Source organism: Callionymus lyra, chromosome 6 (assembly GCF_982586985.1).
Source record: "Callionymus lyra chromosome 6, fCalLyr1.hap1.1, whole genome shotgun sequence".
In the NCBI taxonomy this organism is placed as follows: Eukaryota; Metazoa; Chordata; class Actinopteri; order Syngnathiformes; family Callionymidae; genus Callionymus; species Callionymus lyra.
Genome location: NC_141823.1, coordinates 26,038,376 through 26,326,733, shown reverse-complemented (window position 1 = coordinate 26,326,733; position 288,358 = coordinate 26,038,376). Strand labels below are relative to the sequence as shown.

The window sequence follows — 288,358 nt, the reverse complement described above, 5'->3', positions numbered from 1 at the left end:
CTTGGGGACAGAGACTACCTACCTAACCAAGAGTCTAAAGTGAAGGCTGGGTTTGAGAAAGCTGTTCAACACAAAGACACGCTGTTGGAATATGACAGAAATAGGTACGTTAGGATGGTTTGTGTTTAACCTTTTAACTGTTGTCACTCAACAAGTCATTTTCCTGTCCGTGCTTTGTGGTTAATTAAGTGTGAGGAGAACCCAGGTCCTCGATGATGAGTCTGACTACTTCGCCACTGAATCCAATCAGTGGCTGTCGCCCGGTGAGCGAGAAAAGCTGAGGAAGAGGGACGAAGAGCTGAGGGAGCTCCGTCATTCGTCTCGCAAAGACAGAAGGATCACTTTGGATTTTGCTGGCAGACAAGTGATCGATGAGGGGAGCAACCTCACCGAGTATTACAATAAGTAAGTGAGAGAGTGTCCGCCTTCATTCATCACATTTTAAGATGTCAATTTCTTCTTTTCAATCTTTTCTTCTATTTCGATCTTTGTATGCAGATTGGATGAGACCTTGAAGGAGATGAACAGTGGTTCCTCAGGGAAATCACCACTTCATGGTGATAGACAGGCAGGAAGACAAGCTCTCGGACAGATTGTTAACCCCAACATAAGGATGGAGCCACCACAAGTATGACTACATTTTTTTTACATGTTTTATATATATATTTTTATATTTATCTTAAGCATGACATCTTTACTGAGCTAATTATCATTAGCCAGGAAAATACTTTAACTTTAACTCATACTTATCACACTAATTGAATCGCTATTAATGATCATCATACCTTAATAGATCTATTTGTAATGAAACCCTGCCTGAGTTTAATATACTGAGTTTTTTGTTTAATACCTAAATAATAAAAGTTAAAGAAAACACTTTTTCAAAATGGTTAACACGAGTTTCACAGTATTCAGAATATCTTCTGTTTCTCATCTTAGTAACAGACGATAAAACAGATTGAGCAATGATTCTTAACCGGATTTGCTTTTTTTCAAAGTGGGTGGACGTGGGAGGCGGTGAAAACTACAAGAAGAATACAGAGAAGGTGCAGCCGGTCGTGAAGGATGAAAGAGAAGAAGAACGCTCACGGTTGCGTCTTCAAGACAAGGAGCTCCAGGAGATGTCTGACGCGGGCTTGTGTCTCAGTATGCACCAACCTTGGGCTTCACTCCTGATCAGAGGCATCAAGAGGTAGGTCAACATCGGAAACATTTTTCATGAACTTATAAAGTACAGCCTTAAATTAATAAAAATAAAATAATTAATTGGCATTAAAATGCCTTAAATAAAAGTCCTGTGAAAAAATGTGAGATTTTATGTTGGTTTCAATTCTTTAAAATTCATCATATATTTGATAACATTAATGTTTTTAAATGATTTACGCACATTCACAATAAATGAACTAGCAAAACAGTTAAGTGGTTTCAGCCTGGACTCTCACAGCAGATTTAGTTGTGTGTTTACTTTAACACAGTTCATGGAACAACTTCAGAAAGACACGTTTGCTTTGGCATATATTTCTCTTCATGGCTAGAAGCGTTAACAGTAAACATGTACAAGGCACAGTGTATTTTTTTGCAAGATTTTTTTGTTAAAATTTGTTTAACATTCTCCCTTAACTTGATTATTCCTATAAAAATGTATTTTTTTTTTTTTTTTTTTTTTGGTTAATTGCAGAGTCGGTCTTAAATATAATACCATTTTTTTTACAGTCTTCGATTTCACTTAAGCTTTAGGAACCCTGCAAAGGTTTGGGCACTCTAAATTAAATGTTTTGTTTTTATTTATATTTTTAATGTCATTCAGGGTGAAAGCTATCCCAAATCTGATAAATAATGATTTATTTTTTAACTTGAAAGCATATTTTCTAGTTTACTGGAATAAACGATTGACTCTGAAACAAGATCAGGCTGGCGCCCAATCCAATTGATTTGCAGTAACTTTTTGTTGTGATTTGGAACTATGTTTATGATCAGTGTCTTGTTGCACTACCCAAGTTGCAGCTTCTTGATGGTCTCGGATATTTGTCTTCTGAATGTGGTGATATATGGCTGAATACATTTGACCTTTCACCTTAACGGTTTTCAGCGCCTGTACTGATCATAGAACTCGAAAACATAGCAGAACCTTCTCCAAGCTTTTCAAGTGGAGAGTATGTTCTTCTTCTATAGTGCTTTATCTCCTCTGTTTGTGCCCATATACGTCTTTGTTTCATGACTCAGGTTTATCTTTGTGTTTTGACAAACGTTTATAATGTTCCACACTATTGACAAAGACAATTAAGATTCATTATTAGATCTTTTTCCTTAATTATGCTTCTTTTTTATTTAACATTTGAAGAAATCTGAGCTCTGTTTAATGTTCTTTTGTTGTCGGGTCACTTTAAAGATTGAGTGATAAGAAACTAAAATGAAAATGTTTGTTTTTTTTAGATTCAATGAACTAATTCCAATGTTAAGATGGTGGGAGTTAATAATTTTTTTTTACACTTAAAGTTTGAGGCTGCCTAATCTTTTACTGTCCACTGTATATTCATGATGTGTATTACTTTGTGCAGAGTTGAGGGGCGGACCTGGTACACATCTCACCGGGGTCGTCTCTGGATCGCTGCTGCTGCTAAAAAGCCAACGCCTCAGGAGGTCGCTGAAGTTGAAGCCATGTACCACAGCATCTACAGAAGAGGTACATCTAACAGAACTAAACCAACAGGCATGTTAATAATAATTTTATTTTCTGTGTTTGTTCAGTGCCCAATTTCCCAAAGGAATACCCTACAGGTTGTCTGTTGGGCTGTGTGAATGTAACCGACTGCCTTTCCCAGGAACAGTTCCAAGAGAAGGTAGGATTGTTTTATAGTGTTAAAGATTTATTACTATTTTGTTAAAGTGAGAATAAATAAATAAAATTAACCTGCATAATTTGAATCGGATTTTAAATATTTAAGTAGTAGTTGAATTAAAAGCTATTTTTATCTTCTACCAGCAGAGGTCAGCCTTTACCGCTTTCATTTATTTAGTTTACTTTAGTTCATTTTGCTGCCACTAGAGGCAGCGTGCGCCACGGAAAACGTTCTGCTCTATTCTACACCATGTTTGTAAATTCACTGGGTTGTTGCAGTCGACACATTCTGCCATTTGTTTTACATTTCGTTTGATTCTTTTGAAACGACCAATGAATATGCTCATTGATTGCTTGGTATTTGGAATTTAAAGCTAATTCAGACCAGGTTTCAGGAAACTTCAGTACAGTGTTGGATTTAATGATTGTTTTTATGGATCCATTACATGCAGCCTTATGCGTTTAAGCACAATTGTGTTAACGCATGTGTCTGCAGAGAGCAACTTAAAATGTATTCTGGTGCATGGTTTGCTTTATCGCTGTGGGGACCTGTAAATCTAAGGGCTTTTCCCTTTTGTACTCACTCTGTCCTCATTCTCTACTCCACCACTCATTCCACCCAAGGCTGTAAAATCATGTTTGCAGGCAGTGTGACTGCCCTTTCATCCTATGAAAGGGTAGGTGTGTGTGCGCGCGTGCATGTGCGTGAGTGTGTCTGCATGTCCACTTGCACAGAACAGCCATAAATAACACCCCCACCCCGCACAAGGCCCCACAGAAAAAAAGAAAAGTCAGACATGTGTAGAAACCGCATCTGTGGTGTGATAATTGTTATTTCACCCTCACTTTACTCAGTTATACATGTAAAAATGTGTCATGTTTAATGTTTGACTTTTGTTGATTAAATGTGTATAACACCAAAGCATAAATGCATGTAGCCACACCACTGAAGGGAAGGATTTACTGTCCTGTGCTGGCAGCTGTGGGTGGTTAAAAAGAAGGAGGGGGTGAAAGACAGACAGCCATTATTCTTCTTGCTCTTCTAAATCTGCCGCTTGTGATGTTCATGATTTTCTTGAGATGGTGGAATGAAGGAGGCTAGGATGGAGGATGAAGTTTGCCAGATGCATAAAAGAAAAGCATGTTTCAAATGATGCAACCTTCATGTAACAAACGACGTGGCGCTATTGAACCCAGCAGCGTCAGTGTGATACCTTGCTGACAGAGAGCAGGAAAGGACCACCCCAGGCAGAATGGGATCTCCATCTGCTTGACTTGGACCAATTCTTTCCCTCATTAGGAACCAACTGGTGTATTGATCTGCTCTCTATATAAGCTTTCCTTCCTTCCACCCGAACCCCCTTTATTACGAATAATTGGCCAGCCATTATCATCTGCAGCACGAGTTGTTGTGTTAAAGACTGACCCGCCAATTGCAGCTGCTGGTTGGAAGAAGATATTTATTATGAATGGCTGATTGCGAATTGAGTTTTAAATGGTATTCTCAGAACAGCTAAACTGATGCACTGATGATCAGTTACTTGCTCATACATTATCAATACAAACAAATTAAATGCCATTAAATGACATAAAGATGAGCAAGCATTTATAAAAGCACATCAGGAAAACTGCACACTATTATCTACTTTTATTCAACAATACATGGGAGTTCTTGGACTCGGATATCACTTTAACCTCTTCGAGCCTGTTTCTCTGCTGTTAACTTCTGTTTTTGACATTATACACAATTCACAATTTCAAATTTACCAAACAATTAGATTTTACACCTTATTGAAACGTTGTTCATTCCAAATATCCGTATTATCTATTACATTTAAGATAATTATAAACCATGTTGCAAACAGTAATAACTCTTTTTTTAAGTGTAAATGTGCAGAAATTCAAACTAATAAACTTCTAATCACAGAAGGTTCAGTAGTTCGTCCTTCATATTTTCTATTGTGGGTTTATCTGGTTTTGACCTGTGACCTTTTAAAATCCCATGTGGTCCCTTTTCTCGCCTACACAAACTCAAATTTGATATCATTGTAATTTGATTTTATCAAGTGACCGTAAATTAAAGTAAACAGCATTTACTTCCTGCTCTATATTATCTTTTTGGTTATATGGGGATGCATCTAATTATCTACATATGAAAGATGTGGATGGCAGAGTAAAACTCTCAATTGTAAGGTATTACCCTGGATGTGTACTTTTCACATCTAAAGTTGTTCCATCTTACTACTGTGATTGGCTGAAAAACTGCTTTTGTATTGGAGGTTTATCAGTAAAACGACAGAGGCTAATTCTCAACATTCAAATTGATTCTCGACACAAGTGCGAGCACTTCACACCCCATACAGAGGCTCCAGCGCGCCATCAACTTACTCCTGCGGTGAAACAATTGATCGCATCAGTCAACACTCTTAATAAGTATCTGGTTTCTTGCAAAAGGCTGATTGAGCAGCTGCAGAGCAGCGATTCTCAACGTTAATGTCAAATTGCTCTCATCTGTTTGACATTTTGTGCCGCCAGCTTTATGTTTCGATCTGAAATTAGTTAAGGCTTTGCATTATCTAGAGCGGATGTGTTAGAAGTAGGGGTTGGTGTATTATAGGTTTTATCTTCTTATCTTATCTTATCTAAAATGAAGTTCCTAATAAAGCAACAAAGTTTGCATATTTCTTTCCGTCTGGTTAACAATATTAACGTCAAAGCCCGTGCCGTTAAATTACCATTTCTATTATAACTATACATAAAGTAAAACACCTTTTAAAATTATAACTTTTGCACAAAATCAAGGAACACTCCTCCAGACAGGTGTAATCGCGCTCCGCAATGTTTATACAACGAGTCCCTTGGAGGTGGAGACTTCCTGGATTGATGACACGCGGTGATGGACCTTGATGCTTTACATTTTCAGTGGGTGGCGCTTAATCACATTTTCTAATGCAAACATTTAAATTAAGAGTTTTGTACAAACCGATGCATACTGATGAGTACAATAGAGGTCCAAGATCAATTTAAGAGACTTGGTTGCCGTTTAACTATGGACCTATTTAAGGAGTGAGTCCTAATTCAGTAAGATTACAGAACAATGACTCATACCTACACTTGGATGCAGGAACCTTTAAAAGATTACATTTGCACACCTTGTTGATTTGTAAATTGCAAAGAGCCAACAGTGCAGAAGATTCATGTTCCATCTTCTTCCCCATTAAGAGAAATACTATGGCAACTGTGGAAAGACAAATGTGTCTTTTGGATGCAGCAACCTTGAAGAAACTCTACTCATGGCAGGTGGTAACTCATACATCGTTTGGGAAGAAAGCCAAGAGAGGGGGATGAAGGAGGGAGGAAAAGATGGTCATAAGAATGCACAAAGGATGCATAAGAATGGCTTGATGAACCAAACGCATTTCGAAGATCTAATTTGGTTGCAGACTAATAAATAAAAAAATTTAAAAAAGCCCGGACTTCTTCATGGTTAGTATTTCATGTCAGATGGTGTCTTCTTAGAGTGTAGGAAAAATACATAAATCATCACTTTGCACAGATTGCTTAATGTTTCGTTTAAAAGGAACAGGTTGGTTTTGCAATTTCATTATAAATATTATGCCACTGAAACTATGATTTTTTTGAATGTATTTGTGTTTTTTAATCATGATTTATTCCCTCCCCAGTGTTTGACCTACCAACCTGTTCTGGCTAGTGCAAAGTGACATTTCAGACAAACATTCAATTCCTTAGAGGTTAGGGTTTAGGGTTAGGGTTAAGTGAGTGGGGGTTAGGGTGAGCCAAGGTCTGCAGCAGTATCCTACACAATTGGATATGATTCATTTGCTATTTTTTGTATCTTGGGCTTAACTTTATCTCCCTGTAACACATAATGTTTTCGAATTTAATGTATATATAATACATGAATGGTATACTTGTTGGCAAAACTAATTAACAACAGTTCTAGCCTTTGCCATTCTGAGGTGAAGAGTTTTATTCCGTAACACTTTGTATTATAATTCTTAAGATTACCAAACACTTTATTCTTTTAAATAAATGTACGTCTCATTTTTCCGATTAAGCTCATCTTGTCCTCACGGAAAAAGACACCTAACAATGAAAGGTTGACAATAATATGCATGTATACCTCAGGTTGGGAGACAAAAGGCCAGAAATGCGTGTTAAATAATGTGAGTATCTTGAAAATATTTTATTTCAATTTCTGTATTTTATTATCTCGGATTTTGATTTAATTCCAAATAAAATCTGACCCCCCCACTCCCTTCTCTTTGTGTAACTATTTGATTAACCCTGGTTCTTGAATCTCTAGTCCAGCAATAGGTTTCCTAATATACATAAATACTGTTGATGCCATTTTGATAATAAAAGCTAAAGTTCAGCAGAGCGGCAAGCCCATTAACATTAACTCAGACCACAGGTTTACATACCACATCACACTGCTGCAAGCCCAGCCACTTATCTGTTAAAAGAGGTGCTGGTTTCTGTGGAATTCCATTTGTGCGAGCTCTGCCTTTGACCTCCACTATGGAGCTCCTGTGCTTGTTAGGCAGGCTGGAAGCTCGGACTGATGCCTTCGTTTCCTTGTGTGGTAATGTGATATTTATATGCCGAAAGCTTTCCTGCCAGTATGCCACACACACACTTGCACACACTCTCACAGGGTATATTGGATGCATTCCAAAGAAAGGGAAGTCAGGCAATGCTATTTCTTTCTCCCCTGTTTTTTTTTTTTTTTCTGTAAGTGTGTATTTCCTTAGCACCGGCTGCTCCCTTCTCTTCCTGCTCCCATCCCCCATATTTCATCTTCATAACCCCCACACACGCGTTCCTTCCAACAGTATGTTTTACAGGACTGTGAATCTTTATGTGGCAGTGGAGAGCTCTGTTTCCGCTCGGGTGAACAGGCATGCACAATTACATGCAATACTCTTTCTGTCTGCTTTTTTTGCAAAGACTCAGTCGCAATAACACTGTGAAGGAAAGCCTTCACATTCCTCCTTTTCTTGCTGGGCGGCTTGCCATGGCAGAGAGGTCAGACATCATGTGATTCTGCAGTTGTGTGTAGAATTCATTCAGCCCAGAGTCCCTAGGCTCGGGATGACAACCAAGCAAACCTCAGTCACAGGTTTTTATCAGTATGAAAAATAAATGTAGCCATCTGCTCTTTGCAGTTTTTTCCTCCATGCTGATCAGAATTGTTAGCTGTCGTTCGACCACTTCATTGAATGTTACAAATCAATTACTGGCTTTTGTCTCCTCTACCGTCTTTTGCTCATCGCAGATCGGTGTGTAGTTATTGTGCAGTATTATTGTGTGTCCCTCCTGAGTGTATAGTGGCAAGAACACTAGGTTATAAAGGTTTGACTCCCATTCTTGTGATCTTCCTTTTCTTTATTTCATGATGGATCCATTATTTTTATCGTCGTTTTTTTCAAATTACATGAATTAAATCATACATTGATGGCAATTTTATCCATATACATTTTGTGTTACTGGGGCTAAACCCCACTAATATGTCTTAATAAGCATTTAAAAAGTAAGGACATTTGGTTGATTCTTTTTTTAACAGTGCTTCTTGAAAATAAATATTATATCAGTGGAAAGTCTGTTTATTTAAATGCTGTCACACTATAAGGAACATGCATTTGTGGGGTGAGGAGCAGAGCTCAGTTGCTTCATCACCTCCTAGTCTGGCGGCTTATTCTGCTGTCGACTCTTTTTTTGGCGGATTGGATGATTGAAATTTGAAGAAACCATACATATTGGCAATTTAACACTTTATTTATTTAACAAACAGAAGCCTGGGTAGCGTGTGGAAGAACTGCACAAGGTCTGGCTTCTTCTCATGCGGGTAACCAGAGAACTGCATATCATTTTTGCAAACTATGACTGAAAATCTGAAGGTGGTCTACAACAATGAAGTGTTGACAGGGTGAGGAAACCATGTTCTTTGGATTGTCGTCATCTTGGTACACTGTTGGATGGCGTTTGTCCTTTAGTTTGGAGATGGTACGAGGGCTCACCCCAAACAATGCCACAACTTGTTTTTGTGGAACAGCAGCAAACAAAGAAATAATCTACCAACACAAATTTTCCTTGTATTTTGTTTTTATGTTTAGACGACAGCTGCTTGACATTTTAGGCTGAAACAGGAAGTGAGCCATAACGATTTTTGTTGCTGACTGGATGGATTACACGTACTGTAATGTTTGCCTGCCGTGACAAAGCACATTGCTGAATGGACAGATTGCGTATTGATCTTTTCACAAGTGGGAAATGATGATGAGCATATTACAGTATTTAAACACTGTTGTGTTTTGGGCAAGGCACTTCTTGTTTGTTGTCTTTTTGCCATCACCGGCGTATTTGTTCGTGACATGGATGCAGAATTCCTCCACAATGATACGTGTGCAAATTTATATCTTCATAAACTGGTGCTTAATATCATGTTCCACGTGTCTAAAGATTGACCGGTCCAGTCGGCAACAAGCACCAGGCAGAAATACAGATGTAAAAGATAATGTTGTTGCTCTTAGTCTTTTATGTAATAGTTTTATTTTTGTGAATATGCCTTTTAAAATTGTAATTTCTCTTTCAGGGCCACAATAAATATCTATATTTTATACTTTGCCTCAAATAAGCATTCTTTAAACATTGGAAAAATACTTAAAATGCATTAAATCCACACGTTCTCTTTTTATTTAAAGGGCAACTAATGTGAAAACCAATCACAGCAGAGTGGGCGTGGTTGTGATAAACAAGATTTAATTTCCAGAAAAATCTAGTGTTTTCATTTGGCAGGGCTTATTAACATTTTCTAATGTAAACATTTAATCAAAGAGTTTTGTACAAACAGACACATACTGATGAGTACAATAGAGGTCCAAGATCAATTTAAGAGAGACATTTTAAGAATTCAACTATATTCCTGTATTAACTCTACTTTTCTGCTGACCTAAATCGGGTATTATAAGTAGAACTCACTAAGTCCGTTAATGGCCATGTTGGTCATACAGACACTCGGCTCTTTGCCTTTCGTGCATTTGTTTCATTTTTAATAATCGTCCCAGCTGGTGTCTTCCTTAAGGGTATTTCTTTGTTTAGTTTAATTATATGAATGACCAAAAGCAAACATTAACCAAGCTAACAATCATTGTTTGAGTTGCCAGCACCACATCTGCTGTTTGTCTATTGTGCCCAAAGTGGCTCCTCATGAGGCGAATGTTTGGCCAGAGTTTCTTTTTGTCTTGTTTCGAGGAAATGACTTAGGATTGACTGATTTACTCACTATTCAAGTGTTTATACCAAGGCAGTAGGTGGTGGTGCTTCCCTGCTAAGACCTTTTGGTCATTTTCAAATAATTAAATCCACTAATTTTATTTTATTTTAGTTATTAACACTTGTAATAAACTGCATGAATTCATCGAGCCTCCCTTTTTCCCTGCCGAGATTCCTTTCACATGATGATGTGTTAGCTTAATATTTCGCATATGTCTGTGTTTGAGCCAAACTATAAACCATCAGCACACAACTTGGCTATCTTTTTGCACAAGAGAGTCCCAGAAATAGAAACTAAGAGGCCCTTTGCTATTGCTGGCTGACAGATCTACAATAACTTCTACCTCCGTTGTTTCGAAGACAAATCAGAAAATCGTGAATCTTTCTCCACATGAAGCCAACAAAATAGATGATAAAATGTTTGTAAATCATATCGCTTACAAGTCATATTTTAGAAAAAATTGACTCATATTTGTATTTTAATAAAGAATAGAATCAGCCATGGTATCAAAGGACTAATCAATTTAACCAACAGTTCAACCGTTGACACTAGTTGAAACTTTTTTTTAACTTGCTGTGTATCGTCTTTATTTTTCTCTCAGGAGCGACAATCTATTATTTTCGGAGAATCTCTAAAGAGGGTCTCAAAATCTCATCCAGCAGAAATATTCTAAATTAATTCTTACTCTTGCTATTGCTACACTATGCTTTTGTTCAGCTTATTTGACATGGGCCTTGTTCCTTCCATACAACCCGAGCGGGGTCACCAACTTATTGTTTTCTGTAGCACTAACCCCCAACAAGAAACCTAAAACCTGCCATTGATGGAATCAAGCCTTTGTGCCTCAGTGTTGGCCTCAAGAGAGCCAAAGCATGACAGTTGTTTCCCACTGACGCTCAAAAATATCAAACACAAGACAATCTCTCTCGTGTCCCTAATTCTCACAAGAATGAAGGAGGTACTTTGTCAAAATTAAAATATAAACCTCTCTCAGCACCTGAGCGAAGGAGAGCTGGATTTGTGGCACCAATATAAGAGGGTTGTGCTGGAAAATTAGATGTTTTAATGCCTTGCATTCCCTGGAACTCAAGGCTTTGAAGTTGGGGTTTGAAAGCAGACATGGTAATTGTCTCCAGGGGTCTTTATGTGGGTGTGTTATGTGTACTTGTGTGAGGCTGTGTGTGTGTGTGTTTTCTCTGTAAATGCAACTGTATAGAGAGGTGTTGGCACACATCCTATTTATTTGTTAGCGCTCAGAGGGATAGAAAAAACAAGGAATAAAAGAAGAAGACATTACTCGCTGGCAAACAAATTGGCATTAAAATTGATGTGTCTATGAACATTAATTGCACAACCTTGTTAACGTTTTTACACTTTTGTCATCATAGAAGGACTGCTCTGCTTCTTTATCATTTAAAGGCTGCTTGAATTTAGAGTTATTTATAATGAGGGGGTACTTTGATGCTTAACTAGGAAGCGGTACAGAGAGGCTTGAAGAATTGAGAATTGCTGTTGGCAGCAATGACGGTTAAAACAAAATATCTACACTTTTTTTTTTTTTGGTTCTTCTTGGTCCCTAAATGGGTTAGCAGGGGCACTGGACCCATTCGTAGAAAATATACCCTGCAAATGTTTTTCGTCCTTCACAGAGCCCTGACGAACAACTATCAAAATATACAGATTTCTTTTTCTTTTTTTTCCGTATAACTAATATGGGGCATGGCGAGATTTATTAGTGTAGTGAAATTCTGCCAAATAACTAATGGAGAGTCTGCATATCTATCTTATAGAGATGGAAAGTCCCATTTCTTCCTCTCACTTTGGCAACATGAAGGTAGTCACATCAGATTTCTTTTTATGATCAGAACGAGATAAAGTTCTTGTTTTTGTGAACAATATACTGTGAACTAGTGCAAAAATCAGTCTCGGCTAGATGTTATGATTTTGCGTGGGTAACCCAAGCCTCTTGGTCACTAGGCATGTCTTGTCCATGCTCAGTTAAAAAAAAGGAGTTACTCGTTTTAGAAATATGCACACAAAAACACTGTAACCTATAGGGAGGGCTGTGTTGTTCCACCATTAAGATCATGTTATCTTTCTCACTTTACTGCAACATCAGGACAATACTTGGATTTAGATGTTTTTTTTCAAGCTGAGTCTGCTGTTTATATTGATTAAGTTCCTTGTATATGTGCATCAATAGACACTGTGATTTATGCATTTCCCAAATACAAGCTCGCCTACAAGAGGAAACAAAATAGATTCTCTTAAAAGATCAACCAGTTCTCATTGCTGAGACTAAAAAGCTGAGGCTGTTGGGAAGCCGTCTTATATTCTTTTCGCCCAAGGGCCTCAGCAGGAGGTGTAACTCGTAAACATGCCTGGGAAAGAATTGCAGGGCTGGGTCTCTATGTCAGGGGTGTCAACTCAATCACACAAGGAGACTCGGTTTTCTAACACACTCCAAAACGCAGAGAGAGGAAAAAGTAAATTGTGTTTGTAAGAAGAATGCAATGTGAGACAAATGTGGGCTAAAAAACAACGCCTTCCTATTTTATGAGTGTTAACTTTAGCTAAGCCATCTGTACATATTTGAAGGTCATGCAAGCCACATTCAATTACTACCAAGCATTGCTTAAGCCAATGTCACACCAAAAAGGCCTTTTTTTGGGGGGGGGGTCAAAAAACGTTTATAACCGAAAGCCATACAAATGTTTCAATTACACATTTTGTGTAGGTTACAGTGACTTATTTTATTTTAAAAGAACTCACTATTTCTTAAGCAGTACAATTTAATGTGCAGGTTTAAACATATCTTCATAATAAGTTAAATGTCAAATTATATATTTAATCAATAAACCAACAAGAAAATGTAATCATTTGCTTGAAGAAGACGTTTTTATTTGTTCAGTCTTTTCCTTGATTTTCTGGAACTCCTGTTGTGTTATCAGTTTTATCTTGCCCTTTAAAGTATATACTTTATTGAATATTGTTTTGATTGTTTAAGTGCTTTGTGACCCTGGTCTAGAAAAGCACTATACAAATAAAAATGACTTACTTACTTACTTACTTTAAAAAAATATATAATTGGTTTCCTTTCAAGACCCATTATATTGGATTTGTAAATTCTCTTCACATTACCTTAGAAGTAATTCCATAAAGTTGAATTATTTTCTAGTAAATGTCCATTTCACAGATGTGAGGTATTTAATGATAGTTCTCAAATAAATGGCATCTTTTACTACTTTTTGGAAAATGTATATGAACTTTAAGACTTAGAGATCTGTTATTGAATCTACTTATTCCCCAATGGATCCGCATGTTATGAATCACCTAAAGCATCTAAATGCTATAATGAATCTTCTAGACTGACCTGTTTCTTCAGCCGCAAATACCTTTACATGTTCTTTCCTGTTTATTCAACCATTGCTCTAAACAATAGGTTTTTAATTTCTGCTGCTGTATTTTATATGTATTCATAAAAGGGCAAACAAACATATTTGTTGCCTTTGTTGCAATTTATTACGCCCACAGAAAAGAAATGTAATTACGAGCCTTGTGATTATCAAAAAGTGAATTTGTCTACGCTTTCAAAAAGGTACATGCTGCCTATTTTTTATCAAATTAAGTGTAGCATGGTCAAGATGTTAAGCTGCCCCTAATGAAATCCAACACTTCCTGCAGATGTTTCACAGAAAATGTGACGTGAAAAGATTATTCCTTCTGATCTGCTTCATGGAATTTAATGTGAAACAGATGGAGGAATAAGTATGCATGGCGCTAACAGCAGATGGAAGTGGATCAGGAAACGAGGAGAATGCTTATTGAAATAGAAAGGCACTCAGAGAATGCTGGGAGGAATCGGTCCCTTTTAGAACCCACTATTGTTGAGAAAGACAGTGATGGACTGACTAGTTGTTACAGTGCTTGCATTGTTCAAATATGTTACATACACGCTTCTCATTGGTTGTGTTTACCATCTTTAAAACGTAAACGGCTAGAATCAAGTCAATCCTTGCTCAATCACTATTATTGTTATTTTTCAAATCTGTGTGGCTTGACTTGTGGTGTTTGCAGGGTAATTACTTTATTTTACTTCAGGTTCAGTAAATATTTTTCTACTTTAACTAGACCACAAACCACAACTTGAAGCCTTTTCTGGTATTGTTGTTCCGGCTTTTTAACCATTTGCTGTTTTATTCTGCAACCTCCGCAAGATTCCTGATATAAAATATGAGTTGGCAGTGAACCTTCCCTTCTTTTCTATTCTTTTTTAATGTTGATTTCAGATTTAATAATTAAATATACATATGAAAATGTTAGCTTTGTTGTTATTTATTGCCATTTTCTCTATTGTTTTAGTTATTTGCAATGTAAAAATGTATTAAGATGAATTTACATAAATATTCAATTAAAATGTACTTGTCATCACACCTGAATCACTGTTTATGACTTGATGGTGGGAAGTTGCTAATCCTGTCACTATCTTGCGACAGTCATCCCTGATGCCAGCAACTTGACAGAGAGAAATGATAATATTCCGGAGAGTTATGTAGTTTGGGTCTTCTGGGTAGAGTTTTTTTCTTTTGAGTTATTGCGGTGTTGTTTTTATCCAAAATGTTTAAACGTAAAACATCAACCATCCTTTGGAAGAGCTTGGGGTTTATTAAGCGCCATTTTGAACCATTTTTATTGAACAAGGAAACTGTTGTTTGATTAACAGGAAATAATTGTAAATTAGCCTGAAAATATTTTTGTTTCTTTGATTATAACATTTCAATTGGGGTTTTTTTTTACTCTCTGAATAGCAATTGTTTATTTTTCGCACTATACTGTATTTCGCTGAGGAAGGACAACAAAGGAAAGGAAGAGAAAACTGTTATATACTGTATATATACGTATTATGTGAATAATATCAAAGCTCTTTTTTTCTCATTTTCTATAATATCAGGAATGCGATACAATATTTTTTCTCGCCCCTAATGCTGTAGTTCCAGTCGTGTATGATCTTGGTTTGCTCTGTCTTTCCTGGTCTTGGGCTGTAATGATGGTCTTGAAGCATATTGGATTTTTTGTTGGAATGTGTGTTGACGATTGTTAATAAACCTCCTTACTGTCCATTACACAAATATCAGTTGAAAAACATGTTCAAAATCAACTCCCAATATGTATACAGCAAATTGTTGTGTATATTTTGTGTGTAACATGTATTTACTATTTCTTTTAGTCTCAATCTGGAACATTTTTGGTCTTGTCTGGATCTGCAGGATCTTAGTAGTGCCTTGCTCTCAGGCATAAGTGGTTTAGACTAAAAGTCTACTGGCCCCTGAATCTGATTGAATCTTAATTACTTTTTTAGTGACACTGTTGATTTACACCCTTGGCTTTACACGTAGTGAATACAAATTTCCTGTTTCATTCTTTAGGTCATTGTGTTCAAATATTCTCGATAATACCACTACCACAACATCTCCTCGATCTCATGTTGGCTAGTTAGCTAACTTTCAATGTCGTTTCCATCACATGGATATGGAAGATAATCGTTGCTTCGTGGTTAAGAACAATTTTCTATATTTAACAAGTCATTTTTTTTCATCAGACCGGATATTGTGAAATGTTTCACTTGCCTGTGTAACATATGGGTGTTTGTCTACATATGGCTGACTTGTGTGGCGTAGCCGTGGAAAAACAAATGGCATACTTGTGCGTGCAGTAAAACTGAAAGGCAGTTCCAGTGATGTTTCCGGGGGGCAGCTGCATTTGTCAGTCGGATAATGAATGCCAGAAACTGACTTGTGTTGCTTCGTGAACACGATAGATTAAAGAACGATTGGCAAACGGTTGCTGTTGCATACAGTTCCCAACAACACCCTTTCACCTCCCACATGTAGCCTGTAGCTCAGAGAGAACCCATCTGTTTATCCATTCCCAGGGTGAAACCAGCCTTGACAGCCCTGGCTAAGCAGTGTTTCAAAATCCTGCTTCCTGTTCCTGCCCCTCACTTGGCTTTTTGTAGTCCTCTATCTGTCAGAATCTCTGCCCCTTGGTTTCATACTTCCCTCATATCAGCCTTTCTCACCAAACAGTCTTCATTTTCTCTCTATAGTTGGTTTTCTTCCCTCTATTTCATTCTGTCTCTCCCTCCCCCTCTATTCCACCCTCCTCATTTTTAAAAGCCACATGCTCCCAGCCCGTCTGGCTCAGTTGCTCCCTTCCAATGAAGGGCTTTTTATTGGGCTGAGATTGAGTGCAGCCAAGCAACGCCTGGCGAGGACTGAGGCTGGGGGCAGCCTTGTCCCCCACCCCCCCGCCTTCAAACTGCATACCCCACTCCAAAAGCCTGTTCTGGTCTGGCCATGTCGCCCAGAAGGAGATTACTTGTCTCTGCTGCCCTTAATTGCCGACAGCAGCTGAAAAGATCCAGAGAGGGAGAAGAACATTACAGAGCGGGGAAATGGGAAAGAGTTGTGGCTTGTTGATCTTTTGCTTGACAAGCTCTGTTTCCCAAGTTTATCTTCTGCTCATTGACTCTGCATCAACCGGGGATTAAATCTATATCACAACTGTGTCTTTACGATACCATCAAGGAGATCATAATGGTCACCGGTGAAAGTCTCACAACCACAAAACTGCAAACCAACACTGTTTTGTTATATTAACTCTAAGTCAGAAGATGTGGTTGACTCAGTTTTTTTGGCTATAACCAAATATGCATGTGACTTCAACTAATGTGACTTTGTTAAATAAAGGGTGCCACACCTCGGGTTCCAGCCTCCTTTTTACACAAAAAAGTATTTCAATTACAATTATATACCGCAATTACACAGTTTTACACATGGGTCTTTTGGCCAAATTCACATTGCCGGGTGAATTTATTAAGCCTTTAATTACTTATTCTTTTTTTTTTAAACTAGATCACCTATAATCATTTTTTTTAATTGAATTTCCATTCACTTGGTTAAAATACTGATCCAAAATGAATGTATCTACAGCAGGACTACTGTTGATCGGTCTGGCCACTGAGAGAAAGAGGCTTTCCCTCAGTCTGGTGATGCTCTGCAGCCTCTTCTCAGAACTGAAATAATGAATGTGCAGGATGGATGGAGTCTTTCATAATTGCGTCCGCTCTATCACCAGTACCATGCTAATGGAGATTATAAATGTCAATGGTTAATCTGGGATATTCATATGGGAGATGGGATTTGATGGAAGGAAGTGAATGTTTCTCTTTCTACATGAGGCAGGCGCAAGTGTATTTTGTGATGGAGTACCATTTTTGTAATGTATTTTCTCACTTTTTAAGCCATATGCGCATTTGTGGCTTTATTAGTCTCGGAGAACCGTCTTATTAGAACCGGGATTTTATTTAACTTCCAAGTTGGACAGGGTTGAAAAATGTTGACCCTTGTGTGACTGACGCCCATGTTTGAGTATGTTTTCTACTCTAAAATGCGTATATATCTCCCAGAAAAACGCATACACTAGATTGTATGTCAAACACTGATTCTGCAGTTTCCAACCACACAATGCAGATATATTCTTTCTACCAAGCAATTTATTCCCATACCTGAAAACCCCAGGCTCACCTTGGTCAACGAGAAAGCGCCACACTAATGACTTGCTTCACCTTTCACTGTATTCAGTGTGACGGCTATTGTCACCCGAAGGTTTTCTCCTGCGCATCCACTTAACTTTTTCTTATTCTCAATAGCTGTGTTGCTTAACCATGGTCAACTTTAATTGCCTTTGCCTTGAGTATGTTGTGAGCGTCCTGATCAAATATGGAGTCGATCAGGAAACTGTCTTGTCACTCATGCTTGTAAGACAATGCAGCAGATTAAACTGCTCCATTTGCCAATTAAGTAATGGAGTATCAGTGCATATGCAGCAGATTTACATGTGCCGGTCAGTGCCAGAGCACATGTATATTTATGTAGGAAAATCTACGACCTTATTTTTCTTTTATTCTCCGGAATCTCTTAATGCTTTCAAAAAAAACTAGTGTAAACTAATGACCTAGTTCAACATTTCCATTCATCACTTCCAAGTTATTTTAAAATGTAACTCATTATTTGAGTAAATCATAGTTTTTCTTTTATTCATTTGAAATCTTGTCATTGTATTTAATCCCCAATGCTTATTCATTGAATACATCATTTACTTTGCTTGTGTATTGCGCATTAAATTAGCCTGAGAAAACACTTAAACCACTCGGCTTTGTACGAGTGTGTTTATTCTTTTTCCTCAGGCTATAGACAGCCTACTTTCTTTTTTCCCTCCAAGTCCAGGATTAAGCTCAGTCAAAATGGACCCATTTCCACTCTGCTTCTGCTAGAGAAAGTCAAAATCATTGAGCATTCAGAAAAGACAGTATAAGCTGCCCAAGAAAGGATTACGCTCACATAAAATGGAATATATTTCAGTCGGGAGTGTGCAGAAAATTGGCATTTTCTCAAATGATATTAAGCCAAAGGCAGATAAAATCAATCAAGAGAGAAGCTTTTCTATCCACAAGATATATGTTAATTTCTAAGAGAATATAATGGACTATCAGTAATTGTGCTATTCATTTTTAACTAGTGTTGTTGAGTAACAAGGATAAATAATGTGCTCTCTCGCTTTTCCCATCCATGTTTTAAAGAGCGTTTACATATTTTATCACCGGTGTGTTGCGTGTGGGTCTACACAGACTGTAATATAAAAAAAAAGCATCTCTATCATCTCTGCTCAGTTTGTCAGCAAGCATACAGATGAGCGCTGACTCTGTTTATTTCCCTTAAAAGCCTCTGAATTTGTCCCAACCTTCAGTGCTCCTTTGAGTAAGATAGAGAGGCTATGAATAAGAGAGCTCTGGCAAGAGAGGTAAAAGCATGCTGTCGTGAAAAGAGTCGCTTCCTGGCCGGCTAGATGCAATCATCGGCACTATCTGATAGTGCCCGAGGAAATTGGATGAGCTGCGAGCCCTTGGCTGCCACTGATGGGAAAGATGACTCTTTTGTCACTGTGTCAGTAAATTCCCTCCTCTCACCTGAGAGACTAATCAATAACAGTGGTAGGGAGAGATTTTCTCTTGTCTCCCGGCTTATGTGGACTGATGTCAATTATATGCTGTAAAACATTACCTTGGTTGAGTGATTCATTGCTTACTTTGCACCTGAAACGACTTTATTTAACAAATAAATTGAATCAAACATTTCACTTTAAATGGCTCTTTATTTTTTTTATGTCATCGGGAATCAAACTTTAAATGCTTAAAAATCAATATATTTTATTAATGTTGTCTTTAAATCATCATGTCATTAGCACATATTCCATCTAGTTGTACCTAAAAGCTGCTCAGTTAAATACGACGAGACATACAATATATAAAAAGACTTCATGGCCGTGAAGACTGCTGATGCTAACTCAACATGGGTTTTTCATCGCTAACTGATCTCTTCTACATTCCTTCTTTCCCCGCAGTTCCCGGATACCTGTGAGGAGTCTGCTTCTCCATTCGTCTTCATCTGCACTAACCCCCAGGAGCTTCTGGTGAAATTCCCCATGAAAGGGAAGCACAAGATCTGTAAGTTCTTCTCGTATCATGGGTGCTGAAACTAATCTCTAGGTTTGGCATTCAATCTCTCGGTGCTACGGATTATTTCACCACATTGTCTCTTACTGCTCCGACTTCTGTATTTTATCATTATTGATGGAATAAGCTATTGCCCAAGCGTTTTAAGCATCCCTCCCCACCCCCTTGTTCTTATGTGTGGATCCTATTCAGGAGCCATCTGTAAGGACAGGACTGAGCTCCCAGGTTGCCCGGGGGACAAGCAGGTCTTGAATGTGCAATGTTTTCGGTGTATTGTGTGATTTATTATAGGGCTCAAACACATTTTCCCTTTGCTGCTTTTTCTCCTGCTGCAAGACATTGTACCGGCAAGCTCCAGTTTAAATATTTCAAAACCCTCCAGAGACCCAAGACTTTATTCAGCTTTACCTTTTATTCAGCTTTACCTTGAGCGTTTGAAAGCTCTGTCAAATCATTTGACCAAAGCATTAACAACATGATATTCTTTGCAAGGTTTTTTTAATCGGACATTTAATCTATCTCAAAGATGGTAATTTCATTTTATCTGAAATATTTACATTAATGTACTTTCTCTGCATTTTGAAACGTGAAACAAGAGTTTGCCTAAAGCATACCAGCAATTCTAAAGTACCAGTAGTCCTTATGCAGGGAGTCCAAAATGTATCCTTTTTTTTTTTCTTTTTTTTTAGAAAATCTCATAAACGGGAGCTATATTTTGACTAATTAGGTATAATTTTTATGTACAAGATGGTCAGTATAATTTCTTCTGACAATGAACATCTTAGTTTTTCTTCAACATTATAAACAAAAATGAACTCAAATGAATATGCATTTGTTTAAAATGTATTAGTTTTCCTATCATTTATTATCTTAAGTGTTACACTAAATAAGAAGTCAATCTTCTGGTACACCCTACCTTTGCACTCTATCTCATCTTATTTATCTTACACCAGCTGGCCTCCCGCAATCTCACTCCCTCTTTTTGCCCTTTCTTCCACCTCAATTCCCAATGTGTCTCATGGGTCAAGGCCCGGTCACTCATCTTACTCATGGGCAATTTTTGTGCCCCCAGCAGCTTGTATTGACAAGAGCTGGTTGTCCTGGTCTCTCTATTGAAGCTCGTGTCTCCGTGATTTCAGGCGACACGCTCACTATTAAAGCTTAATAATGTCTTTTCCTTGGATGTTTCAGCATCAACATGTGTACCCATGTTGTTTTAGTGCAGCTTTCAGAGGTGGAAATGTGGAAAACATTTTTTTTAATCTTTTGGAATATTCTCTTCATGTTTTCATCCTCTTTTTTTCCGTTACCCTGGCAACAACTGCATGTTAAGACGTTACCTACTGTGCTATCACACTCAAAGCACACACCCTGAAGCCGCTGCTGTAGTCTTTCCATGTGCTCTTGTTAATTATGGAACTTGAATTACTACAATTTCATATTCACCACTCTGGTGTTTAGTTGGATTATACGCGTTGAATTCAATAATCGCACCGCTTCCTTGTGTTCCTCTTAAGACGATCTGCAAGATGTAGTCTGATGCAAACACGGGTCGATAAGTCATTTGCTCATGGGGGGGGAGCATGTGACATTTAAAATGGCACACAGCCACAGTCTGCTTCCTTTAATAAGGGATGTGCATTATGGTTCATGGTCATATCTTGAACGTTTGTGCCTGTGCACATGCTTCTGTGTAACCTGGAGTTCAATGTGGGTGTTGAAAGCCATTTGGCTCGCTGACACAAACCCAGATTTTCTCAAGCTTTTCCTCGGAGCCATCTTTCACTCCCCTGATGTTTTAATTGCCCGACATGCTTCTTGTGTACTCGGTGCTGCTTGGAAAGCATAAGACAACATCCACTCTCTCACTGCATATTTTACCCGCTTTTTTGAATGTCATTACTATTTCAACTGAACTTATTTAGTAAATTTATCATCCAGTTAAAATGTTATAATCCGTCAAATCTTGTTTCATAAGTATTTTGTACATGAATGAAGGTGTATGTGTTGGTGTTAGGTGAAACGTTAGCTCATTAGCTGAACCACTGTGACTAATATACAGACAAGACACGATTAACATTCTGCACAACTTTCTTCATGGATGAATTACTGTGTGGCTGGAGCGTTCACAGTTCCTCTCACACCTTCCTGTTAATCTTATTAATACGCTCAGTGCTCATATGCCCACAGGTGCAAAGAAGCAGGTGCAAAGAAGCAGTCGCTGAATTAACATACACAATCACACGTAATGTTGAAAACAAAGATCACAGGAGTGCTGTTTTTCTTCTGTGCGCACAAACAATTATGACTATTTTACTTAACACTTTGTCATGGGCGTTTGAAGTAATAAAAATAATCATTTCTGTATGTTTATTTTCTGTATCCTTTTTTCACTTAACTTGTTTTATATGTTATTAATTTATTGCATCTGAGCACAAATCCTCTAAAGGGGAATCTTTTGCAAGAGTTTGTGTTTCAAAAGATTACTTTTTTTTTCTTACAAAAAGAAAAAAGATATGTGTATATAAAAGTTTGTTTTACTGTTTATTGACAATCATTTCGACGTAAACTAGATTTAAAATGTTAAAAGTTTGTTCCACACAAGCATCGAAAGTTACATTGTTTCTCAGTGCATACGATGGGTAAAAAATATCTTCATCTTCTGTTGTTGCAAAGTGCATTTGGAATACTATTTATTTTATTTTTTGTGTGTGTCACAAAGTGGTTTTATTTTGATTTTAAGTGTTGCTTCACCTTTTGAGCGTCACTAAAAATCATGCATGAAGCCATTTTGGTTACTGTTTTGGGAAACATCCTGGAAAATCCTTCACATTGTACTTATTAATGAATTACTTATTAGAATAACCTAATATAAGTATTAGCATTTTGTAATTGTGAAACTAAGTTTTGTCATTCAATGTTCCTCAATTATTATGTCCATGTTTAAATGCTTAAAACCTTTTTTTCTGTCCAAACTGTTATTACACTGTCAAAAAAATCACATTAATGTTGAAAAAGAAACATTCACTCATAGCACATTTTGACAGGAATATATTTGTATCCTTAAAAAAATTCAAGTATTTGTCTCATGAATAACAAAAAGAACAACCGTCTGAGGAATATAATACTGTAGTGGCAAGCTGCAAGATAAGACACCTGATGGATAAAGGTACTTGCAGCCTTATTTTGCTTTAGATATCCTGATGGAGCTGTCCTCCAAGCGGTTTTCATATGTATTAGCTTGAATACTTTATGTAAAAATAAGTTTGAATTGAGGATATTTTCAAGCCTTGTTGGATATATACTATGCAGGAGGAGCCAATATGTTTGTACTCTAGTTTCCAAACCTTCTTCCATAAATGCACTCTGCTGCTCTTGGCGTCCAACTTTGGCCGCTTAACCAATTCAACTATTTGTGATAATTGAAACCAGTAGTCTTAATCTAACACTAGTGCATATCACAATTTGAAATGACCCTTCACCTATGACAAAACTCCACACGCCACTTATGACACGTGTCATCTGTGGTAATCAATCTGGGGATGGTTGACATACAATCAAAGTAGATTAATGTTGATATGGTGACCAATAAAAGATCCAGTGTTTAAGATAAGATGAAGTACATAGATGTTGGATGGAAGCAATTATTATTTCTGTAAAAGTAAAGGATTCTGATGTGAATTATAGTTAAAAAAAAAAAAAAGAGATAAATTATATAGAGTGAGAACCAATACAAAGAGACAATATCACAATCTGACTTAACTCATACATAAAATACAATTTGTTTGGCCCAAGATATAAACTATTTAAATAATTTGGCCCCTTGTGGGTTTGAGTTTGTGTCTTTTTTTGCCAAGCAGATCTCAACCCATCTAAGGTGGATGACTTCCAGAATCAAAAAACCACGCCTGCTGCCACATTGTTACAACCCCCCATTGTTAAGACAGAATAACAATGATGGGTTATGGGCAATTTATTATGAATTCATTCTTCGGCAATAGAATCCATTATCCAGCCACGTGTCTCACATTAGACATGTTGTGGGTGTCTACACTAAATTCAATCAAGAATACATCTGTGCACATCTGGCTTGTGTCATGTAATTCTTGTGTTTTCCCTCTGGCCACATCACATGCTGAACCCTGACATGCACTCACTGTAAGGATATGAAACGGATATTTAACAAATCGTATATTAACATTGGAACCTTTCGCTGAACCCGTTCCTTGAGATGCTTTATTTCCTATATGAAATAGTCGAAAATAAGGAGGTGTGGTGATCGTGTGGAGCGCATTAAGATAAGTAAAAAAATATCTATTTCCATGGTGGTCTTGTTATATACTTCACCCCCTTCCTACTCCCCCTGTGCTCTTTGTCTGATATGCACTGCTGTGGAACAGAAAAGGGGTTAGGGTGACTGGATTCCTTTTCGGTTATTTATTCATGGATTCTTCATTTGATATGCATGCCTTCTTCCAGGACTATCAGGGAGCAGAGGAGAATTTGCTGCCTTGGAGGCAGTCAGGACCAAAAAAAAAATCAGGTTTCGGCTTCAATGAGCCCAGCGGATGAAGGGAAGCGAGAGAGGCAGATAGAGGGGGAATGAGGGAGCAGGGTTTCATGTGTTCCCTAGTAAATGAGAGGCAGCCCTTGAAGGTGACAGGCTGTGTTTATTACTGATCTGTCAGCCGGTAAATGGGGAGCGAGGATAGAGCTGAGCTGTTGAGCAGAGAATAAAGCACACAGGCATCACAGCCTTAAGCAATATACTTTAACTTACTAGATCCCTCGTGTCCCATTGGATTTATACATGTTTGTTAGATATGCCGTAACTAGCATGCAAATAGACTATTTGCCCAATATGTGTGTGATTCCAGAAGCCCTACGGAGATCAAATTCTTGGGAGTCACTTTTGCTTTATTCTAATGAACACGGCAACAGAGCCGACGACTAACGAACATTTGTTGGGGCAATTATAATGACAATATAATGACATTAATAGTTTGTGAGATACATTTTCCATGGTTTTCCCAAAGTTAATGGAAGCATTTGCATAAACAACTATGACCATGTTATCAAAGAAGTGCTTTTATGCATTTCATGTTAACTTTTTTTTTCCGTTAGTCACATGATGCACACAGGAGTTACCACTTACTTGTTAAGTGCCGTCTGATATTTAGGATTGTATTCACCTCTATATATTTTTAAAGAAACATCAATCATGGATTCATTAATAAAATCAATTTACTCTACTTTGTCCACAATGTCCATAAGTGTGACCTTTAGTTAAAGCGTGGCCACTCATTTCATTAAAAAAAAAATGTAACTGCAATCGGTCTTCTGGATATTTATATTTGACTTCTGGGCTCAATCCATCAAACACTCTTTTTTTTTTTTTTTTTGTAATTCAAACACAGTCGGCAGTGACATTTGAATAACATTGAATTGTACAGCGAAGAATATTTCAGCAGGCTGCCTCGATAATGGCTGAACACTCTTAGGGAAGACATTACTTCTGCTCCTGTTGGAATAGATTTGTCTTTCTTTATCTAACCAACCATTGTTACTTCCATCAAGCACAATTAATCCCAATCTATCACTATTGGAAACGTCCCTGCTTTCTGCTGAACGTCTCTACTACAACATAACGTTTTCTCAGTAAGCATTCATGTGCATTATAGTTTCCTGATTTCAGCATCTCAACAGAAAAATATTTTTGTAAGCTGTTTATAAAACTATAAATGATAACTGTTTTTCAAAACATCACTTTATTATTTGAAAAAATATGAACATATTTTACTTCAAATAAACAGCTGGACTTGATTGTTAAAAACGTTAAATGTATAATGAAAAGTAATTCTGACACATGTCTTGATTTGTTTGTTTGATTGCTATAGCAGATATTGTTATCCATATATTGGATCAACATAAAAATGTTTTTTTTTTTCTGTGTTTTGGTCCCTTTTGACATAAATGTAGATACCGTAAAAGTTTTAATCTTGTATCCCCAATATATCAAATATTTTTGTTTTTCAATTAAGTAAATATTTAACTCATAATATTTTAAATTTGTCTCTAAAACTACATATTTACATACAAACTAAAGAATTAAAAGCGTTATGAATAAAAATAATATGCGCTAAGAGAAGTAAAGCTATTCATGGTCAGGCGCCTTACACCCCAGCTCGGGCTCTGAGGTCTGTGGATCAGAATCTACTTATGGTTCCTGAACACAGTTCAGAAGCAGAGGAGAGAAATATTTTCAGGCTGTTGCTCCTAAGCTTTGGAACGATCTTCCTCTCTCTTAGTGCTTGATGGATCTACTGACTCCTTCAAGAAACATCTTAAGATGTTTCTATTTGTTCAGGCTTCTCCTTGATTTTCTGGAACTCCTGTTGTGTTATCAGTTTTATCTTGACCTTTAAAATATATACTTTATAGGAATATTGTTTTGATTGTTTAAGCGCTTTGTGACCCTGGTCTGAAGCGCTAAACAAATAAAAATTACTTACTTAATTACAGAAAAGAAAGAAAATATCATGTCCATAGCACCTGAAGAAGAGCCATTTGCTGTTTCTTTATGCCAGTTATCCGGCAGGATCTGGTACACTTCTTTCCAACAATCCAGCAACCCTGTTGTTGATTTCCAGGCTGTAAGAAAATGAAAGGGGCCAAGAGATGACATCCAGACTGTGTTTACCCAATACAAGGTCTTGGATGTAACCTCGTGATAATCAAAGGAATCCAGTATAGATGGCCTTCCTGGCGACAGATGGCTTGTTATTGATGATTTTTCTATAACAATTCCCATATTGTGCTATTGATAACTGGCCGTATCAACTCCTTCTTGTCTCATATACTGTGTCACTGTGAAGCAGGTTACCAGATGTTGCGGCAGTTGAGCGATTCCCCGGAGCAAGCCGTTATGGATTTCAAGCGTATTGCACTGATGAAATAGTGATGGAGAGAGCCTTGCCGGTGTGAGACACTGCACAGTCTTGAAACTAAATTACCACCATTACATTTTCTATTTTTCTCCTCCAAGCATTTGCACCGTGGGATTTCAGTTAATATGTTTAGCTGCTCCCAAAAAAGTCTCTGCGGTTTGCAAAGTAAACCACCAGTCATTCATTTTTGGTCACTTAATCCAACCGGTTATTCTCCACCGGCAGTGAGGCTGCAGCTCCTAATTGGATCAAGTATTTAATAATTCATGTAGATGAATAAAAGGCTACAAAATGCATAGACCACATTTACATGCAGAACTACTTAGTTTTGTGTTTGTAATGCTCTTAATAGACATTTGCAGAGAAGCTTGGAAATGATTCATAATCACTCCAACTTGCACTTTAGACCTAAAATATCTCTTCATGCTGACCTTGGATATTCATCAGAAGCGTTCATTTGCAGATGAATTTTATTAAACCGTAAAAATGTGCTATTATTATAATAATCTTCAGTAAGAGAACCTTAGTTTTTTTCGATTGGTTGGTTTGCAGCCAGTTGTTCACTATAAAAACTCGCTCTATCCATGAATTAATGATGATGAGATCTTGTTGTGGAACAAGCAGAGTGAATAATTGAAGTCTTTTGTTTGCTTCATTTACACTAAATGTAGGTTGGAGGGAAAAAAATGCATTATCATAATAACAATTCCATTAATGAATGCTGTATAGTTTTGCCTCGTAACTCAATGTAGACATTTGTTTCTGACCTTTACTTTCAATTTTCCCCACCTATTTGCTCATCTTCTCTCCATCACTTCGTCTTTGTCTGTGTCCGAGCCTGTCACGGTGATCAAGCACTCAGATGCGGTTTGCAGGCTGATCGATGTTCTTGATTAGTGAAAGATCGCTGCCGTCCATGTGTGTGAGGGCGGGCGACGAATAGAAACACTCTTGTTAGAAAAGAAATCCAACCTCCGCGCTGCTTTGATTTTTGTTAATTTATCAAGTTACAAGCCTTGATCAATAGGTTGATCCTTTCGCTCTTCGAGTAGTGTTTTATTAAAGCGGGTATTTTCAGAAACGGTTCCCGACAGAAACACCATTCTCAAATGCAATTATCAATCGAACTGTTCCTTTAAACCAATCTTTTGTTGGTGAACACTGATCTATAACCGTTATAGATTTTGCTGTTTTGGATTGAATGCCTTATTCCCTGTAAGTTAACTCTTTCAATTTTCCATTTCAAATATAACCTTTTTAGCCACTAAACACCTTCTGACCGCCGTTTTATTATTCATTGATTTTTTAACTCTGGCAATTATGGAAAAAAAACTGTCTTAAGAGGTATATACTTAAAGAATCAATTAAGAGTTACAATGATTACTGTGATGCTTTTGTCTCTATTACTACTTCTACTATCTATATCATATGAAACTCTAAGTTACATATCTAACTGTTCAGTTGTTATTGTTTATTTTTTTATACATTTTTTCATTTTGTAGTTTCCTCAGAAGTCTATTGGTGACATTACTGTCTTTGTTGTGATATTGTGAATTTACAAATGGACAGTGTGGGTGCTCTCACTAAAAGAAAGTATCACGGTGCTGGAAGCAAGATGTCATATATATATATATATACCAGTGGTCCCCAACCTCCGTAAGGCATTTGTTAACCGGCACAGAAAGAAAAAATGATTTATATAACTGTCTTGTAGGGGTTTTGTCTTGAAAAACATTGTATTTTATTTGAAGTAACATTAGCCTGTAAGTCTTGACACGTCAATTTGCTTGTTTCAGTCAAGTTTACTCATAAAATAAACCTGTGGAAAAATGTCTTTATATGAATGTCGGTCCGTGGATATAATGCCCAGATTAAACCAGCCAGCGGTGGTTTGGGAACCTGTGATATCAGTGCAGGATATGAGAAACTCTGTTGCTATAAAAAATAGATAATTTTATGACTTTTCTGCAATTACCCAGACAGTGTGGTGATATATCAAAGAAAACACAAATTAAAATTCCCTTTGATTTCTTGTTGAAAGACTAACATTTAAATGCGTGTGTGTCACTCATCATGGATCCCTCACATTAGAGTTGAAACGGTAACAACATCCGCCGCCACTAAACGATCAACATTACTCTCCAAATGCATCCACGTGGATGTTAGGATGTCACCTGCCTGCACTTGTGAGAAAGATCAACAGCAGTAATTTCCCTCTGAGGGAGCTGTCAGCTTCTCATCAGCTGCAAGTGTTATCACTTTTCCTGTTTTCAAAAGAGCATTTGATTCTTTCTTCCTCACTCCCTCTGAGAAGAAGCAGACAGATGTAATAGCCATAAGCCTCAGGGGTGGTGGGGGGGGGGGACGCCACAGATGTGTCAACAAGGCTCGACTTTTACAGCCCAAGTGAAGTCTGAGCAAACAGTGGCTGTAAAGAGCACTGTGTGGTTGAGCAGTGATCCGGGGATCTGGTTGCACGGCGTTGGCCTGGGACTCCAAACAGACCGTGACTCTACTTCTCATTACAAGAGCGTAGGTCAGACCACCCCAATATAGAAAATAAATAATGCAGGGGAAAACCTGAGTGCTGCCACTTCTGCGACAACCCCCGTGTCCTCCATGTGCAAGTGGCTCAACCTTTTATAGACCTCACGCGGGCAGTTTCTCTGCCAGGACCAGAGCTAATGACTTTGTTATTGATCCATAAGTTAATTATTTCCATAGTATACGAGCCTGTGACCAGTTTAAATGGCACACGTTTACTTTAAAGTTCGAAAGTGTTTTATCTGGATTCAACATAAAAAGCAAATCAATGTTAATGACTCGCTATTATTAGTCGGTTCTAGAAACGTGACTCTGAATATGTTGCACACGATTCAATGCGGCTTTTTTTTGTTAGTAAGTAAAATATTGAGCGAACATTTCATCTCGCACGACAGCAGCACAAACCCCCATACTTGAATATCAGGAGTCAATTGTGACACTTCTGAACAAGCGTTTAAAAAATAAAAAAAAAGGGTTTGACTTCTCTATGCCAAACACTGTGTTACTAATCTCTCATGGACACAACCATCTGCTTCATTACACACACCCTCAACGCAACTCTGCTGACCTCATTATCTCAAATGTCAAAACATGTGAAATAATTATAAACCATTTGTTTGGAAGAAACTGTTAATAGCTGATAAAAAAGCTAGATTATTTTGGCATGTTTGCTAAAACGGGTCTTTTTTTTCCCCTTCTATATTGTTGTGTTCCTTCTCTCTGTCTGTTTGTTTAGCTCCATCTCCTCAAACGTATGTCCTACTTTGTAACCAGAGGCAAGAGCCCTTGACATGCTGCCCCTGCAGTTCAAGCCAAAGCATCCATTTAAATTGTGATTAAAAATGAATGGTCGGGCACGAGGCAGCAGAAGAAGAGCACAGTGGAGGGCACGTCGGAAGGAGAAAAAGCTCGGGCAGAAGGATCAGCTCTGGAGAAGTGAACAATCCCAGGCAGCAGCTGCTCCCTGACACAGGGTTTGAAAGTCTTCTCACTTCTGTGTTGTGTTTAACGAAGCACTCTCCACCATGAATATTGCATCACAGCACTATAGGGATCCTGAGTTACCGCCTGCTGAGTGTTGGGCTGTATATCAGCCATGTTGTCGAGCAGACCGAGTCAAGTCTTTCTCAGGTCTTTGTCATTAATAAGGCGGCAAACGTTCATTCCTTTGGGGAAAGTAGTTGGCATCTTATTAGCCTGGCTAAAATGTTTTTGCAATTGTTCTGTATTTGCACTAAGGTTTATTACTTAAGTGTGAGCTATTCTCACCTCAAGCTGTTCGATTTAAGCTTCAACAAGACGAACATTAATTTTAGGAATGATCCGATGACATGCGAGTATTCCCAGGTTTGTAAGAAAGGGTTGCTGGTGTATGGGGAGTGAGATCGCAAGGACATTTTGCAACACTAGCTCATGTTAAACCATTTTAGGATCCATTTTATTCTTTTATAGAAATCCACTGCAGATGTTCTTGGCCACAGTCGGAGCAGCAATGATTCTTTCCAGCATTTATGACCAATGAATTCAATTTTACTGACGTTATCTCAACCCACAAGGAGGTCGTTCGTTGAGAGGTGATCGTCCTCGCTTTTTATTCTTCGACTTGAAAGTGTCCTGAATTAAATTTCCCAGGTTACATGTACAAGCGTCCTCAACTCTGATTGATATTTTCAGGTCATGAATTTAAAGACCGTTCTGTTCCTGGATTGCCGTGATGGTGTGGCTTGTTTTAGCTGAAACCTCATTGGTTAAACTGTGCATGCTTGAGGACCGGGTTGACCCCCCCTGTTTTAGAGCGACATTTTTTATTTGGACAACTGCATTATGAATCTTACGGTATGTTATTTTTGGTTCATTAGATGAAATAGTCATGATCTTTTTTAAGCGGTTGCACTCGTAATAATATAGTCATTTACTCAATGAGTGATGGTAGAAAAGCCCTTATATACAAGGTTCTGTATGTAAATCCAATTTTTTCCCCCTTCAGATTAAAGAAAGGCTTGAATTTGTTGCCTTTTTTAAACTATAAAATCCTACTTTGTCAAACAAATATATTTTTAGGTTGACTTTTAGACATTGTCTACACATGTCCAGAGTGTTGCTCAGGTTTGATTTGCGGCCATTGATCAAATTTCATACTGTCAAAAGTCTCTTGAATTGCACTATTGGTAGTTCTACAGCAAGTGAGTCAAACAAATATTCAAGAAAATTTGAGGTACTAAATGGCAGGGCTGGAAAGTGTTTTCCTATTTAACTTCTGAAAAGGATATACTGTATATTGTCTAACTCATTCATTTAAACTGATTGTAAAAGTTAACATTTAAGCAGACAATAAAAACTTCACCTTAAATGTAAAAGACAGTGTAGCTTTGATGAGAAGAAAAATGTGTTTTTCGCCAACCTTTTACTTCCGAGATATACATATTTCTATTTCCACATTAAGGTTATAGCATTATATTATTTAATTAGTAGCCATTGGCATTTTAAGATGTATTAGTTTCGGTCATTGTTTAATTTCCCTGAAGTGTTAACTATGAAGGTCAAACATTGTTGGGAAATAATAGTAATTAGAAATATTTTTTTTCGGGAGGGGAAGCTAGGACCACATGGAAAAACCACAGTGGTGAAAATTGCTTATTTAATGGGCATCCAAGCCTCAAAAACTTTTGTCCTTGGTAAGAAGGTCAGAGCAATGCCAATCGTTTTCAGTTTGCTTAGCCAATTTGGAACATTCATCTTATTCTCTAGCTATTTCTTTAATAGCCAAAGAGAAATACCAGGAGCCCGCTGAAGGTCGTAGCCTTGACTTCATCAGATGATGAGCAGTGGTTCCCTTTTCACAGTCTGCTCTTTCCTTCCCTCTGGGCTTTTTTTCATTGCCTTTCTTAAAGCACTTCTCTCTGAGCCGTGTGTGATTCTGCTGGACAAGCGTTATTTAATATTCACTTGGCAACCGCATGTAGAGAAATATCAGTGTCCCATTTAAGCAACGTATAGTAGCAGCAGCAGAGTAAATCTACCAAACGGCACTAGATTTATCGCCCAGCATTTGTTAAAATGCATACTTCCTGTTTAGCCTTCAACCGTGAATATGAATAATTGCAAGACACATAATAATAGCCCAGAGAAGGTTATTTATCGCAGCAATTTTCTCAGATAATATCCAATGATGCAGTCAAACATCATGATAGGAAAAATACCAGTAACTTAGTTGGTATTAAGAAATTATTTAAAAATGGTTTGATTAAGACCAAATATCACCTCAATTTGTTCTTATTTGAATGTTTAATTTTTCAGTTTGAAACCCCTGAGGTGGTGCAATTATTATTATTTTATTATCACTTGTTCTTTTATTTCAAAACTCATATTAAACCTGATTATTTGTTGTTCAACTTCTACACAACTCATTGTGACTAATCATCCATTTGTGTAGTGTAGCGGGAGTTTTCTGTGAGCTGATATTGCTTACCTGTATCTTAGAAAGAAAATGACTGGATATATAATATACTGTATGTTGTGAGGGTGGTGGAATAAAACGATATTAACGGTTCCAAACCTGATAGCTATATTTACACTCCATTACACTGGCAATAGTAGACAAACCTTGTATTTGGCCACTTAAATAAATGTGGTTAGTTTAAGTAACTGATCTTGTAATCCAGGGCAGTCATACAAATCAAGTTGCCGTTGACACCACTTAATAAATCTCCAGTAAAGAATCTAGCAAAACCATCTGACCTAACCATATTCTAAAGTAGTCATTAACTCTTCAAGTAAAGGTTTGTGTTCTTGACTGGTCGATTTCACTAGTTCACTCTGACATTTTGAGTCTGTCATGGCTGTTTCATCCGAACAGGAAGCTGTCCAGAGCCAACTCAATATCCTGCAAGTGCACTCACTGTGACAAAGAGTAGTCCGTCAATCTTGGTAAATAACCTGCAATCTGGGGTTCATCAGTCACGCAAAGAGTTTATGCTTGGCACGTTTTCAAGCAGGGCCATTTGATATGATAGAAAAAAGTAAAATGGAAGAGTTTTTTTTTTTAAAGGCTTATGCCTACACCAGTTCCCTCGTTTTTATTTGTATCAGCAACAAGAAAACCTTGATTTTTATGTTTAGAAAAAAATGTTACGTCTGCAACACTTTCAGAACTGATGAAGTGGAGTATGTATTCTTGGTGAATTGGCCACAATCCATGGTTTACCTCCTTTATCCATTCTTGACTGCATGGGTTCTATAATACACACAAACATTATCTTTTTTAAATTATACCCCTCAATGGGCAGAGAAATTACCGTTTGATTTGGTTTCCCAATCCACTTGCAGTCGCTTTGTGATTCACAGTAGGACCAACCGATTGGACACCAAGGAAATGGACTGTTTAATTTGGGGCTGTTTTACAATGTGATAAAGCAACATAGATTCTTCACTTCCTGCAATTACAGGGAGGAAATGTTAAATGAGAAATTGATGTGTTAGTAGTTTTTTCTTTTTAGTATAATTGTGTTCTTGATTTTGCAATCATCTATCAGCTCCGCATCTGGCTGAACATGTGCCCACAGCTATAATAACCCTTCTAGCATGGACTCCAAGAATGCTTAATTGAAGAATACTCCACAGTTAAGCAGGTTCTGAAATTACTTCCTTTGTCTCATATTTTTTAAAATAAAGACGGCACCACAAAGCAATTACTTCGTAGAGATGGCTTGCAATAAATTCCGATAAAGATGTAATCAAGAAATTTGAACTCCACGGCATTATCTGATTACACAAAAGAGTCTACCGATTGTCTTGTTCACCATTTCCCGTTTTCTTTTCTCATTGAAGTGTTCTCTTCATCTTTCCACGCCTCAGACATTTGCAAATTCACTTCCATTTCCTGGGCTTCTGCTGCCAGTGCTGCTCTTGCTTAAGGTGCTATTTGCAATGCTAATGAGGCAGGGCAGCGAGTAATGGTTTGTGGGCAACATAAGCTGCCTGGAAACGCAGCGATATGGTGGAACGGCCAGCTGAGACCGCTCTTGGAAGAATCCTTTCATGACTAACAATAAACAGCTTTTTCTCCCTTTTGATAAGTAATTGAACAAATGGTAGACATTCTTGACTGCTGAGTATCTTTATTTTTTATTCTGAGCATAATTGAAATGGTCAACACCGTTTGTTCTTTACACTGCATTATTTCCACCCTTTTTTAACAATTACTGTACCACATCCATCAAAGTCCACTTAGCCAGTGAAGTCCATTACTGTTCAGGCTGAAGCATTTATGGCACCCAGAGACACATTGATGTTGTTGACACTGTTTTAACTCTACTAGCTATTTTTTTCAATAATAAGGATTGTCGTTTTGGAAGAAATCACAGGAAATGATTTCCTTTCTTACTTTATTATTTCTTTGGCATTTCTTATCATGCTGTTTTTATACATCCCTGCTATTCTCACGCTCTTCTTATCTAAGCATATACACTTCCCACATATTGTTACTGTTGGTATGTTTCATGTATGACAATTTCACCAATGTTTGCACCGTCTATAGGATAAATATCGCAGCTCATGTTACGGTCAGACAGTTTTCACTCCACCGATACAGATTCGCTGTGTATCTGCTCCGTCCACGTAATTGAGATTACAGTCACGTCAATAGCAGAGGCAGTAAATGGATTATTGAACAACTGTAAGTGCCTCTCTCAAGAGCTGGCCGTTTGTGCTTTCTGCTCGGATACAAAATCTCTAACAATAGCATTAGCGTAGCATCTTTATGGTTACAACGAGGACTATTTATTTTATTGCTGTGTTTTTTTTTTATCTGTTTATTTTTGCCTTTTCATGGGAAATGCATTGGCCGAGGATTAGTTTAAATATATTATTGCAGTGGCAGCTTTTCAGTTGAAGTAATGTAATAAATTCAAGATAGAGAAGTACCGGGAAGCACACTGACAAGTGCAATGCTTCAATTTTACATTTTATTTAAGCTCCGTGGCTGTCATAGTGCTTAGATTTCACTGAAAGGTCGAATTATAAAAGCGGTGTAAGCTGGAAACCAAGATAATGGTGGCATTTAAAAAAATGTCCAAGGCCATCTTAAAGTTTCCTTAAGCTTTCCATTCACTAGGATCAGTTCATTAAGGTTGACGTAGAGTGATCAATGTTGGATTGCTGTTACTGTTTCAACATTGAAAATCTGTCGTTGAATCAACATTGATTCAATAAAGGACAAATGGATGATGGGGGAGGGGAGATAATGGGCGGGAATCTGTGGCCAGTTAGGTCAGGGTTTCAACGTTTAATATAATGCATATATAGTAAAATCAATGTTGATTTACTGTTAGAAATGGTTGAAAATCCAATGTTGATTCAATGTTGACCACAATGGGCACTTTTAATGTTGTTTTAATCCATTTTAGATATCACTGTTGCCTGACAATGTTTCAATGTGGATTCAATATCATTTATCTATCTGCGGTTTGTCCTCAGTCTAGTGCTCCCACTTTGACCTTTCCACAGTCGCTTCCTTGAATGTTTATGGTAACATAAATAGCTGAATGGCTCTCATCTGACCATAGGTAGGGTTTTCTGTCAATACCATTTGACGATACTTGAATTTGAATGTTCAGTTTGGAGTCAAGTCAGTCTTTTCCCGATTGAGCTAATGTCTGGCAGCATGTCCCTCTTGTGGATTGGTTAATAAACAAAGTAGTTAGTAAGAGACAATGTTCCTTTCTAGAAAGGACAGAAAGTCAATAGCGTAAAGCTTAAACAACAGGGATGTGACATATACAAGCTCCTGCTTTTTTTAATCCATATGTATGGTTAGTATTTTTGTTGACCAAGTGGAGCATCTGTGTGATCTTGGGTATCATTTTAGTTGGAGAATCAAGACTGAAGAGTTTTCTATTTTTCATGTAGGAGTCATGGTCGAGAAACAGTTTTCTGGCGGTGAATATAATATTTTGGGAAAGTAGGCCAAGGCTGGGTAAATTAAGCAGTGCAGAGTTTGGAGGCCAGAATGTGTTGAGTTGTTCAAGTGTTTTAGTTTTTAGGCCTTTTTTATTTGAATAACATTTTTGAGGATCCACAGAAGTTATTGTTTTAGAGAAGCCATAGTCTTTAAATACATTTCTAACGCATCAACCCGTTTTATGAATGTATTAACTTTTTGTTTCTCCAATCGTAAATAATCCTAACGGCTTCCCCCAATAGAAAACCCAATTCAATAATTTGACGAATACTTTAATCACCAGACGCGAATATTTATGAGACGTGAGACTGGGTAATATCAATCGATACTGTTATTGATACCCTCGCTTCAATACAGATCCCTGAACAATTATTTTATTGATACCAATTTTATAGGATCTAAAAGAAAATGACATTTATACATAGTACATATATTTAGTTGGAACATTTTAAGGTTAAGTACATTTCCACTCCAAGCTTTTTTACTTAAAATTAAATGAGTTCAAGGTACTGTTTGAATAAAACTGTACCTAAATACAATATCTACAACAAGGTATTTGTAATTTATTGTGCTCTGTCTCTCTATTTGTATTCAAATGATTCTCTGAGCATAATTTTGTTAATGGTGTATAATTATTTCACATATTCAACTGTTAATAGCATCAGGAATATCTACCTTGTTATCTGTCACCAATACTACAGCAGTACTTGCTACTCCTGAATATAAACTTTCCACAAAAAAAAAAAAAAGGTTGTTATATGAAATCTAATTATTTGTATGGTTTATCTTGCTCTATTAAGCCATTCATAATTGACTACTTCAAGCAGTATTGCCTGTAATTGTCTGTTTCAACCAGGTGGATAAGTGCTAATAAACTGATTGAGAATCTTGGAATTACTAAACCTGGTGTGTTTTATTACCCCGGTGTCAAAAGTAAACAAGAATTTTAATAAATTCCATTTTCAAAAGGAGATGTAACATTCTTTTCTTGTTCTATTAATGATCCTTCGCTTTGCATCGGTTTGCCTCCAGACAAAATAAATTGGTTGATGTAAATGGTTTGTTTGATTTGGATGGAAAACCAGAACACTTTGAGGCTGCAGTCTTTGTGCTTTTGTTGTGTGTCGGAGGGATTAAGCTCACTCTGTTGCTCTAACTGTCACACTATAATTTGAGGCTATTTATGAGGAAATTGCTCGGCAGCCCGAACATATTATAATGTTGTCTAATGTGCACATGGCAGGGCTGTCGTCGTACTCTGGAATAGGTACAAGGATTGTTAATACAACTTAAAGGCTTAAAGTAGGAATACAAATTGATTAATTGTTTATAAGAAATTACCCGATTAAAATTATTGCAATTCATCGTTTTGAACCTGTTCAAGTCATTAATTGGGTAATGTTGACAAAGACACCATTGGTGGACGAACCACATCGATATTAAAATATTTATATATATATGTATATATATATATATTTGCGCTGACGTCACATGATGCCAGTGACGCAGCTGTTGCTAAAAAACAATAGGCTCTGCTGCAGTGTTGCTGATGTTTGGAGGATAAATCCCTCCACAGGATTCAACTCCACTAACTTTATTAATGATCTATAGAACAATCATGATAAAGCATATGAGCAGATCAAAGAAACAAGAAAGACGAAACGAAGCAGTTAACTTTGCTGTTCTGTAGAGACGAGAGAAACGTTCAATCGAAGCATGAAAGTCAACAATAACAAACTTTCTTAGTGTTAAAGTTGACTTTATCATTGGAATCTGTCTTATACAAAAAATAATAATCACAGATCAGATGATTTTAATTTGTTTTTACAAAAATTAAAAAAAACTTTGAATTAAAGTAAAATGTTTTTTCAAAGTTTAATTATACATTTACATGTTTGGATCCAAAATGTTATTCTCTTCCCTTAAGTGAGACCAGAATAAATCTTTGGTTATGGAATATGATTAGCATTTTTTCTTAATAACATAAGGATTTTTAAGATAACATACCATTTTATGTTACGTACACAGTAGAAAGAACCTATTCAGAGGGAAATTCAGGCTCTCACAAAAATATACTGCTTATCAATTAATCGATCATCAATCGATAAGATAATAAATTATTCGTTTAATGAATTAATCGATAATTTGCATCCCAAGCTTAAATAATGTTTTGCCACAATACAAATGCCGATACTAATTACTATTTCATGTGTATATTGTTGATGTTGATTCGTTGTTGACCTCTGTGTTCTCTGCAGGTGCTTGATAACGTCCATGCACATGATTAAATGGATTTAATAATGAATACGTTGATTGGTTTTGTAGATTAATTGCTAGTTCTAAACATATTTATTATCATGCTTAAACATACACCTCACATGAAATGTTGTTTATCAAGCTGTTCTTTCAACATTATTTAAAGATGCTGCTTTAATCCATTTTTACAAACGTTTTTGATTATATGTGGATCAGTGATGGAAATGGCTGCTCTTATTATTTACTTACACTTAGCCAAACATGTGTAAAACTATGTGCTCCCGATGTCTAGGATTTGAGGGGAAGAAAAATCGTAATGTTTTCTTGTTTGAAGGTGATACGGTGTTGCCAAGAAAATTCGTTGTCATTAAATATAAATGTTTTTCAGAAATCAAACTTACTTGAAATATCCTTTAAAATGTAAATATTGTAAAAATTAATTACAATTCACAATAATGGACCAACTACTTTATCCCATTATCTTAAGCTTATGTTTTTTCGTGGTAGTTTTCTTATCCAATTATGGAGATTAAGTCTGAAATGTAATCAGCGATGCAAAATTATGTAAGCAGATAAGATACAATGATGCATTGTGATAGGTTTAAAAAACATTGATGCGGGCTGACTGAGAAGCGGTTTCGCAATGAGACTATTTGACCTTAATTGATCTTGACAAGAAGCTGTTGGTTCCCTTCCACTAAGAGTTCGCCCCTGTTATTATCCTGCGTGATAGATTTACTAATGGTTTTTTGGAAGGGACACTTGAACAAAAGACACCCACAGTTCTCTCAACACATGCATCAATTCCACCGGCTCATCGTGACCACCAACATGGATGAAACCACTATATTGCTCACTTTAATTGCTACTTTGCAGTTAGTGACACACGCCCCCTGCTATGAAGACCTTTTTGGATTCTTAGTTTCCTAATAGAAAACTAAAACCTGTTCTCAAAATACTGTCTCACAAGGTCAAATCTTTAAATATAAAGTGCATAACAGCCTGGAGCGTCATTGTATGGCCTAATTACTTTTGCACAAGCACCCAGAGATGAATAATGAAAATGAGTTTTAACATCCTTCTCATCCAGCCTCAAATCTAAGCTCTCTCATCTGCATGCCGCCTCTTCCTGTACACTCTCAAATATGCGTTCCTTTACTGGGTAATTATCAAGTGTGCTGCCATATTCGCCCAGAAGCTTGTTAAGCTCTCCAGGAGCACAGTTGACCCACTTTACATGCAGATCTGATGGCTACACCGCGCTGACTGCTGCTTTCTCAGTTCTAGAGAAAACCTGTATCACAAGGAACATAGGAATTTTAAAATATATATGCAATTTATTTAGCTAATATACTCCTGTGTCTGTATTTCCCCCACGGCTTGATGTATGCATATTTTATAACAAGAATATTTAAAGGATCAGGATCACTTTTTTTTGCATTTCTTTGTGTCCTTGTTCATCTCATATGTTTTAGTTAACTAAATTGGGATTTATTAAAAAATGTTTTGCATTATTGAGATGAGAACACATGAAATGAAGATGGCGGTGAAGTCATTATCCCCTTCTTGAAAAATAAATGTTGTATTTTTTTTCCCCTCTGCTGGGATCATTTTCACGCTTTGTCAAATTCAGGTCCCAGAACACATGCTCTCATGTCGATTGCTGTATTGGAGGAAGTCATGTTGTTTGATGCTGTTGTTGTTGTTCCTTGTATTATTAATGGTGGGAGGAAGTGCTTTTCTTCCTTTTTTTTTTCCTCTAGAGGGATTTTTAATTTGTTTCTTTATCCTTTCATTTTCAACCACACACAACCACACCCACACGGACACACAAAAGCAGTACCATGCAATTAGTTGCACAGATATGCCAGTCTCTTTTGCACAGTCCACACTCACAATTTGGCTTCACAAAAACGATTTTTTTGTTCCCTTTCTGTTGCCCTATTTACTCTCATGCTGCTCCTCTAATTTGGTGGAGATTATAGTATCTCTGTCGCGAGGCTAACTCACTCCATGCGGTCAATGATGCAACACATGAAAGATGCATATGCAGCAACTACCGTTGGGATTTGCTCAGAATTATTCAACTTGTGATGGAAGGAATGTGGGAATGTTTTATGATCATGCAATTATGAGCAAACACTTTGAGATCTGTGATGTGAGATGGTGCTGGATCATGCACAGCTTTGTAGGTTTGGTGGAGGATCTTGAGTTGTACCATGGATAATACTGGAAGCCAATGAGGGGGATTCAGAACACATATCATTCATCATTCTCTCAAGTCTCATTATATTCTGTTGTTCATATTCCTAGCTTGCTCTGCTTCTATTGGAGATTGAAGTTGCTGCTGTCCAAACAGTATGTTCCATACAGTCCTCCTCCTCTATCCAGTTCCTCTTTTGTGTGTTTAAATCACACATTATTTCATTTCTAAGGTATCAGTGCCAGCAGTGTGAAGTCACAAACATCTGTTGCACGCTAAAGTCGATCCTTTGGTTCAAAAAGGCAATGTTTTCGGTCTATTTCTCTAAGAGCAGTCAGCGGTCACACACCTAGGAGGCATTTTATCAAATTCTAATTTGCAAAAAGCCCAAGAGCTGGAGCTTTAAACAAGTGAAAGTCAGCGGTTTATCAATTAACAATTGAATACCTTTGCATTTCAAGTGGATGTACCACCTGGGTGGAATAGTTCCCCACATATTTTGATTTGAAGTTGTATTTACCACTTAACCCACTCTTTAAGTTATTTTGTTTCCAAATCCAGTCTTTCCACAGCTATTAATAGTTATTTGGAATACAAATAATAATGTAAAGATATTTTTTATAACACTTGTTAACATCCTTAATTAAAGCCACCTTTTTTAGTTTTGTCCTTTCTCCTTAAGTATTTTTACCAACTTGTCATTGTGTCATGACTTGTTGATTTTGGTCTGTTCTCCCCTCACAGCGATCCAAATACCTGAAATGTTATCGCTCTACTCTGGGTTAGGCAATTCTTCATTTGAATAAGTATTTATTCTGCATGTAAATTTGTTGATAGGCAGCTTATTCCACCATATGTGGTCCAAAACATCAAAGACGTTCCCTGATGTACCAGTTTTAGAATGCATATTGTAGCTATTACAAGCCAGTTTGGGCAGATTAGGAAATGTTGAAGACCAGCATTCTCATTGTACAAGCATGAAGATTCCCCAGTAGATAATGCAGTGGTCAGGATACAAGAAGACCATACCTAGAAAATAACTTCGAAGTTACAAGTAGTATCTCCTCATGCTGCGACAAGCATGTTTTTTTGCAGTCAGGAAGTTGGGCGTATCACACCCATATATTTTAGCCGGTAATCAACCACATCATTGTTGACGGTTTGCCTTCTTCAGCTACAGGAAGGATATGTGAAAACACCAAGCAAAAGTTTCTCACCACATCTTCATTGTGAATTTAAACAAACACTCTACATAGGACATCAGAAACTGTCTTCACATTTGATAACCGTTGATGTAATTCCTGTACATCTGACCCTGAGTATGAAAATGATTTTCAGTTATCATAAATGAAAATACAAGTGTGTAGGTATACGTGGAGCCTCTACGATTCACTGAGTGAATAATGGACAGCAGCTCAATCAATGCACTTACATTTCTAGTGTGATGGATATCAATGAACTCTTCTCTTGTGATATTGTACTTAAAGCCAAACGAGTGCTGTTTCAATCATTTATGTCTTTAATGAGGCTGGAAGAGACTCTATTCAACGTGAACAAGCCTGAACCACAAAGCCACTGGCACCGTTGACCCATGAAACGCCGGCAGCTTTCTTCTCTCCATGAGCAGCAGCCTCAGGCAGCGACCCAATACATCTTCCCACATTCTCGCACACATCTGCCACAGTGAGCTTGGCTGCTTTTTGTCTAAGGGGCAAGCGATCCACTTTAAATCTTAAAAATTACTGACCCATTTAACAAGACCTCTTTCGCTGCACAACTTCAGGCACAGCTGCTCTTGAGTGACTTCACACGGGCCTTGAACACAACATCATGTTTCGTAACAGTGTTGGTTGTTATCATTGAAATAAATTGATGGGTCTCTCAAGTCCATTTTGCACATTGTAAATACAGTCAACGGTTGTACTTGGATACAAACCTATTATATCCTATTCGCTGGTGTGTTTCCCTAGAGGTTAGTTCCTTTTGTTTGTATATACAAATTACTGCTTAAATATTTAAGTTGGGAAAGACGGTTCCTTTCGCTGCAAAATCCAAATAATAACATTGAATAAGTGTGTTGCAGTAATAGCAGTTGTACTTTCATAGTATTGGTTGTGATTTTGGCAAATAAACACCTGGCATTGCAGTAACTCACAAAAAAAAATTTTTTTTTTCTGTCTGAGATTGATGAAGTAGCACATAAAATGACATTATTACTGTAAAATTTGGCTTTTTTCTGTTACGCTTTGACTCTGGTATTTCATTCCGTTGCTACACAGTCACAGAAGCTTTGTTTTTCAAGGTTTGGATTGTATTCATTGGAAAATCAACCAATAGGTCACTTTCTTTGTCACAAAATATGTTCACAAGCTGTCAATAAAAACAGCTTTTTTTGGTGTTTTGAAGATCGCTGGATTCAATTATTGAAATGTTCTTTTGCCAAATATGCACCTGAAATGGCCTGATCACCAGTCCTACTTACAAAATTAGGGACTCTCCAAAATGAACCCATGGTGTAGTCTGTGAAATGAGACTGTTTGACGCACTTTACTTACTTCCTATTGATATCATCACCGCAACATGACGCTGGAAATTCTGAATGAATCCTATCAGGTGTGGAATCAGCCTAGAATGCTGACATTTAGCTAAAAGTATTAAGTATCGTTTGAAAGAAGTTAAAAGGTTCTCAAAAAATGATCTTTACTATTCAGATTCTTCAAGAAAAATTACAAAAAGTAATATTAAAAAACATTTCCTGTTTCCCCAAGAGTCTTTTGAAGATAATAGAAAATATTGTAACAACAATTCTTTGTTTGGTCTATGCTAGAGGCTCATGATTAGCAATAATGTCCATTTTTGATTTGTTAAATACTTTTTTAAGTCCTCATTAACATATTACAAAGCATTTTTGATTAGCCAATATAACATTCAGTCTCTACTATCTGCTGTATTTACAGCCCTCATCACAAACGGCATCAATATTTACACGTCCCAGCGAACGGAGATCTTATTAGCCGTCTGAAGTAAATACACATGCCCCCGTCACACTGTGCTTTGACACAGACAAGATTAGAATATCCAGCCTCGCTCATAAAGATGCTCTTGTGTCCGGGTCTGGACTATTGATGTAGTCCTAAGTGAAGGTTGCACAATGACCGACATCGCTGCATAATTCATCAGTTTCCATCCGGCATTAACACAACTTTCCTCGATAAAAGCGTGTAGCCATTCTAAACATGTCCATCACTACCTTTACCTCCTCTTCATCTCTCCTCCCCCACTGTTGAGAGAAATCAATGCCTTCTGCTGCCAAATAAGCCGCCACACTGCCAGGGGATACAAACAGCGGGTGAGCTACATTGATTAAGTATCAAGCTATTCTTGGAAATGATCTCCAGATTTTTGCATATTTATTATACATTTAAATATCAGGATGTTCAACATTTGAATCAAGGCACTTTAACACTGATTTCCTTACTGTGTAAAAGTAACAATGAGGGTTTTTTCAATCTCACATGTCTTTTTATTCCAAATGAACTTTATTTTTAGCTATTTAAAAACATTTAAAAGTGTAGAGTATAGTTTATATAAATGGGACTACAGAGCAATACTGTTATTTGGGGCATAGTATATAACAAGTGCCCATTGGATGATGTTCTCTGGCCCTTTATTTGATGTCCATGTTTTTGCAAGGAGGGGCCCCATCTGGTTCAGGTGGTTAAGGAATGAATATAATTACATTGTTTATATAGCTTTCATCACATAGTTAAGGTGGAACAAAGTTTCCTAAAGTAGGTTAGATCACAGAATAACTACAGAGAAATTCCAAAAACATTGAAAAACCAAGCTGTAAATGAAATTTGGATTAAAGGAGGCCAGTTGAATTTGGGACCACTGGTTTAAAAGAATGATTCTTGGGTATGAACTACATCTAATAAAGGGATGTAATAAAGGACTATACAGTATATGGGAAGTGACACGACCTACCGGCTTACGTTTTACTCTAACGGAAGTAGAATGTAGAATGTAATTTACTGTAATATTTACCCTTTATATGCGTGAAGTTAGTCTAGTAATTCAATTTGCCTTTTCAGAGGAATTCTGTCCTTCTCCTGCAACATAACAAACATGTCCAACGTACTCATAAAAAAAGCTTCTAGTCACGTTAATTCATCAATTTAAGTGTGCTTTGTTAAAGAGATCAGAATTACTATCAGAAACTTCTATTGCCAGTGTTGTAAACACAACATGGCCTTTTTGTTCTGGTGTCAGTACAGGATAAAGGAATGAAATAAAACGACACAAAAAGGCAAAAGTAAATCAGAACTGAGCACCAAGGCAGCCATTCTGCGTTGCCAATAATCCATGAATGACCACATTGAGGAGAAATTCTCTCTCATGGAAATGTTCTTTTTTTGCCACATTACCAGTGTTGATGTATTTCTGTTGCTTTGACTTCCTTACATGACCTGCTGTGTTTGCACGAAGAATTTCGCTCATGCCTGCTCCACTGTTGTCATTAGTCTGCGACAAAGAGCTAACAAAGCCACTTAAAACTGAGCTAATTGCATGTTTTGGAATATTTTCTATCTCCCTCATGCAAACCTGCTACAATAGGAACCAAATGTTCTTTTAAAATGTCAGTCTTCAAGTGTTTTGATGGTTCAGGTGACAGGAAAGTGTTGATCAGGAAATAGTTCCCCTCCCCCCCGCCCCGAGTCTCCTTTTCCTCCTGTCAACGTTGTAACCACGGACGGCGATCCTTTTCCTCGGCTCTGCTCTGGTGCAAGTAATGTTTTTAAATGCAATTCTCAATTTCCATTTTTATGAACAATCCAGTTAGCCGTGTCAGGGAGACGGATGGGGTGAGGGCGGCTGGATCAATGCCATCATGCCTCAGGCATGTTAAAGAGCTTGTCCACTCTTACCTGACACTGTGTTCACACAATAACCGTCACAATCACCGGCACACATTCCATTATCTCTACCTTTGTATTGATTGGTTGGCGGGATGATTTTCAAAGATACACTTACTCTATGAACTACAGTCACTGATGGCGCTTATATCCTGTCGATTTAATCCATCCTTCGTATACAGTCGGTACAGACCGCCTGGTAACGGATTAACAGTGAGATATACGTCTGCAGAAACTATAGAAGCTGATATGATATTGATATTTATACGTTATTTAATGGAGATTGTGTTATTTCTAATGACCACTTGATTCATTGAAAGTAAAAGTAATAGTTTCATTTTATAACTAGTCCATAAATTACATTAAATATGATGTCAAAATACAAGTCTTTACCTTTTGAAATACAAATAGTCTTTAGTCAAAGACTATTATCATTAGAAACGCGTTTTGACTTTAGACTTCCATTTCTGGACTCTGCTAAAGTAATAACCACTTTGATGGTGTGATTGTTATACTTTGTTGATATTCCGAGGCAGAGTTGAACTACGTGACCCACATCTGATACACTCCTCTCATGTTGGCGAGTCTGGATATTTGCTGTGACTACTCGAGCACTTCTGAGAAACCCAAGGACACTTAGAAACAAAAGCTCTGCAAAAGTGTTTGTTGAAAGAAAAAAAAGGTGGAGAAGAGTACAAAACAATTTGGTCTGAAAATCCCAGCTGTTATTATTTTATGTCTACAGCTACTTGCCAGCCCACACGCTCACAGGCAACACAGGCTTTTTGTAGTAGGAATCATCTGCAGTGGGAGTGAAAGCACTAACCCTGGCACAGCTTATATTCTCCGCTCTCCCAGTTGAGCTGTCGAGCAGCACATGTAGCGAAGTGATAGATAAATCCTTCAGCAGATTAATCACAAACAACACTGGCTATTAGACAATGTCAGGCAAGTAAAATGAGCTCCCTGGTTTGTCGTTGGTGGGTTTTCTTACTTGCCAATTGTAATCCCCTTCTGGCTTTTTATGATAAACGGCATCAACACACGCCGGCCAAGTGTGGCTACTCTGGACCATCGAGTCTGTTGAGTTATGAAAATAGTCACAGACTCCTTCATTATGTTCATTTATCTGCAGTCTGGTGATGCTATTCCAATCAAACGTATCGGTAGACAGGTGCACGTCCTTTTGTCTTGCTTAATGGATGGTCACAGAGACGCTATTTGTGGGTAGACAACATTTGATATTTGTCGTTAGAAGTAGATGATGCACTGGAGTGTGTGTAAATTATGTTTAAGTTTACACTACCTGCAAGCATTCAGTAGTTAATTTCGCCAATAAAGCAACAGTCATTCATTAATTTTGAGTCTTTGTGTAGAAAGCCATGATTTTGTGGTTATCAATATAATTTTATAATAAATACATCTCTTCATGAAGCCAGTGTAATGCTTCATTTGAGATTATTTATAGTGGTGTAATTGGACATTATTTAATTAGTAAACAACTGATAAATCAGTAAATAATGTAAATGCATTCATTCATTAATTCCTTCATTTAGTGAAGTAAATAACTGAATAAAAAACAAAACAATGATGATAATTATATTTCATTTAATTTATTGTAAAACTAAGTACAGGAATGATCAAATTGAATCTTGAATAAAAGAGTAGAAACATGTTGATGTTTCATACCATTGATCAGGGGTGAATATGTTGGGGGTTTAAAGGTCACAACCATTAAGAAATCCAATTTATTCGTCTTCTTCTTTCCAAAGATATTAACATTTTTAACATTAACGTCCAACCAAAAGTTCACAAGGTTGAACGAAGATAAAACCTCCTGTTTCTTTAAGGACAGAATTGAAAAGGGTTTTGTAGAATTTGCTTCTCCATATACTGGTTCATACTGGTTGCACTGTAGTAACTGAGCTATTTTAGTTTATTTTTACCGCTGTTTAATGTGTTCTAATCTGAGGGTAAATATTTTCTCTTGAAATGACAAGGATGCAATCGGATAACTCTCAGATCGAGTGTATACATGAACGCCAACCCGTTGAACGATTGTATTGACATGCAAATATAAGAAACCTTGTGTACATTTGTGCATTATTTTGCCCCCTTAGTCATGCAAAGTCTGTCTTTGGAAACCCTTACTCTCACAGCAACTGTAGATCCTGGTGCACAAAGTGAAGAATATGTGTGTAAGGGATATGTCTTTGTATATACACCTGAATCAAAGTGGAAAAAGTGCCTCAGTCTTCCATTTTCCCTGGAGGTGTGAATCTTGTTCCTGAGCTTTACAACACGCACTACTGTGTGTCAGCGTGCAGTAACAAAGCAATTCATGGCACTCCTAATTCTGACCCCAAAATCGAGTGTGTGCGTGCGCTCACGTACGTGCGTGTGCATGTTCACTTTCAACGTGCATGTGTGGATGGAATGCCTGCAGGGGTGTCAGCAGAGGTTTAAGATATTCAGCTTTCTGTCAGTACCGACACATTTCTCCCTCTGCACTGCTGCACAGATATGCAAATCCTGCCTCCTCAGAATGCAGTGCACCAGATCAGCTTCAATTTTTATTCCATTCTGCACTCACTCTCCCTCTGTTCTCTCCATTTCACCCCTCGCCCTCCTCCCCAGTCTCCACTCCCGTCTTTGGTTTTCTGTTTGGTTGGTTTTAGCTGCTCTGTTTGTGGCACATGCCCCCGATGAGGAATTGTAGGAGGTGAGAGGATTTGGTCTGAGCGGCTTCGAGCCCAGGCTTAGTGCAAATAAGCTCTTCATTCTTTCAATCTCGCGCTAACTACAAGAGGAACAAGGTGGCCGGAGTGTTTGCCTTTGAACACGTAGATTCCCCGTGTTTGTTTTTGAAGCTAGTGTACGCTGCTCTCTAGTTGTTGCCAAGGGTTGTTTGTATTGTGCGCGCATGGCGGCGCACCTCGTCCCCTCTGTTGTTAATTATCAGCGATGGAACGGTAACAGCATTCATTGCTGCTGGTGAAACACAATTAGTCAGTTGCCAAGCAGCTCTCAAAAAGGCTATCTCACCAACACACAGTGTCATCAGTAATCTAGTCTGAGCATAATCTAAATGCCAATGTCTATCCTCTGTGATCCATCCTCAGCCCACACTACATTTACATTCTAATTAGATGTGGCCGCGGACGCTCTATAAGGACCCTTTTTAATAACACGCCTGCGTTCACCTTTACATGGTCCCGCCGCGGCTGTAAAAAAAAAAAAAGGAAAAAAGAAAACTGGGCTACACTTTATATTTTGTCCCTTTGACATTGTGGCTACTGAAGATTTAAGTAGCTTTTAAAAGCCCTCTGCACCCGAGAGTGTCGTACCAGACAAGGTTTTCTTGTCTCTGAGGATGAATTATAAATAGGATTGTAAGAAATGGAGATGTGTCAGAGTGTGAATAACACGATAACGCCGTATCACACTTAATTTGCCTACAATTGTGCATAAAGGGCGTCTAATTGCAGCTTATTCTCACAAAATGTTAAAGGAAAAGTAATCCCACTTTCTACTAATTGGTCTATTGGTTTTAATGGTGTGGTCATAATAATGTGCTTTCAACAAACAATACGATTAGGACATTTATTATGATGGAATAAGTACTTGTGAGATGATAATCTGGTTGATTTTAAAAAAGAATTCCCATAAGTCACTGCTGTGTAACTGCTCAATTTAAGCCTGGTGTGAAGATGCTGTCTCAACTTAGAGACCCAAGCTTTCAGTGAACCTCCTACAGCTCGCCGGGATATCACATTATTGTCTTCGTCCACATTTAATTTAATTATATATTGTGTCACTCCTGAAGGGCTTAAGACATTTCAACTTGTATTAGGAAGTCTTGTTTTCACTTGTTTAACATTCTATTCTTGCTGCTTTGATCAAAACATCTACTAAATACTAAATGTTTTGTAAGCACGTTATGGGATAAAAAACTCTATATGCCCGTAAAACTAGTTTTGGATGCAAAGTATTTTTAAAGGAAAACTTGATTTTTCCAATTGCAACATAATGTGAAATTACAGTTACCTTGTGTAAACACTTTTCTATGGATATCTTTGAAGCCCTCTTAGACCCCTACCTGACCTCTGCTTCTAGACTAAGATTAAGATAAATTGAGGCTCAGAGAATGAAAAGACGATATCGAAATCGGACTACTGTGTCCTGTTTTGTAAACTTCTGTTTGACCTGTGACTTGGACTGCTAAACGATTTTGACCCCTTGTGTGATTACGTTTGTCACCGCTTGTCTACAGTTAAAGGACTCTACGTATTTATTAAGTTACTATTACTTGCATGTCATACTTGTTCTGACCTCTATAAGGCTTTGCTATTAGTTTAATTCTGCATGGCCCTTTTCCGAGGACCAAAAATTATTACATTGAACATGGTTAATACTAATTAACCATTAATAATGGTTTATATTTGTGGCACATCTGCTGTTTCCAAAATTGTCTTTAACTTAAAGTAAACGCCATTCCCTGAAAGAGGAATGTTTGAGTTTTTTTGTCTAATTAATAAAAAAAACAATTACTTTTCAGCTCAATACCTTGTCCACTTTCTTTCCAGGTGCCTGTAGCACAGACTTCTCAATATATACAGCACATATTATAGAGTTGCAGCGTGATGTTCTTTCAATATTTCAAGATTTGATGCTCTTTAAATAATATCCTGCAGCTGTTCTCCCAGCAGAACTGCGAGTGCAACATGAGGCAGGGATCGTTATTGAAGAAAAATAAACCTGTGAATAATAATTGAACAGAGCGACAAGACTCTGGGCAATATTTAACAATCTTTACATAAGACTATGAAATCCTATGTACAGCTGTGTTCAAGATACACTCCTCTGAAGCCGTGAAGGAAAAAAGGAAGGATTGTTTCGTTTGACAGCAGAATGCCAACATCACATAATACATATTTTACGGGCTCGGAAAATATCCTTGAGCTGCTGATGATTTCAAGAATCTACTTCAGCTCGTAAACAAGTCGCCCTTGAAAGAGAAATGAACGTTTAAGGTTTTCACTGCCCCCGACTCTGACTTTAGTGCTGAGTTTTTATTCTGTTCCCTCTAAATTCATAGTGGACATTAATGACCCCCGTGAGGCAGAACACTAGATTTAAATTAAGTCTGGATTTGGCATTTTGAATGAAGTGACACCGTTAATCAAACCCGCTTCACAGTTTCATAAAAAGGACTCATGAGTTGACTTTTTGTGGCGTAAATGTTTTTGGTGACCTCAAACTGTCTGGAAAACTAAGCACGAAAAGATCTTGATGGACAAGCTGTTTTAAAGCTGGGGTTTGTGAAAGGCATAATCCTGAAGCAGATATAAATTCACGTCAATCTGATCTCCTCTCCCTCAAACATTTAAGAGCACTTGTTTTTTAATTGCCTCGTCGTCCAACAAGAGGCTGAAGATTTTAATCCCATCAAGAAAACCAATTAAACCAAGGAGTTGCCGAGCATCAGGTTTTCCCACGCTCTTGCAGCTTGTCTTCTGAGCGCTCCGAGAATTAAAATGATCCCATCAGTAATCTTGAACAATTGTGTTTACCCCTCACTGACACAAAGGTTGTGTTCTTTCACCACGTTTGCCTTTTGTTAGTATTACTTTGGTATGTTGAACTCTAAAAAACTTTTGACTAAATCTTACAACAACCAGAGTATGAAGTTGTTTTCTTAAAATATTCATTAATCATTGGAAATGTGTATGATTCAAATGAAGATTATAGCTTAAAATACTGAGTAGGGAGGTTCAGTATCTAGAAAGACCCAACATTTACTGACTTAATTCACAATTGTATGGGTCATAATTTTGATGGATGAAAAGATAGATAGATAGATAGATAGATAGATAGATAGATAGATAGATAGATGGATTGACGGACAGACGGACTTTATTAATCCCTCTGGAGATCTCCTGGGGAAAATTGGGTTTCCAGTTCGTTAAAGCAAGTTTCATAAAAACAAGAACAAGAATAAAGTTCAAACAAAAGAACATAGTGCAAGGGAAGACAAAGTGCAAGTATAAAGAACCAGTATCAAGGGGTTTTGTGTTGTGTTGAGATTTTTCCAATATCAACACATTGTTTTCAAACTAGATCACTTAAGATGCGCATTGAAACAGTGACTCATGATCCAGTGCAATCCAACAGGCTGCTTTTCAAGGAAAAGGAAAGCAATAGACATTCATGGATGTAAACAATTAGTGTTGAAAAGGCAAATTTGATTAAATTTGTTGCTTCAGGAGGATTAAACAAAGTGTGTCTTGTGGTGAAATAGTACCATTTTTTTTTCACAACTCATTTTCCATTTTGAGCTTCAGGCAGCAGAGTAAAAAGCGAATGATTCAAATGTTTACAGGCTACATAAATAGACGGATGATGTGGCCTGTGGGCTTTGACTTTGACATCTAAGTAACGTTCTGTTGGTCCATTGATCAGAAGTGGGGGGGTGGCTGTCGACCTACACAAAGAGTCATGAGGAATATCTAGTTTTCGGTTTTGATATTAACATAAGCAAAGTGTTGAGAACTGAAGAGTGTAAAAGACAGTCCTGATAAAGGGACTGTACCATTTGTCAGTTTTTCTCATTTGTACACTGAAAGTGAGGCGTTATTCTCTTTTAATTAGTATATGTTTGGTTTCCCAGTAGTGTGTAGTTTGAAAAGTTATACACAAACTTATATCCCTTCTATTCGCCACACTTTCTCAGCATACAAATATGATCAGATTCAAAAGTATAGCCCCAGAAATTCTGCAGCCCTCTGCAATTACGAGTATTCCCATCCCTGATGTGCCAGACACCGGTTCCTCTGCAAGTTTTTGTCGAAGCATCATGTGCGTGACTAAAGCATCGAGCGCTGTGACGACGGTCTGGGAAATCACTCGGCCATTATAGACTCCGAATGTCTGTGAAAACAGCTCCAGGCCCGGAGGTTTGGACAAGTTTTGAGGGAAGACTATTTTTTTTTTAATTTTCTATCGGAATGTTTCCCGCTAATGTCGTGTTCCAAACACCCATCACTTCCTCCACTACGTTTATCCGCGTGTAAATTCACCAGTTCAGCTCAAACACAGCAGGGAGGGAATGCAAATGAGGTGTGACTAACAGCAACAGTGGATTCCAGGCAAGTTATCATCTCCACTTTTTCTCTAACTGCTACTGAGGGTTGGTTCACATTCAGTTTGGTGCAGTGCCCAGGGCTGTTAGCTTGATTTCACATGCAGAATGACTTTAGCTTTAGGTAAACTAAGCCCAGGGCAGATAAGGAGAGGAGGAATATTGAATGGGGGATTTTGCTAAGCTGGAGTTATAATGAACCCTATTCAGCTTATAATGAAGCAGGACTCTTTTTATTCCTTTAAAAGTACATTGAATTCCTAAAAACCCTGCCCTTCCACGAGGAAACTTGAACTCTCGCGACTCACAGTTCTTTGTGCAAAAGTAGGTTGTTTTTGAACCGACAGTCAAAGATTATAATTTGCAGCAGACACGCGAGCTAAAATAATACCACTTGAGAGAATTCAATTTAGTCTGCCTATAGTTACACGGGGTGATTCACTGAGAATAAGGTCGAGTCGGAACATCGTCTACGGCATGAAGATTTCATTATTATCAGCCTCATAAAAAGGCGGATAAACAAGATGAGAAACTGCTTATCGAGGACTTGAAACAAAAACTGTATCATCTTTCTATTTCTACTCCGTCTTGTCATAACATCATGGTTTCTATACTCTCTTTCTCTTTGATCCATCCATTCTCTGTGTTAACAATTATAGTGCATGGATTCTCAAAGAGGATGCTTTGTTTTTTCACTTAAGAGTTTTTCCAAGAAGTACAAAATGATTGCTTCTCTTTAAAAATAGCTTCAGAAGAGTTTTGTCATGTGACAAACCCACTCTGCTGAAGGCAACCTTTGCAACCAGGGGAGCAGCACACTGCTTACACAGCTTGCTATTCTGTGTAAATTACTGAGAGATGGAATGGCTAAGAGAATTTTCTGCTTCCGCCGTGGGCTCTGGAAGTAGAGAGTGAGTGTGTAATGGGGACAAGCACCACTGCAGAACTCGGGCTGACTTGCATGTTATTGTGGTTCATTCAATTTTACACCATGTAGCTTTTTACACACCCTTTGAAGTTTAGTCAGTCAATTGGCTGACTGGAGCACTCATGTTCACGGCAATGATAAATAATTTGATTTGGATAAATAGGCCAGGACATGCCAAATGCATTTCTGCCAGACGCACAATGCTTAATAAAATGAAGGGGCTTATTCACTTAAGGTACCAGTGTGCTAGACATGGTGTGCTAGGGCTGAACCACAGATTGCTGCTCATTTACTAAGATTGGAAATACAATTTTTAAATTAATATGAAGGCTTTAGGACACGCCCATTTAATAGCAAGTCGCTGCCTTAGCTTGTTTTCTATTGCCTTATAATTACTGCAGCCATAAGGGCACAATTCCGCATACACACTATCATATGTCTAGTGAAGTAAGCATGCTACCTGGGGCATACATGCTATTTTCCATCTTTGAAAGATGCTTATTAGTGTGTACTCTAGATAAATATTGGATCAGCTAAGTTCGTGTGTGTTGTACTAATTCCAAACGTTTTGTTTAAGTGTTTTTTTTGAAAATCATATAGTGTTCTATGAGTTTTTGTTTGAAAAAAACCGAATTACTTTATCACCTAATTATTCTATTGGCAATTAATTAGCCCAGGATGATAATTTATTTTTCATATCAGTAATTCCTTAACATTTCTCTGTTCACAGACAAAGTACATCGCAGATCTTTCACACCGTTTAACGTGAAATTTTATCGTAGACAAGGCGGGAATTTGTGATCAATTGTTATTTTATTTTTAAGCTTCAACTGCTACAGCTATTTTACCCAAACTGTTTCTTGCCTGACACACTATTAGGCAATTATTATTAACAATCGAAGCATAAGTGTTGATTAGTAAGTAAAGAAGCAAATGAGACCATCATAGCATTAGCTTTGAGTTTTTTTTATTATTATTTCAGTTACGATGACGTGTAAACGTTCTGCATCGAGGGTTTTAGTACTGAGTCAAGGATACTTACTGGACCGATATAAAATAATTTGACCAAGGTTTTTTTTTTGCTGTATTTTCTCTTAAAGGGGAACTCATTTTTTTTTAATTGTGGTTATTTATTTTCTACGATTTATCGATGCAAGTTGACATTCCTGAGGCTGTTATTGACCCGTCCCTTGAGTTTCAGGTCAGCCAAGGACAATAATCGTCATGACATTGGATTAAAATCAAATTTGTATGTACTTTAAAAAGGGAAATTCTTCTTTGATGACCAGGAATGGAGCTGTTGTGGATTTAGGAAGTGACTATATTTGATCTCAGCAGTGAGGAATTCATTCACTCATTATCTTTCTCTTAACCCTGTAATGGGACCAGAGGGGGCAACAGCCTACTTACACACACACACACACATCGACAACCACTTAAACACACACACACACCTACTGACAATTAAGAGTCACCAATTAACCATCCGACTAGAGTGCCCGGAGGAAATGCGCAAAACTCCTCGCAGATATGTTTGGTATGTAGGTCACGTTGAAAACACTGCTTTTATCTCCCACTTCACCGACTGACGCCTTCATTCTGGTGCGGCGTCGGCTTTATGAGCTCATTTGCGGGACCCTCGCCTGGCAATATCCCTCTGATTGGTTATTACGGCATCCCGGTGGGATCTAGCGTAACGTATCTGTGACGGAGTTGTATTCCATCTAAGAAGTGCTCCACTTTTTCTTTTTTTTTTTTACTCTCCCTTTTTGTGTATCATTAGATTGAGCAATTTCCTCATGTCAGCCGCCACGAGGAGGTGTTTAAACACGCGTGTGCACGCGCGGCTGTGAGGGGTTTATTATCTGGGTGCGCTGGGACTGGTGTGTAATAAAAAGATTGGATACAGAAATGTGGCTTTTCATTCTTCGGCGTGGAGGAGCCTCTTTCACGGGGAAGGAAAGCAGCCAGTTATTGGCGGTATCATCGCAGCAGGGTCGCTGACGGCGCTGCGTTATTGATGTCCGGCAGCCTCTCTCTCTGGACATCCCTTCCCTCATAAATACTCTTTACATGGCTGCTTCACCCAGTTTTTGTGCATTAGGTGTAACGGTAATGATGTTATCAAGTAAAGTGGAAGACCGAGTGTGTGTTCAGATGCTCCTCCGCAGAACCACCTGGACCTATTTACGGGCCTCCACCCGAGCTGGTAGCATGTGAGTCATAAACCTTTCTGCAGCAATCTCCAAACAGTGCAGCAATCAATGGGAAATTATCTCAGCCAATCGATGGGGCGGCCTTTTCTATTTCGCCCTCTCTCCCGCCGCCTTTCTATCTGTAGCCCTCTCTCGCTCGGCGTCCCTCTCCTCATCCCTTCTGTCTCATTTCTGCTGTCTCTCTGTTTTTTCCACCCACTCCTTCATCCCCCCTCCCCCGCCTCCCTTAACCTCCCTTTCACTTTCGCTCCCTCCAGCTCCGCCGGCTACACACCAGCGACTCTGAAATGCGACAGCTCAGCAGCTCCAGCGCCATTAACAAAAGTCGCCTTCACACATGGAATATGTAACGCCGCTGGAATGACTTTCCTGGCGAATATAATGAGTCTGGCACACAAGCAGACACACAACTCTGTGTGACAGTTCTGACAGCAAGGACCACTTACGGCATTGTGAGTTCTTCTAGTGCGTCGACGGCTGCCAGAGAGCGTCCGTCCTGCTCGTGTTGTCCCAACCGCTGACAGCTCTTTAAAGGTGCTTTTTGGCTTTTACCCGACTATTCCAGCACTGTTTGCTCACATCACCATCACCTACTTAGCGTCCTAGCTTGAGCGCTCTCATGTTTGCTGCTAATGTGTTTAACCTTTCTTTGGTTAAGAAGCTTCTCTTGGCAAATATGACATGAATAATAGTCGTCTGGTTCTGACTTGAATTCATGTGGCATGATAGAAAAGAAACGGGGTGAGTGTTTGGTTTGTAGCCAAGATGGAATGACAGAAGAAATATTATTTTCACTTGTTGCTGTTGTGTGTTCTGATGCTGATTCTTAACGTTGTTAGTTGATGGTTCCTTATCTCTGTCATTAGTCACGAAGATACTGGAATTATTTAAAAAAATGGATAGAGAACATCTATATATTATCAGTAACTTCATTTTAAAACAACAGTTGAACCCAAACATGGTTAAGTTGAGGACAATGTTTACCTATTTTGATTCCTGATGCTAATAATTATAATAATACTTAAGTTACTACAAATTTACAAAGAACAGTTTATCTGTAGAAGGACACTGTTGAGCAGTTATAAAGAAGAGAAATGTCTAATTTTCTTTTGTAATCATCAAACTACTCAATTACTGCTGCAGCAATAATTGTTTTTAACTTGTGCTTTGAGTAATAATTTTATCACTTTTGTTTTAATTTATTAAGATCTCTTTTTAAATACCAGAAGCACTCGATCTGCAGTTTGTGGTGTGGTTACTTGAGACACAACAATTAGCACGAGAGTAAGAATCTTATTATAGTAGAAAATGAAACCACTGACATGTTTGAAGGAAGATCCTGGAGAGCTTTGGCTAAAAAAAGATTAAGAATATTTTAAAAATAATTTAGTTTGGTTTTTCCCATGTTTGTGTTGTTAACCTCCAGGCACTCTGGTTTCTTTCCAAGATCCATGATCATTTTAATTCGCTGGTTTGAGTGAGTGAGTCTGAATGGTTTGAATGGAATATTTCTTAAATCAACCACTGTAACTGAAATAGACATTTATATAAGTAATGTGTGAATGAAAATCATCTAAAAGGTTAAAAACTAGCTCTTGTTAGCTGCTATAACGTGTAGATTCTCTCCGGGCTTGAGCAAGAGACGCTGTGGTCAAGTCGGTGGAATTAAAATAAAAAAATAATGACATTGGATGGAGTGTCAAATACTTGGAGTGAACTTTCCAACCACATGTAGAGTGACTTCTCGTTTCTTAACATTCCCTCTTTATGGCCTTCTTAAGCAGCTCTTAAATAGAGCCGCTGCTGTCGACCTCATTTTTTTCAAAAATAGCCAATTCCAGCTCTCTCCTGGAAGACGTATCATTAACCTTTCTGCGGCGCCTGTATATTTCCAGAGGTGTTTCCACACCTCGACGGCGGCGCAGCAGCAGCACACTGACAGCATTCAGACAGGCTTGGAAATGGTGAGCAAACAGTACTTCTCTTAAACACCTTGTTTATGCTGCTGCTACCCACTGAGTTGAGCCATAACGTGACAACACGAAAAGAAAGCACAAGTGACAACCACCAACCCCGGCCTGTTTTTTTTTTTCTTCTTCTTCTCCTCCTGGGCTCAGCCAGGGGGAAACAGACAGATAGTGACGAGCAGCTACACAGACACACCGGCTTATTATTTGCTCTGCAGTTAAGGATCCGGATCGCGGGGTCGACAAAGTTCATCAATACCCACCAAGGGTGGGTTAGAACTGCAAGACGACCTGGATATTTAGAGAGGAAACGGATAATTGCAGAAGATTAGAGGGTCAGCGCTCGTCAGATGCTGCCAAGGTTTTTTATTTACGCGCCACAGCTCCTGTTTAAAGTATGAATATAAATAGAGACTTGATAAAAATCCCTCTCTGGAGTTCTCAGCTGTCCCGCAGCCCTATAAATAATCTCATCCGAGCTGACGCGTTTAAGATTAGCATTTTATTACCTTAGCATTCCTCACAACAATGGAGGCTACTGTTTTATGGCTTGTAAATGACAGCGCGCTAAACGGCAAGTTTGAGCAGGTGCCGCCGACATGCAGCCGCAAGTGATTGAACGAAACCATCTCTCGCATTCCTGACGCAAACGGATAGAAGAAGAAATGGACGACACGAGCTGCCTGGGAGGAAACCCCACAGATGCAGGGAGATCACTCTGGGAGAATGTAGATCCTGGTCTGAGCGAGAGTTGACCTTCATTCCTGAGCAAATGCACATAGTCCTGAACCTTAATGGGACTGTGGTGGAGATGAACGGCTGTGAAATATCACTGACATGTGGTGATTATCTAACATTTGAGAAATCTCTGGTCCAACAGGGAATTCTAAGAAAGGAATATCCAATTTCTGTTTACCCTGCCTTAGGTATACATTACATTGTTATACAAGTGTTATTATTATACATGCATATAGCTGTTTGTTTTGTCTTTACCAGCCTGTAACCCTGATTTATTTAGTTTTTATTTGAATGTTTTGTCCATTACAGGATTGTCATCAATATGAGGTTGAAATATTGAGTTGGAGAGTTTACAGAATTTATACTTTTTAAGGGGAAATGAAGGATTGAAGCTGTGTTTATTGAGCTCACAAGTATAAATGTCTATCATGAGTTACTGGGTGGTAAAGTTGAGCTTAACGGAATTAAAGTCAATAAATCATCATATTGTGTGGAGAATATCCTGCTTAAGAACTTGAATTCTTAACTGTATTCATTACATTTTATGAACGGCGTTAGTCTGAACATGTAAGTCAAGGGTGTCAAACTTGGAGGCTACATTTTTTGAACGGTGAAATTAAATGAGTATTATCTCTGAGTTTTCCTTTAGCAAAAATAACCTTCAACTTCTTTTTTTCTATTATAATAAGACTTTTTTTATTTGTTGGCGTAGATAATCTGCGTCTCCTATCTCGTCTTAAACTCTGGCATCGCTGTAGGTCGTGAACAAGAACGTGAATTAACCGATTTATAAACAAACACTTAAAATAACTTGGACTGCCTTAGGTTTGATAGTATAATGTATGCATTATAGGATGGTGTGTAAACGATTATATATTACCATTTTATGTAGGAAATTATACTTTTATACAAGGAAATGCTTCAATTTATTCAATTCAACTTTTAACTTATTTTTCTTGTTGCTACTTCCACTTTTAGATTCTCAGACGAGGATAAAGTGTGTTGTTGTTTCTACTGGTTAAAGGGAGCAGACACAGAAGGTGGTTTAGTCTGATGACACGAGTGTGAAGATAAACTCTGGAGGGTTTTTCTCCACTCACTTCTGCTTTCATGGAACCTTGTCAGCTTCTGTAATCATGGTTCTGTGAGATAACAGACTGAAGGTTGTAGAAGCAAAACGTGTTTTTGTGTTTTCAAGAACCCTCTGTGTTTCCGTCCTCTTCGGTTACCCTGAACTCCGAGGCTGTAACCTCAGAGTCCTCGCTCAGATACTTTGGCGCAGACAAAAGCCGCTCGTCTAATCTCCATGAGTCGTGGAATAAAGTCTCTCCCTTTTCTCCGGCCCGTCTACCCGAGGACGCCTCTAATCAGGAGGCCTTGAGCTCTTGGAAAGGTCACGCTGTCCCTTTGATGGTGTTTTGATTCATCCTTTCCTCTTTCTCTCCCCTCCCACCCCTTCCTTTCTCCCCCTCTCTCGCTCTCAGGGAAGCTGGAGAGTCGGTACCACCAGGGTGCCAAGAAGGGGCTGGTCTGTTCGGCTGCAGAGTGACGCAAGAGGAGGAGGAGGAGGAGGACCAAACCCCTCTGGTGGGCCACATTTCACAAGAACATGGCAGTTCCCCCGGCCTGAAGGGACCCTCTATTGTTTGTAAGATCTATATTTCTAATCATGTTTGGGATTGTAAAGCTGGATGTTCTCATTCAAAACCAATAAACTCACGAGATGAGTCGAGTCCACCTTTTTTTTCTTTTTTTTCTTCTACTTGACCCAGGGTTACACACGTTTAATGTGCCACATCTGTTTCTACACTAACAGGCGTCCCACAAGGAATCCTGCTCTCCCCCTGCCGCTTTCTTCACACACACACGATGTTGTCTTCATCTGCATGAAAGTAGATCCTTCACACACTGACATATATTTACTGCCGTCATATTTATAACCACCTCGTGCCACCGGTTCTCCACTTCTCTATTGCCACTTAAAATTCAATTTAAAAGAAGGTTTAAATAAAAAAAAAACCTTTGTTAAGCTGCAGCTGCTTCCTTTTCTTTCTCCTCAGACGTCATGTGACTTCCTGTTAACATGTGCGACTCAAACGACTTTCAGACAAACTAGGTTTGTGGTTTCTGAGATCAGATCAACAGACGTCCGCCTCGTATCTAATATGTCCTTCGAAATTTCTGGAGATTGTTTCTTCACTGGACTCATGGGAAATGAGTGAGAGGGTCATGGAGAGACTATCTTGAGGGGGGGGGCTTGTTTCCAGTTTATCCTCATATCTATATATATATATATATATAGATAATTGTGCTGCCTAGTTGGTAGAGAAGGTTGTATCACCCCTTTCTATGGAAAATCTCTCATTTAAAACTGAAAAACCATTTAAATATATTTTAAATGAAAAATTCAAAGGCCATATGATTGAGTTTAAAATATCTTTTGTCCCTTTTACAAGCTTCATGGACCTTAAAGAGTGATGGCGTCATTATTCGGCCGTTAGGGCCAGATTGTGAAGAACGGAGATAATGAGCATATTCACGCTATTGTAGCACTAATAATAAGGGCACGACCTTTGTGGACGATTGAGGCCAAAATCTAACAACTCAGGCTGAGCTAATTTTAAAGCCAAGAAGACCTCAGTAGGACCCCTGTAGCACCCCTGAGAGGGTCCGAAACCTGACTCAAGTGCCAGTCATAGGTGTAGATATATATACTATTTGGGATTTTTACGAAAACGAGACAGAAAGCTTAAAAAAACACCTTCACCCACCATACTTTTTATGAAAAAAATAAATGGAAAAACAAAAATACAAAACAATTAAAATTAGACGATCTAAACGAACACTTACACATTGTAAACAAAAGGAAAAGTAGATACAAATTGTTAGGAGTTCATTGTTTGTGCAGGAATAGATCCAACGAAAATCTTCTGCTTTTATTATCGTTTCATAGCAAAATTGCTTTTGTGTCAAAAGTCCAAAAAGTTTCATAAGACGCGTACAAAAGAACCAGGAGAACTTTTTTGTTCCAAGCTGTCCCAGCTGCACAGGGCAGAATACGTTACATACCCTTCCAGTCAAACATGTTTTTAAAACGTATTTTCTTTACATATGTATTCATCTGAGCCAGTGACAACACAAGGGATACCACAAACACATTTGTTTTCGGGTCACCTTGACCCAGAGATGACACAAGGGATACCAAAAACACATTTGTTTCTGGGTCTTCAGGTCACCTTGACACTGAGAAAACAATGGGTTAAGCGAGCCTGGTAGCCTATTTTTCAATGTTTATCAAAATATTGTCTTATTATGGCCAATGCAAATGATAAATGAAGCCTCACAGAGGATAGACACGAGTTCACGTATTTTTCTTGAGTTTTATTCCCATCTATACTCATTGGTGAAGCATATTTTTTTAATATTTAAAGATCCAACCTTCTTTCCATGACAGTCCTCTTAGAGTCACGACCACAGGTTCGTACTCTGCTGTTAGTTTAAGGTAGAATCAAAGTTTCCAGTCTTTGGTTCTTCAAGGGAGATTCCGTGTAAATGCCTCGGGTTATCTTCCTGTCGCAGGTGTGGCGACCTGGAATGCCAACAAGTGAGTAAAACGTATCAGAGGTTGACGGGGACATGTAATTACTCACTCTTCAAGACAAAAGAGTAGAATTCCAAATAATCATTTTCCTAATAAGAAACATTCCATCATAAAATGGGGTAAAAAAAAAAGAAAAGTGTTTTCATGACGAAGCAGATGCTTATAAAACACTTCCTGAAACGTGTTAATCCTTCTATCTGCTCTCCAGTCGTGGCCCCTCTGACCCCCGTCCCCTCCTCTTCATTCTCCTGTCATTACACCGCCGCGACCCCGGGCTACGTTTACCCGGACAATAGCACCGGGGTAGGAACACGGCCCACTCATTTGTGTCAATTGCCGCGGCTCAGCGGGGGGACGGCGGCGGAACAAGCCCGAGATGTTCCCACAGTCGTTCAACTCTGTCCTGCGCTGAACTCGGAAGATTCCTCAGGGAAACTTTTTGGTATTTGATCCGAGGGAGGAACCTGCAGCGACATGCACACGTTAGGGGGTAGAATGGATTTTTTTGGGAGGATTGTGTCGTCCAAACAAAGGAGACAATGGTTATCTAACCTGTGCGTGTTTCCCCTGCTTATCAACAGCTCCCAACATGCTCCGGTGTGGAGACGCAGCGTTGTGTGGTTGTGTTACCAACACTTTACTCTCGTGTGCGACCAGATAACTACACACGCGTTGCCAGCGATCGACAAACTGTTTATGCAACAACAAGCAACTCTTTCAATACTTAAAGACGACTCGTCCTGTTTGGGTTTAAGCAACTTTGTAACAAAATCTTCTGCTTATTAGCTTCATCTAGGTTCCCGGTCAACTTTTTATAGACGATGATAGGAAAATACTTTTGTGTGGATAATTCTTGAACTACGAGTCCTGGAGTTGAATTAGTGTTTGCAGCCAAACAGACAATCTGTTCCCTAGTCTATAAAACACACCCAAGTGTTGACACTTCAAGTCATGTAATTATATTCAAGTGGACTAAAACTCCAAAACTGATCATGTATAAATATATCTTGGAGATAACAATCATAACAATTGTTCTCTTTTTTCATCACTCATTACTAGCGTCACTCTGGATTTCACTTGGTAAACCACTTTGTTTAGGACTTGTTTTTGTCAGTATTTTCTAGAACCTTGGAGCCTATTTTTTAATGATAAGTTCCTCAGATGAACGTCTCTGATGACTATTAAGGCTGATGTTTAATTACAAATAATCCCTTAACATTAAATAACTCACTGGTGATGGTTGTAGAGAGAAGATCTCTGGACGAACTACTGGCGCATTACAAATAACCATTACCTATTTACTTATTTACTTACTTATTTACTTACTTACTGTCTATTATTGATGATGACAGTCATCCTCTGAACACTGTACTCAGTGAGCAGAGAAGCAGATGGAGTGCACGAATGCTTCTCCCATGATGCAACACTAATAGACTCAGGGACTCATTTATTGCTCGTGCTATTAGATTGTATAGTAAAAGTTTTTGTAGAAAAGTTGTTGCACATCTGTGCTTTAAAGTCACGATATGAGGTCTTAAGATGCAAAATACAGTATAAAAAGCCATTAAATTGTACATATACAAGTCGTGTAGTCAGAATATACGTCTTTACTGAATTAAGAAAGAAGCTCGGTGAACACAATGTAAAACAATTAAGTGAAGGAATCAAACCAACGTCTTTGAGACCCAGAGTGGTGGTCACTACCTAATGAAATATCCAATATAACCTAGTAAGGAAAAAGAAGTTGTAAGATTGTAAGAGAAAATTAAAAGGATTAAAGATTAAACTAGTCTTTTGTGGCCACATTGTTCTTTTATCCAATTTCTCCAAAAAAAACATTAAATGTACATGTTTCTTCCATTGTTTTTCATGATTTATATTATATTGAAATAAAATGAAAGGATATGCAATATAATTTCTTTATTAGCTAAATTAGTTTTGCCATTTTCCGGCTCTTTTTCCTCGACGGGCCCTCGGAACAGTCCCAGTAACGTGATCTTCTAGACGATCAAATCAAGTTCCGATCAATGGTCAAGACATCCTCAGCCATGTTGGAGTCACCTTCAGAGTGTGTGGTCCAGCTCGGCTGTTTTCTCGTCCCTTTTTTTATTTCTATCTACTCCTACATTTCCCTGCCAGGGTTCTGCTGTCTCCCCCGAGTGTTTAGTGACTCTTTGACTCAGCGTTTTTCTCCTCCAGGGCGTCTCAGCAGAGCTTGTAAAGCATAGCATGACTCACAGGCACACATGGATTTATGTCTGTGCCGGTGCCTCGCATTGTAATTCACCGTTGATTAGCTTAGATTTACACTTGTTTGAGTTGCAGATTAGCCACAACTCGCTCCGTCCTATTCAGCACGAGAACACATAACTGCAGTCCTGCGGTAATCCCCCCAGAGAATGTAAAAAAGGTCTCTTTGGAAATGCCACGGAAGGTTTTTCTCTCCTTTTCTTTCCTGAGAGGCAACTTAGGGCGAATCTTAAATTCAGCCTGAATCGGCGGTGACAGCGAGTTGCCCCGTGTGTGGCCTCTTCTTCTGCCTCCCGCATCAGGAACCTTTCTGGAGGATTAGAGCCGACATCCTGGTTGACATCAGCAGCGCTCACAATACAGCAGCTCCCTGAACCACTTGAAACGTAAACCACAACCTCTTCCACTGTTGCTGCTTTATAAGGAAGTTGTACAGACGCGTTTGTCACGTGATCGTTTACATCTTATCTGCTGCTTCAAAAGCCAATAACACAATTTCAATCTTGCTTCTTGGCCAGAATAGAGACCAGTTTTTATCAAATAGTTTTTTATTCTCTATTTTGATCATTTATGTTTTTGTTTAATTATCCGATTCTAAACAGTACAAAAAATATCAAACACCTAATCTAACACCATTTCTACTAGACTGTGTTTCTTTGTATGCTGATGATATGATGATATATTTTTATACTCGTACAGTAAACTAACTTTCAGTGTTCAAACGTATTATTCGTTAAGTTTTATAGCAGATTATAAACGTCAACAACTTCCTGCTTGAACCAGTTTTTGTTCTACGAGACAGAGTTGTCAGTGAATCAGTAGCAAAGCTAACCAAAGCAATGCTAAAGCTAGCAACAGTAAATTATAGGAAAAACTAATGTTAACTGTTTAAAGTCAGGTTTTCATAAATTTTATAAGGTTTATATTTATATTAAATCCATTAAATCAATTTCCAGATCCTCTCGAACACAGGGATTGAACCAACGACCATCGTCTATTAACACTATTTCTCCTATTGTGTTTGTCATGGTGTGTACATGTGTTTCCTTTAGTAAAATATAGTTTTAAACAGTGTCTTTTTTTTTTTATTCTTGTTTTTGCATTTGATTTATTGATCGTTACGTATCAATCTAATCAATGTTTTTCAACAAGAGTTGATTCATCGGGTCTAGATTTAAAAGCTGTGTTAAGTGGTTCACAGTCTTTCACACAGTGGTGGGAAATTACATCTGCTTTCCTGGAAATGTTTGGCACCTGCACCATTTGAGATCCGCCTCAGACTCGGGCTATTGTCCGGGATCTAAAGAATCCTTTATATGCTCAATTCCCTCTGCTCCCATTAGCACTGGGGGTCTTGCCTCCCTGACACCACCACAAACAATTCACACTTTCTTTCCTTTCTCCCAGCTGCTGTTGTTCTCTTTAAACAGCTTATTAGCTCAAATTATTATCCTGATAAATGTGCGTGACATTTGGCGGAGTCCTCGCGAACAAGGTTTGAAAAGGTTGGATGACTTGAGGGGGTCACTGGTGTGGGCGCGAGCGACCAGACGGCGTCTCAGTGTGCGAGGAGAAAAAACTTGATTAATGACACGAGATGGATCGTTTAATTGTCAAATTTGATTAGGAATAACACAATAATCATTATCTGGGTGTGATTAATAAAAGGGTAATTTTTTTCAGTTTCAGTTGTGTTTTAAAGTGTTTCAAACTGTTGACTGAGTTGTTGTTACAAAAAAGTTTTCCATTTTTCTTATGTAAAAATCCTGATTTACGCAATTTAATGGGGTGGGTAGTGGGTTATGCTTTCATTTCCCAGCTTTAACAAGTTACATCCCAAATAGAAAATGGCGGCATCCAAAGCCTTGTAGGAGTCAGGGACTCTAGTAGGCAAAGTTTATAAAGTTTTACCTTACCTTACCTTTATTATCTTTTCTTTTTTGGCCATTTACTAGATTTACCTGTGATTAATCTTTTTTTTAAATGCTGGTCAGTAACGTTCATTCTAATTTACCAACCCGTTACACTCAGTACCTTTATATATACTGTTTATATGCAGTAAATCTTCAATTGAACATTTTTTTGAAGGGAAAAACAAGAATGTCTTCATTATGTCTTTTAAAATGACGTCTTGGACACAATATAAAAAACTAATATTAATAAAGAGTTATGTCTATGGTGGTAAAAAATATTTTTAGCAGGTTGTGTCCTTCATATAATAGGAATATCTTGAAAAAATGGCCTGTCAATGAGTGAAAACCCCTCATTTAGAAGTTAAAAAAGGCATTTATATCTTCATTCAGTTCAACACATTATTTAGTACTTCTTCACAGACAAACAGAAGAAAAAATATCTGTTTTTTGGGGTTAGCACCAACACTTCTGTGGTGTTTTTATACCGATTTTGTCTTTGAAAGTGGTATTTGTTGGATATTTAAAGCTTTTTAAATACCTTTTCATTGACATCTTTCATTTTGAGTATGTACTTGTTTTATTTATATTTGTCCAACTCTGTTGTTTATACTTATTATATCTTTTTTTTAAATGTAATTTTCTGTCTGTAAAACCAAGTGAACGTTCCCTAAACTGTCCAAACAAGGACAGACTGCACTTGTAGTGTTTGTAAATGGACTCCAGCTGAGCTGAATGTCCTCATCACCCCAGGTGAGACTTGGGTTGGCAGGGATGTCGGAGAGCTCCCATCCCCCCCTCGTCCCCTCAGGCTCAGAGCAGGAATTAGGATTTGGAACGCTTAAGGAAGGGGTGGTGGGCAGACAGAGGAGGGGGCGGGGGGGCTATTCAACCCAGGAACAGCTTGTGGCTCATCTTCAGAGAAGCATTCATTCAACATGGAAACACCCGCTTACATGTCTGTCTGCTGCGTCAGCCTGTAAATATGTCTTAATGTTCATGTTGAAGCTTTAAATCTCCTTTTTCTAAATCTCCATCTTCCAAGAAGTGAGTGGATGAAGGATTGTTGGACACTTTCAAACACCTCAAGTGGACACATGGCCAGTCATTTATCAATACGCTCCAGCTCGGCAAGTTTGTTCTAGTGATTAAATTAACACTAAATCTGAACCCTCCCACGCCCGGGAAGCTGAGCTCGGAGCGGGAGACGATGTCGACAGGAAAGGTTGTCCACATAGAGAAAAAATCATGGTGTCAAAACCCCATCAATTCTGTTTCTAAGTGGCCTGTTATTTGCTGCTCTTTTACTTAACCCTCGCCAGTGGCCTTGAGGGGGATTGTTGCTCAGCCTTCTCTTCTCAAGAAGAAGTCATTTGCATCCGACCAAAACAAAAAACAAATTGTCTTCGGAAAATATTTTTATTGTTTAAGTTTGACACTTTAGAAACACTTTTTAAATGATTATATCTTCCAAAAACACTCTTATTACACTCACTCTTGAGTAGTTTATCCATCTTAACAATTGTCAAAGTTCAGAAACAGAACGTTTACGCTCATCGTTGATTTTTTTTTTATAATTCATTTTACCGAAAATGCAGAAATATATCCAACACAGCCGAGTCGGTATCTACACAAATAACCCAGAACAGTGTGTTCTTGCCAACAGTCAATAATGTGCCAGAACTGGAACCCATAACCTGATCAGCTGGAATGGACTCGTCGGTTTGGCAGTTAGCAACGACTCAACCCTGGTTGTGATGTGTCAGGGTTTGTTTTTTACAACTACATTGGGTGTTCACGGTTAATGACACCTGTACTAACATACACGGCCAAAAACCAATAATGAGTTTTTGCTAAATTATTATTGAAGTACAGTTCAAGGCACTCTTCATAAACTACCAGTCATGGACCTCTCATAGTTGAATATTACAATCCCACTTCTGACGCCACGTGTTGTAGAGGGTAGACAATACTCGTTCCAACGTTGTGTTCATTAGTAGTTTGTACAGGAGCTATCCAAATGAAGCATTGGCAGCTTCTTTATTGACTTGTGCCACAAAGAAAAAGTTGAAAATGATTCCATAAAATCTGTTTTTGTACTGCGGACCGGTTAAATGTTGGGTTTATATTCACGGACAAATGTTCAGATATAGAAAAGTAAAAAATACAATGGCATGACCAGATAAAAACTACAATTAAGTGCACGAGCATAAGCTCTGGACTGGTTACAACAAGATGTTTGTGTATTTGCATCTGTGTGTATTTGATTGTATGCTGACGATGGTGGGATGTATGTATGTAAGTAAGTTAATTATATTTGTAGAGCGCTTTTCCAGACCAGGGTCACAAAGTACTTAAACAATCAAAACAAGATTCAATAAAATATATACTTAAAAGATCAAGACGAGTGTGTGTCTCCTCGCTTTTAGAGACTTTGTGTCAACGTGTGAGTTTGTCTTTAAGCTTTAGGAATTAGGATTTTGGACTGAAGTTTAGTTTCTAGAGTTTGTGTTTTGTTTTGTTTTTTAAACATCAGAGACAGATAAATAAAATACAACAATGGTAAAACATTCTTATACATATATATACAGTACATACACATAAAACGAATTGACTATAAATGTACAATGATGCATTGATAAATTAGTACATTTTTACAAATGGGTTAGTGACCACTACATAAAGGAAATCCACGTCTTAAAGACATCATTTGTAAGATTTGGTGAACAGTCATGAGTTAAAAGGACGTATCTCGCACCTGATCAAAGGAGTTTGTAATCTGCCCTCAGTTTCAAATCATCGCAGCGAGACAGAATTGTCTCTAAAAGGCGTTTTAACAGCCCTTTGATAAGACATCAACCCATCCGTGACCTCTGACCCCTGTCAGTGAAGAGAGCTGCGATAGCACGAGTGAAGGGAGTGAGACGATCGCGATTTATCTTTATGAAGAAGAAGGACAACAATGGTGAAAATGAATTCATGGGAGGTTTGGTCCACACACACACTCACACACACACGCTTTAGAAGGGCCTTCCAGGCAGCGTCCGTCACGACGGGCTTCAGAGTGATTTGTCAAGCGTTACCCTCAATATGTTAAATACTTCCTTCCAGGCGACTTGTTCTCTGAGACGCAACAACTGTAACCAAAGCATGATGTGATTATTTGGGATTACTTTTAGCGCGCCGCAATGTGATCAACAATAAATAAAAAGCCAGTCGAGCCGCGGGCTTCAGTGAAGTAGTGCTGGTCGCTCCACGCCTGCACGATATCTCGCCACACGTGCACGAGTGCAGGAGATGAATGAAGAGGTTGTTTTTGTACGTCTACTGAAATAAACTAATGCGTTAGTTACTTAAGATCAACTGTCAGGCTTTAGCTAACTCTGTGCTTGTGTCTGGTCTGTACGATTGACCTACTTTTAAGAATTGATACAGTTTGTTGCCTCAAATGCTTGATGAAGCCAGGATAGACTCCACCTCCAACAACTTTATATGCTTTGTAAAAGTGGCAAAAATGCATTTCTACTCGTTTTTTAAAATAGACTTAAAAAACCTAATTTAATTACCTTGACTTTTAGTTTGACATCATCTTCTTCACTGAGTTAGACATGCATAATGTTTGTTTTTTTAAGAACTCCGTAATGATTTATTAAGTTGTTTATAACACTATTGTGTTACGATGGTGATAATGTTGTCACAGCACGATCTGGAGCTTGTAATCCATGCGTTTGTATCTTCTGGTTTAGACTATTGTTACAGTTTATTTTGGTGTCTTAACAAGAAGGATCTTTCTCGCCTGCAGTTGATACAAAACTCTGCAGCGAGAAAATGTAATGCAGTGAGAAAAATACATTCGATCAATTCCAGACAAGAAATGAATGTTACATTTAATTTAGGAAATGTTACATTATGAAACATCTCCAATATGAGTTGATCAAGTTGAGGAAGTAATTATGTCTATCGTTTTTCTTTTTTTTACTTTTCTGTTTGATAATGAAACACACTTTTATATCACAAAAAAACAGTGGAAAACTATTTTTAATCTATAGCAAGATCCTCATTCATTCATTCATTGGCTACCGCTTTGTCCCTTACCTATCCCAGTATCATAGGGAGAGAGGCAGGGCACACCCTGGACAGGACGCCAGTCTGTCACAGGACACACAAAGACAGACAACCGTTCACACACACTCATACCTATGGACAATTTTCCCAAAGTTCTCAATTAACCTCTGAATGTTTCTGGACTGTGGGAGGAAACCGGAGTCCCCGGAGTAAACTCACGCAACACAGAGAGAACATACAAACTCCAAACAGAAAGGATGGCTTCGGCCTAGAATCGAACCAGCAACCTTCTTGCATCTACAGCAAATATTACACAATTTAAAGAAGGAAACTCCTTATGATTAGAATACAAATCGATCAATATAAAAGCCAATAAACATGCAATAAAGGTCAATATTTGCTAAATAATTAAACCATAATGACCTGTTTACTATATATTTGATTATCAGATAAAAAGGATAACAGATGAAGGAAATAAGAAGCTAAAAATGAATAAATAATGTTTACTCAGACAAAACTCAATAGGGACAGTAGTTTATTTATTCCTCTGTCCATTGATTTAGTTAGTGACAGCCGTGCACTGGTTCAAAGTGATCCAACAGAAGGAAGAAAAACATCCAGGACGCTTCCACGAAGCCTTCAGACGCTTCTAATTTATTACTGAGGAGGATTCTTGAGTCTTGATGTGATATATTAGTCACGCTGGTCATTTTCCAAGAACTTAAACCGAGGGCAAGAAACCATCAATTCCGACTAAAGACTTACAAGGAAATGTTAGAAACGCTCATGCGTGCCGGATCAAAAACAATGAAAGGGGGGCCTGCATGTGGCCCCCCGAAGCCAAACGTGCCCGGATCCGTTTCCTACTTTAACCTTTGAGACGGATATGTGGTGAAAGCACGACTTGGGAGTGTATCGGCGTGGACGATGACAAACAAACTCAGCGTTCAGAGGCACGTTCCCCCCCCCGCCGACAGGCTGGAACCCAGCATCAGCTCCATCAAGAGATGGATGTCAATGTCTTTGACGGTTTTTCCTTATTTATTCCTGGAGGCACCGGCCCTGTTTGCACATCCCCGGAGCTCTACTGGAAAAAAGAAGAAGAAAGCAAATAACGGCTAGAAGACGGCGTGACGTAACCAGAGAGCGGGAACTTTTTTTTTTTCCGTCGTCGATGAAACAAGTTTGGCTGGAGCCGTTGAACGACACGTATCAATCTGTGGCGCAGCTTTACAGTGTCTTTTATAGAGTAATGGAAAGATGATCGCTCACGCATGAGCCAGCAGAACCCCTCTTGAGGTTCCACATGGCCGACTGATCAGGACTCTCTCCCCGGCTGATGGGAAACACATGCTCGTTTCGTTGGTTTCGTTCGCGAGGGCCTCGCCTCGTTGAGGAGCTTCGGAGGCTTGAAGGGCGGTCATCATCAGAATCCGTCTCCCTTCCAGTCCCCCACCGGCCCGCCGACGGTTATTTAGCCCTCCAATGGAGGCCGCTCGCTCCCCGGGGACGGCGTGAGTGCGCCTGACAGCAGGAATGCATTGGAAGCAATAGAGGAAGATGGAGGATGGTGAGTAGCTGCTGCTGCTTTTCCCCTCTGTGTGAAAATGAGTCCATTAATTCAACCCCCCCCCCCCTCCACTCATCCTCCCTCACCCCCCCCCCCATCTTCCCCAGCCTTCCCTGTGCCTGTTGTCTCTGTTTGTTAGCGAGATGATTCCCTCTGTCATGTCAAAGGCAACATTATCATATTCTTGTTGCCGGGGAAACCGGTGCTGGGAGAGACAACGACTTAAAGCCTTTGCACTGTTTGAAGCTGGTAAACATGAAAGGTAATCTGAGCGGCTGCGAGATCTGGATGCCTGACACATCTGAGAGGGTTTCATTGTAAGACTTCCTTTAAGAGAACATTTCCTCATTGATTGCCGATGAATAGATTCCGTGAAATTAAAATAATTATAAGCTCATATTTCCGTAGAAAGAAAATACTATTAAAATTCAAGGTCAGGCCTTCTTGCCTGTAATTACACCATTAATAGATAAAGATGTTTGACATTTGACAACATCAGATAAGTTTTTTTTCCACAGGTGAGGGAGCGCAAATAAGAGTAGCTGTCGCCGACATTAATGAAGCGCACAGATAGTCGTGTTAGCGTTCGGAAGAAGACAGGCGTCACTCGCGGATCTGAACAAACAGTCAACGGCTCACAAAACGAACACACAAATATTGAGTCCAATAGATTGGAAGCGATAGCAGCTTCAAGAGATTTTTTTTAAATCCTCCCGTAGATCTCTCTTGGTCGACCGAGAAATAGAAGAATTTCTCCAGTGGGTCTGCCCCGGATCCTCCCCCTAGTTACCAAGATAATCTTTTTGTATATATATATATATATATATATATAAGTTTGTTATAGGACCAGCCCCTGGCGTACATTGACAGAGAGAAAAATGTTGAGGCAGAAACCTTCTGTGAACAGGACTAAAAATATTGACAAGGCAGTTGCAGTCTCCCAGGGAGAACGGGTCAAAGTGAATGTTTGTTTTCGGGCCATTGGGTCATCTTGACCCAGAAACTGCTCACAGTTTAACCAACATCTTCATACAACATTTTTATTTGTTCAGGCTTTTCCTTTATTTTCTGAGACTCCTGTGTTGTTCTCAGTGTTATCTTTATCTTTTAAGCATATCTTTTATTGAGTATTGTTTTGATTGTTTAAGCGCTTTGTGACCCTGGAAAAGCGCTATATAAATATAAATTACTTACTAACTTACCTACTTACTTACATACATCGCCAGCATACGATCAAATATACACAGATGCAAATACATGTTACTACATACTTAATCGGAAACAAGTTGGCAGAAACATCAGCGAAAGACAGGATCTACCAAATTAAGGCTATTACTTCACATGGCCTCCACATTCCACGTCTTTTAACAAGTATTCATTGAATATTACAGTTGTAATCATTGCAATAACCCAACTGTCAACAAAAGGACATGTTATTATAGCTGTTCTTCACATACCACACAGTAAAGGGTTAAACGTGTTGGGTAAAACCAGATAATAAAAAGTGTCTACAACAAGAATGAGTCTTTTGTCAAAAGAAAGGCTGAAATAACTGAGATAATTGGTTTCAACACATGGTTTGCAGTTAACGTCGGTCATAACTTGACCATAAAAACATTTGAGCTGATGACCGTGGGTTGAGTCATGTCCATACCTTTCCTCGCACGTGAATATACTGTTTGTATTTGCCGAAGTGATCCGTTCTAATCCATTAATTTTAACCCCGTTGAGCCGCTGTTCATCCTCCACAGCATGACGTGATATCATGCTGCTTTATCTTTTAAAGATAAGCTCTTCAGTCAATCAGGACGACTGCTCCACTGGACCGTGCAGCCATTTTTATTGTTCAAGTACAGTGCAGTGTCTGCCGTCCATTAAAATGTGTTCGGAATTTAACACCGCAGGTTTAATGGATTATTTGAAAGGAATATGGATTCATATTAAGCTCAATGAGTCATAGTTTGCTCTACTGATGATGTTTGTTTTTTACTGTTAACAATAGCTGACTGTGCTACAGTCGCAGCAAGATAAGCCGGTCGAGGTGTGTGTACTCGGGACCTCCTTTGTCGAGGTACACGCTGAGCATGTTTGAGTCGGATCCTGCTTCGGTCTGGTGTCAGCACTTGCCCCCTGTGGAGGTGAGACATCCTGGTGAAACAGTGTCAAGAGTTACACAACTGACCTGTATTTGATGTAGAACAGAGCTTGAATACATGTCGTTGAAGGGATGGTTCACACAAAACTCAAATGTCACTCATTTTTTCCACTCGTCGTCACGTGGACCACGGGTTAAATAAAGGGTCAGGGGTGTCTTTTTGGAGCGAAAGGTAGAAATGTAGGTTCCTTTAACGGTCTCACATTTCTTTGTCCGGAAAGACTCACCGAAAAAACATCCAAACATCTCCATACTGACTGTTTGTAATGCCGCTCTTGTCCCCGGACAGGATCAATTGTTTGAGAAAACTACAACAAGACTACATTTTAAGTCTCAGTTTACTACTCTGTTTACACTAAGACACTTGGAACATCTGCTGCAAACAAGCTTAAAATATCAGAATCAGTGTTGTCAACACAACACAGGATTGTGTTGTTGTGGGATTAAAGAATATGAAAATGATATGAATGAAATAAAAATAGATTCTTACCAAAAAAATACAATACGTTAAAACATATAATAAGAGACATCAATTTAAATTGCCATATAAATAAAAAATAATAATGAATTTAAATACAATAAAATACCAATCACCTCCTCAGCAAAGCAGATAATCCCCTGTTCTTTTCTGTCGCTGTTGCAGCAGAGTACCACACAGTGATGGAGGGGGTAATGTTGGACTCCACACTTTTACACATTTAGCCTTATTCAAACATTTCCAGAAGCAATTTCTCATCTCCAGGCTATAAGAGGGACATAATAGACGAGCAGTTTGGACGTATATGGATGTTTTTTTGGGGTTGTTTTTCTTCGAGGTGGGGGACTAAGTAAAGTGATCCCTGGTCTTGACCATCATATGGAGAACCACTGACGCCTGTATCTCCAAAGAGACTTGAATAACTCTTAAAATAATCCCAAACCTTAGTGAAAATTAAGTTTAAAATGGGTGAAATTTACATTTTTGGTAAACTATCATTTAAAACAGGATATACGTTTTTCATATATTTTAAATGCTGTGCTTGATTTTATTTAATGCTGAATTTAACTTTCAAAAGTATGATAAAATAAATGAACTTAAACAAACGTTGTCTTCTTGCTTGTGTGGACTTTTTTTTCTGTTTGTTTTAATTACACCATAATCCAGTTCCACGTCTTGCTCGTCCGCTCCGCTCCGATCCGCAACAGGATCGCCGCGTCCGTGTTTTCCCTTCGGCTCCCGCTGCTGCTGCTCCAGTACATTGTATCAGTTCCCACACGAACCACCGACACGGACTCATCCTCCACCGACCAGTGCCCGGGGAATTGAACCTGGATGGGAGGCTATCGCTCGGATTAATTGCCCGGGAGGTCGTAGGGTAGACGAAGAGCGGGGCTCGCGTGCAGGACTTTTTTGCACCGATAAAAAAAATGCCCTCCGGACTCGGGCGCTCGTGGACGCGGACGGTCTCTGGAAGTGTGATGGCAGAAGTCCAGTAGCTTCCCCTCCTCTGGTGGATGTGTCGGGGAGCCTTCCGTCGCGGGCTCGCATGGATTTGCGACTTTAATTCCTACCCCGTGGTTCTTGGCTGTTTTGAATGGAGTGAGCGACACCATGGCCGGAGCAGGGTTCGGAATAGGCGCCGCTAGCTAAGTCGGTAAGTTTACACGCTTTTTCTCGGTCCTCGTAGCTCGGCTAGCACCGCTGTAGCAGCAGCGTGCAGGGAGAGAAGCTAACACCGCCTGGACTCATTGTTGCTCTGCCAGCTAGTTACTAGTCCTGGTTAGTAGCTCATCACTGACATAACTCACCACAACACTTACTTCTTCTTCTCATGGTCACTGAAGGATCACCTGGTGAGTGGAAGTCACTGCGAACAGAGCCAACTATTCACTGGTGTTTCAGGTGAAGGACTTGTCAAGAGTGGTTGTAGTTTTACTTGTTCAAGTCAAATACTACTTTGGAATGTGTAGTAATACTCTAGAAAGTGTTTACATAGGTTTGGATCAAATGTCACTTTCACAATTCAGATCCCATTGGTGTGTCTTTTTTTTATTGTTGTTTATTTTGACTTTAAAAAGATGGAGTCACTTATTTACAAGTTTGTTTGTTTGTTGTTGGGTCCCAGTGGTAGTAGTATTACCTCACAGATTTGGTTACCTGGTAAATCTATGCAATCTCTACCAAGGTATCATCATCCAAATAATACCAGAAATGTATACTCAACTATACAAGACAACATATTTCAAACAATCAAAATGTTTACTTGCCTAAATGTTTATAACGAGTAGTACGCAAATGTTTTTGTACTCTTTTCGTAAGTAAGTAATATTCGTCTGTTCCGAATCGTAAAATCTGGCATCTTTTTGTATAGGTTACCATATCAACATGAATTCTCATCTACTTTGATTTCCAGTCCACCATCCGACTGGCTAGTCCAGATTTAGCCATTAGTCTTCTTGAATTAGTCATATTATGGTACACCATAAAAAAGTGTAGTACCATTCTACCAGTCACAACTGCATGTATAATAACCAAAGCGATACCACAAGGGATCAGTGTTTCCAAAAGGAAGTGAAACTCTTAATCGGTGTGACCAAATACATTTGTACCGTTGTAACTGTGAACCTACTTTAACGCCACATCAACTGTTCCAGTAGATGGTTTGTAGACGCCTAGAGTGATAGGAACTAGTGGGTGGATTAAATCACTTTATCTTTGTAATGGAAATAGTTTTTGCAACAAAAAAACTACTCACTGCATGTTGTTTACTACTATAATACTCTTCAGTACCAACCTTCTTCAGTGTTACATTTTGACTTTGCATGAAATGAATTGATTTTTGGAAGGTTTTCACTGAAATGAGTGTGTATCACTACAAGTCTAGCTGATGTTGGTACATGTTGCTTATCGGCAAAACTATCATGACGTGTAAAGGCAAAGTGAAATTTTTTGTATTGGGTGTCAAAAGTTTGGGTACAAATGATGTAAGATAGTATCAGGACTAACAAGTTAAAAATAATCTTGACTATAACCATATCTTTTCTAGTATTTTCAACCCATTCTAAACATTAAAACGTGTCTAAGCCAGTTGACCTCAGAAATCCTTGACTGAGGAGTTGCTTATAAACAAGCTTGTACGTCAAACCAGGCAAATAATGATTCTCATAATTCGGCTTCATAACAGGAAGTTAATGTTTCATCACAACTGCTGGATGTCGTAGCGACGACAGGCTGCAGACACACCGAGCGGGTTTATGGCTGATTGTTCCACTACCCTTTATAAGTCACTTTTGATCTCTCAACTGAAACACAATATCGTGCACACACTCTCCGAGCTCCTACTTTTGAACCGCGGAACATATCGCCACAGCTTGAGAATATAACATTCTGAAACTAGACACTTTTCAACTTCTCAAGATGTATGTTTTACAACTGACGAACCCTCCAAGTTAAAGAAAGGTTGCAGTATTCTGTAAAGTATGTGGGTGATAGCTCAACTTTGATGTGGATATTTGAACGACCTATAACATAGTTGTATGTTGCCACTGGTATCCTGTTTTTCTCAGCAATAAGTTCTTGTGAAAACCCCCAACTCTGTTGTTAGTAGTGAGTGAAAGATGATAGTTTACTCAAATTAAAAAAAAATAATAGGGATTTAAAAAATATTGTTTGTTTTTTATTTTAAATCTACATTTCCCCCGACGGCTCTTGAAGCCTTTTTTTTAAACGGGTGTGGCAGTAAATCTACAGGAGTGACAGCAAACACAAATACACTTGTGAGTTATTCAAAGTACACCCTGCTAATCCTGCTCATCTCAATTGCATCAGCACTCTAGTGTTTTGCCAAACCCTGGCATGAAGTGGCTGTCATCCAGTATTGGATTAACTTTTCATGTTTCAACTCATTCAATGCAATTTGCTTGAAGGCAGAGAGGTGTGCGTTTGTAGTGTTTTACACCTCTCCGACAAACTTAATGAGCAATAACCACGGAGTTTGGCTCGAAAGGCTCTTTCAGTATTTTTTTTTTTTGCAGAGATGAGAAGCGACTCTTGGTAATTGGTCACTTTCCAATTAAATACTTGATTACGGCGAGACCTGGACTGCTTCCTTGAGTTTTCATCATCATTAAGGCTTGTGTTCTTAGAGACTGGAATCCTGAGTGATTCAGCTTAAAGACACCGTACGAGTGCACCCGAGTTCATTTTAAACCTTTCTTTAATTTAATGGCTTAACTAATAGGATTTGTGTTGAAGTGTTTTTTTTCGGAGACAAAAGTCAACGTTGTGTTACAAGTGTGAACGGGGAACCAAAGTAGCCTATACGTTTATCAAACTAGTCACGCTAGTCAACGAATCGATTGCGGTATTGACTGAATAGAATTGCTAAAAACTATAGTTGGATATACTCCTTCTAAAATCCCCCTAAAATTCCGCGGCATCTGCAAAAACGTTTCCTCCCATCATTACTCTTTTATTTTCGGTCAATGTGTTTATGCAATCAAATAATCTTTGTGCGTTCTCTTTCCACACTCCATCTGACAATGGGAGGCATCGGTGCAAGTGTAGTTTAAGATGCACTCAGCGTAATGACAGCACTTTAAAATGGGAGCTTGGATACCAGCCGGAGTTTCTTGTGTGCAGACTGAAGTGTTTTGAACGGCTAATTAGTTTGTTTGATGCCTTGTTCGTCTTCGTAGTTTGGCGGCTGAGATAAACCCTCGCACAGGGTGAGCTTTTTAATACCTGTTTGTGAGGTTAACAAGTGTGACAGGCTTCTTTTTTTTTTTTAATGCCACCCGAATGTGTGCAGTCAGACCGCATCCGAGTGGAAAACTTGAATATTTCAAGGGGGCGAGTGTTGAAAAGACTGTCATTGTGTTTGTAACACGTTCATAAAGTAAAAAGCGATAAACTGAGATCTATTCATTTCTGCTCGCCTGTGTGTCAATTGAAATGAACACATCTTGAGTGTCTAACACTGCTTGAGTGTTGTTAAATAAATGGATAACGTGACAAATTTTATTTTAGATTGCTGAAGGTTATTTCTTTAAGTGCTTGGTGTTAAAGCTAAATAACTTGGTGCTACCTTGAACCATTGTGTACAGATTTTTAGCATTCAATTAAAGATACATATTTTATTTCAAGATCTAAATGAAAACAATTTAGAAACAGTTCCCGAGCTATCTTTACACATTTAGAAAACTCCATCTTCTACATCACTAATAACTCGTGCCCCTCACCTGGAATATATTCAATGGTTATAGCATTGTGTACTAAATATGTCCATGTGCTTATGACATGTTTCAAAATGGATTACTCTACTGCACTTTTGGTGTTTAGCTACATGATTTTAAAATATTTTGGTGTGTGTCTCTAGCTTCTTCTGATACTTGGACAACTCTTAGATCCACCTTCAGTTGCAGATAGGTTACATTTGGGATTAAAAATAAATTATTTTAATTGCAGCTGTGTAGAAAATGGAACATAAATTGTACCATGATATCCTTAAAGGTTTTCACTTGTAATTTTGAGTAATCTGTGTAATTGAATCGCTATTAATTATAATTATTAACTCGATGTTTAATTTACACTTGACTTTCCCTCTGAAATACATTCTTTTAAACTCCGTATCTCGGTAAAAATGATTATCTTGGTGACATACTTTTCCAGCGTCGAATGATTAAGATAACTGGATACAAAAGGCAGTATTTGATTTGAATAATTCTCTAAACACGTTGAATAAAAGATACGCAAGGAGAAATAGCAGCGCATGCATCTTATTTTAACTCAAAGAGATTTGTTAATATGTATATATAACCAGCACTGGTAATCCTGACAGCGGTGGTGGCTAAAAGGGAGTATCTTTTGTGGTTTTAATCATAATGCAGCTATTCCCATGGGCTGGAATTCAGCTGACGCAAATTGTGGGGGTTGGGCATGTTTTTGTGCTAGTGGGAAGAACATCCAGCACTTGAGATGCTTTTAAAAAAAGAGAGAGTGTGGGCTCGCCTTAATCTGAACTGACACTTTATTTCAAATCTATTGGATGTTTTATGTAGTTATTGGCGAGTCAAGCTCTCTTAAAAATCCATCCCGGGCTGTCGGTTGTTGAAGTGGAGCTGTGGCGACATAAAGGATCCATAATGGAGACTAGAAATCAACAGCAGTAGAATTATTGTTTCGTGAAGGAGCAAAGGCTTTGATTTTCTGATTGTGGAGAGAAAAGCGTCTGGTTTTGCGGTTTCTTTTCCCGTTTTTTCTCGTGTTCAAAGCGCGTTTCAAATACTGTTACTGGTCTAACTCCACGTCATGTTGGAACCTGAACGCGACGAGGCGTTACTCTTGATCGTATTGTTGCTGAAAGAGATGTACAAAAGCCTTTCAATCGTCTTCAGAATTTAATCACGGCAATCTTTTACTATTTCTGGTGCTAGTGTTTGTTCCCCTGGAATAGCTGGAAATTGTGTTAGAGATAGATGAGCACGCTCTAACTTCATTGTGGTTCGATTTGTTCACCACTCTCTCTCAAAGTAAGTCGTACATTTCCCGTATGGAGGATTACGGTTATCAAGTTAACTGGATAGAGATTTTCAGTTTATAAAAAAAAGCTAGTGAGTGAACTAATGTGTGTTTAGTTACGTAAAAGTAAACAAAACATTATAAAACCAGATATCATCCATAGTTGGATATTTAATGCTTTTATTTTCCAGTATAATCATTATGTTTTTGTTTATTTTACAGCTCTTCATTCATGCCAGTACTGTTTGTGACATATGGGGGAGTTAACAAATTAACTTTAGAGCCCGACAGAAGTTTCTCAATTTGCAAACATATGTTCGGCTCCTCCGGCTTTAAATATACACCATTATAAAATGAAAGCGTGTATCAACAGCCAGCGCCACTTCAAAGGAATGTCGGTGTTTAAAAAAAACAGAACAATGTTGGCCATCAATCATCTGCCGCTCATCTCGTGACATCCTCTACTTCCCAGCTTGCAATACAATTGGTGTGTATGTGTATTTACTCTGGCCTAATTACCGTCGGGTTAAATCCCCCCCGAGTGTCAACACGGTGCGCCATCAAGGCAAATTTAAAAAACGGGCTTGACCGATTTAGGTGTACTTCAACTGTTTTAGCACGGCTGCAGCTGCTCGCCGCTCAGTCCTGGCTGTGGTGTGACATCATGTGAGCTGCCAACGGTTAATTTTAAACAGACAAAAATGAGTCATCTCTGATTCTGACCTTGTTGTTCTCACCCTACACTTAAACGTTTAACGATGTATCAATAAAAAAAACCATATTTATTTAATGAAAACCATTTGTCTTTGTTGTGTCCAAACCAATAACCATAACAAAATAATATATCGTATTTGGACTCTCTTATCAAATGTAATGCCCTTCATTTTAGGATGTTTACCTTTTGTTAATTCACATCTACCACCTTTTAATTTTGACCATTCTTTGACTCTGCAAGTTCGCTGACGCTGACGTGTCACTTACAAACGCGTAAGTCTTGAAATGGTCTACAGACTGCGCGAGTCTGCTCTATTTTGTTTTTGGTGTTGATTGGATTTCTAACCAGTGAATTGCCAATTACAGCAGAAAAGAGCCGAGTTTGAATGCTCGCTGCACAGTTGCTACTTTGCCAGTGAGTGGTGATCCATCTTTTCCTGGGACGTGAGCCCAGTGCACCCCCCTCTCTCCCCCATCCCCGCTTCTCCCCCGCAAGCTATAAAGATATTGTCAGCTTTTGTGGTGTCCTGACTGCTGCAGAATTTCTGTCTTGTTTGCAGTCGATTTGAAGTACTCACTGCTGGGTTTCTCGGGGAGACACGCCATTGCACCAATTCATCTCTATTATGAGGGCTCATTTTCATTGTATGTCATACACACTATTACTTTCCCCACCGTCTCCATTCCCTCACTCATGAGCAATGTGGCAGTGTTAATCACCATCGCTTCACTTGCTATTGACACACAAGACGCTCATTTGATCTGCTCGATGCTCCTCACTAATGAAATTAAAAGGGTTGTCTTTTTAGCTGCTGCGTGGAACACCATTTTATTTCCCTTTTTAAAATGTTTTAAAGCACCGCACGAGCATTATCTCCTGGAAGAAGACATGCATGTCGGGGGGGGGGGGGTGTGAGAATCCCTCCAAGCAAACAGTCCTAGCGTGCAGCGAGTGAGTGGCTCTGACATGCAATTCATAATGGCTTTATCACATGGTATATAGTGTTGTTTGTCTGCTGTGAAAAGTACCGTTTTTCTTTTTGAAGCAGTCGTTTTTTAAAGTTGGCAAATAATGGCAAAGCTTGAAAGCCTTTTATTGTGTCACTATAATGGTTAAATATATTGTTAATTGTATAAATACGCGATTTTCTGTGCCATAGATATATCATATAGTATAGATATTAAAAAGTACACGGTTCAGTAAAGCAACTCATTCAGGTCTCGCCCCTTTCTGCCGCCAAAGATCTCTTCGGACATCTGCCCAAGCTATTGCCCGGGCCTGACATGGACCCACTCTCAACAGCTGCCATTGCACATGGTTCTACTCAACCAACCAGATATGTACCAGATAGTGTACTGTGAGCTAGGTAGGTGGGCACGACCGGAGCCAAATGCCTGTAAATGTGCACCTGTCTCCTCAAAAATTGGGGCTTTATTCAATCCATACCTGCCACTTCCAACACTTCATGCACAGAAGTGAGAGCAGTTGGTGTAAGAAATGACATGATATGATTTGTATTGGCAAGTATATGGTGATACAATACGTGGCAATAATACGATATATTGTGATACTTTAGGAAGAACGATATATTTGTCGAATGAAAAGTACTTTCCTCTTGTGCAGATAACCCAAATATTTCCAAATACGGCTTTAAAAGCTCCCATACCTGTATCCTCTCGTCCTCAGTCATTTCAGTTGTTTTTGGGCTTAGGAGGATGTAATGTTTCCATCTAGCGTTAATTGTAGATAAAAAAAAATCTATATACATTTTTTAATTGTAACCTGACTTTATTGAACTATACACCATTAAAAATCCATACATTGCTGTTAAGTAGCATTACAGCGTCATGGAAAAGAATATCGGGGTATATCGCCGAGTCGACACCCCTAATGATGAAGCCATTGAAGTAGGGAATAGGTTAGATACTCGGTTCCATTACAGTTTGCAGTATTTGAAACATGAAAAGGCTTGAAAAAAAATGTTGTAAAGCTTCAACCCATAATAACGTTTCAAGGGCTCTTTGTAACCTTGTTCTGAAGCAGCTGCCTGTTGTGGCTCCTCTCTTATCTTCATTGGGCCTTATCTATCATCCTTGCGGAATCGGTTCAACCCAGGTCACCCTGCAGTTTTTCATGTGACCCGCTGCCTCAACACGTATTTAAAGATTCGATTTCTTTGTCCTTGTGTCTTCAGTTAGTTTTTTATGTACACATGGTTTAAAGCTGTTTGAGTGTACAGGGATGGGTGCTGAGACTATATTATTTGACTAGTTAAATACATGTGTCACAAAAGATAGTAAACATTCGTTGAATATGGTGGTTTCCATTTGCCCCTCGGATCTGACTCTGATGGCTTGTGATGTTTAAAGTACATCATTAGGCGGAAGTTGCCACACAGTGGGTTTTTAAAGGACAGAAAACGCACTAATGCATGGACTGTAAATGGACTTTAAATGACAAACGTTAAATATTGAGCAGCGGAAGCACCTTTAGTTACAGCAGAAGCAAACATGTTTGAATAATAAAACAAACCACCCTCTGCAGTATTGAAAAATATGCAGCGCCATTAACACGCTACTGGGTACTTAAAAACATCTAAAGTCACTAATGTGACCTTATGAAATACTACCATCTGCCTTCATTTACCATTACACACTATAGAAGAAGAAGTAATCTGCTGGATTTTTTTTTTTTAATGACTATCAGAGATGAAAATGTGTGCACGTTGCTTACTTCAAGTTGTAATTTGATGATGACTTGCGAGTGGAAGTGGTTCTGTAATTCTTATGATTAACACCCATCAAATATTTTAGATAATTGCCTTTTCACTCAATTATATTTTGAGCACTTATAATAAAATGGTGTGTTTGAAAAGGCAATCTGCCAGAATGAATTCTACATGGACATTTTCTTTTATGTGTAAAATACTGTCTTTCTTTGTGGCGGCCCCTTTTCCCTCCTTTCGCTTAAATAATGCAAATCAATTTTATTCATATCAGAAACTCACTGCTACCCTTGGCAAAGTGTAATGCAAACAAAATACATCTGAGCCAACCCCCCCCTCCCTGACCCGCAATATCTTTGAATAGTGATTTGACAAATGAATGTTAAAATATGCATCGTCTACTTAATAGTCTTGCATAACATTAACAATAGCTGTCAGATATAAATGAATTATCCATGAGGGCCTAACATAGTCGAGGAGCACTTGATTTCTTGTTGTTGGCTCGGGTGTGGATGGGGATGGCTCGGGTTTCTACTCGTCTCAAAACGGTGAATGGCATCATTAATAACTGTGTTATCATCAGTTAATAGTGTATAGAATGTTGCAGGTTTTGTTTTTTGCTCATTATGGTTTTTAAAAACCGATGATACAAGCACCGTCGTCTTCATCCTGATAGTGTTCTGATGTTGTTGACTGGACTAGACTGGACTGTCAGGATGGATTCAGGCAACTCTGTCTGAGCAATGATTTATGCTTTAGCTGAAGGGCAAATTTATGTCTGCTGATCTTGTGCTATCTGTAGGTGGAGCAGCAGCAAAGCTACTTTTAGAATTTTAAAATGATGCTGAATATGACATGCACTTGGTTATACAAGACGGCGTGAAAACGATTCAAACGAGCAAAACCAGTATTACCTCTAACTTGATTAATTTACAGTGCTCGTACAAAAGTATCTGGGATCAGTCACAGAGGGTAATGGTTAGAGATGAAGAGGCGGAGATTAGAGTGCAGGCAGGAACAGGCAGAGTTGGTGATCTGTGACAGAAGATTAGCAGCTCGAGTGAAAAGAGAAGCTCCTGACATTACAGACCTGCCATGATGGAACGTCAAGAGACGGTAGTCCTGACGAAAATAAAGGAAGCCGAGCTAGAAGAGTCGGAGTTGAAGATGCTTGGGTTCTCATTGGGTTAAGTAAGGGATTCCAAAACTTTCCTTCCCCTCACATTTAAATAAATCGGAAAATACTATAATAAAGCTTATTTAAACATTTCAGAGGTCAAATGAGGAAATGACATATTTTATTGACAATTAGTTTTTATATTTTTCACCTTGTTTTAATGCATATTTTTTTGTTAATTTAAATTATCTTATCAATAAATGGTTTCTTTGTATTTATAAAATACATTTTCATCATCAATTTTTGTCATAATTGCTCAGAGCTTGGTGACTAGATTAAAAATGTAGTAGTGCTATTTGTTATGCACGGATGTAGTGTTATATCTATTATTATTATTATTATTATTATTTTTTTAATTAGATTTTATTAGTGAGTTTTTTACGCAAGATAAGAAATGCCCCAAAACACAAGGCGTGAAAGGCAGCAATGGGACCAGAGAGGGACCGTTGTTTCTAATCTTGTATGGGTGTAACAAAGGGTTTCCAATAAAGCTCAACGCGGTGCTACACAACCACAACATTTGACAGGATTTGACACATAAAATGTTTACCGATGCTCTGTTTGCACGTCTTTTACATTAGCTGGTTTCATTTCTAGAGATCCTTTCAATGAGGGAAATGTTCCAAGTCGTGTTGTAGAGATTTGAAAAATAAAATGTTCTTTATTTTATCCCATTAACTGATTTTAAACCCGTTTCATTGTGCAACTGATCACTAATAAGTGTTGTTTGCGTAAAGTAATTTCTGTGAAAATATTTGTGTAGTCAAGAGCAGTTGTGCTATGCAGAGTCCATTTGTGTCCTTACTTGAATCCATTTGTGCTGTTTGTTCTCTCTTACCATGCTTTCTGTTGAATGAGCAGAAAATGTGCCTCAGCTTGTGTTGACTGACTGGAGGCAATAATGGCTCCGTAGTCTTTCGTAAAATAAGAAGTATTTACAACTGTTTACTTAGTTGCGAACCTGATTGTTTGTATGAGTGACGGGCAAATTCTCTGCTGCTTCTTTCCATGTCAAGTCATGTCGGTTTTGATCGCCGCTCTTTCTCTCTCAATCTCTTTCAAAGTCCTCTGGGCTTTAGCACAGAAACACACACGTTTGTCGAGATAAACCTGAGCTACACAACAATTAATCCATTATGCTCTGGATACTTGTTTATCCTCAATATTGTTGAGTGATGTTTTACCTTCAAACAACACTTGTTATCTTTCTGTTCATCTTTACACTTATTTTCCAACGCTGGAAACACATAATGCAATTTTCTGCCTTTGTTAACAAATACAAGCGTCACAGTCGTCTCCTACTATTTTTGCTCGGTTGATATTTGTACATTTATAGAGACGGGCTGCCTCAGAAGCCTTTTCCACGGATAAAAAGAAGTCAAGCAGTGAATTGTTATTGCTAGTAAGTACTGTGAGGGAGAGAAAAAAGTGGCATTAAATCTAGCGGGCTATCATGCTGGAGTGACAATGCCATTTGAAGCCCGGCCTGTTGATTGAAGCGGTGCTTGTTGACTCTAGCTGGCACTGGCTGCCTGGAGCAAGCCCAGTAGTTATTTGAGGTTAATGGTTGTCCCTGCCCTCTCCCTTGTTAGACATTCACATGGCAACACATCAGCTGTCTCCGCAGCAAACACTGGAGCAGTATATTAGTCATTCAGCACGGCTCAGCTCTCGTTGTGAGTCCCTCTGTTCGGCAAAAGACCTCTCATGCTAGTAATGTGTTCTGTCCCTGTAACGCTGCTTTCTGCTGATCAATCTCCTAAATCTATCTGACACGGTCCACTTTGTGCTCCGCAAAGGTCAGCCGCTCAAAATAAGAGATCGAATTTGCTTGTAATCCAACCCCCTTTCTTTTTAGTTACTCCAGGCACCACCGAGTGTGCAAATTAGATTATTATTTCTTTTTTTTTTTTTAGCTAGAATGTGTTGGAACCATGCCCGGTTGTGCAGGAATCTGTTTGATAAATAATAGACAAAGGCTTCGCAAAAAATAGCGTCTCAATTTTTATTCCTCCTCACACCGACTAGTATGCAGACACAAACGCATCCATTGGTGTGTGTCGAGGACTGTGTTCCCCGCCTCGGGTCATGTTCACAACTCCTTTCTTTTGTCAGTACTTAGGCCAACACTGCTCACACCACCGGCATTTTGAGCGTTTCTGTGTAGAGTATGTACAGCCTACACACGGACATGCTTTCATTAAATTATATTGTTAAATATAATATTTATGTCAATATTTTTTTTATGTTGTCATAAACACCTTTTGTCTAAAAATCCTTTTTTTTTAATTAAATCCACTAAACAGGTTTTCGAATCAACACATAGTCCATGATTTAATGTTTAATTTTAATATTTATGAAAGACTATTTCACACCAGAAACTCTATTGGCGCAACACTATCATCAATATTTAAACAATCCTTTTTTTCCAGCCTCGAGCAACCGTTAACCTAAATTTAAATGGTGGTTGTCAAAGTTGGCTCTTTCAAGGTAGGTTAGGAATTTTATTTCTCACAAACGGTTTTTAATATATTGCTTTAAAAAAAAACCTTTGACTCCAAGTATGTACATTCTTTAATACAAAACAAGTGCGATTTTGTTTTTATTCGTACAGTTAATCCATAATGATAATAATATGCTGTAAAAAGACTTGATTATTCGATTAGCTTTTCAGTAGAATACTCTATTACAGTAATGTATGATGACCACAAAGATTAGAACAGTGGTTTTGTTGTTTTTACAAACCGTTGTTAAAAGGCAATAATACATCGTTTGTCAATTATATTCCCGATACAAAATATGAACGTATTGTTTTGCACACAATTTTTCTATTTACTCTAATTGTATTTGTTATGTCATTGATTTCTTGTCTCCGCTTGCCTTCTGAACTGGATCAGGGACTATTTTCTGTGTGACACACGAAATTAATATAATGCAGTTTAGAGCGTGGCGCGCGACTAATGACCAGAACAGCTCACGAGGATTCATTCATACATGCTTCATGGGGTCCAGCCTGCTTGCTTTAATCAGTCTTGTCTTCAGAACCCCCCTTTCTTCTATTAGTGTGAGATTGAGAATGTTTATCTACTTCAGTTTGCTGTAAAATTTCACCTGCTCCATTTGCTAAGTGAACGTTTAGTCTAGTGTGAGGCCGTCACACACGATAACCATTGAGCAAACATACAATACTCATTCTGATGGTTTGATGATCCAACTATTGTGTCTTTCCACTGGGCTGATCTTTTGTTACATTTGAATAGGAAATCCAATTTCTATTTTTTTTCTTTTTCACCATAGATATGTGCTTTAAATGACAGTTTTAAATGATTGCAGATTTGTTGAAGGTTATAATCATGATGTCAGGTTGGTTTAAGGAACCTTTTTTGCAGCGGGGAGACAATTTAATGTTGGAATTATATTCATGAACCAACCTTCAGTTACCAGGGACAGGTTTATTTTTTGAGTAAACAGCAGGGGTGACTTCCTAGAAAATATGATCTTTTTTTCAAAACAACATTCAGGCTGTAATAATCAATAGAACAGGAAATGTATATAAAATAGTTCTGAGGTCTGCTGGTTTAAGGGCAACTAATGTGCAAACCCAACACTCCTGAAAACTTGTTTAAAATGTTATAATCTTCCTCTCCAAGATGCAGTAATTCCCTCAACTGATCTATGTTTTGAAGTTATTACCTAATAAAGTTCTCCCCCGTATCCGCGATACGTTACAAAAGCAGAGTCCACTATAACGTAACAATGGTCTTTACTCCTCCTCCAACCAGCTGTAATCAAACCCCGCTTTGTTTACACAATGAGTACCTTGGAGGTGGACAATTCTGTATTGATCATGTGCAGTGACAAACCTTGATGCTTGACCAATCACAGCAAAGGGGGTGTGGTTATGGTAAACAAGATTTATTCTCCAGAAAATGGACGGGGCTTAAGATAATTTTCCAATGTAAATAGAGGTCCACGATCAATTTAAGAGACACTTAAATCCACACATTTAAGGGGGGGGACCTTAAATGCCTGATGGGAAATGTGAGAAGACTAAGAAGAGTGTAGAGAAGCAGAGTGCTCGGGGAGTTACTTTCCTCCTCGGCTATTATTGGTGCTGTGCTCTTCTCAGACATGACAAGATTCCAATTCACTATAAGAATGAGGATTAAATGGCCCTTTGGATTTGTGCTCATGAAAAACCTACCTTTAAAATAAACGGCCGCTGCTGTTCCGGGCGTCAGGAATGTTGATGTTCTTATAATCATTTACCTTTTTTCAAACCATGGAGTGAAGGAGTTCTGGCATTCAGTGGTCAAACGCTTAAATATATGTGCTCTACTCAGTCGTTTGACACAAAGACCTCAACAATACATCCTCCTGCTGATATTATTCTATCAAATGCTGCTGAAAATGACTCAATTATGCGATGGAGTTAATGAGAAGTGTTTCCAGGAGCTTCCTCGACTGGCTTTTGTAATTTAAAAACCGGAATGGTTTGGAACGTTAATGGAGCTGCTCTTGTTTCAGTGCAGCATTCATGAGGCACAGGAGGGAGAGAAAAAAAATCAATGCTAGAGGGTGGGAGACGCTTCACTCAATCTGTGTTCTTTTCATCCTGCAATATTGCTCGATACAACTGCGAAGCCTTTTTTTCCATCACAGGAAAATTGTATAACCTTCTAGAGGATTTACTGTCGTTCGTACTGAGTTAAAAATCTGCAGATGTTTGCATTATACTAGGTGGAATATATTTTTCTTGCATCTTTCTCAAAGAGAGAATCACTTTCAGTGTGTGTGTATATATACACATATATAAATATATATGTTCAGTTTAAAAGGTGCCATCCATTCAGTCATATTTAAATACAATTGTAGATATGTCCTTTTTAGATCTCAAGACATCCACCAACTATATTTCTGTATCCACCATGAGGTTATGTTGTTTAAAAAGCATTTATACAGAAGTATTTGAGTTTTCTTAACTTGTAAGCACGTTTGTTGAAGGAATTCAATCTGTTGAAGATGGAATACATTTATTTATGACAAGACCAATATTTAAATGTATGTTTAATTATAAAACTAAAACAACAGATTCTTGTATTTATCAAATGACTATAGTAATTATTTTTAAATAATGGCTTAAGATAAAATAGATTTGTTTTATAAGGCCTAAGCAACAGACAAAAAAAGATTAATTTGAGATTCATTATTCTATTATTCTAGTATTGTTTAAGGGCAGCCTATGTCAAACTCCAACTCTCCTAAACAAGATTTTTAAATATTACTCAAAGATTCGACTGCACAGCTCAGGGATGGAAAATCATGTTGACAGAGTCGTTTTTATTCAGTGCTGCAATTTCTCTCGAGTCTGTTATCAAATTATTCTGCTATGAAATAGGAGCAACTCCCCCTCAAAACGTCTTTCTACCAGCTCCCTGGTCTTCACACAAAACAGACAGAAATCTCATTGCATTGCTTTGTAGTTTTACATTTGTATCAACGCGTTAAAATATGCAATAGTCTGGACACTAGCTAACAAATCAAAGTGGCTTTGTTCTAGTTTAACATTCGATGGACTGGCAATTTGATTTATTGAAGTCTTTGTTCTCTCGAGGGGAGAGCTCCGATTAAGAATGTTTTATCTGTGTTTTAATTGATCTGCTTTAGATTCAACAATTACATGCTTCTCTTATAAATATTGTAAGAGGTAGCTTCATGTGAAGGGTTTAAATCCAAAGCTTCTTGCTGCTTTGTTTAAAATAACCAAAAACGGTCCTACTTTCTATGAGGTAAAGAGGAGAAACAAAAGATCCTGTGTGTTGTGCACAAATGTTTGTCCTACAGCAAGATTGGGCTACAAATGCCAGGTCCGCTCATGTTGTTTTACATGGGAAATGGACCAGAAATGTTTTTCCCGGCAGTGCTTTTGCACTTTCAAAGCAGATTCACCCTGATCTGGCCTCTGCGATAAGTGAATGGAACTGGATCTGTTTGAAAATGACCGGCAATTATTGAGTTTGTCCGACTGCTCAACAAGATGTTTAATGATGACAGGAGTTTTATAATTGAGGCTTTTTACTAGCAGGCCTGCAGCTCAGAACCAGGAGGAGCAGAGCCAGTCAACGGCCAGATAGAGTTGTAACCTTTCTTTTGTTAAGGTGTTGGACAAATTAGACCTCACAACTGTTTACTTTATCCAACAGAGACAGCTGCATCTCTCTCTGCCTCCCAGAATCTGTTATCCCAATAGGAAGCCATCTGTGATGAGCAAGCAACACAGTGATCAAATGGTAAATGAACAGCTTTACATCCGTCAATAATGTGTGCGGGGGTGGAAGCAACAGCTCTTTATTATCGCACACAGCTTCTGTTGACTTTGGCTATTCTAAGAAATGGCTTTTCTCATCCGAGTAGAAGGATTTAGTCGTATAAAATATCACTTAGGTTATTTTTGCAGTAACACATTTTCTTTAGCTTACTCAAAATCAATTGAAAATGTAGTTTAAAATAAAATGCCTCACGTTTTTTTAACATATGTAAATGTAATGTATTTAATATATGAACTAATATGCAATATCATCTGGGTGAAGTATTTTATTTGCCTGTTTTATATTAAGGCTCTTTTTCTTTGTTTCTTCCTTCTTATCGCATGATCGTTCCGACAATCCGAGTGTATAAAAAATCTCTTCAAACCACAAGACAAGTTGGAACATAATAGATTTTATCAAATCTTTGATCCCTTTTCAGTTTAATTACAGAATGTCAAATTATAGGATTACATCTCCTTTCGTGGATCTCCATGTACAGACCATACTTGTTCTTACCAGCTAGTTAAAAATAAGTGAGAGACTTTATTTCCCCTTGTGTTCAACACAATGAAAACATGTTTGTTAGGATTTTCTTTTTTTTAAATATTAATGGAACCTATTAGTGCTTATGCCAACTGTGGAAAATATTGCTCAGAAAAGCTGTCCTTATATTGTTTAAAAGAGGTTTATTTGGTAATTTACTTTTATAATTTGGTAGTGGATTTTCAGGTCCCAAAGTTAGTGTTATGTTCTGCAATATGTTCTCACTGTCTTGCATATTCGTGTGACTTTTCCTACAGTTTACTTTTTTAATAGTGCAGATTGTTTTTCTACACAATATTGCGCTTTAAGTAAATCATCGAATTTCCCCAACGTGGAGAAAAAAGGGCATTATTATTGTCATCATCGCGGTTATCTGTGAGGCATTTCCTGTAAACCAAAAATACGTCACTAAAAATATCTTTCTCATCCTTTCCTGCCTTTCAGGCGTAAACTTGACAATAACCTTTACGCTCAGACAACCTTGCACACTGACGGTAATTTAAAGTGTCTTGGTAAACAAAAAGAGAACTACAGTCATTGTTTGACGTCTGAACCACCCCAATTTTTTTTTTGTTCTTTGGCATTAAAATCCACTTGAGATGATTTTAAAATGGCTCTTGTTCCTGAAGACTTTTAAACGGACCGATCTAATGAAAACTTGTGCCGTGACCGCATTGATTAAGAGCGTCTACAAATGAGGTGGTTTTCATTCACACCAGGATGCATCTTTAAACGGATGTTTAATTTAGTATTAGAGGTGCGCTGCACTGGGCGACCGTCTTCTAAAGGTCAGACCTTTTTCCTCTCACTGTTGCAATGCAAATCATGGGGATTTGTCTCATGTCTTGTGGGGGGACACACTGCTTCATTCATGTGTTTTTAGGCTCTGGTCTCCATGCACCATAACTATTCGCTCCGAGTTGGAAAAAAAGACGCAGCTCCATAATAATCCATGTGGGGGGAAGAATGGGGAGCGTTGTGTGACCGGCAACTCCTTATTTATCAGCATTGACATTATCAGCAGAGCCTTGTGAAAGAGAACCAGTCATTCGGAACAGAGAGGCCACCTTGGCTGTCGGAGCAGGTTTTAGGCTACATTTCCGATGGTCTCCATGACAACTGTGGAAAGTGATTATGTAGAGTGGCCTATGTAGCTGTCACACCAGTGGGTATTATAATACCGTTTTGGGCGGTGATCATCCCAGAATTAGTGGCTCATAAGCAAACAGTTTTTCTTCCGTTCGTAATAAAACTGGGTTTAATGATGGCACTGCTTTATTGACTTTATTGTAACGGCGCTTCTCTCTCTTTTTCCAGGAAAACAATGTGGATAAATGGAAGGCATAGACTCTAAGCAATCCGTTACCCTGCCCCCAGAGTCCCTACTGTCCAACAGGCTGTTGGACCTCAACAAGGCTATCCTGGGCTGTTTGCACTAAAATGTCCCTAAGTGGTGGCACTGCAGGCGGGAAAGGTGTGGATTCTAATGCGGTGGACACTTACGACAGCGGGGATGAATGGGATATCGGTGTAGGAAATCTGATTATTGATCTTGACGCTGACTTAGAGAAGGACAAACTTGAGATGTCTGGCACAAAGGACGGGATGGCGGCGCCACCCAGCGCAGTGGCAGCGTTGCCCGACAACATCAGGTTTGTTAGCCCGGTTTCTGGCTCCCAAGGCAAGGAGAGCAAATCCAAATACAAGCGAAATAAGAATTCTAAAGACAATGGTAAAACTTCGACTGCAGAGGGGAACAAAAAAGAAACTACTGGACGGACTCAAGGGGAACCAGTAGTGGCGGCAGGAGCCGCAAACAGCAATTCCACCTCTGGAAAGAACATGGAAAAGGGTGGGAAAGCCACAAGAGGGGTTTTAAGTGGCAAAAAGGAGAAGGACAGTGCTGTTGGCAAAAATAAGAAGGACAAAACAGACGTAACTGCCATTGTAGCAATCACCGCTTCTGAGAAGGAGCTTTCTCAAGCCCAGATTGCTTTGGGAAATAATCGGAACACATCCTTTGAGAACACGCAATCTACAGACTTGGCAGATGCCAATCAAATGGGAAATATTTCTCTCGAACCGGTTGGGATAATACCAGCACTCGCCCAGAACTCTGAACCAATGGAAGTAGAGAATGGAAATAGTGAATGCAAGACGTTAAAGAAAGTGAAGAGTGAAAAGGTAAGTTTGAATTTGCGACGTTGCATGGCTCTCGTTTGCAAAGTAGTAACTGTATCTTTTTTTCCTCTTGTTTGTGGTGGATTATTTCTGAGAGTAGTAGTTTGTGTTTGTTCTTGACTGTATTTCGACCTTGTTTAAAATGTCTTTAGTAAAGCACGACTGACTCATTACAGAAAAAAGCGTTCTTAATTTGTAATCCATAAATTAAATACGCTGTTGAAAAAAGTTCCAAAATAGGCTCTTGGAACTGAACCATGAGATATAAAGGAGGACGTGGTAAAGCACTTTAGGGTGTTGGTAATTCTAGTGGTCTGGGTGTCAAGGAAAAAATTGTCTTCCCTCTAAGGCATGGTGACATGTGACACATAAAAGGACCGACTGCTGTTTTCTCTTTTATTGCCACATGGTGAATTAGAGCGCCCTTGAGAAATACGATGGTGGGATCCGCTCGGGGAAATAACCCACACAGCTACTTCTTTAAAGAGGCTTGATCTCCCCCCGAGATAACAGTGGTGCACGACAACCAGACTCATTGCAGTGTCTTTACCAAACATTAAAAAATAAACATGTTTGGAACAATCACTCAATGAAACGCCAGATAACGAAACGTCTTACGTTTCCTGTTATTCTTGTTAAGCACAAACAATGAAGGGATCTGTGGAGTTTTTTACTCGACTCGTCGCCGCTGATCTATTAAATCACTGTGTCTATTGTGCGCTTCATAGCCGTCTTTTCATGCTTTCACAGTATAAAAGACAGCAGAGCAGGGTGGTGCTGAGGACTGTTTTTGTCTGTCATCGTGTTCCATTCTTAATCCCACAAGCCTTGTGGAGCAGTGTGTGGGGGAGGGAGCTGGTGCAAAGCACGCCTTCGTCGTTTTTCCTGCTGCTCGGAAAGTGGTGTGGGGGATGGGGCGCTGGTTTGATTCCTCAAATCCAGGACACCGGCAGAACTGTTTACACATTCTTCATGTACTAAGTGTAGAAATGAGCAGCCACGCCGGGTCGTGCGCTACTCATTTGACCGGCCATCTGGTTCGACGGTCCTGGACACAGATTTATAAAAGTGTAATCACACGCCCAGGAGATGAATTGTGAACACCACTTAAATGATATGAACCGCCTTTTAGCCAAACATTTATTGACATTAAATGAATAAGGGAGTGAATGTGACTGAACTGGATTTGGCACACCAAGCTGCTTGATAAAGCCCTCGCACATCAGTTTTGCTTTTCTTTTTTTCTTTTTTTAAGGCAATTGTCTGTCAATTGACTTTATTCAAATCCAAGGTTCATTAATTCATCCTGTGACAATGGAGTCAAGGTTTTCGACATCTAATGTGCCCCGAGCGTTTAAAGTGATAGTTCACCCAAAACTCAAATTTCACTCATTTTCTACTCACCCTCATGTCAATTAAGGGTTAGGATTATTTAATAATCTGTTCCTGTTCAAATTTTAATGCAGTAATTCTATCAGATTAACCAGGTTTATCAGCGTAAATCTTGCACACTGACACTTTGTGTTTCAATGTGGAAGCACTTTGAGACTTATTTAAGTTTTTTCAGAACAATTTCTCATGCTGAGGCTTAAACTTCACTCATTTTCTACTCACTCTCATGTCGACTAAGGGTTGGGATTATTTTCAGCGTAAATTGTTCCTTTTAAGAATTATAGAGAAAAATGAATGTTCATTTTAATGTATTAACTAGAGCCCAGTTGACAATCTTCCTCCAAAAAGAGGCTTAAATATAAAATATAAAATAATATAATATAATAATATATTAAATATAAAAGATCAAATAATATAATAATATATTAAATATAGAATACCTCCATGGTGATTGTCTGTAATGTCCATCTCGTATCAAAAATACAAAAATAAAAGAGTCTATATTTTACCTTGTTTGTGGCAGACATTTAAAGAATAACATGCCATCTAAACAGGAAGTATTCCGGGTAAATATCGCGAGCGCTTTGGGAGTACTTCTGGTTGCTGTTATAGTTGTGGAACATTGTTTAGGATGTTTTTCTGGAATAAAAAGTAGTTTATAGTGAAAACTGCTTGGGGACTGTCAATGGTTTCTGAAGCGGTTTCTAGGCTATGTCATCATCTGTACTATTTTATTTTTATTCTTTGACGAAAGCCTTTTAAGTATTGAATGTAACTCATCTTGAAGACATTTTTTTTTTTATCTGAAAGTAATACCGCATGAATGAAATGAGGTCATCACTCTAAATGCCAGGTGTTTTCTCAACGGTGACGGTATTGTAATCCATTTGACCGTTTGTGTCCATAGTTTAAGGGTCTCCCAAGTATTTGATCTTGATCTTAAATAAATTATCTTTACCTTCTTGGTACAAGTGCTAACCACCTCCGAGTCCATCTCTTGCTCCCACCTCTCATTATAAAAAGCCAGTAGAGTAAGACATTCGTCAGCTGCCTAAGTGTTGCACTAGCCTTGATAAATGGAGCAGCTCTCATGGAAAATTACATTGGCAGTGCTACTTTGAAAGAGGAGGTGAGGTAGAAGAAAGGCTGCACTTTAATGAAAGAGCTCGGGCTGCATTGCCGCTGATGTCGGGGCTCGGAGTGCAGAGGGATCTCTTTAGTTCTCTTCGCCTCTGCCAAGATGACTTGTGCTCTTGTGTTACTGCTCTTTCCTTTTAAGAAGTGCCAGGTCGTTTAAAGGCTGTCGAAGAGAAATCACTCTTTGTCATTTTAGGAAGAGGAATTTTTACTACCTAGATTGCTGCTAATTACAGCCGTCACTGCTCCTCACGCAGGCGGTGCATTCAGGTGCCCCTCGCAAAAACAAACGTATATATACCCCCGAGGATCTTGTCTAAACAAAGGTCTAAAACAAAAGTTGTGGTTATTTATTTCTTTTTACATTTAATAACCTAATCATATGCCAGTATGCCCGCAGATGGATGCTTTCGTTTGAGCAGACAAAAGCTCCTAAAGTGGATTTTTATATCCCGTTAAAAATAATTTGAATACTGACATTTTCTTTGCATTTCTCTCAACCTTTGTTGTTACTATTGACGTTATTATCTGCTACAACAAAGCCTGAAGCTTGTTCACTTTGGACATCTTTTAGCTAAACATAGTCATTATTAGTTCATTGATCAACTACACAAACGTGTAGTTTAAATCTTTAGTTTCTTGTAGACCGAGAGTACTACCAAATGTAGGCTTGTAATGTTCTTTGTGGCACTAAAATGCTTCACTAGTACCTAGTATCAAAACATGCTTCGTATTTTACTGCCAAGTTTCCATGCACGGTCATAAATTGATAACATGTGTAGTTTTCCGAAGTAAAAAAAAAAGCAGTGCCTATCAAATTAATTTGTTACTTGTTACCAAGTGTTCTTTTGCACTGGAAATTATTTATTTATTTTCTTCTGTAAGAAAACAACTAGGAGTTGAAATTTAACAAACCTAAAAAATGTAACTTAATATTTGTACTATTAGGCTGTAATGTCGTTTCCTTTTTGTTGGAAATTATTGCATGAATATGGACTTGAAAAAATGTCTTAAGATTTCTGAGTCCCTAAATGACCGGTTACTTCTTTCTACCTTTTTTTTTTAATTACAAAAGGCGCTTTTACTTTTTTAAGTAGCTTAATTATAAGTAGAACGTATAGTTTAACATGTAGTTCAGTAGAATGTAAAGGCAAATACATGAGTATAATGCATCCCGAGAAGAGACCCCAGTAGACATATTTATTCTGCTATCTTCATTGGTAAACTGATGGATTAGCGGCTGCTCTAATTCTTTCCTGTTGTGTCTCTTGCATGTTGTTGCACTGCCTGCTTGAAACACTCTGCCTCAGGCGGTCCCTAGCTGCTGGATGGAAAACATTTGACACTAATTGTTTGCCACCAGGCTCTGTGTGCATGGCATCATAATTCTCCTGAAGAATATAATTAAAGATGCCTTTTGAAATCAGAAGAATGATAATAGTATAACAATCGTATAAACGGTGAATCCATTTTGCGTAAAGCGAGTGTTGAAAAGCTGATTTATAAATCTTTGAATTACGTGAGAATGAATTAAGAAAAAGAGCAAAGGAGGGGGGGGTAGCATGCTGGGTTTTGTTGCGCTAACAAACCAAATCCTTCTACAGAAATGAAGGGTCAAAACACTCTCAACCCCGACAGGATTTTAAAAAAGGCTTTGAGCAAGACCCTGCAATCCAAGCACTGTTATAAAATCACACTTTACCAGAGAGTAGATTAAAACGGTCTCCCCCTCCCGTCAAGGTAAACGTTAAACATGCACCATTAATCCTTTATCCTATGGTTGATATGTTCCCCTGCTCTGAATTAGAATGGATTATCCCTTTATGTGGGCTGGAAAATATGCTGGAGGATTTAGTTAAACATTCTATATGTCAAGATGTTTATACCAGAAATGGATTATTATAAATTGATGGAATTACCACCCAAATGGTAGTCATAGTGTTTTTAGCCTGTTTAGTTTTTTCTAGATTATTTCACTCTTTTTCACTCTACTATTTACCGTCTTCATATTTATTTTAATTCTTTCCAAACATACTTACTGCCATTACTTGGCCGTCTCTCAGCCTTTAAATGCATTCTTACTAACTTGTAGGACAATAACGGTTCCTTTGAATCTCTGAATACAATGTATAATTGCACCCTATTCAACTTGTCCTTTCTTTGTGTGTGTGGTTGTCTGTTTATATTTGCCCCTTGATCGACTGGCAAGTTGTCCAGGGGATCCTCAGCCTGCCCAGTGAAGCAGAAACGGGCTATGTTGGATGAAAATAAACCAAAGTGGGCCATAGTGGGAGTCAATTAAGGACTCGCAACAATAACCCCTCAGATGAACTGTAGTATCTCAAACCCGATGCATTTTCATTTTTAAAAACCTTCCAAAAAAGGGACTTTAAGTCTTGATGAGTTACTTTGTAGATCATCGATTGGTTCAGAAATATATTTAACATAGATTTGGATGGGTTTATAGGAATACATAATATTCAAATTTTGGTGAATTTTAAATGATCACAGAGATTTGAACACTATAGAGATGAGAATCTTGACAATAATTCATCTGACTCTGGAGTAAATGAATAAAAAATAGTTTTGTAGTGCAAAAAACATGATGTTCTCTGTGGAAAAAATTCTCATTGAATTGAAAGGGAAGTGGAACTGCTCATTATAATCATCTGTTTCGTTTTGCACACTCGAGACATTGGATATGAAGACACGGTAATATGATTTTAAATCAAAACGAAGACCTCAGAGTTTGATATTCTTCTCATTATGGTTAATAAGCATACAGCTGTCATCAGTCGTGACGTTAACAAATACTGAATATAACGGCAAATAAACCTTTTCTCCAAAAAAAGAACAATTAAAAAAACCTGTATATGAATAAAACCTTAAATAATACAATTATGAATATGATAGAGCTAAATGACTAAAGTCAAAATTTTATTGGTTATTACAGACGATTGAAGATAGATATTGAAATATAAATACCATCTTGGTGGAATGTGTTTAAAAATGTCTTTGTAAAAAATTGCATTTGGCGCTTTACAACTAAAATGACTTACTTACTTGACACACAAACCCACATCGACTGTTGGGTTAGGCAGATGTTTAGTGTTATAAATGGTTATGAGAACCCGGTTCCTCGATAGCACCTGTGTGCCTTTTTTCCACTAATGCACAGTGTGGTAGAAACAAGTACATGGTACAATTTGAACTTCATACTTTAGTTTTATATGTGTAGGATAAAGGCAGATTTAAAATAAATAAATAAAGATCCTCTTGTAACCTTCACCATAGCCACAAACATGGTAAGAATCAATGTTTATTTAATAAAACTGTTTTTTAAGTATTAATAATTACATTATGGCACCTGAATTTTAGTTTCTGAATAAGTTCAACTTTATTCTGAAAACAACTCGGGGTGTCAATAAATCTGATTCTACTCGGAGATTGAACAAACATAGTAGAGCAAGTGCCTCACAGTCTGTTGACATAGTTTGTCAATTCAGAATATTGAAGTAGAGTCTGATCTTTTAAAGGAATCTAAAGCTTCCGATCCGACGGATAGTATTAAAAAATGAGTGTGAAGGTGCTCCGAACATGTTTGGCTACTTTGAGGGACAACCAATCTGAGATCTGTCGAACAAAGCTGCCGTCACGCCTCGTCTTCCCCTGCTTTTTCTGTCACATTTCCATGAGGTGTGTTGCCGTGTCTGGATCAGCCAGTTATAAGGGCGGCGAGTGGGGGAAGGGAGCTTGTTCAACTAATTCAGCTCATGAAAGACTTATGCAGCAAGAGCAGCTGTCTACCATTGTCGGCCGGCACATTTTCAACGTGCCTCACTTCTCCTCTCGGCGGAGTGCTGTGGAGGGTAGGAAAGAGGAAACGAGCCAAGATGAGAGCAACAAAAAAAAGAGGACGATTTCCTGACATAACTCTCTGTTTATTTACCAGTCAAACACTGTTTTTCTTAATGTGATAAGTAGCCATAATCTTATAATCTTTTCAACAAATCTTCTATTTCTACTTCCGTCTGTGCAGCGTCGTCCTTGTTATGTGAATACTCTGCTCAAGTAGGGCACGAATGAAGAGGTGATATATTTTTTCTATTTTTAATGGCTTGAGATTTCCTGTGTTCACCATAAAGAATGGACTTTAGTAGGTAGTTAAAGGGGTGTCTGGTAATGAGAGGGGGAAAGAGGGCATATAAGGGGTAAGGGGAGGCGAGGAAGCAAAGAACTGGCTGAGATTAAGCACGGGGGGGGCGGGGGGGTTGTGCACTGTTATGAATGGATGGAGTCTTTAACCCCCAACACACTGAATAGTTTGTCACAGGCTGTTGCGGCTGTATGTGGTATGAGAGGAGCTGGCTGAGAGCTCTCGGATTCCTGAATCCTTGAGGCATGTGGTCTGATTAGCAGAACAAAACCCACTCAGTGGGGAGGAGCAGATGAGGCTTGCCCCCCTTCAGATGGTGTTTTCTAGAAGCAAGGGAAGAAGCAGCTTGAAGTTTGTTCGGTTTTTTCTCTGCATGGTGTCGTTGCTTCTCTAGCCGTCTACAAAAACAGTTTATCTAGCATGAACCCTTCATTTAAGTACGAACAGCCTACGACAAAAGGTAGATGACTTTTTATTTTTCCAAAACTCCCGCCTCATGTTCACTTCATACTTTTTTTTAACTTTTAAACATTGATCACATTTTTTTTCAGTTTCACCTCCACCAATGTGAAAAGCAGCTTAATGTCCAAAGTAAGCATTGCTCTTCAAACACATAGTTAAGTATTGACCCGCTTTATTGTCAGAAATAGCATAGCAAGTATTTCTGCCTCTGAAAAGCTTTATTTTTATTTAGTTTGTGTTAAAAAATAAGTTTAAAACCTATAATTGCACAAGTATCTTTTGTTTAAATCCACTCTACATCCTATGTACCACGATGTATCATTCCTTCACTAGGGTTGACTAATACAAAAAGCATACAATCCGTTTCAGACGTGCATTAAACATGTTATTAGATCTGAACTACTTTGACATGTGCCGTCTCGTCATACCGGACCAAAATAGCCCAGCATAGAAGACCAGGCATTTCCACCAAGTAATTTCCCTCTTGCTGTTGGTAAACAAACTGCTATTAGAATATCCCAGATAGTACATCTTAAATATTAACATCATCTTGAGCTTTCATCCCCCATCATGTTTGTTAGTGCCGGAAAGACTGAAAATACACAATTTTCTGGGTGTGCAGTGGGACTAATCTCGCCATAGGATTAGATACGATACATTTCACCCCCTTATTGGTCGAATTAATGGAACTAAATATACACATAGTGAACGTTGCCTTAAAAATTCGAAACAGAACTGTTAAATAGTGATACAATATCATAAAAACAATATCATATTATCTTAGTGTATTAACATTAAATTGAGATAAACAAAATCTACTTTCTACAACACCTAGTACATATATTCTAAGAACCTTAGTTGTTCAAATAAAAGGCACATGCAGAAACTTAACATTTATTTTGAACTAATGTATTAAGTGTTTGTCTAACTATCTCTCATTAAAAGTCTGTGATTCATTTTGTTTGGGTCGTAGCTTTGAACTGACTTTAACTGACTCAACGTAGTCTGTTGGCAATGCAACAGCTTAGGCGTAGCTAGACTGACATTGAACTGGTTAATCTCTCCGCCTCTCAAAGACGGAAATGCCGACCAAAACCGAAAAATGAATGTTTCAATGGATTTCACATGGTAAATGTAATTATATGGTTGTAACATTGTGACTCTACGGCTAAAAAAGACCGGTCTTGTCATCTGTGAAGATTCCTGTGATGACGCAAGAGGGGACAAGAAGTGGTAAATGCTGATGTTGCGGTGGCTGTCACAGTTATTTCAGTTGTTTTTTTTGACTGTATAAGCGTCTGTGTCGTTTACATTTATAGGGGTTGGGGATTTCCCTTCATGTCGCCCCATGGCTTTTCAGACAACGACTCATCTGGCATTGTTACTCTCCTACATACTTGTTTTGCGGTAGATTTCCTATTCTCATTGATCCTCTTGTGAGCCAATAATTTAGTTTTACAATGATGTTTCATCACTTTCTTCCCGCTCGACAACGTGTTAAAGGGTTTAGACAAACAAAGAGGAAGTTAACTGGGAGGCAGTTGAGCAAGAGAGATTATAGAGAGGATTGCATTTCTTGCCCCTCCACCCCTCCTTCTTCAAATACTTTTCTGAGGGGATTTTTACAGCCAGTGTGTTGTTAAATAGAACAGGTTTGGTAAATCGTTTCTTCACCTCATTACGCCGTTGTTTGTTTTCTGACCACCGTTTTGTGTTCTGAAGTGCAACAAAAACGCTACTTAAGAGACCAAGAAAGTTGTTTTCCACACTTTTTTTTTGTGAACCTGATCTGTCACTTGTGGTTTCAAAACGTTCTCAGCTCTAGTTTTCTGTCCTTACTCTCATTCATTGCACTAATGATGACCCACATACAAAGGGTTTACACATCCTGTTTTCAGACGAAAGATGGATGTGATTAGTGGCTGCAATTTCAAGTATGTCTGAGGGCATTGTTTTGGCTGTTGCTTCAAAGCACTTGACTGCAGAGTTGTGTAAATATAGAAAATAGTAGACATGGAATGTGGTTCGAAGATGTTGCCAGCATAGAAAAAAAAAAGCCAAAACATTTTCTTCATAACTCTTGGTATTCTCTGATTGTTCCAGTTGTATGATTCATGGAAAAAAGCAGAGATGTTTTTGTAGTTGTTTTTAAGCGGTTCTTAAAAAAGAAATTCCACGAGCTACTTCCCTTCAGTATAATGATAAAGCCATATAAAGTGCTACATTTCTGTATACATCCAAAGAGCTTACGTTTTCAGGCAGTAATCAGGCATATGTTAGTTAAACAACTCAAAAGTTATAAACAGATTGGGATGCGTTTTTTTTTAGGAATTGTATTAGTGGGATAAGGAACAGTTTGTTGAATTGTTTTTTTCAGTTTGATTCATGACTCCTTTGAAGGATTCATCACTGTTTGTCAAGAGAGAGAACTTTGGTGCCATGGTGCATTCACGACAATTAAAGAACGGAAATGTGACTGAAATAAGCACTGAATCACACCAAATAAAACTTAATGGTAACATGGTTTTAGGGTTGTCAAAGAGTTAAAATCAAAGTGAGTAAAAATTGTCTGCTCTCTTAACTATTTCAACTTTTTTTGGTTTCCTGTAATTACAAACTTTTTTTTAATTGGGTGAAATAATGGATTAGAAATTCTTATTATATCAATGCATTATGTCCAGTGCTATTCTCCACTGCTTGCTTCTGACATCTCATGCTGAGGGATACAACAACAAAGAAAAGTGCTTCATACAACACAGTCCATTATTATACTCCCTACATTTCTCACCCGTTTCCCCTCCACTCCCCTTTCCCTCTGTCTTCAGTGCTTTAATGCTTGTTCTGTATAATAAATGTATCTCCACGCAGAACTTAATGAATGGTTTCAGCCCTGTGATGTACTCCAGTCATTATGGATACTGAAGTTGTGTATTGATGATTTCATTATGGCAGGTACCGTGGCTAGCCGATCATTGAATTAAAGCTTTTTACTACATTTTCAACTTGTTTAACTGGTATGTAAACTTATTTTGTATAAGTAAAAATAATATTTGTAGATAACTCTGACAGAATATGAGCTCAAAAATGTATAATGTGTCTTAACACATTCAAACTCAATTTCTCTTGGTTTTCCACATAATCTGTGGAAGCAAAATGACGCTGGCATTCTTGAGCGCTTGCGTATCCTTGGGTATTTGCAGATACGGCAAGTTCTTCCTGTTAAATACTTTGAGGCAATGAATCCTAGAGGCTGTGCTGGAAGGAGACAATCGGAATACTCACTGTTGTCTATATTTATTTTCATATACCTTTTATTTTCCTCATCCTTGTGAGTGGTACACATAATAACTTGATTCATAATATCAAGGGTACAAAGCCGGAGAAGCTGAACGGTTCAAATAATCTTGGTGCCTCACCCATATACTCCTTTCTAAACTATAAAAACTTCATCGCTGACTCATGTAAAACCTGACAGTACGTGATATAAAGACCGTCTACTGAGTAACGGCATTTTAAAGTCAATAAAATGATCACTCCCCTCTCTACACTCAGTTAAAGCCATGCATGAGTGGACAAAAGGGCAACGAGAAGCAACTGCTAATCCATTTTCTTATCTGCCAGGCGCCGTCGTTCTCTGGTGTCCTAATGTTTCCTAGTCGAGGGGGTTTTCATGACTTACCCCCTGTTACTTTTACAGGATGTCAAAAAGGTAGGTTTCTTAAAATAGAGCAGCGGTCCAGATTTCAACGCGAGAAATTGGAGAAGCTAGTCTGAGCATGTGCCCACCCTCTCCTCTCTCTCTTGTCCAGGAGCCAAAGTTTGAGGTCGAACTATCAACAAGAGAATAGGAAGCCTTTCTTTAATTACGAGTGGATGGAGGGCTTTTAAAAACTCAATTTAGTGCCAGATCTATCAGTTAAATGGACGGACGGCCTTTTGTAAGAGGTCTATATTGGAGGTTGCATGTGTTGTCCGTGTTTGAATAGTGCATGCATGATGCTTGGTCGAGATGAAAGGGTTTCCTTTCCCATTCTGATCCACACAGACGGCAAGACCCCAGTGATTACTCCCGCCCCCATCATTCCACTCATCTCTTTGAGTGCAGGGCCTTTCTAAACCACCCTAAAAAGGTTCTGAAAGGGGATTATATCAGTGAGAGAAATTGAAGGGAGCACATGTCTGTCTGCAGGAACCAATGTCAAACATTCATACACGCCGGATGTTTTCATCTTTTAAAGCCCTTTTAACAAATATTTGATACATTTAAACTCTCCTCCAATATCAATTATTTCCCGATACATTTGGTTTTTAATACTTGTGCAGTTATGATGGAAAGCTATTAAAATCTTATTTTAAATGCATAGATTTAAAAGAAAAAAGGGAAGCATGTTTGCATTATTAACGTTTATATATTTTTACACCCCAAATATTTGGATTTAAATGCAACTTTAAAACTGCGATTACCAGGACTATGGACTACAGTGTTTGAAAAAGACTTGATGGAATATGCTCACAGAGTTTAAGTGTTTATGTGTAGAAGTTTACTCTGTAAACAACAATTCTGTGCCGTTTATCCCCCTGTAATCTCAGGGGACTGAGCTATTTGCCTTAGTGAACTCAAATAGGTCTGTCACCGCTGTTAAACTGGTATACTGGGATAAGTAAGTAAGTATTGGTTATTTGTAAAACCGCCTTTCTAGACCATAGTGATAAAATGGTGTGGAAGCCACACACACTAGCGCTCTTTGTTCAGCTCAGTCAGTGCCGACATGTAGCAAAAGGTAATATCTATAACGAGTGACAATTATGCACTTAAATGAAATTAAAATTCCTTCCTTCTATCAGGGTGGTTCTGGTTATTGGATCGCAGGTCGTCAGGTTGAACATGTTGGAAGAGGGGGGATTGGTGAGTTTGTGGCTCACTGACCCGGGCCCAGGTCCAAAGGCTTAATGCCTCATCAGCACTGAATCCATAAAACCTTCCTCCTGAACGCCTGCTCCGTAAGAGAAATAAATAAAGTGACCATATTAAGAGTAACAGCGGTGTAAAATTGTACTTATTCTGTCTTCAAGTGGAAGTTGCTTTGCCAAACCCTAACAAACTTGATGATATGGAACCAGTTGACATTGGAATCAAGGAGGCAGTTAATGTTTACATGAGCGTTGAATTTATGCAGCAGACAGAGGCTCTTTGACCGGGGCCAGGGCTGGGGCCAGAGCATTAAAATAACAATGTCCCGAGAGTTATGCTGAGGCTTTTATGTGCTGGCCTGCCATAAAGACCAGTTCACTTATGCATCTTAACTGAATAGTAATGTCCGTTCTAGAAAGTATCTGAGCTTCTGTTTGAAAATGTTTTGGAAAAACAAACTTTATTCTATCTATTCAATTTATTTTAGTAAAGCTTTTAGTGGAGTTGAGGGAAAAAAATGACCCACAACCCCACCAACCCCCCAACCAGGCTGTTGTTCTGACTGAAATTCTCTGTGGTGAATAAACGTTTGATACTTTTTCTTGCACTTTCTATTCCTTCAACAGCAGTACCATTATATCAAAGTCACCTCTGCCATTGCAGCATTCCCTCATGAATGCTGATATGCTCGATGGAAATGCATCAGTGTCCTTGAATACAGAAGAGAAGCATTATAAAGTAGCAAGTGAAGCACTCCCCGTGGAAACTGTGTTTATCCTGTCTAGATGTCTGTTTCTCGTACCCATCTGGATAATACGTGTTGTTTTATTGTAACATATTATCAAAGTATCGTGATTTAAACTATATCCCAGTGTTGGGAGGGAAAGATACACACTAGTTTTCTTAGAAGATACAAAGGTGCAGAGTGTCTGAGTGTGCCATTAACCTGAAATATTTATGTTTATCAGCATTTGTGGTGTTTAATTCACTTGTGAATTGACTGCATAATTATCCATAATTTAGTTTGTTTATTGACATTCATTGGAATCAAAAGCCTCCCTGATATATCATTTCTTTTGTTGCTTGCCAAGTTTTGAAACTACATGGCTAATAAATACAATTTCAAAGATATCTTTTGGTAACTGGGTGGAATATTCTCCTGAAAGGCTTAGTTCAGAAAACTCACTATGTGGGGAAATGATGTCTAAATTACTAAAAGATATTTCACTGTAGGGAACGTTGGCTCTCCATACTGAAATCAGACACAGCATTTCATACCTCTCTGTGCTCAAACATTCAAACCCCAACCGTGCTGTGCCCGAGATTTACCAATCCCAACCGTGGCAAACCTGACAAAGTGTAACACTGTTGGGCTCTCACACTACTCAAGACTGAAAGTGTTACTTTGAGTGTACCCTAAAGATTAAATTTGTGTATATATAAACGTATGTAATATAGAAATTTTACCTTAAGACCAATTTAAGAATAGACCTTTTAATGACACTACTACATGTATAGTTTTGGTTATTTAAAAAAAGGCTGACCTGTAAGACCTCCTTGTGTAACATTGTTTAACACAGGATTCAGGAAAACAATTTGTGTCCTGACACTGAATAATCCATGACTACCTTCATCAGCAGCGATTTTAATGATCAATTATTGATCATGTTGAACTATTGTTGCAACCCTTGCTAAAACGGATGAATGTCCAGCCTTTAAAGTGTTTTTCCCAACCTCTGAGTGAAGGTCTGTTCATTTACATTGGATTTTCTTGTTGGATTTAGCCTTGCATTGATTATTTTAATAGTCACACAGTGATTTAATGGCTATTACGGCTAATAGATGCAGGAAAACTACATTGAGAATAATTGAAAGAAAAATCAATCAAACAGACCCTTTCCATTATATCGAGGACATTCTTGGTGCTTTTTTTTAACAGAAGCGGGTCAGAGATGTACGTTGTCTTCTGAAGTGTTGGTGTGTAAATGATAGTAACACAAGCTAAAAAAAGCCTCATTTACATATCTATTTAACAGCTTTATGGAGAACTGTCACATGGTTTACTGCCATTATGTTGTCGTTCTCTTTGTGATGCACTAGTGTATACAGACAATTACATTTATAGTATAGTACTTTTTTTGTATTGAATGGTTTATATTTTAATACATTGTTTTAAATCCATACTAAGAAGATTATATAGAAAATATATGCCATAGAATTTGAATATAAATAGGATGGTTTTGTGTCATTATCATATTTTGTGTTTATGCTATTTAATGACCTGTTTTTCCAGCCCCTGCGGAGTATATATACATTTTTAAAGCTCACCACCATCCCTTCATTGTGGGAACCTTTATTCTTCTGGATTACATATTGACTTGCAGTGGACCTTAGATAATGATTACTTTATGTAGCTTAAGCTCCATTCCCTGGGATTTGTGTGACCATTAGGGTCTGTGAGGAATACATGCAGTCGTTTGTCTGTGTCCACAAGAAGCATACACACCGCGGTGTGTGTGCAAGCAGATGGTATGTGCTGACAAACATGTTTGTACACGTCCAAATGCAGACACCCAATTTGTTATAATCAAAACTGCACACGCAGGCTCTTTCTACATTGTATTTGCAATCTTGATCGTCTTGTAAACCTGAAATAATTTAACAATGGGAGTAAGTCGAGACCTCGCTGGATGCCTTGTTGTTCTCCCGTGTTTCTGCAGGAACGACATTCGTGGATGCTTTCTCAGCAGTTGTACCTTTAAGTTGAAAAAGCTTAAAGCCATCCAGGTTCTTTTTTTCAAACGTTGGCTGCTTTAAGTTTGCATCTATTTCTTGATTACGTGTCATGTTGTTCGTTGTGATGGTTAAAAAAGGTCCTGTGTGTGTAATACCACTTCCAAATATCCCCAAACTATTGCGTCTCACGGCAGCACTGGGAGTAGATGCCTGAGTGGATCAATAAAGATGAAGTTAAGATGCAAATGAGCTTCTCTTTGTAGTGGAGGCAGGGGAGTTGTTTAGTCCTCGGTGATGAGCTGAGCCGCACATTCAATTACGTTCTGCAAGCCAGCCCTCGGTCCAGCTGGAAATCTAGATTATACTTAATCATATTCATTAGGCTTATGCATCCCTTGAAGAATTTTAAATTGTGTTGGTAACATCAGCCACATATTGGTCTCGTCTTCCGTTTTGGTAATTTCATACAATTTTGATTAAAGTTATGAATTATTTCTCTGAGCTGCCTGAGATTTCTTTTAAAGGCCACTTCAATTGCTCAGTATAATAATGGGTTGTTTTATTCATGCTTCATCTGTATGTTGAGTACTCTCATAGTATATAGTTTATATTAAATGACATGCAGTGAAAGACGATTCCATTAGATCCACAACTTCTACAAATGGCAATGTTTTTTTTTTTTTTAATCTAGTCATTTACCAAATTATAGTAATTATAATAAGAATGCCGATTTAGTAATTTATATAATTATAAAAAAAATCTTAAGTAACCTGATGTTTTAGAGTCCATAAATGTTAAAACAACCCATAAATATTGAGTGTAAAAATATCTAATGTCATGCAAAAAGTGTGTTCTGCTGATTTGAATGCTTAATACGTGGAAAAGTACTTCAAAGTGAATTTAATAAGCGCTTTGTTGCACTACATGGTATTCTGAGACACGTCCTTATGAAGTCATGAGGGGACTTTCCTGTCAGCATATTCTTGTGGTGTCACTGTAAACAAGCACATCGGCGGAGAAATGCCGGCACGTTGTGTTGTCGCCGGATGTTCTAATTGCTCCGGTGAACATATAAGTCTGTTCTCATTCCCGAAAGATCACCATCTTCTCGAAATATGGGTGAAGCTAGTTCAGAGATCGAGGGACGAATGGCAACCAACGCCATTTTCTGTTCTCTGTAGTGACCATTTCACCGCAGACAGTTTTGAGATATCGCCTCTAATACAGGAGTCTTTAGGCTTCAAAGTTCACTACAAACGGGTTCTGAAACAGACCGCCATACCTACGGTTTTTAAGCAAAAACCAAAAGCAAAAAAAAATGCCAACAAGGCAAAACGGCACAAAGAAGCAACAGTTTCAAACCTGGCCAAGAGAGGAGTAAGTGCCTTTGTTTTTTTAAGGTATGAGAGAATTACAACTTTTACAAATTTCTAACCAAAAAACACACGGGGTAGATATTTTCTGTATTTTTTTGTCATTAGCATGTGCACAATATGGTTCAAATAAATGAGCTTGTTGTCTTTTGTTAGTATTATAAGAAGAAGCAGCATCGAGTGAAGAAGAGTGAGTTGAAACTGTCCACAAATTACTTTAATTCTCCCTTATAACGTTCAGGACTTTTGACACCCAAGTCATGAACAATGTCATTTATGGTTGTATATGTAGACTAAATTGTATTTAAGTTGTGTGTTTACACATAACAAAACTAAATAATGATCTCTTAGTGTTATATTATGTTTAAAAAAAAAGATAATTCTAATTTAGTTTTCTGAAATATTAGGGGGAAAAAAATAGCTTTTTTGTCAATGTATCTTTTTCAAACCTATTAAGCATTTAATTATTGAATCTGCCATATTACGGCTGATTAAATAGTTAAGAGCTCTGATATATATTATAGGCATAATTAAAAAAATTGCATGATAAAAAGAAATGTATAGAATTTTGAAATTATAAAGAAAGAAATCATGGTTACAGGAATTAGTATTACATTATTCCTGTATTTATAAAAAATATATTGTGGTAAATAGGTACTTGTTTCAAATGACATAATTATATTGCGTAATAATAACAAAATGGCTGGATGGTACGAATGCTTGACATAATAATCCAGATTTCCGGGGCCAACCCCCGCTTGTCTGTTTCCTTAGTATCTGTTTGAGCATTAATTCAGCGAATAAATAAAGATGCAGGGATCATCTGTGTTCATGGATAGCAGCTGCTGACAACAAAAGAGGGAGGAGGGGCAGTACAATGTCTGCACTGACTGTTTATTTTTATCAGGGCATTAGCAGATTAGGCACTCCAACTAACAAGGTCATCAAACTCTGATGGCGGAGAGCAGCAGACCTTGGCTAAGAGGCTGGCAGAGACGGGAGGGATTTGGTGTGTTGTACTGGGTTTCACTTTTCCAGCGCTCCCTTAACAACACTCCAGCCCGACTTATTGGTTTAATGATCTAAAGGGCAGAGGCATAATTTGTTTAGAAGATCCCACCACCGGCGGCTGCGCTGCAAAATAGCCCGCTGCGTCGCGCTGACACGTCGCCACATGTCCTCTGACCAAACAAGTGTCTCACGGATGTTTAAGGACTGGAAGCTTCCTTTGTCACGCTCCGCCGCGTAGATCTGGTTTCTGACTTCTCCCGATAGCTTTTAAATTGACTGGAAATGTGATAAAGTGGATGCATTTCCTGTTGGGCCGCTTCGTGGTAATAGACACTCTCTCTGGATTAAGTTAAAGGTTGTTCCACGTTAACATTCCTCAACAAGTTTGCGAGAAATCGACGACCACGAATGACCAAATGGTAGCTTTAACATGTATTAATTATTTAATAATTACACGCCTGTTGAGACGCAGGGACATTGCACCGCCGTCATTGAACAAATCTTGTGGATCTGAGGCGGTGTAGGTTCTCGAGCTGCTGGCGTGCAGTAATAGTGCACATCTACATCCATTAAGACATGTTCAATAGCAGCTCTGTGACAGAGGCGGCAGCAGCAGGGGTCATTTAGAGTAGCAAGCTCCAGCTAAATTTGCAGCCTTGTGAGTGCAGCTTTACTCTCATGAAATAGACATTTATGCCCTCTAAACCTCGGCGCTTCTAGGCAGCTACTCTGAGTCATTTTTTTCGAAAAACAAATGCGGATTTAATAACAATAACTTTGCTGCTTTTTTTATCTCAATAACCAGAAGTCGCCTGAAAATTCCATTACGTTGAATTCTTTACTCTTAGGGGCTACAAAATCAAATAGTTAGTTTACAGTTCATCTAATAGTTACAATGTGCAGTGTTTGCTTCTTGAAAAAAGTACTGAGGTGAACACAACAATGGTACATTAAAAGAATGTAGCTCACTGGCCTGTTGATCTACTTTCACATTTGTCAGAATGTTCTTTTCATTTCCTTTAAAGACGGTTTCAAGATGGAAACGGACGTCACATTTCAACTGGTGATTATTTCTTTATTATTTCTTTGATTATTAATGAGTAAGAAAAGTGGGTGTTTATGGCAATCATTTGAAAGTAGTAATCATTGACATCTTTGGGCAGATTTAGCTGGTAATAATTCACATTAATAAGCAAACTAATTTTTTAGATGCTGGAGAGATAGTTGAGAAACCTTCAGCTTTAACTGTATTAAAGGTTTCACTGAAGTATGTACTTCAGTACTGAGCTACTCTAAAAGTAAGACTTTGTGTTTAGAAAAGAATGTTCAAGTATGGTTAAAAAAGCAACACTCAATAATGATGAAGCACATTCTTTCTTAAAATGAAGATAAACATTATTTTCTGGTGACATTTTAAGGACAATGGCTTCTCTTTACAAATTTATGAGCAAATGATTTATCCCCAATACGCCAAAATCCTGTTGTTGTTCGTCATAGTCTTTAAAGTTAAATCTTTCATACCAAAATAAGCATTAAATGAAAAGAAAGTTCACATTGCTTTACCCTTTTCAACAATCACATTTTCATTTGGAACATGGCAAATAAACGGTACAAACTCGGCAGCGTTTTGGTTGCCTCTTGCTCTTTTATTGTGTTTTTATTTGTTGCTTTTACATGATAAATCAAAGCAATTGGAGTCTGTTGAATAGATTATGATTTCTAATGTGTCTGGATTTTGTTGCTTAAGATGATCTGCGGAGCTTCGACGGGAGAGAAGCAGTATAAATAGTTTGAGTTTACAGGCCCAGGGGGTTGCCTACTGAATAACCACTTGTTTTTCTGAACAGCATTTGACAGTGTGTTACTGTAAATAAGAAGTATGGATAATGTGTCATGCAGCGAATGCATTTTCTCTCTTCAATACATGCTGCTTTCAATGGGGGCGAAACCATAAACTGCAACTGGAGACACAACCCTCATCATTGTTGTGATCGACTAGGTTCCTCCAGAGCCGGCAAGAAGTGTGAATCATCGGTATTTGGGTGGGAATCTCAGTGTCTGAGCTGTTGATGACAGGCTCTCGGTTGGTTGTCAGGTTTCCCTTTGCAGCAAGATAAGATTTATGACTATAGTGGGGCGCGACGAGAGAGAAATCCTTGTAAGCTCAGCATAGCTTATCTGGATTTTTGCTCCCAGCACAGCCTCACTCCCCGTCAGAGTGAGGTGGATGACCTTGCTGTGAATGTAGTTTATTGTTGCAACAGATATTGCTGTTGTCCGCTGACCTATTCAGAGCATCGCCCAGAGGGAAGGAGTGAATTGATAGGCCGACATAATCTTAAACAGATCGCTGTACAGAAACGCTCTCTAAATAGGGTTAGCCTGCCATTCATAATTGTATTATACGTGACTTCTTTCCTTATTTCTCCATGAAAAGCAAACACTGAAGGCAGCCAAAATATTTGAACTAGGAGCACAAAGCAGCTGCGTTTTATACTTAAAGCTTGAGAGGCAATTTAAGTGCAATGATGTGTGTCACACTCGCTAATTTGCAAAAGTCACTCATAATGTTAAATTAAGTAGCTGAACCACAGGAGCTCAAATGAAAATACAAGTGCTATAATTTTCTAGTTCATAATCAGTAATTGAACATTTTAAACACTCGATCTACCTGGAAATTGTAGCTAAGACTTCCCTATACATAAAGACATGAAATTGTGTGTATGTTGTAGAAACACACATTTGTTTCTGCAGGAACCAAATACAAGCTATGTTGACATGTTTGGTAAAATCCTTTGTGCTTGACCTTTGGGATCAATAAGAGCCTCCATTTTGCCCTGATAGAGATGAAAGTAGTTCCCAGCTTTCTTTGATCTTGTGTACAAATAACATTCACAGCGTAATGCATTTGTTATGGTGTTTTAAGATTAAATAAAGTATAATCTGTCCTTAACTTCAATGCACTTCTGTTAAGCGGTAGAAAAGGCTGAAAATATGGTCGTCAAATGGTTATTTAACTTAAGATCCACCTTTTTTATTACATCTCTGGGTTTTTTCTTGATCGTGTGATGTGGAGAATAATTGACATTCGAAGTATAGTAGCCTTGGAAGGTTAAAAGACTTTCTACTGAACAACGAAAATGTCAACTGTGATATGTTTGAGGAATTACTTAGTAGTTATTAAACTCATGCAATGAGCAAATGTACAACACAAATGACTAAAATTATAAATAACACTAGAATGGAACGTTTTATAATTGGAATAGTTTGGGCATTTGGCAGTACCTTTTAGTACTCTAATAATATAATAAATGGCAATTTCTCAACCGACTTGTAAAGTCTTCATCCAGAATAACTATTAAATATAATCAAAATATTGAGTGTTATATCATGATGCTCAAAGATCAACCAGAAATATTTTAATAATGTCCTGTGAACTGAACCAAATTGCCTGTTCTGACCATCAATTGACAAAACTCTCAACATGTCCTCGCAGCGTTTGTCTTCATTTAGCTGCTGCCGCAACATTTTCCAGCCGACCTCCCCCACACCTGTGCTCCGTCAGCAGCTCTGACCACGCCACGTCTCGTGACTGTTATCATTATTCTGGCAACATAATACATTTTTAATGCCGGAGATCTCTCCCTTCATTCTCAAAATGTCCCGGGATGCCCCCGACATCTGTTAGTCGTGAGGTGCTCACACTTCTTTTCAGTCGGTGAGATTACACCGCGCCTCAAAGCGAATGTGCCTGTCATTTTAATACAGACAGTATTCCCTTGAAAACCGTTATTTAGCAATCTTCACTTGAAAGCAAATCTGTTCCTTTGGTTGTTTTTTTTTCTTCTTTGTTCTCTCAGTCCGCGTGAAGGTTTTAGTAATGAAGCGATATTGCTTTAATGTCAATCAGAGCTTTATCTTTGTACGATCAATGTTGCTTTCATAGAATTGAGCAATGAATTAGAAGAGGTTATTAATAATGTGCTGGAGAGCCGATACCCAAGGCTCCCTTTCATCTTAAATTAATGTATAATCTAGATTAGAAAAGTGACACAAAGATTACATGTGAAAACACTTCTTGGCAAATGAGGTACATGGACTTACACATTTTTTTTATTTGGTGTACGAAACAGAGCTGTGTTATCTCGTCTTGGCTTTGTCCTCGGAGCAAAGATGTTCAAAGTCTCTGCCAAAACAATACTATAATTAAATCAAGATATGAGCTGCAAATAGCAGCGAATATTTATTCCCCCTACGCCCTCTTGGTTTTCAGGAATTCTGTTTAATTCACAACAGAGATACATTTGTTCAGTTCAATTCAACAGTAAGTCGAGCATGGAAATCTATACTCTGAAACAGAAAAGTGTATTTTTGTTGAGGTTTCGTGATATGATTTAGATCTGACAGAATGTGGGGGATTTTTTGTTTGTGTTACTTCATTTCGTGAGACTCCAAATTTATGCTGATACTGAAAAAAGAGATGACAGTTGGTTTTCCCTCACTTAGACTCCAGACGTTTGGGAAGTTTATCAATTTTTAGTTTCCATGAATTCTTTTCGTAAGGCTCTCCGATGCATTGGAATGAAATTGAAAAATGTGCAGACTGGAAACAAAACAGTTTACTTCAGAACTCAGCAGCCTCTTTTTTCATGAACACGGACCGAGAAGCAGAAGTATTGTTGTTTGGCTCAAATCTTTGATTAAAAGTCATAATTCCATCACTGACGCGGCTCCACAGTACAAGGTTTTTTTTGCCTGTAAATAGAAACTTTCATGGAATACTAGAATGCTGCCTTGTTGTTTCTACTTACATGGATATTTTCTTTTGGTGGCCACCAGTTCATGAACAATTACCCGTCATTAAAAAGTAATTACCCGCTTATATATAAACCTCAAACAACATACCGACTGACTAATGATTCAAAGAAATATTAATTATTTTGGGTGGTTTAACGTGACCTTCTCTGTTTACTTTTGAAAATGGATGACGGCAGTTGTATTGTTCCTGAAGTCGTCATGGGATCTTTCGGATTACTGACACATGATTCTGTCACAACATTGTGAAGAAGTGTGCATTAATCATGGATGTGTTATGTTAACACGCAGGCTCAGTGTACAGCACGCTCTGTTGCCTTGTTGGTTTAATATTCATTATACTTTACCGGAGCTATAATGCAATGAAGTACTCGTTTGTTGAACTCAGTGGTGTTTTAATACTTTTACCATTCACTATTAAGTGGCCTACTTATCATAATAGAAGTAAATATTGTCTGTTATTCAACTGAAACCTTGAGGATAGTCTTTTGCTAGCATAAGAAAATATATATATTTTTCTTTTTAACAAAGATCTCCTGAGCCACTTGTCTTGACATAAACAAGATGACAGCGGTATATAAATAAAAAGTACTTGCTTACTTACAATGACATCAATGTTTTTTAACAGACTGAGGTAGGGCTAGACAATCAAATATATTATCACGTCATTAAATATTTCCAAAGTGTTTCTGGCACAGTTATCTCAAACTAAATTCCATCTATGACACAAGTAGTCTACATCATACCTCTAGGCATTGTTATGTGCTTGAGCTGTGCAAACAACGAAGTACCAAAACAAGCCCGAGCTATTTTCATGTGTCTCACTGTGTAATTAGACGGCAGGTCAACGCAATTGTGTAGAAAGTAAACGACCAATTATGACTTAAGTCGCTTGGTAACATGACAAAGGTATGCTAGGATAGAACTAGATTTGACAGGCTGTTATTAAAGGATTGTAATTGTCAACAATCATATTTTTTGAGACCGATTCTGAAAGAATATATCACACTAAACAACGTTTAGTTTTGAAATACACGGGGACTATGAGTTTTCAGGTAGGGACAGTAGATTAGCTTGCTACAGTTAATCTCCAAGATAGATTGTTTTTTAAATGATTGAATCCACCGGCGCGTTATAGAAGGATCAATAGATGCGTGTTGTTCAGCCAAAGCTCCGGTCTGTTTATTTGATTTGTATTTTATTGTCAAATAATTGAATGTTAAACAGTTACCTGCTTTTTGCACAGCGATCGTGGTGATTCATTGTCAAATTTGTTTTGGTCAAGATCATTATCGGGTCCATAAGACGGGCTAAGACGGGTGTCTCAGTTTGACACTGCAATCTAATCTCTTTGTAATCCGTGGCCAGGTTCAGCGCTCGCCGCCTAATCTCTGCTCTGATGAACAAAAGTGAATACTTGTGTCCAGTAGGAGAGGAGGTGCCTGTGTCGAAAGAGTGAGCGCTTCATATCCAGATGTCAGTAAATGGCAAACAACCAGCAGTCGGTTAAGAATGATGTGAGAGTTTGACTATTTAAGGGTTTTCCCCCTAGCTGTCAAAGTTTCTTCCCAATCAGGGATGTTTTTCCTGAGAAGCTCTCTAGGTCATTGGCATACTGCTCCTTGAAACCTCAAATGTATTGGGTGGATTTGCTTTTACAATCTGGCTTCAAAATAATACTCCAATGATGGAAGATGGAAATAAAATATCATTTATTTTTGTTCCTGCAAGTTATATTTTCTTTTGTATGGTTCTTGTTATCTTTATTTATTTTTTACATTTAACATGTTTGTTTCCAGTCTGCATGTTTTATTTAATTCAATAAACCAGATAGAAATATTATACAAAAATAAGATGTTATTGTTGAAGAAAAATAGTTGTATTGCACTGAATGGGAAATGAATGAACTCATTTCTTGGTTTTGTAATCTTTTATAAAAAACAAACACATCCAATTGACTAAAAGTTGTGTTCAATGCATCTTATGTGCATCTTTCTTCAGTTAAAACCCTGAGAATCCTGAGAGTGTGGCAACAGAGAGGGTGCGACGACTTGTCGTGTCTCACTGGCTCTTCAGAGACCGTCACTTTGACCACATTACGCCTCAGAAAGCGAGCCACAATGATTATAGTGTCATCAGGCTCGACTGCCAGTTTGTGCCCAAATTAATCCACCATTACTTTTTTCTTTGCTACTTGATGTCACAAAATTAGCTGGAGACCTCAAAATGCCAGGCCTCACACTTGTGACTGCGAGCTCCCTGGGCTATCTTTTGAAGTCGGCTTTTTATTTTATTTTCACTTGTGTATTCAGAAGCTGTTTTCCTCATCTCATATAACCAGTATCTGTCTTGAATCACTACTTATTCTCTCCACAGTGTGTGTGTGTAAAGTCATTATCTGTAACAGAACAGTATATGCTAGAAAGTGATGAAATCGCTCCTCTGGATTTGACCTTTGGACTGATGCATAATTCTAAACACAGTATGGCCTGTAATCACGGAGATAAATGATGCCCTGAAGCAAAAAAAAACATCGACTGGCCTCTTCTCCAGGAGCCATTATGCACGGATGCTTTCCATCAGAAAATTGTCTGAATGCTAATCATGGCAAATTTCGTGTGTGACCTTTTCAATTTGTGTTTGCAAAGCTGCATGATGTCTTCATATCTCCAGCATCTACATTTGGACACAAATGTTATCCGTTGAAGTTTCAATTTGGCTCCTGAAGGGTATTCGACGATGCTTAATCTTCTTTTGTTCCCTTATTGTAAACCGCGCGTTTGCTGGAGCAAATCCCTGCTGACATTAAGGAAGCGACAATCACAGTACACATTTGGAGTGTCTGGAACGCTTGCCAATCCTTTGTCTAAATTCTGCCTTTTTTTTCCTGGCTCTATACCACCAAGAAAACTGTCATGTTTGATTTTGCATGACTTGCAAAGTAGAGAGATGAAAGTGATAGGAAAATGTGTTGATGCAAAGTCATAGTGATGTTACAATTGAGCTAGTGTTTTGGTCGTGTACCGTGATATTTCCAAGCCATTGCACAACATCCTGTATTGTGTCTCTAAGTAAGTAAGCTTTATGTTACATCCAGGAATGCCACGTCAATGTTATGAAATATGTCGGCCGCACTGCTTATGATTTGAAGCCTTATAATGTTGACTGCTTTGTGTAAAAGAGCCCTAAGTGTGGCGTCCCCGTGGCCCTCAGATCACCATCAATCGTCTTGTCTCTCAACGCCTACGTGCTTCTCTACCTCCAGTGCTCCCACGTGCCATCCATCAATGGATTCCTAATGATTCTCTTCACCCGGCTTGTTCTTTTTTAGTTTCCATGGAGGCACCGCTGTCTCTCGGGTGCCGTCACACTGTGCCAAAAAAACCGGCGGAATGAATAACTGACACCTCCCCAGCTCTGTAGCTACAGCTCGCCGTTAACGGAGAGAATTAATGAGTTATCAATCTGTGACATGATTGGTTGTCGGGAAACAAACTCGATTGAGCGGGTAGGAGGACAGTCAACATAGTTAATCCTGTACCTCAACCGATACTGTCAGATCACTTTACTTCCTGCCCCTCCATGTTGTCTCTCCTGCTAATACTGACGGCTGAGGAATTAGAACGCTACAATATTTCCTTCTCGCCGTCGGCTACACTTACATTCCACGTGTCACCCATGTTGCTTTCTGCTCACTCTAGTGTTCAGGCTCCGTATGTAAAAGTCAACTCTAACATAGTCCTCGTGAAGTGTGTCATGTTTTGATGGGCTTCTTCTTTCTCGCAGATGGAGTCGCCCGTCTCCACGCCGGCGCCGCCGCCCCTCCACCTCCTGGCCGCGGTCGGCAACAGTGAGATCGCCTTACCGTGCGAGCAGATAATGGTGCGGACGCGCTCGGTAGCAGTGAACACGTCGGATGTGGCCCTGTCCACCGAGCCCGAGTGTTTGGGCCCCTGTGAGCCTGGTACCAGCGTCAACCTCGAGGGCATTGTCTGGCAGGAAACAGAGGATGGTAAGTCAAGTGATTGCATTTACACCAGCCATTGTTGTCACCAAACACCCGCTTTTCTCACCTCTGGAATATGTTGGGACTCTATCTAGACACAAGTTATGTTTCTATTTACGATTTTGGTTGCTTGTGTTTACAGAAAAAACATTTTCATATATACTATTATATTACAAGAAATAATGTCTTTGTTCTGAGACTTACATTTAGATTGAGGGTTGGTTTCTTCCTGTTGTGAGGACTTATGGACATTTCCACTTTAAGCACCATGATACTTTGTTTCATGTTTATGAATAGTTACATTTACACAAAGATCAGAACAGTATAAATTATGCGTCAAATAGGACTGTCACCCATACAAAGCCAACATATCCAAACACTGGATTTGCATCTTCATGTAAGCTCACCCCAGAGTGAATGGATGCCCTATGTCTCATGCTTTTTATATATGTGTGTATAAATATATTGGTCAGTACATTAGGGATACTACCATTGCAATCTTGGTGTGAATATAACGCTAATTTTAGTGAAAACACAATGGTAGGATTCTCATTCAACAGAAACTATCAAATGAAATGTTACAGGTTATGATAAAGATGATAAAGATTTAATTATAGTGATGACACTTTCAAAATAAAAATATATATTTGTGGTAAAACATGTTCTGTGCAAAGAACAAGTTACACCCATTACTTCCTTTTTATGACTATTTACTTTTTATCTAATCTAGTAGACTAAAAGAAAGGCAACACTTATACAATACAATTTATTTTTCAAGTAACCTCATTCATACAGACTCATCCTTGCCACATTAAAGTATTAGTACACATTTCTCCTTTAACAGATTCAAAAATAAAAGGCATATCGAAAATTGCATGGTTTTCTTTCATCGTAAACATGGTTAAATAGGACAATTTGTACTATAGAAAATGTAGGCACATGTTGACAAGGGTGAGTCCTGAAGGCAAAGCAATCAATTAAGTAATCAGGTTAGTTGGATTTGAGGAACTGCCTCGCACTGGTCCGGGTCAAAGAGCTTCCTTAATCGGCTGACAGCGAGGCTTTGTGGAGCCAGGATGCACGTCTTTGTGTTGAGACAACAACATGACAACATGATAGTTTTTAAATTGTTTCTTTGTCATTTCAACATTGCCAAGTGCTTTATTTCAAAAACAATTGTATGAGAACCGTGTGTGGCCGTTTAAAATCCAAACCCTGAAAAAGTAGTTCTTGCCTCAGAGTGTATCCCCCCATTTCTTCCCCCACTAGCAATATGAACCTTCCCCGGAGCAGTGGATCTCCACGTTTTTTGCTTTCTTAGATCCTCTTTTTTTTTTCTTTTTTTTTTTGCTCTCAAGCATCCAGCCGGCAACCCCTTGACTCTGTTTCCAAGCAAACTAGGAGAGAACAAGTGCCAGGCAGGGGGCTTGGGCAGAAGGGAAGAGAGACAAGGCCACTTCTGTTACTGACACAAACATGGCTCAAAGCCAACACCAGTACTATGTTTGTACTCCCTCATTCTCTACCTCCCAAGGAGTAATTTACCCTCCTCCCACCCAGCCCCCTTCCTTTTTCCCATCCAAGTCTGTCCTTTCCCTGCACTCTCAATTGACACTGCTATTTTGGCTGAAAATGGTTGTGGTTTTGCAGAAGAAGTGGTGTTTTTTCCCCACGCTGGTCTGTTTGACTCAGCAGGGTGGAAGCTCACGCAGTTAAAGTGGTTTTATTCACCTCCTTGTTGATGCTTTTATATCTGTGGTGTTTGGGATGAAATCTCGCACCCAACATGATTCATTCATTGGTTATTTATTCACTAATTGATCTTTTTTTTGCTAAAAGAAGAAGCAGAACCAGCAAGTTTTTTTTAGTGGTGTAACAGAAGAAAGGCATAACCGAGGCATCCTGATTAGCACTGCACTTTAGCCATTCCCAACTTCTCTGCATGACAAGTCCCATACAGAGCTGTTTAGGCATGCACTGCATGTGTGTGTGTTTCACTTGGCATGCCAACTAACAGCTGCTTCACCACCTCCTCCTCTCATCCCTGCTGGACTACGTTGCAAGAGTCTTTCAGTAATTGCTTCAGTAAACCAGCTTGGAACAAGCGAGGAGACATAAATCTTTGGATTGGCGACACACAAAAAAAAACAACAACCGCATTCCTATATTTAACACAAATATAAAACTGGAAGTCAGGCATATATACAACTAGATCTTTAAAAAAAAAATGCAAGTGAGATTGAGTCTGGCTCAATTGCCCCAAGGGGGTGAGCAAAGCGTTGACAGGAAAAATGGGGTTGGGTGTGCGGGTATACGGTATTTTAAGGCCCAGCACTGACACAAATCCCCTCGGCACAGACGAGGCAGTGGCAGCTCCCAGGGTCATGTCGGCATTGCAACGGGCCAAACCCTCCCAGGCACTAGCATGCTGATACTTCCAAATGTCATCTCTAAAACGCTGGAGAAGTTTATTGCTCTTGAAACACTGCCCAGAATGCCTCGGCTTCTCCTGCAGGGCAGAGGGAACACAGGGAGGGGGTGCGAAGTGGTGGTGGGGGGTTACAAGTGAATAGCTAAGACCCTCAATTGTCCAACAATTGAGCAGCAGGTATTCCCAGAGGAGAACTCCAGCTGTTCGTTTAAGGATTACTAAGCAAAGCAAACCTGTTGACGTCAGATTATATTAGCCAGTATATATATATTCCTACAATAGCCACATAAGCAACTCTGTAGATGTAAAAGCCATTTCTAACTATAGAATCTTGTCAGAAAGAGTTTTTTATATAAAAGGCAGCTCTCTGTTCTCAGTGTGACCTTGCTTTAGAGAGTGTGTGAGTGAATATTGTTGCTAGACTGCCAGCCCGGCATCGGGAAAGTAAGCTCTGATGTTGAAATAAACTGCTTTGACTCACTAAGTGAGGGTTGAACAACAGTCTCATTTGGAAGTCTTCCTCTGCTGTTTGCTGACTTAAAAGCAATGACTCAACTGTTTTGTTTTTTTAACTGTTTTTCCAAGAGTTTACTGCTTTCTTCCTCCATTCACAAAATCTGTTTTTCAAGCAGATCACTCCTTAAATGTTAATGGCATGCCTCGGAGACGTGTCGTTCTTGCGGTATATGTCATCGGATATCGTGTTTGCAATATAGATGTCAGCCAGAGACTGAGTAATGCACATCGTGCAGGACTCTGCCTAATCTCAGCACAATCTTCTTTCTGGAAAAACACCACCACAGGGTCTGTTTTAAAAGATACTATTTAAAGAGACAGCTCAATGTATCCTTACAAAATTCTATGCTAAATAAATGTTCAAAGAGTTGTCAAATATTTATACTGCAGTCAGAACAAATATGGCAGCTGTTGGAGATCCACAGGCTCAATAAGAGTAAACATGTTCTGATGTTTCTCTGTCAAGAAACTGCTGCATGCAGCTGATAATGCTGCAGAGATGTGGAAAGAATATTAATGCTCTTTTCTTCCCTCTCAGTGGCATAAGAATTGACCTTCTCCCCAGTTCTTATTCTTGTCAGTGAGGGAGTGACTCCGCCACTATCACCTCTTATAAACCAGACGGTTTTGAATTTGCCGTTCTTGAAATAGACTTCTGAGATGTTGTATATGTATCTGGATCTTATCAAGAACTTTATCGCGAGTCTTCTTTTTATCCTCAGCTGTTCAAATATGGCCTTGGTTTTTGAACAGGATGTGTATCTGTCAAGAGTACACCGACTAGAGCCTCTAAAACAAACGGCATATTGGCAGCCACAATTTATTAGGCTGTGAAAAAAATCCAGTATTACTCTGTAAAACGTAGAGCTACAAAGTGAAGGAGATTAAGTGGTCGGTAAATTAACATAAACCCGACTGCTTCAATGCCTTTTATTGATCAAGAAGCAATGTTGCTCCAAACATGCAGTAAAATTAGAAACTAAAAATATATTAAGCCTGTTTAATGAGACTTTAACCAAAGGAAAAATTTTAGTTACTATTATATAATATATATTAATTGTTTAGAAACTTATCTCGACAACCAGGGCAAAGATAGAAATGAATACAGTCTTGCATTTAAAAAATACATGTTTTGCAGCTCATTTTATCAAAGTCTTTATTCATTACTTAAATGCTTGTCCTGTCATCGACATAATAACTGTTTTCTGTCGAGCGATACAACACACTTGTCATCGGTATACCTAATCTCATAACGCTGCCTCGTATCGCTTTGATTTTGTTCAGTTAATCAAAGTTAATTTACGAACACGACATGGTCCCAGAAAATTAGTTCCTTCAGCTTTAATCACACCAAGCTTTTTTACAAGTCGGAAAATAAACAAATAGTCTATTTTCTTGGGCAAAAGGAGCACTAAAAGTTTTAATCGGATCAGCCAGTCAATTAAAACCGTCGCTTAGGCCTTTTTTCGAACATGGCTGGATTAAATCAATGAAATGCCTGTATAACCCAAATGTGCAACTGCCCACCGGGTATTGCATGAATGATCTTTTCAGCTCAGACTGGACACGGCACCACAGAGTGATTCAGACAAATTAGAACTCAATCCTATTTTAGCAGTCCAGTCTGGCAGCGCCATTCGAGAAATTGGAGGACCTGGACCCAATGTGAGTCCTCTGATATATATATATATATATATATATATATATATATATGAACAAATTCTATTTCCAATTTGGCAAAAAAACAAACAACAACACTAATACTGTGTAGAGCAACTGGGTTTCTCACACTTAAAAATGAGTAGTTGTACTGAATCTAGACGAGGGCTAAACAAGTTCTACACCCGTCTTAACTGCCTTATATACCACGACATTGGAAGATCGATCACAAAATGGTCACAGAGGTTTTGAATGACTACAATATTCCACACATTTTCACTTGCATTTAAGCAAGCACTTGCATCTTAGAATAATCTCAGTCGGTGGAACATGGGTCAGCTCTGTGGGCGGAATTTGTAATACTTTTTATAATGTTGATTCAAGTGCTTTACAATTCTGCAAGGAACCGTTGATCTGTTGTATGCATTTGACATTTCTGTGACTCGAATAATAATCCAAAAAAAAGGAAGTCCTCCTCCGACTGTTTGTCTGCCCTTTCGAGTGTGCGTTTGAAGATATGTTTTATCTTAACTTGAAATTCTGGTGTCAAATTAACTCGGAGGTGCGTCGCTTCAACCGGCACGAGAGAAGAAACGGTGGTAAAATGGAGCCTCGGAAACATGCTCAGACACTTGAATGCACAAACGCCTCATTTGTCAGTGTTACAGTCATTGCTCATGGCAGCAGCTGGCTATCTTTTATCTTCTTCCTGTAATGAACACTGACATTTTTACCCTCATTGTTCTCACTTTCTTGTCAACATGCAGCCTTGACGGCTTCATTGCACAGAAAGGGTGAGCGGGGGAACAAAAAGCAGTTTTTTTTTCAAGCAGGATATTTCAATAATTACATTAACTCGGCGGATATCTCTCTCTGTATCCGAGACGCTACTTTGTGATTCAAACAGGAGCCGGTCAAGTCCAAATGGCTCCATTCACTTTGAGATTAGCGAGAGCAGACATATAGTGTCATGCTGAATTATCACACAAAAGTGATTTCTCCTTTCAAAGACAACAAAAAGCCCTTTGACAAGGTCACTGAGTGAAAATACCATTAACCCCACTGAATTCCAGTTAAGTCTGAGCGGAGCACAGGTCAAGCAGTGAGCCCATGGCCCTCGCTGGCAGCTGAGGAGATATTGTGGCCCGAACCGATAAGGAGGGAGGACGCTTCGCCGTTGTTGCCCAATCTTCGGCTCATACTTCCTTTCAAAACCACTGGCGTGTTCAATTGAACCCTCGTAGAGTAGGGTGTGGGTCGGGTGTGCAGGCAGCCATTTGTTGTGTGACGGCACAGAAAGGAAATGGGCGGTAAAATTACCAGCCAATTCTTCTCATTAATGCAGGCTTCACTCAGCTGTCCTGAATGACCCTAATAAGCCTGACACAAAAGTGGTTAAAGGCTGGGGGAGGGTGCCAGGGAATTGGGTTTGCTCCAAATTATTCCGACCCTTTCCCTTCACCCTTCGACAACCCTCCCTCGGAAAGCAAATCCCAGATGAGCCACAGTTTCAAAGATCAAGTTTTATTTTCTGATCTTTGAACCCCTCCATGTTTATTCTCCAGAAACAAATCCAGTGAGTAAATGGAGATCACAGAGGCGCTGATATGCAACTCCCAGCGTGCAAACACATGATCTCACACTGAAAGTTATCTGTTTCTTCTGAAATGTGTTTATTATTGTAGGCTTTTTTTTTTTTTCCTGGATCGGGAGAACTTTGTGTTTGTCAAGCACACTGTGTTTCTGCCAGGCAAGAAAACATCTGTGTCCTCTTATAGTGCTTCATAGTAACATCATCAGTGTGTTATTTATGGAATAAATGTTCCTATTAATATGATGTTGTAACTGCTCCTCTATTGAAAACACAACCGAGACTTAATGAGATGATGAAGCCAAACAATTTAAAAGGCAAATTAATGAATACAAGTCTTCAAGTTGTGTTAAATATTTATGCATTTTAACAATAAAAAAATGGTTTGCTACAAATAAACAAAATTTAGAGCGATATAAACAACATCTCAATAATGATGTAAAAAAGTGGCAGGTTTTTAAACAGAATGTCTTCCTTATTCTAAAACAAACTGAATATGTTATTTGAGGAGTACTTTCACACTATCTACTAAATGTGCTTCTTTCCTTCAAATTTACGAATCACTCATCCAGAGACAGATGGACCAAAATGAAAAGGGAAATAAAGAAGAAACTGTAATAGTTTTTTCTCTCCAGCTGTAAGGATGTTCTACATAAAGCCTTAAGTGTAGAGCTCATCACTATTTTATAGGTATCCTGAGAAAGTACCGCAGGGCCGCGAGCCAAGCTTGGAGGCAGATGTCTGTTGGAGACGATGACAGAGCTGCATCGCTCCTGCATTAGCGGTCGTCCAGAGCCAAACCAATATTAGTGTGTGATGAACAACTCCACCAGCTCGCTTTAATAGAAATCCCACTTCAAGATTGTTATTTATTGTGTACTTGTGCTTGGTCCTATTTTAAGATTATGTGATGGAAATGGATTTGTGTTTGAACACGGGCCAGTATTGCTCATTGGCAGTGTCAATCCACAGGGTTTTGTTTCTAACTGTTGCATGTTCCCATGTCTGTTCAGCCAGATAGCATTTTTTATTTAAAGATTTATAATGTTATGTTTTCATTGAAATAGTACCAATGATATTGTGTTTATATTTCATTTTTTCTCGTTATGTAACAACTTTTCTTGTAGCGTTTTATGATACATATAGTGTTATATATGTGTAATTAATTAATTTACATCAACAATTTTCCGCTTTATTTGTAGTAAGTAAGTATTTTTTATTTGTATAGCGCTTTTCCAGACCAGGGTCACAAAGCGCTTAAACAATCAAAACAATATTCAATAAAGTATATACTTTAAAGGTCAATTTGTAGCTTATATTGTCTGTTATTTACCAAAAAACTTTATTTATTTGTGGCTCTTTACTTTATTTAAAATACGACTTCAGTTACAGCTTCCCATCTCCTTGACATAAAGAGTGACATCTGCCTTTGAGTTTCAGCAGGTTTTTAACAAACCCAAATAATTTTTTTTATTTGCTGACCACAGTTAAGTTTATATGCAAGCTGTGTCAAATCTTGCTGAACTCGACTAAATAGTGCACGGAAGTGTGGAAACAATGGTCCACACAAAAGCATTTGTTATAAATATTCAGACCTCAAGCAACAATACATAACATTTTGATGTTGTTTTTTTTGTAATCATGGGTTTAATGTTGAACACTGAACAGTATTGACTCTCATATTATTTAAACAAGGTTCTTAACTGCATAACATTGTCTGTATGACCCGCCCAGAGATCTGTGAAGGTCCACGTGACCAACCAAACCACTTTACTGCCTGGTACTCTGAACTCTTCTGTGATGCAATGAGTAATCTTTTATCCAAGCGCAGTACATTAAATGGTCATTAAAAGAAGTCATAAAATGAAACTTGTATTTAAAAAAAAAACCCAAACCATTCAGCAAGATTCTAAGTAATATTTCAACTGTTATTCCACGTATTGTATTACAAACTACACTTTTATTCTCATTACTTGTGACAGGAGCTCGTTTTACTTTCCCTCAATCCTTTTCTAACCAAAGGATCAAGAATGTGGCGAACACTGCACACGAAGAAAGGCTGGTCATTCATTCACCACGTTGATTTACATCCTGCCACAGCCAGCTGCCAGAGCCATTTTGTGCTGGAGTGTTTGGAGAGCCGGGGGGGCGGGTGGGGGGGCGGTCTGTGGAAAGGCCTGGTTTGTTTAATGTGATGAAAATCTCAACTTGACGATTATCGGTGGATGTGTACGCCATGATAATTGACACCTCCAGTTGACGACACTTTTTGTTTCCTGGACTTGGATCGGAGAAGAAGTCTTGAGGTTCTTGAGAACATACACACACTTGCTGCCTCGTGCCACGGGCGAGAGAAGAAGATGAGGTTTGAACTCTGACCAGTGTGGGGGAGTAAAAGACGTTGTAAGTTGCGGCTGGTTATACCATTGAAGAGAGGAAATGAGGGCTAGGGTGAAGGAGAGATGGAAAACGGGGTGAGCTAGAGCGAGCTTTTCCTAAACTAATAAAATACTCCGAGGGGTGGAAGCTGCCAGCCAGCATTCCTGTGCCATTAGATAAGTTAGCAGACTGCAGCCTCCAGTTTCTCTGCAGTGCTGAAGTGGCAGGCTGAGGTCAATATCACAGCGAGAGGAGAGAGAGCGAGCGAGAGAGATGTCAGGCGTGTAGTGGCCACTAGCTGCTATTTTGTCTTCTTCCCAAAATAAACTATAATCAGAATAAAAAATAATAAATACTGCCTTGTACTTCCAAAAAAGAACAGTTTTTCAGCAGATAAAATTGCTTGCTCTGACAAACTATTAATCACTTTCATTTTAGACAGTTATTTACTTTCATAATCTGTACTTGCTCACCATGAAAAATGGATACAAAAACGGATAGTTAAAACTCAACAGGCACAACTCTGGAATGTACAAATGGTTAACTTAGCAACTGAAAGAATAAGTCTGTACATATAGTGTCATTTAGGAGAGACAAAGGTGTTTTCAAGCGTCACATGAACGTGTTGTGAAGCTAAACAATAGATGGGTAAATTCATTTTAAAAACTCATCACGGTTTTGTTTTCTGTCGTAATGAAACGGTCATAAATAAATGAATCGCAGAGTGAGACCACAAACCATAACATTGGCAGCGTCTTATGTTGTCCATTGCTGGAATCAGTATCCATCCTTCATGACAGAATGGTTTAGTCGTTTAAATATTGTTTGAATACATGTCTGATCCAAGTTTACCAGCTTTATTTTCTAGTCCTTGGCCCTCCTTTAATGAACAATTGGGCTGTTTTCGATTTTTAAACTCATTAGATATTTTAAGGTATTATTATGTATTATTTTAAACATTAATAGCCAATAATTTCCCCCTTGTTTTGAGGCATTTATGTTGTACTTTTCAGCTTGGCCTGATGACCCCAGATATGTTTGTAGAATTTAGGGCCTGGACTTTAGCTGAGACAGCACTTAACAGTTGCATACCTTTGCTTTATCTTGATTTTATGGTCTAAAGTTTACCTTCATTTGTATTAAATATAAGTGAGTAAGTAAATTATATTTGTAGAGCGCTTTTCCAAACCAGGGTCACAAAGCGCTTAAACAATCAAATCAAAACTCAATAAAATATATATATGCTATGTTGTTAAAACAAAAAGTAATCATAAGAAAAAAGAGAATCTGTGGAAAAGGATTACTCTTAATAAGTATTGCTTGATTACTTTTCAGAGTCAAAGTAATAAAATGGTATTCAATTCCACTTGAAGGTTAGAGCACATGGCTGCTGGCTCATTCATGGAGCGGCACTGAGGTGCATGGGGATGCTGGACGGGGAACGCCTGGGAAGGTAATCAATGTTGCCCCTCAGGGAAAGTCTTCAATCATCCGGTTTGGAAAATATGTCTATGTAGAGGAAATCTCCTAAATTAAAAATAAAAATGAATGTCTCGTATCCCTCTAGGGCAGGATTAGGTCATTCCAGGTATGGCTGGTGTTTGGGGAAGCAGCTGGTGTTGACTATGTTTCTGTGTAATCCCTGTGGCCCCACTTACCGAGCAACAGTCTCGGAGCAAATTTTGAACTTCCTGCCTGTAAGCTTATATATTTCAGTGTTTCTACAGATTCATTTCAAAGCTCCCACGAGCTGCTTGTTGGTCCACTCGTAAAAGTTCAATGTTATTTCTTCTTACACAGCGCTGTGTCTTCATTATCTTTTAAATAAATGATTAAGTGACATATTGATGACTTGCAAACAGTTTCAAGATGAAGAGTATCGCGTTACCCCGCTTTGAAAACACTCGACAGAGTTGTACGACCTGCTGGAACCAAGTTTAGATTTAAAGTGCGGGATCAGGTGTCACAGTCACGATAGGTCAGACCGTGACTGCTTCCAAGTTCACACTATCCCAGTGGCAACACAGAAGCCTTTGCAGTATGACAGATTGCTTCAATACCTAGGAGGTCAAGCAGCTTTTCTTGTACACTACGCTCCAGTCTGTCAAACATAACTGGTCGCACTAAATTTGTTGTTGCAGGAACTCGTTCCTTCTGGCGATGCAGGAAACCGCAACAGTAGTTTACTACGTACCTGCCAGCATTTTGGCTGTTGAAATATGACGTGTAATATCCGACATGTGTTTTTCAAAGAGCCTTGTATGATTTACTTTAAGAGGAACATTTCCCTCCAGATGGTTACTTAGAATGAATGTCTGTCACGCCAAAGAGAATCAAAACTGACTGATTAAACATCCCATATTAAAGATTTCACAGGTTTTTATTGTCATGCAAGCCACATAAATTGTGGTCGTCATTTCTTTGTTTAATTATTTTCAAACTTGTTTTCAGGTATGCTGGTGGTGAACGTCACCTGGAGAAACAAGACATATGTGGGAACGCTACTGGACTGCACGCGTCATGACTGGGCACCACCCAGGTAAATAAAAATGAGTGACTTTATACTTAAATACGATTGTTACATACTTTTTTCTGAATAGAATTGGGTAAAAAAGCATCTTTCAATAACATTATGTTTCCATTTGAACTGTTTTAAATCACTAACATCATGTTGAACGTTAGAAAATGATCTATAATTTAAACGCACATGTCTCATTATAAGTAACGGTTTAAAGTATGCTAATGCATCACAGTCGGTCCCAGTAACTGAGGAAAGCTGGGCTCTTATTCACAAGCCCTGAAGTTTGCAGTGCGACTACATTAAGGACACACCATGAATAATTCAAGCAGCTTTGAAAGAACAGACTGCATATAAACCTGCTCTTGTAATGGGTTTGAATTCCTTCGGATGTATTCACATCCCTTGGAAATAGTTTGGAGAGGCATGCAGAGGAAGCCGTGAGTCATACTATCCTGATGTTTCTCATTGTCATATACTGCACTGATATAGAGGCGAAAGACCGTACAGCTATTTTTAAGTGTTGACTGATGGTGTGCATTGATGTCGGAGCAGCGGAATGTTTTTGATTATTTGTTGTGGAAGGTTAATATTTTGTACTTGCAACAAACATCAGTTCTAATACTGAGGGGAAAAACTGATTTTGACAGTGAAAAATGTCTGATTCAGTGTATTGTTGGATAGTTGGAGACATTTTGAGAGTTCCATATTTTCATTGTGTTTTATATACAAATTAATTTTTAATTTACAAGACAAAATGTAACCCTCTTGTTATAAAAGCCGCAAATGAATCCAACAAATATTATAAAAAAGGTTTGTTTAAAGGTTGCAAAGGTACCTTAACCATTGGTGTAATTTGCCCACATGCATATCTGTTGGTGACAACATTTGAAAACTGACTTTATTACTAACAGATGTGATAATATCTCGGCCAACAGGTTTTGTGAGTCGCCCACCAGTGACCTGGAGATGAGAAACGGCCGTGGCAGAGGGAAGAGAATGCGACCAAACAGCAACACGCCCATCAACGAGAACAGCAACTCGTCGGACAACAAAGGCGCCGCCAACAGTAAGACGCGCGGCGCTGCAAACAACAAGGGTCGTAGGGGCAGCCAGACGCCATCAGAGCGACGCACTCCACCCAACAGCAACACGGAGGACATCAAGGCGAGTCCCTCGTCGACTGGAAAACGTAAGACCAAACCAACCTCGGACATGGAACCCAATTCCAGCTCGGAGGACACCAAAGGCAACAAACGCATGCGTACAAACTCAAACAGCACAGGAGTCGGGCCAACTGGTCTCCCCATTCCTGCTTTTAAGACTGAGCCACATCCTATTCCGATCGATCGCACTTGCCCCTCGCCCGTTCTCATTGACTGTCCACACCCCAACTGCAACAAGAAGTACAAGCACATCAACGGCCTCAAGTACCACCAAGCTCGAGCCCACAATGATGAAGACGTGAAGCTGGAGGCAGACACTGAGAGCGAATACGGCGAGGACTCGTCTCTTCACCCTGATTCTGGGAACTGCAATGGAGCTTCTATTTCTCAGAAAGGTTCCATGTCTCCTGCACGTTCAGTCACTCCCAAAGGTAGGAACTTTGATGCTCAGAGTCCTTCCCCATCCCCGGGAAAGTTTGGCAAGCAGAGCAAAAAGAAAGCTGCTGAGACTGAGGTAGATGCAGCAGCTGCACCGATGGACGGTTGTGAAGATGGACCCTGCCTCACTGATGAGGCCAGTAATGACGGCGTTGACGAAAAGAGGGGCGCCGACAAGACAAAAAAGGCCAACTCTGTCTCAAAGGCTGATAAAATGGCTCAGAAAAACATGAAGTCACCGAGGCCTGTCGGGCCGGGGTCTGCAGCCCCCCAGCAGATGTACCCCTTTCCTCCTGGAAACCCGAATTCTTCCCCCGGAGCGACGCCTATCATACAAGGAGTTCCTAAAAGTCCTCAAATGAAAGGTACACAGCCTAAACCTCCGGCCAATGGTGAAACGGCTCCAAGTAGCTCTAAAGACAAGAAGAAGAAGGACAAGAAGAAAAAAGATGGCCCAAAGGAGAGTGATAGCCCGAAACCTCTGGGGAAAGGTGGGAAAATAGAGGAGGCGAAGGTCCCTTATCCTGAACCTCCTGATCTGGGGATGAAGGGGGAAGGGCTTTTGAACGGTTCCTCAGATCCTCATCAGAGTCGCTTGGCCAGCATGAAAGCTGAGGCCGATAAGATCTACAGCTTCACAGACAATGCACCGAGCCCGTCGATAGGTGTGGCCAGTCGGATCGATGGCACTGGAATGCCACAACCTCTAACACCACTTCACATGGCCAACCAAAACGGTGCTGACAACGTATCTGTTAAAACCAACAGCCCTGCCTATTCTGACATATCAGACGCCGGAGAGGACGGGGAAGGAAAACTGGATGGTGTCAAGGTCAGGACTGAAGACCAAGGCAGCAGGGAAGGGGTCAAGAAGGCCCTCTTTCCTAACCCGGCGCCCAACAAAGAGCCTCAATACTACCCTGGTTACGACGCTTACTATTCACCCACGTACGTTAACCCTAGTCCCGGGGGTCCCAGTCCAGCTACACCAGTGGTCGAAGGTGCTGCCAAGATTAAACGGGAAGAAGACCTGGAGCCGGTTGAGGAGAAAATCAAGGTAGAGGTCCTTGAGGACCGGAAACCTGATGTCAGTGTTCCAGTTCAGCAACACCAACAGCAGCAGCAGCAGCAGCAGCAGCAGCAGCAGCAGCAGCAGCAGCAGCCGTCAGTCATCCAACAGAGAGCAAACATGTACATGCAGCCTATGTACTACAACCAGTACGCCTATGTGCCGCCTTATGCTTACCACCCCGACCAAGCCTACCATAACCACTTAATGAACACGAATCCGGCGTATCGCCAACAGTACGAGGAGCGGCAGCGGCAGATGGTCGAGCAGCATCGTGCCGCTGAAAAGAAGTCGGAGGTGGTCACCAAGGACAGAGAGTCGTCCATGAAGGAGGACTGGAAACAAAAAGGCCCGATGCCACCCACTCTCACCAAAGCCCCGAGCCAGTCTGACCTTGGAAAGATCCAGCAACCCCCTAGCAAATTCAGAGACTCGCCATCGGAGCTTTCTAAATCCATAGGTGGCATAAAGGTGGAGGACCTTAAGAGCCCACAGGCCGAGGGGCTGAAGATGAAGCTCACTGAGGGGGCGCACCATGGAAAGGAAGACCAAAAGCAGGCACTGGAGCCCAGAAATCAGGCTGGTGTGGAGGCGACGGCGTGGTACCGGCAGGTAATAATCATTTCACACCTTCATTAACAGATCACAGCTAGCGGTGAGGTAATATCTGGCTGCAGCAGGATGTTGCACAGAACCATTCCTTCTGTGGAGCGTTGCATTACATCTTTTTTATTCTGTATTTTTACATAAGATGTAAATAAACTGAGATGACAGTTGGTTGTTTGGCTGATTCAATAAGTCAACAATGTGGAGTCATTGGTTTAGAAAATCACCAAACAATAGTACATGTAACAATTGTGGTTATTTAAATCATTATGAAGACATTAAAGTCAAGATTGATTAAAAAAATATATATATACAGTATATATATATATATATATTAATCTTTGTTGCTGTTCACTTATTTTCCGTGGATAATTCAATTGCTTTTGAAACTCGATGAGACAGCAGGCGGCTGTAGCGCTCTGGAACTCCCTTGCTCAACACATTAGCCGTGAGCAAGAACATGAGCTTTCAGAGCGTGGTCCCTCCTCAAATGATTTATGGATCCAGATGGTATTTTGAGGCACCACCAAACTTCTGTCACATGTTCCGCCACCATTGAATTGCCTCTTAGACCTCTTTTAATTCTACTTTGCTGACAGTCATTTTTATGACTACATTTTCCAGACGCACAAGGAAACTAAATTGCAAAACGGCTCATAATGGAGAAAATTGATTTAATCATCGGCTCAAAACTCGCATCCTGTTTTGTGTCTAAAATAAACTATGAATCTCCTATAATTATTATTAACATAAACTGGTGTTGGAATTCCCAGAAGCCCTTAGTTTCCATGGAAACCAGGCATAAGTTGTTTTTAACTCCCTGAATTGTGTAAATTAATAACAGACCTAAACATTATGTTGCCTTCTATGATATTTAATGACTTGTTCCTGCTCTTCAACTAGTTAGTTTGTTGTGAAACTACTATGTCTGTTAGTCTTAATAGATATTAGCTTGTAGCATTTGTGCCGAGGTAACTACTGTTGTTGTCGTCTCATGTTTCGTTTATTGTTTGACTCCAGCAGTACCCGGAGAGCCAGAAGTCCCAGGTGGAGGACGAGCACCAGCAGCAGCAGCCCCGGTGGAAGGAGGAGCGCGACAGGGAGCGGGAGCGGGACCGTAAACTAAAGGACGACCGGTCCAGACCCAAGGACTGTCAAAGCGTGCCCAAGGAGGACGGCGGCAAGGAAAGCTCTGATCCCAGGATATTGTCCGAGGAGCAGCACCGAGCTATGAGCAAAGACTCTCGTTTGAATCCACATTTGCAGTTTTCATCACCACTAGCACAGCACCAGGGCTACATGCCCTACATGCACGGTTACCCCTATGGACAAGGATACGACCCGAATCACCCCGGATACCGAGGCATGCCGTCGGTCATGATGCAAAACTACCCAGGTAACTTCGCCGTGCTGACTCGGATGATTGACGGCTCAAGTGTTGGCAGTAATAGTGTATCTGGCGATACGATATGTATCACGATACAGGGACAACAATACGTTATGTAGTGATAAATTGTGATACTGTAGGAACAAGGATACAGTTTTGTACTTGACTCTGGATTTGCAGAAGTTACAGACCACTTGACGTCGTAACTGCTTTCATTTGTTTTGAAACCAAAATATGTCCAAACATCCGCTTTAAAAGCGGCCGGAGTAAACTGTATCCTCTCGTCCTCAGTCAGCGCCTCTCATTGTTTCTTTACATGCGCTGGATGTAATCATAGTCATCTAGTGGCCGGAGGTTTAATTGCAACACAAAAATGAACAAATGCTGGAATGTTTGTTTATATTTTAATTAACAAATATGTTTATTTTAAAAAACACTTTATTGAACTGTAAACCATAACAGAACTATGGTTAAAAATAAATAATACATTTTAAATTATTCCTAATTTTTTTTATGATTAATAGAGTGCAGTTGAATATCAATACAGTATCATAAATATTTTCCAACACCCCTAGTTTTAATGTTTACGACTTACTGACAGTTTTGTTACTTTTGAGGAATAAACTTCATGTATTTCTGCATATTTTCAGTAGTTGAGTTCAACCACTCATATATACTAAAATCTCCTTCACAACTGATTTATGACCATCTCACTCTATCTCTTTTATGTGTGTCCACCATGTTGAAGGTACAATATGGACTAACGTGGCTCTTTCTCACCTCAGGTTCTTACTTACCCAGTGGATACCCATTCTCACCCTACGGTGCTAAAATCGCTGGAGGCGACGAAGGCAGCGACAAATCACGCGCGAGCCCGACCGTCACCAAAACGGCCACAGACTCTAAAGCTCTGGACATCCTCCATCAGCACGCCAGCCAATACAAAAGCAAGTCGCCGACCGTCGGCGACAAGCTGCCGCACGACCGGGAGCCCGAGCGAGGAGCGACCGGGGACAGGGACCGGGAACGAGAAAGGGACATGGAGCGACCACGCTCCTCGCCCTCACAGCGCATCATGCCCTCGCACCATCATCTGGGATACCCTCTGCTCTCAGGGCAGTACGACCTGTCCTATGCCACAGGTCAGTCTCCCAAGAACCGCTCGTCCTCACGTGTTGTTTAAAGGGTAACGTCTAGAGGTCTATGATCCTCCACTTCCTCTTGAGACCCGTCATGAGGGCGAGCTCCTCCTGCTGCGCTCGAGACTGTGTAACCTGTGAATAAGTCTGAGTCCAGCACCGTCTGCTGCTGTCCACAACGATAAGCCATGCAGCATTTAGGCCCCCGGCTCATCCTGCCTCAGCAGGTCTTCTGAGGACAGTACGATCTTAGTGTTGATCAGGCTCTCGTGCTTCCACGCTGCAGACTGAGGGACGGCTGCAGTCTGCACTGACACCTAGTGGTGATCAATGTGAACTGCCCCATGTTAGGTTTAAAAAAAATAAAAAAATAAATTATAATCAAAACCGGAAGGTAGCTATACTTGGTAATATGTATATCATTTATTTGTTTTGTATATCAAAATTTAAATTATTAATACTTAACTAGGTTAAATCCTACATAAATATATATACAGTACATATGCTATATACTTATATATGCTTTATATATATAAACGTGTGTGTCGCCTGTTTGCTTATATTAATATCGTATTTAGCTATTTTACAAAATAAAATAATATGCACATAATAAATATAATGTGGTATTATTTCTATTGTTATAATTTTATAATTTATAATTATACCAAAAATTATCTTGTATCTGTCCTACCTCAATTAGTGTCCCCAACATTGTTCTGTTATACTGTAATGTTATTATTACAGCGTATATTAAGATTGTTTATTTAGTTTAAATGTAGTTCAGACATAAGTTTGTTGCTTGTTCCTGTTTCTGTGAGAAATCTAAGTTGACAAACACATGGCTTTTGTTAACTTGTCTGATGGTTTTCTTTAGTTTGTGTTTTTGTCTTAAGAAGAATATTCTCTAGTTTTCAGGATAACGTGTTTCATTTTTTTTTCTTTAAAGGAGTTAAAGTTTAACTGAAATGCGACCTATATTGCGCTGTTGGCCTACACATTTGTATGCATTTTTTTGTTTAGGTGTCAAAGACTTCCATTTAAATAAAAGCTAGAGAGTTACAATGTGAGTTAGTGACTCATATTAACACCTTAAAAATTCACGATGATTCACCGTAGCACCTGAAGAAGAGCCATTTGCTGTCATATTTGTTCATTTCGATCACTGTCAATTATTGAAACGATGAACTAACGTCTGCTTCTGTCTCTGCAGGTAAACCCGACCGTCACACCTCGACCCTGCAAAGATTCATGTGACTGGCTCACGTGAGAAACTCATCTCCCCGTTGTTACAATTAGACATCAGTTGAATGGTGTATTTAATCTCTTTTTTTTTTTTTCTTTTTTTTTTCTTTGTTGTTCTGCCCAAATTTTAAGGCAGATTGTTTGTATGATTTCCCCCTTCCCTGGTAGATGACCCTCAATTTTTAAGCCCTGGACTGTAAGAGGACTCGCCCAGGTTCAAAGCCATCACTGTGCCCCGGCGCAGAGCAAACACCGACCCGCTGATTATCTAGTCTTTGCACTGTCAACACTTACAATGCAACAAGAGACTATTGGTCTGCCTGAGACGCTTTGTGTTGTTTATTTTCTTAATACATTGTTGGGTTGTTGTTTTTTTTTGTCGTACGCAAAGAGAAACTGGCAGGGGAACTTTGTGGGGTGGGGGGGGAGGGGAGTGAAACTAAATTAAAGACTGTCAACCAATCGTGATCTTGACTCATTGAAGCGACGGTGAAATCCTCCACTTGACAAACACGAGGCCGCTTCACTTCAGAGACTCCAGAGTCCGAGATCGGTCGACCTCCACCGTTCATCTCCATCCTCCTCTTGTGTTTTCAGGGATGACATGGCCATGTTTAACCAGGGACCGCTCACACCTCAACACACACACACACACACACACACACACACCCGTCACACTGTCCATCCTTCATCCTCCAGCACCTGCTGCTACATCAGCGAAGACACTTTTCCGCTTCACTTCCTATCTGGAAAAAAATGTGAACATTTTTTGCTGCTGTATTGTCCAGTATGAATCATTTACTGCCCCGGAGGATTTCAACAGCTTCACCTTTGGAACACAACAGTCCTCCGAGTTGATATTCATTTTGTTTTTCCCTCCTGGCACGGCTCTGGTCGCTCGCATATGTGGCTTCTTCATCATCATCCTCATCATCCTCATCATCATCCGTCTATCAGTTCTAAACTGAACCCCTTTTTTTTGTTTGTCGCTGCTGGTGATGGTCTGAGGGCGTTTTTTCAAATTCAACTGTTATCTCAAGTAATTGTTTCAGACACAAAAGATGTTTTTATCATTTGATCTGTATTTATGCTAATTTGGACTGATTGAAATTCTGTAATGAAAGACAAATATATATAAATAGAGATATATATATATATATATCGATGGTGTAAATATTCCTTCCAACTGAAGTCCCGCTTGACTTTAAATTATTTTGATTTTCAATCTCAGGGGTCGCAGGTGAACTAACGTTTATATATATACATATATATCAAGAGTCTAGATGAAGCTGGAGAGTAGAAACGTACGGTTCAAATATGAAGTCATCCTGCTATGCTGCAAACGTCATCATCCACACACACAACATTCGGGAGGAGTTCACGAGTTCACCACCGCTTTGAAGGTCGTCGTCGCCAGTCGTCTCGTCCCACGAGTTTTCTCTTTTCCCGTACTTCTCCAGACGAAGGGTGATGAAGTGAACGTGTTTGTGATTAATCTGTGAGGGTTATTAGGCAGCTGTGATGTTTTATCGGTGGTTTTTTAGTCCCAGCGGCATCTAGTTAAACACACGGTGGTTGTGACCTTTGTTCTCTCAGAGAGTAGTCATGTAGTGCAAAAGCGAAGCCCAGTTGAAATCATATAAATATATATATAAATATATATTCATGAAAAAAGTCATGTTTGCTATCGACATATTGGAAAGTGCTTGGCTCGATGTATTTGCGCAGGACTGTAATTGTTTTCTTTTGGTGAAGAGTATATTTATTGGCCGGCAGTTGTCTCAGTTGGTGCCTAGTTTTAAAACCTGTACAAGAAACAGGGACACCTGCTCGTTCGTCATCTCCTGACCCGCCGACCGTCACGCCAAGATGCCCCCCGTCCCACCTCCCCCTCAAGTACCCTAGCTGGTGCTCGCAAGGATGTTTACAGTGTCTTCATTTTCCTAATATTGTGAGATATTCAGAACTCACCCCCCCTACCCTCCTGCCCTCCCCCCTCCTGCTCCCCCCTCCCGTCAGGAGTTTGTGTAAAGTGTACATTATCATGGTTCTTTTTTATACAATACTCTGTAACTTGCCTTTGTAAATTTGGGCTGGAAAAAAATAAATCTTTTTATGAGACAATCTGTCCTGGCAACTGTGTTTCCTTTACTATTTCCTGTTTCCTTCTGATACGTACGTACGAAAGTTTTCATTCATAATCCAACTATTTTTTTTATTTTGAAATTGTGGCGTTGACTTAAGTGTGCTACTATTTCCTGTTTCCCTCTGAGAGTCGTACAGTTTGTTAACCTAATTTAACTTTGACATCAGCATCAAGACTCCATAAGAAAGTTTTCGTTCATAATCCAACTGTTTTTTTTTAATTTTGAAATTGTGGCGTTGATTTAAGGATCAAAAAACATTGTTTCCTGTTCCTGTGTTGCTCGTGTAAAAAAAACCTAGTTCTTTAAGGGCTACATGATAATGATATTACATAGGGGTGTCAAGGTTCTCAATTTTTTCTACATACACGGTCGAATCAGTTACATGCAGTTGCCGTATACTGTATAACCACTAGAGGGTTCTGTCTCAGTTTAAACACCACCTAATCCCATTATACTAAAGCCCTTCCTGTTGTTACCAGACACAAAATATGATTTATTATATATTTATTGTTGTAGAACCACTTCAAAATAAGTACCAAGTTATTCCCATAATAGATAAATAATTGAACTTAATTTACCTAATTATTTGGACAATAAGGTGAACTTAAAAATTAATCCTTGTGTTGTCTCTGGGTCAAGGTGAAAGACCTCCCTGGCTTCCATAAATACATGTGCACTCGACCCAGAGACCACGCAAGGGATACCACAAACGCATTTATTTTCGGGGCTCCGGGTCACCTTGACCCTGAGGTTACGCAAGGGATACCACAAACACATTTCTTTTCAGGGCTCCGGGTCACCTTGACCCTGAGGTAACACAAGGGATACCACAAACACATTTATTTTCAGGGCTCCGGGTCACCTTGACCCTGAGGTAACACAAGGGTTAAACATATTAGTTCTGGTTTAACATACCGACCTTGAACTACTTTTATGTCGAACACAAATCTGACAAAATGTTGATAAACAATGAGTCACTGTAGTATTACTCAACAGTTTTCCTAGTATTACTACACACGGCTTCATAGTACTATGCCTCACGGAGTAATACTATGAAGCTTCTCAATATATATTTTGCAAGTTAACATTATAAATCATGTAAAGAAAACGATAATGTATGAATACAATTGTTGTATTTTTATCTTTTAACAATCGTCATAGAAGCTCCCGAGTGGTCACTGTTGAAAACCTGAAAACTTTATTGACACCACAATCTCTCCGATCACATGACCAAAACACACACTTCTCATTGGTCTACAGTTATCATGTTACATCAGTTTATGTATATGTAACCATATACATGTGAAACCGTATAAACCCCTATTATCAGGTCACATGACAGGAAGGCTCTGCTCCTGGACAGGCCAATAGAACAGACACAGAGGTATTGAATCACTGTTTACGCCGGTCAAAGGTTACGGTCTCTACAAATGGTCGGAGGTCAAATGACATTTTCTCTCACACCAGGAGTGACATCACAGTGGAAGCTCTGAATGTTGAGAGGATCTCTGTCTGGTATTCCACATAATGGAAAGCAGCCCGACTGACCTAAGGGCTAAACAAACGCTGCCTGTTCTTAATTATGGAGGCAGATTCAGACTCGTGGATCAGAACTTGTTGCGCTGATATTTGATCTCCGTCCAAACTGCTCACTGGCGCCGACACAAGTGTTTGTAAACGCGACAGCGACGGAGCCAAAAACCGTAGAGGACGACCACACTTTTCAAAAGTCGACTTCAACGTTGATTTTCCCGGTTGATAAATGACCACATTAGACTCTGGAACTAGAAAACATTGCTCGTCCAGTTCTATGAATTTGTATTATTTCATGTCGCCATGGTAACGGAAACGAACATTGCTTGATGTCAATCCCTCAACTGTCTGATTATAGAAGACCTGATGTCATGATCTCATGATGGTGTGTAATAACAGTATGTCAGAGGAAAAATGACTCATATGTCACAAGTACACAATCTCCAGGGAAGGAAAAGGGTTTGTTGTTATTATTGACATGTAATATTTTCAGGGTCATCTCACTAAATCTGCGTCTTTTCTTCTGAGGATATTTTTAAACTGACCCTAATGCCGCAGCAACATAAAGCAACATCAGTGGCGGCCAGTGATTACGCCGGGATGATTCTGTCGAGTGTAAATGTGAAATCTGATTATCCTCTCGCCCGGGGAGGAGGGACAGCGGTGGGAGGGGGAGGCGAGCGATGTGCTGATCCAACGGCTTTTTTTTTCTTTTTTTCTTCCTCTTTTTTTTTTTTCCAGAGAGCAGCTGTCTGCCAGCAGCACCGGACGGCCGCTCACGGGAAGGACACCTCGAGGACGGATTCTTTCTCCGCTCCGACTTCCAAGAGGGGGAGTTCATGGGATGCACTATCTACGCTGCCAGCCCAAAGGCCCTGCCTGCTGACGAGGCCCCCGGCCAGGACTCGTACCTGCAACTCTACCGTCCCTGCCATGGAACCTGCAGCCAGAGGATCGCAGCCAGGTAGGTTGGCTGAAGTTTGACACTTTGGAAGAGTTTCAACTTGACAGATTCAAGACCTACGACCATGTTTGATGTCACTTGGATCAGCTTCGTTCTCTTCGGTTCCGCTAATGCATCCTGATGTTCCGTTGAGCCGCTGGCCTGTCGTCCATCACCCTCCATCCATCTGTCCATCATCGTCTCTTATGCATTATCTCCATGTTCTCCATCCTTCATAGATCATCCCACTCCTGACACCATGTGGAACACCTGTGTCCCTCACTATGGGGGAGGGCAGCTATAGTACACATCCAGTATTTTTTTTTTTAGTTTTTTTTGTTGTACCTCGCATAACAGTCACTATTCAACACCTCTTGAGTCATCTCTTTCTGTTTCCTTGTTTGTGTTTCTCATTTATGCTTTTTTAATGTATACATCATCTTATAATACATGTTAGAAATGATGACGAAGAAGGTTTAGCTTAAGACAGTAACATCTTAAGATGACATTGAAAAAATTAAATTAGATTTAGAATCATTGGGCTGAAATTAAAATATTTATTTAATGTATTTTTGCTGCTCATTTTTCTATTTTAACCTTTATTTTCTAATAAATTCTTTTTTTGTAACTAATATGTTTTATTTTTGTTTTGTATTTTGTTTTTTCCCCAATACAAATTTTAACTTGCACTACTGAAGTCCATGTCTTTAACGCCAATTGACAGTTGTGCAGAAGCAGCTTGAGTAGACCAGCAGGTGTCACTGTTATGCCGTATTTGTGTCGTATCCCTTTAAATTTGATGGGTAATTTAAGGGAAACTAATGAGAAAATCCATTTTCCGGACTCATGTTTTATATGTTAAGGTCTTAAGTCTCTCATCATGACCATGTTTTGAAGTTACTACTTTCTAAAGTTCTCCCGTCTGAAATCTCAGCGAACGAAAGGTTACGAGAGTCCATTATGACTTTATAATGGCTTCACTCGTCCTCCAGCCAGCTGTAATCACACCTCGCTTTGTTTATACAACGAGTCCCTTGGAGGTGGAGACTTTGGGGATTGATGACACATGGTGACAAACTACAATGTTTGACCAATCACAGCAGAGTGGGTGCGGTTTTGTTAAACAAGAGTTTAAGCATTTTTTTTTCAGTGGGCGGAGCTTAAGCACATTTTCTAATGTAAATATTTCAATGAAAATAATGTTTTGTACAAACAGACACATACTGATGATACAATAGAGTCCAACATCTATTTAAGAGACAAAACATTTAGTTGAACTTTAAATAAATGAAACAAATATGTTTTAATCGTTCTATTTTCTTCCTGGTGTTATGAATGAACGAGGAGAACAATCTGGACAATCGATAAAATATATGTTGTTCATTGAAGAATATGTCGAGGAACCAAAAGTATTATTTTCTGGAGGTAACTGTGAGGATCACTATATGAAGAGAATCTTCATTTTAAGTCTCTGATCATGACCATGTTTTGAACTTATTACTTTATAAAGTTCTCCCCCGTCTGAAATCTCAGCGAACGAGAGGTTACGAGAGCTATTATGAATTTATAATGGCTTTACTCCTCCTCCAGCCAGCATGTAATCACACTTCGCTTTGTTTATACAACGAGTCCCTTGAAGGTGGAGACTTTGGGGATTGATGACACACGGTGACAAACTAAAATGTTTGACCAATCACAGCAGAGTGGGTGTGGTTTTGTTAAACAAGAGTTTAAGTAAGTAAGTAAGTAAGTCATTTTTATTTATATAGCGCTTTTCCAGACCAGGGTCACAAAGCGCTTTAAAAATCAAAACAATATTCAATAAAGTATATACTTTAAAGATCAAGATAAAACTGATAACACAAAAGGAGTTCCAGAAAATCAAGGAAAAGCCTGAACAAATAAAGACGTCTTAAGAAGTTTCAGTGGGCGGAGCTTAAGCACATTTTCTAATGTAAATATTTCAATGACAAGAGAGTTTTGTACAAACAGACACATACTGATGATACAATAGAGTCCAACATCTATTTAAGACACACTTAAATCAACACATTTAGTTGAACTTTAAATAAATGAAACACATATGTTTTAATCGTTCTATTTTATTACCAATAAAACATATGTTGGAAATTCGTCATTTAAGAACATGTTGAGGAACCAAAAGTATTATTTTTTGGAGGTAACTGTGAGGATCACTTGATGAAGAGAAATGGGTCAAGGATTGTACCCTGTGGAACACCAGCACTGAGGGGAGTGATTGGTTAGAAGAACGCTATTTTAGTGAAATATATAGTACATTTCAGAGTTCCTTCCATGTTATTGTGGTGCCACTGTTCATGGGGGTTATTAATCTGTGGATCGTCAGCAGCAGCGCAGCCATAATCCCGCCGCACGCGCGTCAGCCGCGGCTGGAGGTGAGGAAGCTCAGCCCACCAGGATCCGCCGGCAGCCAGTCAGGACGAGGCTCGGCTAGCTGCTGCTCCGCGCTCCAGCCCCGCACTAAAGTGTTGTGGTGGCGCTTCCACGCCTGCTCTGAGCCACGACATGCCTCGGCGGACGTGCGCGGCGCAAACCTGACGACTTGGTGGAGTTTAAACGCGGAAAAAGTGCGTAAAAGTAACGACGGGCTCCGAGTTTACAGGTAGGAGACGTCAAGCTAATGCTATTACTAGCTTCCGGTGGTAACTTTCAAATTAAGAGCGCTCTCATATATATTTTTTAAGCGCTTTTAAATATCCGTTATTTGGATTCATATTTTCAACAAAGCAAGATTATAAAATAATAATCAACTAGTTCTTTTCATTTATTTGGTGTTCTCTCTCCGTTTTGTGAGACTATGTGACAACTTCCGTTCTCGAATGATGTTTTGGTGACAAACCTGACACTCGAGTGGTATAAAGTCATAAACGAAGCAGTTGCATAAACACTTTAATTGTATTTTAACTTAAGTTAAGGGAAGTGTTGAAGTTGTTATTACACGTCGATGGTCGTTACGCGTGTTGTTATTAGGTTCAGGTCACAGTGTTTCACCTTCAGCGCGTGCGTCTGTGTTGCCAGGTGCGTGCGTGCGCGTGGAGAAAGTGCGTGTTTTTAAAAGAGCGAGTCTTCAAAGAGGGTTCAGAGGAGCTTGCACAATAGGGAGGTTATTTCAGGAGGTCTCAAGCAGAGCAGATTTATCCAAAGTCCAAAGGCTGTTGTGTGTCTGTGTGTGTGTGTGTTACATATTTACTAACAATATGTTACGCAAACAATTGTTATGATGAACTGTTATGTACAAATATCCTTATGAAACTAATGTTTATCAATACTTTGTTTTTCTTGATCAATACCTGCTGGGGTCAGGTGAGTTTTTATGTCATCAAAATATAGATTTATGTATTTTGGGGAGAAGAGTATTTTCTTACCTAAAAAAACATTAAATATCAACATGAAATATGGCAGAAAAAGAAGAAGTACTTCATTGTTGTGTTCGTTTACAACTGAACACTTTGTGTACAGTTTAACTTCCTTGAAACTAAAAGTGACCTTAAATCACATTGGCATCAAATCCCTCATATATATATAATTATCATCTACTATAAATGATGTTCAATATATATATATATTTAAAGTGTACTTCTGTGTCTTTAACTTGGTTTTATCTGCCGTCAGAAGTGTGAAGCAGATAAAAGCGTGGGCAGGTGTCGTGCTCATGTCACCAGAGATAAAACAGGAAGCTGGGGTTTGACACGTCCACGTGGAGCTTCTAAAGAAAGAGCGAATCTTCTGCTTCTTAATAAGATTACGCCTCAAATTGGATTAGTGGTTGTCTGGTGACAGGAGCGTGTTCTTCCTCCGAGAACAAGAGATGCTTTAACTTATGTTGAGAAGAGGAAATTTTTCACCGAGTCACTGAGGCTGTTGACGTTTCTCAGTTCAGATGAGTTTAAATTCACATGAGTTTGAGAAAATATATTCATTTTACCAGCTGTTCAAAAACACTTTATTCACCTTCTTTTACTCTCAACAACCAACATTGATCTCAGTGGAGACTTTACTAGTTCCTTCCTGACAGGATTTTAGTTTTTTATCAATGTCTTTAAAAAGTTTGCACTTTAATTTCAGCGTCACGCAGAGGACGCCAGTTAGAAAAGTAACTTCTTAACTTTGAAACAATTTCATTTTGTTCTTCAAATGTTGGACTTTACCTCCACTAGTCTCAGTCCACGTTTCTCTGGTGGTGGAGTCAGGACTGCAGACTGTTATTCTTGTTTTCCTGTCATCTGGGCTTTTGAGAAGTAAAGGATTGAAGGTGATGGGAAAATTAAGAAATAAAATGATATTGTAAAAGCCTGACTTTAACCAGCTCTGCAGTAACTGCTCTCTTACATGTGTGGTCCTACTTTACATCATCCTCATGTGTGAGTCTGTGTGTGTTTGGTTGTGTTTATGTTGCTTCTTCTTTCATCTCTAGCGCCATTACATTATCATTCGAATTGTTTACTTTCAGTTTACATGAACACACACATGTACAGAAACGCATGAACACACTCATGAACACACACGCATGAACACACACAAACACATTAACACACACACATGAAAACAAACACAGAACACACTCATGAAAAAACACATGATCACACTCATGAATACACACATGAACACACACTCATGAACACACACATGAATACACATGCATGAACACACACATATAAACACAAAAAAACACATGAACACACACATGAACAAAAACACATGGACAAAAATGGACACAAACACAGGAACACAAACACATGAAAACACTCATGAACACACACACATGAACACACACACATGAACACACACAAACACATTAACACACACACATGAACACAAACACAGAACACACTCATGAACACACACAAACACATGATCACACACACACACATGAACACGCACAAACACATTAGCACACATATATGAACACAAACACAGAACACACTCATGAAAAACACATGATCACACTCATGAATACACACATGAACACACACACACACCAATGAACACACACACACACACACACACATGAACACACACACACGATCACACACACACACACAAACACACACACACACTGACAGAGGTGTGGGTCAAGAAGGTCAGTGTGTGATTAAAGTCATCAAGAGATGAAACATGTTGTTCCATCAGCACCTGTTACTATAGCAGCAGCTGCTTCTGTCTCTGAGGACGAGGCTCTGCTGTCGACACGATCATCAATGAAAGTTACTTTTGTCTGAAGCTGAGAAGTTTGTCTCTGTTGTGTGAGCTGCTGCTTCACTCATCCCTCCATCCATACTTCTATCCATCAATCCATACTTTCATCCATCCATCCACCCATCCATATGTCATCCATCCATTCATCCACCCATCCTTTCATTCATCATTTCATCCACCCATCATCCAACCATTCATACTTTCATCCGTACTTCCATCTATTCATCAATCCATTCACACTTTCATCCACCCATCCATCCATCTATCCATTCATATTTTCATCCATCCTTCTATCTATACTTCAATCCCACTATCCATCTATCCAGATAGCCACCCTTTCATCCAGCCATTCAAGGAAAAGAGATTTTCCTCAAGATCACATTATATACTGTGACTTTTTAAAACTTTCAAGCTAAGGTAGAAATAAAGAATTGAATGTGATGGGAAAACTTAATTAAAGATATATAAACAAAGAAATAAAATGACATTCTTATATAAGATTCAGTCTTAATTTCATTATCATCATTTTATTTAAAAAAAATAAATTAACAATAAAATAATCCATCCATCCATCATTGGTCCACCTGTCAGTCGGTCATTTGAGTGGTTTCACGTCCAGATCTTAACTGTGCTTTTGTGTCGGTGAATGAACGGCTCCGGTCGACTGGATTCTGCTGAGTGCAGCGTTTCCAGTGTAGTGTCAACACGCTGTCACCGGAGCAGCGTCCACTCTGTTTGAGTTACAGGCCGAAGTTCACCTGTTTGCCCTATAAAACATTTAGGTAGAGCTCTTTTAAGTCTGAATCTACAGACAAAGCAAACACGTGTTTTCGTGTGGCCCAGAGTCCAGAGCGACGTGCTGATAATGTGTTTGTGTGTTCAGGGCCAGGAGCATGACCGAGCAGCAGGAGCCCAGTGAGGACGCCGGCCTCCTCAACACTCACGAGCAGGACACCCCCAAAGAGGACGACACCCACGGACACTTCAGGCAGGACACGCACACACTCACACACACTCACACACACAACACCTGCATCCTGCTCACGAGTCCCAGCTATAGGCGAGTCCAACAATGGTCATAGAACACCAGCGCTGCGGGAATATAGGTGGAATATGTTTCCTGCACTTCCTGGGAAATGCACGTGACTTACATAAGGAGGATTCTGGGCGGTCGCGGTGTAATCCCCGAGATTTAGTGGCTGCATGATGTTTACGTCGGGAACAAGGAGGAGGATGTGGTGGCTTTATAGGCCGAGCCATCGCTTAAAATGTCCAAACACAAGGATCACATGATTCAAGTAAAAGCACAAAAGGGAAAACTTAACATTTTCTGTTCGTCTGTGATTTAGTTCTCAATGTTATATTGAAGATACAGACATTTTTATTTCGACTTCTGAAAATATTTTTCTTTTCTTTTTTTTGGCTTTCAAATTATGTTATTGTTACCATAGTTCCATAGTTTTTTAATGGTTATATTTAAAAAAAAAAGTCTGTATAAAATGATAATATTACATTTTTTTTTAATATATTCAAAGCGTTGTTCATTTTTGTGTTTCAATTAAACATCTGGCCACTAGATAGCAGCAGTCATTAAGCTACGGAACAATGAAATCCTGTGGGATCCTGGCACTTACTGAGGACGAGAGGATACAATCGGTTCCAGCACCTTTTAAAGCTGACGTTTGGACATATTTTGATTTCAAAACAAATAAAAGTAGTTATGACTTTGTCAAGAGTCATGTGGTCTGTAAATTCTGTAAATATATTAGATTCGATTGTATTTATTAATCTTAAAATAAGGTTTCTAGTTCACAGCAGACGGTAGAAGGTACAGAAGTTTCATAAAAACAAGAACAAAGTGCATAGGAGATGACAAAGTGCATATATAAAGAGTTTAGATCAAAGGATAAAAACGCAACGATCTTAAAATGATACAAAGATTTACATAGAATAACATCATCCCTTCACTCTTAGCTCCTGCTCCTAAATTCAGAATTATAAAGTCAAATAGCACGAGGAATTAATGAGTCCCCGAGTCTATTAGTGTTGCATCTGGGGAGGAGCATTCCTGCTGCAAATGTATGTATCGTATGGCCAGATTCTTGTTAATACACACCTCCACTCATTAGTTCTTCGAATATAAATTACTAGCATGATACTAATACTTGTGAACCTTCACATTTTAACCTTCTTTTTATGCCAACAAAACAGCAGCTTGTCAATGATGTTCCGCGTCTAGCTTTCATTTCAAAACAGCAGCTTTAAGAGAAGTATCAGCTCTACTCTGAAGCTCCACCTCATGTCTGCAAGGTTAAAAACACTGATCACACATAGTCTGTAGTCAAATTGATCATGAACTATAAATACACACAGGTGGTCATGTGGTTGGAATCACATGCTACTGTTGACCGACTAAGAAGTCAAAGAGTCGCAGGAGTGATCCAGAGGACCTCAACGTTTGCCCTTCCACGGACCAACTTCATATTTTCAGACATGGGTCTTCATAGTGAGTCCTTGAATACACGTGTTTAAAACTCAAATCTGGTCCAGCAAGTCGTTTTATGTTCTTTAAAAACACAAATAAAGGAAGCAACAATAGGTGTTTTCTTCTTTGAAGATCATAAGTTGACATAAAATGTCTCAAATACATTTCAATTTTTAAAGCTTGATTTTTAAAAGCTGTTACTGCAGCTACTGATCGTTCAGCTAAGATACTTTCTCAGATGTGTGTTTTCACTGGACTCATTGTTGAACATGTATATTACTTATTACTATACTTGTTGTGTTCTCCACACTGTTGAACCATATCATTTACTTTCATGTTCGTGACTCTTTGTTTTTCTATCCGACCTGATGCTATAAAAGTGCGTCCATCAGAATAATTAATATTATAATATAATATATAATATATTATAATAATGATGTTTGTCGAATTTAATATTTCCAATTTCTTTTGAGCATTTCATTATATATATAATGTAGGGTAAGATTATTTTTTTAATAATTTCATTTAAAAAAGAACATTTTCAAAATTATTTTTCAATTCAATATTTTTAATTCATAGGCTTTTGTAATCTCTTAAAGTATTTTCCTACGACTTTAATCTCGTAATAAAGTATTTTCCTACAACTTTAATCTCTTAATAAAGTATTATCCTACGACTTTAATCTCATATTAAAGTATTTTCCTACGACTTTGATCTCATAATAAAGTATTTTCCTACAACTTTGATCACATAATAAAGTATTTTCCTACGACTTTAATCTCGTTATAAAGTATTTTTCTACAACTTTGATCACATAATAAAGTATTTTCCAACAACTTTAATCCAACAATTTGAAACTCAATTTTTGAATTATATCCACAAAAGAATCTAGTATTATAAGGGATAAAAAATGAATATTTTCAAAATGAAAATCATTCAATAAAAACAAATTTAACCTATCAATATATAAATTATTTAGTTAAATGTTTAAAAAAACAAAAACAAATAAACATTTCAGAAAAAATATTCAAAGTTTCAACATTTAAAACATTTAACCATTCAATACAGGTTAAGCTGTATTCACCTGGTCAAACTGAGGTGAAAACAAAAGTACAATTATTAAAAACTGCAACCCTGATTTCTTGAGACCTCCATCTCTGGCTCTTTAAAAAAAAAAAAGTAACAAAATGTATTTCCAGAATAAGAATAAAGTGTTTTAAGTGATTCATTTGTGGCTGGATGGAGAACCTTGTTTGTTTGTGCTGCAGCTCTGCTGATACTTGAGCCTCCTGCTGCTGGTCTATCGACTGAAGGTGTTCACCGTCTAATTCAGGATTCAATGTGGGATTTGTAATTGGTTTCCCTTCTCAGCCTCAGAGTCAAGGACTCGGAGAAATGAGCTTCTCTTTCAAACTCTTGCTTCTATTTTAGGCAGACTAGCTGAGCCGGCGACCGTGAGGAATTCTTTTGAGGAGTGAAACATGCAAACTGTACAACATTGTCCCAATATTTACACAGATTTATGGGTCGAGGTGGCATAATGGGTAACACAGAGGTCCAGACTTTTCTAAACGAGAACCAGGGTCAGGAGTCGATCCTGTCTCACAGAAACAACCACAGTCAGTGTTTTAGGCGCTTGCAGGTTTTATATTTCTAGGAAAACCCAAAAAGACGCTTTTCTTTTTTGGCCGTGTGAGAGAAGCCTCACTCTGACGCACCAGCGCTGATGAACGACTCTCTCTCTCTCCGACTGAAATAGCTCCTCACACTGATGAGAAGCTGGATGTTGTGTAACTGCTGCTGCTTTTTAATAATCACCTTGTGAGCAGAGAGCCTGCAGCCACAGCCATCATCAGAACTCATGCTGGCTCTTGACGTCACCACTCAGGTCCTGTCCTTTTCAATCATAGCTAGAGAAAGGATAGAAGGACATTTCAGTCCAGTTGCGGTGCTTTCTGGGACCATCTTGGTGAGACCACTTGTTAGCAACAGTGGCTATGGATTAGGAGGTCCTAGGTTCCAATCTGCTAAACTTCCTAACCACTCAACCCCCATGAAACCATATAACATAGTAACTAAGGGAGGTTACCAGAATTTCAGCTCCTTTTGATCATTATGGGGAAGACCCCCATGAAAATTCAAATACACCCAATTTGATGGAGACGAAATTGATTCAAATGGCATATAGTCTACTAACCTATGAGTGAAGGTTCAAAGGGGGAGGTCAACTATAGCGGGTAAAGGGAAAGGGGGAAGATGACCCCCATGAAAATACAAATACCTCAAATCTTAATGATATTTTAACAACATATATTACATACCATCAAAGGGAGATTTTTTATTTATAGCTCTTTAGCTCTTTTTGTGAATTGTAAAATTGTAAATGGGGCAGACCCCCATGAAAATTCAAATATTAAGAATAGTTTTTCTTCTATTGTGAATTGTAAGGGGGGAAGACCCCCATAACAATTCAAATACCTCAAATATTAAGAATATTTCTGCTCCTATTGTGAATTGTAAGGGGGGCAGACCCCCATGAAAATTCAAATACCTCAAATATTAAAAATATTTCTGCTCCTATTGTGAATTGTAAGGGGGGCAGAACCCCATGAAAATTCCAATACCTCAAATATTAAGAACATTTCTGATCCTATTGTGTATTGTAAGTGGGCCAGACCCCCAAGACAATTAAAATGTTTTTACTACATATTATTGTTTTCAATTGTAAGTTTTATTATAAACCTAAGTTTACTCTCTTTATTCTCCCCTTCTTTCTACATAGTTTTTGGTTTTCAGCTGTATTTTTTATACCCGGGATATACAGAGTATTTCAGTCAGTACAATATACATGATCACAGTATTTCATGGCTTAAAGCAGCATCACCGTGATGTTGTTCCGTCTGATGTTTCTTCATTTCCCTCGGAGGAGGAAGTGGTTTGAACATCTGCGCACAGAGCTGCTGACCTCTCCTGGTATGACTTCTATTTGTGTTCAAACACTGCAATATTTGTCTTTGCCTGTGTTGTGTCGCGACAGCATCTCTGCTGCACACACCGATGATTAACTGTGAATGTGAAAGTCCAGATTTTCACGCACACCTGCATTTATCAGGCGCGAGTCAGACTCTGTGTTCCTGCAGAAGACCTTCATGTTTGCAGCTGAGAGTTTTTATTAAGAATGTGTCTCCAAATATGTACCAGCATGGATTTGTTTTCACATATTCTCTATATAATCTGACTAGACCTGCAGGATTTCCTTTTGTTCTTGTTGTTGTTGTTTTGACTTTAAACATTTCTCATGTTTTTCTCATTTTATTCTTAGGCATTATTTGAACATTTGTGTTGCATCTTTACTTATTTTTTACCTTACATTTCCAAATAAATGATTGTGGATTTATCTAATTTCTATCAAATATACTATTTTGTCATTTTTATTATAAAGTATTATATTTACTGCACTACTTATTCTTTTTCTTCTTGATATTTGAAGTCTTCTTATTCTTCTTATTTCAATTCTTCACATTTTCCGTATTCTTATTCTTATTTTTAGTCTTCCTACTGTTGTTTTTAATCCTCGTTTTTAATGTCTTCTTATTCTCATTTTCAGTCCTCCTATTTCAAGACTTATTAGTTAGTTATTCTTATTTATAAATCTTATGTTTATTCATTTTATTTCAAGACTTAATAATCTTGTGTTTATTGTTGTTATTTTAAAACTTATCAATTTTATGATTATTCTGCTTATTTTTAGACTTAATATTCTTATGTTTATTCTTCTTATTTAAAAGTTATTCATCTTGTGTTATTCTTCTTATTTTAAAAGTTATTCATCTTGTGTTTATTCTTCTTATTTTAAAACTTATTCATCTTGTGTTTATTCTTCTTATTTTAAAATGTATTAATCTTATGTTTATTCTTCTTATTTTAGGAATTATTAATCTTATGTTTTTTCTTCTTATTTTAAGAATTATTAATCTTACGTTTATTCTTCTTATTTTAAGAATTAATAATCCTATTTTATTCCCATTTTTCTTCTTCTGGACTCTCAAATCACTATATCATCAGCAAACATCATGGTCCAAGTATTTGAAAACTTGTTTTTCTACATTATTATTTTTATATTAATATTCGACAATACTATTTTGTATTATATTTGGGTCTCTCTAGTCACACATCTAATAAATAAATGTGTCTAACAATCTTTTTTAATTCTAATATATCTTTGTTTGTGCTGCAGGTTTCAGCTGATCGAGGATCTGTCCTATGAAGATGTGAAGAAATGTTACAGAGGCTCGGTGAGTATCTTATATTCCTCCTGCATCAAAGGTTCTGAGGACCAGAGCGTCGTCTTTAATGATCTATTCTTCTCCGGAAACGCTCCAGATCTGAAAGTGAGTTGTAGGTTTTCTAGGATGATTGGAACAGGAAGTCGCAGGGAGCTGGACGAGTGAATCAAAGCCTGTGTTTGCTCCACTAAGTTAAAAGTGCTGCTGGCGTGAGTGTTGCTGGGAGAAGGAGGCGTCAGTGTGTTTAGAACAGAGAACCTTAAGTCAGCAGGAGTAAACTGAGGCTGGTGTGTGTGGAGGTGTCACTGGCTCACTTCAGGTCTGGAGTGTGTACGCTGCTGCCTGATGCCCGGCTCCTGTTCTGCCGGGCCGGAGGGGGGGTCGGCGAGTCCCGCCAGAGCAGCCAGCGTGGCCGTCAGAAGCGACCGGGGCTGCAGGCCGCTCAGTCCACCACCCATGACTCTGCTGTGTTTCTCTGCACAGACGGTCAGCAAGTACAACTCGCAGTATCACAAGCTGTTCCAGTGCGTGCCCGAGGACGAGATCCTCATGAAAGGTACTGCAAGATTTCATCTCTCTCTTAGGCAGATGTTTTTCATGTTGGACTGTTTATTTGATTCACTGCAGGAAACTTTGTATTTATAAATGTGTTTAAACCTTTGATGCTTCTTCAGTAACGTCAAGACCATAAAAACTAGTTGTAAGTGTAAGATTGTGAAATATTATTGTCACGTATGAGTAATTTAAGAAAAAGTCTTAAGTGAAAGTTAAAATAATGTTCATGCAGAGTCAATGTTTGAGTTTTGGTTGATGACGTGTTATCAGATTATGATGCAGTGAACTTGAACAAAGACTTCATATTATGTAATATTGTCTGTACTGTCTGTATTGAAGCTGCGGTTATCAGTCCATGGAAGGATCATTTCTATCCTACATGTCATTCATTCGTACGACCCAGTTGGATCCTTCCAGGCCTCATAGCTTAGTGGTTTCTCAAAAGGTCTGGCTTCGGAACCACAGTCTTAATAATAATGACCCGATGGATTTCACTTGAAAGCGTCAAGAAAAATAAGATGACTATCAATTTAAAATGATGGTTCATCAAAATTCAAATTTCACTCATTTTCTACTCACCATTATGGTGACTTAGGGTTGGGGTTACTTCCAGAGTAATCTGTTCCTTTTTAGAATTATAGACAAAAATGTTGTTCATTTGAATCTAACAACTGGAGCTCAGTTGTCTTTGTATTCGTCCAAAAAGACACTTAAAAACATCCAAATACTTCAATACTGCTCGTCTTTAATTAAAATGTAAAATTTTTGCCTATACCTAAATAAGGTCCTACATATTTAGTTTCTGGCCACGTTGGTCCTTTGGTCTTCTGGTCTTCAGTATTGTCTCAATAGAGATATTTATTCTCTTAAAATCCTGATCACCGATTACCTGTAAAAGTCCATTCCCTTCAAAATAGGAGCAGCTTTAATGTGTCTGCGACCCACTTTTGAGAGCCACTGTCCTACTTAATATAGAAGTCTGAGATCACTCTTTCTCTATGGCAACCCACTTCAATTTGATCATTTTTATAGACTCCATTCTACGCTTTTTTATCCTTCAACCTCTGTGAGTCAAACTCATGGCACAACCAGTGGAATGGTTGTGGCTCATAAAAAAGCAAAATAATGTAAGGACCTGTAATGAGTTTAAGATGAGGATCATAGGTGACAGAAAAATTATACAAAGACATCCATTCCAGGGAGGTTGTTCACCTTGACCCAGAGACCACACAAGGGATACCACAAACACAATTGTTTTTTGGGCTGATGGGTCACCTTGACCCTGAGATAACAGAAGGGTTAAAACTAATGATAAATAAAAGGAATTTGGCTTGGAGGGTGTTTGATGAAGGAGGACAACCTGAGTTATTCATTATATAATATTATTATTATTATTATTATTCAAGACAATGAATAATATCAAAATCATATCATACTTCCTGGAAAAGAAACTCTTTGATTGGCCCCTGAATTAGACGACTAAATTCCCTTCGTGGGAAGGATTTAACACTTTTTTTGCAAACAGAACATACATATTCATATTATACATTCATTGCTGAAGCCATTTTCAGATTGAATCGTCTTGAACTCACCTCCTTCCATGGTGATTAAGTCACATAGGCAGACATGTTTTCCACGTGTTGTGACATAGCTAAGCTATACAGTAGGAGCCTACTGGACCATATGAATGGATGATGTCCTGTAATGGATGAACGGTCATTCAATGGACTGATAGCATTCGTCTCCATCAAGCCTCGTACACAAGAGACTCCCTCACTTGTGATAAAGTAATGCAGTCACTTCATCTTGGTTTATTCAAAGTCAATAACTAGTTCACGCTGTCGTCAGTTTTCTGTGTTGGTTTCTTGTTGAAAGAAGCTTTTTTGTGGATCTATTTGATCCTCGGATATTATTTATTTTTGTTCTCTCCCTACTTTAATCGCCGGCTCTTATCTCACGCTCGGTGAGGTCTCTTTTCAAGTCTACCGTTCAAGAGGGGGATTCCCGGCGTTTAGTCACAAGACACACACTTGTAAGAAGAGAACGACTGATTCCAGGCTTTCAAACATCATATTTGTGTTCTGAACATAAACACCAGTGCGTTCTAGAGTCGATTTTAATCCTTTCATTTATATTCATGACAAGAGTTTCTTTAATAGTTCTGGTTTCTCAGTGCGTTTTAAGTCACTGTTTATTCATTTTGGAAGCTCCGAGCCGAGTCCTCTGGGCCGATCCTTCAAACCGCCTGCTTTAAGAAAGTCAAATTCCACGGAGCATCCGCTTGTCTGTTTGTACAGTTCTGCCTGGTTTAACATCAACTAAGCTTTTCTTTTCTTCCTCCGAACCCTCAGCTCTGTGTGGAACGAGATGTTTCTGAAAAATCTTTTTTTAAATAATGCAGTGAAGCTGGTGTTTCTTCCGTCTGCTCTCAGTGTACTCGTGCGCTCTCCTGCGAGACATCCTCCTGCAAGGACGACTGTACATCTCCAGAAACTGGTTGTGTTTCTATGCAAACCTCTTCGGCAAGGACATCAAGGTGAGACTCTCCTGCGTACGGTCGTTTGACATTCTGTCTGGATGGCTGGCTAAGGTTTAGCCGACACACACACACACACCTGTATTGTTGAAGTACACTCCAGGATCAGGTCCACTGACTGCACCTTCAGCGCTGCTGCCAGTTTCACTTTGATGCTGTGCATTGTTGCGAGTCCCCACGTCCTTGTAACCCAAACCTCTCCTGATATCCGAGTGACAATAAGCTTCTTATTCAGCCGGCATTCCTCACATACTGACTCAAATGTCTCTTTCCCACTAACCTTGTTCCTCCGGGGATTTTCCAGTTTGCATTTCCTTGAGGTCACGACTGTTAAAGGTGTACAGAAGAGAGTGGATTTATGCACATGTAACCTCCATACATCAATATATTTATCTTTAATTTCCAATGATCTGCTGCGTTGAAAACACCTCAACAATAGTGCAGTCAGTGTACTTTATTAAAGTAAAAAAACAATATGTAACGTTTTGTCTTGACGACCTGCCCTGAGAGTCTGTGAGAGTCATGTGACCATTGATCTGATTTACAGCAGTGGGTCAGAGATGGTGTTTTCATGTCTGCCCCCCTTACTATTCACCAATTCATGTACTGAGATATCTCTTAACGTTCCAGGAAGAAACCTAGAAAACTCACACAACAATAGGTGTCTTTGTTTTATAAACAAATGTGCATTTATTAAAATGGCAACAGCAAAACAAAGCTTTAGGACATTGCAATTACACTCTTCTGACGCTAGGGGAGCCAGAAACAATTTATTTTACATGCTTTATATTTATTTACCTTTTTAATACTAACATGTCAAACCTTAGTTTGTCTTATATGGTTTCAACTTATTTGGCTGGCTATGCTAAATGCAAGTTTTTTTTTTCTTTTTTTGTTTAAATGAAATGTTCTTGTTGCAACTATCTTTGTCGTTACGCCGACCACTTTTAGATCTACTAAGTTAGTTGATGATGATGTTGAACTATCAATAGGTGGTTACTAGAGATGTTTTCAATATCTAAATGAACTTAAGTTTACTACAATCATTGTGTATATTTGTGATTCTGATTACAATGATTATCTCTGAAATATCTTTTTGGATTTAAAGATTATTTTCAATCCTTTTATTTCACCAACACTTTTGGTTAATTTCCCTGAATAAAAAAGGAGCTTGACTATGTTGAGATGATCCAAAACCTCTCTTTGAAACTCACAGATGAGTCCATGTCATGTGTTTTTGCTCTTCTGTGGACTTTACAGTTTTGAAATTGTAACTTTAAGAACATTGTCCTTTCATCGCTTACATTCTTCTAAACATTTTCTAATGGTTTGTTTCAAAGAGACAAACATGTGTACGCAGAGATATACGAGTATAAGAGATAATATCTAGCAACTATAAACGATATAAAAGACAAGAAAACAGAGGAGAAGTGGAGAAATAATATCATATAAATGTTAAACCTTCACACTGTTTAAACTCAGCTGGAGCAGCATATTTACAGTTTTGCTCAAGGTTGCATCTAAACGTGCTGTAGTATCTGGATGTTGTTTGGCTGATGAAGAACAGAGCAGCTTTAAAACAGAAAGGATCAGAACTCTCCTCCTCTTAAGCTGCTCATGTTCGATTTAAAGCCGGTCTGCGCCGGTTCCGTCCTCTCCGTGGCTTCACACTCCAGTGAAGTTATATGTTTGAACAGTGTTCAGCATCAGAGCTGCATGTTTTTAACTGTTAACGCTCACAATAATGTTTGTGTCGCCCTCCAGGAGGCCATCCCTGTTGTGTCCGTGCGGCTGGTTAAGAAGCACAAGACGGCCGGCCTGGTGCCCAACGGCCTCGCTATCACCACCGACACATGCCAGAAGGTAGACTCACGCGGCCGTGAATTAAAATGCTTCGGCTGATTAGCCCCTCATGAGGCCTTTTTCCATGTAGGGTGTGATGGAAAAAACAACAGCGGGCTATAGATAGAGGTGCCGCGGCCTGCAGGAGGTGGCGCTCCACAATAACAACATGTGCAGCTCAACCAGACACATGTTGGTTCTGATCGGGTTCTAAACTACTGCTGCGTCAGCAATAGTGAAGCTGCTGTTGGAAATAAGACATGTTAGGGTTGATTTGTCATAAAGTAAATAAAGGTTTCTTGTGAGTGGTTGGGTCGCCGGGGCAGCTGTCTTTGGAAAGAAGCCCATACATGGGATAAAGAGATGTTAATAAATAAGAGATAACATCAGATAGGAACTCTCCCAGGTCTGCCCCAGGTCTCTTCTCAAAGATACAAGCCTAACCAACTAACTTTGAAATACAGACTCAGTTTCCATTAATGCAACACAATAGTTCATCAATTTGTTATTATGCTTTTCTCTCTCTGTCTATTTTCTTTGGCAACATTATAGATGTTGACCCTCCTATTCAATGCTCCCTGTTTTACATTCAACTAATATTGTTTCTGACATTACCTTTTTCCTTTTTTCTATTTACTTCAATAATTAACTTTAATTCCCTTTCCCATTTAATTATATATACCGTATGTTTATCGTTTTTTCGTTTATCCCCAACGTTATCTAAAATTGATCATCACATTTTTTTTTTTTATTTACTTTGCTCTTAAGTGATTCTTCCTGTAGACCTTTTTATTTTAACTACATTTAATGTATTTTAAATATATATTTACATTGTAGATTTAAATATCAGCTTAATTGTTTTATGATTAACATTTTTTAAATGCTTTTTTTGTAAAGTAACAAAATATTTTCCTTTGTATGTTGGGTCTTGCCCATGTTTAGGTTTATGTATTTGTTGATAGCATTTGATCGTTTCACTTTTTAGAATGAATATTTTATATATTTTATATATATTTTTATATATAATATTTCTCACTCTGAGCATAATATCAAATTCACTCTAAAGATTCACCTGTAACTCAATGTAAATCTGCTTTTTTCTTTATTTCTATTCCAATGTCTTGTGTCTCCATGAATGTTTCTCTCTAACATATTTTCCCTTCCATTCCCTCCAGTATGTTTTTGTGTCTCTTCTGTCAAGAGACAGTGTTTATGATGTCCTGCGCAGGATCTGCAGACATCTACAGGTAGGAACACACACAACTCTCTCTCACACACACACACAGTGGCACATATTAAGACCTTTGTCCTCCACTTGCAGGTCAACGGGAAGAGTCTGTGTTTGAAGCAGTACATGGAGGAGCCCACCTCGTCACTGGTCAGTCGCAGTCAAATATCTTTACGCTCAGCAGGGGAAGAAAGTGTTTCCAGTTCCACCTGATGTTTTCCAGCCCTCGACAATGAACCGTTGTTGCCCCGTGCTCTGAGAAAGACGCTATCGTTTGTTCGTGTGTAGTAGTGTGTGTGTGTGCATTAGGAGAGCGGAGGCTTTTTATACACAGAAGCTAACTTTGTCCTTGACCCAGTGAAGAACTAGACAAAAGATGTGAGGGAGTTTAGACTGTCAAAATACCTTAACTTAAGTGTAAAAAGCTTATTTTTTTGTTCAGGAAGAGTATCTGACTGCAGACAAGTCTCCGGTGGATGACGACTTCCCCTCAGTGTTAAAGTGGAGGAGGAACCCGTCTGCAGAGTCGGTCACCTCCTCACTTCCAGACCTCCTGGGGAACTCCACCAGCAGTCTGAACGCCGCAGTCCCACAGTTTCAGTCCGAGGAGCCACTGGAAGGTCAGATGCGTGAATCATTTGAATAGTTTGTTTTCACACATTTCAGTATTTCACATTATTCCTGAGATTTAAAAATGCATTTAACAAACAACATTGTCAAGGTTGGAGGTCAGTTTCCTCCCGTGACCAGCATCTGGAGATAATGGATTTGTCAAATGAATTGGTCTGGAGTGTGTGTGTGTGTGTGTGTGGCACTAACTTTAATCCAGATGCAACCAATGAGCTGCTGTGTTTCGTGTTGGCTTCCTGGTTTTGGGGATGTCTGTGCAGGAGTGATAGACTGAGGGATTAATTGGTTTTGGATACCAACCTATTTTCTACACAACATCGCGTTAAGCTCTGAGTGCAGATTAAATTGTGTGTGTGTGGCTGGAGGAATTACGTTTTTTTTTTGTAGGGTTTTCCATAAAATCTTGCTGTAGTTTGCCTCCAACTTTCAGACTCAAATTCACACCTGAAACAACCACGTTTTAAATTTAAAATGATCAAAATGTTTTTCTATCTCATCTCCATCGTCAACACTATCTGGATGTTTCCACTTAACCTCCACCGACTGTTCGGGAGTCACTTGCTTTGTAATAAAGGTTAAGTCCGGATGTCTTTGTTTTCACACAAACATGTTTTACGTTTGTGTGTGTTGTGCAGAGCGAGCTCTCCAGACAGAGCGAGGCCTTTTATCAGAGCCGGTCGCGGATCTAAGCCAGATGGAGTACCAGCTGCTCAAGTTCTGTACCGTACTGTGAGTATACAGAGTTAAAAGTTACTCTACTTTTACCACCTCAGACTCTTGCATGTGCTACAAACAAACTCCTCAAATGTTATGTTATGTTAGTGGGAAACACAAGTGAGTTTGTCAAAATACTTTAAGTGTGTGATAATATTAAACAGTAATTACAAATACTAATAGCCAGAAACCTGGACTTTCAGCTCAGACATCCCATGATATTCAGCGTACAGCCACTTTTATCTCATACTTTTCCTTTTCCTGTTTCTTTACTTAAAATTGACTTAAAATCACCTTTTTAAAAAGAAAAAAAAAGTCCTTCCATCCCTGGAGCTGAACATTAGATTGTGAAAAAAAAAATCAAAATATGCATATTTGTTTAAATTGACCAATAAAACGGATTGAAATATGTAGTTAAAATTACATGTAAACTATCTTAAATTAAAATAGGCACTTACAGATGTTTAAATAAATATTTGTAAATATAAACAATAGTTTATATTACTATTTCTATCTTTTCTATTTTAAGTTAATCCGACGTACATTCTCGAATGAAAACATGCGCGTAAAGTCATTTATTTGATGGAACAGTTAATGTTTTGTTTGTAAAAAAAAAAACTGGGTCAAACCGCTATTCCTCCATACGTGGGTCGTTGTCGCCTCCTTGTGTTCAAACATGTGCACTGCATCGTCCTCGGATAAGAACGTGACCTTCTGTGTCCTCAGCATCATCGTCCTGATCCTGTCCTCGTGCTACCTGGCCTTCAGAGTCTGCAGTCTGGAGCGAAGCCTCTCCTTCCTCAGTAACCCCAACCTGCCCCTGAGAGAGAGGTAACTTCCACGCCGAAACATTATGACCGACGGCTTCTTAAAGCGACTTTAGTTTTAGATTCTAAAGTTTGTGACCCACAGGTTCCACTGACCCGGCTGCTCCCCGGGAAACGACCCGCTGCTGTTTACTCCCCGATCCTCTCATGCACTTTTAAAAAACAAGACTTGTCACGAACCATTTGAAGAATCGCTTTTAGGAATCCATCTGTTTTGGCTCGAGGACACAGAGGGTCTGCAGGTATTTATGGGATCTACTGAGCGGGTGTGAAAGAGGGGTGTGTTCAAAACTGCTGTGTCCTGGAGCCAGAGGCGTAAATCTGAGAGTGTGTAGAGTGTAAATCGAAATCACATATATATATATATATAAAATATATATTTATTAAACAGAATGTGGATATTAGAAGCTGATTTTAGATACAAAGCTGACACAAATCACTTTATTTTTCTTCTTTAAATACAAACTTATATTATAATTTGCCTCCCTTTATTTTGTAGTTTTAAATTTTCGGGTTTATTTAGTTTGATTTAACCAAGATTTAGTATATGCGGAAACAAGGAGTTTTACACAAGCCAAGTAGACGTTAATTTGGCTGTGTTTGTGTTACTCGTGAGCGCCCCCTGCTGCCAGATTCATCCCATTAACGCTATATGCAATTTTAAAGTTTTTTAAGACCAATAGATGTTTCTACTATAATAATAATTTCCTTGTTATAAATCTATTTTTTTCTCAAAAGGGAAGCATTTGCGGAACAAACTACCTCGGTTTGAAACCTATGTTGAGTTGAATGATCAAAGGAGACGATGAGGGGCCCGAGGGTCCAGCTCTGTGTTTGTTGATGGCAGTTCCGAACTCACGGTGTCTTCAGGTATTGCGTTCAAAAGTGAAATAAACCCACGGAACAGGTTTCATCATCATCATCCTCTCATGTTACAAATTGGCGACCAAAGTGCTTATGCGTGGTTTCTAACGTGCAAGCTCAGCGTTTAGGCGTCTCTGGCTTCGGGGCGTTTTTGAAGTCGACGACTGAAGTTTAAAGTGTGTGTTGTTTGTATTGTCGACGTACAGAAGCTAATTTAAGTCTGAGAGAAGCATGTTTGTGACACGTGATTGTGTGAAAGAGGTTTCGTCTGGTTTCCCGTCAAGATGGTTTCAGTACATTCCTGCAGAATCTGAAGAAAAATGAACCTGGAAGTCGGTAACTTCAAGGTCTGGTTTCTAGGATCTGTGACTTCAACTGAGATTACTGTTGTTTTGGGCATTTTTTTAGTTGGAAATGGTTTTAAAAAAAAAAGATGATTCCAGAGAGTGTTGTTGATGTTCATTTCACATGATGATGACTGAGTGTAAATATGTAGACAAAAATAAATACTTTTCAAGCACCTTCTCTCTTTGTTTTGTGTAGTTCAACACACTAGAGCAACACAAATCCTCCCACACGACAACACTCTTCGCTCCAGTATTTCCTCTCTTTGTTTGTTTTCTACAGGTGTGTGTGTGAGTGGTTGTGTGTCTGTCCTGTGGTGGACATTGACTGAGGCAGAGTACGACCACATGTGGACCTTTATTAGTATTTAGTTTAATATAAAAGTATTACAATTTACGTTTGGTTGTTATTTATTGCTATTTGAATGGCTAAAATACCAATTTATGGGTTTTGTTTCATGACTATTGTTTTTTTTTCTTAATTTTTTCTAATTTTGTGTTTAGCCTACTTTTTTTTACTCCACTACTTACATTAAAATATAATAAATATAAAATGTAAGGTTGAATTTAAGAGGGATCCACATTTTTCTCACATCATAAGTAGGTAAGCTTTATCTTAACTGAGCAAATAGTCAGTTCAGACAGGTCAGGACTGGTGCGTCAAATACAACAACAAGTAACATTATAGTGTGGGCTAGCATGAAGCTAAATGCTAGCAGACCACCAGTTCCATCACTCTTGGTCGCATAGATCTGTGTCCACAACAACATGTTTGATGCTCTGTTGTACAGGGCTTCTTAAACGATGCTCATTTTACAATTAAAGCAAATGACAATTTAAAATAAATGTGATCCCTGAATACCATATACTGTGTATAATCAAATTACAAGGACGTTTAACTGACAACCCATGGTCGGAACATGCGACCATCACGCAGTGGTGGGCCGTGCATTTCACACATAGGCCTTCAGTGGCGCACGTTTGAATGAATCCACCTCTCAATAACTACTTTAAGGTTCTTTATACACCATAGGGATCTGAGTGAGTACTGTTATGGGTCAATAAGACATTTAACAAAAATGAACATCGGTGCATTATGAGAAAATATCACTCCCATTACAGTCTGTGTGGTTTCAATGGCCATGAAACACACGCTCTGCATCGTTTTCCCCACCCACACACACACACACACACTGCGAGCTTCAGCGACAAACACAAAAGCTAAAGCCACACACACAAGCACCACTATTGATCTCATAAAGCGCAACATTATTTAGAAAAAAATGCATTTACTCACTTAGTTCATGGAGGAAATCAATCATTTGAAGCTCATGAAAGACTCGTCTCGGAGTTAGCGTTACTTTCTTAACAACGTCCAGCTTTTCTTGAAATATGATCTGTTATTCAATGAAGACAAATAAAATGTAAATTTAAAAAGTAATCTGCATAGATAATATGTTGTTAAATTACATACAGCATTGTTTAAATCTAGGATAACAGGGTATAATTACACTTGTCTTTTTGTCCTTATTTGTATTCACACATTTTATGTATTCATTTAATTTATTCTATCCGTCCAACCTGCGTATGTATTTCCGGAAGCTAGGGAGGTCGTTCAGGCCTTTGGGTCACTTTGACCCTGAGATAACACAAGGGTTCATGAAAGCACACAGAACCACAAACATGTGCTCGTGCTCAGGGGACCTTTTTAAACGCAGCACCACGTTAAACTGGAAAGCTTTATGTTATAGATTAATTAAAAATGTTATTGTATTATCTGTGTGTCTGTCCATCAATCACTCAAATAGAGTTTTATAACTACATAAACTAAGTTAGCAGATGAAGTCGTTCATCACATGTAACAGTGATTAAGAATCTGAGGGATCTTCAAAAGCTCGACCACCTGGAGCCTGAGAGACAGATCTAGTTCATAGTAGGTGGGGTGAGGGGTGAGGGGGGGTCACCTGGTTCAGACCATCAGATCTACTCTCCATTGAGTAATCCTGGAATTCTAGACCTCACGTGATCGGGATTCAAACCAAACTAATGACAACATTTGCTCATTTCCTTTTTTATGGTTTCATGAATAAAACACATTTTCTGAGAAATTAAACAATTCAGTCATTAAAATTCAACGATAACATCAAACATAAACTCTCTGGTACAGTTTTATGCACTTTTCACACATTTAGAAACAGTTGTGATTGTGTTCCAGGAAACAAACTTACTTGTTAGGATATAAAATATAATGAAAAAAGGTTTGTACACTTGTTTCTGGCGTTAGAAGTCTACACTCCAACAAGTCTATCCTTCATTCTTGCGTGATATTTGGTAGACGCTGCAGCGCGACATCTTCTCATGTGTGGTTGATCTTCTGCCACTACTTCAAAGACCCTGAATTCAAAGCGACCACATGTTAGCATGTGTGCACATCAACGTGGCTGCTGTGACCACAACACAGTCCTGCTGCTCCTCAGAAAAGATGTTTTCCTCGGCGCTCATGGACATCTGACATACTGACATACATCAAATGTATCGCAGTCAGGCTAGTTTTCGCTCAGTGTCGGCTTTATGTTCCTTGTTTTGTCAGTTTTCAGCTCTCATGAGAGATCATGGCGGGCTGGATCTGGACGTTGACAACATTTCCAGAGCAAAAACTCTTGATCCGTCACTTACAATGAGTGTTGGACGTTGTGGTCACAGAGTCATTTGGTGTGTCTGGACGTGGTATCATATAGGGGTGTTAGAAAATATGAACATATCAATATTGTGATATATCGAGATATTCTTTTCGACGATACTGTTATCAACAGCACTGTATCCATTTTTAATTCAAACATTATATATTTTATACACATTTTATGTGTTACCATAGTTATTTTGTAGTTCAATAAAGTATGTGTAAATTAAAACATTGATACTTTGATACTAAGTTTACAATAACATGCAAGTATTCAAGCCTTGTTCATTTGTAGGTTGCAAATCAATTGAACTTGTCGACCTCTAGATGGCAGCAGTCTTTCCCTCCTCCACAGCTAAAGGACTAAGGACGAGAGGATACAGTCGACTCCAGCAGAGCTGATGTTTGGACATATTTAAGGAAATTAGTTACGACTTTGTCAAGGGTCATGTGGTCTAAAAATTCTGCAACAAGAAAGGAAAGTTTTTTGACGATACTACAAATATGTCCTTGTTCATCGTATTGTTTCCCCTGTATCGTGACATGTATCGTATCACCAGGTTCTTGCCAATACACAGCACAAGGAAGTTGTACTCACTAGAAATAACTAATCACTTAGAAATCAAACAATGGCTGAGTGTAAATTATTTGCAGCTAAATGTGGACAAAACTGAAACTCTGGTTATTGCTCATGATGATAAGGTTCCAGGGTTGAGTCAGTACTTGGGTGACTTAGGTCAGTCTGTCAAACTGAGCCTGAGAAACCTGGGTGTTTTATTTCACAAAGACATGTCTCTAGTACAACACTGCAGAAAACTGACCAGAAACTGTTTCCTTCAACTGAGAAAAATCTCTAAAAATGTTGTCACAACATGATCTGGAGCTTGTAATCCATGCGTTTGTGTCTTCTCGCCTGGACTATTGTAACAGTTTGTTTTCATGTCTTAACAAGAAGGAGCTGTCTCGCCTGCAGTTGATACGAAACTCTGCAGCGAGAATTCTGAGCAGCTCTAGTAGAAGAACTCACATTTCTCCAATCCGGAAAAAAAAAAAAATTATGGTTCTTACTTTCAGAGCTATTCATGGTCAGGCTCCTCCTTACATCACTGATCTGATCCAGCCTTACACCCCAGCTCGGGCTCTGAGGTCTGTGGATCAGAATCTACTGATGGTTCCACGCACACGGTTCAGGACCAGAGGAGAGAAATCCTTCCAGACTGTTGCTCCTGATCTTTGGAACGATCTTCCTCTCCCTCTGTGTTTGATGATCTACTGACTCCTTCAAGAAACATCTTAAGACTTTCTTATTTGTTCAGGATTTTCCATGATTTTCTGAGTCTCCTGTGTTGGTCTCGTGTTATCTTGACCTTTTAAGTATATATTTTATTGAGTATTGTTTTGATTGTTTAAGCGCTTTGTGACCCTGGTCTAGAAAAGCGCTCTATAAATATAAATGACTTACTTACTTACTCACTAAAGAATCATCAGTGAAGCTTTCACACCTTCATAGTAATCTGAGGCCTGGACATTCAAACCCGTGTTAAACATCTGACCTACATAACTCCTGCCGTTCAGGTCGGATGTAGCAGAAGACGCAGCGACAGGATCGACTACATTTCAGTGGGAGTTTGTAATAGAGAAGAAGAAAGTGATTCACCGGGGAAGTTTTTGTGTCGTTACAACTGGTGCGACACGTTTAGTTTCCTCGTAAGTGTTGTGGGAAATACTCTCGCCAGAGTACACAGTGGCTGATGATTCAACCGACTGTTACAGTTCATTTAGTCAAGTTGAAAGTCTTCATTGACATGTTGGTCTCATCTTAATGCTCAGCACACAAACACAAACCATTACAACTTCATAGACTCTCTGACATGTGAGTGTTTGTCTTTGTGTTGTGTGGTATGTCAGCGTAAGCACGTGTCTGTGTGTGTCTGTGTGTATGTCTGTGTCTTGAGTTGGTGCAAATATATTTTTTGTTTCTCTTTTGTGCCATTGTGTAAGTGTGGCGTGTGGATATGTTTGTGTATCTGTGAGTGTGTTTAAGTGTGTGTTGAGTTGGTCATTTTTTTTGTGTGTTTCACTTTTGTGTCATTGTGTAAGTGTGGCGTGTAGATGTGTTTGTGTATCTGTGTGTGTGTTTAAGTGTGTGTTGGGTTGGTTATATTTTTTTGTGTTGCTCTTTTGTGTCATTGTGTAAGTGTGGCGTGTGGATGTGTTTGTGTATCTGTGAGTATATTTGTGTGCGCATGAGGGTGTGTGTGTAAGTGTGCAAGTGTGTTTGTTGGATTGGTTCATGTGTTTTTTTGTGTTTCTCTTTTGTGCAGAGCAAAGGTTACCTCCATTCAAGGCTGAACGTGTGTGTTTCTGTGTGTGCCTGTGTTGTGTTGGTTCAAATTTCTGCACTCCTATTTTGTGCGAGTGTATTAGGATGGTGTGTGAATTTGTTTGTCCATGTGTGTCAGTGTGCAATTGATCAAGTGTGTATGTTATGTTATTTGACATGTGTTTTTTGTGTTTCTCTTTTGCGCTGAGCAAAGGTTGCATCCAAGGACAGTGTATGAATGGGTTTGTTTGTGTCTCTGTGTTGTGTTGGTTGAATTTTTGTTTGTGTGTTCCTTTTATTTGCCAGTGTGTTAGGATGGTGTGTGCATTTGTTTGGATATCACTGTGTGTCAGTGCAAGTGTGTATGTTAGGTTGGTACACATGTTTTTGTGTTTACCTCTTGTGTTGTGTGTGTGTTCTTCAGAGTTGAACACAAAAGGAAGATCCATAAATTGATTTATTTTGACAATCAAAGTTTTGACAGGAAAGGACAAACAAGAAGATGAAGCTGGTCTGCATCGAGGGAGAAATGGCTACGGTGGAAATTTTTCCACCAACGCTTGGATGCGCATCAACCATTCCACTCTCTTCTCAGTGACAGACTCTGGAGTGATGTTCTCGATGGGGATCTGTGGATCCTTCTCTTCGACAGCTCTCTTGCACAAGTGCTCGGCGATGCATATCATGTCCAACAGTCGTAGTTGTTGCTCTGCCGAGGACAGAGCGTCTCCTAGAAACATCACCTCCTTGCATCCGAGGTCACGCAGCAGCTTGGTGGCGATGAGCTTGGCGTACACATAGTTGAGTCCTTTGAAGGAGTCGTAGTGGACAAACCTATTGGTGGGCCGGTGGTGGACCAGAAGGCTCCAGTGGTTTCCATTTTGCAGGAGTTGTTGTTGACGGTGAGGAACATCGACTCCCGGTGTGGCAAGGCCAGCGGCTTTTATTGTATGTACCTTATAATCCGGTGCGCCTTATTTATGAAAAAAAATCTAAAATGGGCCATTCATTGAAGGTGCACTTTATAATCCGGTGCGCCTAATAGTGCGGAAAATACGGTAATTAGATTAAGATTAAAAACAACTAATCTGTTTCTCTCTCCAAATGTCTCGTTAAATATTAATGTTAAATATCACCAAAACACAAGAGGTTTATTAAATATGATTAATTTTTCGTGGTAGCCTAAAATTCTTATTTTTACTCTCAAACCTATCCATATTTCTGTGTATATACTTTCTCTATTTTCGCTAAATTGAGTAGAGAAATATGGGAATAATGTTCTTTAGTCATTAGGGAAATGTTCAACTTTTGCTTGGTCAATAAAGTTGGGATACCAAGTCATGGAAGTTAATGTGTGCCATCGAACTTTGAATATGAATTACACTAAAATTCGTTTACACCAAATTTTTTAACACTGAATTTTTTAACATTACGTATTTAATCAATTTAATACATTTTCATTTATTTTATTTATGCATTGAAAAATAGAAAGTTGATGGTTTTTCAAATCCAAAATATGATTTTGACACTCAAAAAATCCATGTAAAAATGACACACATTTACTTCAATACTGAATGGCCATCTTGTTCTTATCTTTGGCATCCATAAGATAATGCATTCAAATGTCTGTGAAATTGATTGTTTTTTATTTGTTTCTTGTAATTCATCAGAGAAGGTGCCTGATTTAAGCTGAAATTTAAAGAAAAAGCTCATAAATATATATATATATATTCTATCGCTAAAGTACTACACGTTAATTGAACCATAAAGTTGTCTTCACTGCAGGCCAGGAGAAGGGAGACACAGAGTGTGAATAGATTTCCAGTGAGTTGCCATCGTAATCAGTTGGAAACTAAAATTTCATCCAAGCTTTAAATGAGAATTTGCATGGAAGCCAAGGCACCTAAAATAATGTTAATGTGGATATTGTAGTATCAACACACACTACAGTGAGTTGGTTAGTGGTCTCCAGTGATCTTCTCTCTGCAACTGTCACCAGTGAGTCCAGCTTCAGGGCTGGCTCTGTGGTTGGCATGAAGCCTGACTCACTGGTGACAGTTGTAAAGATGAGATCATTGGAAAACTACTGTCCATCATGAATGACAGTCATTCTGTGAACACCGTCATCAGTGAGCAGAGAAGCAGATGGAGTGAACGAATGCTCCTCGCCAGAAGCTATTAGATTGTACAATTCTGAGTTTGAGGGCAGGAGTGGAGCTAAAAGATGATTATATTCTGTCAATCTTTGTATCCTTTTCTTTGATCTATGTTCTTTATACTTAGATTTATGTCATTTGTCTTTTTGTTCTTTTAATGCACTTTGTTCTTGTTTTATGAATATATCATATCAATAAAGTTTATCTATCTATCTAGTAAAGTGGGAAGTGGGGTTGAATAATAATAAAGCATAAGGTTTTTGATGTGCTTTTCAAAAGTAAAATGTCTTCCATTAGGCACAAGATTGTAGACAACCTTTATTTTCACAGTAGGGTAATTTGTGGGTAAAAAATGGATGTTTTCTGTGTAATGTCAATGTCCACCTTTATGCAGCACTAAACTAATCCAACTCACCAGACACAAACACTGTCGAAATAGTTTATTTCAGCCAAAAGTACATTTGCTATGTCGCCTCTGAAAATATATGAGCCATTCAACATCCATGCTTGCAACATTTATTCTCGCAGGAAATATGGTTCATCAGGCAGTTTTTAGATGCTTCTGTAATCATCATGTCTTTGTTGAAGCAAAAGTCTAAGGCTGAAGTGTGCAGCAATACCCTGTCTAGACTCACGGGGGCGTCATTTATTGTTTTTTCGCCATATTACATGTTAGGCAAGAAAAAAAACTGCCATTGTAGCCGTCAATTGAAAAATAAAACCAGAAATTATTTGACATTCAGATAAAAAGTGAACAGGTAAGGATTTATGAGACCATTCCTGACTAAAGTACATTTTATTCAAAAATATGAGAGCCATGCTGAGAAGGTTTTAATTCAATCAACACTGCATTGCCGTTTATGAGTAAGTTAAATAATCAAAAAAGAAGTTTGGAAGTGTTATTTTACAGTAATTGAAAGAAAATGTTGTTATTTTGTGCGTTAGAATGCATTCATGTCGAGTTTGACAATAATAATGGGGATCAATGCGTTATTGGATAGGACGGTCTTCGGACCAGACTCTGGATCAGTCTGCACCACTCCGCTCGCTTCTGCGTGATAAAGTCCGGCTTGATGTTTTGAACTTGAAGATGTGGCCCTTTCTCTCCCACTGCCATCTCGCATAAGATCTCCGCAATGCAGATCACGTACATCCCACAGTCGTAGCTGTTGCATTGCTGAGGACAGTCTTCTTCCACGAACTGCACTTTCCTTCCGGATCCTAAGAAGGGCTCCAGCTTCGTGGCGATGCGCTGAGCGTGGACCAAGTTACTCGCATTATGGGAGTCGTAATGAACAAATTGATTCGAGTTACGATGGAAGAGAAGAAGGCTCCAGTGGGAACCCCCGGCACTCTGGTTGGAGTTATCGTTGACTGCCAGGAAGACCCAATGACGGGAGGGCAGGTCCAGCGGCTCCAGAAACAGAGACAGTTCGATGGCATCGGCGCTAAACTTGATGAATTGGGTGACCTCGGGGCTGATGAAGACGGCCCTCTTGTTTAGAAGTTGGAAACAGTCTGTGACGAAGTATTCGAAGGCGAAGCCGATGATCTGATCGTTGAGCCAGTGAGGTCCTTCGAGTAGACCGACATCGGAGCGCCGGAGCAGGCTGTTCTCATAGCTGAGTACTACTGGGTCCATATTTGAAGCGGCCGTCTGAAACATAAAAACAAAAAAAGGAAGGCTGAATCACAAAGTTACTTTATAAAGTCACTTCACTTTAATGTAAAGCCAGAAAAGATACATGACAATAGTGCTACTCGAAAGTTCATGGATCAGGTTAATATTAAGGCTCACATCCCTGAATCTTTGACGACTTTATTCTAAAGAGATTCTACAATTAATAAACATTGTCTGAATAAACAGAATTCATGTCTGAACTATACATCTTTCCTCAACGTTAATTTGCAAGTGACCTTTCTTGTAAGTACTTTAATGACAACTTCATTCGCTTATTGATATGAAAGGGAACTTACCCCTTTAATGCAGTTTTTTTTATTGACATTGACAAGTGAACATCAACTAACACTTGTTTATTTATTGAGTATTTATGGAAGAAGTCACTAGAATTGCTAAACGAATCCAACTTCTGACACAATACGATATTTTCGTTTTTCCTTTATTTACTTTAATACCTTGCTTGTGCGTAACGTTCATCCGGTAAGACAGGTGCTACTGCAATGCGTTTTCCACCCGTCAATCAAAGTAGCTCCACACTTACGAGCATAAGCATGAGCTAACCCACGTCACGCATGACAGCGACGAGCTCACCAAAGACAATGGAATCACAAAGCGACGTCATCATACAGCGGACGACAGTCCCGAGCAGGAATATAAAAAAAGAAGTTAGGAAACTCTCTTACCTTTTATAATCGCATTAAAATATCCAACAGTGTGAGCCACAGCCGTATGTCAGAAATTAACGTAAAGCGATTTGGACCAAAACAATTTGCGACAGTAAGGAGGAGCCTCCGTGGTGCGTTCAAGTGTCACCCAAAAGTTCATCAAAAGATATTTATTGAAAGAAAAAAAAAGATAAATAGTTTAATCCTGTTTTAAGTTGGTTCCGTGTTGTCGTTTTTTCATTTGGACCGGTTTTTTTTTTCGACGTTTCTTGCCATTCGGGTCCAGGGAGTCGTGAACGCGCATGTGTGCGCGGGCGCGCTCATTAGCGAGCCCCAGCAGACTTGACTGGGACCGTCATCGAGCTGCTGGAGGGACGGATGAGGTGGAAATACATCTGAACCGCAGCCATGAACGACTGCTCGACCGGGACTTAAAAGTTCGTCACGTTGTTCCCCCTTCAAGGATAAGTGTCGGGAGAAGCAGCGACGGGTGATTTAAAGAAGCGGAAATGCGGGGGAATTAAAAGAGAGTTTTCCCCGTGTGTGGCTCCTAACGCCTCAGCTCAGGCTGAGAAGAGCAGCTCCGTCTCGGTGGCAGTTCTACCTTCTGCGTGTGAAGGTAACTTTCCTCTTTCTGCGTGTACTACTTCCTTCTGTAGGAACGAGGAACAAATACTTTCAAGAATTCCGCTGACGCTCGGGCTGTAGTCTACTGGAATTATCAAGGATTTCTCAAGCAGATCTCACACTGAGAAGTGAACTTCTTAAGCTAATAAATTCAACCTAATGTTATGTTATTTATCATTTCAGTTCATCAAGTATTTAAACTTTTTCTCCAGCCTCACATGTACACAATAACATGGATTTAAACGGCGAATATAACCATATTCTAAAGATGAAATGAATGTATTTATTCTTTATTGCAAGTTAAAGGAAAATATTGATAAGGATGTCTATCATAGCAATGGTTTAACCACATAAATTGGTGTCATATATATATAAAGAAAATATTTTTTAATCTTCATCACTGGGGGCACCAGGTTGTCTCAAGTAATAAAGTAGGTGATGTGCTCTTGAAAGAACCAATTTAAAAGGCTCATCTTAGTTTGCAATGACATATTTCAATGGCTTATAAATTATTTTTGGGGGTATTAACTCCCTTGACATTTTTCTTTTCAAACTTTATACTGATTTCTCTGATTTGTTGAGCTCATCAAACTTCACAAGTATAAAAACGTATGACGTACAAACCTCCTAAATGTTCAAGACGGTTATTGTGATTTGTAAGTCACTGGAGAATTCAGTAGACCTCTAAGGTCTGGTCTCGCCCGGAGCTGTGCACAGGTGATGTGACTGAAGTGGGCCTGTCCTGCAGGAATGTGAGGTTTGAGAAGACACAGCTGCTGCTGCAGCAGAAGAGGCGGACCAGACGAGACTAGAGCAACTGTCGACATCTGACACCCCCCCCCCCCCCAAGACCATGATCTGGCTTTCTTAAATATATGTTTTGGTCTATTTAAGGGTGTAATGAAGCGATTGTTGCATTGCTAGTTTCACACCTATTCGTCCGACTGCTCGGTGATCTTAGGTATGACGAGGACTTATTATTTATTTCAGAGCAGTTCACTTTACGTTTCCATGGCTGGCAATGTCCTTTGTGGTGTCCAGTTATTGTCTTTAAGCGGATGTGTTATCGGGGATTCATTCAGTTGAACGATGTTTACAACATAACACGCTACTTGTTTACCTGTGAATGCCTATAACTGGGGAATATTGTATGGGTTTTCTTCGTGATTCATTTATAATTAAATGTATGTATATCTTCTTGGATTGAAGCTCAAGTTCAGTTTAGAAGAGCATATTGACAACGCTTGGTTAGGCTCATATTTCAGCTTCTTTATACTCCAATTAGCAATTATTCAACACCGCGTTTGATCTACTCGAGTTGTAAAGCACTGTATGATTCACTGATGTATTTACATTCAACCTCTTCTATTACAACAGTCAATTACGACAGAGTGAAACATCTATTTTACATACTTGTGGTATATTTTATAACAGCTACAACAATGTAACACGACCGACAATAATACACAATTGGTGAAAACATTAATGTGTTTAAGGACTAGGAATTCAAAAGTGCTCTGACAAGCTCTTCTCCTGGATGCTTGTTATGGAGTCTGAAACCATTAGGAAGCTGCTGACCTATCGGCAGCCCTGGAGGTGTAAGCGCTGAACCAACTCTCAGCGAGGGTTTGGGTGAGCGCTCCAGTCATGTGCTGCAGCTTCACGTGATAGGGATGTTCTGTGAAGAATTGTCGGTACGATGGTGTTGAATGGCGTGAATATTGGCATGCACATAAAGTCATTAAAGAGGAACCGGCTTGTGTTGCTCTAACAAAGATCCTCTTTCTTCTGTCGGTCATTATATGAGGGAGACTTTGGCCTCAAAAGGGTCAGCTTCCCTGTTGCATTTCCCCTCATTAACTCATCGGTGCTAACAGTAGCTGGACACAAGTATGAAACAATGAATCATTTCTTTGTGATCGATTCCTCAAATAGAAACTTAAAAAAAAGAGAGGAACTCTTGATGTAAAGGTTAAGAAGGCTGAGCGAGCGGAAAATGATCTTTCGGTGAAGACGTTTGTCCATGTTTATGTCTAGAACCACAGGTAATGATGGAGATAAGTGCCTCAATTGAAGAGGCATTAGGATCCTAATAGTAGTGGTTGGCTAATTTAAAACTTTTTGTTTCCATTACACATCTCAGGTCTGAGTCATTCTTCCACATGAGACGAGAGCTGACATCGCAGTAGTTTTGCCCAAAATATATCAGCTGATGTTTTCGCCCTAGTTACCTCAGTCCCTTTTAATTCTATTTTGACTGATTGATGGCTAAATGATAATGGCAGCCTGCCTTCCAGCTAGAAGGTTACAGGTTTGAATCCGGAAGCAGGAATAAAAATTAACTGCCATCACTCAAAAGGGAATTTGTGGTCGAGAATGAGTAATTGTGTTATTACTTACACCGACCCTTGATTAAGTTTGCATCAATAAACGTAAAGGACAAAAGAAGCCATTTTACCATTATACTGCAGTTGTAGGTCAAATGCAGGAGGGAGCAGAAATACTAGGAAGGACGTTGAGCTAACAAGGTAATAGTATCAGTATCAGTAGTAGCATTTATATTTCCAAATGGTTGACAACCTTTCCGCAAATTTCCAGTTGATGCCCAATTTTATGTGCAGGGTGCAGTTTCAAGTGTTATTTTTGTGACAAAAATCACAAGAATACTAGATATAAAAGGCAAGCTTTAGATTTAAGCAACTGTTTTCAAGAGATGACTGGACGTGGACAATGATAAGAATTTTTTTTTTTTTAGTGCATCAATGGTTCCAGTTGAAAGGATACAGAGCAATCCTGGAGTTGGTAGTTTTTCTTACAAAATCAATGGTTATATCTCTTCATGTTCCTAGATTTCTAAGAAACCTCCTCTTGAATTTGGCGTTAAGTTATCTGAAGGAGTTTACCGTCATTTCAAGCTGGTACCGACTTTTCCTTCTTGCACCATTCATTGTGATTCAACTGGTGGTCGGGGAGTGTTGCCTCTTTCGGTAATTATAAAGGTGCTAACTGGTTGTATTTTGCCAAATGTGTGCGTATTTTGTGACAATACCTATAGGCCTCTGCAGTCTTATGGTACAGAATGGATTGGGCCTGTGGCTAATCCCCAGGCATGTGCTCTTGTGTAATGGTTCAAAAACCGTCCCCTTGCTGTCCACTGATGCTTCCGTGTTGTAGAAAAACATACAAGCCACAAGTTTAATGCTTTTTAGTAAAAACTAGGTGCATGGCAAGACGAGGTTCGGTCAGTGCAGCACACTCCCGTGCTTATCAGTGTGGAATTCTGTTGGTTTACAGTAGTCTGTGTTCCGTCAGAGGAGAGGAAGAAGACACGAGATAGTTGTGGGTAACTGACAGCAAACAGGCTGAGATAAGCTCAATAATCAAGAGTCTTCACCGAGAGCTTGAATACTTCTGCCATCTAATCTACCATTAAGATATCGGAGTACATTATTGTATTGATAAAGGCCAGTCAAAAAGATATGCTGTGGTTTTGGGATTGGAATGAATTATGAATTTATGCTGTATGGATGTCGTAATCACCACTTCCTTGTTGTAGAGCGGTTTGCATGTCAGCGAATCATTGTAATACCAATATTTATGTCTTTAACAAAAAATGGACAGTATTTATGTTACATTTTGCAGATTATTTATTAACCGACATAACAAGAAAGTAGCTCAAAAACATATTCTGTAGTTGGGAAATTAATACATGTGCACAAATTACTATTAAAAATGTGTATATATATATATATATATATATATATATATATATATATTTTGTCATTTATGTGTGTGTGTGTGAGGGGTACCTGTAGATCCCTCTTGAGCCTTATTCGACCTCAATGCCTGTGTAAAGTTGGCACTCACACCATCAATGACTCCTCAATCGAGGTTTTTCTCCGTCCTGCTCATTTGCTTCGTCTCTTAATAGCTCATTAAAGTCAGACGCCCTGGAGACATTCAGAGAGCTCTTTAATGCCCTAAAAAAAACCTCTCCAGCCTAAAGTGGCCCAATTGGTTCTCTCGTGTACTTTCTCTTTTCACATGAAGTTGGCTGAGCAGGTGAGCCATGAGTGAATACCAACCTAAATTAGTTTTTCCTTAAGTCTCCGTTTTGGCATTGAGGAATCGAACTAATGAGGGCTTAGAAGGAGAAGTGGGTAGTTCCCACTTGTGAAAACGAATCATTGTTCTGAGAAATCCACAGCTTTACTGATACTTAAACCCTCGGAAAATAATGATGTTGATGTTTACAATTTTTATCTGAAAGTTTATTTAAATGTAATAAACATTTTTAGTGTTAACAAAACTTCTGTAATTATTGTTCTTTGTACTTAAAGTCGGCCTTGTTTTGGTAAATGACGAGTAAAAGAGGAAGAACACCATTGAAGGATGTGTTTTTTTTGGTAAATGAGGGCATGAAGTGGGCAGGTGTGACCAGGGCAGATTGAAATGGGTTAGGCTTGTGTAAGATGACTTGCTTTAGCAAACCTTGATGGGGAAATGCCAAAGACTATTATTATATTGTGCTATTTTGTAGTGAAATAATTTTGTCACCACTTTTAATGGCTTCATACTGCTATTGTTTATGCCATATGTGTTGCACATATTGAGACAAATGCTAAAGAAGTGTTTTTTTTCCTCCTCATTCTAGTCTCTCTTTAAACAGTTTCTGAACAGATATAGTCACATTTTTATGAACCTTTTATCATTTGTCCTCCTCCACGCGTGCAAACGTGAAGTTTGTTTTGACCTCTCCATAAAAGAGTGATTTTTGTGGCAACCCAAGATGGGGATAATGAAGTCTAAAATGTAATAAACATGATCTCAATAACTGGTTAAATTAAGCCCGGGAAATGGATGTTTGTGTTTTAATGGGAAAAAAAGATGTCTTGTGGTGAAAAAGTAAACATTTTGTAACTTAATTTCCATGTTTTTGATTTAATAAGATGCCAATGTAGCCTGTAATATAATAAACATATTATATCAACACATTTGTTTTAAATTTTATTCAGCTTTTTAGAGTCAGAGTTAAATATTTTCAGCCTCAGACTATGTGTAAAGTTGTTTGTTGCCTGGTCACTCATTTTGGCTAACTTGTGTACTAGCCAGCCGCAGTGCTATTCTCAATTGTTAACTAGTTAAATTGAATAAATATTAGCCTTGTTTTTGTTCCGAAAAGTCTCTTAAATGGTAGTAAGCCGGAGAAAAGAAAAGTTTCTTTACCTAGTCTAGTGATTTGTAGAGATAGTTTTCTCTTTCTATTGTTTACACTCTTTCTTCGAAAATATGAAACCTGGCTTTATAAAAGCAAGACCCAGCATGTAGTCAGAAGAATAATAAAGCATGCAACATTGACTTTATGCGTCTTGCCAACATCTTTTGTCATGTCACTGAAGCCTGCAACCAAACCTGCATTATCATCACTCTGCAGCAGCGGACTCGGGTTTCAAAAAGGATTGCGGTTTGCTGAAGTCAGAGAGGCCGCCATCGGCTCCTTTGCTACAAAAAAGACAAGCTAAGAGACTGTAATGCTGCCCTGTAATTACATGTCATGTTTTTCCTAATGCGCTAAACAGATGTTCTTAAAATTGTGCCGAACATTCAGACCTCACTTTGGCCGTGATGACCTGTCATTACAATCAGCTGGTGAATTTCTTCTTCTTGTCAGTTTCTCTAATACTGGCTTTTATGTTGTGTATTTGACCCATCATCAGTGACCATGAGCTCACTGCTTCACTAGGTCTGCTGGATTTTAACTAAAGATTGTGACAAAAAGTGTTTCTCCTGTTGTTGTTGTGACGCATACGTATGTTATGGAGGACAGATTATTATCCACCACTTATTTTGAGAAGCTGGCCGTACTGTTGAATTCTTCATGAGCTCTCTGTGGTATTTGTCAATAAGCGAGAGCATTTGTTTGTCACAGCTAATCCTAGATTTCCCCTCCTAGATTCCCAATAATACATTGGATATGAACTTCTCCGTTAAAAATCCCCCAAATACTCCTATAGTTTAGGTCACTTGAGCATAGGTATCCAATGCATAACTGGCTTTGTAGAACCGTTGTAAATGTGTTGCTGTTAAATAAGCGTATAGCTTGAATTGTAGCTGGTAAGTGGAAGCATTATTTCATGTGTGAGAGGCAGAAAAGGGTCTTCGTCTTATTGATCGGAGGTAATATTCCAGACTCTGAGTGGAGCCTCATAAATGAATCATGGGAGGCATCTGAGGTCTCTGGTAAGGACGTAACGAAGTCAAAGCGCTTTTTAGACACAGGAAGACCTTGGTTTGAACATCATTTCTAAGGGGTTGTATTTTTGTGTAAAATGTCTACTAATCTGAATACTCGTACAACAATATGAAACGTTGAAGTATATTATTTCAAACTAGTAGAAACTGAGCTGTGTATTTTCCCAAAGTAGAGTTTATGACATGTTGTAGCTAAAACCTGAAAAGGTTAGCCATGTCATTGAAACTTTCCGATGATCTTTGACTTTTTTTTTTATAATAATAGTCTGCAGTTCTCACAAAGACCTCCCCTTTGTGCCAAATATTTAATATTTATATTCTTCCTTAAACATGGTCTGCTCCAAATTCCATTTCAAACACAAGGAAAGTCTTATTTTATAACTGTATCTGTTTTTGTTTGACTTTAAAAAGTGTGTAACAATTAATCATATGTATCTTTACAAAATGAACCCAATGTTTGTATATTTTTTCCAACAGTTTATTGGTTATTTGTTCTCCACTCGTGGTTGAAGCTAAGACACAAGTTTCAGTTACAACCTTCATGACCAGCAAAAGGTTAGCATACCACTGTAACAGAACTGATTTAGTTAAGTTAAGTGTCGCAATCATTGTATTTTATTTGAGTCCGACAGCATAGAATTCCCAGTGTTCCGTCTTGGGTTGCCGCGAACGTAAACGCTGTATTATTACGACATTCTTCCTTTGATCAGTGCTGCCCATTCATGCCGTGATTCCTAGTGATTTGGTCTCTCTCTAAGAAGGTGTTGGATGCCCAGAGGGAAGTAATTATGATACTTGGCTTCACGAAGGGAGCTTAAAAGAATCCTAGATAATTTGGAGTGTGACGGAGCAGCAGAAAAGGAAAGTGAACAAATGATATGTACTTAACCTGGTCAGAAAGTACACTGTGGATCCCTGTACCCACCGACCTGAACGCCCGGGTGGCATTTTGAAAATGTTCGTTTAGACATTTCTACTCTGTTGCACACGGCCGTTAAAGATTAGAACTGATTCCGAAGAATCTTGCGCGGAAGTGTGTCTTATCATTGATGTATCTATTTTTGCTTCTAATGTTTTATGTGTTAACAAGTTACTCCAGATGTGCAGCTTTAGTGTCCAGGTCATGAATAAAATACAGTTTTGTTATCACGCTACAGACAGGAGATTATAATACTAAAACTAACTTTTTATTAACAATGGACTGTTGCCTCAGTATGAGCATTTTAAGCAAGGTGGGCCACAAATCTTCCTCAGGGGCCACTTTCTATTCTATGACTGTGGTTGGTGTCGCTGAACCAACAGCCAAAAACAATTAAAAAAAATTAGAATGACGGGAAAAGTAACTTGAAAATAATTACCATGAAGTAAAATATTAAAAGCTGCAATTAATCATGCCATTAAATATATAATCTGAAAAAATGTTTTTAATGATATATTGTTATTTATTATATGATTAATAAGTATATGTGAGGATATATCTACAGTACGATTGTGTTTGACCACATAAATACAGCCAAAAATAATCTGTCCAGGTCTGATTTAAACAAACAATTCCTGAATTAAATGTGTGCATGTCTTCTTTATGATCATCCTTATCATCAAATCTCTATTACATTTATTGTTGATCTATGTTCTTTATCTTTATCTTTAGACCAAGATTGTATCATCTTGTTCTTTCTCATTATTTCTCTTTGTTCTTGTTCTTGTTCTTATTTTATTTTTATTTATTTTTTATGAAAAATTGCTGTATTGCTGTGGATAATTGGAAAAAACAAAGATCAATAAAGTTCTACCTAACCTAACCTAATCTAAATACATTATAATTTCACAATTGATTAAAAAAACGACAGTTAAATATATCCTGTTTTTCATGACATATTTCAAATGTACAGGTTTTTCAACACTTCTTGCTAAAGAGGACAGGAAAAGTCGTTGCAGGCCTAAAAATACTTGACTCTCTGACCGTCCTGCAGTCTGGCTGGCGTTGCTTTTAGAACATCTGTTGATGATGTTCCTTCCATTCGCTGGCCTACTTCTTTGTTGGGTGGTGCGCTTGTTCTCTCCTGTCGGCCAAATGTAGAATATGTGGCGTCATATTGATATTTCCAGAGCAAGAGTGGCATCTGAAATGGAAAACATTGTCCACTGTGAACTCTTCAGGTCACGTTAAACTGATAATTCTAGGGTTCAACCCCTTTAACAGCACTTTTTCTTTAGCAAAGACGGATGATGTAGATTGAATCTCTTACTCTGCGGGCAGATAAAATACCCGACCAAACGCATCAGGAGGAGATGCGAAGGTAATCCTGATCTTTGGATGTCTCAATGGTAAAGAGGGAGGGGACAAAGAGTTGTCTTTCCTTCACTCCAAGTTTGAAAACCTGATCTGATGAAATGTGAATAACAGAGTTAGCAGAGGCCAGCACTTGAGGAATGGCTGGAGGGGAGTGACAATGGATGTGTGTCGGCTCATCTCGCCCCTGGAAAGTGGAAAATATGATGGCTGAAAAGATTGTGTGTTTTCTACCTTGACACGTTGTCTCTCATGACAAGCTTAACGGGGTTCCGTTTAAAATAAGTGTGCTTTACTATCATTGTCAGTATTTCCCAAAATAAATTGCATCCTATTTTTAAACTGTGTGTGTTGATGTGTCCAGACTGGTGTTATGATGGTTTGGTAAGGCTGAAGCCCCCCCCTCACGTGCCCCCCCCCCCCTGTAACTTCCTGTCTAAGCAAAGGCTACTGTCATTGTCCAGGGAGTGGACACAGGAAGTGGAGGTCTCCATGACAACACGAGGAGTGGTCCTGGTCACAGTTGTGTGCTTTATGGAAACCCCTTTTTATGTTCTTTGAGCTAATCTAAGGTTTATGAGGGTCAGTTCAAGTAAATCCAGCAGGTATTTATGACTTTGTTGTTGCTTAACCTGATTGGATATCATTATATTGCCAATTAAAAATCGAGTTACGGTACAAAAATAGAGTTAAAGTTATGGTTATTTAAATAGCAGTCATAACGTATCATATTTCATTATCCACAATGTGACTCATTACCTCATCGGTATCCATCCTTCATTCAGCCAATTGAAGTATGGAAACAGAAAATTCGTCCAACTGCTGTAAACCCGGACAACTTTTGCGACGTTTAGCGAGTGCTGATGGGAAATGTGGTCTCTCGTCGGGGCTAAACACTTCAAATTTCCTAGAATCGCTTTAAGAACATTTAAAAAAAAGTGTTAAAATGGTTGACTTGATACCAGTTAAATCTCTCTGCTTGTACTCTTCAACCATTCACACCATAACAAAACCTCTCCCCCGCCTGCCCGGGTAGAATCCCGTTCCTGATTTAGCTGATACTCGTGGCGCTCACTCTAAAAAAAGGCTAGTATGTTCTTGTGCAAGCGGAGTCTTATTTTAGTGTCGGTAGTGTCACCTGTTGATGTGTAAGCAGTGGAATGTGGAAGCGGCCTGTGTTGCTTCATTCAGCGCCACCAGCTATAGCGATCCACTGGAGCACAGACGGTCCGAAGAGGCCTTTGGTCATTTTTAATTACCGTGTGGACAGTAATTCCTGCTCTGACTTGTCTGCGCTTAGTCTGCGCGGCTGAAGTGTTTAGTAGCAGTTAGCTTCAACTATTTAGTGGCCCTGCTTGTTTAACGCTTTTACTTTGCCTGACTTTTATTTATTTTAGCATGAATTACTGCTTATCTAGTCTCACCGGACATGACATATCAACCACAAAGTTTTACTTTACAAAACAAATAAATATACATACAGTATATAATATATGTATATGTGTGTGTGTGTGTGTGTGTGTGTGTCATACATTGCCTCTAATTTCTGCCTCCTAAAATCTGTTTTGACAATTAACCATTAGCTCGAGCATGAAGGGCTTGGTCGACCACTAAGATAACACAGGGTGCTAAGGTTGATCATGAGACACCAAGAAATAAACTAATATAGTTGCACAAGTTGTTAAATAAACATATTTAAACTCTCTTAACTTTGGTATTTGTTTCTTTGGGTGGTGTCAAGTTATTGTCAATAAGTTTGTGTTGATAAGATCAACTATTGATTAAAAGGTCTATTTAAAATGTTGCGTAGATTTCTGTTATATAGTCATTTTAAAAGCCACCAAAGTATTTGGAAACCCTTAAGCTATGAAAAATGTTGGCCTCCTTACCTTCTCTTGATGTAGGGCTGAGTATCGATCAAAAATGTTTAATCCTAGCAATATGATTCATATCACGAAAAGGGTGCAGCTGTACAATATATTGTGATACTTTAAGAACAGTAATTTTTTTTTTTAGTATTGTCCGAGAAGTCATAACTGCTTTCATTTATTTTGAAACCAACATATGTCCAAACTCCATATTTAAAAGCTGTGGAGTCGACTGTATCCTCTCATCCTTAGTGATCACCGGTATCTCCCTGAATTTCATTGCTCCTTTAGCATATACTGAAATATAAAGCATAGAGGAAGTATATTTAAAAAACTTTTGATGGCATTTCCAAAAGTTCATTTTATTTTTTAAATATGAATAATAATTAAATAAATCTCACTAGTACCAAGACCTTCACCTGATACTGTTTCCTGAAAGATACTTGGATTCCATACCTTAAAAACTGAATTGTTTTTCATGAAACATAAACCAAAACCTCAAGAGCAAACAGTCACATCATGTTATTGTGCTGATTAAATCATGGAATGATGTCTGTCAGTAGTTGAATGGGAAGTTTGGTTGACTTTCATTTATTAAATGATTGTCCTTGGAATTGTATTGAAAGCATCATAAGAATTTCTATGACGATGAATGCTGCACACTAGCCGGTTTAGTTTGATGCGGGAACATTTGTGTTGTTTTCAAACTTATTTACTTGTTGTTTAAATTAGTTATAAAGTTTGCATTATTAAGTTATTATTCATCATCATCGGCAACCACTTGCATCTTGTTTTCTTTTCATATCTGGTAAAGGCTTGTTGAGGACATTATTCTTTCATAGTTTCTGCTTTTCCTGCCTTTTGTAACCAATCAAACGTTTCTTTTTTAGATCTTGATTAACTTCTAGGTACGAGAATTTAGCACCAAAAGAGTAGAAAGAACCGATACAAGCTCAGGTATAGTTTCTTTCTGTTGTAGGTCTGTACTATTTAGAAAGGTACTTGATGGGAACCAGGTCTGACAAGAATTTACATTACGATATCTGAACAACTTTTAAAGTTGACATGTTTATCTTCAAAAAGGCAAACTCTGTGTCATCGCCGTTTTGTTTTGCTTAGAATATGGACTCAACCATTGCTAGATATCAGGAAACCAACATCCTCCTCTTTCTCTCTCCTGCCTGTGTTTTCTTTTTTTTCCTCTTTTGCTGAATTATTCTCTTTGTAATCTTTCTCTTTTCGTTCCATTCTTCAGTAGTCACGATTCCAAATGATCTCAAGTTTCCTAAGCTATTGTAGAGATGAAATGTGTCTGGAAAAAGGTGACCTTTCCCAACATTGCCTCAAACCAGATTAATGTCAGTCTAGCAAAGAGCTGTGGCTGACAGCTAAATTCAGCAAAGATACTGTTCATTCACCTCCACTCCCTACAAGTCACGAGACTCATTCCGCCCTAATCCTTCAAAGTGGAACTTCCAGCTCAACCAGAAATCAGAGCCTTATTGGTTTATTTATATTCCAGTCGATAAGAGTGGAAGCAATTTACATCAAACTTGCTCCATTTTGTACCTCTTTTTCTATAAACCTAAAAATATGGACCTCTATTTATTTATTATTTTATTCTTAAGAATTTGTTCACATTTCCAAGGCATTTCTGAATTATTATTATTTTTCAACTACAATACTCGATATAGTTCCTGAAATAAATGTTTTTTGTGATGGATAATGACTTGTGTGCTACTGCTGTGCATCTGCACGTTACAGTCAATTTACCGCACGGTCATGTGACCTCTGTTAACCATTCACTGCCTTCAGCCTAATTGGGTTGGACTCTGTTGTGTGTATCCATGCAAAAATATGAATATATATATATCCTATTCAATGATGGCTAATACTACATTTATACTAATTTGTGCCCCATTCATTTTAACATATTTTCCTCATTTACTCGAAACGATTCTAAAAATAACATTATTTGTTGAAATTGGTTCAGAATTGCCGGCCAATCCAGAACAAACACAAACATCGTTCAAACGGAGGCGGCTACATCACGTGAGGTAGAGGATGCACCAGATCAGATCACAGAAACACAAGCTAATGCCGGGTACAAAGAACAAATCGCGGCTCTCCGACTCACAAGGCCAAGGCTTCTCTTTGAGCTGCTCTTCGCCTCCAGGCTGAAGGTGAACTATTTGTGTGAGACTGGAGAGTTTGGGGTTGCATTACACTGCGATGCATGTGGGTAGGAATAATGATGTGTGTGCGTGTGTGTGTGTGTGTGAGAGAGAGTTTGTAAGAGAGCACGTCAGCGCTTGTTTGGCACCTTTACAGTCACATCAATCAGTTGACCTTGTCATTCTTCAGCTGATCCGTCATCGCAGGGGTCATACCTTCACCAGAATCTTTCTTTCTCTTCAGGACTTTGAAGCATCACCGCAGATGTAGATAAACATGACGTTACACACCTGAAACAGTGATGGTTATTTAGACGTTCGCTTGGATTTTGATCACTTAAGTCAGGGGTGGGCAATTATAAGTCTTCAAGGGCCACATTAAATTCTGTGAATGTTGTTAGGGGCCGTCAAGCAAAAAGAAAGATGAAAAAAATCCCCCCAAAAAAGGAAATTCGTCATTAGGCCATGACATTTTAAAGCTAAATAAGCTGCAATTGTTTTCTTGTATATATGAGTTTTTTTCAAAACATTTATTCTACTAACTTATATGAATATATATATATATATATATATATATATATGAATATATATATATATATATATATATATATATATATATATATATATATAGATGTATATAAAATATTTTAAGGGATTAATATATACTCAAAAAATGACAGACAAAAGGAGGGAAAAAGTAGTAATAAAAGTGTAAATGTATAATAAATTCAAAATACATTTGTTAATGCATTAGAACCATTTATACATGATCAAACTTTGACTGTATTTATACGGCCTTCGTAATGTCAAAGGGTCTGACTTAAGTTCTTGAACCCCCATTAACACACGTTCAGGACCAGAGGAGAGAAATCTCCTAAGCTTTTGAACGATCTTCCTCTCTCTCTGTGTTTGATGATCTACTGACTCCTTCAAGAAACATCTCAGGACATTTTTATTCGTGCAGACTTTTCCTTGATTTTCTGAGACTCCTTTGTTGGTCTCCGTATTATCTTGACCTTTTAAGTATATCTTTTATTGGGTATTGTTTTGATTGTTTAAGCGCTTTGTGACCCTGGTCTGGAAAAACACTCTACAGTTTCTTAACATAAAGTTAAAAGTAAGTAAGTTATTTATATTTGTATTTTATTTGATAATTTTATTACATTCATTTCATTACAGCCAGTCATCCCTGGAAAGCATCGGCCATTTTCTGCCTCTTCACATCTTTTACTTTTAAATTTAATTCTAATTCTCTTACTCTAATTTTATTTTTAATTATTGAGTTTTTTGGTGCCAGGTTTCGGTGCGCACACCTTAAAAAAACTTATAATTACTTCTCATTAGTTATAACATCACATGCTTTTTAGTTACATTTTTGTAGTTGTATTTTTGTTGTTCAGGCATAGACCTTCTTTTTGGTCTTTGGTATAACTAGTTAGTTTGTCTTTTTTATAAATGCATCAAACATTTGTTATCAAGGATCACCCAAGGCCATCTAGGACATGTAAATGAGGGATACAAGTGTTTTTATTTGGCTACTGGAAAAAGCCACTAGACCAAAAAAGTTTCCTCTGCTAGAAAAGGATCCAAACACCTACATTTACAAGGTCAGACTAGGATATGCAGTGGAAAAAAAGAGTTCCCTTGTTTAATGCTCTCCAATTACAACAACAAGTTTACACATGGGAACCAGCAACAGCCTGTAAAAGTGCTGTTTGTTCCATAATGTCTGAGAAAATTCTTGCGGAAATGTGAAGTTTTATTTTTCTCGACGGCTCGTACGTTATACAAGACGAATCAAAGCAGTGTTGAGCGTTCACGACTCTCTTCATGTAGTCGCTTTTATTACGACTGGCACTGTATGCGTTTCATGTTGAGTACAATTTCCACCCCCTGCAGTGCTGGGGCGTGTGGACGGGGGGGATGTGGGGTGTGTGTACATTTTGAGGAACGTTGAATTTCATTAAGCTCTCAGAAATGACTTTCTGTGTGGCACATGTCTTGAGTTGTAGCAGTCTGTGTATCTGGTCCCATCTCGGCTCATTCCCACATTGGATACGAGTAGAAACCAATAAACTAGAAGTCTCTTTTAATGACTCGAGTTTAACTGCCGGAAAGAAGAAAAACGAGGAGGGGTCATGTTTTAAAATGCATTTTACGCTCTGAAGTCAAAATATGTGCAACTGGTGAAAACCATTAGGTTTCATAGTATAATTTTTGTCATTAGATCCCCAAACCAACCAGGTCCACATAGAGGTCCAATCTTGGATCTTAAGTGTTGGTAGATCATCTGTTGTTGTGTACCTCTTTGCGTCACCAGAGTATGTGAAACGCACTTGAAATGGCAAGAATTAATATTGAAGTTGCTTGTGCTCGTCTGAATGTGTCCTGAGATGCACTTATTTCTCTGTGGACACAGTATTTGCTTTAAGGTTACCTTGTCATTAAGAGCTCTTTATTTGTAACCTCTGCCTTCATGAGTGCTTGCATAATGTCCCGAGACAAAATAAACTTGTATAAACTTAAATACCATTTTTAAAAGGTTTACTCAGAAATGCATATTTGATTTATATCTTAGTCTCTGTGAACTGTAAGTTTAATTTTGGTATTGGTAGCAATAAAGTCACTTTTAAAGGACTTGCAAGTCCAAAATATCACTTATTTAACAGAAAACAAAAGACAAACATGACATAAAAATGGATGAAATAAATGTTGAAATTAAGATTTACACGATTAATCTTATTTTATTATAGCAGATTGAACATGTGTGGATTTTACACTTGGATATATATTTATTTAAGCTCTTTTCTCTCTCAAGATTTTATTTTTAACTTGTATTTTCTATTGTATTTTTTGAAAGCAGTTGGGAAGTTGTTTACTTTCTGTTTGTGTCCACCAAAATATTTTTCTCCACTTTAACAATATAATTGTAATCACATACTAAGTGTTTAAGATAACCTTAAAGAGTCTGTATTTTTTTTAAACAGATAAATGATCCAATACACATGAACTGTATACAAACTTTTTACGCATCACACATTTTACTCATCAGCCACTTTCATGTATCTGAGGAATCTTGAAGAATCACGACTTTAACATAAACTAAGGGGGCCCAAGGAAGTAATCTTTTTTTCTCATTGTTCACAAAACTGCACGACTCTGATGTTGAAGTCATTAAATAAAATTTACGAACGGATCATGTTTTCATGACGGCTGCTTGACAACCCTTTCCATATGTTTGAACCCAATATTGGAGAGTGAGCTGTAAATGTCAATATTAAACAGGTTTTCTGTTCATTTCAGCACAACCTCTAACATGTGTTCGCCTTGAGTGACGGCTCACGGATCGGTGCCAGCTTGCACACATTGGTCCAGAGTACAAATTCCCCGTTGACTGGCATTATAATGACACTTCATGAGCTCTGAACCGACACTCTCGGCCTCAGCGAGGGTGACACACAAAGATGACTTCATGTCACAGAAAGCTGACCAAACTTGATCCTTGGCTGATCGCACACAATGGCATCCATTGACTGGACTGACTCACATGCTTGAACCTCTCCTTGGCTTCCTGTCGAGCCGACCTAGAAATTAGCCACTGGTTGAGGAAGTGTTCAAAAGGAAATGTAACAAATGTGGTTTAAACCAGTTGACTTGATGCATATCAATCTAATTCCTGTAGCTTCTGCTCACGTCACCAGGTTCGAATATTGTTCCTTAAATGGACAGGAATAGCATTTGAATGGCCTCATGCAACTTTCACTTCATTATTTCCTAATGCCTTCAATGTTATTAAAAAAAATGAAATCTGTATTCATTCCAGATAGTTTAAATCTCTGAATGCATGGTTGTGATGTAACTGGATCTGTTTCAGGAAACCGGGCAGCTCCACGTCCAGCTGCGCTTCAGCTGCTCCGTCACTTCCTTAAGATTTTTGCTTGACTCGAAACACATGCTCGGGCCGGCGTTCATAGAAGTGAAGCGAAGGCTTTGGGTTGTTTCTGGGGTTAATTATTCTCTGAGGACATTATACATTAAATTGTGTTTTTCACTTCTTTATTAATCAAATCATATTGTTACCGAGCAAATATCATTATTGTATTACTTTGTCATGTCTTCTGTGGTTGTAGTCTGTTTGAAGGTCGACTTTGAAACACTTATTCCATGAAGATTACAAAAAAGCAGTTATTTAAAAGTTACTAACCATTTTATTAGGGTGAGATTATTTTCTTTGGCACCCTGGCTTGTCTGGAAGTTTTTTCTACGAAAGACCTGGGGTTACTTTTTGCCAGAGACACGTGTAGGATGTTAACCCATTTCTAAATATATTTAAGAGTCAATTGAATCGTTCAATTCAAGTGGACTGGCCATTATAGTATTGTGCATTATGAAAGCAATACCTTTACAATTTTGACTAATGTGATATTTTTTTTAAAGAGCTGTTTAAGTCTCTTTTTGTGTTGTGACATGTTCAAACTAGTAGCAAAACGCTGTGATTTCTATTGCGAGAAAAGTTGATTGTAGTATTTGTGTATTGAAGTATTAGGTTTTTCCGAGCATTACTTTTATCTTGCTATTAAGATTGCATGAGTTATTCAAGATGTTATTGAGCGCAAGTATGAGGAATCTCAGAAAGTACCTCCAGTGAAATGTGAAGGACATTTAATCGATTAAAGCGCTTTCCAAGTGTTTTTAGAAATTTGACAGACCACAGTCACAAGACTGAGAATGCAAAGTTACTGCCAAATAAACAAGTCTTTGTCTCTATGCAGGCATTTGCTACAGAATAAAGGGATTTTGTGGCCAGGTTGAAAATTCATACCGACTGCTATAAAATGTGTCGGCTCCTTGAAATACGAAAGGCTTTGCCAAAAGAATCCCTGCACAGTTTCGGCTTTCCCTTATATTTTGCAGTCTGACATCCGTGAAATTTCCACTTAAGCTTGTGCGTCAACGAGTCCAAGATCATACAGAACACCTGAAAGATGTAGGTTTTGAGTAGCACGGTCCATTGTGTTCTTCTCTGGAAGAATTCTTCTGTCCACTAGAAGGAAAGGAAAGTCTTCACAGAGTAAAGTTCTTTTCAGAGCATGGAAAGAAATACTTGTCAGCTCCCTGAATGGTCACTCTGATAACACCTCTGGGTTGACTTCGCTCCATTCTACAACAATGATTTATTTATTTAATTTAATTTTTTCAGTTTTTCGATCACACTTGGAAAAATCCTCAACATCTGTTTATTTCAGGAAATCTGCGTTAATTCCCTGACATATTTTTTTATTGAGGTGAAGTCGCTGATAATCTTCACCGTGGCTTCGCTGTTGATCTCCCTGGTGTGATTGTAAACATGTAGCCTGCATGGCTGCGACTCTAAATCCTCTACACTAAAGTGTGGTCACCATCTGTTATGGATCCCCAGCCGAAGATCAACATGCACATCAGAGCATTATAGTGATTACACTCACCAGAGCTGTTGTCTCCTCTGACTCTTGTGTCTCTGGCTTGAATATTATGCTGCTTTTGTGTATCTCTGTGTGAAGTCTCTGAATTTAAGCATACACATTTTAATAAAATACATTTAATTCTAGTTATATTTAGTGACATTGAACCAATTTTTATTTGGAACACGGCGCTCAAAAACCCTGTAAGAATGTTATGGTACGACTTTGGTGAGCTACTGACCCTTGCCGAGTAATACTACGAAGCCGCACCACGCCTAATGCATCTTATAATCCGGTGAATCTTGTGTATGATAAATGCACATCCCAACACAAGTCTGTTCATACTGTCTATAAGGGAAAAAGGGAACAATCATTCCTGTGGAATTCCATTTTACAGAAGGTTTATGGACTAGAATGAAACACAACCACAACACATGCTGTTCACTGATTAATAGGTGCAACATAGGAAGACGCTTCCTTTGGAGAACCACATGTGAGAGATGCCACAGCTGAAGGCAGCAAGTTATTGCTTGTTTTTCTGGGAGATTTGAATGGGAGTCTTCTAGAACCTGGCTTTTTTAAAAGAGATGTGTTTGGGGGGACGTTTGTGGAGTTGATTTCAAGGAGGGGGGATAATTTATGTTCATGTGCCTGTTAAATATTAGGTCTGTTACTATAAATACATTACTTACTTGAGGATTATTGTAGGCAAGAATTAAAATATTGATTTTTTTTTACCCCTTTTGAAGGATAAATTACAAATGAAGAACTGAATGACGACACGTGACAGCCAACCTCTCGCTGTTACTGTTGGCCAACCCTGACATGTATATAATTACTCGTAAGGCTTGCTGCCTCGTAGCCACGCTAGCTAACTGCCACCAATGCCGTGCGAGAGTAGTGGGTTGGAATCATGGGACTCTAGGGAGAAAACCGAAATGTATCTAGAAAACGCTGTTTTCAAGACAAGTCCAATGGATTGCCTACATACTTTAAAGTTTTATCTACATTTTCTAATACTGGGATTATCATCAATACCAAGGCGATGGTGTGGTGATGGTAGAGTGAAAAGAGACATTATTTAAAGTGCAACTTTTGAGGTGTTTTCAGTGAGCTTAAGCAATTTTTCTAATGTAAATATTTCAATGAAAAGTGACAAACTTAAACATACTGAGTACAATAGAGGTCTAAGATCTATTTAAGACACACTTGAATCAATACATTATTTGCCCTCCCAAGTATTCTGTTGCAATTATTATCATTTCAATGTTTTAATTTTAAGCTTTTAAATTCTGACCTTCTTTCAACTATTTGTACTGCCTGTACTGCAGCTTTGATTGAACTTTGCAGTGATTTATTATTAATATTGAGTTCTTTGGAATGAAATTGTTTGGTCATTTGTTCCACGACGTCATTCACACTGTTGCATAGAAATAAGTTTATGTACTCATAGAACAGCTAGTCTAATGATATCAATTACTTTAAGAGACACTTGTTGGCCAGAGATATCATGTCTTGACTGTAAAGCAGGATTTTGTCTTTCTTTTAAAGGCTTCAGAACTAGTTGTTCACATATTTCCATTTAGACCATACAAGTCACATGTCTGTCTTTATAACTTAAAGTATTTGGCCATGCGAACTTAGTTGGACCACATTTGAAGACTCTGTAGTTTACTGTATACCATGAGTACTCTAGAAAAACTACATTTTTATCACAAACCAATTTTAGATGTATTTTTTGGATGCACATTAATATAAAATGATAACTTTGTGTTGCTCTTTTTCTCTTTATTTTTATCAGGATTGCAGTTTCGTTTATGCTTTTTAAAACAAGTTCACAAAGGAGAGTCTGTGGGGTGATGTTTTATCCTCATATTTGTGTATATTTATCATGTGCAAGTCTGAAAATACTTCAAATTGAGCGCTGGCTGTGTTTACCCAAACAAATCTGTAGCATTTAACATTACAGAAACAAGATGCATAAGTTGTTTGTTTGTCTAAAGTAATCCTGGAACAGCATTTCTTTCATTAGCAAAAAGTTTCTCCGTCTCCCTCGTCTCTTGTGTATGAAAGTGAATTTGTGAATGGCGTGATTGTGTGTTCGCCAGAGCAAGCGGCAGCTGCTGGTGTTGCTGTTTGGGAAAGCTTATGTGCGCGCTCGGGAGCATGCATGTGTGTTAATGGTAATCCTGTGAAGCTCAATGACTTATCTTTTATCCTTTATGGGTATACATGCCCAGGCAAAATAATTTAGCCCTTTAGCAGATTACGTAACATAACCTCTAATCTTGGTGTCAGAATCTAGCAATTTGTAATCCTCTAGTTGCAGGGGGCGTGTTCAAAGGGCTTCTGTCCAAGACTGGGAAATCGAAATGCTCTTTTGTTTATGCTTCTAGGTATATTTGTTTGGAAATATGGAGAATTCATATTTCTTTTTCTCTTTCGCAGTGATGTAAGACGGTGGTCTCTGGAGCACAGTAAAGGACGTCCCAGCAGTTGCTAATGGGAACTTTTGCTACACCATGAGTTTTAGCGATGGCGTTGGTGGCATGGGCACTCTGGGTCGGCGCCAGCGCTTTGAGAACTCCGAGTTCACGGTTCGCATCTACCCGGGCGACCTCGCCGAGGGCACCATCTACTGCCCGATCAGCGCGCGCAAGACCACGACCGCCGCGGAGGCCATCGAGCGCGTCATCGAGCGCCTGCAGCTGGACCGCACCAAGTGTTACGTTCTCGCAGAAGTGAAGGAGTTCGGCGGCGAAGAATGGATTTTGAACCCCAGCGACTGTCCTGTGCAGAGGATGATGCTCTGGCCTCGCGTGGCTCTGGAGCACCGACCTCTGTCGGGCGCCGAGGATTACCGCTTCCTCCTACGCCTGAAGAACCTGGACGGTTCTATCCACTATGGAGGAAGTCTACAGATGTGGCTACAGGTGACGGATGAGCGCAGGCGCATGGTGGAGCGTGGACTGCTGCCTCAACCCGAACCGCAAGGTGACCACGCCGATCTGTGTTGCCTGCCGGAGCTGAACGAGCGCTCGCTGCTGGACAACCTGCGCTCACGCTTTCGCCAGGAGAAAATCTACACTTATGTCGGAAGCATCCTTATAGTCATCAACCCTTTTAAGTTCTTGCCCATATACAATCCCAAGTATGTGAAGATGTATGACAATCATACACTGGGACAGTTGGAGCCGCACATTTACGCCGTGGCCGACGTGGCGTACCACGCTATGCTGCAGCGGCAACGGAATCAATGCATCGTCATATCTGGAGAAAGCGGATCTGGAAAGACTCAAAGCACTAACTTTCTCATCCATCACCTGACGGCTCTCAGTCAGAAAGGTTTCGCTAGTGGAGTGGAGCAGATCATCTTAGGAGCAGGTCCAGTACTAGAGGTAAGAAAAAACGCTACTTTTTTTTTTTTTTTTAGGTTCCATCACCTGTTCCTACATTCATTTTAGCACATGATGTTCCTTTATTTTGGCTTTTGCCTATTGGAAAGATTAAAGATTTGGCCAAATGCTGTTTAATTTTCTCCAAATACGAAAGTGAATCAGATTCAACATTCTTAGTGGCGACTCCAGAAGATGTTCCTCTTCTTCTTCATTGTAAAAGAAAAAAATCTTTCGTTTTTTTCTTCAGTTTGAGTCTTGAAAGCTCCACATGTTGTTTTTCATACCCTTGAAAATGTTCCACTTGGTTCTCTCCTCGAGTGGCTTGTCACTTAGAACTTTTGACGTTTTCACAACCACACATTTTTTCCATTTGTCTACAGCATCAGCTTGAGCTCTTAAACCTTGCGTAACACCCTCAACTGTGTGCACAATGCAGCCAGTCAGGAAGAGAAATACTTCTTCTATTGGCTCAAGTTTGGTTGTATTTTATAAAGTGAAAATTTCAACTGACAACCAGCTGCTTCAAACGCAGCCGTTCCTAGAGTCAGATTTTTCAAATTCCTACTCCGGAATGACCTTATTTTACCTTAAGGTGTGATTCCAAGTTCAAGGACAACAAGCGAGTGGCCCGGCCTGCATCCTATTGACCGCGCTCCAGTAAATAAAGTTCACAGGAATGCCAGTCATTGGCGTGTCTGAGAGTTAATGTGTAAGCATATCAGATTAATCCTGCACACAGCAACACGACTGAGTAGTTCCGAGTGCAGAGGAGCATTCTAAAGTGTTTGCACAGTGAGATTGCATATCTACTGTGTGTGATTGATGCAAGAGCTGCTCGGCTACTGCAGTTACCTCACAGGAATTCATCTTTATTCTGTTATTCCCATTGATTCATGGGGTCTAAAGATTTTCAATGGGGCTTTATGACGGGGGGAAAGTTAATGTTTGCCCAATTTTAATGCAAATAGAGGCGAGTTTGAACTTGAACTTCTACTTCTGTGGGCTTTTATGCTTCAGTAACTTTGGAAAAAATAGTCATACAGAAGCTGCAACAAATGATCAGTGAGCAGTGAAGCAAGGGTTGACTTCTATTATTTATTGGCATCATTTTCAATTAAAAAAAATATCCTTTGCAGCAAAAATACAATCATAAGTAACTTTATTATTATTATATTTCTTAAATAACATACAACTGTGAACAACTTTGTATAGTAATATGCACTGTCCAGATAATGCTCTTTTATCATTTTCAATTTCTCCATTGTGAAAATTGGTATTGCATTACTCCTTTGTAAATATATTTATTTCCTACAAGCCCTAATTAAAATAAGTGTTTATTGGAGTTAATTTATAAATTACTGTTATTCAGACCCCCTTTAATTTTCAGATTTATACACAAACCCACCAAATTATCTTTCCTATTCCAGGTTGCTTGTTCATTTTCAAGGCCATTAGCACTATACATTCTTCACGCTTGAACTCCTGCTTGACATCATATTGACCTAAAGATACTGTAAGTCAAAACTGATCTAAGGAGTGCAAGTCACAGTCAATATTAAAAGTCAATGCTAGGTGGGAGATATAAACTGTACACAGATGCTGGACATGTTAATTCTCCTGCTAATTAAATCCTTAAAATTATTGCAGACCAAACAGTCTGTCAATACTGATCCTTGGTCAATACCAGTGTAACAATGAATTTGAAAATTGACAATACCTGGTATGTGCATCTGCAGACACAAATTATAACAATATCTCCAATAACCGCTCAGAAACATCAGAGAACATACGTTTAGTGGTTCATCAATTCAAGTGGTGATACTTGCTATCATCATGGCATTGTCGGCTTGTTTTCCTATGACTCTGAGTCACCGGATAAATAACCGCTTGAGGAGCAAAGGGCCTTTTTTTTCTTTTTTTTATCCAGGATATCACTTATCAGAGGTGTCTGAGTCAAGACAGCAGCTGTGTTGAGTGTGTGATAAGATCAAAACAAATCCTGTCATTTAAACGCTTCATTTATTAAGTGTGGTTAAAGTTGATGACAGATGACACAAAGGATCATGTTACTGAGGCTTAGCATCCTCAATTCTATATTAGTAAGACTGTGATAGCAGCTTTAAACATCTTTCACACCGGATCTCAACTGTACTCGAGTTTGTCTAATGGAAACGTAGCACCTGAAATATGTCAAACATTTCACCTGCCTTATCAGCTCTCTGTCATTCCTGACAATGTTTGCCGTCTCTCTCACCAGATATGGCTGAAACTGTCATAAAAAACGTGAATTCCTGAGGACAGGCTCGTTTGGATTTACTGTCAGCCATTGTTTTGTTAGTCTTTATCTCTGAGTCAAAGGCATGAAGATATGTTGAAACTCATGTGACACCTAAGACTTGTTTTCACCTTTTGCAGTACTGTGTACTATGAATACTATGAACGCTGTTGAATTATACATTGAAGTCAAATAAGCAAAGTTTACAACAGTGTTGGATGTTTGTATCTTTGTGAGATGAATAGTTGTTTACTTTTTGTTGACACTATTTAAGTGCAAGCGTCAGAAAACCTACCTCCAACTATAAAAATATTTAATGGCCTGTTTTTTAAATTATGTTGTGTTATTTTACAACTTGCATTTTGTTGCAAAAGGTAGTGATCATCCAGTTAACTACCGCACAGACGCTCAGTCCAGATGTCTGCCTGTCAGGTCCTCGGGCTCCCAGGTCGAGGACTTGACATCTACAAATGATAAATGGCTGCAAGTCATAAAAGATGACCCCAGAAAATGACATGTTTTCCCCACAAAATGCTGACCACAGGTGCAGACAACCAGCCTTTAAAAAAATGAAGTAAGATAATAAATAATGATAGTTTTGTGCTGTTGTTGTTTTGTCTTTGCGTTTGACAGTTAAGTATGACCTCATCTGTTCGCTGGTCCTTCACGGGTCAAGAGAGAAATATGGGCTACTTCACCCTCGCTCCCTGTCAACATCTTTACAAAGTGCTTTAGTGGACAAGGTCAGGAAGGGTTTTGTGTGTATAGTGCATGTAGAGCCATGACAAAAATGTAGTTGTGTTCATGTTTAAATAGACAAGGGGCCGTTTTTATGATTGTATTTAATTACAGTAGAAGAAAAATGGAACTCTATCCTAATAGTCGAACTCGGCATAGACAATAGCTACAGACATGTTACTTCTCAGTGTTGATCTCACCCTCTGGTGCCAGGCTCATCCGTCCTCGGAAACTTACTGGTAGAGCAAAGGATAGGGAATCCTGCTTTGTCATTTGTACTGCGGTCAGACTTATGAAAGCAAGAGTTGTATTGATGGATGATTCCGTTGAGAGCCTCGACATGATCGCTTGTATGGACAGTATTCTTTGGTTAACCATAAATTCAATTATATGTTGGATATTTCAGGACTAGGGAATACTCCAGGGATGTTTCTCGGACACCATGAGGGCATTCTTTATTGAACTGCGGTCATCGGTTTGCTTTGTATTTACTTCTACTGCAACCAAAAACATTTTTTTTTTTTTTTTACACCTAAAAGTCAGAGGTTTCTAAAACGCACACAATCTCCACACAGACATCTTTAAGTCATCATTACTATGTATGTCGTACTGACTTTTAATACTTTGTCATTTATGCTGCAATTGACCTGATAATAGTTCTAGCGGATCAAACTGGAAGTTTTTAATGATTTTAAAGTTTTTAAATGCTTCTTGATGTATTAATCTTTATGCAAAAATTGGTCAAGTCTTCACTAGGGTTGGAGGACCACACAAATCTGGGATCCAGAGTCGTCAGCTGTAGCAATGATTCGACAATGTGTCAGTGTGTGTTCCCTCAGACGCTCCTTATGTATGCCGCAGCAGTCTTCTGCAGGTGTCCCGACAAAAGCGTCCACACACATCCCTTACTTGATCACCAGGGACTCGTTCTGTTGGCGTTCTCTGTAGACTCACGAGTTTTGAGTACAAAATGAACCATTTATTTTTCCCTAAACTGTGCAAAACACACTTTTCATTTCTTCTTTTTGGCGAGCGCTCTTAGCAACCGGTTAGTACAGATCTTTTTTCCTACTCCTGAACTAAATATTGACAATAGACAGTTTTGAAATCTCAGAAACACCCTGTCTTCCCCTTTTTTGCGTTTCGTACTGAAATTGAAATGTTAACAATTGAGAAAGAATATAAACTACTCTGGGAGGGTTAACAAAATCTAAATTTTGTTTGTTTTGAATTCCATCAAGCATAAGTGAGTTTTGATAAATATTTAGTTCCATTATCGTGTTTAAGTTTATTTATTTTCCTTAAAAATAAAGAAAATGAAGACTTAGCTAGCCTGGAAGCTAAGTCACTATCAATATTATTTTATGTTATGTTTTGATATTACCTGTTTTCTTATTTAATTGATAACTAAATGACCTTGACAAGTGACTCTATTTTTCTTGAACACAGTAGAAGTATCTATTCAATAAAACGATGAGAAGACGCAGTTTTAGCATAATCCATAAAAGTCTTTTAACCTCCACTTATGGAAGATTCTCAGGTATTAACTTTTGGGATCAGTCTTAAAAAAGTGTACGAACTGCGCTGTTTATGTAGAACATCTGCAGTTGCCAAGCTTTTGATTTGCTTTTCGTCTTTAAATTAACCAACATTTTAATTTCCCCATGACTATTGAGATTTCATAAAAAGAATCCATGCATATCTTTTGTGTTGCTCAATGAAACTTGTGTTGTGTACAAGTAAAGATATAATTTTTGCAACAACCTAAAGATGCATTTATCTCCCATTGGTTAAATAAAATGAGGGGAACACCTGAGAGGTTTGTTCGACTGCCGTTAGAGTGTGCAGCATGTGTGAGCACATGTGGTTGTGTGGAAAGACTCGGGAGGTAACTTTTAAAGTATCTCAGGGGGCAAGTTTCTATTTCAGACGCTTTAATGTATGTTACGAGTTCCACCATCAACCTCTACGAAACAGATTTGATCCTACATTATCAATTTACAATCTCTTTATCTGAAGCGACCTGTGCATGTCATAGGAACGTTCTAGTGGCACAGGACTGGACATGGTCTCTGTGTTTATGTCTCAGCTCCAACTAATAGGATTGACCTGGTTTCAAGCTGCGCCATGTGGCTCAGCTTTAGCATAGTGACTGTGCTAAGTCACTTCCCTCACCTGGCTGCATTGTCTTGTCCCTGAAATCCTCGCTCAATGTCAAGCTAGAAGCAGCCAGATAATGCCTGACATGTGGCCTACATATGGACCGGGCCAGTGCGGACACCACCTGTTCAGACTTTGTCTAACTGTGGACTGAGATTACTGACATGACCTGGGTGTCGGCTATTGACAGGGAGGTCACTAGACACATGTGGGGCTGAGGTTTTTCCTGGAGCACAGGTTACAGTTCAGCGGCACCAGGGCTCACTGGACGTACACTATGATGTCAATGGGTTTAACTCATCTTTTTTTTTTTTACAATATATTGCTGTTTTATTAATATTATTTTGTTTTAATTAAATCTCAGTTAAAATGTTATATCTTGTGTTAACTGAAAAATACTATTCTAATGATTTCAAGCAGATTCAAAAATAAATGTAAGGTTTTTATTTAAGGGTTTTAATTTCATGTTGATGCCAGTGCAACTGTTAAGTTAGGTGAAAAAAAAGATTTCAATTGTTTTTAGAACCATAGTATTACTAGGGGAAAAAATGACAAAAGCCATCGTGGCTAAGATGAGTCAATATTTACAATTTCCCTGGGTGTTGAATCTAAACTTCCGTCTTTCTGATATCTCTTAAGATCTGAGGTCTTACAGTCATCCAGGTTTAAATAACCAAAACGAGGCAAAGATAAAGAAGATGCATTCCTTGTTGTCGTGGTGCAACTGGTTCAGTTCTACTGAACCTTTAGTGGGGGGTAGAATAATGAGTGCCTTTTGGGTTTCCACTCACTATCACCCACTCTAGTTGGAACTGAGGCGGTCTTCCGACTCTTTGGAATTCTCTAAATGGGAAGAAATCTGAGCTGCAAGTGGAGAAATGTGATTCCTTGGATGTAGTTTTAAGTCTTAAGATTTACCATCTGTTGTGTGTTGAATGGCTCCGATGAAAATAATGACGGTGAAAACATTGATACCTGGACAATATAATGTCAGGTGAGAAATATGTCCCCAGGAATTACACAGGAATGTTACCAGACAAGATTCTTTTAACAAACTGATAACATGTTTCCATTTTGGCCTGTAAATCACTTCCTTATTGCACACAATCTTATGGTATGTTTTTAAAATGTTATATCACCACTTAGGTTTTTTTTTTCCAGTACCTAAAATATGTGTCAGAATTCTTTATACACTAAACTGTATTTGGTATTTTGTGTGTGGGATTCTTAACTTTAAAACATGGGAAACTTGTGTTCTGAAAGAAACTATTTTGGTTGAAGTTCTTTTTAAATACACCTGTTGACTTCAACATTGACAGGATCACCCTGCTTGTGGGTTCTTCCTGGTATGCAGCGCTAAGGAGAAGATAAAGAACGTTGGTTCACCAGTGTCAGCTTCTTTAAGCATGGATTACCCACAAACTAAGGGTGGCCCACAATCAGACATGTCTCGAGAATTTTAAGAAAAAAAGGCAATTCACCCTCCTAGTCTGCTTTGCTTCATTTCTTTAGTCAATTTCTGTTATCTCTTTAAGTTAATTTGTCATATTTTTGTCAAGAAAATGAAATGGAATATTTATTTATATATATATGTTTCTGCTGATTTTCCCACACCTGTCATTAAACAGGTTTTCAGTTGTCTTCATGATGACATTTGTCGTTCCATGTGCTTTTTCTCAGTAGTCGGTGCTCTTTTAAAAATACTTTTTTACACGTCAAGCTTGATTAAAACTATATCATTCTTAAAGGCGATGAAAAGTCTATGTTTCACAAGACAAAATAGCATTAGTGAGACACTAAAATGAGTTTTGCTCAGAGGTGTATCTTTCACCAGATTAACAGCCAGGAGTTGGCAGCGCTCTGCAGCCATTAATCACTGGTTATCAAATGTTGCCGGGAGTTTGACTAAATGATCTCCCAGAGCTATCAAACAGCGTGGGCAGCTACTTGTTGGCACAGGGAATCGTGTATTGATTCATGCTCCCGTGTCGAGAGGGGTCAGCGTTTGCTTAAAAAGATAGTGCTGTTGACCTAATGCTTGAGTACATTTGCTCAACACTTGTCAACACAACCTATACGGAGACTCAAAAGGGTTTCGGGTCACTTGGCTCTCTGTCACTGTCCAAGCCTGAGGTCTAGGACTCAGGTCGTGAGTAAAGTGTAGGTCTAAAGTATCTTTTGTTCAAGATTATAAAAAGATAACATTAATTCTTATATCGTATAAATGCTAGCGGTTTGGTTGTGTCTTGACATGGAGCAGTTTTATTGATGTAATGACCACAGCCTTCGCATCTTGGACCTGCTTTGATAGCTCTCGTCTAGTTTAAACTAGAGAACCAGTAGAGGACTTCACTGTGAGAAGCAAAAACGTAGAGATACACAGCCTTGTCACCAAGTTGAGTTCGAAATGTACAGACAATATTAGGTTGAAAAGGTTTGGACAGCTGCAGCAGGGATACTAAAGATACTAAACATTTTCACATCCTTTAGTCATTTCTATTGGATATGTTGGCATTGTTTCAAAAGGAATTTAACAAATCGTTTCACAAGTTCTCTTCAGTCCTCATTTCAGTGTCATTTGCAGTAGAGCTGTGACTATACTGATCACTTTTCCATACTATTTTGATATTTGGCCCACGGTAATGAAAATTACTAAACCATACCTGCAATATTCAATGTATTATAAGACATTTCTTCAACGATGTATTACTTTATATCTGACTGAAAAAGAAAAAATACCACTAAAAAAGGAAAATGTCTTAAGCAGAACAACAAACTATATACAAATGAATAAAAACTGTACAGTTGGACACTTGAACATTAAAAACATATCTGTAAACCAGGAAAGTGATTTCTGATGCTGTAAAGTCAGTGGCAACTTCACGTAAACGTGAGCCTTTTAGTTTAGCAGTAGACAAAATAAGATGAGAGTTGTATCAAAAGTAAATTAAATATTTGCCAAATTTCACTATGAAACCAATTTTATGCAGAGATACATTCAACTGTTCCAGTACATGGGAAGTGGGAAAGAAAAGCTGGACAGATTAAATATATTTAAACTTGGGGGGGCATTTTCACTTGTATGAAATTAAAGTTAATTGAAATCCTGAGCACAAATTCTACAATATCCGACCAATTATTTGCGCCTGTAACTGGGATACATTAAAGCCCTTATTCATTTTCTTTATTCGTTTGTGCTTCAGTCATCTGTTTCTGTAAAAGCCAAAGTAGCTCTGCACTTATAGTGGAAACTTGTGGGTGGGTCTTTGATTTGGTTCTGTTTGTATTTTCCACCATCCTTGCATCTGTTTTTTTTCTTCTTCTGAAGTTCACTCCTCTTCTTCACCTGCCACTGCTTACGCCTACTTTAGAGAGAGATTGAGTAACAACAGGATATATCAATAATGTGTGGTGTAATGAAATATCGATATTTGCTTTCATCAATTATCTATTCAAGGGGCAACACTAGATATCCGTTGTAGAGGGTGTCACGGGGAAATTTACAACAATTGCTAAAAACCCTTGTATGTCTGATGGTGTAAACAACGCAGAGAAAGGCTGTTGAAGACACAAGTAGCTGTTCCATTTTTTTTCTTCACTTTCTGCTTTATTTATCTACCATTTATTTACTTGTGCTAGTTAAATCGCAATAACAAAGTTGATAAAAAACAAACACATTTTCCCGAATCGTTTATTCCTACTAGACTTGACCTTTTATTTGGTGTTTTAACTGGTTTCTATTTATATTATATTTAGTACTGCTTTATTTTCTGCACAGAGACTTCCCTGAGGTGTGTGTAATGTTGTGATCTACTTAAGTTGGTCTGACTTGAGTACCTAAATGTCGGTGTGGAAAAAAAACTCTGTAGTATTGCGGTGCTCAAAGACAAATATTTAAAGATCTGGATCAAAACATTAGCTTAATAATTTCTATAATTAAGTCAGGTAAAACCCTCTGGTGAATGTGAAAACATAATTTGCTTCCAGTGCAAGACTCGACACAGCAACATGCTAAAATATTCTCTGCCGCTCCAGAACTAATAAATATTTTGAGGGTTCAGGGGACTGCCAAAATTCCACAAGTCATTTCCTGTGAAAATTATTTTCACTTCAGGAAAAACAATGTTCGTCTGAGTACATGATTAGCCAAACATGCCCGGTTAAAACACAAGCGCTTGGCTGCTTCCGATTTATCAAGATATGTCAAATTATTATATATATTTTTCTTCGATCAAACAATATCAACCTCTATGAAAATTCTTAATATTTATATTTCTATGGATTCACTGCTCACTTAATCCTCGTAGTCCTGAGTGAGAGCGACTTTTGTTATTATACTCTCTGTTCTGGTGGAGGAACGCATGAGATCAAATTCCTCGTCTTTCCAGGAAGAAAACGTTTTCCTAAAAAAAGTGACCTCACAGTTAAAAATATACATACAGCCAATGTATTTGTGAGTGTAGCCTCCACGTTGTCATCAAACGTGATGATGGTAAAAGCTCTCGGGGTGTGACCGACTCACTGTGATGTAATTCAGCCCCCTGCTCTCCAGTGTTGCCGGACTTGAACCTGACATGATCCCCGCCCTGCTTTTAAAATAAACAGAGAGACGGGGACATGGATGCAGGGGATTTTAAAGACTTTTAAAGGGATTTTAGTGGGTGAGCGGTTACATCATCTGAATACAGAGTCTGGTACAATTTGAATCATGGGTGGAAATATGTGTTCAGACAGAGATTAACATCATGTATTTCATCATTTTAAATTATGTATCTGCCGAGTATTATATAATCTATGATGCTTTGACATATTCATGTGTTTATTTCTGTCTTTTATACACAGTGGTGCATTATTTTATAAATTAATTTTGAGACACTGCAGACCAATATTTGTAGGTTTCTAAAATGTTGACCAAAATATGCGTAAAAGTAACCTTTTAAACGGAATTCAACAAATCTATTAAATAAAAAACTAAACTGAACAACATTGTGTAAAAGGTTTTGTAGAAAGTTCTAAAACAGTCATTATTTATCTATATGTAACTGTTTTGTCATTTGTTCATTCTGTTGTGCAATTTTATATATATATATATATATATATATATATATACAGAATGATCCTAATTCTCAGCTTTAATATGAATGGAATCAGAAACTTTTATTACCAATGTTGTAAACCCAACAAACATTTTTTCATGGTGGCAGTGCAGAATAAAAGAATGAAACAAGATAACACATAAAACGAGATCATTTTTACCGTAAAATACATTTTTTCTAGTCTTAATGTTTTTATTCAAAGGACTAAGACTACAGCGCATCTTTGTCTCGAGACGACAGTTCTCTCAATTAAAGCCTCTTTCAATGAATACAATCCCTGATGCTGTTGTGCATCCTACAAAATAAGAGACAGTGTGAGACATTATACAGCTAATCTATTTTAGGGATGTTCTGGAATCAACACATTTTAGTGCTTGCAAAAAGAGCTCTAAATAAATTGCAATATGGAGTCTACTGACTCCTTCAATAAGCATCTTAAGACGTTTTTATTTGTTCAGGCTTTTCCTTGATTTTCTGGAACTCCTGTTGTGTTATCAGTTTTATCTTGATCTTTAAAGTATATACTTTATTGAATGTTGTTCTGATTGTTTAAGCGCTTTGTGACCCTGGTCTGGAAAAGTGCTGGATAAATAAAAATTACTTACTTACTTACTTCTGATGTTTCAATCATAGCACCTAGCATAGACTTCAAAATGCAAACAATTTAAAGACTTTATTTTTTGAACTAGTTTTTACACTTAGGATGAGTGACTATTCCTCACGTGTCCTTTATAATGTTCTATATCCATATAGCCAATAAATCCATTAGCCAGTCTCCTGCGTTGCTAATTAAGTGACGATAATAGTTTCTTCTGTCCGTCAAAACTATATCTGGTTCTTGAATTCTGAGAAAAATGAAATTGTTGCCGAGCATTTAAATCTATTAGCATCGGTCTGAGTCATAGTCGTCTGGCTTTGTTCAATGTGGGGCACAGCCCGGACTGCAGATGCCTCGACCACACCCATGTCCGCAGTGCTGCAGTGATTCAAATGCACCATCACATATCTGATAGGAACTCGTATCCCTCTTTTTTTTTTTTACAGTTTTAGGTGACGGAAATAGTACCAGGTCAGGCAGCGTGTAAATTAAAAATAAATAAATAAATAAATATTAATGACGAGCCTAAATTTTTATGAAGGTGTTCCTTCTATCTTTGCTTTTTTTAAGGTGTGACTTGCTTCATTCACATGATGGACACTGGATCAAAGTGAAACAAAAGTGTTTTTCCATGGTGTCAAAACATTTCAAAATGTCAAAAACTATTGCGTTTTGTTCAACACCGTGTTTTCATTTCTCTTGATCTTCCTTTGTTGTTCCTTAATATTCAAAATAAACTCTGCTGATACTTTTTTCAATCAAGTCCTATCGATCAAACCATCTTTTTTTAATATGTGCAGGGTGCTTTGTGGGTCATTTGAGGGATCAATGAAATTGAAGACTAATAGATTATCTGACAGAAAATCTTTGATTTTCACATGAAGAGGTCAATGCAGGGCATTTTCTGTAGCATTCGTTCCAACAAACTGATTTGGTAATCAACGCTTTCTTGGAATAATAAACATAGATTTTGATGGCAAATGTTTTCAATTATGGAGAGATTTGTCTCCAACTGCGTAAATAATCCTTCATATGCTATTGGTAAAACAAAGAATTAGAGCAAAGCTGTCATTAAATGTTTCTGAAAGGGAGAAGTATTGACCGAACGAAGCCTCCTGCCTCTGTTTTCATATCTAAATATGTGTCTAGATTCCACATAGAATGCTGTTGCGGTTCATTGTGGTGGGCAAAGTGGACAGAACAATCCAGTCTTGTTCTAAACGTTGGTGGAGTGAGTCACTCAGACTGTGGGCCGACTGGAAGGAATGGTGCTGCTTCATGGAAACATCAGGTCCTGCAATTGTGTTTTTATGACAAGAAACACCCAAAGATGAAGAAAACATGTTGCTGACGATCGAGATTCTTTCTCTCTCATCACACCTCACTTCATTCTGTCACTGCTTTGAAACGTTGCTTCCAATGACGGGCTCCAAAGCAAACAAGCTTAAATTTAAGAAATACCCCTTTTTTCAAGCTTGTTTATTGACCGTTTGTCATCCTCAATTCATTTGTGACAAATGACCTCATTGTTCATTCATCCACTCATGCAAACATACGATTTTTTGAGTCGGTAAGATCATGTTTTAAGTAAATAAACATTTTTCTGTTTCCTTCTGCTCTGAGTTTTTTCCCATCGCATTACCTCGGTGAGACACTACGCTTTTGTTTTACGAAGAATGTCCTGATTAAATGCTCAGAAATTACCTGCTTCTCTCCCTTTTAAGTCGTTTGTTCTCCTGCGCTCGCCGAAGTGCTTTTGGCAGATAGTGCTTTTGACATTAGGTAGGCAGTATTATGTAACCTCATGTCAAAAGTTCACTTGAAGGCTCAGTGTTTCCTCTTTTCTTTGAAAATTGTCACATGGCAGAGGGGGTAGGAATAATGAGGCCGGGGACGAGAGGAACAGAGTCGGCACTGTTTGCCAGTGTGAGAAATGACATTGCGTAAAAGGCATCTTGACAATGTTTGAAATAAATCCGGTGAGGCAGCTGTACTTCACAGGAGAGGGCGGTCCTCCGCTGCAGGAAGTTCCCAAAAGTCAAGTGCTGCCTCTGTCAACTTCCCCCAAGATCAGTGATGAGGTTTAAGTAAATGACTTTATTCTTTTGTTTGGAGGTAGAAGTCTGCTTGTTATACCTCATATTGGACAAATCACAGGTGCCTGGAGCCGGCCTTTAAAATGTATTGAACATTTTGGTTTGGAGTGGGCAATTATCAGTCTTCAAGGGCCACATTAAATTCTGTGAATATTGTTAGGGGCCGTCAAGCAAAAAGAAAGATGAACAAATCCCTACAAAAAAAAGAAGGAAATTCGTCATATGGTCGTGACAGTTATTAAGCTAAATAAACTGCAATTGTATTTTTGTATATATGAGTTTTTTTCAAAAGATTTATTGAACTAACTTTAAAAATATATTTTTAGGGATTAATATATACTCAAAAAATTACACACAAAAAGGAGGGAAAAGTAAATAAGTGTTATGTGAAAATGTAAATTTAAAATGAATACAAAATACATTTGTTAATCGATAGAACCATTTATACATGATCATACTTTGACATTACAAGAGCCGCATAAATCCAGTCATAGGGCCGCATGTGGCCCCCCGAGGCCGCACTTTGCCCAGGTCTGGTCTATATTGATATAATCCGATATTTTGAACACAATATTCAAAATTTCAAATTCATTCAAAACTATTGAGTGAAAAGTGTGAACTGTAGAAGTTCAAGTCAAAAGACTTCTATTATCTTCACACCGTCTTGTTTCTGAAGTGGGTACAAAAATATTGAATTGAACTCATGAATCTTGGTTGGAATAAAAGTCAAAGCTATTGATTGTTTTTGTTAATGTCATTGCATAAAAAACTAAGTGCAGTCAAGGCTGGGCACCGAAGATCAATAAGAGAAAAGACAGGAAAGTAGTTTGTGTACATTTATTCTTATTATTCATTTTCCTGAGAGCCAGCAGGGGAGTGCGATCGATGTTAACACAATGAAGGAAACATTAGATCCTGTCGGAGGAAGCTAAGTGCATCTTTACTGTAGATAAGTTATGAGTGGGCGGCTGTAGCGCTGACTCACGTAAGAGACCACATTATGGTGTGTTTTTGCAACTAATTTGTGGTGAGATGAGTCATAAAAAGAAAAGCTTGCTCATATTTCCCTTTCACTTCAGAGTAATTTTACACCGACAGAGCTTCATGTCTACCTTCTAATGATAAATAAAAAACAAATCTGTGTATGATGGGAAGAAATGGTTCTGTTTAATTGGATAATTCAAAGTGAAACGTCTTCATCCATCATAGAAATGTAATTTGTTTTGTTTTTTTAATCATCATTTGGGGTATTATTGGATAACAATACAGTCTTCAAGGTAACATTCTCATCATGCAAGTACATTTGTTAATGAGCTTTTTTTAAACGTCCCTGTGCGACTTCATTATTGTTGGAATGCCTCCACTAGTTTCTGAGAGCTGCAGCTGCTTCATGGAAGTTGTTGTGAATCAAACTGTTGCCTGATCCGAGGTGGTTTTTATTATATTAGCTCCGGCTTACATCTCCATCTCTTCGACTGATGTTCGCTTCCTTTTTTATAAACTCTGGATCCCTCGTGGTTTAGCCAAATGGTTAATTTCAGCATTCCTGCTTACAAATAAGGTTTTCTCATGAGATATTCCGTCTTGATCGTCTCGCTCTTGTTCATGTAAACAAGATTAAGCCATGTTGTCTGTGCCGAGTCATCTTGGTTATTAAAATGTTGTATTTGTTCATCGTGGCACACATGGTTGTTAGATGTAAGATAGAAATCACAAGATCTCTTTAAATTAAATTAATAAAACAAGACGGAGAAATGTGATGTTTCCAACCTGGCAAGATAAATAGTCAAGATTAGCAAATATATGGTCTTACTTTTTAGAATTGTTTCCCACTTTTTGATTTGAATCCATTTCTGCTTGAGCTGTTTAATCAGACTATTGTATTACTATTAATATTACTTACTATTACTAAATTATTACTATTCCTAAATCATAATATGGTTTCATTTTTACCTTTGTATTTCATTGCATTTAACTTTTTTAATCAGAATGACTGAATTTTGGAAGACTTATGTGGAAATGTTTTGTCAATTTGTGTTTATAAATAAATAAAAGACCATTGACATGTGAAAATGTTTCAAAGCTGTCAGCCAGGTGCTCTTGGATGCAAAAGGTGATACATTTTTGTAGAAATAAATGCCAAAAGGTCAGTTTAGCTACTGAATGTGGAGGCCCTGCGCCTTAAACTACATTCATCCAGTAGTTTTTTAATCTGCTCATCTTCTCCAAATACTCGATCACCTATTTCTGTGTTGTTTTATTCAATTTTTTTTTATAATATTATCAATACATTTTGCATCTGTACGTGGAGTTCTAGTTTCACTGGACCATCAAATCGGCTCCCATGAGAACAGTGATGGTGGTCTAGAAGTGACGTGAACACGTCTTGACGTTGATATTTTGTGGCTCAAATAAGGGTCGTAAAGTGCTCAAACACAACACTCTTTTTCATACATTTTGCATACATACAAAATGATCGTTTGAAAAGGTGTATTTAACCGTCTGAAGAAAAAAAAAGAAAAGTTATATTTGTTTTTTTCACCTTCCACTGTTGTCTCTTTTGAACTCTTGAAGGAGATCTGTAAACATTTAATTGATTCACACTTGGCAATTTAACAGTCAAGTCCGGCGTGAGAAACATTTAATTGGTGTGTTTGAAGGGAACCTGCTCCAGCCAGAACCCGCTTCCCGCTCCGCACTTGTCCAGCTCTAGACCAAAACTGCAGGTTACCTCGCGATTACACAACCGCAGCGACCACGGTCCACAGTGACCGGCAGCGCTCTGAGGAAAGGGGCTCGTCAGGAAATGGCCCTCAAGAGAAATCCAAGTGACCACACACTTGGACAAAACCATGTTGTGGGAGGGTAGTTTCTTCCATGTTTACATCCTGTCCGCACACTGCCGTGGCCGTGGGTCACTCTGAACACGAGCCTTCTGGTGTTTGTGAGCTGGAACATTAGACGAGGCATCCTGACCAGATGTAAAAATACAGACCGTCTCTGGTTGGTGAGTGGCCTATAAATGTCTCTGGACAAGGTTTCAGATGGAGTGTAACTGGCATCACCTCAAGTCTGCCATTTCTTGGCCTTTTTGTTCACTTTGGTCCGGAGCCAAGAACAACGATGTTGACGCACTGAAGTGGTGCGAATCATGTCTATGCAAACATGATCAACCCTGGTGTCTATTTAACTCTTGGCCTGTTTGAACAATGACCTCACTTTGTCTTTTTGCAATCTATTATCAAGCATCAGTCTATAAAATAAAGGAAGGAGGTGATTTAAACTCATAGTTAACATTTATTGCTCTTTTTTTACTTCCCATTAAATTCACTCTCATTCTTTTTTCTTTTTTTTACTGGGATGGTTACTGTGCCATGCCTTGCCGAAGGATTTGACTTTGATTTAAACAGTCCAGTCATTTCTACACCGAGCAGGTGGAAGATTGGAATCCTGAACCATCAACTTGTGACATCCCAATCTTTCTTCTAGAGGTTGAAGCATGGATTATTAAATATATATAAAAAACAATGTATGTATAAACAATAATGTTGCTTACAACGTTTTAGTCTGGACAAATGTGTTTTTAATGTCTAATAAACGATCAAAAATTGTTTACCTTTACATGATGTTTAATCATGTTCAATGACAAGATTCTTTTTAAGTAAATTGAGTTCAGTTCTTCTATTTAGTATCACAGATCCCAAGGTCCATGCAACATTCACTTCACAATAGTGCTATTGTAGACTATTAACTCTTTTTTCGTCCCCCTTAACCAGCTTAATAAAGTCATCAACTCAACATTACTACGATTAATGCTGGTGCAATATAAATGTTTTACATCTTAAAATGGATGTATTGTTTGATCCATGAATATTAATGTAAGGCCTTTATATTGGTAAGCACACAGTTATAGTCATAAATACAATTCTACTTATAATCTAAATTATTAATTATTACTGATTTTGGCATTGGCTACGTCATTTTCAGTTTCTGCTGTCAACCAAAAATGTTTATTTCAGTTCAGTCTTGGTGTTATACTGTAGTGGACAAGTCAAACTATAGAGCTGGATGGACTCCCTCACAATGCTGACCATGATTAAAATGAAACATGATGCATCTTTCTTGTTATCATTGTGCAATATTGGTTGGAATCTCAAGTTTGCTATTGTTACATTGGATGAAATGGATGTTCAGTCATAGTTCCTCTTGTAAAGCAGCCTGACAGACATGATGTATTGGGTGTTTCTTTCACATTTCTCTAGTATAACATGGAGGCATGACATTGTTCCAATGCTGGTAACTTTAAAACCTTTTTTCTCTGGCTCTGTCTAGTACAAAATTTCTGGGACCAATTAAATCCCCGCAAATTGACTTACTGATGACTTCTGGTAAAACAATAACAAGCAAAGGTTGGTTTCAATTCCACAAAACAAAATTGTTTACTGTTTGGATTTCAATTTTGGTTTTCAAATAAGCAGCAACCCACCCTCAAACAAAACATGTGTTTGCTTTTGAATTTTAAACAAGACATTGGGACACATACTTGCTTTTTTCTCTGTGTTACTTTAACTGAATAATTACATCAGAAACGTGTATTGCCAGTTTTCTTTCGCCCATAGCAGAGTTTGCCTGCATTGACATGCTAATACATTGATTCCTGCTTTTGAGTTTGATTATTTCCCCTCTCTCAGTTGTTTTCTTAAAAAAGGGTTTAACTGGAGTTGCTCAAACATTGAAGCTGCTTGACTGATTTATTTCCTTGTTAGCTCAGTTTGTTCCATTGGTCGCATTTTTTTCCTGCAGATTGCTGGACTGATACTTTGATTAAAGTTACATTTTTATACCAAGTTTGGAACTCCTTCCACTGAAGGCACCAGTACAAATCCAATCGAAACTGTTGGGGAAATACTGGAGTGTAAAGCATGACCACTACACATGTTCCACTGAGCCACATGGATTCTATTACTCACCCGGGATCAGAGGATTTTTTTTCCATCTTTGCAGCACGTCCTTATTCATTCTCCCAAAATCTGGTCTGTCTCCGACTTTAAAAAATGTGTGTTATTAATGTCTCTGACTGACATTGATGAGCGTATTTTAGAAAAGCAAAGCCATACTCGGCGTTGCACCTTCAACCACAATGCAAATCTACGTTGAAGTTCGACCCACAAACCCACTCGTCTACGTAGTTGTGGATCGAGTTACCACCGACTTCTGTAAAATGTTTTATTGTTTTTATTTTCGGCTTGATCCTCAAAGTGTTACTCTTCTTGCAGGCTTTTGGGAATGCCAAGACAGCCCATAATAACAACTCTAGCCGCTTTGGAAAGTTCATCCAGGTGAACTACCAGGAGAGTGGGACTGTGAGGGGGTAAGAATCTATAATTCTTGCACAAGTGTTGGCTCCATATCTGAAGTTTATGAAATATCCTCATGTGCTCTTTTCTTCCAGTGCATATGTGGAGAAGTATCTTTTGGAGAAGTCGAGGCTCGTCTATCAGGAACACAATGAGAGGCAAGTTTTCCATTATCTTACTCTCTGATGCTCTAGCAACACTGAGTCAAAAAGGTTGATGGCCATTGTCAACAAGCTGCGGGTTAATGGTCTTGATCAAAGTTGAATGTTTTCTTTAATTAAAATACACATGTTATGATGCTTTGGCATATATATAAATATATTTTCAAATAAAATCAATAATTTCTCAAGGGAGTTGGTAAATATCCAACTTAAATAATATAGTAAATACAGAAAAATATTTTTTTGGTTTGTCGTTTTAACAAAAGGGTCGATTGATGATAAATGTCATCTGTTACGCTATTGTAATTTAATGTACACTAAATTGGAAGGAAAAAGATTTAAATATTCTTGAACAAACACTTCTTTTTTTTACATAATTAAACAGTTATGTCTAAAAGTAAACAATTAAATTGGGCTTTATTAAGAAATTACACATTTAAGTCTAGATGGAAATGAATATTATAAAACAACAACTTAAAGCCACGTTATTGGTGACGATTAAAGCTTTCAATAACGGTGAATCTTAATGAAAAATATCTTGTTGTTTAAATCACATCTAAGATGAATAAATATACATATCTATACAGTATATCTATACAATTTAAGTGTGTTATATATTGAAATATCTTGATTGGTCACGTTTAAAGAAAGATCATGGCAAGCATTCAAGTGTATATTGACGTGCCTATAAGATGATGAATTTTTTGGTTATATTCATTTATGATTTCCATAGAATGTCCCTTGATCTGAAGAGATAAGTGTGCGCTAAGCTTGATGGTACAAATTGATTTTGCTTGAAAAAGAATTAAATGGAAGATTTTCCTCTTAGAATACGAGCTAAAAGATTTGCATACATGAAAGATAATACTTCCAAATCTGGAGATTTAAGTCCAAACAAGTGTTAAAGCCATAAAGCAAATTGAGGTTGAGGCGAAGATGACGCTAATGCGTTGCACAGGCTGAGTGGTATATTGAGGGTTAACCTCACCACAGGAGGCTCACAGTGGGCCCCCTCTGTTAGCCACCTCTTATTGAGATGAATTGCTGACTCCATGACCATGAAATGTTTTTTTTCTCTGAACTAGAGAAACCTGAACCTCACTTTTTTTTCAGCTGCGATAGAGTCAGAGAAGGGCTGCTCCAAACAACACCAAAGTACAATTCACTCAACTAGGAACTCGATGCAGAGAAAATCAAACGTTCAAATACAACAAAGAGTCATGCCCATGTGTTGTTTTTCACTCTTAAAACCCTTTTGAATATTACGTACGTTTACATGTTACAAAATTTACAAACTAAACAAAAATAAGTAGTTAAGATTTTATGAGATTTATGGGTCAATTCTGTCTTCGTGTTTGCAGGTGTCGCGTATAACTGTCTATTCCAAATCAAAACGATATGAAAGTAATGTATTTTATGGAAAAGCAGATTTCTGTTATTGACCTGATCCCATCTGGTTGTCCTCTCATGTGGCCTCTAAACATTGGTCTTCTGATCATTTCACTTGAAATGATGCTGGTTACCGATGACATTTATCTTTAAACAGTAGTGGGTTGATGAGGACAAGGCTTTGAAATAAATAGGCTGTCTTTCAAAATGTTTATTTAGGGTTGTGTCTTATATATATTATTCTATTGTGGCTGATGATATACCTCTTCATCTAGTAGCTGACCCCCCCAAGCAAAAGCTCTCTCTTTATTTTTGTTCCTCAACAACGTTTCGTGTGTTCTAAAAAGTTATTTTGACGTTTTGCAATGCAATAATACACTAGAATATTACAAATTAGGTAAGTATGTGCAGCAAGAGCATAAGTCAAAGCCCTTTTTGACAGTTGACATTAGCAGTTGAAAAAATAGATTATTGTGGTTCCAGGACATCTCCTCTTTAATCGTTTGTGTTGTCAAATCTTAAAAATTTCCAGTACATAGAAGTTTGGAGGGAAACTGAAGGCATCAGACCTAGCATTAGCTTTATGAGGTACCCATTAGACCTTGTGTTCAGTTAGTCGGACTGAGAGTTATGGTTGCGATGCAACTGGGAGATACGCAGGGCAGAAGCTTAAAGATATCTCGAGAAGGACTTTTTGGTTATTTTGGCATCGCAGCTCCAACTACCGCTACTGAAATGAAATGTGCTGACACTGCTTTAGTTCTGTAACAATAAGAGGATCCATTCGATGTGGTTCTCAGATGACTATAATCTGTTTTGTTCTCCTCCAGAAACTACCATGTGTTCTACTACCTGCTGGCAGGAGCAAGTGAAGAAGAGAGGACGGCCTTTCACCTGAAGAAGCCTGAAGAATACCATTACCTCAGTCAGGTTGGATATTTGTTAACTGGGAGCAGCATGTGTTTGTCGTTCGGCTCAACTTCTGTGTGGTTGTTTCTAAGAAATAGTCTCACGTCAAGCTTTTGTGTTTTTTTTATGTGCTTTGTGGCATTTTTAATAGCTCAGGAAGTGGAGTACAGTTAGCTTGTGCTTCGATTTCGACCAGCAGGAAATCCCCCGCACGAAGGAAATGCATTCCACCGTTGGTGGCCTTCAGCACCTCTCACGTAGCATTTCTCTCACTCTCTCCTCACACCACAGTAGAAACATCTACTTCACCTTCTGAAATGAATCCGACAGAAGAACGTCGCACACGTCTCTCTTGACTCTACTGAGCGATTCTGCTCAGAGGTAAAACGGGTTCCACAAAAACCATGTGACTAATATTGCCACACAGATTTCCAACACAGCGCACATACTATGTGTATGTTGTGTTAAATCTGTCGCTCCTTTGCCTCCGAGCTTTGACAGCCACGCCATGACAACCAGTGGCCAAAAGTCCCCTCCTCCAAAACTTTACCGCCCACACTGAAAGGAGCAGGGAATTCCTTTCATTCCTGCTCACCACTGAGCTGCACTCACAAACACACAAACACACATGCATATATAAACTCATTCACACATTCTCGCAATCACACCGAGTCTGCATACATCCCTTAAAAACTCTTTTTTACTCTCATTTCACGAACACATCACTTTGAGGTACTTTTAAGCACGTTAGTGTCTCAGATCTACTTTATTATTTTTATTATAATTATATTAAAATAGAGTTTCTCCCCCAAAAGATCAGTATTTTGAAAAGAAATTATGAAGCAGATCAGTTGTAATTAATTGAATATTCCACAGAAAAACATGACAAATTTTCTATAATTCAGGCAGGGTGCCACAAAAGCGTAAACATATTTATTATGGTAGCCAAAAATTTAAGATCTACACATTCAGACACTGTTATTTGGTTTATCATACGATGCAAAAATATGATTCTAGCTATGAAATCTCAATTGAAAGTGAACATCGTCATCATCATCCACAATAATTCCATCAAAAGATGGAATGAACAAAGCAGAAGAAGCACAGTTGGTTCCCAAACATCCAATTTCTATTTTCATGGTATTAACTTATTCATAACCCTCTTCCTCCTCAGCACACGACCTTCTTATGTCATCCTTTTGAATGTTCAGATCTTGTTCTTGTGTTCGTCCTGATATGATCATCATTGCTCTTGTGTTCGTAGCATGTGCTTCTGTTAATGCCACATCGTAGTGAATCAAGTATGTGTTGTCATCGGAATGCTGCAGTCTAACCTTAACCCCGCCTCCTTTTCGCTCTGCCTTTAACATTTCCAGATGACCTCAACAACACCCCGACTGTACTGGGACAGTTACTATGAGAGCGAGCCGGTCAGTATGAGTCTCTGCTCCATATTTGTCTGTGTTGCACCTCAGCCTCGTTCTTTCCCTGCAGCCTCCATGTCTGTCTTTCATTCCGCTCATTTTGCCGCTTTTCCGCGGCTATTTCCTGGTTGAGTTGATGTTCATTTTAGAGTTTGTTTGTTTTCCCTGTTATGCTGGTATGTCTCCTCATATCCTGGCCACTGAAGCTGGCTATTTTTTTATTGGCATCTCTCTGAGCTATTGACAGACTTTTCCGCTTATGCTACACAGTAGTGTTTGGCCCAGAAGTGAGTGTACTCGCTGTTAAAATGAGCAAAAACACTAGTTTTAAGCATAATCAAAGAGCTCATGTTCAAATAAACAATTGTTCATTATGTAGAGTATTAACAACCATCCATTTCATCATCCAAAAAAAAACACTCAATATCTAAAAAACAACAATTTTAAGTTTCATATTATTTATTATCATTTCAAACGTATCCACAACAAGCTTGGGCCCCTTGTGGGCAAGTGTAGCTCGAAGAAGTCCCAGGGGCAGACCAAGGACACTCTAAAGCACATGTGTCAAACTGGTCCAGAAAAGGGCCGATACGCTGCAGGTTTTGTATCCAACCAGTCAAGCAGATATAGTTGAACCAATCAGGCGTCTGAAGACAGTAATCAATTAATTGTCAGTAAAGTGTTGCTTGTTCAAGCCGACTCCTGATTCGTTAACTCACGTTTGCTTGTCTGGTTGGAACGAAAACCTGCACCGTCTCGGCCCTTTTCTGGACCAGTTTGACACCCCTGCTTGAAAGGGACTATATCAAGTTGAGGGGGAATAGAATTCTCGGGTCCACTGTTTTCTTTTTCTTATTAAAAACAAATGTCATTAAAAATAATATATTTTTATGAATCCTTTAAATCCTAAACTTAAAATGTTTTGCTGTTGGATTATTTTAAACCTAAAAATGTTGAAACTTAATTTGAAAAGAAGTTTTTTTTTCCGTCTTATGTTTGTAACTATCGCTCTCATGATGAAGGACACGAGTGGACAAGATGTGGTGAGTAGCCTCTGTAGGGCTGTTGGGCAGTCAGATGATGTGTCGCTGCTTGTCAGGAGTTACCAGTGCTGCATTTAGAGTTCCCTCAGGCATATCTGAGGAGAGGAGAGACAACGTCTCCATTCTGGCCTTAGAATCATAGCAGGATGTCTCGGGGGCAGGTTGGAGAAGTGGTCACTGATTTTGTACATTCCAACATGAAGCCTTTAATGTCACGAGGCATGAATAATGCACATATGGAAACATACACAACACAACTAGAAATGTACGACATGTATTTCAAATATTGCTGTAAGACTCCCATCCATGTCCTGGTCCTAACAAGGGAAGTTGAAGTAACTTAAACACAGTGATTCACTGCAATGTAACTGTGTCATGTCTCAAGTGTTTCTGTGGTCCTGGTATGTGATAATTATGGCAGCCGGAGTCCAACGAGCCCATTAGGCAAAGAGCAGTCCTCATGATTGCTGGTTGAAACGAAACAAAACTGTAGTTAGACTGTAGCTTTAATGGATTTGTTCCTCCGTGTGTTAAAAACTCCTCTTTAAAGACGTAAGCAACACATTTTTAGGTTGTGATTAGTTGGTTTCAGTAGCTGGAATTGATTATTTAGATTTAGTTTTTTGCTTAATTCAAAGATAGAACAGAGGAAGGTGTTGTATGTGATCCTCATGAACCTACTTCCTGTTGCAGGACTGCTTCACCGTTGAAGGAGAAGATCTGAAGCATGACTTTGAGAGGCTCCAGCTCGGGATGGAGATGGTGGGCTTCCTCCCCTCCACTCGCAAAAAGTATGTGATATTCCTCAAATGAGTTTCATTCAAAAAATGTCTTCAACATCATAACAGTAGTCTATTAAAGAATGTTTTTTTTTTTATAGACCTTTTGTTGTCATCTTTTCAGGATATTTTCCTTGCTCTCCGCCATTCTCCATCTGGGCAACATCCGATACAAGAGGAAAACTTACAGGGAAGACTCTATTGACATTTGTAATCCTGAGGTGCTGCCTGTTGTCTCTGAGCTGCTGGAGGTAAAGTACTATTGATGAATTTGTTACGATAAATGTCTTAATTCAAAGCCATCCTTGTTCTCATTCTGAGGATTTGAATGACCTTCTGAATCCTCTAAAAGAAGAGAAAAAGGAAATTTATATGCAAAATTATCCTTTGAATTCTATTTTATTGCTAAATAATTATTGAATGAAACATAATTTTACTGTTTTTAAAAAGATATTTAGAACTCCTTTTCAAAAGTATAGACTCCTATATACTATACTCCTAATAAAACCTTTCTGTATGTTTTTTTTAATCTGAATTTACCAGTTTTTTTGGAGGCAGGTTCAGATTTTCCTTGTATGTCATGATTTTTATTGATGGATCTACAGGTAAAAGAAGAGACTCTGTTTGAGGCCTTGACCACGAGAAAGACCATCACAGTGGGCGAGAAGCTGATCGTTCCCTACAAACTTTCTGAGGTGAGAAACGTGCTTGTCTGTTAAATACTAGCTTAATGTTGTAAAATAAAGAGTTGTGTTTATTTGCGTCGCATTCGTGCGGTGTATAGTTTTCACTGACCGTCGCTCTGGGTAGAGCCTGCTGCCAAGTCGGGAAGCGTTTTCATCCAGTCTGACCCGGGCGTGTTTACAGGACGGTGTGCACCAGCACCGGATCTCCTCCTGTTTTTTACACACACACACACTGACAAACAAGGCTTAGTGGGAAGGGAATGCATTTTAAGCCCCTCTTCTGTTTTTATTGGGATCTGTGCTCTGAAAACAAACTCGCGTCACGGTCAGCAGGGAGTGATCAAAAACAACCGGAACAATATTTATTTTTGTAATACTTTGTTTTAATGTTCAAATCTCGGTAGCCGACCAGCACTGAAAACTGATCTGAAAACGGCAAACTATGACAGTGTATACATTCCCTTCAGAGCGACAACAATCATGCGTATAATGACGGCTGGTGTTTATGGTCCATGTCATACGAGTCAACACGGAGTGTTGCTCCTCCTCACTGGGTGGTCCTTGTGTTAATATTGCTCTAACATCATCATACATGCACCACTTTCAAAGAAATATGATTAGCCTTCCAGTCATCGCTTCAAAAACCTCCCTTTTTCCAAGCAAAGCTTATGATTCGGCTCGTGAAAATAAACATGAGTAATTAAATATGTCTTTTACAGAGTCATGCAAGACTTTGTGTTTACAAGAGAAAAGTGTTTGATAACGATCCGACTGCTTGTGTTACTGTTCCGATGATTTACAAGTCACTTCTAGTTCTCTGTGGCCTAAATAAGTATATTGATTTTCCAAGTGTTGTTTTATACACATTAATAAAATCTGATTACGAAAACATTTTAGATTTTTTCATGTTTTAGTTTTAAAGAAACAATTTGTCAATTGGATTACTAAATTAAATTATTATTTTAATTAATGTACAATGTATTTACTTAAGCTTTTATCATACTACATAATCCACATACAGTTATTAAATGTATGAATGGATTTATGCTTGCATTGATAGATGCATAGATTTGTATATATTTGTCTCTAACCAAGATTAAAACATATTTTGAAACATCAAGAGGGATCAACGGAACTACTAATGTGTATGTTATCCACTGTGGAGCGTTCTTGATTCTTTCAATTCTATTTTTAATCAGTATTATCGAATGTAGGAAACATGTGGGACACAAAGCAACGGCTTTAGAAGATTAAAGGCTTTTTTTAAATGAAATATCTATATTGATTTTATGCCATTTATTTTTAGATCTATTTTTGATTCTGTAGATGAAAATGTAGTGTAACGATTGTTACTTTTATTAAAGGCTGGAACTGTGCGAGACTCCATGGCCAAGTCTTTGTACAGTGCTCTGTTTGACTGGATCGTCTTCAGGATCAACCACGCTCTGCTCAACATCAGAGACCTGGAGGAAACCACAAAGGTAACCGCAACACATTTCTACCCCACTTGTGTTTTTATCATGTTTGTTTCGTTAGATCGGAGTTTATTTTGCACACCAGCTGTGGAAGCATCATTGCATGACGTCTGTCGTCCTCCACAGATCCTGTCCATCGGCGTCCTGGACATATTTGGGTTCGAGGACTACGAGAACAACAGTTTTGAACAGTTCTGCATCAACTTTGCAAACGAGCGACTGCAGCACTACTTCAACCAGCACACCTTCAAACTGGAGCAGGTGAGAACGCTGCGGCAGGATTAGATTAGACTCAATGATCGAGCGGCAAAAGACAAAACAAGAATAAGTCAGTTGTAGGAGTGAATTAAACACCTGATCTTATTATAGCCTGGGAGGTGCTCTGAGGTGCAATCTTGCGCTTCACAAATTATTGCTTAAATGAGTGGAAGATATTGCGTTTCTAGTCGAGATTAATTACTTTTGACAACTACTGTGGAAAAATAACAATAGCTTCGCTGCTTATTTAGCACTGCTGAGAATTTATATTAAAATTAAAATAACAGTTATAAATATTTATTATTCTATTGCTCATTTCTTAAGAAAAAGTGGTTAAAATAAAAAAAAGCTTTTTGAAGTTCTAGACTAGGTAGGGCTTTATCAAAATTCTGATTAAAACTACAAAAAAACTAGTTTCACTTTGCAAAACCTTCCGTCGCTTTTCTGCAAAGGCTTTTGTTACTTTGGCTTCTAGCTCCAGTTTAGATGATGTTGCATGGTCCTATCAGAGCAACGTAGAGTTGACACTGAAGCTGAAGTTTCAATGAATGAATGACTGAAAAATATCTTCTCAAAGCAAATGCCAGAGGCATTCCCATGTGACTTTTTTCAGTCAGGCTGTCTTTGCTGTCAAAAAGGATTATACGGAGAGGAGTAACTTGGCTGATGTTTCTATATTTCATCTCTTTGACTGACATTCAACAGGAAACAGTAGTAGAGGGTCAACCGGCCCTCTGGCTCAACGTCCTTCAGAAATTCTGGCCCTAAGGACATTTTAGTCGAATATCCCTGTTCTAGACTATGAATTTCAATTGGAAAGGGGTTGAATGTCTTTTTCCGGTTAAAGACAAGATCCAGCTCATGGTAGAACTTATATTTTGTTCTCAAGTGACGGAAAGATGGAGCATAAGATTGACAGATCTATATTGCAGCGTCTCCAGTCGTAGGGTTGTGGTTTGAGGTAGAAAATAATTATGATTCAATCTTGAAATGGCATAATGCAAAAGCAGAAGCCCTGGGCTGGTTTCTCTGCAACAAGATGGAACCATATAGAGGATGTTTCACTTATTTTCTCTAGTTTACATCTGTATTGTTGGGGTGCTTGGGGAACACTAGGCTAGTATGAGGCAGACATGTTGATTTAGCGGTTTGACCTACGTTTTGTAATCTCACCCAAGGTCACCGTTTGTAGGAAGAGATGGATCTAAAGTGAACATATTCACCAGTATTTTCTTGATTAAATGGACCTCAAACTCCCAACATCTCATCTTTCAGAACATTTAAAATGCTATTCTCTTGATTCAGAGACGAGCGGTTCATTCATCAGCCTGTCATGTTTGTAATATTTTTGAAAATAATCGTTCTCTTCTATGGTTCTACAATTGGGTCGCCCTGATTAAGCAGCTGTGGCTAGAGAGGCTTATCATAATCTGAGGTTACACACACAGTAACCAAGCTCATCTGTACCTTGTCCAAACCCAAATATTTCTCCTCTCGACTCGCTTGTCGACCTGCCTCTCCATCATGATCTGTTACATTCACTCGCACACGAGTTACTAACACGACAAATCAAATAGTATATTCATTATCTGGTCCAATCTTCATCTTTTTAAATTTGTTTCATATTTTTACAATTATTTGACCTTTCTTATTCATAATTCATCTTTTTGGAAACCATTCCTGAGATTAGGATCTTAATTTTTCAAATCTTGTTTCCAGTAGCAGAGCAGCAAAACCAGAGCCTCCTTCAGATAGAGAGTCAGCCCACATAAATGAGCTGAAGGTTGCATGGCTCATGTTGCTGTGTGTTGTGTTGTGCAGGAGGAGTACAGGGCGGAGGGCATCAGCTGGAGAAACATCGACTACATCGACAACACCGCCTGCATCAACCTGATCAGTAAAAAACCCACAGCGTTGTTCCACCTACTGGACGAAGAGTGCAAGTGAGTCCATTTGTTTTGTTTGTTCATTGTGGGAAACGGCTGGCGAGACGCACTCCAGGTCAAAATCAGAGTAATTGAAACCCTCCCCGTTATTGACTCTGCTGTTGGTTGAGCAAACCAGATAAAGCAGGACGAGAGGCAAAGTAAACACCTTCTTTATTTACTCCGAGGATGTCCAGGCTTGAATGATTGGATCTACATTTATAACTCAACTTTTAGCTCTGGTTTCAGACACTTTACTAAGAATAGAATGTTGCGGGAAAAAAACATCTTTTAACATTTTGCTGAAGCAGATTCTCTGTTCTCAGTCCGAGTGTCACAGTCCCTGCAGTCTTGTTTTCATTAGCTCGGATTTCACACAGTTCCGAAATGTCTCCTGTCGTCTATATCCACTTCCTCTCTTCCTGTAATCTGATGGAGAGATTTAGACTCTTTATATTGGAGGAAATGAGTGAAAATATGAGCCAGGATTAGGTTACAGATGTGATCCCTCACCTGCGGCTAAAGTGCCTTCGGCTAGTAAACAGATTCCGGTGTTGGTGATGTCTGCACAGACATAAGTTGTTCCAATGTTCTCTTTCGTGAGCAGATATTCCTAAGAATGTGATCATGCTTTCGAAACTAACCAACTTGTGTCTGATTTTAGTTTCCCTCAAGCCTCCAACCAGACTTTGTTGGACAAGTTCAAGAGGCAGCATGAAGGAAACAGTTATATCGAGTTTCCTGCCGTCATGGAAGCTGCTTTTATCATCCGACACTACGCTGGCAAGGTCAAATATGGCATCAAGGTCAGTCCAAGCACACTAGGATCTTGAGTTAAAATGTTAAGTATTGTTTTTTTTATTATGTAAGCAGAAAATTGAGTTGACGTGAACCAAATACCATTTTTTACTAGATGAAAGATGCCAGAAAAAGGCTGACATTTTTATGCACAAATACACAAAGTAACACGACTTTGGTAGACTCGATGTAAACTTTTGTACATTAAGTATCTTATTTTATAGGGACATCTGAGTACTGCTCCTGCTACAGAAAATGTTTTAAAACATTGTATTTAACATAATACAGAGGACCAGGGTAGATATATCATTATAATTGTATCTAAGTGAGCAAAGAAGGTCAGGTGTGTCAAACTTGCGGTCTGTCCATGCACTATAACATTACTTCATAAATCCCATAATGCACTGCAAAAATAAGTGCTTAAACAATGGGACAAATGTTTTTAAAAAAGGCACGTTTGTATTCCTGACCAAAAACAGTCAGTTTATCAGACAAAATCATTTGTTTTTCCCTGCTTTAAAAGTATAGTTAATTTATTGAACTTCCTGCCTTATAAATAATCTACTAGAAAGTCAATGTTATCCCTTGTTATGTCAGGGTCAAGGTGTCTGGTATCCCAAGGGTTATAATGGCATATATGTAAAATATTTCTCTGAAAATGAATCAATCCAAGCTCTAACTTCTATGAAGTCAGTATTTTATATATTAATTTGCTTAGAGTTATTAGAGTGCTTCCATGTGAACTTCTTCGTGGGCGTGTTTAAGATTTCCCGACGTCCAGAATGAGACCAAATGAAAACATCATTAAAAGCTCTATAAAAATCAATATATGCTCCACTTCTAATAACAGGACTTCAGGGAGAAGAACACCGACCACATGCGTCCAGACATCGTGGCTCTGCTGAAGAGCAGCAAGAACGCCTTCATCTGCAGCCTCATCGGCATCGACCCGTCGGCTACCTTCCGCTGGGCTGTGCTGCGAGCCTACTTCAGAGCCATCGTGGCATTTAGACAGGCCGGCAAAATGAACAGTCGCAAGAAAACTGGTAAGTATTCCACCGTATGATAGGTGAGAAAGTACAGTTTAAACAGATGAATATGACCGTACCTTTTCAATAATAATTATAAATGTATTGTTGCACCCCTTAGTTCTTAACTTTATTTCCAAGGGACGTTTATTTGTATTTTGATTAATTAAAAAAGTTTCCTGACAAAAAAATAACAATAGCAACATTGTAACGAGCATTGACTTTTGAATTTAAACCAAATTTAATCTTAAGGACCAAACTTAAAGAAAACTAAAGTATTTATTCATTTCATAATGACCAGAGTGTTTATTTGTTTGTAATGAGTATTTGTGTATGTGTAGAACTAGCGTCACCAGCATTTCTCTCCTCACGTTCACTCTGTAGTGATGCTTCCTTGCCTGTTTTGTGCAGTAGAATCCTTCATGATGCATCACCTGGATCCCTCCTCATCTTAGGAACACACTCAACACATCCCTCCATCAAAACATTTGTCTTGTTTTTGGATAAAATGTAGACAAATGTGTAGAAACACGTGAAGCATCACCTGCACCCGTAGAGTACAAATCTCACTGCTGCCACCAACTGGACATTCGCGTGTTAGCATCTTAGTGACCAGGATCTCTCCTGTACACGACCTAATCTCCTGACTTCTAATTCTTCAGTATTTAATTCTGTTTTCCCCTCTCTCTTTTATCTCCTTTTGTGTGTGTCCTTCTCTCTCTCCGTTTTGTTTGTTCTGCATCTCCAAGGGCATGATGGTGCTGCTCCCTGTGCAGTTGTGAAAAGTGTGGATAGTTTTAGCTTTCTGCATCACCCCGTGCACCAGAGAAGCTTAGAGATCCTACAGAGATGCAAAGAGGAGAAGCACAGTAAGGCAGACAAAGTCACCTTCTCTTCTCCTACTTTTTTGAGTCCTTTGTTTATTGGAAACTTCGGGGACGAGGCCGACCAACATCTGCAGCTCTTTTCTGGAGCTAGTCAGAGAGAAAAAATTAAACTTTTAACCATGAATTTTGGGGAGATTTCACCTCATTAATGTTTCATTATTCTTGCTGGACGATCCAAGAGTAGATGCTTGTTGGTCTCACCCTTCCACCTCATCATACCTCCCGAAACCCCCCCCCCCCCCCCCTCCATCAAGTCTGTCCCTGCTTCATCTGCACGCTTGTCTTCATGTCACTAACTGTGGTTCGCATGGTTACAAAATATTGTGTCACTCTCTCAGCCAATCATCTGCGCTCCTATGTAGCCACTCATGTAGTACACCTGCACTATTTCCTTCTCACTAACATCCCTATAGGCTGGTGATGGTGATAGAGTGTAACAAGAGTTCAGATGTTCAGCCTGAGGTAGTTTATCACTAAATTTATCAAGGCTTTTATTTTACAAATTTATTCTGTTTATGTCCTTTTTGTTTTGTGCGACAGCTTCAGACGACAGCGATACCGAGAACGGTACATGATTTAGTCACTCAGTGGTTCTTGTTAGTTAGCAGTACTTAGATGAAGCGATGACCTCATCGGTGACTAACAAGGGTGGTAGACGCGAGGAGTCACCGGCAGCTGCATTAACACTGGTGTGGTGTTGGATATTGCTTTTGAATGTTGTCAGTGTTCTTCAGTGTGTGTTTGTCCCGCTGTGTCTGACTGTCGTGACGCGCTGTCATTTCCTCGTGATCAGGCGTGCCCCGGAAAAGTCCAAGGACGCCACTGTCTGACCTTCAAGGGAGCAACGCCATCAATGACAGAACTCCAAGGTAGGAACAACTGGCAACATGTGGTTTTAAAAGTGAAGCCAATCCTGCAGTTCATCGAGTGTCCACTAGAGGCTGGCTGCAGACAAAGAAGTTTTGTTTAATTACATTCATCCGTTTTCCTGAAATTGTATAATAAGGGACATGGTTAACTTGACTGAACGTCAGGTGAACCACATCCCCTGACTGACTATCATGAATTAACCATGGAATAACAGCTGTAGGCTACACAAAAGTGTGGTCCAGAAAACCGCTGAGTGGTGTCACAGATAATGCATTCTTATTTTATCTACAATTTATACAATGCATTTCAACTTCAAGCATCAAAAAGTGTAGCTTTTCAATGTTTAAACTTCATCCACAACTGCATCACTCACAGTGGGTTAAGGGTTAAAGGGGGCTCGACCCCAGCTTGAGGCAATTCTTGGAGACAACCAGGGTCTTTGGTGGGTTTCCTGTGCATCTTCTGGTTTCCTGCCACAGTTTAAAAACATTATTTGGTGACTCGCCTGATCATACCTTGGAAGAGCTCAAGAGCTTTGTGTGTTATGCTTTGAATTAAAGCATATTAAACTTATCATCAACTAAGATTGGAAAATATGAGACGTACTGTGTTAGCAAAACCAACAGACCTTTAAAGAATCAGTTTGGATGCCAAGGGTACAAATACAGACATATTTTAATGTATACAGACATACAATCAATCTATGTATAGTTATACAACTGTATTGTTCAACTTATTACAAAACTTATATTAAAAAAAGAAAAAACTTTCATTGACTTACTATGTGAGTTTGTCGAATCATCATATTTTTCTAGAACCTGACTGAGCAGTTTAATGTCTTTCCCATCTTCCTGTTTCTCAATGTCCTTCCTGACTGTATCCAAAATACATTTCTGCTTGGCCTTTTCCCCAAACCCTAAAAGTTCTCTTCTTCCCCCTCTTTTCTCACCATTAGTAAATCATCGTCGCACATAAATCCTGCGTTGTCTCAACCCTCAGACTGCAGATCACAATGTGAACTTTGTAGTCCATGAGGACAGAATCTGTGCACCTGCAGTAAAGAACGTCTTCACTAATGTTCCTGATGTATTTGTACTGTGCAGTTAAAACACTGACATTGATCACACACTTGATGTTGTTACCGAGTATATGAAAGTCATCCTGAACTGAAGCTTTAGTGAGCAGCTGGTCAGATATATAGATATAATGATACGACACTCAAAGTATTATTTTCACCCTCAATTTGAATTAAAGAACCTGTACAAATATACTTTGAATGAATACTGGGATGTTTGTCTATCAACCAATTTTAATGATGTGACATTTCTATTTTATAATATTCAATCAGGTTAGTTGGGTAATTATGATCTCAGGATTCACCAATAATAACTTGATAATCGTATCTTTGTTCCTCAGGGGTTCACCGAGTACAGGCTGGAACGGTCGTACGGGCCGACAGAGCCGCTTGTCTTCCAGCAGCTCTTTGGCAGATGAGGACAGTGTCTTCGTTAACTCTGCCAGCAGCAGACTCCTGGAGAGAGCCCACGACATCATCATGTGAGTGACCTCCGTCCTCCGAACTGAGCTGATTTACTGTCGACCGCATTCTCTGTCACGATAAACTGCATAAGGCATTAAAATGATTTACTCTAGTGCCACAGTCTTTTAAAGAGATGTGTTGGGGTAAAGCATTTTCCTTCTTTGAAGTATGGTTGACGTTTTTTATGATTTAAGTTAAATTCCAGTATTGTCTTTGTGCCTTTAAATTAAAAATGTTCAAAATATCAGGCTCATAAACTATCCTATGAAGGGTATTTTTCATATTGAAATAAGCAATGTGTTACATTAAATATATTGTTTCTGGCTCCCCCCATTGTCAGAAAGCTGCAACTGCAATACAGTTTATTTACAAAATCAGATAAAGAGTCTCTCAGTACTTGATATAGAAACACCGTCTCTGACCCACTGCTGTCTGACCTCCGGGCGGGTCGTCCAGAAAAAGTCATGTAGCGAAGAATAATGTTATAAAATTAGATCAAGAAATATTAAATATTAAAAAAAAATGTATGAAGTGTTATGCTTGAGATTGAATGAAATGTGTTATCAAAACGTAACAAATTTAATCAACTGATAAAAGAGGTTAACCATTTTTTTTTCTGGATGTATTTTTGAACAGGAGGAACAAAAACTACAAACCAAAGCCAGTGCTGCCGAAGGTATGGTGCTGCCATGAACGAATCCCGCTCACTCAAAGCTTCTGTTGCTAACTATGTTTTTCTTGACCGTCCAGCACTTATTGAACGTCAAGTCCCTGAAGTACCTGAGCAACCTGACGCTTCACGACCGAATCACCAAGTCGCTGCTCCACCTCCATAAGAAGAAGAAACCCCCCAGTATCAGTGCACAGTTCCAGGTGTGGCCACCGTCATGTACACACACACACACACTCTCAGACACACGCAAGCAGACACACACACACAGGGTGATCTACAAGCGTGTTACAATAACTCAGCTGTGCTGCTAAATCTCCCAGCAGCTGTGATAGAAATAAGGAGTTCCTGTCAAAACAGGCCGTGGGTGGATGAGTGCAGATGTTCAGGACTGTCTCTTGGACATGAAGTAGGTGCAGATAACAATGAAGTGGATTCCGTTTCCACACAAACTTGACACTTCCAGGCACTGATACAGAGAAGATCACAGTGAAGATGAAAGGAGATGACTGATGTTTTCGGTCAAGTTTCCTTGTACTACGCTGTTGCCGAGAAGATGTCCTTAAATCCTGAGAAAGATGGGATCTTGTTTGATCGCCTGTTATCTTTAAAAATAGCCAGGATAGTGTTTAGAAAAGAACTTTAAAGTGGAGTTTTTCCTCTCTGATGTCTTGCTGGTTGCTGGCGGAGTGACGAGGCCCCTCTGGCTTGAGGCCCTGGCCCCAGTCTGTGGATGACTTCACTTCCCACATCCTGTGCTGCTCTGATTGCTTTAATCTCCCATGAAAGAGGGAAGACTGAATTCCTCCTTCCACACATGCTGTAACTCACGGACACACACTTTTGATGCAGATGTCTTTTATTCCACAAGAACTTCGCTGAATGAAAGTGTTTGTTGTGTGTTTTTTTAAGGCCTCTCTTAACAAGCTGATGGAGACTCTGGGACAGTCTGAGCCTTATTTTGTCAAGTGCATCCGTTCTAATGCTGACAAGGTAAATAAATGGTTGATGATACTTATCCAAAAGCTGCTTGTTAAATCCCCTAATGGTCTTTTTTTTTCTCTCCACTCCGTCCTCCTCACTCAGCTGCCTTTACGGTTCAACGATAACCTGGTGCTGAGGCAGCTGCGGTACACTGGGATGCTGGAGACGGTCCGCATCCGACAGTCTGGCTACAACATCAAATACAGCTTCAAGGTACTCCCGCTGTTACCTCGATCTTTGAAGGACCTCTAGTGAAGGTTACTCATACTTGAACACCTCATGGAACCTGATTGAAAGTGTTGGCTGAACCCAGTTATTTCAGTTCACAACACAGTATCCTGCAATCTAGAGGTTCCGAAACACACCATTAGCAGAATCCTTCTGTCTTGAAATGCTTTCAAACATATTTGCAGCTGAAGTGGACTCTAATGAGAAATATCTGAGGCATGGTATCACTGAAGAGCTCTTAAGAACAGAGCTGCTCCATTGTCCTGGGGTCTCTGAAACACTCCCCAGATTCGTAATTGTATAAACATAGCATCTGTTTCCCGATCCACCCCCTGCAGCTCAGGGTGAGCAGTGCATCAGTCAGACAACAGGCTTCAGTCTGTAGAGTCCAGCATAGTTATGCCATGAGGTTTGAGATCTGGACAACACAGACCCAAAAATAGTGGAACCCAGGTGGCTGTTTTCTTCTAGTTCACTGTCTCATTATGTGGCCATTGATTTGCTAGAGACACCCATAGTTTGTCACAAGATCAAAAAGCAACTCAAGATTTTTTTTCTGTAAAAATACTTTAATTTAACCCTATTTAAGCTGAAAGCTTTTTTGAAATTATATGTTTACAATGCATTTTAATTTGGGAATAAAATTATATGAAATATATAAATATAAACCCCTGTGTAACAATAACAAGTGTCGCAACTGTTTATTACGAGTTCACATGGCGTAAGAATCAGTCACTTTTTCAACTCACCTTAATTCACCTTTGGAAAAACTCCATCACAAACACAATTTTCCCCCGCAATGGTATTATAAAACACAGGCATTTTTCCATATACGTTAAAAAATCGACTTAATAAATATCTAATTAAAAAAAATTAACAAAAAAAAACTGCTTTACGAGTTAGCATGTTCTTCCAGGTTATCAATTTGAGGAGTAAAATGTGTTTAAAGAAAACTGATTAAAATTTGAAGCCTTATAATGTTTAAAACAAACAAACTAAAATAATTTAATAATAATCTTGTGTTCTCAGTACTTAATCCCTTGTGTCATCTCTGGGTTCACCTTGATATTAAAAACATGTGTATATTGGTAGCAGCTAGACTGTTTAGAGGTACGAATATTGAAGAAAATCAGAATTATTTAGTTGTATATGATGGGTCAATGCAAAAATCTGTGGTTACAGAATAAACAATTTAATTTGTGACTTTAGCTGGATTGAAATGGATAAAAAAGAACCTTCTGCAGGACCAAGTTTGAAATTTGGAACATAAAGAATAAGACTTTTTATCCTCACTGAAATGTCTTCTTTAAAGAATGATTCAAATTTGACATTCATACATTATTAAGGACCATAGCAATTTGAACATTAGACATTAATAAAACACCTGACTTCTCTTTTATCTAATCAAATCTATGATAGTTAAGATTCTTCTCACCATTTTTCTTCTTTTTTAGGATTTTGTCCACCACTTCAATTTGTTGCTGCCGGAGAGCACTGTTGCTACCAGAGCCGACATCCAGGAGAGTGTGGATCAGCTCGACCTGGAATCGGATGACTTTCAAGTCGGCAAAACAATGGTATCTGTTTTTCTAACCATAGAAATGATGATTAACTCTGTACATTATTACATGTTTTCTACTCAGTTCTTGACTATGAAGCATCTGCTGAATAATGCAATTTTAAAATCTTTGGCAACTATTTTGGTTTGTTGTTTAAATAATAATATGTGCATTATATTTTACATCAGATAATTAAAAGTGATAAAATCTAATAGTGGCATAGCATTTAAGAGTTTGTGGAACAGTAATATAATAACAGTAACAGATTTTCAAATGGAAATAATACATATTTTTGGCATCATTTTTTTTTTCTCAAAGAAAGAATTTGGGCTCCTTAAGGCATCCTTTGTTGAAGAGAGGGTGATAAACAGAGAGACCATATTTGGAGTGTGTGTCATTGCCGTGGACAAGGCAGGATGAAGGGTCACTATCTTTGGGATATTGTCTATATAATTAAATGCTCCTGCCCAACATTTTTGCTGGCATGTGTCAGAGATTGCTCAGGTCTGCGAATGCGTGTCAAAGACTTATGTTATGGATCTCCACGCACCTACACTGTCTACACCCATTTTTTCCTTCCTCGTGGGTTTCCTTGCTCTGACCGATGTGTGGTCACTCCTCAGGTGTTCCTGCGGGAGGTGGCACGTCAGCGGCTGCAGGCCCTTCTGCACAAGGAAGTTAACCGACTCATCGTGATGCTGCAGCAGCGGTTCCGAGCCCGGTTGGAGAAGAAACATTTTGTCAGGATGAGGGAAGCTGCAGTTTGTATTCAGGTAAAGTTTGAATCATTTCCATCAAATTCCTGTTTTGTTTAACGTTTATTAATACTTAAATACCTATTTATTCTCTTAATATCTGTCTCATCATGTCTTCTGTTGATTCTTGTCTCTTCACCAGAATGTTTTCCGTCATTTTGTGTGATCTATGCTTTCAGAAATGGTGGCGTTCAAACCGACACAGGGGCGGGATGGTGGAGCAGGAGCGAGCCGTCAAGGAGGGAGCAGCTCTGTGTATACAGAGACACTGGCGAGGTCACCGGCAGCGCGAGAGGTTAAAGCTGTGGAATACTGCTGCTCTGGTCGTCCAGAGATGCTGGAGGTCGTGGCTTGATCGACGCTGCTCCGCTGCGCTGGTGATCCAGGCGGTCTGGCGCTGCCATCAAGCCAGGGAATCGTACCTGCGAATGTATTCCGGTGTACTTCAAATCCAGGCCATTGTCAGAGGCTTCATTGCAAGGCAGAGGTAAAGTGATATTAAACGTTATAATTGCCGACAAAATTAAGTTTAATTCTAAAGCAATATTTTTAGTAGCATCGTTTTCCATATTAAATGTTTGTCGTTACATAATGAACATTTAGGGTGTTTGTGTAGTCATTGTTTGGTAATAGTTTTGGCAAGACAAACAGATTACACAAGTAATTCAGCGCAAAGCAGCTCATGAGCTCAAAATAAAGAAAATAACAATCGGCTTTTAACAGATTGAGCAAGAATATTTTTCTTCTAAAATAACACAAACAAGTATAATTAAAACAATACAAAATGCAGATATAAACGGAGGGAAAGTACAATATACAATCATGCGGATATGAACAACTAGAAAAGCACTTAAAAGTGCAGACCTGTGCAAAATTTGAAAATACAAAGAAAGGCGTTTGTACAAGAATTGATAGTAGTAAGTTGAAATGGCCAGTAGGTGGCAGTAGCGTACTGGAACAGCGTTGCTCAACACACACTACAGCCATGAGAAAGAACTGGACCATGGCTGTCAGCTCCTGCTGTAGATAATAAAGAATCCTCTGAAGATTCAAAGGTCAAGATCAGGGAATAGTCAATAAAAAAAATTTCAGGGGCCACATTATACTGTGAGCCATATAAGGGGCTGTCAAGCCAATAGGAAGGACGAACAAAACCTTAAAAAATAGATTTCACTATGCCTTGATACTTTATAACAAAGCTAAATAGGATAATTAGTTTAAAATATATATATATAACAGAATTTTAATAGACTTACTTAACATTGTTCTCATGTTGTCATCTATGTTGGTAGGAATAGTAAAAATATCAACTAAGTAGGTAGTTAAGTATTTCTAGTGCCACCACTATCATTGTAAAAAATAAAAGTGTTATTTTTGTTGCATTAACCAAACAAACTTTTATGAGATGTAACATAATCCGATGCTCCACAGATTCAAGAGGCTGAAAGAAGAAATGCTGCAGGAGAAGTTGCCTCAGCTGCACAGTGACCATTCACTAGAAGAAGAGTCATCCGTGACGATAACTAGTTTTGACGTCGGTGCACTGGAGGACCAGAGTGACCCTACGGAGCTTAAAAACCCCAAGAGACAATCAGAGAAAGATCAGTCTGAGAGAGAGTATATAGCTGTCAATTCTGAGTCCACAGTCGTCGTCCGTGAGAAGACCAAATCCGCAGGTGATCCCCGCCAGACAACCACTCGGTCCAAGAGAGAAAGCCGCAGGATGCGAGAGCTGGAGCAGGCGAAGTTCAGTCTTGATCTCCTGAAGGTTCGAGCGACCGGCGGTGGAGCTTCGTCTCCCTCGGAAGAGAGACGCTGGTCCGTCGAGCTGGTTCCTCCCGTGACTCCGCCCTTATGCTCGCCACAGGGCACCCCCGACAGCCAGAGCTCCAAGTGCAGCTTTGAACTCCTGACCATGGACGAGGAGGCTCCTAAAGCTGTGGAGGAGGTGACCGACAGTGAGGACCTCTGCTCCCCCACTGCAGAACAGGGCACGCAGACCATCCTGATGAGCCCTCAGCTCAAAGAACTGACTCTGGTGTCCGATCCTGCGTTACAAGCTGCGAGTCTTCCAGCCGCACCGTCCACTTCGAGTCCGCCTAAAGTTGACTACCTCCCACCTGTCCCTGCTCAAGGAAGCACTGCAGGTAATATCCAGACTGTTACTGAAGAGTTTGAACTGAGCACAGAGTCGCCCCCCCGGACCACCAGCATATCCGTCACAGGCAAACCTGCTAAAGAAAGGCGAGAGTCAATCCGTCGACCGGTGGTGGTGGTCATCAGCATGCAGAAAGAATCTCCTGTGGATCCCCAAGATTTAGAACCCCCCAGAGGAGATTCAGTAGCACCAATACAAGATACCTCTGCCCCTCCTGTCACCCCTCCTGCTGACCCGGTGGTTCTGGAGAAGCTGCTGAGACTGAACGAAGAGAAAGAGGAGAGACACAGGAGCCAGCAGCAGCAGAACGAGAGGAACATGATGGAGCAGATCAGACAACAGAAGGAGGTCCTGGAGCGTCAACGCATGCACTTCGCCGAGTTTGAGAGGCACAGGTTTGAGAAGCAAAAGGAGGAGGCTCTGCAGAAGATACAGCAGAGCAGGAACGCCAGCCATGAATGTTCAAACAAACCATCCAGACCGAGCTCCTTGTTCCTGGAGAGGACATCAGGACACGCCCCTCACGGCAGGACCCAGTCGGAGTCCACCAGCCCGCCTGCACTTTCTCCTCCTCGGCCAGGCCAGAACGGGGGCGCTCACGTGCCGCCTGCTCCTCCTTCTTCTGCTCCCACAGAGAGACGCAGGGATGCTCGACCTGCTGCTGAGGGCTGGGCTCCTAGGCTGGTCCTGGAGTCCAGGAATCCTGGAGCATCCAAAGTGAGAACCTCCACCAGGAGGACTCAGCTACAGTTAACGGAAACGCCCGGAAAGATCTTCTTCTCTCCGAAAGACAAAGTGACTTTCACCAAGTAAGTAAAAACTTTTCTTAACTCAAATTTAACAACTGTGGAGTGATGAGAGGTCTTTGTCCTTGATTAACCTTCTCTTGGAACTTTAGGGGTTAGTAGTGTATTTAGGCCTGACTCTTCCAGGGTGTATCACATCTCCTGATGCTAACCTGGAGGCAGTGAAACATTAATGAGTTACATTTAGAGTTAAATAGACAAAGAAAACAAATGTAAAGTCTTTTCCACGTTTTAATAGTTAAGTGCCTCATAAATTCTGTCAACAGGCTAATGCAGGGTTGAACTGACAGACCATGTCTTTAATCTTGAGATAAAGCCCAGTTGAATGTTGTAGTTACAACAAATAACGCGTTTTCATCTTCTTACATTTCAGGTTTGAAAACGACGCCGTCGCTAAAGAGTTGCCTGCAGTCGGTCCTAAAGAGGGACCAGCACCAGTCAGTAAGCTGCCCAGAGGAAAAGCTCGGGATGTAAGACACCGTTTGTTCTTCATGTCGCATGTGTCTGTTGTGAGCATTGCTAGTTTGTGACGTGCATTTGTGGAATAATGAATCCAGTTTTGCAACATGGAATTGAACAGCTGAACCCGCAAAACCAAATTAACCACTATATGCGGTGTTGATGACGACCAAACATTCATTCCTTCTCAACTTGCTGTTATCACTTCCGGTGACCTCCAGGTTGGCAGAGCGGGCCAAAAAAAGAAAGCTAGAATGGCGCGGACCCGCTCCGACTTCCTCACACGTGCCCCAATTCTCTCAGTCGGGGGCGATTCAGACGAGGATGACTATGCGGGCCCCAGACATTACACACTCCCCCTGTCCAAGCAGAACTCCGTGGATGCAGACTTAGGAGGGCCCTGTTTCAGTGACTCGGACATGGTAACAGGCGCCACCGCGGCCACGTTATGGCGCTCACTAGCTCCCTCTAGAGTGGCTTCTCTCAACTAACCCCACAGCCGAGGAAACAGAGCTGCGCCTCCAACTTCTGACTGTGATTACACTAACATCGTCTCAGACGTGAAGTGCAAGGCACATTTTGAAAGGCGTACCTCGAATCTAATCCGATGAATCTAATCCTTTAACGCTGTTGACCAAACGGCTGTTTTTGTTGCAACTTGAGCCTTTTTGAAATGTGCCTTGCCTCTGAATAATTTGGCTTCTCTGAACCGCCTTCTCTCCGAAGTAATGGCCACCTGCTTGCTGTTTGATGACTTCTCTGCATGTCTCTAGAAAATAAAGCTTCTTCTCTTTTCATTACAGTTAGCTCTGGTGACTGCTGAGTCTGTTTTGTTAACTCCTTTGATTCGAGTTCTTCAATTTATGTTCCAGCCCGCCCCGGAGCAGAAGAGCCTACACAAGGTCCTGTCGTCCGGAGATCTGGTGAAAGTCGACTCGTTGAGGAAGAATTCTCAAGACGGAAGGTTTGTCGTGTTTTTGATTCTATTTTTTTTAATATATTTTGATGTGGTTTATGAATTAATAACATCGTGTTAGCAGCAGGGTTCGAGGGAAGATGCGTTTCTGGGGTAAGACCAAGAATGGAGAGAAGAAGACTTCCAGGGAAAAGCTGATTTGTGGAGGTGATTCCATGGATGTAGACAGTGGAGACACTGGAGCGCTACAGGGAGACGGTGAGACAAACATCTAACACCTTGTCCTTCCATATACAAATAAATATGATGCTTCTGTTCTCTCTGTCATGCAGCAGGTCAGGAGAACACGTCTCCTCCGTGCAGCCCTGATCTGACGCAGGATCGCGATATGAAGGACCTCAAAGAGAACAAGGACCCCTCGCCCAAAGTCAAACGGAGACGCAGCATTAAGATCAGTCACGTGGCGCTGGAGCCGGCCCAGTGGCAGAACGATTCCATGCAGATTCTCACCTGCACCGACGACTACAGGAGCATGAACGACTTCCTCATGAAGAAGGTGATTTCATCGCTCGTCTTGTTTCAGCATTGGATTAGCTTTTTTAACATAGATTTTGTGGAGGAGGAACTCGTCGTGAAAGTGAAAGCTTCATACAAAATCGGTCTTTTTTTCACATTATTATTTTGTTCATATTTTTAAAAGATGATTGTTTTCATTTTAAAGTGTTTTCATGTAGCTCAACAGGAACTTTTGAAGTTTCCATAAAGATAAAATGAGAAACCAGCACAGCTTCAGCCTTCATTTTGTAAACAAATCTACATGCTGCGTGTGTTGCGATTACAGTCCTCTGACACTGGGGGCGCCAGACATCATTTTTATGGGCAAACTTATTTTGGCATTAAAAACTGTGAAATTTCTACTTTAGAAGTCAAACTCCTGTTGAAATCTCTTTATATTGGACAAAAACACAGCATGTGTTGCAGGAAATCCCATAATGGGAGTGAATTCCACGTGTCAATGTCACTCGAGTCTTAAAGGATGTCCAACTCTTGTCTCTTTTATCTTTACAAAATGATTTCTCCAGGCAAACACATGTACCTCACTCTTTATTGCCTTGACTCAGATCAACGACTTGGACACAGAGGACGGCAAGAAGGACACTATGGTCGACGTCGTATTTAAAAAGGCTTTGAAGGAGTTTCGGCTGAACATCTTCAACTCTTACTCCACCGCTCTAGCGGTACGTGTGTGGCAGTGATCCTCCGCAAGAAAATAGGAAAAATAATCTTTAAATATAATTCTATTCTCTTCTTTCCTTTAGATGGACGATGGAAAGCGCATCCGCTACAAAGACCTCTACGCTCTGTTTGAGCAGATCCTGGAGAAGACCATGCGGCAGGAGCAGAGGGACTGGAGGGAATCTCCGGTCAAAGTCTGGGTCAACACATTTAAGGTGTTTCTGGATGAGTTCATGATGGAGAACAAGCCGCTGGACAACAGCCTCAGCAGGGTAATGGCACAGAGATTCCTCCATGAAGTGTTTCTAGTTTCTAGGGTTTGTCAGATTTGTAGTGTAAACACACTGGTTGACGACGGCAAATATAAAACCTCTAGAGTTTGTGGAGCTTGAAAGATATATTTCATTTTCATTTTATTTTGATTCATCCTTTCTACTCAGATTTTTCGTCGACTCAGACGGAGAAGATTAAAAATGAGCGTCGAAGGGACTTCTGGAGATGAAGTTAGGGAGGTCAGATAAAGATGAAGAGAAGAGTCAAGAATGTTTCAAATTAAAGATAAAAGGAAATGAGGAAGACGATGAAGTTTATGGCTGAGATAAAGGAGGATAAGAAAGGGAAATGTGGGGTTTGGAAGGACACAGAACCAGGTCAACCTCTGCTGAGACTACAAAAAAACAAACAATCTTTTATGCAATGAAAAAATACTCATAATGGTTGATATCAAAGTTAAATAATTTATTTGCAATTACAAAACAATTACTTGACTGATTTATTATTTTTATTTGTTTCTGCAGCAGGCACCCAAACCTGAGCGCAAAAAACGGAGGAAAAAAGACGCAGATCTTGTAAGTCATCCACGCTAGGAGTCGATGTAGCTCCAACATGAGACTGATCTCTCTGCCGCCCCCTGCAGGTGGAGGAGCATAACGGCCACATCTTCAAGTCCACCCAGTACAGCATTCCCACCTTCTGTGAATACTGCATGTCGCTCATCTGGATGATGGACCGGGCCTGCGTTTGCAAACGTGAGCACACACACGTTGATCTTGTTGTTTGGATTCATATCAGGAAAAAAAGAAAGAAGTTGTTATTATTTAAAAAACACAACAAATGTTTATTTCACTATAAACTACATTACTTTTAATATCTGCACAAGACAGACTTTGCCAACGATACAAAAAATATAGGTACATATTTTATTATTTTAATAATTATTGAGGCAGGGTTTGGCTTAAATATCCTGAGGTGCAATATTATAGTCTACAAATATAGTCTTAATTTGAGAAAAATGTAAAATAGTCATTATAATATTTCCCACAAATAAGGTTATAAATGCTTCAAATAAGGAGATGAAGTGTGTACAAAAAAAAAACATTTTGAAAAGGGTAGGTCAATTACTTTATTCTATATACATTTTAATTTAAGATCTTAGTAATTATTTATAATAAGGTGAATATATTCCATTCGTATAGTGTAATCTGCTTATGAGTGATTGAGAGGCACTTTATTACAAAAATAAATCAAATCAAATAATTAGATTTAATTTACTCCATACACTCAAACTTCAAGGAGATCCCTGTACAGGAAAAAAAACTGTTTATTATATTAAATTGTTTTAATACATTTATTTTTATCTCCCTCAGCCTGTCTCTTTAATAAATTAAATAAAACCTGGCACACATCCTCACATGGCCAATTTACAAAACACTTACTCTTTGAATGACCAACACTCAAACACGTCCACGTGACGGACGTGGATAGACTTGAAGAGGAAAAAAAAAAGCTGAAACTCAGCAGGTCAGCCAGTGTGCTGTGGCGCTCCGCCTCCCTCGCTATAATCAGATTGTTTTCAACTGGACTCATGAGGTCTGCGGCTCTCGGACTCCAAAGATCTCGGCACAGTTTGTCCTTTCATTCTCATGACGGGATGTTTTCTCTGCACAGGTCAAGATAGCTCCAGACTTTTTCCTCTTTTTTTTTTTTAAACTGAATTATTGTGAGGAGAGGCTGCCTGTCGCCTCAGTGATAACATGTTTGATCGTTCTCGTTGTGTTCGTCCAGTGTGCCGGTACGCCTGCCACAAGAAATGCTGCCAGAAGTTGACCACCAAATGCAGTAAGAAGGTGAGTCGGCCATGTTGTGCACGATTATTGTCCGTGAATGTAACTTCGTGAACGTCTACCACTGAATGTCTTGGTGTGTGTTCCCATCATTTTGAAGACTTTCACGTTAATTTCTCGATGTCAAAATGTTTCTCTTTCCACAGTTTGACCCAGAGCTGTCCTCGCGGCAATTTGGTGTGGAGGTCTCTCGTCTGACGAACGACGAGCGGTCGGTCCCACTGGTGGTGGAGAAGCTCATCAACTACATCGAGATGCACGGCTTGTACACCGAAGGAATATACAGAAAATCTGGCTCGGCTAATAAAATTAGAGAGCTCAAGCAGGGACTTGACTCAGGTAATTTAAAGACCTACACATTTATTTGTATGTTCTACAGTTTTATAATGTAAAAAAAGAAATATAAGATTTTTTTGTACTTTATTTTGTAACTCTAAATATTGACATACACTTAATGTAAGACATGTATCTTTGTTGCATCACTCTACAAGTAGATAAGAACAAAAAACATGCTTGTTTTGATATTTAGAATATAATGACTTACTGGCAGTTTAACTAATTAAGTGCAAGATCTTCTTTGTTATAGTAGTTAGTAAGTGTGGAATTGTGCCAATTAAGTCCATTAATAAAGATTGATCATCAAAATCAAACTATTTAGTTGTGCCACTTCTGGGAAAGTTAATTTATGATCGTCGAGGATTCTGTAAAAGATTTTGACATTCAATTGCGATGAACTGAAGCACAAAAAATAAACTGGATTAGAAACATTAATGATTTTGCGAGGTTCCAAAGAGTGAATTTCAAGCCAAACGCACTTTGGATTGACAGAGTTTGCTTCAATTAATGCAGTTAATTAAGAATTTCATTGAGTTATAATCACTTTCAAGTCCATAATTTAGAGAAAAACTCTTGTTCTTGCTCAGATTACTGAATAAAACAAAAATGTCCATGAATAACTCTAAATGAAGTTGCATTTTTAATTCTCTGACTATTTTAGTTCGATGTCTGGCTAGAAATCCTGACATTTAAGATACCAGTCTCATATATTCTTCCAACATTTAAGACATTGTAAATCTTTATATATGAAAAATATTTTAAAACTTTGTTTTTCTGGAGCAGACGCGGAGAGCATTAATTTGGACGACTACAACATCCACGTCATCGCAAGTGTTTTCAAGCAGTGGCTGAGGGACCTTCCCAATCCGCTGATGACCTTTGAGCTCTACGAGGAGTTTATTCGTGCCATGGGTAAGAACTCTCCACAGACTATTTATGCTAAAGCACTTAAGCATGTGTTGTTTGGGCTTCATTGTTCCGACCTAACTGCTGCGTTTGTGTCCAGGTTTGCAGGACAAGAAAGAAACAACCAGAGGTGTGTACTCGGTAATCGACCAGCTCAGCCGGACCCACCTCAACACGCTGGAGCGACTTATTTTCCATCTCGTCAGGTACAAAAAAGATCGGGTGGTTGAGTTCACTTGAAATCTGACAGACTTTGCTCTCTAGAATCGCCTTACAAGAGGAAACCAACCGAATGTCTGCGAACGCTCTGGCCATTGTGTTCGCTCCCTGCATCCTTCGCTGTCCCAACACCATCGATCTGCTGCAGAGCGTCCAAGACATCGGCAAGACCACGGCGTAAGACTCTTACAAGACCTAACCAAGCTTTATATGTAAAATAGTCTTGCATTACCATCCCACTTCTGACATCACGACACACTGCACTGAAATCAGCAGGATAATTAAGTTAAAAAGCTAATTTTCTTGGGTATAAAAGGCTTGTCCTGCTATCTGGACGTGGGTATAAAGACTCACTTATAGACATGGATAATTATTGCTTATTTATTAGAAATGAATTGAATCAGTTTGAACTCAAAAGTACATACAAATTAAATGTATTCATGGAGCGTTGGGATCACATGCAGAGAGACTGATGACACAACTTTTAGCTGCTTAAACGCAGTGGTTTATTTACAAAGAGTTTGTGTAGCTTGTGCTCATTAACATTAGAAACTAGTATTACAATCTGTCATAATTATCATGTCATTAACATGTGTTTACTTTGACAATGAGCAGCCCTTTCAGTGAGAGAATAGAACAAGCTTTTTGTGGCAGTTTCAAAGTGTTTCAGTGTGTCATTTTTTTCAGTGTGATCAGTACAATTGTTACCGAGTGTAGCCTAGATTCAAACTCTCGTCTGCTGAGAGGAAACTTATCCAGTCTATGGAACAAAAGAGATGTTTCCGGAATGTTTTTAATGTAAATACATTTCTCAAACATGTGATCAGACTTAAATTCTGCTGTTTTTGAATGTTGCTCAAACCTTTAGTTTCACCAGCAGGCCTGGTTTTGTTTAGTCCTTTTGTCTAATTCATTAGAAAATAAAATAACACATCAGGTCTGCATAAAGTTTTGTAAGTCGACACATCAAAAACAAGTATTAAATAAGATTCACCGGAACAATCCATGTCCACTTCAGGAAGTGACCGACTCTGTTTTCACCCCAACAACTCAAGCATAAGACCAACAAAAAAAGAATCGAAGTTTCACATATAAAGAATTAAAAAAAGATAAAAATGAATGAAATGCAAATACAAAGTTCTAATAATTATTGTCATTAATTGATTAGAATCCATTTCATAATTTGACATTTTTAGCACCTCGATACCAGGTTGGGTCAAGAGTCTTGAAAACCTCTTTGTTTTCTTCTATAGGAATAATAGAACTGCAGATAGATGCCTCTTAAAAATGAAGGCACCGTTTTTCTACGTATCTGACAGGGTTGTGTTGATGTGAGGTGTGATCAGGTTGTGTTTCTCTGCAGCTGCGTGGAGCTGATCATCTGTGAGCAGATGACCAAGTACAAAATGCGCCTGAAGGACATCAACACGCTGGAGTTTGCTGAGAATAAGGCCAAGTGCAGACTCACGCTCATCCGAAGATCAATGGTGGGATCCAGAAACATATCTTCAACTCTTACTTTACTAATACTATTACTTTATTACTACTGTATATCTTGAAGAGTTTTTCAGATGCGAATCAATTATAATTCCAGGTCTGAAACATGATGTTACTTGGATTTTTAGTTTTAATTTCTTCTCTATGTGAAAATGCAACAAACCTTCAGTTGTAACATTCCTATTATTTCTATTCTCTTTTCCCTTCTTTGCTGAGCAGAAAAGCTTTAAAAAGGTAACGTTAGAAGTTTTTGTGATGTGTTTAACGACGACTTCACTCTTTATTAGTTGAGAAACTATTTGCTGAAGATAAAAAGTTAAATGGCGCTACTTTGTGTCTTCCTTCAGGGGAAAGGCCACGTTCGTCGGCTGAACTACAACACGCCCTCGTCGCCCGTGAGTCCACGCCTTCCCTCAGTGTCGGTGATCGAAGAGAGTGAAGGAGACGAAGCAGCGGAAACGCTTATGGACATTTCGGATAATCAGGAAGCAGCGATTCAGAAGGAAGAGAGAGACCTGGCCGAGCACATCGAGAACCTGCAGAAAGAAAAGTAAATACTCGTTTAAAAAGTCTGAATGACAAGAAATGACACCGATATAAAGAGTTACTTCCACTTCCTGTGTGTTCTGCTCGTGCTGACGCTGGTCTTGTTGTTTTCACAGAGAGGAGTTGACTTTTGAAATATTGACTCTGGAGCCTCGAGCGTCCGATGACGAGACCTTGGAGTCGGAAGCTTCTATTGGTACGGCCGACAGCTCCGAGAACCTAAACATGGACTCTGAGGGGACCACGTCTGACTTCTCCGGTGCGTCTCAAACCACTTTTAAATTAAGGATTCACAGTTTTATTTTTGCTGATCCAGGCGACATGTGTCAAAAAGCTCCTCATTAATGTGTTTAAATTCCCCTTTCAGAGAGAAGTCCGGCCGTGACGTCGCCCTGGTCTAGAACCGATGAGAGGAGTCCCCGCCGCCGGCCCCTTAGACGACAACCAGACTCCCTGGACTCCGTGGACTCCTTCTCCAGCGTCTCCTCCTACTCGTCCGCGTCCAACTTCCACCCGCTCTCCTCCTCCACCAACAGCAACGTCTTTCGTTTCCACTCCAAGTCCCCCCCCTTGAACCCGGGGGCGGCCCAGGCCCTGCACGCGTCGCCGGGGTCTCGCTCCAACAGCCTCGAAGGCGGCGGTCCCGCCGTCGAGCAAGAAGCCGAACCCAACGAAAGATCCCAGTTTTCAAGCAGAGGCACTTTCAATCCCGAGAAGGGCAGGCAGAGACTCAGGGGGTCCCGGCACTCCAACCTGAGGCACCCCAGAGACGGGGGCGCCCACAGCAGAGACCCTCCAGATTTGCCGCAGCAGCTGGTGCTGTACGGCAGCAATGAATTCATGGTATGAAGGACTCGTCTTCCCCATTTCTCTCCGTACAATCCTGCTCCCAGTTTTCCTAAAGTGCCGCGTATGGAGACGCCAGGTGTTAAACTAAGGTACAAGAGTGGGACCCCCACATCCCAGTGTCTCTTCCTGCCTTGGCAGCTTTTATTCCAAGAGGTGATGAGCTGAGCAGGACTAATGAAAGGGAAGGTTGACCACTTGGCTTCAGGGAACGTTCCGGGGCTGGACTATATTTTTGCGAGGATGTCAGGAGGCACTGATGCTGGGCGGAGATTAAAGTGCTCGATAACTAGCTGTGTTCAGTTTACAGTACAGTGGATGATCAACTGCTACAAATCCCTTTATGCGTATTTAATATATTTTAATGTCACATGAATATTTTAGCATATAATATACAGGTATAAAAAAGTGTACAAAGCCGGAACACCAGCCTGTGCTGGGTAGTTGAAGTCAAATATTTATCTTTTTTTTTTTCTTTTTTTTTTGGACAAAATGTAAGGACTCGGGCGGTGACTCACTTGTAAGTGTGCGAGCGTGTGCATGTCATGTGTGTATGTGTGCGAGAAAGCAGGAAAACCACTTTGTGTTTTAAGTCCGTGCTGCTTCCCCCCCCACCCCCCCACACCAGGGGAACATTGCCATTAAAGGGACCAAGTGAGCTGGTTTTTAACCTCCAGCCAGAGTGATCCATGTCTCTGCATTAACTCCTTAACAGCCATAAACCAATGTTGTTGTACAGAAACCTGTGTCCAGTGAAATGCCATTCTATGATCGATCTATTGTTGACCTCCCAGAAGAACCCTCCACCCTCATTTTTGTCTCAATTGTTTTCTCAATAGCAACCAACATAAACTCAACTTGTGTTCTGTCTTTTGTTGCTCATGCCACCCTTTTAAAGTTGCCACTGGTGTTTGTTTTCTTTAAGACAAGCGTTATCTCTCCTGTCATCTACCTTTCATTAGTTTTTATTTATTTTCCATTTTTCTCTTAGATGAACATGATGAACACTATATTATATACTATACTTACTTACTTTACTTACTTACTATATAAAACATGCTTCAGTCGTTTATTGCGATCCTGTTTGACCTAAACTTTGTTCCGCTTGTACTCCCACAAATTTTATCCGATTTGAACCGTTAAAACTTTATCAATTCAGCTTGTTTCCGAAATGCGGGCTATGTTCTAGCTCTCTTTTATCTCTTCCACTCTTTTATTTCTCTTTTTCTACCCCATTCATTTCAATAGGGAAAATCTTCAACTCATGGTTCAACTCCTTCCACTTTGACCTACTACTTCTACTTTTACTACTACTTCTACTACTACGTCTACTACTAATACTTCTTCTACTTTTACCACTAATTCTACTAGTACTTTTACTTTTCTGCAACTTCTACTTGTACTACTAATTCGAGATCTTCTACTTTAACTTCTTATTCCACTACTGCTACAACAACTACTTCAACTACTAATCCTATTACTACTTCTACTTTTACTACTAATTCTTCTACTACTTTTATTTTTCTACTACTTCTATTTTTACCACTAATTTCACTTCTTCTACTTTAACTACTAATTCCACTTCCTCTACTTTTAATACTACTTCCACTACTACTTTTACTTTTCTACTACTTCTATTTTTAATAGTAATTTCTACTACTTCCACAGCACAGGAGGTTCAGCATTCACACTGCATTTTCTTCTGGAAATGCATTTTTCTAGTATTTCCATATTTTACAAGATCAGTTTGCTCATACCACCCCTTTAAAGTTGCCACTGGTGTTTTTTTCTTTCCGATAAGCATTATCTCTCCTGTCATCTGTCTTTCATTAGTTTTTATTTATTTTCCATTTCTCTCTTCGATGAACATGTCACTGTATGAAACATGCTTCAGTCGTTTATATTTCCATATTTTACAAGATTAGTTTGAAGCAACGTCTTAGACATAATGTGTTCTAACACATGACTGATCGTGTCAACAGACGAGGAAATAAGACTTTAATACAACATGTTATGACTCCCCTGTCTTTCTTGGTGTTTAGAATTTAAAGTTATTCAAGATAGTGTGAATTCTAAGGCTTTTGTCTTTCAAATGACCCTGAAGTAGTCGATAGATGTCGACCATTTTTTTTTATCTGTTAATATCTATCCTCCAAAATTAATCTTCAACAACCGGTTTTACTCGAACGTCAATTCTTTTTTCTTTTTTTTTTCTTCCTTCAATTATTCAATTCGGTTCAACCTCCTGTGACGCGCTGTCCTTCTGCCGGCGCATGCGCAGAGGCAGCCGCGGCATCAATTGCAGCAGGCATCGCTTCGAGACCAGAAAGTATTTCCTTTCCCTCAAAACCCTCTCGATAGTTCCCCCAACATGTCGGGCTATGACAGCAACCCGTTTGCTGACCCGGTGGACGTCAACCCTTTTCAGGTGAGCCTCGTCTTTTCCCTCTCGTTGACCCCCAGTAAAGTATGTTTGTTGGTAGAAAAAGATCTGCTCGTTACCAGAACCTGTTCGGTGGGTTGCTGGGTTCGGCCTCAACTATTTCCTGGCCTAGTGTTTGGAATGACATTTCAAGTTTTGTGTTCTTCGGACGAAGAGATGAAGTGTGTTTTTGGAACAATTCTTGGGATGAAATAGACGTTTAAAAAAACGGAGGGGCGTCTGGCAGCTGTTGGCTCACCTGCGCAGGTAAACAGGCTCGCGACACCTGTGCGCCTCCGCCTCGAGAATAAAGACCATTTGTAGACGGACAAGATGTCCCTGTACTCGGGGTTAATAAAATAAAAAATCCCTTCCTTGTACCCATCCCTGTTTCAGGGTAGAAGTGTAGATACGGTGCTGGTGACGTCATGTCACCAAGTGTTTGTTAAGTGACGTATTTGTTCAACTTTAGAAGCGGGTTTTTCACAATGACTCCCACAGGCTAGACATGCTAAACCAGGCTAAGACCAGCAGCTGTAAACACCTTTATTTTAACCAAATGTTCATATTATTGTAGAACCTGTCTCGACTTATTATCCCATCACCAAGAAAAAAAAAACCTTCAAGATCATCTCAACATATTTATTTATTTCTCCCCCCCCCCCCCCCCCCCCCATTTCCCATAATCCTCTGCTGTTCAAAGCTTTTAATCAAATTTGTTTACCTGGATAAACATAAAGTTAAATAAATGTCACACGGTTTAAAGAGGAACACAGTTGCTGATGGCAGGCGTCTTTAGTTCATACAATTCAATTGACATTTCCATTGTGTATTTTTTTTTTTTTACGTGTTCATATTCTTTTCCTTTCCAGGATGACTCGGTCACTCAGGCGACTCGTGGAGCCATGGATCGGATCGGGGAGTACAACCCTTTCACCGCCACAGAAATGGTCAGACTTTACATCTTTGACTTGACGTGTAAACTTTAAACATCTATGTGAATTTTTTTTTTATACATATGTACATGTGACACACAGGCTGAGCGCACGGACACCACTATTCCCATCTCTGGCACCTCCTCTCAGCCTGCTGTCCTTCAGACGTATGTGGAGCAGAGTGCACAAGTGAGACGACAACTGTGTCTTTATTTATTGTTACTGTATCTATTCTGTGTTGCTACTCTACGTAACTTGCATTTCAGAATACTTTCGATTGAATATATTTCCCAAATTAAACTAAAAAATTTTTTTATAACAATGGTAGATGTTTTGTAAATAGATTAAACATTTCTTTGTATATAAATATTCATCTAACCTTTCAACATCACGATGGGAGGGCACGCTATTATATATATATAGATATATATATATATATATCTATATATATATATAAGGGCTAAGAAGTTAAATAATTATGAGTGCCGTCAAGAGATTAAAACATTGAGTGATCAAAAATTAACCATTCTAATGCATCTCTTTACATTTAATCTGAAAATAAATACTTTTATTATTTTGTTAAACTGAAAAATAGTGTTTTTATTTCTTCTGACAGACTTAAACGGATGCAGTTCTGCTTTATTAGGAAAAAAAGTGTTTTCCTGCAACCTTCAGTTTCACCAGCAGGGCTGAATATTGCTGTGATCTTGAGTTTAAATCATTGGAAAATGAAAATGAAAATAAAGCAGCAGGTCTATATATAGTGCTTTATGTTACACATAAAAAATACCAGACCAGTCAATGTGTACCTTACTTTATTATTAATTAATTTCATGATATGATACACCATTAATATAATAATACAAACAAATATTACATTCAGGCTTTCATCCTGTGGCTTCTGTCTGTTGTTGACACAAGACATGTTGTACATGTGTCTACTGAATGCAGTGTGTCCAACAAACAGGAAATGTTTCAATTGTTTAGGCTGAACAGGCCGATGTAAATTGTGTAAGAGTTTTGGAAATGTGGGAGTAGTCATTGTGTGAAAAAACTGTAAAGTTGCAGCACCCAAATGTAGCTTTTCCTGTCTAAATTCAGTTCAGGTCTGTTTCTGGGCCAATCACCAGATTGAGATAAGACCATGTTTTGATCGATAAGAACTGTAGAAGCAGTGAGTCCAGTGTTTGAGTTTGAATTCTTGTCCTTCCAGGCGACGGCAGCTACCGGACAAGCAAACCTGATCCGACAGCAGGCGGAGCTGGAGAAGAAAGCAGCCGAGCTGGAGAGGAAGGAGCAGGAGCTGACCAACAGAGCCGCAGCAGCTCCCATCAGTCCTGGAGGTAAGATTGAACATCATGTTTCCAGTGAACACAAGAGATATACTGATGTATTTGATTGACTCTTCAGAAAGAGTGAACAACTGGCCTCCACTTCCCTCCTTCTTTCCTGTGAAGCCGTGTTTCTACCAAGACTTTGAGCGAGATATTCCAGAAGAGTATCGTAGGATCTGCAAGAGGATGTACTACCTCTGGATGTGTACGTATCCAAGTTATGGCATGACGGGTTTTGAACAAACACCGGACGATGATACTGAAACCTTGATCCGTCTCCACAGTTTTCAGCGTGACTCTCTTCCTCAACGTGCTGGCCTGTCTGTCCTGCTTCACTCAAAACACTGACTGCAGCGTTGACTTCGGCCTCTCCATCCTCTGGCTGCTCCTCTTCACTCCTGTGTCGTTCGTCTGCTGGTACCGGCCGGTCTACAAGGCCTTCAGGTACTTCATCTCTGTCTCAACATCGCTTCCATGAACATACTTAACGTGTGTTCTTTATCTCCCCCTGCAGGTCGGACAGTTCCTTCAGCTTCTTCTTCTTCTTCTTCGTTTTCTTCTTCCATGCTGCAGTCACGGTCATCCAGAGCGTGGGGATCCCTCGATGGGGCAACAGGTGACACGACTTTTAATTCTAAATAATCTTTTAATGTCTGACGCACTCTCTCTTTGGTGGAAAACTAATAGTTGCTTTGGGGTCATTTTGGTGGTTTATAACTACATGTACATACATATTTCTTCTATCCTCTCTTGTCTCTCTGACAGATTCCATCCATCCTAACTTTTCACATTGCTGCTTTACTAGGTGTGTTGAACCTTTTCTGGATTTATTTTCCTGCTTTGTTCTCTGTAGATGCTTCAAGTTATTTTCTCAACCTGTAGAATCTCCTGGTGTGTTTTATTTAATATCCAAAGCTACCGTCCTGAACACGCTCGTCTCTTGCAGCGGGTGGATTATTGCCATCAGCCTCATCAACACCAGCCTGGCTGTGGCCGTGGTGATGATGGTCGTGGCTGGATTCTTCACGGTAAATGCTATCCTGGGCATCATCCTGCTCAAAATGGTACGTTATCAACCCCTCATTTGTTGAGCTGTTATTACTGCGGCGTTGGAACTGCTGACATCCTGACGTCGGAGGAAGAATCAGTTCAGTGTTTTTTCGAAAAATACTGAGGTTTTGACTGAAGTTTCATTTTAAATGGCGTACAAAAGTGGAGGATGAAAAAGATAACTGGATACATTTAAGCTGAATAACATGGTAACATCTCTGGCCTGGTTGGTGACATGAGTACGATGCCTTAGTTCTCTACTTTCAGGTGGTTTTTGATAAATACTTGTTTGGTTTTTGGGGAGTTATGCTAATTTGAAATGCAAATATAAAATCCTGATGTAAAGAACTGGATATTCTTTGTAAACCTTAGTTCAGTTGTCATGAAATCTACTTTTCACCTGCATGAATCAGATGTAAGTAATTCATTTTTATTTATATAGCGCTTTTCCAGACCATGGTCACAAAGCGCTTAAACAATCAAAACAATATTCAATAAAGTATATACTTTAAAGGGCAAGATAAACTGATGACACAATAGGAGTTCCAGAAAACCAAGGAAAAGCCTGAACAAATGTACATTAACATACTATATTTCTTCATTCAAAACAACATTTAATGGGTTCATATTTTCTATTTCAGCATTTTAAAATGGGATTAATTATGAAATGTATTTAAACTAGACCGTGATTTCTGGTTTTATCACTTTGACCTTCATTTAAGTCTTTTATAGTTGCTTTTTTTGTGGTTACTATGACAAATGTAACATGTTACAAAATCCTCAACTTTGTGTTCGAAGCGCTAAACATTGATTGTGTTCTCCTTCAAGGTCCACTCCAAATACAGGAGGACAGGAGCCAGCTTCACTAAAGCCCAGCGGGAGTTCTCTGACGGCGTCCTCACCAACAGAACCTTCCAGAGCGCGGCCACCAGCGCCGCCTCCTCAGCTCTCGGCGGGAACTAGAACCGTCTCTCTGCTCGCCTGTACCGCGCCAGCTTTCTACAGTCACTCTTGGGATGAGTATTTATTCAAACGGGCCGGATAAACAAGTGTCAGAGGTTGAGTTGTAAAGACTGAGGCTCTGAACAAAATGTCTCTTCGATGAGTCTTTTTAAAAGTGGTATGGATCGTCTGACAGTCTTGACACGGTCGGTTGTTTTGATCTCTTTAAATGGCAAGAAGTTTTCTTTAAATTCTTGAAATGAAAACAGTGACTGGAGGTTAGAGTTGTTTCATATTTCTGTTAATGAAAAGCTCAGTATATGGTTAAGCATGAATTCCTTGAACAAACATCCCAGGGTTACTTGTCGTACAGAAGGTGTGTTTTTTATGCTGTAAAACAAGCACATGCGTTTGAATGTAGCTGCTTCGGGTGATGTTTATTAGGCTGATATTTGAAGGACAACTATCACTTAAAATAATCATAAATCATTTTAACTACTGGGTACAAATGAAGTGAAACATGATCCACTTCTCCGCTCATTGAATGTTTTGCTCTGAAGTATCAAACACTGGGTGCAGGTTTATTTATTGCTGATATCAGAAAATGTAAAAAGTACAATATCGCTGAAAAAAATAAGTTTTCTGCGGATCGTTTAACTAATACTTGTTGGGTTCTTGCATTTGAATGACATTGTGAATACACTGTAAAAAAAATGCTATGAACTCAGAATTGATTGTCTTAAAGGTATGTTGACTTACACATGTGTGCGCTAAGTTTATCTATGATCTGTTTATGGAGAATAATTGTTTGACTGTGTTTCACTAGATCAGTGTGTTGTACATATTTTAAACATTAAAGAGGGTATCGTTGGTTTTCAATGCTAGCGTTAAATAAATTTGTTTTCTGGAATTGTTTGGTTGCAATTATTATATTTGATTATACTTAATAAATGTATTACTTAAGAAATATATATATTCGGAAATGCATTTCCGCCTCGCGCTCCGGTCGCTATGGCAACGGCTTATGGTGTTGACGAGCACAAGATGGCGGACGAGGAGACGTCTGCAGCGGTAAGTCCAAAGAAAATAAATGCATATTTCTTTCTGTGGACGTTTAAATGACGGTACCACACGGTAACTTTGAAGCCTGTGATATATAGATATATTAATGTCCACTTTGTTACGTTTCTAGTTTTAACCCGAGCTGTCGTGCATTTGTTAATCGTAGTTAAGTTGATTATAAACATGACACTAATCTCTGAAACGTGTCAAACTACTACAATACTACGTACTACGAAACATTGTACCACAATATCCTCGATGCGAGCATGTTTATGCATAATTGTAATGTGTTCTTAAGGTTTCAACAGTGAGTACTTGTATGTTTGTTTATCGTTGAAACAGCTGTCAGTCAAACTCGTGCAGCGATTATCTGAACCTAACAGATGCATCTTTATTGAAGTTTATTTCGTTACATTGTTAGATAAACTGACATTTAGTTTGTTTACTGTGGATGTTGATCACGCTTTGAGGTTAGAGAGTCCAGCTGAGGTAGTGATGGTATCTGCAGTTCTTTTGACTGAACTGAATCACTAGAATCAGTTCATTAAAAGGATTCGTTCAAAAGATTCGTTCAGTTCGTTCGTTCACCAAATCAATAACTCTGTGCTTATGGAGCTCTGACTGCAATTTCTTCTACTTCCTGAACGCAGCCAAACAATCCGTTACTAGTTTTAATGATTCAGACCCGAGGTTCACGTTCACTGCACTTCAGGGACAATGCAAAAAAAAAAAAAAGACGAGTGACATTCTCGAGGAATTAGCAAATGGAGAAGATCTTGAGGTGTGTTCACAGCGGAACTTGAATCCTCGTTCAATGACCGAATTCCTGACGCGCGAATCACCGGAAGATAATCATTTTCACTGACCGAATCTTTTGAGAATCCCCGGATGAGAATCCTCGTTCAGTCAAAATAAAACAAAAAAAAAAAAAAAAAATGTAATATAAACTTAAATGCAATCAACAATAAATTAAAAAGGCCTAGTTTAAGTAAAAACAAATATTAAAATAAGAAATCCTTTAAAACGAAATGTTCTGTAGCGGAGTCCCTCTCTTCCTCCTCAGTCCCTCCCCCCGCACCCACGAGTAGCTGCGTCGTTCGCTGAGGCTGAACTGAGAAAGGAACGAATCACTTCATGAAGGGATTCGGTTCAGTACGTTCAGTAAAAAGATTCGTTCTTTCGAACAAATCGTTCGCGAACGACACAACACGCGTGTTTGCTCTCTCACTACCGTAACACCTTCACAAAAGCGCAAGTTTTTTTTCATAGTTGCGGTTGTCGTAGGGACTTTGACTGTTATAAACCACCATGTAGGTGGACAGCACATGCACAAATGGATTGTTGATTTCCAACATCGTGTACTGTACTGACACTAATATAATGTTTTTCCATCATATTTGTCCATCATGACGAGTGCCATGGATCATACATGAACACACATGTTTAATGATAAATATTTGTTACCAGAGAACAATTGTTTCAACTGTAATGAAGCATAAATGTTTGCTATTTACCAATTGGTTTTAAATATTAGTTATATTGATGTTTGAGACAAAATGGGGACACTTGGAAAAAAAGAATGACCCACACTGTTAACATTTAGTAGCACTAGAGGGCAGCAGAGAGTACAAGTTGCTTTGCGTGCAGGTTGAGAGAGAGGAAGATCTAATGAGATCACCTGTGCAGGTGAAGCTTCTGTCTACAGAGCATGACTGCATCACAGTGGGAAGACAGATGAATAGGTAAATACAACTTCAGAGACGCTGCTGGTGTATTTAGTGATCGATCGATGACAATTTCAAATTAACAAATTCCAGAAGGAGACCTTTCGAGGGATCAATAAAGTTCTACCTAAGCTAACCTATGACGTCTCGTGAACCATTGCATTGATACATATCACCGATGGAATGCTGTTATCAATATAATTGGTTCTATAGTCTTATTTTTGTGTAGTTGATCATCAGACATGTTTAGACAATGAGTAATTGTTCATAAGCACAGTGTGTCTGTAAGTTTCATACAAAGGCATCAAAGAATGGACAGGCTCCCAGACAATCTAAGGAACAAAGCAGATTTGAATCGCTTCTCACAAGCTGTCAAAGACTGGCTTTTAGACCAGCAGACCTGCTCGCACTAATGGTACGAGATAGGTATTTGGTCATCTTTACTTGTATGTTGATGTATTAGGTAAACTTTCTACATCTGTATTGAGGACTACAGATGGAAAGTAGCATTTTGCAAAATCTGGTGCAGCCATCTTTTTAATGGAACTGCACATTGTCCTTTTAAATAAACTGAAACTGAAGTAGTTTACTCTAGCATACATGCATTAATTCTGTTAATGGTTTTGTTTTTTGATAATTTATAAACGCATTTTTCATATTGTATAAAACTGAAACATTCTATTGAATAACTGAACAATCTACTTTAATATCCTCGTGTCCATTTAGTTCATATTCAACGTCTGCTGTCTCTGGTCTGTTTATCTGGATTCTTGTCGCGGGGGCAGCAGCTTCAGCAGAGAGGTCCATACTTTCTTCTCCCCAGTTACATCGTCGAGCTCTTTCTGGAGGACCCCCCTGTGTTTCCAGCCCAGTGGAGGAACATGGTTCTTCAGTGTGTCCTGGGTCTTCCCTGGGTTCTATCAGTGGAACATCATTAGGACATCTCACCACGAACATCTAAGACAAGAAATCAGAGAGAAGTCAGTTTAGATTAAAAAAAGTTCACCGATGCTCATCCACAAAGTTTTATTTACTTCCATCACCATTTCCTAATTAATAAGAGTCAAATGTTATTAAACAAGATTCAGACTAGAATCTGATTCATTATCAATTAAACATATTTAAATGAAGGTAACAAGTGAACTGTAATAAAATGATTTTAATGAGTTAGATTAAAAATACCGAAAAGAAATATAAATTCTAACATATCTCCTTTCCTCTTCTGTTGTGTTTTTTGTCTGGTTAAGAAGAAAATAATTAAAACAAACCAAGATGTTAATAAATCAATGTAAAAATGTGATTTCATGGACTTTTACCTCTTTGTCTTTTTATAAAATGACAAACTACAGAACATGTGATCAGTAGAACGATCACAATCACAGCAACAATAATTCCAGCCACTTCTCCTGGTGTCAAACCTTCTCCACATACAGAGTCAGAAGAAATAGTTCCTTCTCGTAGATATGTTGAACATCTACAAAGACAGTGGAGACAGTTTAGAAGAAAGCATCTGGAGCAAACATTTGTGAAGCTTCACTCACTGTTTGTGATCCTGACATGACGTGAACGTTCCATCTGAAAATGTTCCTTCACTGCAGGTTCCACACTCAGTGTCTGTGGAGGACGTTCCTGTGAAGAACATTGTGTGTGTCTTATAGTTGCTGCACTCTTGCATTTCACATTTGGATGTGAAACTCACCTGCTCTGATGATGAACTGTCCTGGTTCACATGTGGAGTGTTGCTGTGCTGCCACACATGTGTCCACTGAGCCGTCCACACAGAAAAAACCCTCCAGAGGTTCACACTTGGTGTTTGCTGTGAAGGTACAGGATCTGATCTCTCTCAGTCCTGTTAGTCAATAACAAATTCTACATCACATCTACATACTGACCAACTCATTCTAGTGAAGAACAAACTTTACCTTCAGTACAGACGAGACACTTGTAACAATGTTTCTCTCCGTTCCATTTGTTCATGTAAGTTCCATCATCACAGTCATTGCAGGACGTACCTTGAAATTCTGTGCAATGAACTCTTACTTTGTGACCTGTTAGACAAATAAATAAATCACAAGTTTAAGTAACAGTTTAAGACTTGATCTGACTAGTGTCTGAGAACTGATAATAAAGTCTTGACCACTTCTTACTTAAAATGAAAATAACAATATCAACATTCAGAGCATGTTTAAAATAAAAGTCAGAAAATAGGTCACAAATACAACAAGTCATAAATCAACACTTATAGAGTCGAGGACTAAGACTGGATCTTACCTGGAAAACACTTTGGACAACATTCTTCTCCTTCGTCTGTCCTCAACACATATTCAGTGGAGTGACAGGTGAGTGTGTTGACCTCCATTATAGTGGACAGCAACTGTATAAACAAAACAATTATGAACCATCTTCATCAACATCAACATTTTTAGAAAGTGAGAGTAGATTTCATTTAAAGACGTCATTCCTGGAAGATTCGTCTTTTTATCTATCACTGTATAGTTTTTTTTATACTTTATTAATGCTTGTGGATATTGTCCTTAGGTTTTGCCCGTAGATCAATCGTAGGTTCGAATTCCAAACTCCTGATTTAAAGAGAACCCATTTAAAAAATGCAACAAAACAATCCATGTAAATATGTTGAAACATTGTTAGGGCAGTGACCACTTGTGATGGGACAATACGATATAATGTGGACACTGAGAAAAAAATGTCTTCTTCTAAACATGCAAAGAATCAAACTTTGAAACAACGGCAGCAGCAACACGTATTGTTAACAAGTAGATAGTTGTTATCTCACCAGCATCAGCATCACCACTGTTCTCCACATCATCTTAAAACATTCCAGTCAGGTCCCAGGAGGAGAGATCCACCATCTACAATCTGAGGAAACAAAGGAGACAGTTTGATTGCAGAACTACGACTGTATTCGCTTTTTTGTTCTTAGAATTCTTCACACTGATAAACTATATTTGCATTGATTCACGTTCTGCTAATAATCTTGGTATGGTATAAAATAGTGTTGTATTTATGATTTGGCCTAGAAGATTTAACTTAAAAACATGTGGTTCTTCTCCCCGCCTTAAAGTTTGAAGCGCTTCTATACACAGTATTACGGTAGTGTCACTTTCAAATAAGGCTATGCTGGGTTTGTTTGTATTTTATCTATACCTCCTCCTGCACCAACACATGTTTGCGACCCGTTTTTGCTGTAGAGTTCAAATCTATCATTACTACAGTAAAACCAACGGAGATAAATATTAGATATTGCGGTTGTCGTAGGGACTTTGACTTGCAACCGGATGGTTATTTTTACTTTGTTATTGAGATGATTGCGTTTACATTATCTTGGTTAAGCACGCCCTCTCATGACCTTATTGGCCTCACCTGCTAATGGAGCGGAGACTATAAGGCATGCAACACTCAGTCTGACCCTCTCCTCTGTGACGGTAGGCTGTCTGGTGCCTAAATCGGGCGGACGGCGTTCTGGGACGTGTGCGGGAGGTGTATGTTCCCTCCGAGTTCCCGTAGTGGATACTTGGGGTTTTCTTCCAAAATCCAACATTCTTTTTCTGAATTATCCCTATGTGGGATATTTTGAACATTCCACTGAGTGACCATTGACTTATAATATAATATAATAATCAACTTATATTACATATCTATATGTGCATTAGTGTTAACGTACATTCTGAATAGCAAACAACTTTATATTTATTTTCAAAATTTGTTCATGACTTCTCATTCACAGTGATGTCTTTGGTGAACATGTTCTATATAAAATTAATTATTTGGAAGATTTTAAGTAAACATTAATATTCAAGAAAGCCTGCTGTTGTTTTAACTTCCGTGGGTGATTGTGTTGAAATATTCCTCTCTTGCTGTGTTTCAGCCTCCTGCTGCCGTGGAAACCAAGAAGCGACGGGCTCCAAAAGGTGCAGTTTGTTCAAGAAAAGTTCATTTACACACAACTCGTATGGATTAATAGAAAATCCTGAAATATATTATTGCACACATAGGTTAAAAAAGTTAATTATAGCTTTGATTTAAACTATTTGACCTTTTTGTTATTAGGATAATTCCATCTACAGCTATGAATATTGAGTTTAAAGTTTCAAGAATTAAACAGCCTTCTTGTGAAAATATAAAACCGATAAAAGGCTTTGGAATATCTGTATTTATATTGAGTATTTCTTTTTACCTCTCTAGTCATTTTTTTTGCTGTACATACACGTATTACTACTTAAAAGACTGAATTCATTCCCCCACATTTGTTTTAGTAGTTGGCAACACTAAATATATAATTTATAGATGAATCTGTCCGTTTAAAAGCGCTATACAAATAAAAATTGCGTACTTACTTACTCACATCTATTATATTGATCACCTTGATTTCTTACCCAGTTTCCTTTCAAGATTTCAATTTTCAATTATTTTTTCTGCTGATGCTTTTTAAGTTTGCACCAAAAGATAACATTTTTAATTTTGGTCCATGTTTGGCTTCAGCTACAGTTGTTGTGTCATACCTGCTGTCTAATAGGAACTGCAGACAGACACACCCATAAATGAACGCACACAGTTGCATTCACCTCCCTGTTGTGAAGCTTGTGTTGCTCAAGCGTCTTCCTTCAACCTCCTCTGACAAACACAGGATATTTCACAAGCTTCAGTGAAGAAGGTTCCTCTCTTTAAGGTTTTATGAAAGATTTCCAAATTAATTCATTTACGTTGTTCAATACTGACAGAAGCAAGTCATGTTGAAACTCTTCTCTCAGAGTATATTTAAAAACACTTTTTTATTTAGGTTTCTATGGATGAATCAAATGCAAACATTCTTTATTTGACATATTCATTGCCATCTACACACCCTGGCATGCAATAATTATCTAAAATGTTTTTTTTTATAATTTTCAGAATCATATTTGGATCGCGGTGTGAATATAAACTTAAGGATCAAATGTTCTCACTCTATTTATAAAAATGCACAAAATATGAGAATAAAAAGAGCTGAGCTTAAACCAAACACGCTCAAGTTGAACTACTGAACAGAGGGCGAGTTTCTTTCCTTTGATATTTACTTCAAATGTCCTCTAGAGGTCGCCCTTAACCTATTGTGCGCCGGGACCGACCTTAAACTGAACCACTTCAGTTTTCCTTTTTCTAAATGTTTTTTTACCCAATACTTTTTTTCGGGTACTCCTTGGTTAAACTAGGAAGTGTTTTTACCTTATATTCTGTCTTTTTTTTTTTGTTTGTTTAAAAAAATAATTAAATACGGGTCTTATGTCTTTCACCTTAATTCTCTAAACAGTTTTGAATTGAGAGTTGACAGGTTAGTGTATTAAAGTATTTAAAATAGGTCAAACAAGTCTCATTTTTATATGAAACCAATGCTTCTTTAATTGCATAGTATTGTGAAAGTGGAATCAGCAAACCCGTTTTTAACTTGAGGTGAATTTGAGGTGAAGAAGACCTGGGTAACTTTTGCCTCGTAGTTGACCCTTGGTATTCCCTCATAACATGTGAGGAGGTGCTGGAGAACAGGAGGAAGATCGATGAATGACTGGATGTTCAATTGACTGAAAAAAGAAAAAAACTTTAAAGTATGCTTTCGACCACAAAATTTAGAAAAGCAGTGTTCAAATCTTCAAGCCACTTCAACAATGTCCGTGTTATGATGATCTACATTCGTTCTAACACTGCAACAAACCTGTGGATTTGTATAACTTACCACCATCGTAGAAGAGATTTAAACTTTTAAAAGTGTACTTACCTGACCTAGCGTGGATCACTGCTGGGAAGCATCAAAGCTCATTTACTGCCAAATGAAATCAGGCTGATTTATTTTTTAGGAATGACTTTAAAACAGTTACTCAAAGCCTAACAATGTTTTTTCAATCATGGAACTTTCCCTAAAAAAATGAAATAGTTAGGGGAAAATTGAGGACTTCTGAGCATTGGACTAAATGACTTGTCAGGGGAACAGAGTTTTTGAAGTTGTTCATGGTAAAACATCTTAAAATAAATTTTGGCATATTTTTCATTACATTTCCCTGCATGTGTCTTTTGATCTCAGCGAGCGTCTCCTCTCTGCTTATCCCTCTCAAGCAGACGGGTGAGGCGGCACATGCGAGGCAAATTTGTCCTGGATTTCACCAAATAAAACAGAACAATGAAAGAATTTCTGCACGTCGGTGATGAAGTTCTCGGGCGTTTTGTATCCGGCAGACCTCATGTTGCGTCTTTTCTATTCTTTGACTTGCTCTTACTGTGGCAGCGTGAAGTCACGTCCCATGTTTTGTGACATCTCTTAATCTTGGGGTGTTGGGGGACACTGGGGCACCACGGGAGTCGAGGCTGAAACACTGAGACAAGAATATTATTGCCGATTCGGCAGCAAGAAGCGGATTAGCTGGCTACAAATAAGGCCCTTTTCCAAAAATATTGAGGAAGCGAACGTGTGAAGCCTGGACAGTTTTGTACTCGGCGATGGAGAGGATTTCTGTGAAGTCGTTGGAAGAGGCTCAGATTCTAGCACAGCTTGACGTTGGGGTGGATTCACAAGGGAGGGAGCTTTATTGTAATCCACTGTATTTTTACACAGACAGTTCATTAACTATATCCCCCAAATGTCAGCGAGCTAAACAAAACCTTCTTTTCAGCGCGGCTGTGAATTCTTCCAGCTTCGAGGAAGGTAGTCGGTGGAAGATAATAGGATTATCAGACTCGAACCTGCTTAAAACCAGACACAAACGACAAGAGTTTTGCACCTTCCCCTTCCTGACACCTGCTTTGTATTTCGGCGCTCTCTCCTCCAGCAATGCTCTTTCAGTTTGTCTCACTGTACCGTCACAAGTACCTGGGTTGCGACAGACATTGTTGCCGTGGCAACTAGAAGGATATCTTTACCTTTGGGAGCTGTAAAAAAGTGGCAGGACAGGGAGGAAAAAAAGCTTTATTTTTGTCACCAGAATGTGTTTTAAGGTGACATTTACAGGAAGCTGTGCCAATAGAAAATACTTGGATGTATGTTAGCTGTCTAATAAAATATCTACCCATAATCACTTTCATTGAGATTTTTGCTTATGTTCATCAGAATTGTGTCCCTGGAGTATTTAAGGAGAAAAGCTTGAAGTCAGCTTTTATAAATAGATTTCAAGGAGCAGTCTGATGAGCCAAGCTGGAATGCAATTGAAAACTGCAACCAGCACAGTTAAAAAAAAACTTTATTTTTGATGTCAATACCCTCACGTTGGTTAAAGTCTTTGCTTGTAACATACAACATCAGTTTGAGCTAACTTTAGACGGATTCAACAGCATCAAATTAAAATTATTTGAATATCTAAAGTATAAATGTGACCCCCATTCTGCTACTCGACATTCACTTCTGTATGCTATCCAACATCAGTGCTATATGTTGTTCCTCCTCCCTCCACTGAGACCCTCGGGAACCGACTCTTTATTCTGACAATAACCTCCAATGAAGCGCAACTTTACTGCGCACAGCTAAATGGCCCTGCCATGCCAGGGAGGTGACACATGTGCAACTTCACAGTGCAGGGTGAGAAAGATGCTGAAGAGTTGATGATTTATCGGTAGATTTTAGAATCATTAAGTTCGACATCATGTATTTGACACGTGAAACAAGTGTAATTACGTGTTTAGAAGTACTGTGTCCAATCTGCAAAAATCCCAACTTTCATTCTAAGGTTTAGTTTGTTATTCGCATTAGATAAATACTGGACTCAGTTTACTGCTTCTGTTGGAGAGATTAGCTACTGAACCAGAGCATCATTTTCAAAAGTCCCTATCCTTGAAAACATGTTAAACATGAAGGCAGTAACGGATTGATATTTACACACAGGCTAGAAATCCTTTTTTTTTTCGAAAGCTGATCTAATTTTTTATTTATCAAACTGTCTCTAACCAATAGAACCTGAAATAACTAGCAAGTCTCTGTGTCATTGTTGACATCATTAATATCTGTTCCTAAGTGTAGCTTCATCACTGGCATCTTTATAGGTCATGATATCTACACATAAATCCCATACATTTTTTACCACGGATTCATTTGGATTATAAAGGTCTTGGAAAGTCAGTTGCTCAACCCACATGGACATTTGTATCTGTATATTTTTTACATTTTAATATTTTAATATTCTGTTTAGATTGAGCTCTATATTTATACTTAAGTTTGTGTTTTCTGTTTCCTAAAACTGACTCGTTGAACCCGCACAAGATTTCCAATGTGCCTGGACTGTCTGTTTGAGCACAAACGGCAAATAAAAACCTTGAACCTCTGTCTAAAACTAGCAAGAAATTGCATGAAAACTTCACTTTATGAAAATAGCTACAATCTAATCATTCAAATAACCCAACTTGTATTTGTGTGTGGTGAGAAAATGTGTCTTTTTTGCGATGTCCAGGTCTCAGTGAATAAGGCAGAATTACCGTTACTGGTCCAGCAGTGGACACACCTGGGAGAGACAGTGCTGCTGAGGAAAACCTGGTTTTCCTTGTTGAAACAAGCCAAACTATTCTTGGATTATTATGTGTTTTCATAAAGTGATGTGAAATCAGGCTCTTGGCAGATGCATGTGCTGTCCCAATGCTTTACTAGCTCTCATTCTTTGTTACCCTGAATTGTAAAGTGCTCCTGCAATTGTTAATGATCTGTTTCTGAATCGTGTCTCCTTGTTCTCTGCAGCTCCAGACCTTCCCATCCTAGAGAGGAGAAACTGGCTCATCCACCAGCTCTACATCCGCAAAGACTATGACAACTGCAAGGTAAAGAGCAACCGTATCCTTTTCGACGGTTCGCTGTCCAACCTTCTCTCAGTTTCTCATTACCCTTTTCCATGTAGTAAAGGTGAGGATCACTTGGCATTTAACGAGTGCTTCCCTCTATGGAGGCCTGATCAGGCGTCATTAACCTCAGATCTGTTATACGGCCAGGAAATGGCTTTCATCTCCTTAATAGACGAGAGCTCCTGACACCACTGGCCATCAGGACCGGACGCTTTAATCCGCAGATTATTACGTCTTCATAATATCTTGGCTGATTAAGTTGTTTTTTGTTTGTTGCAGGATTAAAAATTCTAGTGATTCAGTGACTGTTTGTGTGTCTTTGTAGGCCGTCATCAAAGAGCAGCTCCAGGAGAGCAATGGAATGGGTGAATATGCTATTTATGTTCAAGGTGAGTCCTTTTTTTTCACAATGTGGGATGCAGCAGATTTCTCATTATAGCGCCGAGTTACATGAGTAGCGTAACCTTAAACCTGACTTCTATGATAAAGACGTTTTAGAACGTTCTAAATACATTATTCATCTTCGTTGTAAAGAGTTTTAAACGGTTTGGTTTAAGCCTCTGTCGGCAGAGATGTGACAGCTCCATCAACGACTGTCAGAGTGATGGAAAAAAACATAATTTCAGGTGAATGCATCACCTCATGTTCAGAAATGTGACCTTCACGGAGCACATTACATGACCACTGTGTACAAAACATGCCAGACAGCTCTCTGGGTTTCATAAGGAGCTTTGCAAATGGAGAGTTCTATTGGTTAAAGCTAGCATTAAGGATGGACTAAATAAAAGCTTATATCACCTTCGATTTAAGCCAGAATGCTTCTCACTCAAACGGAATTGTGAACTGAGAAATTAACTTCCTGTTGGATCTTATTTGTCTTGACCTTTCATACATACATACATATGGTGTTTAAATTGTCTGGATTAGATTAACTTTTGAGGAGTAACAGGCATTTAACATGTGCATGTCCTTAAAAAACAGGCAAAAGAAAAGTGGTGGGCGATTACATTTCCTCGGGGGAAATAGTGCTTGTTGTGAGGGGCCGTTGAGGAGAAAAAAGTATAAAATCAATTCATAAAATCCAGTTAAATATGCTTAAATTATTTTATCTTTTATGTTTTTATAACTTAATGTTTTTTATATTTACTTAAATTTTCTTGAGGGGCAATAAATACTCGCAGAAATAAAAACAAGAATAAAAAATACAAGATAAAAAACACGGAGATCAATAGTCCTTCAAAAACAATAACCCCATTATAATATTTATTAATATTTATTTTATTTATATCATCAATGACCTCAAAGTAAAAACAAACGGATAAAGGAATAAAAAAGGTTAAAAGTATTTTTTGCAAATCAACAATTGTAACATTTTTTGAATAAAAAGGTCATCAGGCCTGGAGTGGTTTAATGATTAATAGAAATAAATACAAAATAATAGTTTCTACCTGACCTTTAACCTCATGACAGCCACATAAATACAGTCATGGAGACACTCGTGGCCCCCGGGCTGCACTTTGCCCTGGTCGAGCTCTAAATCAATAACCTGTTCACTATTAGAAATCATAATGGTATTTAATGTTCTTCCATTATTCATTCACTGAGTTAAGGTGGAAGTCAGAGCGAAAGACACTTCCTACAGCCGTGGTTTGTGCAGAGTGTTTCCATTCTAAATTCGTGGCACTGAGACACGTCCTTCTTGTATTCCCATCATGCATCTTCAGCCGTTCTCCTTTAACATTCTCCCATATAATGTCCAACCGATGAACACCTTTAAGCAAAGCATTCGGGGCAACATGGGACCTTCATGGTCGTCAATATTGTCTCCCGAAATAAGACTGAAACCTTCAGATTCTCCACTGTCCATGAACTTATGTAATAAGCAGCCAAAAATGTTGTTCTTGTGTAGGTTTTAATCCATCTTGTTTCTCTTTTGTGGCCGCAGCACTAATCCTGCGTCTGGAGGGGAAGATCCAAGAGTCCCTAGAGCTATTTCAAAGCTGTGCCATCCTTAATCCTAACAGCACCGACAATCTCAAGCAAGTGGCCCGATCGCTGTGAGTTCACTTGTGCAGCCGGAGAGTCAATCTGTGGGCCAAATATATACCACTTAAAAAAAACAACTAAAGGGCAGCAACCTTTGAGGATTGAACCACGATTGCGTTTTCATTGTTGTTCTTTACAGATTTCTGCTGGGAAAACACAGAGCGGCGATTGAAGTCTATAATGACGCAGCCAGGCTCAACAGCAGCGACTGGGTAACGCACCGTCCAAATGTTATGACCCGACTGTCGAGCTGCTGATCGCTCTCGTCGCTCACATCATAAATCAATTTGGTTGTTGGACCGTGCAGCCGTGAAATCATAGGCTTGTTTCTGCATAAGATGAAAAACTCACTGATCACCAACCTGCGTCTAATCGCTTTATTTCTCATCACCTCAGGAGATCACTCATAATCTGGGAGTGTGCTACTTCTTCATCAAAGACTACAAAAATGTAAGAGAAAGGCTGTTGTAAAAAAAGAAAAAGAAAGTCAAAGTATAATCTCGATTCTACAAGTTATATATGTGTGTGTGTGTGTGTGTGTCTGTGTGTGTGTGTAACTCCCGGCAGGCGGAGGAGTATTTAAACTTGGCTCTGAAGTTGAACAAAGACGACAGATCCTTCATGATGCTCGGCAAAGTTCATCTGATAAATGGAGAAACCGACAAGGCCATTGACATTTACAAAAGAGCTGTGGAGTAAGTGGATCCGATTCTTGCTCTTAAATACGGGATATTTATAGTTGTTTCACCGATTAAGTTCCTCAGCAAGTAAAATAAATCTCTCTGCTTTATCGTTAGATTTTAACACTGTTTTATTCTCTTACTCGTCGCTCCTCCATTAGCTGAGACTCCAGAGAATGAATGGAAGAAGATCTTATATTGGAACTGTTGTGAGGAGCCGTTAGAAGGAAAGGACAAAGAGAAATACATTTATTACATAATAAAACATGTGCTTTTTTCACAAAGAAAAAAAGTGTAACTGATTCAACTAAGGATATTAAAAAGGTAATTTAGTTTTCAAATAGTGAATATTTTTGCCAAATCATTACCATCTAAACATAAATTTATGATTCAGGAAAATATTCATCATTCATTTTTTTTGAGGGACAACAACCTTTCACAGATTTCAGTTGCTTAAAAAAACATAAAAGAGTTAGTCGGACTAAACTAACTAAACTACTAAAGGGGCAAAGAAAAAAACGGGTATTTCCTAAATTAAATACTTTTACACAATATATTTTAGAGATTTATAGTGAATTTACAAGAACTTCATAAAGGTAGAAGAAGATTCCTGTATGGCCCTCGAAACAAATGTTTCAATTGGAAAAATAAAAAGGTAATTTTAAAAGGAACTCAAATCCTCAAAGGTAACTATCTATAGGAGTGGGCAGCTATTCTTAATTTTCTTCTACATGAATGAAAGTTGCTGAACAGCCACTAGAGTGAAAACACTGTTCTTAGTGTCGTACACACTTTTAACGTCAACAGCAACATGGTGTAAAGCAGATGATGTGCATCACAGGGTTTAATATCTTCTCAGACCTGACAATATTCAATAAAGTATATACTTTAAAGCAGGGGTGGGCAAACTCGGTCCTCAAGGGCCGCAGTGGCTGCAGTGGCTGCAGGTTCTACTTCATATTGGTGGTCCGCCCTCTAAAGTAAATAAAGTATATACTTTATTGAATATTGTTTTGATTGTTTAAGTGCTTTGTGACCCTGGTCTGGAAAAGTGCTATACAAGTAAAAATGACTTACTTACTTATTTACTAACTGGCAAGTGGATATGTCTGGTTAAAAATAACATTTACAAGTGTGACTTTAAACGGAACAAAAATAAAGAACATCATCCAGAACAAAGGTAGCTTTGATTTAGGATGAGTGATTCATCTTCGCGAGGCTCATAAGCAGCACCACTGAGATTCTCTTTTCAATTCTGACCCGTGGACTTGCTGAAGCTACGACTGTTCCTTCCCAACTGGTCCTCATTAAAGATCCTGACTCAGACTGATCGAATTATAAGTAACTTCCCCACAAATATCCACCGCGTACCTTCTCACCGCGATCACAAGGGTTTTTCATTTCCAACCTTCTCTCTTCCTCTCAGAGTCTCCCCAGAGAATACTGAACTCCTCACGACTCTTGGGTTGCTGTTTCTCTCGGTAGGTTTCTTTGAATTTAAATTCATCCCAAATAGGCTAAAATAATATTGAATGCACCAAAGTATGCTTTACACTTTTCAGAGTAATTCTCTGAGGAAGAAGTATTTTCTAGTTTCCGAAACACAAACTTGGCTAGCTGCTAAACCAACTGTATATAATATTGTACACGTGTTATTTTTTTCTCAACAGCTTGGTAAATACCAAAAAGCTTTTGAGAACCTTGGAAATGCCCTCACTCTGGACCCCAACAACTATAAGGTAAGTGATGAACACAACTGAAGGTTCTGACTCATAATATGAGCTCATGCCAGAGCAGGTGTTCATGTCTTCTGTCTGGTTTCAAAGGCCAATTCTTCTTTTCAAAGTACCCTCTAATGATTGTTTTTTTTAATTCAGGCAATCCTGGCTGCAGGCAGCATGATGCAGACCCACGGAGACTTTGATGTGGCCATGAACAAGTACAGAGTGGCAGCATGTTCGGTGCCGGAGAGTCCTCCACTTTGGAACAACATTGGCATGTGTTTCTTTGGCAAAAAGAAATATGTTGCAGTGAGTGACTTCACCTCCTGCTTGTTTTTAATGTGCACCCGACGTCCCTGTGGCCTGACAGGACACATTTCACTGCAGCATACGACACCCTCCGTTTGAACAAGTTTTCAGTGTTTACTGCCTGTATAGTTAACAAATGGATCGATCATTTATCATTGACGACGTATGTTTTATTCACTCACACACTGAATGCATTATTTTAGGATTAATTGCTTATTTGGCAATTCTATTAACTTTAAATGTCATTAATCCGCTGTCAACACTACTTTAATGCTAATACTAGCATGAATGATCGTTTAGTTTCTACCTTAGAAAACAAATGTTTACTTTAATTTCTGGCTTGATAATGGTCAAACTTAAATTAACTTGGATCATGAATATTGTTTAATTAAATGTTGTTGTTTTTTTATTAATTATTTATTTATATGCCATTTATATGGTAATGTCCCTTATACAATTTAAAAAACATTGTATTTTATTTTATTACATTAGAATCATATAATTCAGATTATTTCATTTTTATATTCTGTAATTCTTCTGTGTTGTGTTTACAACACTGGAAATAAAAGATTTCTAATTCTGAGAAAACACTTTGCTGTTGCTATTTCAATACATAAGCGATGATTCATAGCATCGTTTATCCATTTTTAGTCTGCTTGCCTAACATTAAACAGGACATATTAGTAGATTGATAGATGGATAAACTTTATTAATCCCTCTGGATATCGCTTCGGAAATTGTTAAGTGGTAAATAAATGGTGATAAACGGTCAACAATCAATCCTCTAAATATGGTGGCACCCTTGCCGACCATAACAACTTTCTTTTCCTCATATCATCATATCTTGGACATTATTTCAAACACATTCGTGAGCCTTCCATAACGGCTTCAGTTCTACATGTGAAAACATGATTCATCTTTTCTAAGACTGAATAAAGAAGCACTTTAAGTTGTGTATTCCACTTGATTCTCCCTGTGGATGCTAAATTCAGCTTTGTTTGTTTGGCAGGCCATCAGTTGTCTGAAGCGGGCTCATTATTTATCTCCTTTTGACTGGAAAGTTCTGTACAACCTGGGTCTGGTTCATCTGACCATGCAGCAGTTCGCTTCTGCCTTCCACTTCCTGAGGGCAGCCATCAACCTGCACCCACGCATGGGCGACCTCTACATGCTGTTGGCAGGTAGCGGCTCATCTTTAAATGTATTTTATTTTCCAAGTCCGACTGCTGCATATTCAGTCGGTGGAATCTCCCGACAGTGGCGCTGACTAACCTGGAAGATGCCGAGAACGCCACCAAGGCTTACGAACAAGCTGCAACCCTGGATGAGTCAGTTTTACTTCATCACTTCACACGTCAAGCCCTGAAGTGAGATGGTTTTGTTTCTGGTTCTTCTGCAGATCCAACCCACTGGTCAACCTGAACTTCGCCGTCTTCCTATACAATCAGGGGGACAAGAAAGGAGCTCTTGATCAGTACCAGGAGATGGAGAGGAAGGTCAATGTCCTCAGAGAGGGCAAGAGCAGCGTCGAGTTTGATCCCGAGGTACCCAAGAACCATGTGTGGACTTTTTAAAGGAGACCTTGTTCAATAATTGAAGGATGTTCTTCTGTCACATGCTTTCAGCTGGTAGAAATGGCACAGAAAATAGGAGCCGCCCTGCAGGTGTCTGAGAGTTTGGTGTGGACTAAACCCACTAAAGACTCCAGATCTAAAGCCAGTTCAGGAGGTGACCCATCGGCATCAGGCGCTCCTCTGGGAACTAACCAAGCTCTGGGTCAGGCCATGTCCTCGGCTGCCAGCTACAGCAAGAGCATCAAACTACCAACAGGTGAAGTTAGTGTGTGTGTGTGTGTGTGTGTGTGTGTGTGTGTGTGTGTGTGTGTGTGTGTGTGTGTGTGTGTGTGTGTGTGTGTGTCTGTGTGTCTGTGTGTCTGTGTGTCTGTGTGCGTCTTGATGGGGTTTTTTTTTTCCTGAAACACATGCAACAAATAACTGAGAACAAATAAGCTCTCCAGTCCAAACACTGTGTATGAGCAGGAATGATTCAGTGCATGTGTGGGGAAACAGTTATCCCTTGTGTTGCCTCTGGGTCAAGGTCAACGACCTCCCTGGCCTCCAGAAATACATATGCAGTGATGAAAATTCCAACTCTAGCACACTTTATGATACCTGTATGAGTGTCTGTGAACCTAATCCAACCATCTTGTTAGGTGTGATGAATGAAGATGACCGATTAAAGATGGATTTGATAAAAGAGTGACAGCTTGCATGTAAACAGAAATGATGTTTCAAAATGTCAGTTTGCAAAACAAGTAACCTTCACAGTTTCTGCATGTCTGTTCGCTTTCAATTACACTTTTCCCAAAATGTATATAATAGTAGTATCATTAGCAGTAGATAATAAGTCGATTTTAAAATGTTTTTTCTGGTGACCTCGCATGTCAGAACAATGTAACTGTGCTGTCGTAAAATCCCTGATGCACCAATGTCAAATACAACATGTACATTTCTTTCCAAAACGAGAGAAAGGAATTTGTTTCCTGTTTTTCTTATTATTTTACTTAAAAAAGACTTTAAATAACATTGTCTTGCAACAACTGCTGTAAAGCTCTTTGGTGGTCACATGACACTTACAGACTCTATGGGGGTGTCATCATAAAGTTGACACAAGTCTTAGAACTTTGACCTCATAACCTGGTGGTCTAGTGGTTTAGACACTTCTTCATTTTTATTGTCAGCCGCCAAATGCTCGAGTCATTGCAGAATTGATTTGATTGTCGTCTGTATTTCAATCATGTCATAATTAGTTTCTCTGATAAATGGCCAATAGTTCAAATGTGTTTTTGAGGTGATACTTTCAACAGGCAAAGTTATGGACAAAGTTAGGAAAACGTTGCAAGGATTAGCTTTATCCTGTCCCAAAAAAAATCTGTGATTGAAACCTACGATCTGTTGAGGTTTTTCTCATAATGTTCTGTGACATATAAATTAAATCTAAAAGTTCAATCTATATTTTTTATTGTGGTTTACATCTGCTTCTGGTATTTGAAAAGCAACCAGAATAAATATAGTCTTTAAAGTCGTTCTAAGTCAATCCAAATGGAATGAGTTACGTTGGGTTTTATAGTCCGTGTGAAACACAAGGTTACGTTTAGAGACTTTGCCGCTGTGTCAGTGAATAAAGTAGAATAAGTGTGAAAGTGGCTTCGCTGCAGCCGGAGTATGTTGTCGACAAACAGATATATTGTAGCCGTGCACAGAAAGAAACGTTGCACGTTGGCAGTTTATTCAATCCAAGGCCACCGCGAAATGATAATCAGTGTTGACGTGCTTTGAGAACGGCTGCACTTTCCTACACAAGAGCGAGGACGTGGGTGGGCATTTTCCTGTATTTACGCAAAGTGTTGGAGGATAATTCCACAAACATGTAGTACGGCGACGCATATTTTACACCGAACACTCCCGCCAAAGTAGCATCTTCATTTTCCCAGAGTGTTTTATTGCCCAACAACAGCCGGTCTGCTATTAAAAATGAATATGCAATGCATCATAGTGAGAGATGGATCTCTGAGCATACATTATTAATGAGTCCACTTTAATTGTTTATTCTGGATCCCGCCGCGACAAATTTTAAGTTGGGGGCACAAACAGACACTTTAATGAGGGTTAGGGCGGAGGATAAATGTGTCACAAGGACGCCGGATTCGTGGAACAATTTCCACGTGCACAAACTCACGCCCGTCTTTACCATCACGCAGCGGTTCAATGACTCGCTCACAGCTGTTAGACATTAGCACCGGGATTGTTGACAATGATTACATCCACATATAAACTCAATTACACACAAGAGACAAGCGACTGATGCTGTCATTGTTTGTCGGCTCCCAAATGACCATCTGGATCCACATATCGGTTGAAGTATCGCGAGGCAGTTCTCGCTTAGACTCTGTTGTGTCCTGACCTGTTGAAAATATTTCCAATGCTAAAAAAGCATGAAGTGTTTTTAAAAATCCATATATATAAATGAGTCGCTCCAACACGCCGTCACTTCCTGTCACCGGGTCTTAATGCTTCGCTTTGTGGAGAGAAATGGTCAATGCAGAGTGTCACGGGTCGTTTATTTGCCGCTTCAAGTCAAACAAAATACAAGCTTTACGATCGATCGTGCGCACTTTCTTCCGGCAACTCTACAGTTCAATAGCCCCGGGAGAAATCGGGTCTGATCTGTAGAAACATTGCTATATTTAAGGCAAATTTCCGGGCCGAGAGGTCCTCCCCCTATCGCTAAGCTCTTAGATGAAGCTAGTAATTTATACTTTATATTTTGATTATCTTTTAGCATTAATTTAAGTATGGCGTATACGTATAGTGTATAATAATTTGTAATCTAAAATTAGCGTGCTCTCTTTGAGTGCAGTTTAAAATACTGTTGTGTGTTTTGTTATCACGATGAAACACACCTAGCATGGATAAATGAGACAGATAGAGATTTTTTTTTTTTTTTTTGCACCATTTGATGAACATTTACATCCAACATTTGCTTAAGCGCTCTACACTGAGTATCATCACCGTTCATGCACACGATCACCATCTGAACGATCATGGCCAGAAAAAAACAAAGTGTTTTGTTGTGAGTTAGTGATCACAGCCGTCACCGCCTACCACTGTGATGGAGCAGACGCTAAAGTTGTTTCTCGCTCCCTCATGAGCAGACGCACAAATATGTATCGAGGCTGTGACTCCAGTGACGGTGTGGTTAGCGACTAGCAAAGCATATGTTTGGAGCTTCAATCTAAAATATATTTATAAACATCTGTTTTAGTATATCCTGGTTCAGGTTTACGATCATTTTACTTAATGTTCCATCTTGAAATGACCTTGAGCGACAAACCAGTGACCTCTAGAGGCAGACGTTAATCTGTATGAGGTTCATTCATCCGCAGATGTATCTGCTCACTCTTAAGTTGAAAAGTCAAATGCAACCTCAACTCTTTCTTTTGTCTCGTTTTTTTTAATGACAAGACGAATGTAGAAGCTCTGGTTGATTCTCTTCATGACTTCCATAACTCCTCAGAACCAGAGGCAGATGTTGGACAGGGTTCAAGTCCTCCGTCTGACATTCCAACCCAGCAAGATCCTCCAGAGCCGCAGAGCAGTCGACCACAAACCTCCAAGAGAAGAGCCAAAGTGGAAGAATGAACGTGCTCGGAAAAACAAAAAGATTAGCTGTTGTGGCTCGTGATTCCTGAAGTTTAGTTTTGTCTATTGGAACGACTCGTCCTGTCATTTATCACGAGCTGCAGCGTGAAGCACATGTTTGTCCATAGATGTTTGTTGATGTACATTGTCAGAGAAACTTTTATAAGCAGATAGATGCTGTTCATAGGAAAAATTGTGAATTTAATAAATGTGTCACCAGAAGTCAATGTGTTGTTTTTTTTGTGTGTGTCAACTCGAGATTCTCTTTTTTTTATTTAACTAAACCAGAGAGTCATAGATATAATCATGTCACAAAATCACTAGTTGTCTATTTCCTGATTAGGACCAGGACAACAAGCAAAGAGCTAATGTCACTATCTTTTTTCAGCCAACTAGTTATGTTACTGACTTTTATTTAATCCTTTTTTAGCTAGTTAGTGATGTCACTGACTTTTATTTAATCATTTATCAGCTAGTTAGTGATTTCACTGACTTATATTTAATCATTTTTCAGCTAGTTAGTGATGTCACTGACTTTTATTTAATCATTTATCAGCTAGTTAGTGATTTCACTGACTTATATTTAATCATTTTTCAGCTAGTTAGTGATTTCACTGACTTTTATTAAATCATTTTTCAGCTAGTTAGTGATGATACTGACATCAACCACAAGTGAGGCCAGGTTCTGTTTAGATGAATGGAGACAAACAAATCGACCAATCAGCTCTCAAGTCTGTGATAGGTCGTGTAGCGATGTATGACGTTAACTGCCATGTACTGGACCTGTGATTAGTTAGCGGCACAACATATTAATTTATCAAATATAAGTATTTTGTTAGTAATCAGTTAATTAAATTGTAAATTATACAAATTAAAAGATAAATTCTGTTCCATTGTAATTTATACAAATGTTATGTTTACACATTTAAAATGCAAATAATGTGTCTGCTTCACTTTTCAATTCATATCAATGAAGTGTTGGTTTGTTATTACCTCTTAGGTGTTTTGTATGAAATGACAATAATGCAGTTTTTTTAGGACACATTGTTTAAGCTCCCATTTTTGGTGTATTAAATCATCGATGACTAATCTCTCAAAATCAGCTTTTAATGTTTGAGACCTGGCAGATTTATCTTTGTTCTAAGTTTTCCAGAAAATGAAGTGTTGCTTGAACAGCCTATGTCAAGGTTGATGTCGCGTGTATGTTTGGTTCTGTATGATTCATAATGGTGCTATTATGGGGTGTATTGATTCCGGTTGGACTATGTATAAATATCACTGCTGGCCCAGGATAATCCACGACCCGCCACTGACCACATCGATCGCTCTGATAAGCAGTGAGTAAAAAAACTTCCTGTGTCCTCTCACTCTGATTGGTCGCTGTCATTTTAGTCTTGCTTCTGCTGGATATGAGGTCATGAAAATAGTCGACAACAAAATCATTTTTTGGGTGCATGACTGTTGCAGCAGAGAACCAGACGCTGATGGACAATGTTAGAGGGTGAACACATGTTCAATGAAAACAATGGGGTCTTCAGAGGAAGAAGGGGCTGCAACTGTTGCAGTGATTTCCTAATGACTCGGATCATGAAAACACATCCATCAGAAAACAAAACCACCAGGGTTTGAAGAAGCAGTTAGAAATATCTGCCGCAATTTGACGTGCGTTTAACGCTGTTGTTTTGGGTTTAATGGCGTCTACATGTGTTGCTGTCGGCACCGTTCGACTCCTCTCCCTCTCCCGGCCCGGATGCTTCACGGTCCGGACTTTAACGATCAGTTGACGGCCTGCTGGCTGCAGTTATTTTGGAGTAGAGCGCTGGAAGATTGCTTTTCCATTTTCCACCTTTTTACAATTCAAATTGCCAGCCGGAGCGTCTCCGAGCCACGTATGAATTTCATTTCTACTTTAATGGCTCCAGGAAACACTTAGTCGTGTCTTTTCTTTGACGTCAGGATTGTTTCAACAGCACCGGTGAGTGGCACTCCTGCAAATAAATACAGTATTTGTCTGATCCCATATGTCCACCAGGCGTTTTTCATTCATTTAGATTACAGGTTTGCTGTCACTCACCCTGTTTCCCAACAAACAACTTTTGATTGACGCTGAGGGAAGATGGTGCAGCAGGAGCTCTTCATAAAATTGCTAGAACATTAACATGTAGAACTCGCGGTGGCGGTTTGATGAAATGTCATTTATTCAATTCAAACCAAATGTTTTACAAACAAGGTTAGGAAGATTTCCAGAATTTCTGATACTTTTGTTGACTGTAAAGGGCCACAGAAGACTCCTACCAAAACTCAAAGTCAAATTTGATGAATATTAAAATTGATTTTGAATCAGCACACACAAAATAATCCGGCAAAACGATAGGTATCACGATACAGGGGTATTGGAGTATTGTCGAGTACTTGACTCTGGTGTTGAAAAAATGAACAGACCACATGACTCTCTGCTTTCATTTGTTTTGAAACCAAGATATTTCCAAACCTCAGCTTTAAGAGCTGCTGGAGTCGACTGTATCCTCTCGTCCTCAGTCATCGCCGGGATCTTGAAGGATTTTATTGTTCCTTATGCGATGGAAGACTTAATAACTGTGCTGCCATCTAGTTGGCCGGAACTTTAATTGCAACACAAACATGAACACTAAATGAACACTAAAATTTGTACCTTTAAAATCAATTATTTTTATTTCAAACACACTTTATTGATCTGTAAACCCATCAAATAACTATGGTGAACAATAAAATGTGTTTCTGAAGCCAAACCTATATATACTGTATATATATATATATATATATATATATATATATAAATATATATAGTATTTTTTTTGTTTTTTGAAAATAAATCCATACAGTACTGTCAAATATTGATATATTACTGTGGAAAAAAAGTTTTGTGATAAATTTCCGTATCAACATTTCAGCCCCTACTAATGACCTCAGTGAAAGTTTTAGGGAGGAGTGCAACTTAAGGTTAGGGGAGACAAGACCCCCATGAAAATTTGAATACGATGCAATGTAATCCATATATATTACATACCAAGTAATTATTAGTTAAAGACCCATAATGCACCTGCACATTCTCACTATTCCCTCCCTTCGAAGTTCATGTTATTTGGTTTTTAAATTATTTTGTGTGTGTTCTTCACTATTCTCAGCTTGAGTTGAAGTATTTTCCTCCACCGTTTCCTCGCCTCATCCTCCTTCTCCATCTCCTCCTCCTTTTCCTCGCTTCTTATCTGACTCTGGCCTCTCTGACCCTGACTCCCACTTTCCATGGTCATATTTCATTTATTAAGTTGAGAGAGTGCAGACTTATGTAATCGTACAACCACACAGTGCAAGTAATTGACCTGGGACATTGAGAGGCGTCAAACTAGTAAAGTCAACTCTTAAATATTGATTCATTTAGTTGTCGGAATAGATTGTTTTTAATGTGAACGTCTCTGAAACTGGTGCAGGAACACAGAGTCAAGTTATTACCTGTTGTATCTCAGGAAATAACTCAAAAAGAGTCAAGTTTTAGCAGAAATAGGCACAATAAGTCCAACTCAACATCTTGTGTGAGTGACCTTGGTATGACCCTGCTCATCCTCTCAAATAACTTATTAACTGGACATTTGAATTGACGTTGCTTCATTTCCACACATGCCGCGCAGCTTAAGTGGAGCAGAATCTTTCATTTTTCTGCTTCAGTTTGATTAATGTGAAGATCTGACACGAGCTGAGATGGAACATTTTTTCTCATCTGTCAAACTTTAAACATTAGTCATAAATCTTTCACGCTGATCTGATCTCGACACTCTGCCGTGTATCTGGATATTGATTCTGATTGATCAATACTTCTTTGTCCACTCACACTCTGACCTGATCCAAACTTGCTGGTGTTGAAGGTCGGGAGGTTCGTGTTCAACGTGAACCATCAGTAAATCTGTGAATTTGAGCCTCTCTTTTGAAGAAACTACACATTATTGTTGTTTGTTTTATCAGAAGATTGTGCCGGTAATTTAAAGTCTATTTGGCTCATTAGATTAAATTCATTCCCAGCCACTTACTCAGCTTAAGTCATATATCAAGAAAAATTATGTTTTCTCTCTTTCTCTATAAACCTTGTTTGTTTCTTTTTTGAAAGGAAACCTTTTATTTTGCTGCTCTTCTCTACTTCCTCCCCCACTTGTGCTGCACTGAGCTGAATTGATAATTTCAAGTCTGGTTGTAGAAACTTAGCACTTTCATTAGAAGGGTTGCATATCTACGGCACCCCTTAGTGGACGTGGGAGAATTTAAAAATATCCGGGGTTAGAGTTCAATGTATTAACTGTAGTCTTTCATTGATTTTTACTTCAAGTAGGCCTCGCGTCTGTTTCTGAGAGAAGATAAACTAGAAGTGAGAAACAACTTAGGCAGATAATAGCTGCAAGAGGGAATGTTCGTTCGTTGTAAGCCTTCCATTATTCTCAAGTGTGCGATTTTGCACGATGTAAACACGGAGGCTCTCAGCAGCCAGAAATCAAAATATCTCAAGAAGAAGTTTTTCAACTTCTTGCAGTCTTTTTAAACTTCTCAAGACCTTTTTTAATTCTCCAGATCTTGTTATTTCTTTGTACATATCAATGCAGAGCTCAAAATGGGACATGATTTTTGTGTTTAGTCAGAATATTCAACTTATATATATACATATATCAACTGCCTGACACGTTTCTTAGCTTTTACTATCCCAGTGCATCATGGGACTATTACTTTAATCGCTTTTACCAACAGTACAGGTGGTTGCAAAATGTTTCTATACTTCTGTGAGTATTTAATCTATGTGTGTATATCCTGGTTTTGTTTTGTTTTTTATTCAATGCATGCTCGAAGCAAGAGTCTTTTCTTCAGCTCACCTCTTACATTTAAGAATAAAAGTTAAGGGTTAAACACAAGATAAACGGCATCATGTCAAATGTGGTTCGGTGTAAATGGTGTTGAGCTTCTCGAGAACCCACAGTAACGGTTCAGTTTTCAAGGTCACGCATATGTTTATTCCATCAGACCTAAATCAATTCTCAGGCGATTACAACTTAACAAGGGTTCAAGTAACGGTTTCAAAGTTGTTTCCTCGTAAATAATAGGATCCATGACCTCAACTGTTGCGTGACAAAAATCGGTACAAACTGTGGATGATTGAGCGGAGCTGGTTAGTCCTGGACCCGCGGGTCTCAACTTCAGGATTATAGGCTATTTAATAACCTCTTAACCGAAAAAGAAATCAATGGTTTGAACAACCAGAGGTCAAATATAATCCTTTGTCTGTTTTGTGGCCACATTCCAGATGCATGGAAAACCTCCGAAGGAAAATCATGATGGGAAATGTTTTTACCAGATACTGCAGAAGAGCACAAACCTCAGAGAAGACAGAGAAGAATTTGTGTTCATGACCCTCTTCAGTGTTTTGTGTTCTACTGACTGGTTGATAAGTGGCCCTTTCCTAGTCTGGTTCTGTGCAGGTTTCTGCCTGAAATAGTCAGGACATGACAGCACTGGATTATATATTGTTATTTAGTATTTAGCAAAGCAGAACCTTTAGAGGAAACCTATAGAGGAAAATACACTTCATCCTCGCAGCCTCCGTCTCTGGTTCTGAATCTACCTGACGACCAATAGATGACGAGTCAGAGGATGATGGTTCTCCATTCAATAGAAACAAATCTAGTCCAACTCACCATTCCGTCTTTCTCTTCCGTTCTACTTCCAGATCAAAATCACCAAGCATACTCCGGGCCTGTTCAAAAATCAGATCTTGAGGTCTCATCTGCAAGAAGAACTTCTTTAGCACCGAAATGATGACCCTCATTATTTCACCAGATTTTCAAGACGACCCTCCTGACCTTTCCACTTTCCTCTCAGCCGTCAGAGCGAGTCTCACGTCTGAAAAGTAAACTTCGATTTCTGCAAGGCAGACTTTATTAATTCATGGCTGCTGGTTGTAACCTTCCGTCTTGTCCCACGGCGACTACTGCCTGAGATGAACTTTCAGGAGCAGCCGAGCACATTTATACCATCAGACATTCATGGAAGAGATAAAAGAGATTAAACCCTATTAGCCAAACACCTTAAATCAGACGGGAGTCTGTTTACGAAGTAAGAGCTTCGATCGATGTGTCTTTAAAAAAAAAAAAATAGACTTTTAATAGTTGCTCATTAGTGATCAATCATGCAGTTCCTCCAAATATCAAATCTTTTCGTCTGGAAAACTGGAGGCATCAATCCCCGGCAGAATTAAATCTCCCACACGTCTGTCCGACAGGCTGTAAACAAGTTAAGGCGCTGAAGTCGGACCTTGCAGCGACTTGAGCACCAATATATTGTTTACAGTCCCGCTACCAAGCAGACGTGAAAGCATATTTTTGACAGAGTGAATTACTGAACCGCCGTCGACTTCAGATGGATCGCCCGGGGAGCTGACCCGATTTTACTGTTAACACCACTTCAAAAGAGAAAAGCGGCCTTAAAACGTACATAAGTCTTGATATGAACTCACTTCACGCACTAATGTTGGTGGTCCATGATTAAACTTCACTTAAGGCTTCAGTGAAACTTCTTTAGTGACGTCTTATGTGTCCGTCCTGGTACAGAAAGCTTAATTGTTTACTCACCCTTGGTCACAAGCTTTGGGCAGTGACTGAGAGAAGTCACAGAAAACATATGCTTGGTCACCCGGAAGATCTCAAAGTCGAGCTGCTGCACATTTAGAGAAACAAGTCGTCATTTCCTTTTTTCTATTTATCTCGCCCCATGGAAACTGTTCCGAGGATTGGACTAATGACCTGTTTTGAACGAGCAGAGGTTAGTCTAAGGTACTTCAAGGGTGATTCTAATGCCAATAGAGGACAAAATAAACCATACTTTGTAAAGTCACCTGCCCTTTTTTGATTATATAAAAAAAAACGTGTTTGTAATATGGGGCGCAAGGTGGCGCAGTGGTTAGCGTAACCACTTTTTTATTATCTTGGGGTCATTTTCGGTTTGGAAGGGAGGCAACTTTGTGTCATTCTGTGTTCTCCCCGTAACTCTGCGCACTCCGGTTTCCTCCCAAAGTCTAAAAACATACAGAAAGTCATTGGATACTGGGAGAAATTGTCCGTAGATATTGTGTTTGAATGGTTGTCTGTCTTTGTATGCCCTGCGACAATCTGGCATCTTGTTCAGGGGGTCCCCAGCCTTTCCACGAAGGCTCTACCCCCCGCTGGATGCATGGATGTTGGTAATGTAGATACTGTCTTTGAGTTTCTTGGTTGTCCTCATTTTGTTTGCTTTTAATAGAATTTAGCCAAGCAAGAGTCCCGATCTCGACTGTTCAAAAACCGTCCAACAATTGTGTTGCTAAATCATCACCCCCTATTTGAGCGTGTGTAGCAGTCCGTCCAATTTATTGGTCGTGATTTGTTGCAGCTTTGCTAGTGTGACAATTGTGTTACTGATACAATAAGAGCATTCCCTTCTGTAAAAACATCAGAGAGTTTAATGCTCAGCTCTGCTGTCCTCTTCTGTGGCGGTCGAACAAAATCCTGTTCTTCATCGCGATCATTTGCAACACGGATAACTTTATTCCAGCAGTTGTCATTTGAACGATCAATCACACGAAGGGCAACATAGTTTTGAGAAGGGAAGAACATAATTTGATTTCAGTGAAGGTCTCTAGATTAAACATGAAGGCCAAACCGAAGATATATCCATCCTTCCATTCATCTTCTACAGTGTACCTGAGTTTGGGTCATCTGATTCGTAGTTACAGCAAAGAAGCCCAGACCTACCTCTCCTCAGAACCCTCTTCTCGCTCTTCTCGTAGGATACAGAGGTATTCCCAAGCCAAGTGGGAAACATAGTCTCCAATATGTCTTGGGTTCCCCCCTGAGATCTCCACTCAGTTGTTTATCCTCTGAACCACTCCAGAGGGAGGACTCCAGCAGACATTTAAAAAATATGCCTGCGTCACCTCGACTTGCAAGTCTGATCTCTCAGAAAACTATAATTAAATACTTCTATTTATGAATGCAAATTTCAGAATAAAGCATCTCAGTGGTCTGTGTCGCACAAATTGTCCTCCCTCAATACTAATTTGTTTTCTTGTATAACATCTGCTTCTCCATCTTTCATTATATCTCTTTCATCTTTGTCATTCCCTACTGGACGGACAGACAGACAGACAGACAGACAGACAGACAGTTGGATTAAAATGATCTATCTAACTGTATTTCAATTTCTTGAAGGCCACACAAAAGTACCCTAATTTCTGGACAACTAAGAACAGGTTTTCATTGTTACAAACAACCATTAGTGACGCCAGAATTCAATCAATCATTTTTGAATAACTTTATGACTTTATGTGTTACTGCTGAGCACCATGGCTTGTAGCATTTCTTACTCTCAAGAATGTGTCCATTTCTGTCATACAATACAATATCATACAAACAAGAATGGGAACTGCAGACTTACCATCATAAAGACATGTCACCACAGACAGAAGCTTCTTGGAGACGCTGTGCGTCACCTCAGTCTGTTTTGAGCTGCATATCAAGCAGCGTCTGGTTATACCATGAGAAATGAAGACAGAAAGACGCTTAACAGAAGTTTTTGATTGTTGTTTTAATTTCACAGAATGAAATATAAACGCATCTTTAGACACACTGACCATTGCACTGTCCTCTTCTTCGCTCATCAGTCCAGCCTTTATTTCGGGATACACACACACAGATTCAGCAAAAGTTGCTCATATGCATTTCTCTGCGTACTTTTCGTGTGTTTGTTACGCAAACAATTAAAATAAAAACAGGATACAGCATTTTAATTTTTAAAGGCTGAATGATGGAACTTAATTGAATAAATCCTGGCAACATTTTCAAACTGAGAGTGCCATGTACTAACCCATCAAAGTGCATCGTGATACAGCATCTGCTGCCTCGTGAGGCCTCATCAACACATCACTAGGATCTTCCCTCACGAGAGCCTCTTGATGTCAGTGTCGTTATTAGACAATGTTGACTGAGTAGGTTTCACGTTGTTCGACCTGATCCTTCATCTTGACTGAAGTGAGATTTAATTTAGCCACTTCTGTGTTTACTCTAATTCCACTGCACATAACACAAATCCATGTTTTGGGATTGAGAGCAGCGACGGGATTATGTTGAAACATTAACACTGTTAAGGTCGAGCCTCGTTCGCTGTGCATCTTAGAGCCGCACTTTCATGTTATTCACTTACTGAGATCCACTCCGGCGACGACATTTTTTAACAACTGCGCTAATGACGTCTAATTGTTTGATGCTGTGAAACCAGGGCGGTGTTTAAAGCTGTCATTTAAGTGGCGTAATGGTGCATATAATGCTGTTTTATCACTGGCCTTTTTTTTTCACCAGCACAGCGAAGGCTTTGCATTTCAATAAGTTGACGAGGGAGAGTTGTTGTTTGTCAGAAGATACTGTTTACTCTCTGCGCTGCCTCCCCAAAAAAAACTCCCGCAGCCTTTCTCCTGGAGACGCCTCAAAGACCTCCCGCCGGCAGCTCAGCACAACAGCTTTATCTGGGCTCCCCGCTCCTCCAGAATTAACCGGGAGCCTCGTCTCATTCTCTGGTCACCCCCTCTGTGTCGAGGAGTAAAGCTGCGAGTCACATCGGCAGCTCCTCGGCGACGAGAGCTCCATTCATTAGAGCAGCACCACCAGCTCTGTGTACAAAGGTCCACTGTTTGATCTGCCATCACTCTCACGGAGCAGAGATGAACGTGGAGAAAGCGGTGAGCATGAATGTGAAGCTGACAATGGTTCATGGGGAATTTATCCAAACAGCAGCAAAGACAACTTATCTCTTCAAAAGGATTTCTTTGAAAGTGTTGTTTGTAAACAACACACACAGAAGAGTTTGAAATTCTCTTCCAAAGATATTCATATTTAAACCAACATCGCACGAGCCTCAGAGCATCGATGTCACCTTTAGATTTGTGGATTAGTGATAGATTGACGGTGAACATGAGACACAGTGAGTCTGAGATGATGTTTCCATTGACGGAAAGTAAATCCTACAGAAGATCAGAACAGAACTCTTGTTCTTCTCGATTTAAGTTTAGTGCGAAACTTGTTCCAACCACTTGTTTGCGATAAAGCAAAAATTGTACCCATTCTTATGATACCACGAGGTGTGGACATGCATAGTTGCGGAGAGATTTGCAGACCATGATAATAAAGTAGGTATTCGTTCAATGATATTGCTGTTATTTATGTTGAACATTCTCATGATTATTCATTCCACTGTGTGATTAAGATGTTCATGTCTTTTCTTTTCTTGTATCGACACAAGTCCTGTTTGTTTCATTTGTTCCGTACCTCTATCTTTCTCCTACTGCAACAGCTGTGGCTCCTCACGCAATTATATCTTTATATCTAGCCACAAATTTTCCAGCAACAGGCGCCAGATTATAATATTCGACATATGACATGTCACGTTTGAATTATTCTCCTGTTCGATTTACTAGATTACTTCATTTTGTTGTTCTCAGCCAGTGCCAGTACCTGCTTTTTGCCATGTTTCTTTTTAGAATGTGTGTTTTTCCTTGTCAACTTCTTTTTTAAGTCTTCATAAGTTTGTTCTCTTATTTTGATATTGACTCTATATGTACATTTTTTTTGGATATTGCAATGTTGATTCTATCCCGCATTTGGTTCCGTCTCAATCCCAGTCATCACACAAATCTCACGTTGTCTTTCTCATGTATCCTACAAGCTAACAAGTCAATAAAATTAGTTCAGCTGTATGTTTAGATGAGGTAACAATATGTTCAAAAAGTTTTGCAACACATTAACACAAGTTGGCTTCGCATTTGAGAGAGAAAGCTCAGTCAAAAATATTTCACTCACCGTATTAGGGGTGTAAAAAAATTATACAATATTATTATCATGATATTTTTATTCCCGATACTGTATTGATATATATAAAAAAAAGTTTATGGTTTATATTTCAATAGTGTGCGTATTAAAGACGATCATTTGATGTTTTATTTTACAATTAACACAAATATTCACAGCGTTTATTCATTTGTGTGGTGCAATAAAACCTCTGGCCACTAGTTGGCAACATTCGTCATTTCCTCCATGAAAAAGTAACAACAAAACAGGCCAAATGGGTGAAAAAGAAAGGATACACCAGCAGTTTTTAAAGCTGATGTTTGGACTTTTTTTTGGCTTTAAAACAAAGTTTAAAGTTAAACAAAGACAGACAGATACTGGATATTGCGTGTTTAGACTGTTAATGCTCTTCATTGTTAATATTAGTTTACATTTTTGTAAATATTTTGAGAAGCACTTTTTCCAAACACTTTCACACTTGATTAGAGAAAGTATTTGCTCATGTCTTTGTTATAATAGCAAAATAGAAAATGTGTTTCTTTAGATTTATCTTTTCTTAAAAAGCAGCACAAAGGCTTTGTTGTCACATATAGTCTTTGCTCTACGACCCATAAAGGGATCAAAGCTGTTAGGTCAAAACAAGGTAATGCCGCTTTGTAGTTTTGCCTTTCAAATCTCCTTATCTTAATGGAGAATTGGGAACTTTTTCGGACTTCAAACCGGACTGTGGCGACCATCGCCCGCACCATCTACTTTGATGACGGTGAGCGAGCAGGAAGGGTGTGTGTGGGCAGAATCCCGATGCCGAAGTTTGGAATGTTTTCATCCGTGAATACAGTGATGAAGGACGGCGCGAGCAACAGTGAAGGAGTCCAACAGCCCCGGGGGCCAAGGGCAGGTGTCGGTGAATAATTGAAAAGTTCTGGCTGGCCCGGCTGTTTTCCCCCCGCAGGGATGAATGGCTTGCTGTCGCCTTATTCCTGTGATGTGACATGGCGGCTAGTTTTGGGAGCTGCAGTCTGACGGAGCTGTTCACCTTGTGTCAGAGGTGGTTCGCCGGTAAACACCTCCAGTATTCAATATTTATGTGGCGCTTTCTATAATTTGCCTTTGTAAACACTATAAAAAAAAGGTGTGTCAATATAACCTGCATATTTTTCTATTTGTGTGCGTGCAAACATATTAATGTGCGGGTCTGAGTTTACGGCGTCATTAAAACGCTCCATAAATCAGGCCTGACCCAGGTTTAATAGCCCCCCGAGCAGCCGTTCCATTCTTTTAAGAGTCTCTCCATTGTAGCACGGCGACGCGATAACTTCTGACGCTGATGTTTTTTTTGGAAGACGAAACGGTGACAAACGCCGCGTCTGAAATTGCTTTTTTCGAGAGACGAGCTCAACAGCCGAGCGTGGCGTTATGCGTCTTCGTGGAATTGATCCATCCCAAAAAAAACCCGGATGTGAGGTAAATGAGGTGGCTTTCTGTCCAACCCAATGTTTATTCATTTGCTGGCTTTATTAGTCTGGAGCGCGATGGATGAGTTCCAGAAGAGTGCATTGCTAATTGGTTTCCGTTCTTCAGCTAATTCATTAGAAGGAAAACTATCATTTATTCCATACGTTTTTTTCTGAGGCCGATATCGAACTGATTCTTTTGCTTTTTGCTTAATGCAGGAAGGAGACGATTGCAAATGAATGATCACAATTCCAACAATATCTTGTTTCTGTTTTAAGTGCTGGAGCTGTTCGCAAGTGATCAATCACCTGCAGTTAAAACCATTTACTCTGGCCTCGGGCAACATTTCCGGAACGCTCACTAACAACTTTATTTATATGAAGTGGATCTTGGCTTTTAATTGACCTTGATGGATTCAAGTCAGTCTGATACACTGTGTGGCGCTTGATTGGTTTCTATGGTTAGTTAAAATAATATTATTATCCTAAACTCATCAGAGGATTTACAAATATTATATAAACATATTTTAAAAATATTTTGTTCTGCTAAAGCTTGCAATATTTATTTATTTTTCACGTCTGTGGATGGAACCCAGAAAGTATCCGGAGTAATTGCACACAAGGAAGGACAAACAAAACAAAACAAAAAACTTGTTCATTACAAAAAAGTAATAAATATAAATGTAAGGGCAGATTTATATTCCCAATAAAATGTCAATCATGTTTGAATCAACATCGAAACCTGGCGATGCCACTGTCAATTTGTCAGACATGAAGAAAGAAACATGCAGAAGCTTTTTGTTCATTATGTTCCACTGGTTAGATTTGACTGAGATGAGTTTTGTATCATAATGATAACGGAGGGGCGGCGAAGAGGAGAGTGCAGGAGGGGTGGAACATCTGGCGATGCCTGACATAAGTCATCTATTTCAACTTGACTCAAAGGAATGTGATAAAGGAGGAATAAAAATATATTAAACATCATACAATCATGAGAAGTTTATCCGTCTTTCAGGGTTTCTCTCCATGAATGTTCTCTCCACTGGATGTTTGACTGAAGCCTCCTCCATCTTGCTTCTCTCCTCCTTTCCATCCACACAACCTCCCGCTCACTGGAATACGTCTTCATTTTCACTGCTTATCTGGGGAAATGAAAAAAGAGGCTGTTAGTACAGTAGCTACTGACTATAGATGGATGAGGACAAGTAGCTATAGATGGATAAGGACAAGTAGCAAGAGGAGTCGTAAGTGTCAGAACAGGATCTGGGCAGTCGACACTAATGGATCTGCACATGTGTGCGAGACAAAGCAAAATATATCGATGATGTTGAAGTGTTTGTGACGCTTAAGGTTCCTCGTTGTTAAAGAAAAATCGTGGACTAAAAGCAGTCGCTTTTGGTGACTTAAAACATTATGATGTACAATAATGATGAACAGCATTTTGTTTCTATTGCTATTATCAACAGAATCCTAAATTAATATTTTTGGGAAAATAGAGTCCAAGTGGTGACTTTGGCTTTAACTGTTCAATATTAACAAGTCTGTTTTAAATGAATGGATTCATTGATGAGCTTTAGTTGTGTTTTCACTCTTGTACTAGACAAGACATTGCATTTTGAGGTAGTTACTGTAAACAATTGGGATAAAAAGAGTGTGAATGTATATAAATATAAATATGAATAAAAGTAGTGCAGATAAAATTTTGACTTTAAAATGAAAATGTAAACTCTAAACAAATATAAACAATATGAAAAATAAATAAAAGTATGGCTTCATACGAATGATTTAGAGAAATCACAATATCCAAATTCAACTATAAAGATTAAAACTTAATAGGAGTATTTACTGTATACAATATACTATACATTTATACAATACTTGACATCTGTATATTACTGGAATTTAATGTTGAGCAATTGTGTGAACAGAAACATTCCCTTTCACTGACACACAGTTTGTATTAAAA

At 38.8% G+C, this 288,358-nt stretch overlaps 7 protein-coding genes, 1 long non-coding RNA gene and 1 pseudogene across 23 annotated transcripts in view; 6 read left to right on the top strand and 3 right to left on the bottom strand.

The window, feature by feature from the left end:
* Positions 1–60,334, top strand: part of trip4 (thyroid hormone receptor interactor 4) — a 62,512-nt gene extending 2,178 nt beyond the window's left edge. The window contains exons 6-13 of the mRNA XM_087794503.1: positions 1–104; positions 190–405; positions 499–628; positions 999–1,192; positions 2,559–2,683; positions 2,749–2,840; positions 19,599–19,701; positions 60,009–60,334. The exon at positions 1–104 is cut by the window's left edge and continues 2 nt beyond it. Coding sequence (XP_087650629.1) covers positions 1–104; positions 190–405; positions 499–628; positions 999–1,192; positions 2,559–2,683; positions 2,749–2,840; positions 19,599–19,701; positions 60,009–60,073 — 1,029 coding nt within the window. The 3' untranslated portion in view covers positions 60,074–60,334. The remainder of the gene's footprint in view (positions 105–189; positions 406–498; positions 629–998; positions 1,193–2,558; positions 2,684–2,748; positions 2,841–19,598; positions 19,702–60,008) is intronic.
* Positions 60,335–75,336: 15,002 nt separating this feature from the next.
* Positions 75,337–140,490, top strand: znf609b (zinc finger protein 609b). Of its 4 annotated transcripts, XM_087794501.1 has the most exons (9): positions 75,337–75,709; positions 93,360–94,226; positions 120,004–120,229; positions 131,251–131,338; positions 132,256–134,020; positions 134,063–134,602; positions 135,617–135,992; positions 136,769–137,125; positions 138,333–140,490. In XM_087794501.1, the coding sequence occupies exons 2-9, from the start codon at positions 93,483–93,485 to the stop codon at positions 138,374–138,376; spliced, it is 4,140 nt and encodes a 1,379-aa protein (XP_087650627.1). In that variant the 5' UTR covers positions 75,337–75,709; positions 93,360–93,482; the 3' UTR covers positions 138,377–140,490. The 4 variants fall into 4 exon arrangements, with proteins under 4 accessions (XP_087650627.1, XP_087650626.1, XP_087650625.1 ...); XM_087794500.1 differs by having other exon boundaries at positions 132,256–134,602; positions 135,620–135,992; XM_087794499.1 differs by having other exon boundaries at positions 132,256–134,602.
* Positions 140,491–142,562: 2,072 nt separating this feature from the next.
* gramd2aa (GRAM domain containing 2Aa) lies at positions 142,563–164,696 on the top strand. Of its 2 annotated transcripts, XM_087794497.1 has the most exons (12): positions 142,564–143,008; positions 149,106–149,210; positions 154,945–155,002; positions 155,477–155,549; positions 157,981–158,084; positions 159,849–159,947; positions 161,102–161,173; positions 161,248–161,304; positions 161,597–161,774; positions 162,420–162,513; positions 163,225–163,329; positions 163,411–164,696. In XM_087794497.1, the coding sequence occupies exons 1-12, from the start codon at positions 142,884–142,886 to the stop codon at positions 163,418–163,420; spliced, it is 1,080 nt and encodes a 359-aa protein (XP_087650623.1). In that variant the 5' UTR covers positions 142,564–142,883; the 3' UTR covers positions 163,421–164,696. The 2 variants fall into 2 exon arrangements, with proteins under 2 accessions (XP_087650624.1, XP_087650623.1); XM_087794498.1 differs by lacking the exon at positions 163,411–164,696 and having other exon boundaries at positions 142,563–143,008; positions 163,225–163,333.
* A 5,373-nt stretch (positions 164,697–170,069) lies between these two features.
* On the bottom strand, positions 170,070–170,897 carry LOC148077755 (sentrin-specific protease 8-like; annotated as a pseudogene).
* Positions 170,898–172,117: 1,220 nt separating this feature from the next.
* senp8 (SUMO peptidase family member, NEDD8 specific) lies at positions 172,118–174,123 on the bottom strand. 2 transcript variants are annotated; one of them, XM_087793427.1, is made up of 2 exons: positions 174,057–174,123; positions 172,118–173,349 (listed from the first exon to the last, which is right to left on the bottom strand). In XM_087793427.1, the coding sequence occupies exon 2, from the start codon at positions 173,332–173,334 to the stop codon at positions 172,675–172,677; it is 660 nt and encodes a 219-aa protein (XP_087649553.1). In that variant the 5' UTR covers positions 173,335–173,349; positions 174,057–174,123; the 3' UTR covers positions 172,118–172,674. The 2 variants fall into 2 exon arrangements, with proteins under 2 accessions (XP_087649553.1, XP_087649554.1); XM_087793428.1 differs by lacking the exon at positions 174,057–174,123 and adding an exon at positions 173,670–173,907.
* A 225-nt stretch (positions 174,124–174,348) lies between these two features.
* myo9aa (myosin IXAa) lies at positions 174,349–246,684 on the top strand. Of its 11 annotated transcripts, none has more exons than XM_087794489.1 (43): positions 174,350–174,657; positions 195,142–196,091; positions 214,331–214,425; positions 214,507–214,569; positions 216,792–216,891; positions 218,247–218,300; positions 220,031–220,128; positions 220,241–220,367; positions 220,722–220,811; positions 222,167–222,283; positions 222,404–222,538; positions 224,357–224,478; positions 225,125–225,266; positions 226,109–226,304; positions 227,036–227,155; positions 227,967–228,042; positions 229,460–229,600; positions 230,220–230,259; positions 230,334–230,456; positions 231,166–231,246; positions 231,340–231,450; positions 232,920–233,042; positions 233,648–233,797; positions 233,959–234,266; positions 235,211–236,746; positions 237,117–237,213; positions 237,424–237,624; positions 238,075–238,166; positions 238,246–238,376; positions 238,454–238,674; positions 239,240–239,356; positions 239,438–239,626; positions 240,152–240,202; positions 240,271–240,382; positions 241,419–241,480; positions 241,624–241,816; positions 242,597–242,725; positions 242,820–242,925; positions 242,984–243,115; positions 244,302–244,425; positions 244,783–244,985; positions 245,098–245,240; positions 245,349–246,684. In XM_087794489.1, the coding sequence occupies exons 2-43, from the start codon at positions 195,216–195,218 to the stop codon at positions 245,828–245,830; spliced, it is 7,809 nt and encodes a 2,602-aa protein (XP_087650615.1). In that variant the 5' UTR covers positions 174,350–174,657; positions 195,142–195,215; the 3' UTR covers positions 245,831–246,684. The 11 variants fall into 11 exon arrangements, with proteins under 11 accessions (XP_087650616.1, XP_087650618.1, XP_087650615.1 ...); XM_087794488.1 differs by having other exon boundaries at positions 238,451–238,674; XM_087794487.1 differs by having other exon boundaries at positions 238,243–238,376.
* Positions 246,685–248,098: 1,414 nt separating this feature from the next.
* LOC148077752 (secretory carrier-associated membrane protein 2-like) lies at positions 248,099–253,420 on the top strand. Its single transcript, XM_087794496.1, has 9 exons — positions 248,099–248,255; positions 249,122–249,199; positions 249,287–249,373; positions 250,398–250,527; positions 250,595–250,723; positions 250,803–250,962; positions 251,033–251,134; positions 251,465–251,582; positions 252,397–253,420. The coding sequence occupies exons 1-9, from the start codon at positions 248,199–248,201 to the stop codon at positions 252,529–252,531; spliced, it is 996 nt and encodes a 331-aa protein (XP_087650622.1). The 5' UTR covers positions 248,099–248,198; the 3' UTR covers positions 252,532–253,420.
* Positions 253,421–253,503: 83 nt separating this feature from the next.
* On the top strand, positions 253,504–274,076 carry bbs4 (Bardet-Biedl syndrome 4). The gene is made up of 16 exons (XM_087794504.1): positions 253,504–253,581; positions 259,183–259,225; positions 263,998–264,077; positions 264,424–264,487; positions 266,044–266,155; positions 266,284–266,356; positions 266,541–266,594; positions 266,712–266,839; positions 268,251–268,305; positions 268,495–268,563; positions 268,702–268,854; positions 269,864–270,035; positions 270,113–270,182; positions 270,254–270,398; positions 270,480–270,684; positions 273,931–274,076. Exons 1-16 carry the CDS (start codon positions 253,522–253,524, stop codon positions 274,053–274,055), a joined length of 1,608 nt encoding a protein of 535 aa, XP_087650630.1. The 5' UTR covers positions 253,504–253,521; the 3' UTR covers positions 274,056–274,076.
* On the bottom strand, positions 256,554–258,163 carry LOC148077751 (uncharacterized). Its single transcript, XR_015711478.1, has 6 exons — positions 258,091–258,163; positions 257,568–257,670; positions 257,219–257,344; positions 256,996–257,145; positions 256,838–256,925; positions 256,554–256,770 (listed from the first exon to the last, which is right to left on the bottom strand). It is a non-coding gene; the product is annotated as an uncharacterized LOC148077751 (long non-coding RNA).
* Positions 274,077–288,358: the final 14,282 nt, after the last annotated feature.

Coding starts and splice junctions, on each gene's coding strand:
- bbs4 (XM_087794504.1), top strand. CDS start 253,522: ATGGCAACGGCTTATGGTGTTGACGAGCACAAGATGGCGGACGAGGAG. Junction 259,226..263,997: donor GAAGCGACGGGCTCCAAAAG/GTGCAGTTTGTT, acceptor TGTTCTCTGCAG/CTCCAGACCTTCCCATCCTA. Junction 264,488..266,043: donor ATATGCTATTTATGTTCAAG/GTGAGTCCTTTT, acceptor TTGTGGCCGCAG/CACTAATCCTGCGTCTGGAG.
- gramd2aa (XM_087794497.1), top strand. CDS start 142,884: ATGGGATGCACTATCTACGCTGCCAGCCCAAAGGCCCTGCCTGCTGAC. Junction 158,085..159,848: donor TCTTCGGCAAGGACATCAAG/GTGAGACTCTCC, acceptor GTCGCCCTCCAG/GAGGCCATCCCTGTTGTGTC. Junction 161,305..161,596: donor AGGAGCCCACCTCGTCACTG/GTCAGTCGCAGT, acceptor TTTTTTGTTCAG/GAAGAGTATCTGACTGCAGA.
- senp8 (XM_087793427.1), bottom strand. CDS start 173,334: ATGGACCCAGTAGTACTCAGCTATGAGAACAGCCTGCTCCGGCGCTCC.
- myo9aa (XM_087794484.1), top strand. CDS start 195,216: ATGAGTTTTAGCGATGGCGTTGGTGGCATGGGCACTCTGGGTCGGCGC. Junction 220,368..220,721: donor TTGTCTCTGAGCTGCTGGAG/GTAAAGTACTAT, acceptor ATGGATCTACAG/GTAAAAGAAGAGACTCTGTT. Junction 233,043..233,647: donor TTCAAGTCGGCAAAACAATG/GTATCTGTTTTT, acceptor GTCACTCCTCAG/GTGTTCCTGCGGGAGGTGGC.
- znf609b (XM_087794499.1), top strand. CDS start 93,483: ATGTCCCTAAGTGGTGGCACTGCAGGCGGGAAAGGTGTGGATTCTAAT. Junction 134,603..135,616: donor CGACGGCGTGGTACCGGCAG/GTAATAATCATT, acceptor GTTTGACTCCAG/CAGTACCCGGAGAGCCAGAA. Junction 137,126..138,332: donor CGACCTGTCCTATGCCACAG/GTCAGTCTCCCA, acceptor CTGTCTCTGCAG/GTAAACCCGACCGTCACACC.
- LOC148077752 (XM_087794496.1), top strand. CDS start 248,199: ATGTCGGGCTATGACAGCAACCCGTTTGCTGACCCGGTGGACGTCAAC. Junction 248,256..249,121: donor TGGACGTCAACCCTTTTCAG/GTGAGCCTCGTC, acceptor TTTCCTTTCCAG/GATGACTCGGTCACTCAGGC. Junction 250,724..250,802: donor GATGTACTACCTCTGGATGT/GTACGTATCCAA, acceptor CCGTCTCCACAG/TTTTCAGCGTGACTCTCTTC.